The sequence below is a fragment of the Bufo bufo genome, chromosome 1 (genome assembly GCF_905171765.1).
Source record: "Bufo bufo chromosome 1, aBufBuf1.1, whole genome shotgun sequence".
Taxonomy (NCBI): domain Eukaryota; kingdom Metazoa; phylum Chordata; class Amphibia; order Anura; family Bufonidae; genus Bufo; species Bufo bufo.
In genome coordinates this window covers 192,109,416-192,397,773 of record NC_053389.1, presented here as the reverse complement: position 1 = coordinate 192,397,773, position 288,358 = coordinate 192,109,416, and the positions used below count along the sequence as shown (strand labels likewise).

The following is a 288,358-nucleotide window of genomic DNA, read 5'->3' as shown; positions in this document are numbered from 1 at the left end:
TATGTTAACCTCTTCCCGACCAATGAAAATGGAGACAATGGAGAAAATGGAGACACTAAAACATATTTTTTTTTGTTTCAAAAATGCTTTTAATGTGGAAAACTTAAATAAATTTAAAAAAGTATACATATTAGCTATTGCCACATCCGTAACGACCTGCTCTATAAAAGTAACACCTGACCTACCCCCTCAAGTAAACGCTGTAAACGATTGCCCCATAATGTGTAATATTGAATGATCAAAAAATCATATGTACCCAAAAATGGAACCAATAAAAACGTCAAATCTTCCTGCCAAAAACAAGCCCCTGCACAAGATGATCGGCAGAAAAATAAATAAAATGGAGACACAAAAATATATATTTTTTCAAAAATGCTTTATTATGTAGAAATGAAACAAACAAAAAAAGTAGACATTTTTTATATTGTTGCTTCCGTAACAACCAGCTCTATAAAAATAGTAAATGATCTAACCTGTCAGATGAACATTGCAAAAAACAAAAAATTAAAACTGTGCCAAAACAGCCACTTTTCGGTTGCTTGCCTCACAAAAAGCGTAATATAGACTGATCAAAAATCATATGTGCTAGAGCAACTGATTGTCAGGGTGGAGGGTAGGCCACCAATATATGTACTACTGACCAAACCCTTTAATGATTAAATACCATATATTAATATCTGGCTATGATTAGTCTCTCCTGTGATATTTTGTATAATAGTATCAAGCTAAGCTGATGTCAAATTTTTAAACAGATAGGCCCAATAGTTGTGTAGTGTTTGCCCCCCTCCCGCCTGTCCTAGTGCTAATGGTATATTTGTATGGACATTACATTACATTCACCACTATTAAACAGCCAGGAGAATACAGCACCACATACCTCTTACATCCAGTGATGTCTCCTCTAATGTAGATGTTCTCTTTCCTCATCTTCTCCATTGGGAGCAGACCATAATGACAACATATTTTAGCTGTGTTTCGTCACTGCAGAGTTTACACAGAAATCTTAGTTTCCTGAGTTTTTCAACATACTTTCCAACTGGTGCTCCAATATAGTCATCCTGTTGCTACCCCCAATACTGTGTTCACTGTGCTCCTCAATTGTCCCAAATACTATACTGCAGAAATAACAGTGCCATACAGATGGTTCCCTCATACTTATAGCACTCTGAAAAGTCCCACCAGTTATAATTCTCTCCGAGAGTAGCCTCATTACTAATAGTTCCTCCTACAGTGATAATGCTCCCTGAGACTGCCCCTGTTAGTAGTAGTGCCCTCCCATATTGTACCCAATAATCTCGTACCCATTATTTTATTGGTCTTAGCAGCAGCTGCCAGACACTGGTTTCTGCCGCTTAGTTTGCTGTCCACTAAAATTCCTAAGTCTTTTTCTATGTCAGTGTTACCCAGTGTTTTACCATTTAGTATGTACTGGTGACTCCCATGTGCATAACCTTACATTTGTCAGTGTTAAACCTTATCTGCCACTTCTTTGCCCAAGCCTCCAATCTATCCAGATCCATCTGTAGCAGTGTACTGTCCTCTTCCATGTTAATTACTTTACACAGTTTAGTGTCATCTGCAAAAATTTATATTTCACTGTTCAAGCCTTCTACAAGATCATTAATAAATATATTGACGAGAATAGGGCCCAATACTGACCCCTGAGGTACCCCACTAGTGACAGTGACCCAATCTGAGTGTGTAGCGTTAAAAACCACCCTCTGTTTTCTATCACTGAGCCAGTTACCCGCATACAGACATTTTCCCCCAGCCCAAGCACTCTCATTTTACAGGGAGTGCAGAATTATTAGGCAAATGAGTATTTTGACCACATCATCCTCTTTATGCATGTTGTCTTACTCCAAGCTGTATAGGCTCGAAAGCCTACTACCAATTAAGCATATTAGGTGATGTGCATCTCTGTAATGAGAAGGGGTGTGGTCTAATGACATCAACACCCTATATTAGGTGTGCATAATTATTAGGCAACTTCCTTTCCTTTGGCAAAATGGGTCAATAGAAGGACTTGACAGGCTCAGAAAAGTCAAAAATAGTGAGATATCTTGCAGAGGGATGCAGCACTCTTAAAATTGCAAAGCTTCTGAAGCGTGATCATCGAACAATCAAGCGTTTCATTCAAAATAGTCAACAGGGTCGCAAAAAGCGTGTGGAAAAACCAAGGCGCAAAATAACTGCCCATGAACTGAGAAAAGTCAAGCGTGCAGCTGCCAAGATGCCACTTGCCACCAGTTTGGCCATATTTCAGAGCTGCAACATCACTGGAGTGCCCAAAAGCACAAGGTGTGCAATACTCAGAGACATGGCCAAGGTAAGAAAGGCTGAAAGACGACCACCACTGAACAAGACACACAAGCTGAAACGTCAAGACTGGGCCAAGAAATATCTCAAGACTGATTTTTCTAAGGTTTTATGGACTGATGAAATGAGAGTGAGTCTTGATGGGCCAGATGGATGGGCCCGTGGCTGGATTGGTAAAGGGCAGAGAGCTCCAGTCCAACTCAGACGCCAGCAAGGTGGAGGTGGAGTACTGGTTTGGGCTGGTATCATCAAAGATGAGCTTGTGGGGCCTTTTCGGGTTGAGGATGGAGTCAAGCTCAACTCCCAGTCCTACTGCCAGTTTCTGGAAGACACCTTCTTCAAGCAGTGGTACAGGAAGAAGTCTGCATCCTTCAAGAAAAACATGATTTTCATGCAGAACAATGCTCCATCACACGCGTCCAAGTACTCCACACCGTGGCTGGCAAGAAAGGGTATAAAAGAAGAAAATCTAATGGCATGGCCTCCTTGTTCACCTGATCTGAACCCCATTGAGAACCTGTGGTCCATCATCAAATGTGAGATTTACAAGGAGGGAAAACAGTACACCTCTCTGAACAGTGTCTGGGAGGCTGTGGTTGCTGCTGCACGCAATGTTGATGGTGAACAGATCAAAACACTGACAGAATCCATGGATGGCAGGCTTTTGAGTGTCCTTGCAAAGAAAGGTGGCTATATTGGTCAGTGATTTGTTTTTGTTTTGTTTTTGAATGTCAGAAATGTATATTTGTGAATGTTGAGATGTTATATTGGTTTCACTGGTAAAAATAAATAATTGAAATGGGTATATATTTGTTTTTTGTTAAGTTGCCTAATAATTATGCACAGTAATAGTCACCTGCACACACAGATATCCCCTTAAAATAGCTAAAACTAAAAACAAACTAAAAACTACTTCCAAAAATATTCAGCTTTGATATTAATGAGTTTTTTGGGTTCATTGAGAACATGGTTGTTGTTCAATAATAAAATTAATCCTCAAAAATACAACTTGCCTAATAATTCTGCACTCCCTGTATATACTAACCTTTTTTGTGGTACAGTATTAAATGCTTTGGAGAAGTCAAAATATACAACATCCATTGATTCACCCCAGTCAAGTCTAGAACTTACGTCCTCATAGAAACTGATTACATTAGTTTGACATGACCGATCCCTCCTGAAGCCATGCTGATATGGCGTTATTTGCTTATTTTCATTGAGGTACCCCAAGATAGCATTTCATAGAAAACCTTCAAACAGTTTACCCACGACAGATGTTAAACTTACCGGCCTATAGTTTCCAGGCTCTGTTTTTGGACCCTTTTTGAATATTGGTACCACATTCACTATGCGCCAATCCTGTGGAACACTCCTTTTTAGTAAAGAGTCCTTAAATATTAGAAATAAGGGTCTAGCTATGACATTGCTTAATTATCTTAGGATATGGGGGTTTATGCCATCTGGTACCGGCGATTTGTCTATCTTTTTTAGACGCCACTGTACTTATTCCTGGGTCAGAGAGGGCACTTTTAATGGGGAATTTACTTTTACATTCTGAATTTCATCTGACAGTTTATTTTCCTCAGTGAATACAATGGAGAAAAAAAATATTTAACAGCTTTTCTTTCTTCTCATCGCTGTCTGCAACTCCCCCCTCATCACTCTGTAAAGGGCCAACACCTTCAGATTTATACTTTTTACCATTTATATAATTGAAGAACATTTTAGGGTTAGTTTTACTCTTTAGCAATTAATCTCTCGGTCTCTAGTTTGGCTTTTATTCGTCTTTTACATATTCTATTTTTTTCCTTATAGTTTTCCAATGCTTCCACGCTGCCCTTCTGTTTTAGTGATTTAAATGCTTTTTTTTTGGTCATTTATTGCTGTCTTTAAAATTCTATTTATCTACATTGGATTTTTTCTTGTTCCTTACCCTTTTATTCCCATAAGGTATGTACCTCTCACAATTAGATTTTAGGATGCTTTTAAAAATATCAAATTTTTCGGCTGTATTTTTATTTTTGAGGACTTTGTCCCAGTTAGTTAGGCCAATGTCCTCTCTTAGTTGGCTAAATTTAGCTTTTTTTGTTACTCCCTGAAGAAACAATACGAAGGTTATTATTTTATGGTCACTATTTCCCAGGTGTCCCCCAACCTGCAGATCCTGTGGATAACTATTAGATCCAGGGGCGTAACTACCATAGCGGCAGACCATGCAACTGCTATGGGGCCCAGGGCAAGAGGGGGCCCAGTCTTAGTTGGCATTATCTCCTCTTCTACTGGAGGTGAAAACTTGGTCGGGACTCTACCCTCTAAAGGAAGAACTTTTAGTAAATGAGGCAGTGGAAAATGGCCTAAGGGTCATTGAAAAGGGTTTAGGCAAAAACCAAAACCCTTCTGTCCTGTGTGGGGGGCCTGGTTTCATCCTTGCTATGGGGCACTTACTTCTCTATGTACGCCACTGATTAGATCGGTGGGGATCCTACCACTGGGACCCCCACCGATCACGAGAATGGGTGCTCTGTACCCCTTCAGCTCTCCTGAAATGAATGGAGTGGCCAGTCGGGCATAGGTGCAGCCGCTCCATTAACTTCTATGGGAATTATGTATAGTGCCCCCAATTGTAATAAATCCGCTTTATATTGCCCCTCATAGGCCCCTCTATAGTGCCCCAGTAATCATAGACCCCTCAATAGTGTCCCAGTAGTTATCATAGGCCCTTTTATAGTGCCCCCATTAGTTATCATAGGCCTCTTTGTAGTGCCCCCAGTAGTTTTTAAAGGCCCCTCTTTAGTGCTGCAAGTAGTTGATATAGGACCCTATATAGTGCCCCACTAGTTGATATAGGCCACTTTATAGTGCTTCAGTAATACAGTTGTTTCTGTAGTGGCAATTAGTTTTGGGGCCTGGGAGGCCCACCCAGGCACCAAACCATCTGGCATTTGCCAGATTTGACAGATGGGCAGGTCGGCCCTGATGGATGTGGTACATGATTAGTGGAGTTTCTAAATTAATTGCAGATGAAATTAATTTATTGTAATATTGGAGCCTCATTTAAAGACAACATATTATATCCAACTCACCCAGAAATTGGAAAGTGATACCAAGAGTTGGGAGCCTGTTGAGGCCCAAATGCTCCTTAGCCATTAGAAACTAGTACCACATTGTAAATGCCATTCAACAATTGGTGGAGGGACCTGTTGCAGAATTTGAATCAGGAGGTTGGAAAGATTCACCATATGACTCTGGAGCCTCAATATTGATTTAATTTTATTGATTGGCTGATATAAAATAGTGTTGTCTCTTTGACTAGTGACTAGTAGTCTACTATGTTTCTTCCACTAGTGCTATAGAAAATAATAACATGCTACAGAAATGCCAGCACTCACTTGGTATGTCATTGGTTCGGCATGACTATGTGTTCCTCAACTGGAGTCAATATTCAGCCCTGTATTTAAACATCCTGACTAGTACAAAGTGGCTTGTTGGTGCCCCACTGGCACCCATCACCCTTAGCTATGCCACATTGATTAGCTATCTTATGTATGGTAATTATTCTTTCTCAGATCCTCTAACTTGGTACAAATAATGTAGTAGTAAATTTTTTCCTCAGAATGTTTGAATTACTTATAACAATGTTTTGATCTACTAGATTTTAGTTCTATAGTCAACCCAGGGTTCTCGTTTCTATGATCCTCATCCTGAAGCTGACAATATTTTTGCTTTGTTGCAGCTGACCTGATAGTCCTGATCTTGCCCTCCTCCTCCCACCTCCATTTTACTGACCCCAGTCAGTGCCTGCACAGTGAGGTCTAAGCCTCTCTCCAGTTTTGCAATGCCCCTAAGTATTTCAAACTGCTTATTTAGATCCAAGATCTGGACTTCCAATTATGCAACATGCTTGCATCTAGTGCAAATGTATTCACCCTCGAATGGCTCTTCAAGGCACGCATACATTGCACAGGACACACACATGTTTAGATGTTGATGAACAGTAAAGAAGGAAAACCGTAAATATGAGCTAAGATTTAGACCCTGTCTGCTGCAGTTGAACTAGCTAGAATCAAGCCAACAATACACAAGGAAAATTTAGCAAACTTTAGTTTCTTGCTCCTTGTTTTGAACTCCGGTTCTTTAAGCTCCACTTATTCACAAGCCCACTTAGTATAGTCCAGTAAAGCGATGTGTTTGTGATGTTTTCCTTGAGTTCATCCAGGGGATGTGGATTGTTAGCATACACTTTCTGTTTTAAATTTCCAGACAGACAAAAATTGCACGTGGACAAGTCTGGGGAACGTAGTGGCCATAACCCCTTGCTCACAGTTCGCTCTTCCGTAAACAGTTCATGAACCTGTACCAGTGAGTTCTGTGAGGTGTGGCATCTTGCCTCATCTTGTTGGAAAAAGCAGGACATTTTTTCTTCTGGTAGTAGTTGGCTGTAAAACTGTTCAAAGATGTCCAGGTAAATTGCAGTATTCACAATTGATTTGAAGAAAATTGGACCCACTATTCGTGTTCCTGACACTGCGCACCAAATGCCAATTTTCTGGTCATGAAGTGCTGTTTTGTAAGTCAAATGGGGATTTTCAGCGGACCAATGCCTCGTATTCTCGGAATTTATGCGACCTGATAAATGAAACCAAGCTTCGTCTGTCATGAAGTTACAGCAATGGGTCCAAATGTCTGTCAGCAATCAGTTCCTGCACACACGTTATTTAGTACGGTTTCAGGTTCAGAGATTTCAGCAGTCCCTGACACGTCATTTGTAATACACCAACTGTCTGAGACAGTCTTCAAGTTCATTTTTGGGGGCTACTTGCAATCTGCTGCTGAATTTCATGTCAACAGGACTTTGTTTCCTGTTTTGCATATCGGAAACCAAACTCTTAAAGATTTCCGTTTTGGATTTCATCCGTGAATTCCGTTATAAACTCAACCTATAATGGAATCCCATAATGCAAGTGCAAACCCACCCCTAGTTGCCCATAACAACCAATCAACTCTCAGCTTTCAGTTCCTACAGGGCTCTGCAGAAAAGTAAAGCTGAGCTCTGATTACTAAGACAGATTTACTATTAGGCAGTTTATTTTGGAGACATTGGAGGCGAGCTACTTTTTTGTGAGCCACCCAGGTTTTCACAGGTACCTGCAGCCATATCACTGATTAGTTATCCTACTAAAACTTAACTTTTATGTTAGTAATTCATTAAAATAAGTCCCACACATTGATTATAGATGACTGCGTGCGATAAATCTGGCATATGCCAAAACATACAAATATACAAAAGTACAAGGCACTGAGTAACAGGTGAGAATACAGTATAAACCTTATGTTTCAGTCACCACTCACGGTTTGATGTATAGAGTATTCACGGTTATTTTGGTCTCCAGGCAGATGGATGTATATGCTGAGAGGTAGTCCAATTGCTTCCATGGCCAGACTGATTTCTATAACCCGCACAGAACACTGGGAATGAGTGAGATTTAAACCAATGACCCCACCAAGTGCACCTGAAGGGAGGCGGATCTAGCATGACTCCAAAACAAAACAAAAAACTAAACACGTGCTGCTATTCTGGCCGACCTCCGCACATAGTCAGAGCAGGGCATGACAGTAAGAGGAGCGACCGGCCGGCCACAGACAGCGCAGGTAAGTATAATGCTTCTAAAATTGCTAAGTAACCATGGCAGCCAGGACTGCAGTAGCGTCCTGGCTGCCATGGTAACCGATCGGAGCCCCAGCGATTAAACTGGGACTACGATTGAAACTTCCGCTCCACTGCCACCAATGATGGGGGGGAGGGGGGTTGTTAACCTGTGGCCACTGCCACCAATGATTTTAATTAGGGGTGGGGGGAAGAGGGGTGGCCGCACTAACCACCAATGATTTTAATAGGGGGGGTGGGGGGGGCACACTGGCCACCAATGATTTTAATACTGGGGAGGGAGGGAGGGGGGGCCGCACTGGCCACCAATGAATTTAATACTGGGGAGGGAGGGGGGCCGCACTGGCCACCAATGAATTTAATACTGGGGAGAGAGGGGGGGGCTGCACTGGCCACCAATGAATTTAATACTGGGGAGGGAGGGCCGCACTGGCCACCAATGATTTTAATACTGGGGAGGGAGGGAGGTGGGGCCGCACTGGCCACCAATGAATTTAATACTGGGGAGGGAGGGGGGGCCGCACTGGCCACCAATGATTTTAATACTGGGGAGGGAGGGGGGGTCGCACTGGCCACCAATTAATTTAATACTGGGGAGGGAGGGAGGCCGCACTGGCCACCAATGATTTTAATACTGGGGAGGGAGGGAGTGGGGGGCCACACTGGCCACCAATGATTTTAATAGGGGGGCCGCACTAACCACCAATGATTTTAATAGGGGGAGTGGGGGTGGGGGGGGCTGCACTGGCCACCAATGATTTTAATACTGGGGAGGGAGGGGGGTCTGGCCCCCCTGGCACCCGATCTCTTACAGGGGGCTGAGATCCGCACAATTAACCCCTCAGGTGCCGCACCTGAGGGGTTAATTGTGCGGATTACAGCCCCCTGTAAGAGATCGGGTGCTGCCAGGCAGCAGGGGGCAGTTATGTACACAGTTCTTAGTATATTCTAACTTGAAGCGTCCCCATCACCATGTGAACGCCTCTGTGTTAGAATATACTGTCGGATCTGAGTTTTCACGATCCTGAAAACTCAGATCTGAAAAAGCTAATACTATTATTTTCCGTTATAACCGTGTTATAACGGAAAATAATAAAGTGAAGTTCGGGTCCCCATTAACTTCAATGGGGTTCGGGTTCGGGTTCGGGTCCAAGTTCGGATCAAGTTCGGGATCCCGAACCCGAACTTTTTTTAAAGTTTGGCTGAACTCCCCTAACCCAAACATCTAGGTGTTCGCTTAACTCTATTAAAAATAAATAAAAATAAAAAAATAAAAATTGATATAAAAATTTTATAAAAATTGTCTTTTCTCATATCCATTCATTTTACGCCATACATTTTTTTTAATAAATTAAAAAATGACACATTAGGTATTGCCACGTCCGAAAAATAACCGGCTCTATAAATATATCACATGATCCACCATGTCCGATAAACACCACAAAAAATAAACAAAAAACTGTAAAAAAAGGCCATTTTTTTTCACCTTACATCACAAAGTTTTAACAGCAAGCGATCAAAAAGGCGTATGTCCCACAAAATGGTACCAATAAAAACGTCACCTCATCCTGCAAAAAAAAGCCCCTTTATAAGAAAATTGCTTAAAAAATAAAAAAAATATTGCTCTTAGAACATGGAGACTCTAAAACATAATAATAAAAAAAATATCTTGTGATAAAGTTAAATAAATTTCGTAAAAAAGTAGACATATTAGGTATCGCAATGTCCGTAACAACCGACTCTGTAAAAATATCACATGACCTAACCCCTCCGGTGAACACCGTGAAACAAATAAAATAAAAACAGTATCAAGAAAGCCATTTTTTTTTTGGCACCTAACATCACATAAAGTGCAACTCCAAGCGATCAAAAAGGCGGATGACCCCAAAAATAGTATCAATCAAACCGTCATTTCATCCCGCAAAAAATCAGACCCTTACTACTAGACAATCGGTCAAAAAATAAAAAAGCTAGGGCTCTCAGACTATCGAGACACTAAAAAATTTTTGGGTTTCAAAAATGATATTATTGTGTAAAGCTGTCAGCGATGTTTATGGATAGATGTGGGAGCGTGGGCCTTATAGTGTGATGCTGTGATGCTGTCAGCGATGTTTATGGATAGATGTGGGAGCGTGGTCCTTATAGTGTGATGCTGTGATGCTGTCAGCGATGTTTATGGATAGATGTGGGAGCGTGTCTTTTATAGTGTGATGCTGTCAGCGATGTTTATAGATAGGTGTGGGAGTGTGGCCCTTATAGTGTAATGCTGTGATGCTGTCAGTGATGTTTATGTATAGATGTGGGAGTGTGTCTTTTATAGTGTGACGCTGTCAGCGATGTTTATAGATAGGTGTGGGAGTGTGGCCCTTATAGTGTGATGCTGTCAGCATATTATGTCCTATTCTTGTCTGTCTTCCTGAAAAAAAGAGGTGTTCCTATGAGGGCTCATTCACACGTAGGTGTGCCGTTCCGTGCACTAGTGACCTCAATTTCTGGTCACCAATGCATGGGCAACGTCCGTACGGCCGCCGGGACGGATCCAGATCTTTTCAACTTGAATGGGTCCGTGATACCTCAGTTTCACATAACAGTATTGCATGAATTTATTTTTTTCGGTGAGGAGGCATGGCTAGAAACGCCGTAGTGCTTCCACGGTGTTCTGCTGCGTACTTCCGCACCGCATCTGCATGATTGCGGACACTTTCAAGTGAATGGGTCCGTGATCCGTGTTACACACGGCCACTTGACGTGTATTGTGGACCCACTGTATGTGGGAGACAATATGGCCATGGCTGGGCAGCCGCAGTGTACATGAGCCCTAATGGACTGACCGTTTGTTTAGAAAACTTTAACGCCCGCTTAAGGCCTTGTTTGCACGACTTGTGCAACCCGTGCTCGTGCTGTAGACAGCAAATCTAGGTCCACAATGCACCGTGATGCACTTGAATGGGTCCACGATCCATCTGTTCCGCAAAAAGATAGAGCAAGTTCTATCTTTTTGTGGTTCTGAGGCACAGAATGGAACCCCAGGAAGCACTCCATAGTGTTTCCTTAGTGATACATTCCGCGCTTCTGTTCCACTCCATTTCGCATCTCCGGATTTGCAGACCCATTGAAGTGAATGGGTCTGCATCCGTGATGTGGAATGCACACGGAACGGTGCGTGTATATTGCAGATCCGCCAATGTGGACAGTTGTTTTTCCCGGAGTCCGTTCAGTTTTTTTTCCGGATAGGATGGGGACCCATTCAATTCAATGGGTCAGTAAAAAAATGATGATAGGTGTTCTGCATTGTCCGTGGTTTCCATAAGAAAAAATAAATAAATAGTGTATGTCCGACTTTTTTCTCATTTGCGGACAAGAATAGGCATTTATTAAAAGGGATCTGTGAAAAAAATGGATCCTACGAAAAAAAACTAGCGATTTGGTTTCCGTTTGTGAGATCTGTTCTGGGGATCTCACAAGCGGTCCAAAACGGATCAGTTTTGCCCTAATGCATTCTGAATGGAAAAGGATCCGCTCAGAATGCATCAGTTTGCCTACGATCAGACACCATTCTGCTCTGTAGGCTGCTTGCAGTGTTTTGGTGTCCGTCTGACGAAACTGAGCCAAACGTTTTCACTGACACAATAAAAAAAGGATCCGTCCTCTATTTACTTTCAATGGTGTTCGAGAGGGATCCGTATTGGCTAAGGTAAAGATAATACAAACGGATCCATTCTGAGCAGATGCAGACGGTTGCATTATAGATGCGGATCCGTCCATGATGGATCCACACCAAACGCAAGTGTGAAAGTAGCCTTATCTGTGTAGCAGAGCAAAATTGGGGACATTGTAAAACAACTTTATCATTGCTTGGATAGATTACTATAAATTGGTTATTGTAATGATGAATGTAAACATAAAAGGAATGCAGTATAAATGATGTACCATTCTGTATGTGGATTCACTGTCTGCCTCTCTGCTCTGCAAGCACATGACATTTGCAAGGAGGAGTTTAAGGAGGATGAATATGTAAGAGGGGGGCGGATCTATGGAGGAGTGCATAATGTGCAGGAGGCTGAATATGTAAGAGGGGGGCGGATCTATGGAGGAGTGAATAATGTGCAGGAGGCTGAATATGTAAGAGGGGGCGGATCTATGGAGGAGTGAATAATGTGCAGGAGGCTGAATATGTAAGAGGAGTGACAATATCTATGGAGGAGTGACAGTGGCGGATCCAGAGCCTGGTCTCGGGAGGGGCACTTCCAGATTATTTTCTGTCCGCCGCCACAAAACAATGGTGCTTATAGAACAGACTACACAGTGTAGCGGTATACTGTATATTGTGTGGCACAGTGTAGAGGTATACTGTACATTGTGTGGCACAGTTTAGCGGTATACTGTATATTGTGTGGCACAGTGTAGGCTATATGTGTATAACAAACATATTCCACATGAAAACGTACAATTACTTGGCTTGGCCCTCGGGGATCTCGGACACCACTTCAACACTTGGTTGGGGGGCTCGGCGGAGCTGATGTTGTGTTATCCTAATGAGAAAGATTTCATAATAAGGATTTGGAGAAGGGGCAGAGGGATAGCAGAGCAGGGAGAGGATGGTGCTGCTACTAGGGGGTCATACCATGGGGGAGTAATAAAGCCCACCATAATGCCCCCCCCAGTAGAAATAATTCTCCTTATAATGTGCAAAAAATACCCCCTTGTAATGCCCCAGGTGAGCTAATGTCCCCATAGTGCCCCCATAATGTGCCAGTATAAAATACCCCTATATAGTGCCCCCAGTAAATGCCCCCATAGTGCTCCACACCCTCCTTCCTCCTGGTGCCCCCCATAATGTACCAGTATAAAATGCTCCAGTAGATGCCCTCAGTGTCCCCCATAATTTGCAAGTATAAAATACCCCTTCTTAGTGCCCCCGTAGATGACCCCATAGTACTCCTCTCCCCCCTTTCCCATAGTACCCACCATAATGTGTCCCAGTATAAAATTGTACTGTACAGAGCCCCCCATATAAAATACCCCTTCTTTGTGGCCTCAGTAGATGCCCCTATAGTGCCCCCAATGATGTTCCAGTAACAAGAGTAACCCCCCAATCATGTGCCAGTAATAACAGCCACCCATGTGCCAGTAATAACAGCCCCCCATGTGACAGTAATAACAGCCCCCCCATGTGCCAATGATAACAGCCCCCCCATGTGACAGTATTAATAACAGCCCCCATGTGCCAGTATTAAGAACAGCCCCCCATGTGCCAGTATTAATAACACCCCCTCCCATGTGCCAGTATTAATAACAGTCCCCCCATGTGCCAGTATTAATAACAGCCCCCCCCATGTGCCAGCAATAACAGCCCCCCCATGTGCCAGCAATAACAGCCCCCCATGTGCCAGCAATAACAGCCCCCCCATGTGCCAGCAATAACAGCCCCCCATGTGCCAGCAATAACAGCCCCCCCATGTGCCAGCAATAACAGCTCCCCAATGTGGCAGTAAAAGTATTGTATATATAAAAAAACAACAAAAAAAAAACACATACTTACCTCCCTGTCAGCGATGCGATGCAGGCCTATTCCGGCCTGTGTCCCGCGCTGTACGGCTCAGGCGGCGCGATGACGTCATCGCGCCTCCTGCGCCGGCCTCTGATAGGCTGCAGACACTAGTGCCTGCAGCCTATCAGAGGAAGGGAAAGGGACACGCCTCTCCCTCCCCTGCTCTCAGCACAACCATCTGTATCGCTGTCCTGAGGACAGCGATACAGATGACTATGGAGATGAGCGCTTCCACAAAGGAAGCGCTCATCTCCCTGTGCCCCGCCGCTGCCAGCTCGGGGTGGGGGCAATTTCCCCGTTGTTTCCCCCCTGGATCCACCACTGAGGAGTGAATAATGTGCAGGAGGCTAAATATGTATGAGGGGGGCGGATCTATGGAGGAGTGAATAATGTGCAGGAGGCTGAATATGTAAGAGGGGGGCGGATCTATGGAGGAGTGAATAATGTGCAGGAGGCTGAATATGTATGAGGGGGGCGGATGCAGGGAGGTGATCTTACACTGTAGAAACCGCCTGCTGCTGAGCTGCACTGGGACACACAATGCTTTGCAGCAGGAAGTGATGGCATTTGTAACATCCCAGAGTATGTCACTAAACTCTGTCACCCAGCTTCATTATGTTAAGATGTGAATGTGTTAATATCCTATGTAATCTGACATTGCATTTGTGTTTAATATGTATATGCTGTAATTTCAAATGTACACCAGCAGGTGGCAGCAGTATGTAGCAGATAGTCTGTAGGAAAGTTAGTATACCTAGACTGGAATAGACCATTCCAGCCTAACTTCCCCCCTCTGAGGAGGAGTGGAATGTTTCCACTCTTACTTCAGAGGGAGGACAGAAGGTTTTAGGCAGTGTACCAGCCACCCCCTGTTGGGGCAGGCTGCGTGAATAGGAGCTCCCAGAAACAGGGATCCCAACCAAGGATTCAGGCCTAACCTGAGGCCTAAAGCAACATTCCCAGCCTGAGTTCCTTACCTCAGCTGGAGGACAAAGAAAGCAGCAACTGCAGAACTTCTAGATCTCCAGGACGAAACCACCATTCCCTGCGAGCAGTCCTGTAAGTACAGATTCCAGAACGAGGAGAAGATAAGTACCTCCATAGCTAGTCAGGCCCTAACCAAGCAGAACCCAAGACAGAGCAGAAGACAGATACCTGCCAGATCTATAGGCGTATGTTCAGATGCAGAATATATAGATATAATTCCTGCCACATATTGCCAATACCTGCTGGGACCCCAAGACTATTGCTGTATCATTGTATGGATCTAAAGCTGCCACTTATAACATCAAGTAAAGACAAGTTGGACCCTATTATCTGTGTGGAATTCTATCATTCCTATTTACAGCACTCATTTTATTGCATGTGAGCCAGGATACAGGAGTTCAGCCGTACTAAGGTAGGAGACACCGTTGACACTACAATATCTACTACACAGAGATAATATCCCCCTCTGGCATTCCTAACCTAGTACGTATGCTCATACCATCTTAAAGGGCCCTGTTACAGTACCTGCGCAAGCTGCAATTGGCGTCACAAACTCAAAACCATAAATATTGCGCCAGTGTGCATCTGTCCCAATCCGGCTTACTGCATATTTTGGCGTCACTGTGAACAGGATCGGATTGAAATTGTGTGTCCATCCCTAACAGCAGAACCGCATCTAATTGCGCAAAAAAACTGACTTAAAAATCGCATGCTGCACAGTATATCAAAAAGGGCTGAAGATGGTACCAAAACCGTTTATAAAGTGAATTGTTTACTTACATTGCTGTGCCAAGAAAAGCGCTGCACGTGCGCTGCGGCACTCAAAGTGTTAATTCGGCATTGTGAAGATTCGCCATATTCGTCCCAAAATGGCGCGCCGTCTTCATGCTGAAAGACAAAGAAATCAAGAAACGCCCTCCCAGGAGCGCGAAAATGAGAAATACGCCCCCCAGGAGTGGCATGAAGATAGCGAATACGCCCCCTCAGGAGCGGGAAAAATTGAGCCTGCCCACCATGAACTTTCTATTATGCACCAAGGTGATAAAGTCTCCACCCCTTGGGCTGCACCCTCAGAACCTACTATTTGCCAGGAGAAGGAGGAGAACAAGATGGCCTATCCAAGACCAAGGTGGAATGCCATGTCCATCGCTGGGGAAGAAGTGTACCCAGAACAGCCCATGGAGATCCAGGTCTCTCAGCTAGTACAGAGAAGCAGACCCTCAGCTCTTGCTGCCCGCCAGGAGGCCGTGGATACCCCTGCGCTGCAGACCCCTGCTGCATCTAGCTTACCGGAGTTACCAGAGATGCCTGAGGAGAGTGAAGAAGTCCCGGTTCCTGAGAGCGGTGTCCCAGACTTGGTAATCGAATACCAAGAGGCCGTGGATCCCTCCGCTGTATATAGCGCACCGGCAGAAGTTGAAGAACCTGTCCGGATGGATGTCGATGTGATACCCGCTCCCGCAGAGGACGTCACTGACGTCACTCCTCCAACAGAAGAGAAGCCTGTGATCCAGATGGCGCCTGAATCCGGAGAGGACCAGCGGAGGACACTGGAACCGGCCACCCGGCCGCAACGTCAGGTAGGAGCTACCCCGCTCCCTGAGGCCCAGGCCCGGTCCATGTCCGCTCCACCGCCACGTCTAGAGACCCCGTCACCGCCAATCAGCTTAAGGCCTACCAAGCCACAGCCACCTACTGGTGCGGTGGAGGCGGCCAGGGATTCCACTCCACCGTCCAGCTACAGACAGCTCAGCAGCCTCAACCCTGAGGTGCCGCATGAGATCACCGCATTTGCCCAGACGGCTTGGGAGTACAAGTCGGCTGTAGAGGAATGGGTGAAGGAAGTCCTTGACCACCCCCAGTCCGGAGATCCCGTCCTGACCAGACGCACAGGAACCGTGTTGAAAGAGGTGTGGGTTTTCTCCAGGATAACCACTCAGGAACTGAGGTATTTGTGGGCCGCAGATCTGTAAAGCGCCACTATTTGCCCCAGGAGAGGCACAATCTATACATTGGGGACCAGGTGGAATACACCCCCATGCGGTCCGTCCAAGGACTATTTGCAGCCGGAGTAACTCTGCTCCAGAAACCTCTCTCCCCTGCCATCACCCCAGAGACCTGGCAGGAAGATCCAGGCTCTGCGGCAAAGACAAGATGTCTACAGGAGACTCCAAACGGCCGGCTGGTCTTCAAAGAAAAAGCGGAACCAGCTCCTGCACCTTTAATTCCAGATTTATCACCACCACCAACCCTGAGGGTAAGACAAATTAACAATTCCGTGTTAACCTTTAACCCTAAGGTGCAGCCATGTTTCGTACCCCCCTATGTGCTCCCATGGAAGCAGTCCCAGTCAGCTGCTCCAGCACTCCCTGAGTCACTGAAGCCAGAAATTCTTCCCCTTCCTGCACCGGCTAGGGATCCCGGTTTGCAGCAAGCCACATTCTCCAGGTTGGCAGTGCAACCTATTCCTACAGTCACCGGTAGAGGGCGCTGGCGTACCACGGTCAACACTACCCTCATCCACCAGCAGAGGCAGGATGTCCCTCTCATGAGGTTCAGCAGCTCCAGCAGTGACGAGGAGCTGGACACCTATTTGTAAGGTGTCCCCACTACAGGAAAACAACCACCAGTGACTTTGTTCTGGGAGCCACTCCGTGGACTGCTACCTGACGGGTGAGGAACTGTTGGCATTGTTGTGTTATGCTTTTAACCGTTTGTGTTCCAGGTTGCCAGGTTTGTCTTCATCCAGATGGTCATGCTAGTTAGGACTCCCCCCATCAGCACTTAACCCCCTCAACTCCAAGTTGAATGTTTTATCCCCTTTCTCAGGTTACCAGATAGCCTGCTGCTATTTTATGTCATTTTAACCCTTTGGATTACAATTGACTCTTTTGCCCTGTGGATTGCAATGGAACTTTTTATCAGATTCCAGAGGATTCTACTTCAAGCACTTCCAGGAATACGGACTCAAGTTATTGTTGAGCCTATCCTTGCACTTATAAATTTGCACTATTTTATAAAATGTTTTATTGCAACATAAAAGCTTGCACTTTAAAACTTATGTCATTGTAACCAGTTTACATGTTATGTAACGTTAAAGATAACCTGCCCATTGTGTGTATTATCTCTCTAGGTGCCACAATGTGATTTTATGTACTGTCTACCATGATTGCACTTACCATTGCACTTAACAAAAATTGTAGCAACTTACCTAAAGTGTACCTTTTTACAGCTCTTGTTCTCTCCCCCTTTATACGGACTGTCATCATACGGACGTTATACACCAATGGCCTACACCCAGTGAAGTATACCCATAGGTACCCAGGGTAGGACCAAATGGTAAGTCCTGACAGGTCTAGTTTCACAGGTACCCCTGCTGCTTCGGGAATCGTTAGAAGTCCTAGGCTGCTCCTTCCCGCTTGTTAAATGTTTCGGATTGTTCCCATCCGGAGGTGTCTCATTTCCAGGAGCGCACGGGATTAAAGACCCTCCTCCTGTGACATTGCCAGATGACATGGAGACGATACATACCTCCCCTTCTGAGCCTTTTTGCCTAAGGTAAGGCGCCTCAAGCCTTAGAGCCACTACTTAGCTTCCTCTTAGACATCATAGTGATCGTGCTATAAGCCAAATTTCTTCAGGCTATGATGCAGGGAAGGGAAAACAGGATAAAGCCACCCTTCTATTTGCGGGCTTTGCATTACACAATGTTGGGATTACAGAGTAAAGACACCCCCATACTTTCTTTGATGTTTAAAGGATCCAGAACATACAAAGTCAGTCAGTAATGTTTGCTTTGTGCAGTTATAGGTTACCTGGTTATACCAAGATAAGGAAACTGTGTGTTGGACACCTTATGCTAGCGGGCAGGATCCTCGAGGAAACCGTTAAATGTTTGTCTATGTAATGTCTTATATGTAAATTCACGCAGCACGTTGTATTAATTGGGTACCCAGAGCTTATTCCTTTACCGCCTATCTTCCACCGAGGACGGCTTCACTTAAAGTAAGCGGGTATGTAACATCCCAGAGTATGTCACTAAACTCTGTCACCCAGCTTCATTATGTTAAGATGTGAATGTGTTAATATCCTATGTAATCTGACATTGCATTTGTGTTTAATATGTATATGCTGTAATTTCAAATGTACACCAGCAGGTGGCAGCAGTATGTAGCAGATAGTCTGTAGGAAAGTTAGTATACCTAGACTGGAATAGACCATTCCAGCCTAACTTCCCCCCTCTGAGGAGGAGTGGAATGTTCCCACTCTTACTTCAGAGGGAGGACAGAAGGTTCTAGGCAGTGTACCAGCCACCCCCTGTTGGGGCAGGCTGCGTGAATAGGAGCTCCCAGAAACAGGGATCCCAACCGAGGATTCAGGCCTAACCTGAGGCCTAAAGCAACATTCCCAGCCTGAGTTCCTTACCTCAGCTGGAGGACAAAGAAAGCAGCAACTGCAGAACTTCTAGATCTCCAGGACGAAACCACCATTCCCTGCGAGCAGTCCTGTAAGTACAGATTCCAGAACAAGGAGAAGATAAGTACCTCCATAGCTAGTCAGGCCCAAACCAAGCAGAACCCAAGACAGAGCAGAAGACAGATACCTGCCAGATCTATAGGCGTATGTTCAGATGCAGAATATATAGATATAATTCCTGCTACATATTGCCAATACCTGCTGGGACCCCAAGACTATTGCTGTATCATTGTATGGATCTAAATCTGCCACTTATAACATCAAGTAAAGACAAGTTGGACCCTATTATCTGTGTGGAATTCCATCATTCCTATTTACAGCACTCATTTTATTGCATGTGAGCCAGGATACAGGAGTTCAGCCGTACTAAGGTAGGAGACACCGTTGACACTACAATATCTACTACACAGAGATAATATCCCCCTCTGGCATTCCTAACCTAGTACATGTGCTCATACCATCTTAAAGGGCCCTGTTACAGTACCTGCGCAAGCTGCAATTGGCGTCACGAACTCGAAACCATAAATATTGCACCAGTGTGCATCTGTCCCAATCCGGCTTACTGCACATTCATAAACAGATATGTAAACAGTCTGTTGGGGACTGTAGGAGCAATGCAGCAGTGTAAAAGCTAGCTAAATACATCTGGGGAACATAAACTTGGCTACTAATGGTGACTAAGCTACTTAAAAAAAAATGAGTTTGATCCCGGACAACCCCTTTAATGTACCATAATGTGCCTAAACCTCAATCAATTGCCTTAAAACTTTGGACAACCTAATATCTCAGCTTCCCAAACCTATCCTGGAAGTTTCATGGATTTTGGTTACCTACAAGGCAAATGAGTGACATTAACCCCTTACGGACACATGACACAGGGCCGCCTGCTTCATTCATAAAGTAGGCTGCGCACTCACGTGACGTCAGTCAGTGACGCTGCCGCTCGTCTGCCCGGCCGCCTGGATTATGATGTCAGTAGCCGGCTGTGAGTACAAATACATTGAATGTTATACTACTGAGGGGCAGCAGGAATCATTATTCATTTAATTACACATTGTATAACTGTACTGGAGCGGCAATGGGGGGTCTGTGGATGACACTGTTATGGGGTGGGGGGGGTATATGGATGGCACTGTTATGGGGTGGGGGGGGTCTGTGAATGGCACTGTTATGGGGTGGGGGGGGGTTTGTGGATGGCACTGTTATGGGGTGGGGGGGGTCTATGGATGGCACTGTTATGGGGTGGGGGGGTCTATGGATGGCACTGTTATGGGGTGGGGGTGTCTGTGGATGGCACTGTTATGGGGTGGGGGGGTCTATGGATGGCACTGTTATGGGGTGGGGGGGGTCTATGGATGGCACTGTTATGGGGTGGGGGTGTCTGTGGATGGCACTGTTATGGGGTGGGGGGGTTTGTGGATGGCACTGTTATGGGGTGGGGGGGGTCTCTGGATGGCGCTGTTATGGGGTGGGGGGGTCTGTGGATGGCACTGTTATGGGGTGGGGGGGTTTGTGGATGGCACTGTTATGGGGTGGGGGGGTGTATGGATGGCACTGTTATGGGGTGGGGGGGTCTGTGGATGGCACTGTTATGGGGTGGGGGGGTCTGTGGATGGCACTGTTATAGGATGGGGGTGGGGTCTGTGGATGGCACTGTTATAGGATGGGGGATCTGTGGATGCCATCCCCAGATCCTCCACCCCATAACAGTGCCATCCTCAGATCCCCCCATTAACAGTGCCATCCCCAGATCCAGTGCCATCCCCATCTGGGGGGTTTCTTTGCTGGGCTGGACTTTTATAGCCCCCCCCCCCCCCCCCAAATTTTACTTGCGGTCCTAGGGTTGGGTAGAGGGGGCGGTCCTAGGGGTGGGTAGGGGGCGGGTAGGGGGGGGGGGTCCTAGGGTTGGGTAGGGGCGTGGCCAGGGGAGGGGGGGTGAGTTCCACCACCTTTTCTCTGAGAAAAAAAGCCCTGTGTAAAACTTACATAAATAAAAAAAAAGTATACATATTTGGTATCACCACGTTAGTATCGACCGGCTCTATAAAAATATCACATGACCTAACCCCTCAGATTAACACCGTAAAAAATGTAAAATAAAAACTGTGCTAAATAAACCATTTTTTGTCACCTTTCATCACAAAAAGTGTAATAGCAAGCGATCAAAAAGTCACACGCACCCCAAAATAGTGCCAATAAAACCGGCATCTCATCCCGCAAAAAATCATACCCTACCCAAGGTAATCGCCCAAAAACTGAAAAAATTATGGCTCTCAGACTATGGAAACACTAAAACATGATTTTTGATTTTCTTCAAAAAAGAAATTATTGTGTAAAACTCACATAAATAAAAAAAAAGTATACATATTAGGTATCGCCGCATTCGTGACAACCTGGTCTATAAAAATATCAAATGATCTAACCTGATGAATGTTGTAAATAACAAAAAATAAAAACGGTGCCAAAACAGCTATTTCTTGTTATCTTGCCTCACAAAAAGTGTAATATAGAGCAACCAAAAATCATTACCCTAAACTAGTACCAACAATACTGCCACCCTATCCCATAGTTTCTAAAATGGGGCCACTTTTTTGGAGTTTCTACTCTAGGGGTGCATCAGGGGGGCTTGAAATAAGACATGGTGTCAAAAAAAACAGTCCAGCAAAATCTGCCTTCCAAAAACCGTATGGCATTCCTTTTCTTCTGCGCCCTGCCGTGTGCCCGTACAGCTGTTTACGACCACATACGGGGTGTTTCTGTAAACTACAGAATCAGGGCCATAAATATTGAGTTTTGTTTGGCTGTTAACCCTTGCTTTGTTACTGGGAAAAATGGATTAAAATGGAAAATTTGCCCAAAAAATTAAATTCTGAAATTTCATCTCCATTTGCCAATAACTCTTGTGGAACACCTAAAGGGTTAACAATGTTTGTAAAATCTGTTTTGAATACCTTAAGGGTGTAGTTTCTTAGATCGGGTCACTTTTATGGAGTTTCTACTCTAGGGGTGCATCAGGGGGGCTTCAAATGGAACATGGTGTCAAAAAAAAGAGTCCAGCAAAACCTGCCTTCCAAAAACCGTATGGCATTCCTTTCCTTCTGCGCCCTGCCGTGTGCCCGTACAGCGGTTTACGACCACATATGGGGTGTTTCTGTAAACAACAGAATCAGGGCCATAAATATTGAGTTTGGTTTGGCTGTTGACCCTTGCTTTGTAACCGGAAAAAAATTATTAAAATGGAAAATCTGCCAAAAAAGTTAAATTTTTAAATTGTATATCTATTTTCCATTAATTCTTGTGGAACACCTAAAGGGTTAACAAAGTTTGTAAAATCAGTTTTGAATACCTTGAGGGGTGTAGTTTATAGAATGGGGTCATTTTTGGGTGGTTTCTATTATGTAAGCCTCGCAAAGTGACTTCAGACCTGAACTGGTCCCTAAAAATTGTTTTTTTGAAAATTTCTGAAAAATTTCAAGATTTGCTTCTAAACTTCTAAGCCTTGTAACATCCCCAAAAAATAAAATATAATTTCCAAAATGATCCAAACATGAAGTAGACATATGGGGAATGTAAAGTAATAACTATTTTTGAGGTATTACTATGTATTATAAAAGTAGAGAAATTGAAACTTAGAAATTTGCAATCTTTTACAAATGTTTGGTAAATTTGTTATTGTTTTATAAATAAAAATGATTTTTTTTTACTTCATTTTACCAGTGTCATGAAGTAAAATATGTGATGAAAAAACAATCTCAGAATGGCCTGGATAAGTCAAAGCGTTTTAAAGTTATCACACTTAGTGTCACTGGTCAGATTTGCAAAAAATGGCCTGGTCCTTAAGGTGAAATAGAGTCCTTAAGGGGTTAAGCTTGTTTTATGGGGAGCTTAATGTGGCTTAAAGAGGACCTTTCACCGATTCTTACCCTATGAACTAACTATACAGACATGTAGAGCGGCGCCCGGGGATCTCACTGCACTTACTATTATCCCCGGGCGCCGCTCCGTTCTCCCGTTATGCCCTCCGGTATCTCCGCTCACTAAGTTATAGTAGGCGGAGATACCAGTCCCTAAGTTATGGTAGGCGGAGTCTGCCCTAGCGCTGGCCAATTGCAGCGCAGAGCTCACAGCCTGGGAGGTTATTTTCTCCCAGGCTGTGAGCTCTGCAATGCGATTGGCCAGCGCTAGGGCAGACTCCGCCTACCATAACTTAGGGAACGGAGATACCGGAGGGCATAGCAGGAGAACGGAGCCGCGCCCGGGGATAATAGTAAGTGCAAAGGGATCCCCGGGCGCCGCTCCACATGTCTGTATACTTAGTTCATAGGGTAAGAATCGGTGAAAGGTCCTCTTTAACGTACAAAAAACAACTTAGATGTATAGGAGCATAGACTGACACTGGGTATTAGAGCAACAGCTGAATAGTGATAGGCATGATATCTTCAGTAGGAGAAACATCAGACTTTCTCCTGAAGTCCATTTCAGTACCATGTATCTTCGGTAGACATCCAAGTTCTCTGGTCCTCCTCCTCAATCAGCATGTGAGGCCTCCTGTAGGCTTCAGTCCTAGTCAAACTTTTCCTACACTTGAGCATTTCCACCCTCAGACCAAACCTGGAGAGAAACTGAACTAAGACCTAGAAAAAGATGGTAACCGCATAAATTTATAACAAGCCTTGGTAGCATGGTGCACATGGGAAGGCTTACACCAATAGAAAACACAAAAAATCCCCAGCACACCTGCCAGCTGGCCTGCAACAAAAAAAATTACCCTATCTAACTGTTTAAATTAAAAGCTGAGGTTTTAGTTGCACAAACCATTGGCCAAAAATACAGTACAGACCAAAAGTTTGGACACACCTTCTCATTCAAAGAGTTTTCTTTATTTTCATGACTATGAAGGCATCAAAACTATGAATTAACACATGTGGAATTATATACATAACAAACAAGTGTGAAACAACTGAAAATATGTCATATTCTAGGTTCTTCAAAGTAGCCACCTTTTGCTTTGATTACTGCTTTGCACACTCTTAGCATTCTCTTGATGAGCTTCAAGAGGTAGTCACCTGAAATGGTCTTCCAACAGTCTTGAAGGAGTTCCCAGAGATGCTTAGCACTTGTTGTCCCTTTTGTCTTCACTCTGCGGTCCAGCTCACCCCAAACCATCTCGATTGGGTTCAGGTCCGGTGAGTGTGGAGGCCAGGTTATCTGGCGCAGCACCCCATCACTCTCCTTCATGGTCAAGTAGCCCTTACTTTCAAAGTTTTCCCAATTTTTCGGCTGACTGACTGACCTTCATTTCTTAAAGTAATGATGGCCACTTGTTTTTCTTTACAGTTTTTTTTCTTGCCATAATACAAATTCTAACAGTCTATTCAGTAGGAATATCAGCTGTGTATCCACCTGACTTCTCCTCAACGCAACTGATGGTCCCAACCCCCTTTATAAGGCAAGAAATCCCACTTATTAAACCTGACAGGGCACACCTATGAAGTGAAAACCATTTCAGGGGACTACCTCGTGAAGCTCATCAAGAGAATGCCAAGAGTGTGCAAAGCAGTAATCAAAGCAAAATATGGCTACTTTGAAGAACCTAGAATATGACATATTTTCAGTTGTTTCACACTTGTTTGTTATGTATATAATTCCACATGTGTTAATTCATAGTTTTGATGCCTTCAGTGTGAATCTACAATTTTCATAGTCATGAAAATAAAGAAAACTCTTTGAATGAGAAGGTGTGTCCAAACTTTTGGTCTGTACTGTATGTAGAAGACACACTGCCACCTTCAAGGCACTTCTGTAAAGTGTGGTCCTAGCTCTATTTATATGAGTCTCCAAATGGGAGCATATTGATTCAGTTGATAATTTAAATGCAGGTGTACCTGGAGATAGCCTACTCCTCCTCACAATGTGCAGTGACTCATTGGAGGCCCTGCAACCACAGATGCATTCTGGGATCCCCATTGCATCACCACATCCAAGATAGACTAAGACCTGAGCCAGAGCTATGGCTGATCCTGCGGCTAGCTTTGTGAATAATACTTTACATTTCTAATAGCCGCTGCACAAAAGGTAGTAGGGGCTATGCGAGCCTAACGTCACTCAATAAGAGAACTTAGGTTGTGCAAATTTTAAAGGCAATTAATTGAGGTTTATGTACATTATGGTACATTAAGCTCTTTTTACATTAAGCTGTTCACATTAAATGTTTTAGGATGGGAATAAAATAGTTTAAAGGGACACTGAGAGGCCCAAAAAGCATATTTAGGTGTATATATATGACAGTACAGTACACCTTATAAATACAGTAAAATGAAGTTTTATAACCTGTATGAATCGTGTTCAATCTGCCCAAGGGGTGGTGTTTCATCTCAACTTGCGCCCAGCCAGCCTCGCCACAACTGCCGTTTGAAGCGCCGCCCAGCTCATCAATATTCACTTCGCTGGGCAGCTACTCTGAAGCGCTGCTCTGAACTGTGCCCGGCGCATGCGCATAAAGCAGAGGCTGCATCAGCCTCTGAGAATCAGATTGTGCGCAGGCGCGATGCGATCCCGGCCAGTGAGGGTGCCAGGCGCATGCGCTGAAGATGGCCGGGGACACTAGTAGCCGCCCAGCGAAGTGAATATTGATGAGCTGGGCGGCGCTTCAAACGGCAGTTGGGGGCGGCTGGCTGGGCGCAAGTTGAGATGAAACACCGCCCCTTGGGCAGATTGAACACGATTCATACAGGTTATAAAACTTCATTTTACTGTATTTATAAGGTGGACAGGGGGGATACTTAGATGATTCTAATACACTTTATAAGACCTGTACTGTTATATATATACCTAAATATGCTTTTTGGGCCTGTCAGTGTCCCTTTAATGTGAATAACTTTTGGTATGTTTTCTCAAATAACCCAAAATCTTCAGAATATGTTGGCATAGAGAGAGTCTTGTAGTATAGGAAGTTTGGGGAAAATCAGTTAACAGCTAAGTTGTTTTTTGTACGTTAAGCCACATTAAGCTCCCCAAAAAACAAGCTTAATGTCACTCATTTGCCTTGTGGATAGCCAAAATCCATGAATCTTTCAGGATAGGTTTGGGAAGCTGAGATCTTAGGTTGTGCAAAGTTTCAAGGCAATTGATTGATGTTTAGGTACATTATGGTACATTAAGCTCTTTTTACATTAAACTAAATGTTTTCGAAAAGGAATAAAATAGTTTAATGTGAATAACTTTTGGTATGTTTTATCAAATTACCCAAAATCTTCAGAATATGTTGGCATAGAGATAATAGAGATAATAAAGTAGGATGCGAAGCTTGGGGTAAATTGGTTAACATCTGAGTTTTTTGTACGTTAAGCCACATTAAGCTCCCCAAAAAACAAGCTTAATGTCACTCATTTGCCTTGTGGGTAGCCAAAATCCATAAAACTTTATTATGGTACATTAGGCTACATTAAGCCATTTTTACATTAAATGTTTTAGGATGTCCCTTTGTTCTCTGATGTTTCTCTCCTGACACGCCAACATCCATCCATTCAATGAAGGAGAAAAAGTGACTCATTGGAGAAGTCAACCCTTTGCCAAATAGTGGAGGTCCAATTCCAATACTGCCGCGAAAATGTAAACCTTTTCTGCCGATGCAACTTTGTTAGCTGAGGTGCAGTGCTTTCGCAGCCCCATACACAATAGGGTTCACTGAACTGTTGTGTTAGACACACGTCTGGCAGCCCCCTAGTTAATTAAAAAATACTGCCACCATTGGCTCGAAAACAAGTAATAATTCCTTTTTACAAATCTGATAAATTACCCCGTTTTACCCATGACAGCAACAAGGGATATGTGAGCAGACAGCCTATCACACACCTTATATACCCACCAAGCCAGTTCATAAGACGTGACTTCCTTCATAAGCTACACATTGCCGACATCAAAAGTAGGAAATGGTCATAATATGTAGTTTTTAATCAAGACTTTTTGCAATGTTGCTTGATTTCTGAATTGTTGATGCATGTTGGCAATAAAAAATGTTTCTTCATACACCCCCTTAGAAATGAATGACCCAGATGCGGAAGTAGGATAGGTTAAATTTTGCTTCAAACAAACTGAAACCCTCTGTGTGATTTCTCCATAAAGAAAGAAAAACTGAGGAAGAATTTTATAAAGGTGGCAGCTATCTTGGGAAATCAGGGACAACTGAAAATAATTATTGGATAGTATTATTTAACCAAGAGCCATGAGACTCTGATTAAGAACTCTCATCTTTTTATCTGGCACAGCAGATCGATCCCCTCTTAAACACCTTTAAACTACGGAAGCGGCTTTATGCCTGATTCAGCTGTAGTGCATGCTATAATTACTGTCAGACCCAATGAACTTTATTGCAACCCTTTTAGCTTATATATTGGATTTTTTGCCCCTCTGGGACTATAATTACTTGTACGTACTGTAATTTGCTGTGATGCAGAATTTTGTCCCACTTAATTTAACATGCAAGTTATACACCATCGAGTCACACTACATATTATGACCATTTCCTACTTTTGATGTCGGCAATGTGTAGCTCATGAAAGAAGTCACGTCTCATGATCTGGCTTGGGTATATAAGGTGTGTGATAGGCTGTCTGCTCACATACTACACTTTTCGGTTTACAGACCGATGTGTCTCAGTGATTATAGGCCGCAGAGAAATTCTATGTAGTCTTAAACTGCTGTCATGTTTTTCTCTGTTTCATCTTTATCCTGTTCTTGCTAAACTGCAGATTAGGAAGAGATAAAACGTGACTTTGGGATATGACTACATAGGGTTTTATTGTAGTCTGTAACCGTGGAAACCAGAAAGAAAAAAAGGCAAATGCCAGATGGGCCTTTGAGCAGTGTGGGCCGGCTGATGAATGCATGCACAATCAGCATCAACATCAGAGCGGCTGCTGCCCCCTGGTGTTCAAAATTACATCTTACTAAAAGATGCTGCGCACTCTGAAATAAAGCTATGGAGCAGGGCAGAAATCTAGCATAGTGCTGCTTAGTGGAGCCTCAGCCAATCAGCGCTAGGCTTGTTTTCCGTACCGTTACCCAGCTCATGAGTGGGGAGCAGAACCAGACCATAATGGGAATGGGGGGGCAGTTGGAGGGGCTGCCTGGAAAAGAGAGTTAAGAAGGAGGTTTACGTTTATTTAATGGGTGGAGCTTTGTGAAAATGGGAATGGCCTAGTGGGTACACAAGGTTAGTATTGGAGGGTCGCCTCAGGTCTATGCCACCATCCTGCTTGCCATGAGTTATCAGTGTACAAAGCAGGTAACTATACCAGTCAGTTATGTGCGTAACTGAATCTTGTAGCAATGTGGTGATGTGGTGTATTGTTAAAAGTACATGTACAGTACATGTGTCCAGTATGTCAGTGGCATGTGCAGCATGTGCCCAGTGTGTTAATGGGGTGTGTTTTATGTGTCCAGTGTACCATTGGTGTGTGAAGAATGTGCCCAGTGTGTTAATGTGGTGTGTTTTATGTGTCCAGTGTACCATTGGTGTGTGAAGAATGTGCCCAGTGTGTTAATGGGGTGTGTTTTATGTGTCTACTGTACCACTGGTGTGTACAGCATATGCCTAGTGTGCTAATGGGGTGTGTTTTATGTGTCCAGTGTACCATTGGTGTGTGAAGAATGTGCCCAGTGTGTTAATGGGGTGTGTTTTATGTGTCCAGTGTACAATTGGTGTGTGAAGAATGTGCCCAGTGTGTTAATGGGGTGTGTTTTATGTGTCTACTGTACCACTGGTGTGTGCAGCGTGTTCTATGTGTCCAGTGTGCTACTGGTGTGTGCAGCCTGTGCCCAGTGTGTTAATGGGGTATGTTTTATGTGTCCAGTGTACCACTGGTGTGTGCAGCCTGTGCCCAGTGTGTTAATGGGATGTGTTTTATGTGTCCAGTGTACCATTGGTGTGTGTGCAGCATGTGCCCTGAATGTTAATGGGGTGTGTTTTATGTGTCCAGTGTATCACTGGTGTGTACAGCATGTGTCCAGTGTGTTAATGGGGTGTGTTTTATGTGTCCAGTGTACCACTGGTGTGTGCAGCATGTGCCCAGTGTGTTAATGGGGTGTGTTTTATGTGTCCAGTGTATCACTGGTGTGTGCAGCATGTGCCCAGTGTGTTAATGGGATGTGTTTTATGTGTCCAGTGTACCATTGGTGTGTGAAGAATGTGCCCAGTGTGTTAATGGGGTGTGTTTTATGTGTCTACTGTACCACTGGTGTGTGCAGCGTGTTCTATGTGTCCAGTGTGCTACTGGTGTGTGCAGCCTGTGCCCAGTGTGTTAATGGGGTGTGTTTTATGTGTCCAGTGTACCACTGGTGTGTGCAGCATGTGCCCAGTGTGTTAATGGGGTGTGTTTTATGTGTCCAGTGTATCACTGGTGTGTGCAGCATGTGCCCAGTGTGTTAATGGGATGTGTTTTATGTGTCCAGTGTACCATTGGTGTGTGTGCAGCATGTGCCCTGAATGTTAATGGGGTGTGTTTTATGTGTCCAGTGTATCACTGGTGTGTACAGCATGTGTCCAGTGTGTTAATGGGGTGTGTTTTATGTGTCCAGTGTACCACTATTGTGTGCAGCATATGCCCAGTGTGCTAATGGGGTGTGTTTTATGTGTCCAGTGTATCACTGGTGTGTACAGCATGTGTCCAGTGTGTTAATGGGGTGTGTTTTATGTGTCCAGTGTACCATTGGTGTGTGAAGAATGTGCCCAGTGTGTTAATGGGGTGTGTTTTATGTGTCCAGTGTACAATTGGTGTGTGAAGAATGTGCCCAGTGTGTTAATGGGGTGTGTTTTATGTGTCTACTGTACCACTGGTGTGTGCAGCGTGTTCTATGTGTCCAGTGTGCTACTGGTGTGTGCAGCCTGTGCCCAGTGTGTTAATGGGGTATGTTTTATGTGTCCAGTGTACCACTGGTGTGTGCAGCATGTGCCCAGTGTGTTAATGGGGTGTGTTTTATGTGTCCAGTGTATCACTGGTGTGTGCAGCATGTGCCCAGTGTGTTAATGGGATGTGTTTTATGTGTCCAGTGTACCATTGGTGTGTGTGCAGCATGTGCCCTGAATGTTAATGGGGTGTGTTTTATGTGTCCAGTGTATCACTGGTGTGTACAGCATGTGTCCAGTGTGTTAATGGGGTGTGTTTTATGTGTCCAGTGTACCACTGGTGTGTGCAGCATGTGCCCAGTGTGTTAATGGGGTGTGTTTTATGTGTCCAGTGTATCACTGGTGTGTGCAGCATGTGCCCAGTGTGTTAATGGGATGTGTTTTATGTGTCCAGTGTACCATTGGTGTGTGAAGAATGTGCCCAGTGTGTTAATGGGGTGTGTTTTATGTGTCTACTGTACCACTGGTGTGTGCAGCGTGTTCTATGTGTCCAGTGTGCTACTGGTGTGTGCAGCCTGTGCCCAGTGTGTTAATGGGGTGTGTTTTATGTGTCCAGTGTACCACTGGTGTGTGCAGCATGTGCCCAGTGTGTTAATGGGGTGTGTTTTATGTGTCCAGTGTATCACTGGTGTGTGCAGCATGTGCCCAGTGTGTTAATGGCATGTGTTTTATGTGTCCAGTGTACCATTGGTGTGTGTGCAGCATGTGCCCAGTATGTTAATGTGGTGTGTTTTATGTGTCCAGTGTACCACTATTGTGTGCAGCATATGCCCAGTGTGCTAATGGGGTGTGTTTTATGTGTCCAGTGTATCACTGGTGTGTACAGCATGTGTCCAGTGTGTTAATGGGGTGTGTTTTATGTGTCCAGTGTACCATTGGTGTGTGAAGAATGTGCCCAGTGTGTTAATGGGGTGTGTTTTATGTGTCTACTGTACCACTGGTGTGTGCAGCGTGTTCTATGTGTCCAGTGTGCTACTGGTGTGTGCAGCCTGTGCCCAGTGTGTTAATGGGGTGTGTTTTATGTGTCCAGTGTACCACTGGTGTGTGCAGCATGTGCCCAGTGTGTTAATGGGGTGTGTTTTATGTGTCCAGTGTATCACTGGTGTGTGCAGCATGTGCCCAGTGTGTTAATGGGATGTGTTTTATGTGTCCAGTGTACCATTGGTGTGTGTGCAGCATGTGCCCAGTATGTTAATAGGTGTGTTTTATGTGTCCACTGTACCACTGGTGTGCACAGCATGTGCCCAGTGTGTTAATGGGGTGTGTTTTATGTGTCCAGTGTACCACTAGTGTGTACAGCATGTGCCCAGTGTGTTAATGGGGTGTGTTTTATGTGTCCAGTGTACCACTGGTGTGTACAGCATGTGCCCAGTGTGTTAATGGGGTGTATTTTATGTGTCCAGTGTACCACTGGGTGTGCAGCATGTGCCCAGTGTGTTAATGGGGTGTGTTTTATGTGTCCAGTGTACCATTGGTGTGTGAAGCATGTGTCCAGTGTGTTAATGGGGTGTGTTTTATGTGTCTACTGTGCCACTGGTGTGTGCAGCGTGTTCTATGTGTCCAGTGTGCTACTGGTGTGTGCAGCCTGTGCCCAGTGTGTTAATGGCGTGTGTTTTATTTGTTCAGTGTACCACTGGTGTGTGCAGCATATGCCCAGTGTGTTAATGTGGTGTGTTTTATGTGTCCAGTGTACCACTGGGTGGGCAGCATGTGCCCAGTGTGTTAATGGGGTGTGTTTTATGTGTCCAGTATACCACTGGTGTGTGTAGCATGTGCCCAGTGTGTTAATGGGGTGTGTTTTATGTGTCCGGTGTACCACTGGTGTGTGCAGCCTGTGCCCAGTGTGTTAATGGGATGTGTTTTATGTGTCCAGTGTACCATTGGTGTGTGTGCAGCATGTGCCCAGTGTGTTAATGGGATGTGTTTTATTTGTCCAGTGTACCACTGGTGTGTGCAGCGTGTTCTATGTGTCCAGTGTGCTACTGGTGTGTGCAGCCTGTGCCCAGTGTGTTAATGGGGTATGTTTTATGTGTCCAGTGTACCACTGGTGTGTGCAGCATGTGCCCAGTGTGTTAATGGGGTGTGTTTTATGTGTCCAGTGTATCACTGGTGTGTGCAGCATGTGCCCAGTGTGTTAATGGGATGTGTTTTATGTGTCCAGTGTACCATTGGTGTGTGTGCAGCATGTGCCCTGAATGTTAATGGGGTGTGTTTTATGTGTCCAGTGTATCACTGGTGTGTACAGCATGTGTCCAGTGTGTTAATGGGGTGTGTTTTATGTGTCCAGTGTACCACTGGTGTGTGCAGCATGTGCCCAGTGTGTTAATGGGGTGTGTTTTATGTGTCCAGTGTATCACTGGTGTGTGCAGCATGTGCCCAGTGTGTTAATGGGATGTGTTTTATGTGTCCAGTGTACCATTGGTGTGTGTGCAGCATGTGCCCAGTATGTTAATGTGGTGTGTTTTATGTGTCCAGTGTACCACTATTGTGTGCAGCATATGCCCAGTGTGCTAATGGGGTGTGTTTTATGTGTCCAGTGTATCACTGGTGTGTACAGCATGTGTCCAGTGTGTTAATGGGGTGTGTTTTATGTGTCCAGTGTACCATTGGTGTGTGAAGAATGTGCCCAGTGTGTTAATGGGGTGTGTTTTATGTGTCCAGTGTACAATTGGTGTGTGAAGAATGTGCCCAGTGTGTTAATGGGGTGTGTTTTATGTGTCTACTGTACCACTGGTGTGTGCAGCGTGTTCTATGTGTCCAGTGTGCTACTGGTGTGTGCAGCCTGTGCCCAGTGTGTTAATGGGGTATGTTTTATGTGTCCAGTGTACCACTGGTGTGTGCAGCATGTGCCCAGTGTGTTAATGGGGTGTGTTTTATGTGTCCAGTGTATCACTGGTGTGTGCAGCATGTGCCCAGTGTGTTAATGGGATGTGTTTTATGTGTCCAGTGTACCATTGGTGTGTGTGCAGCATGTGCCCTGAATGTTAATGGGGTGTGTTTTATGTGTCCAGTGTATCACTGGTGTGTACAGCATGTGTCCAGTGTGTTAATGGGGTGTGTTTTATGTGTCCAGTGTACCACTGGTGTGTGCAGCATGTGCCCAGTGTGTTAATGGGGTGTGTTTTATGTGTCCAGTGTATCACTGGTGTGTGCAGCATGTGCCCAGTGTGTTAATGGGATGTGTTTTATGTGTCCAGTGTACCATTGGTGTGTGAAGAATGTGCCCAGTGTGTTAATGGGGTGTGTTTTATGTGTCTACTGTACCACTGGTGTGTGCAGCGTGTTCTATGTGTCCAGTGTGCTACTGGTGTGTGCAGCCTGTGCCCAGTGTGTTAATGGGGTGTGTTTTATGTGTCCAGTGTACCACTGGTGTGTGCAGCATGTGCCCAGTGTGTTAATGGGGTGTGTTTTATGTGTCCAGTGTATCACTGGTGTGTGCAGCATGTGCCCAGTGTGTTAATGGGATGTGTTTTATGTGTCCAGTGTACCATTGGTGTGTGTGCAGCATGTGCCCAGTATGTTAATAGGTGTGTTTTATGTGTCCACTGTACCACTGGTGTGCACAGCATGTGCCCAGTGTGTTAATGGGGTGTGTTTTATGTGTCCAGTGTACCACTAGTGTGTACAGCATGTGCCCAGTGTGTTAATGGGGTGTGTTTTATGTGTCCAGTGTACCACTGGTGTGTACAGCATGTGCCCAGTGTGTTAATGGGGTGTATTTTATGTGTCCAGTGTACCACTGGGTGTGCAGCATGTGCCCAGTGTGTTAATGGGGTGTGTTTTATGTGTCCAGTGTACCATTGGTGTGTGAAGCATGTGTCCAGTGTGTTAATGGGGTGTGTTTTATGTGTCTACTGTGCCACTGGTGTGTGCAGCGTGTTCTATGTGTCCAGTGTGCTACTGGTGTGTGCAGCCTGTGCCCAGTGTGTTAATGGCGTGTGTTTTATTTGTTCAGTGTACCACTGGTGTGTGCAGCATATGCCCAGTGTGTTAATGTGGTGTGTTTTATGTGTCCAGTGTACCACTGGGTGTGCAGCATGTGCCCAGTGTGTTAATGGGGTGTGTTTTATGTGTCCAGTATACCACTGGTGTGTGTAGCATGTGCCCAGTGTGTTAATGGGGTGTGTTTTATGTGTCCGGTGTACCACTGGTGTGTGCAGCCTGTGCCCAGTGTGTTAATGGGATGTGTTTTATGTGTCCAGTGTACCATTGGTGTGTGTGCAGCATGTGCCCAGTGTGTTAATGGGATGTGTTTTATTTGTCCAGTGTATCACTGGTGTGTGCAGCATCTGCCCAGTGTGTTAAAGGGGTGTGTTTTATGTGTCGAGTGTACCATTGGTGTGTGCAGCATGTGCCCAGTGTGTTAATGGGGTGTGTTTTATGTGTCCAGTATACCACTGGTGTGTGCAGCATGTGCCCAGTGTGTTAATGGGGTGTGTTTTATGTGTCCAGTATACCACTGGTGTGTGCAGCATGTGCCCAGTGTGTTAATGGGGTGTGTTTTATGTGTCCACTGTACCACTGGTGTGTGCAGCGTGTTCTATGTGTCCATTGTGCCACTGGTGTGTGCAGCATGTGCCCAGTGTGTTAATGGTGTGTGTTTCATTTGTCCAGTGTATGACTGGTGTGTGCAGCATGTGACTGGTGTGTGCAGCGTGTTCTATGTGCCCATTGTGCCACTGGTGTGTGCAGCATGTGCCCAGTGTGTTAATGGTGTGTGTTTTATTTGTCCAGTGTATCACTGGTGTGTGCAGCATCTGCCCAGTGTGTTAAAGGGGTGTGTTTTATGTGTCCAGTGTACCATTGGTGTGTGCAGCATGTGCCCAGTGTGTTAATGGGGTGTGTTTTATGTGTCCAATGTACCACTGGTGTGTACAGCATGTTGCCCACTGTGTTAATGGTGTGTGTTTTATGTGTCCAGTATACCACTGGTGTGTGTAGCATGTGCCCAGTGTGTTAATGGCGTGTGTTTTATGTGTCCAGTGTATCACCGGTGTGTGCAGCATGTGCCCAGTGTGCTAATGGGGTGTGTTTTAATTGTCCAGTGTACCACTAGTGTGTACAGCATGTGCCCAGTGTGTTAATGGGGTCTGTTTTATGTGTCATGTGCCTAGTGTGTTAATGTGCCTAGTGTGTTCTATGTGTCCAGTGTACCATTGGTGTGTGCAGCATGTGCCCAGTGTGTTAATAGGGTGTGTTCTATGCAGGGGCGTAGCTAGAAATGCATGGGCCCCATAGCAAAAAAAATTTATGGCCCCCCCCATAACAGTGTCCCTGACAGTGACTGGGGGTGGAGGCCGACAACTATTGTAAGACGGACCCCGCGTTCCTTATGTAAGTGAGCTTAAAGGGAACCTGTCACCAAAAAATCACTTATTAAGCTGTTAATAGTACCTTATAGTGCTGCATAGTAGTTTCCTAATGCACTTTTTCTTCATTTAGCCTCCTTGAGAAATCGATGTTTTATTCAGCCGCTGCCCCGTGCTTCAAGTCAGGTTTGAAGTCAAGGGGGCAGCGGCCTAGGCGTCTCCAATCCTGCTCTCCCCGCCTCCCGCCGCCTTTATTGACACGCCGGATCTCAGTGCCGGGACCGCGCTCCCAGCCCGCATGCGCATTAAAGGGCTGCTTTAGCCTGTAGCGCGATCCCGGCTCCGGCTCGTACACTCAGCCGGTTTCAGTTTCGCTACTGCGCATGCGCCCGCCAGCCTTACATACTAGCGCAGTTACAGAAGATGCTGGGCGCATGCGCAGTAGCGAAACTGAAGCCGGCTGAGTGTACGAGCCGGAGCGGGATCGCGCTACAGCAGCCCTTTACTGCGCATGCGGGCTGGGAGCGCGGTCCCGGCACTGAGATACGGCGTGTCAATAAAGGCGGCGGGGAGAGCAGCATTGGAGACGCCTAGGCCGCTGCCCCCTTGACTTCAAACCTGACTTGAAGCAGGGGGCAGCGGCTGAATAAAACATTGATTTCTCAAGGAGGCTAGATGCGGCTAAATGAAGAAAAAGTGCATTAGGAAACTACTATGCAGCACTATAAGGTACTACATACTAGTACATACTTTGCACAAGTTTATTATTTACAACTTAAAGGGAACCTGTCACCAAAAAAATCGCTTATTAAGCTGTTAATAGTATTTTTTGGTGACAGGTTCCCTTTAAGTTGTAAATAATAAACTTGTGCAAAGTATGTACTAGTATGTATACTACTATCTAATAATCCTTATCTATCACTTGACACTTCACTAACTTACTGGGGACAGTCAGGACTCCTCTCCACTCCAGACTTTTTCTTTTTACTGTGGCAGACTGCTGGCAGTGCACAAAAGATCAGAATCCAAACCATTCACTTCTGTATTGATGACTGATCCTGAAGATCAATTAGGCACACTGGGCGCAGGGGGGCGGGGAGGCAGGCTCCCGCTCTTCACATTCAAAATAGGCAGCCGGCGGCAGCGTAACGTGACGTCACTCACTCCGTCACGCCGCACGTGCATGGCTGGCAGTGCAGGAGGCGGAGCACAGGGGTGTGAATAGGCTGTGCCCAGGCACACCTCGTGCGCACGCCTATGGGTACGCCCCTGTTCCGGCCCCCTCCACCACCTACCTCATCTTCTGAGTCCTGACTTGACGCGGCTTCCCCCCAGCCAGGCCTGAGCCGCGGACCGCCCACGCCCCACCCACTACACTGGGCGGGCGGTCGGGCCTGGCTGTCAGTGCCTGTGTGTGTGTTAATAAAAAATAAATAAATAAATGAATGCGATCCGGACGGGCCCCCAGTGGCGTAGGGCCCCATAGCCACTGCTATGGTTGCTATGGCGATCCCTACGCCACTGGTTCTATGTTTCCAGTATATCAGTGGTTTGGTGCAACATGTGCCCAGTGTGTTAATGGAGTGTGTTTTATGTGTCCAGTGTACCACAGTGATTCACTGTACCACAGCAAAGCTTGTGGCAGGTGCAGCACTATAAAGTGCCTTTTGCGCTGTGGCATTAGAAGAATTTTGAGATCTCTGACTTTTTAGTCTAACCAGACTGTCTATTACTCTGTAATTCCTCGAGCGCCGTTCTATGGAAACAGTAGGTTTAAAGAGCACACCAAATGCTTGAAATAACTTCTTTATTAACTTCAACTCGTCTTCATATATAACACTGCCGCCTCTGCAGCAGATAGTCCTTGTACAAAACACGTGTTGAATAAAGTATCATAAAATGGCGGTATGCATAGGATGGTGATTCAACTGTTCAATGTTGTAATTCAACATAAAATGGTGGATATCTTTCTCTCTTGAGTATCTGTACTCTCACTTTAAGCTATTTAAGCACTTTATGATCTCTCTGAGAGGTATATCTGAGGTTAACCAATAGTTCACTTGCTCTACTTGGTTTGCAGTTTGCTCTATACAATTGCTTATGATCTGGTATGAGCAGTTCAAATTTGTATGCAATTTGTTTGGATTGTATGATTGTATGGCTCAGTAGTTTGTTTGTATGGTATTTGCAATTGGTGGAACTGTAAGTAAACACATATATAACTAGTTCATTATACAGTTCTAATTACTATATTAACAGTAGGAACATTATATAACTGTTTTAAATACCTATTTTGGCCTCTTGCTTCCATAAAACACAGCTCTTAGTGGAGTGTGTGTCTGTTCAGCTCCTCTCTCTGGTGAATAATGACTCCAGCAGCTCCTGCTAGGGGAATTTCCCACACAGGCTGTGTGTGAGGCTGGCTGTGATTGGTCAAAACTCTTGCTGTGTGTGAGACTGGCTGTAATTGGTCGAGACTCCTGCCCAGCAACAACAGTTTAACTCTATGCTTTCTGTTGTTTCTGCTGTTTTATTGAGCTTACCTTACATTATATAATGAATCTTAAAGACATATTATCTTTTCTGCTTCTGTGAACACAATATATATAACAGTTATATGACATCCAAACATGAAGTCACTGTAAATAACTCTGCTTTTGTCTTTAACACACAAACATAGGAACTGTATTAACATTATTGGCAGGTTTAGCTGTATAAACATATAAGCTATATTAGCAACCTAGGACAGGTCTTAACTGGCCAGCTACTCAGCTGAATGGTGAAGCAGTGAGCACACAACTCCCTTGTTCACAATCTAAATCAGGGGTGCATAACCTTTTTTCGTCTGAGGGCCGCATGCCACATCGCTCTATTTCAAGGGGCCTCAAATAAAAAAAAATGTTGATCGGCGCTTATTTGCATCGGCCTATTACACAGGCTAATGCACAGTGACTGGGGAGGAATAATCGCTATCCTCAATTTAGCTACATTGATTATCAGTAGCATATCCCTGATTACTAAGAGAGATGTGCGGCGCGATTATACAAACAAGGAAAGGAAGTTGAAGAAAGTCCCAATAAAGAGTGTTAATCACTGATCTCTTTGGATGGAGGTCCAAAAAGTCTTGGAGTAACTAACCTCAGGGCGCCAAAAGGGTGGAGAGATTGTTACAAGCAGATAAAGGAAAAAGGTGAACGGCTGCCGGTAGTGACTGAATATGTAGCGAGAATTGCTGCATATAAAGATACGTATAGGAAAGAAAAGAGGACCAGCCACGAAGAGGGCGTCAAACGCCTGTTTGCCTCTGTCAGAATTAGGAAATGTGGAATGGAATAAGTGGCATAAGTCAAGTGTAGTTCTGAAAACTACTGACATTTAGAGTATCAAAGCAGATCAAAATATATATATATTTTTTTATAAGTATACATATAAATATATATATGAGTAACTCACTTTACTGGGGAGGTAAGTCTATGGGATAAGCTCAAGACACCCATAGGCTCCACTCCTCCGTCTGGATCGCTTGTAGAAATTTTGGAAGAACCGCAATCACCACGGATGCTGCTTCTGGAAAATTCCCTTTATTGGTATCAAGGCTCAACGTCTTAAGGGGGTGTTACCACATACCCCGTTCTTCAGGAGCAATCAAATATATACAAAATAAAAAATACTAAAATCATAGATATATTAGGCTACTTTCACACTAACGTTCGGGGTTCCGCTTGTGAGTTCCGTTTGAAGGCTCTCACAAGCGGCCCCGAACGGATCCGTACGGCCCCAATGCATTCTGAGTGGATGCGGATCCGCTCAGAATGCCTCAGACTGGCACCGTTTGACCTTCGTTCCGCTCAGCAGGCGGACACCCGAACGCAGCTTGCAGCGTTCGGGTGTCCGCCTGGCCGTGCGGTGCCAAACGGATCCGTCCAGACTTACAATGTAAGTCAATGGGGACGGATCCGTTTGAAGTTGACACAATATGGTGCAATTTCAAACGGATCCGTCCCCCATTGACTTTCAATGCAAAGTCTGGACGGATCCGTCTGACTAACTTTCAGACTTAGAATTTTTTCTGAAAGATAATGCAGACGGATCCGTTCTGAACGGATCCCATCGTTTGCATTATAGGAGCGGATCCGTCTGTGCAGACACCAGACGGATCCGCTCCGAACGCAAGTGTGAAAGTAGCCTAAGGTGTCTTTTAATCGCGAGTCTTATACACTGCTCAAAAAAATAAAGGGAACACTTAAACAACACAATGTAACTCCAAGTCAATCACACTTCTGTGAAATCAAACTGTCCACTTAGGAAGCAACACTGAGTGACAATCAATTTCACATGCTGTTGTGCAAATGGGATAGACAACAGGTGGAAATTATAGGCAATTAGCAAGACACCCCCAATAAAGGAGTGGTTCTGCAGGTGGTAACCACAGACCACTTCTTAGTTCCTATGCTTCCTGGCTGATGTTTTGGTCACTTTTGAATGCTGGCGGTGCTTTTACTCTAGTGGTAGCATGAGACGGAGTCTACAACCCACACAAGTGGCTCAGGTAGTGCAGCTTATCCAGGATGGCACATCAATGCGAGCTGTGGCAAGAAGGTTTGCTGTGTCTGTCAGCGTAGTGTCCAGAGCATGGAGGCGCTACCAGGAGACAGGCCAGTACATCAGGAGACGTGGAGGAGGCCGTAGGAGGGCAACAACCCAGCAGCAGGACCGCTACCTCCGCCTTTGTGCAAGGAGGAACAGGAGCAGCACTGCCAGAGCCCTGCAAAATGACCTCCAGCAGGCCACAAATGTGCATGTGTCTGCTCAAATGGTCAGAAACAGACTCCATGAGGGTGATATGAGGGCCCGACGTCCACAGGTGGGGGTTGTGCTTACAGCCCAACACCGTGCAGGACGTTTGGCATTTGCCAGAGAACACCAAGATTGGCAAATTCGCCACTGGCGCCCTGTGCTCTTCACAGATGAAAGCAGGTTCACACTGAGCACATGTGACAGATGTGACAGAGTCTGGAGACGCCGTGGAGAACGTTCTGCTGCCTGCAACATCCGCCAGCATGACCGGTTTGGCATTGGGTCAGTAATGGTGTGGGGTGGCATTTCTTTGGAGGGCCGCACAGCCCTCCATGTGCTCGCCAGAGGTAGCCTGACTGCCATTAGGTACCGAGATGAGATCCTCAGACCCCTTGTGAGACCATATGCTGGTGCGGTTGGCCCTGGGTTCCTCCTAATGCAAGACAATGCTAGACCTCATGTGGCTGGAGTGTGTCAGCAGTTCCTGCAAGACGTAGGCATTGATGCCATGGACTGGCCCGCCCGTTCCCCAGATCTGAATCCAATTGAGCACATCTGGGACATCATGTCTCGCTCTATCCACCAACGTCACGTTGCACCACAGACTGTCCAGGAGTTGGCAGATGCTTTAGTCCAGGTCTGGGAGGAGATCCCTCAGAAGACCGTCCGCCATCTCATCAGGAGCATGCAGGGAGGTCCTACAGGCATGTGGAGGCCACACACACTTCTGAGCCTCATTTTGACTTGTTTTAAGGACATTACATCAAAGTTGGATCAGCCTGTAGTGTGTTTTTCCACTTTAATTTTGAGTGGGACTCCAAATCCAGACCTCCATGGGTTGAAAAATTAGATTTACATTTTTTAATTTTTGTGTGATTTTGTTGTCCGCACATTCAACTATGTAAAGAACAAAGTATTTCAGAAAAATATTTAATTAATTCAGATCTAGGATGTGTTATTTTTGTGTTCCCTTTATTTTTTTGAGCAGTGTATATACACATGGGATATTTGTTCCAGCTTGAATTACACACGAGGGGGGATTACGTCACTTCTGATTTTGGGTGATATGCGTTCCAATGTGGAACGCATACCCATTTTTTGGGATAAAAATTTCTTTCTATTATACAGACACTGTGCCTGTCACCTTTTATTTTAGGGGTTTAATCAATATCTACAGGGGGAGTCAAATGGGCCTGGGAGCGGGGGAAAAAACTGGGCTCCAGCAGGTTAGGGAGGAAGCCACTTCCAGTTCCTGCGTTGTGGAACGTATGTGTGGAGCGCATTGGCCTGCGCGCTGCCACTTCCGGGTCGTGGAACGCAGAAGTGGAAGGCACCGGCGTGCGATCGCCTTGTCGTTCAAGAGGGGGAGTTGCCAGTGTCCAGTTGTTTAGGGAAAAGGATTATTAAAGCTAATGGGCATAAAGGGCAGGCATTAAATTAAGAAAATAGAAAATATAGCCAATATATGATGTTGTGGTGGTTAACTTTAAAGCATATAGGTATATGGGACACAAAATACATAATACAAAAACATTCAATAAATATGGCATCAAGGACAATAAGTACAAATATATATATATATATGAAAGAGATAATAGAAAATAGAAAAAAATAAAATAAACAGCAGCACTTTGCCAGGTGCAAATCCCCAATTGTTCCTAGGAGTGTGGAAATACTTTTGTCGTTCATAGAAACACTAAATACAAACGATTGGGGACTAAACTTTAGTCTAGAGCAGGCATCCTCAAACTGTGGCTCTCCAGCTGTTGCAAAACTACAACTCACAGCTTGCCCAATCAGCCTACAGGTATCAGTCTACAGCAGGGCATTGTGGGAGTTGTAGTTTTACAACAGCTGGAGGGCCGCAGTTTGAGGATGCCTGGTCTAGAGTATAGCCATACAGAAGCCATCTTTTTAGACATTGTGTCAGTTGTTATGTTATATGATATGTATAGTTTCAGGTGAATGGGGCGATAATGATGACGGTTTGGGCTGGTGTGGGTGTTTTTTCTTTTATGTATTTTATAATTATTAATATATTTTAACTTAATTTTTAATATATTTCATTTACAAAATATATTCCCCAAGAGGTCATAAAAAGACCTTTGGGGGACACTGACACTTTTTTTTTTTTCCTTTTTCCTTTTTACTTTTATTTGTATTTATTAATATTTTGTTGTATTTTTTTAATAATTTGTTTATTACTTATTTTTTTAATACATTTTTGCCACATATGTCCCCCAAGAGGTCATAAAAAGACTGCTGGGGGACAATAAACACGCTATTATTTTGCACTTTTTATTTTTTTCTTGTATTTGTATTTTATTATTTTTTTATTTTTTTTATAATATTCAATTTTTTTATGTATATTTTTGCCACATAATATGTCCTCCAAGGGATCATAAAAATTCTGTTGGGGGACAGTGAACACTCTTATTTAGCAACTTTTCCTTTTTATGTTTTTATTTAATTTGTATTTTATTTTTTACATTTTTCTAAATAATTTTCTATTTTTTGCCACATCATATTTTATTTCCTTTTTCTTTCATTTATATTTTATAATATTTTTTTTGTTTTCCTTTTTTTTAAAATATTAATATGCAGATATTTTGTCCACATAATTTGTCCCCAAGAGGTCACCACTAAAAAAGTCACGGTGCTCCTACCTGGATACCGTCGCTCCCCAGGGTTAGGCTCCGCAGTAATAAAGGGGAGAGTGATAGATGGTGTAGTCCAGACTTGGTAACAGTTCAACAGCTTTACTTGAATAAACGTGCATCCAGACAATATTTGGTCTTTCTCTTGGCTCCATCAGGTTTTGAGGTAAACTGGCAGGCAAACTTGGATACCTTGCTCTCTCTGTGCTAGACTCTGGCTTTGGTCTGGCAGCTGGACTCTATGACAGTTCTGGTACCTTTTGAGTGGGGTGCCTTTGGCTGTTGACCCCCTTGTGATACTCTGTATCTGTAAGGAGCCATGGTGCTCTCTGAGCTGCTTCCCTTTGGAAACTTCTGTTGCAGGAGGAGAGGGAGCATTCCCCTCATTGAGCCATCTCTTGTGTCTTCTCAACTCCACTATCGACTCTAAACTGATATAGCTTCCTACAACCCCATCCCTTGATAGGAAGCCCACTTCTGCCCAACAGTGGGAAGAATAGAATGGTAAGTTCCATTCTAACTAAAGATCTGTCTCTGCCAGATATACTGCCACCTGCCAGTGGACCTAGCACATTACATGAACATAATAGTTTCATAGCAATATTATTAATGCACAGTGTAAAGATCCTGAAATAAATACTCCGATTACATGATTGTTAGCCATGAGAGACAGTAGTGGGGTGTAGGAATGGAAGTGCTTGCTCTGGCGTACTACACATTGTGCCCGTGGTATGTACAGCATATGTCCAGTTGTCTGACCATTGCTTCCAACAATACTATTGCACTAGAAAACGTTGGCGTCAGAACAACTGTGACCCTGCTTTGCACCTCAAAACCTTCACCATTAAGGGTACCTTAACAATCATTCGGCAGGAGGGCCCCAGAATCGGAACATGCCCCGAAGGGACAAAAAGGTGCGCCCTTCCCATTACTGCACGCCATCCCAGGAAGCTTCAGATCCATGAGTAAAAACAACTACTACTACCACATCCAGTCATCCGCTCACTCACACGCACCTGCTGCCCGGTTGATGCATGAGTGTATATTCTACCAGTGGGTTAAAAATTTATGATATGCATGCGAGCCGCCGTTCCAGCCATTCTTTATAGGACTGCCAGAAATAACCGAGCGCTGTACTCAAGTCCAACAGAGAATAAAAAGAGCGAGAGCAGCAAAACATTACTGTCGCTCCATTCACTCTATGAAGTTTGGGACCCTGTTCACGTAATCGTGGGGGTCCCAGCATTCGAACCCCCACCAATACGATACTTATCCACAGGATAGCTGATAATTTCTTTTGGTAGGACAAACCCTTTAAATGGCAGCAGTCCTTCTAAGATATTAGGATATTTTATTCATGCTGTACACTGCAACACACAGAAATATAAAATTCACAACAGTCTCTCCAACATGTTTCGCCATGATCGGCATCATCAGTGATATAAGGCTAGTGCTTGTTTAAGCGTTCAGTATGAAAATTTTAAACCTCCTTTGTGGCGTAAGTTATACCATCAGTTTTACAGATAACCGACTGTTCCCTCAATAGCAATCTAAGTCCAATCCAAACCCAAACAATAACTGGCTCGAGAAGGCACCAATTTCCACGTTCCAAGAAACACTAATCAGAAGGTGGTGTTTACTGTACATGGCTGTTGCTCCATTCACTCCTGGGACTACGAGACTCAGTTATAGTGATCGTAGGGGCTCCAGAGGTATGACCCCCACCAATCACATACTTCTCACATATCCATAGTTCTTATGGTAGGACAAGTCCTTTTAGCTTGAAATTTAACTAATATGATGATTGGTTGAGATAATGGACTGAGCTGGATTATATTGACATGATAGGGATATTTACCCAGTGGTCCCCTGAAATTTTCACTGTCCGACTTAGTTTGTTTTCTGGAGTATTATATGTAAATAATTTTGGTCTATTAAAGAGTTTCCCATTACAATAAAAATTGGTGGCAGTGAGCTCAGAGGGGCATAGTGGTAGTTCTCCAGCCAAAAACATTATTCTTGTAACTGATCAGAATACTGTTAAAAAAAAAAAATAAGTCATACTCCCCTCCTGGATCCCCCGCCACTCTTGTACCAATATGCCCAGTTCCCAGACATTCTCTGCCTCCTGGTCCTGTGACGATGTCCCAAGACAGGGGCATGTAGGCGCTGCAGCCAATTACTGGCTGTAGCGGATTATTGATGTAGCCATTGACTGGCTGCAGTGCTCATATGCCTCTATGTCAGGAAGTCATCACTAGGCCAGAAAGCAGAGAACAGTGGGTAACCGGGCAGCATTGGTATGGGAAGGGTGGGAAAACCACGAGTATTGCTTTTTTACATACTTTTCAGCATTCCTAACAGTTTTAAACATATTTTTTTTGCCCGAAAACCCTTTAAAAATTTAAAAGAACAGATACCATTACGGATCCTCTCTGCTGCCGTTCTGCTGTGCTGTGGCCCCCGCTGTTCTCCATTTTTCAAGACAGGAAGTGGAAAGTAACAGGGACTGGATAAGAGTCGGAATGACAACTACAGGGAAGATAGTGAGGGTAAATATCCTTTTGTTTATGTTTTGAATTTCCACGATGCCCACTGCCACTAATTTTTATTGTGCTAACAATCCTTTTAATCCTAGCCTGGCTATTGGGCATTTTGTTTTGTTAATTGGTCACCAATGGAGGAGCATCCTCTAGCTGTATGCAGATATTTTTCGTTGTCAATGGAGTTGCCCTATAAAGTGCTGTCCACCTTTTCTTTGATTAAGGTAGCATTTTAATTAGAAGGGCCCCCTGATAATAGGCTGCTCATAGGGAGTTTCACTGTTTGGACCGTCAGCAATCATTTGGGCAGCAAGAGATCAATCTTCCTAGAGCTCCCCTTCAGGGGAAATAAAGTATTCCATGGGCCCGATTAACCTTAAATGGTTATCTGTGTATTGCATAGATGTGCTGGGTTCTCCAGAGTACAGTATGAGATTTTTTTTGTATTCTCTCTCCACGCTGGGTAATAGATAAATATACAGAGCACGTTAACTCAGACAACCCCTTAGGAGTTTAGCAATGTGAATTTTTTTAAAGAGTAAAAAAAAAAGAAAAAAAAAAAAGATTTTTAAAGAATTTTAGGGAATACCTCCCAGCTTGGGATCCAGTATCTCTGCTTTTACAGACTGGTTCTGATAACTGTTGCAAAGCCAAAAGGTTCATGAAAAGGCAATAAAAAAGAAATTCAGTACTAATTATGGAAAGCAATTGAGAGAATTTGCAGAGCACTCTGAAGACAGACGACTACACTTTATAGTTTTACTCTTTTGAAGACTTCCAGACTCATATAGACTTTAATGCATTTAAAGACAGACCTTAATTAGAGACAATGTTTGTTAAAGGCAAATTAATTGATAAATGTAACCAGATCAGTACCAGATCAGAGGGACAGATAGAGAAGCAGATGAAGCATCAGATGAAAAACATAATAATGCGAGAAAGGAAGGAAAAGCGAGTAACAGAAGAGAGTTTAGGACTGTAATACAGGCAGCAAATGCAACTCAAAATTACATACTGCCCTATTCTTTGGAGTTCTATATGTCCAAATTCAGGAATTACATAAAGCTGTTTGGTAGCCCCATGGTGGATATGAGTGTGGTGCTGCCTGCCTGTAGAGGTCTTGGGCAGTAAGGGATTTACAGAGTTACAATGAGGCTATCCAACCTGTCATTAGATGTTCAGAGCTGAACCCGGACATATCCCCGTTTTCACCCAGGCAGCCCCTCTTTTCATTTCATGCTTCGATGCTCTCCCTTGTCCTGCGCTGTATCGCGCGAAGGGCAGGGTCTGTTTGCTTATATTTTTTAGCGATGAGTCGACCAGCACACGCTGAGATGCACGCCGCGCGGGATAGGACTGATTCCACGTGTAGCTAAATGGAAATCCCAGCAGACGTGACTTGATGTTCATAAGATTTTATTGTCATAAATCAATATGTCCCATCAACTAGGACGCGTTTCGGCGGACTGCCTTTTTCAACTTGTTGAAAAAGGCAGTCCGCCGAAACGCGTCCTAGTTGATGGGACATATTGATTTATGACAATAAAATCTTATGAACATCAAGTCACGTCTGCTGGGATTTCCATTTAGCTACATGTTTATATTTTTTAGACTGCTAGGCGGAGACTTCATCAGCGACGGCTGTTCGCGAATGATTTCAGATGACGCCGCATGCGGTCCGGCGTTAGCGCAGCAACATATTTCAATCGACGACGACGAATACATGACTACGTCGCTGCAACAGGCCGGTAAGCATAACCGTTATAATCTTTTATTATATATATACATACATAGTATATAGCGGCGCTTGTTATATTTCATATATGTTTATTATAGACGACCACATTGATAACATTCAAAGAACCTTGAACGGCGTTACCGGTGAAGAAAATACAACGTATTCAAGTGCGGCGGGTAGTACCACCAACAATTCTGACGAGCTAAAGGAGAACGAACTGCCGGCTATTATCGATCTATCTACACCAACGCCGGCTGTCGTAAAACAGCGGAGCAAGCGCCCCAATCAGGGTAAGTAGCGATCCACATTGTTGATGTACTCTATTATTGAACACTGTCTATATTTCTAATACGCTTTTTAAAATCGCAGAGCTCAAAAGAAAAATTTAGACTTTTCATGATCTAACGGATCTCACGGAAGATGATTTACAACAGCGACGTGAGCGTCCCAAACAGAGTAAGGCGTAACCCGTATTGTCGATGTATTTTAATTTTAAGCATTATCTATAATCCTAATACGTTTTTCTAAAATCGCAGTGTTGAAAAGAAAAATGGACGCTACTGGTGTTTCCAGATCGCGGTCAAAGAAATCGAACACGATCGGTAAGGTTCTCTCACTACCTCTTAAATAACAACGTCTAAAGCTTTAAACGTGTATAAACATTAATGTTTATTCGAATCTTGTCATTTAAAGGGGTTGTCCAGGATTGGGAACTTTGGTTTAATTGTTTAACAAGGACATAATATCTCCTACATGACTGTCCTACCTTTCCCATACTTTTCTGATGCCCCGTATTCATTACACAAATTCTCAGCCGGAAGTGAGTCTTTTCTCGCATTTAATGACGTACCGGGTCCCTTCTGCAGAGCGAAGCCGCTTCTTCCGCTTCGCAGGGTGCCCGGTGACATCACTATCAGCCGCAGGCATTATGCAGAGCGCTCGGAAACAGATCGCACTAAGCAACACCCCTCCGGTCCGGTGATGTCACCGGGCAGGGCGTGTGGTTCACAATGAAGGAGGCAAGGGAACTATGCTAATTAGCATAGTAAGCGCCTCCAATGCAGGCAAATGGGGCGGCAGGCTGGACATAGAAGCAATACTCTTGAGGACTGAGCCAGGAGGAGTTTAGGGGGCGTTACTAAGGGGGGGGGGGGAATGTGCGGCATGAGGCTGAATATGATTCAAGGGGGGCGGATGCATGGAGGACATGGCGATGTGCGGCAGGAGGCGGAATAACAATGAGGGGGCGGAGTCACGGCGGAGAGGAGAGTCATCTGAAAGCACATGATGCCTTGCTGCGCTGGGACCCACAGTGCAGTGCGGCAGGAAGTTAGACAAAAATAAACAGAGATGTAAAAAGTGCGTGGGGGACAGTCAGAGCTGTGTAGAAATAGCAAAAATACCTTAAAACATATGGGGGGGACCTAGAATCACCTGTTAACAGTGATTACACTTTAAAAATAAAAAACTTTGATCCTGGACAACCCCTTTAAGTTTTTCAGACGCCCTGTAGTGATGCAAATGAGAAATACTTGGGCCGCAGAAGCGCCAGAACCATGCCCCAGCGCCCGCGACAGTTGGCAGAATGAAGATCCGGCGATACCGATTATCAAATGCCCTAACGCGCGTGAGTTAAGATATCACGGGGCACTAATATAACTTAATTACTATGTTTGAAATTCTTAATAGTTAGAGCTTAATGTTATCTCTTTTAAATTTTAGCCAAAAGAAAAGAAAGCGCTAAATTTTGTTCTGTTAACCCTTTAAGGACCCATGACGTACCGGTATGGTATGGTTCCCGACTCCTTAAGGACCCATGACGTACCGGTACGTCATGTATAGTTCCGATCACCGCCACCGGGCGGGCGGTGATCGGAACCCGGTGCCTGCTCAAATAATTGACCCCCCCGTGTCGGCGATCGCCGCAAACCGCAGGTCAATTCAGACCTGCGGTTTGCAGCTTTTTCCTGGTGCGGCGGCGGTGGCGGTGGTGCCATCGGGTCCCCATGGGGCTGTAGGGGGGACCCGATGGCATGGAAGGCAGCGCGATGCCTTCCTGAGGCATCACGCTGCCTTCCGGTGACAAGCCTGTGAGATCCAGCCCCCTGGATCTAACAGGCCAGAAGCTGTATGAGTAATACACACAGTATTACTCATACAGCCAATGCATTCCAATACAGAAGTATTGGAATGCATTGTAAAGGATTAGACCCCCAAAAGTTCAAGTCCTTTTCCTTAATAAAACAAAAAAATTTACAACCAAAAATTATATTATTATGTAAAACTTACATAAAAAAAAAAGTATACATAGTAGGTATCTCCGCGTCCGTATCGACTGGCTCTATAAAAATATCACATGACCTAACCCCTCAGATGAACACCGTAAATTTTTTTAAATAAAAACTGTGCTAAATAAACCATTTTTTGTCACCTTACATCACAAAAAGTGTAATAGCAAGCGATCAAAAAGTCACACGCACCCCAAAATAGTGCTAATAAAACCGTCATCTCATCCCGCAAAAATAATACCCTACCCAAGGTAATCGCCCAAAAACTGAAAAAATTATGGCTCTCAGACTATGGAAACACTAAAGCATGATTTTTTTTTGCTTTAAAAAAGAAATCATTGTGTAAAACTTACATAAATAAAAAAAAAGTATACATATTAGGTATTGCCACATCTATGACAACCTGGTCTATAAAAATATCACATGATCTAACCTGTCAGATGAATGTTGTAAATAACAAAAAATAAAAACGGTGCCAAAACAGCTATTTCTTGTTATCTTGCCTCACAAAAAGTGTAATATAGAGCAAACAAAAATCATATGTACCCTAAACTAGTACCAGCAATACTGCTACCCTATCCCGTAGTTTCTAAAATGGGGTCACTTTTTTGGAGTTTCTACTCTAGGGGTGCATCAGGGGGGCTTCAAATGGGACATGGTGTCCAAAAAAACAGTCCAGCAAAATCTGCCTTCCAAAAACCGTATGGCATTCCTTTCCTTCTGCGCCCTGCCGTGTGCCCGTACAGCTGTTTACGACCGCATATGGGGTGTTTCTGTAAACTACAGAATCAGGGCCATAAATGTTGAGTTTTGTTTGGCTGTTAACCCTTGCTTTGTTACTGGGAAAAATGGATTAAAATGGAAAATTTGCCCAAAAATTTAAATTCTGAAATTTCATCTCCATTTGCCAATAACTCTTGTGGAACATCTAAAGGTTTAACGACGTTTGTAAAATCAGTTTTGAATACCTTGAGGGGTGTGTAGTTTCTTAGATGGGGTCACTTTTATGGAGTTTTTACTCTAGGTTGCAATCAGGGGGCTTCAAAACTGGGACATGGTGTAAAAAAAAACAAATCCAGCAAAATCTGCCATCCAAAAAACCGTATTTACGACCAGATATGGGGATGTTTCTGTAAACTACAGAATCAGGGCCATAAAATATTGAGTTTTGTTTGGCTGTTAATCCTTGCTGTAGGTAAAAGTAAAGAAAAAATATAAAAATGGAAAATCTGCCAAAAAAGAGAAATTTTGAAATTGTATCTCTATTTTCCATTAATTCTTGTGTAACACCCTAAAGGGTTAACAAAGTTTGTATAAATCAGTTTTGAATACCTTGAGGGGTGTAGTTTTATAGAATGGGTCATTTTTGGGTGGTTTCTTTTATGAAAGCTCGCAAAGTGACTTAAAGACCTGAACTGGTCCCTAAAAAATTGGGTTTTTTGAAAATTTCAGAAAAATTTCAAGATTTGCTTCTAAACTTCTAAGCCTTGTAACATCCCCAAAAAATAAAATATCATTCCCAAAATGATCCAAACATGAAGTAGACATATAGGGAATGTAAAGTAATAACTATTTTTGGAGGTATTACTATGTATTATAGAAGTAGAGAAATTGAAACTTGGAAATTTGCAATTTTTTACAAATTTTTGGTAAATTTGCAATTTTTTTATAAATAAAAATGATTTTTTTTTTACTTTATTTTACCAGTGTCATGAAATACAATATGTGATGAAAAAACAATCTCAGAATGGCCTGGATAAGTCAAAGCGTTTTAAAGTTATCAGCACTTAAAGTGACACTGGTCAGATTTGCAAAAAATGGGATTCTGTCATCAGAAAAAGGGATTCTGTCATCAGAATTTAGGCCTATAACCTAAACATATGGCGATGTCCCTAGTAATACACTGAATCCTAAAGTGACTTTATCAAATGCGCCTGTGGCTCTATAATCATAAAAAACTGGTTTATATCACCTGTCACTCACGTCAGAAATGTGTCCAAGGGGTCGTCTCATGATGCAGGGGGCCCGGCTGCAGCCTTCTCCTTTCAGTGCCCAGCGCCGCCTTCTGAATTGAAATCGCCGCCCTCCCTTTCTAGATCCGCCTACCTTAGTTCATCGCCGCCTCTCTAACGTCCGCTCTCTTCAGCCAGATCCCGCGCGTGCACACTAGGTATAACCTGATGCGCCCGTGCGGACTACTGGCAGTGGCGTCGTTTAGCGAAGTGCGCATGCGCCGGCGCACTTCGCTCGAACCTGCGGGATCTGGCTAAGGAGAGCGGACGTTAGAGAGGCGGCGATGAACTAAGGTAGGCGAATCTAATGAAAAGGAGGGTGGTGATTTCAATTCAGAAGGCGGCGCTGGGCACCGAAAGGAGATGGCTGCAGCCGGGCCCCCTGCATCATGAGACGACCCCTTGGACACATTTCTGACATGAGTGACAGGTGATATAAACCTGGTTTTTTATGATTATAGCGCCACAGGCGCATTCGATAAAGTCACTTTAGGATTCAGTGTATTACTAGGACATCGCTATATGTTTAGGTTAATAGGCCTAAATTCTGGTGACAGAATCCCTTTAAGGTGAAATAGGGCTGAGTCCTTAAGGATTAAAGAGAAACGACGAACAAGCGCAAAGCAGCAGGAACTGTTAACGCCGATTTCCGAAATTCTAAACAAGCCCCACAAACCCGTTCCGCAGAGTGGTGAGCCAACACGCGTAATAAATGATGTTACAGATTTTTGCGACATATCGCCGGCATCGACACACAAGGTGCAAAGTCTTTTAAAAGGCGCATCACTTTAAGACGCCAGATTACGCCCTATGACGTACAACAGACGGATCTAGGGCAGACGCACGACAACCAACAGGCACACGCACTCTATGCTTGTTCTTGCATTTGTTGGGACGAGAATACGTACGCGCGTTGAGTTCTCTCTCCAATATGCAACGACAAAATGTTACGCGTAGCGAGGTATTTAGAATGTTGCGTTAAAGACTCTTCTCGTTAGCGGTTTAACAGACCCAACAAAATTACTGCTCTGAAAATACACTCTACGCGCGCAAATACGGTAGACTGATTACTCACCTTACGCTATTGAAAAAGAGATGTTAGGCAGGTACTGACTAGACATGGTTGGTGGAGGAAGGCATTTTAAAAGCGCAAAAACAATCTGCAAGCGTTAGAGCTAGAAAGTTAAAACGGGCTATAAAAAGTGTACTTTGCAGTTAAACGCTCTAAATAGTTAGGTTAAAAAGACGACGCCTGCGTAACAAGACTGTTGCACGGCTTGTCTGAACGCTGAACAAACACCTCAGCAGCTCAGATATTGCAAGCAGCGCACATTCAGCCAAAAAGCCACACCAAAGAACAAGTGTTTCAAATGACCAAACAAATCATTCTCGAGGCAGCGACTAGCAAACCTGACGAAAATGCCCGGTAACACAGTCGTCACAGACGAACCGCCTGAACCCCACAACGTTAGAACTGTTTATCTAGAACGTGTATTCCATCAACAGCACGACTTAGTGAATTTTAACAGTACCATGTACACAGAACATTTTAGATTCGCTAGCCTCGAAGCCATTCGTTCATTTGTTGACGCTCTTGATGCTATACACGCAGCTATACAATCTTTGCTAGATAGAGTTTTACAGGCCGCCGAGCCGGGTGATTATATCCAACTGCGCTTAGACGGTGGCGAGACGTTTGACTCAGTTTTTTCAAATAGATATTCTAGAGATGAATTTAGCGCTGAAACATTTTTGAACAATATCGCTAACGCTTTACAGAGCAACGCGGAGTGCAAAGCTGGTGATTCAATTAAACTAGTCGTCATCATTGTCAGGGAACGTCGCGGTGGTACCCGAAGTCGTTTGGGCGGCGTAGCGTATAGCCGTATTATTGAACGCAAAAAACAACATTTATACGACTTTAACAATTACGATAATAACTGTTTCTAGCCGCTAGTGTTTACGCTATTTTGGAGGGGTCGCTTGAGCGACGACGTGTTGTTAGCGAAAGCCAACAACTGAACCGCGTTTTACAAATACCCGAAGGGCGTTTGGTATCTTTTAGCGAAATTGTTGAGTTTGAAAAATATTTAAACATAACAATTAAAGTTTTGTATCACAATAGGGGCCAGTGGCGTTTATTATCATACAGGCAACACTGCTAAGAAAGACGGTTTATATACTGCATCATGAAAATCATTATTACGGCATTTAAAAATCTAAAAGCTTTTATCGGGAGCCAAATATTTATGCATCTGTGCTGCTCTGTATACAACAATAAACACCAACACGGCTGTATACAGTTTTGCAAAGCTTGTCAGCGACGGATTGCGTTGATCAGGACGATAATGTACGGTGCCCGATATGCATGGTGCTTTGTCGTTCAGGGGACGTGCTTTGAAACGCATAGAAACCTATCACGCTAGTGATAACACGTTTGTAAGAAAATAACTTTTTGCGGTTTTTGTTTACAGATATATAGACTTGGGGCGCTGAGCACAAGTGTAGCGGTCTAAAATGCAGCATCTGCGGCGGACTGGTTGGCAAATTTGACAACGACGTCTGTTACATGCTGCTTAACAACCCCAAAACAAGCGACTGATAAGTACCTCTTTTCCGACTTTGAGTGCATGCAAGAAACAGGCATAAAACATACCCAATTACATTTTACGCGACTACATTTATACGGCCCTAATTCCTGGCATTTAGAGGTAAATCCTGTACGCGCTATTTTGTACACTTTTTTATTGACGGAAAGTTTTCCGGCTACACGTTCATAGCGCATAATGCCGGTCGTTACGACGCTTATTTTGTTATACAGGAGCTGATCAACGAAAAATGTAAAATTGACATTATAAACCAAGGCGGACGGTTAATGTGCGTTACCCTGACTAATTAAAAAATTTGATTCATAGATTCGTTGAATTTCATACCGATGAAGCTCAGTAAGATGCCCGAAGCTATGGGCTTTTCAGGCGCCAAGGGTCACTTCCCACATTTTTTCAATACGGAAAAAAATCAAAATTACATAGGCGTCGTCTCGGATGCGCGGTATTACGGACATGATTACATGATGCCCGGCGAGAAAAAAAAATTCATGGTGTGGTACGAAGAACATAAAAATTACACCTTTAATTTTCAGGAAGAGCTAAGATCTTACTGTAAGCAGGATGTTGAGGTCTTGAGAAGGGCTTGTGAATGTTACAGGGACACGATTATGGCCATGACTGAAAAAAAAGTGATGCAATACTTTAAACGTGAAAAGAAATACAGAACAGTCACTAAATGTATCGACCCATTTCAACTTATCACATTGGCGTTAGTGTGTATGGCTATGTATCGGTTTAAATTTCTTCCCGAAAATACCATAGCAATAGTCCCTGCAGATATTTACCACAAGACCCAGAAACGATTTTCAACACCCGCTATACAGTGGCTCATGTACGTTGAACACACTGAGGGTATTTCCATACAACACGCCTTAAAGGGCGAGAAAAAAGGTCGGTAAATACTTTTTGGACGGCTATGCAATTGTTAACGGTAAACAAACCGTTTTTGAATTCCAGGGATGTTTTTATCACGGTTGCCCCGGGTGCTATAACGAACCACGATCACAATGATCTTACCAAATCATTCTATGGGCAGTTGTACCAATCTTTCCTAGTCAGGAAAAGCCAACTACAGAGGCAGGGATTTACGGTCCGCGTTCTGTGGGAACACGAGTGGAACGAAATGATCGCGAGTGATGAGAGGGTCAAAAACTTTCTGATTAAAATGAAATTCCCAACACCTTTGGACCCTCGTGACTTGCTTTACGGAGGCCGCACTAACGCCATTAAACTTTATCACAAGGTACAGCCCGGTGAGACCGTGCATTATTACGATTTCACGAGTCTGTATCCTTTTGTTAATAAAACTAGGACGTACCCCGTAGAACACCCAGAAATCATTTATGAACATTTTGGGTATGTCAAAAAATACTTTGGTATTGCCAAAGTTAAAGTAATACCCGCCCAGAGATAAATTTTTCCGGTCCTGGCCCGTAAAACTAAATAAAAAAACGAATGTTTCCGCTATGCTACACATGCGCCCTGAATTGCCAGAAAGACATTTGCGAACATACAGACAAAGAACGTTACCTGACCGGTACATGGTGCACAGTAGAACTAATTTTAGCCATTGAAAAAGTTACAGGATCAGCCGAGATCTACTGAGACTGGCATTTCCCGAACACAACAGACGAGCTGTTTGCGCCGTACATCAAGCTACACCTCAGAGACTAGACAGGAGGCTTCCGGCTATCCCAGTTGGTGTTAAATTGATTCAGAAAAAACAGCGTACATAGAGGCATTTTTAAAAAAAGAAGGAGTTCGCTTGCGTCCTGATAAAATAGCTGTAAATACCGCAAAAAAACAAATTTCAAAACTCCTAAACTCTTTGTGGGGGAAGTTTGGGCAGCGTTCTAACTTGCCGCGTACCAGTATAGTCACGGACCCTGACAAGCTTTTCAAATTAGCTTTTGTATCCTATTACGACCTATCTGAGGTTAATTTCATCGATGAAGAGACGGCCGTGGTCAATTGGCGCTATGTAAAAGAACGTTACACCCTCAACAAACACACAAACATTTTATTGCCTGTTTTACAAACCGCCTATGCAGACTCGATTATGCAATCTTCAAGACAGACTGCATGAACAGTTGTCTTTACCACGGACACAGACTCCGTCATATTCATAAGTAGAGACGGTTATTGGACGCGTCCCCTGGGTTATTTTCTCGGCGATCTAACTAGCGAAATACCCGGACAACAGTACATTACCGAGTTTGTATCCGCAGGTCCGAAGACGTACGGTTACAAACTCAACAACGGTATAACTGTATTAAAGGTGAGGGTATAACGCTCAACGTCGCTAAACACCCGACTTGTTAATTTTGACAGTTGAAAGACCTTGTACTGGACTACTCGCGCAACTCTGATCCGAGACGCATGAAAACAATAGGTCTCGAGCAAAACGGAATTTCAGAAACAGAAAACATTTGACCGTTACGTAAAATGCAATAGTGCATCTACACAAAGAGACGTCTGACTGACGACTTTACAATGCTACCTTTCGGCTATTAAACATGGCAGCTCAATTTCAACACCCTGTTTCATGTATTTTAGCAGGCCGCTCAAATTCCGGAAAGATTTTTCTTGTTAAACGTTTGTTATACAAGCGGATACGTTAATGTCGCAGAAACCTGATAACGTCATTTGGTTTTACGCTTGTTGGCAGAAATTGTACGATGAACTAACTCGTTTGTTTACAAATATCAGGTTTATCGAGGGAATACCGCAAAATTTACAGACGCTGATCAATTCATCGTTGATGATTTAATGGAGGCGGCTTTGTGAAATCTTGAAATGGCAAAACGCATTCACCAAATACGTACACACAGAAACTTGAGCATTATGTATCTCGTTCAAAAAATTTATTTGTCAGGGTAAGAATTGCTGAAACATAAATGTAAACACTAAATACATGGTCCTTTTTAAGAAACCCTTGTGCTAAATTACAGATTATTACGTTGGGGCGGCAATGTATCCCGGTAAAACACGTGTCTTTTTAGAGCTTTTTGAAGATGCTACACTTTTGAATGTATATAAAATGTATTTGTACTGTAAACGCACTATATTGTTACTAACAACCGATAAAACTCAGCTTTCCGGGCGGTGGCCGGAAAAGGAATGCCTTTTTTCGTTAACTCAGACATCAATTTCGGTACAGTCCAATCCGAAATGAGGGAATACTGCCGGATTATGACATCCTGGACCCAAACTCTTCACCAGAAGCGTCCATGATATCCGACACGTGAGACATGATAAGACTGTAGGGATAAACAAAATTTAAACAATATGTAACCTGTACAGTCTGATAGGGCTGCCACCTAACACCAGTGAGCGAGACCCGAAAATGTATCGCTGAAGCCGTCATGCAAGAAGAAAACCCTCCCGGTGAAATAAGAACCGTTGAAAGTTAGTGAAACAGGACTTGGGTGCTCCAGTACTAGAAAACGTACAAACCAGTGGAGAGAAGATCTTACCACAACAACGGAACGTAAGGTCCCTAGTTGTAAGGGTTCTTTACTGAATGAGGTAAAAAACACCTGCCCATACAAATTTATCAGAACATGAGATCCCGACTACCATAAAAAGTTCCTACTGACCTGAGTATTAGCGTGCCGTACAGCGTGGTAAAATGCAACCTCACAATTATTATTATTTTTTATTATATATACTCCTAGTCACTACCCAAGCCGCATGCAGAACTAACTGCTATGACCTGGGAGCTGTGCGGCGCTATGACTAAACATATGCAAGCATGGTAGCCCATACGAATATCGGGTAAGCTGTAATTGGACTAGTATACCACCATCAGGCCTCCGATGCTGCTTAGAGATAGGGACTGGAGCACAGTGCCGTTCCGGTGTGGGCATGCTCCTTCCATAACTTAAAGGAGCCGACCCCGCCAACCGGACTGATAAGACGATGCTGCGCTAAGAGGCAGCTATACTTACCCGCACGGGCTGCCTAAATGTCGACGGAACTGCCGCGGATCAGGTGACCGGAAGTAGGAGAGCTTCTTGCAGCCCGGATGATGCCCGTGACCTGTGCATTAAGCCAGCAGGTAAAATAGGCAGCAGGGCGCCCCTCCCACAAATCCAGGCCAATAAATCGGCCTTTAATACTTATCAAACTGGTGTAAAGTAGAACTGGCTTAGTTGCCCATAGCAGCCAATCAGATCTCACCTTTAATTATTGACAACCCTACTTCCTCGTCTAGAATTGCGTTATTTTTAACGCTTTACTTGGCATACCACTCTCACTCCATCTATGGAAGAGTAGCTGTTTTCTCTCTTTGCAGCGATTGATCAGTCATCAGTAATAGGATCTCTTGTGAACAAGTGGCTTCCTCCCTACTTAATGAGAGACATGTATAGTAAGCACTTTGATGGCATGTAGTTGTTACAGGTCGAAAACTGCCCTGTTCTTGCCGCACCTCCTGATAGTCAGTACATTCCTGCATAGGAGGATAGGATTGCCAGGCAACGGTACAAAGCATGTACCATGTGACCGGAAGCTCTTTAGCGCAGTTACTGGAAGTATCATTAGTGCTGTTGCCGGAAACTGTAACTATCCTGATGCACGTGGAGCGCGAGTGCCGATCAGCACGCCAGATGCAGCCATGAGCCACACACAAGCAGGTCTCTGTATGGTCCCCTACAGTCACATGTAAGTGGAGGGTTATATCACTATGCTAATGAGTATTAATATATTAGTTTATTGTGTTACACCCCCTTATTGTCCTCTTGGTGAGATAGCGAATAAGCAATAGGGGGAGGGGTTGGCACTCTAGGGGTGGACCACCCACCCAATCAGTTTTAGGTGATATGTGTATAAATTTGGGTAATTTGTTGTATTGCACTGTGCTTGATAAAGACTCATTGGAGTCGAAATATTGCATGTTGGGTGAGGAATAAACACCGAAATATATTGAGAAGTTGGAGTGCTGCGGTTTTCTTCTTCTAATTTCTTTCATTTTTGACTGCTCTTTTAGAAATCCAGTTCTACTTTACACCAGTTTGATAAATGACCCCAATTATGTCTATTAGGGTCACTATCTTTTCAGCAGTATAGTACCTGGAGCATTGGGGGGCACAACAAGCACAGTATTGGGAGTGGCAGCAGGATGACACTGTGGGGGACACAGGGATGGGAAGATTGATGGAAAAATCTAGAAATCTAATGTGTCTGTGTTACAAACTCTGTAGAGACGAGATGTGGCTGAAAGAATTTGTCATGACGGTCTGGGTCAAATGGAGGAGAAGAGGAAAGAGAAGGTCTACATGACAGGAGATGTCCCTCGATGTAAGAGGTATGTGGTCACTATGACATGTAGAGAGTGTTTTTAAAAGAGAGTTACATTTAAAAGGGCTGTATTTGTTTGTCTTTCCAACCTGCTTCTTGTTTTATCAGTTAAAATGTTTATCTGGGAATTTGATATGGATGGTCTATCCTCAGGATAGGTCCATCAGTATCAGATAAGTGGGGACCCGACTTCTGACCACACCCTGCTGATCAGCTGTTTGAAGAGGCCACGGCACTCACCAGAGCTCCGGTGAACACTGCGGTGTCTTTATAGTTTACCAGCACAGGGCCGTATATTAACTGCAGCGATGCTTGGTAATTCTGATCCTCTCCTTTCACTTGATTGGGACTGAACTGAAACTAGGCCATGTGACTGATATACAGTGACATCACTGGCCTCACCAACAGTGAATCGGCAGGTTGCTCCGGGTAAAGGCACGTAGCCAATCTGATATTGATGACCTATCCTAAAGATAATCTTATACACCTTGCTGGTACTGTATTACACTGCAGTTTCTCTGCACAAGAATCTGCGTGGAAAAACCATGTGTAATCTGCAATCAGTGCAGGCAGGCTATGTGTGAATGTGTTGTTTATGCAATATTTCATTTGGGGCCCCACTTTTGCCCAGGGCCACACTTTGTCTAAAAACGGCCCTGAATCTCGCGCATGCGTCCTGGATCCACTCAGTACCCGTGCGGTGTCCAGGCAGCAGCCTCAGCGGAAAAAGCACGCATGCGCCAGCTGCCAGCATGCCACCTCTCCTGCACCTCGGTCCTCCGCCTGTCAGGGATCTCGCGCCACTCCACTCTTCCTTTCCGGGTCGAAGTACTCAGACAGCTGGCACATGCGCGCTTTGCTCGCTGAGGCTGCTGCTAGGACACCGCACGGGCACTGACGAGTGGATCCAAGGCGCATGCGCGAGATTATGGTGCACCAGAACAATGACGTCAGCGATGAAAGGAGTGAATAATTTGCAGTGGGGCGGTGCTGGGCTCCAAGAGAATGGGCGCGGCTGGGCTCCAACCGGCAGAGGGAGAGCCCCTTGGGCTGCTTAGAGAGGCAATTTGCATATGAATAAAAGTTTTTAGTTTTTTTACAGAAATGACAAGACATACTGTATGGCAGTAAGACTGGTATATTTTAAACTAAATTGAGGACACTGATGTGTTAATGTGAAAAAATCTGTTGCTAAAATCCTGATGACAGAATCCTTTTAAGGAAGCTGCTCAGAGCACCTTCAGGAAATTGAGCCACCTGAGCTTGGAGAAGACCCTAGAGATCCAGTGGAGCAAGATATCTGCACACTGCACTTTACTCTGGACTGAGTGATATCATTAGGGCCCTCCTATACCGTACCTCGTGTCCTTTTGTTCTGGTTTGGGTGGGTGCTGTTAGGGAGAAGTACAGTTGTATTCTGGTGAGTGCTCCCTGCAATACCAGCAGACGTAATACAAAAAGCAGTGCCGTCAATATGCGCCTAATGTATAATATGGTGTCTGTAACCTATTAAGCTATAAGCTTGTAATATACTTTTATATGCTTTAAATTTTATATGTTATTTTCAGTACAGTATTACATAGAGGAGAAAGCTGTGTAGGTGTGGTACATAGCTAGTGTGAGCGAAGCGGAATTTGATCCGAAGGTTTAGGAAACATCGATTCGCAACAAATCCGATATTCCTCCACTTCGTCGCAACGAATCAGGTTTTCCTAAAGTGGCGGCTACATGTGTTACAAATGTAAGGCCCCAGAGTGGCATTACTACCTTTGCACCCCGCTACTGTCTTTATTGGTTAACCTCATGGAATCGTGTGTATTTATTTCAGGTCCAAACACTGTGCATTTCCTATTTTGCAACTATGTTTAAATGTAATGTGCCTGGTTCACCAGCAGGTGGCAGCAGCTAATATGGCAGAGCTACAGTTAGGTATAATGGAACTTTCCATTCCATTCTAACCCCCCCCTCCTTTGTGGAGGAGTGGGCGAGTCCCACTTCCTGCAGGAAGGGTGGGGACTAGTGTTGGACTTGAATATTCGAATCGCAAATTTTAACCTCTTAAGGACACAGGGTGTACAGGTTCGCCCTGATGTCCTGGTACTTAAGGACACAAGGCGTACAGGTACGCCTTGTGTATTTCTGATCACCGCCGTGCGGCTGGCGGTGATTGGAACAAGGTCCCTGCTGAAATCATTCAGCAGGCACCTTGGTACAATGCTGAGGGGGGGTCCTGTGACACCCCCGTGTCGGCGATCGCAGCAATACGCAGGTTTCAGACCTGCGGTTTGCTGCGTTTCCGGGTTATTTGGGTCTCTGGTGACCCGATAACCCAGAATAGGACGGTGATCGGTGGTGTGATAATACACTACCAATCACCGTCCTTAGATCCTGAGAGGTGGCGGTCACGCCACCTCTCAGGATCCCTTCTGATTGGCTGGCTGGGCAGGTGGGCGGGCGGAGCGGCAGATTTGAATTGCCGGAGCTTCTCTCGCCGCTCACACATGTCCGTGGAGCGGGGAGAGAGAGGAGCCTCCGGCTGTAGAGCCCATAAAGTAAGTTTTTTGTGCACAAAACAGCATTTTAGGGACAGTGAGGGAGAGGTAGGGAGAGGTAGATTAGGCAGGGATAGTGAGGGAGAGTTAGGGGAAAAAAATGTTTTTTTTTATTGTGGTTTAGTACCCGGATCGGGTGTCTGGGGTCCACAGCACTCAGCTTTGTGACCCTAGACCCCCCAGGGGAGCTGCAGCTTGCCCCCCCCCCCCCGCCCCCCCCTCACACATTTTATGGGGCGCAAGTGTTTTCAAATTATTTTTTTGCATGAGCTGACTGTGGCAGGCACCTTTCGCGTCCGGCCACTGTTAGCGCATCGCCCCACGCCCACCGCTGATCAGCGCGTTTGAATCATTTGTTTGTTTTTTACACTTTTTGAGGCTTTCAAATTTATTTATTTTTTCTGTTAGGTGTAGGGCAAAGTACGCGAACAACACCGTCCCCCACACACACGCACACTAAATAAAGCTTTCCACGCACACACACACACACCCTCCACTATGGCCCGTCGGATGTTTTTCGGCAGAGGAGGCTACGCCCTGCTTTGCCTCCGAATCTGAGAACCCCAGTGAGGACGAGGAAACCCCACTTTCCTCTTGTCATCCGCGTCTTACTCATCATCTAGCGATGATGATGAGCCCCAAGGCGGCAGAGCAAGTGGGATCGCCATGCCAGGGATCCTGTGGCTCACCACTAGTACAAGCAGCTCTGGGGCTCGTACTAGTTATTCCGGCCCACCAGATAAGTCCACCTGAGCCCCCTAACCGGTGAAACCTGTCTGATGTACCCCAGAGGATTTTGATCCTGTGATTCCTGATTTTGTTGGCCAACCAGGAATCCAGATTCCCATAGTGGGCTTCACTGAATATGACTATTTTAGTTTTTTTTTAGTGACCACTTTGTGAATCTGATGGTGGAGCAAACGAACTTGTACGCCAAACAGTTCATTGCTCCAATACCCGGGCTCCTTTTTGGCTAGGGACGGTGCTGGACTCCTCAGTCAGTGCAGCCGAGATAAGAACGTTTTGGGGCCTCGTGCTGCACATGGGCCTAGTAAAAAAAAACTGTGTCAGACTGTACTGGAGTGGGGACGTCCTTTACCAGACCCCACTCTACTGTATGGCAATGACATGTACCCGGTTTGAGGCCATTCGGAAATGCCTGCATTATGCAGATAATGCAGCATGTTCCCCCTGAGGTGATCCTGCCTATGACCGCCTGTACAAAATCAGGCCGGTCATCGATCACTTCGGGGCCAAATTTTTTGAGGGAGGTTGCGGTTTATGAGTCTCTCATTGCTTTCAAGGGGAGACTCATTTTCTGCCAGTATGTTCTCTCTAAGCGGGCGAGGTATGGCGTGAAGCTGTACAAACTTTGTGAGAGTATCTCAGAGTACACTTACTAGTTTAGTGTGTACGAGGGGCGAGATTCCCGTATTGAACCCCGAGAATGTCCCCCCACTCTGGATGTTAGCGGGAAACTTGTGTGGGACCTTATCCACCCACTGCTAGATAAGGGTTACCACTTGTATGTGGATAACTTTTATACTAGTATCCCCTTGTTCCAGTCCCTCGCTGCCAGATCCACATCCACTTGTGGGACCGTGCGGAAAAATCAACGCGGCCTCCCTACCCACCCCCTCCAGGTACCTTTCCCCAGGGGTTAGACCCCCGTGCCCCTTAACCAGTGTAAACCTGATACTGGTCAGATACAGTATAAGGACAAAAGGGATAACCTTGTACTGTCCACAATTTACGGTACCTGCATCGCCCCTGCAATTTACGGCAACCGGTCTCAAGCACTGATTGTATCGTTGACTACAATTGGTATTGGAGAGTTGAACTCTCTGATCAAGTCCTCAAGCCATATAACGCCAGACGCAAAACCCGGACAGGGTACAAAAAAGTTGCAGTCTACTTGGTACAGGTTGCCTTGTACAACTCTTTTGTGCTGTCCCAGAGCGCTGGCAAAACAGGGAAATTCCTCCAGTTCTATGAGGAAGTCCACAAGGCCCTGATCTTTTCTGCCCGGGAAAGAGCAGGCCGGAGTACCTCTGGAACTGGAGTGTGTCACAGGAGGGGGATACGGAAGGACACCACCATTCAGTGTGACATGTGCCCCGATTATCATGGGCCTCTGCATTGACAGTTGCTTCAGGGAGTACCACACTTCCATGGAGTACTAAATTTATAATCCCCTTCCCCAATTTCAATTCCATTTAGCCACTGAAATCGAAAAAAATCTATGGTTCTCAGACTTGAGACACCCCATTTTCAAAAATGATATTTTGTTAAACTAAAATAAATAAAAAAGTATACATATTAGGTATGGCCGTGTCCGTACGAATCTGCTCTATAGAAAACACCACATGACCTAACCCCTCAGATGAACATGATCAAAAAAATAAAATAAAAACTGTGCAAAAAAAGGTATTTTTTTGTCACCTTATATCACAAAAAGTGTAATAGCAAGCAATCAAAAAGTCATATGCCCCCCAAAATAGTGCCAATAAAACCATCCTCTCATCCCACAAAAAATGAGCTCCTATCTAAGACAATCGGCTAAAAAAAAAAAAAAAACTGGCTTTTAGACTATGGAGATACTAAAATGTTTTTCTTTTTTTTGTTTAAAAAAGTATAATATAGTGTAAAACCTAAATAAACAAAAAAGTAGACATATTAGGTATCGCCGCGTCCATAAGAATCTGCTCTATAAAAATACCCCATGACCTAACCCCTCAAATGAACACGATCAAAAAAATAAAATTAAAACTGTGCGAAAACAGCTATTTATTGGCAAATTTTCCATTTTAATCCATTTTTTCCAGTAACAAAGCAAGGGTTAACAGCCAAACAAAACTTATATTTATTACACTGATTCTGCAGTTTACAGAAACACCCCATATGTGGTCGTAAACTGCTGTATGACCAAACGGCTGGGCACAGAAGGAAAGGAACGCCGTATGGTTTCTGGAAGGCAGATTTTGATGGCCTTTTTTTTTGGCACCATTTCCCATTTGAAGAACCCCTGATGCACCCCTAGAGTAGAAACTCCATAAAATGAGCCCATCTAAGAAACTACACCCCTCAAGGTATTTAAAACTGATCTTACAAACTTTATTAACCCTTTAAGTGTTCCTCAACAGTTAATGCAAATGGAGATGAAATTTCAGAATTTCTATTTTTGGTAACCTTACCTCACAAAAATGTAATATAGAGCAACCAAAAATCATATGTACCCTAAGAATAGTCCCAACAAAACTGCCACCTTATCCCATAGTTTTCAAAATGGGGTCACTTTTATGGAGTTTCTACTCTAGGGGTGCATCAGGGGGTTTTAAATGGGACATGGTGTAAATAAACCAGTCCAGCAAAATCTGCCTTCCAAAAACCACACGGCGCTTCTTTCCCTCTACGCCCTGCCGTGTGCCTGTACAGTAGTTTACGACCACAAATGGGGTTTTTCTGCAAACTACGAATCAGGGCAATAATATTGAGTTTTGTTTGGCTGTTAACCCTTGCCTTTGTTACAGGAAAAAATTTATTAAAATTGAAAATTTGCCCCAAATTTAAAATTCTTAAATTTCATCTCCATTTGCCAATAACTCTTGTGGAACACCTAAAGGGTTAATAAAGTTTGTAAAATCAGTTTTGAATACCTTAAAGGGTGTAGTTTCTTAGAATGGGCCACTTTTATGGAGTTTCTACTTCTAAAAATGGATTAAAATGGAAAATTTGGTCTCCATTTGCCATTAGCTCTTGTGGAACACCTAATGGTTAATGACGTTTTTAAAATCAGTTTTGAATACCTTGAGGGGTGTAGTTTCATTTTTGGGTGGTTTCTATTATGTAAGCCTCACAAAGTGACTTCATACCTGAACTGGTCCTTAAAAAGTGGGTTTTAAAAAAATTTCAAGATTTGCCTCTAAACTTCTAAGCCTTGTAACATCCCCAAAAAATTAAATAGCATTCCCAAAATGATCCAAACATGAAGTAGACATATGGGGAATGTAAAGTAATAACTATTTTTGGAGGTATTACTATATATTATAGAAGTAGAGAAATTGAAACTTGGAAATTTGCAATTTTTTTTTAAAGAAATTGGTAAATTTGGTATTTTTTTTATAAATAAAAATGAATTTTTTTGACTCCATTTTACCAGTGTCATGAAGTACAATATGTGCCGAAAAGACAATCTCAGAATGGCCTTGATAAGTAAAAGCGTTTTAAAGTTATTCACACATAAAGTGATACTGGTCAGATTTGCAAAAAATGGCCTGGTCCTTAAGGTGAAATATGGCCGTGTCCTTAAGGGGTTAAAAGCATGTGTTTGGACTGTCACAATATGGATTAAAAGAACCTTTTTTTCACCACTACATTATGGGCGTTGCCTCCATTTCTTTATTTTGTTCCATTAAGGAGCCATTTGGACACAGCTCCTGCAGGGGCGCGCACCCTTTTTTTGCTTTACCAAAGGGTGCTGTATGCATTTCCTTTTGTTTAACACAACGGATTAACTATGAATCTTTGTGCACACTGTTACTGCAACTGCTGCAGACTAATTGAATCTTGGTGCACTGCACAGTTATATACGTGGCAGGGTTGCCAACAGTCCAGAAATTTCTGGACAGTCCGTAAAAGTAGATGACTTTTTTCCTGTGTCCGTGAAAAAAATAGATGTGTGTTTTATTTATTTTTTTAGGCTGGGGGTATTTGACTAGATTATTTGGCTGGTAAATATCATTTTACAGCTCACAGTAAATACTAGTAATGAGGTGTTATCATCAGATATATTGAGCTATAGACATACATGTATTACTTATAAATAATCTTTATCATTCATTATGGCTTTCCAATTTGTCCATAAAAAATGTAGGCTGTCCGTGATTTTGGGATAAATTGTCCAGAAAAAAGAAAAATTGGTTGACAACCCTGGCAATAAATTAGCCCTGCCTGTAAGGCCTCTTTCACACGACCGTTGTGTGCACCCGTGGCCGTTGTGCCGTTTTCTGTTTTTTTTCGCGGACCCCATGACTTTCAATGGGTCCGTGGAAAAAACTGAAAATGCACCGTTTTGCAGCCGCATCCGAGATCCGTGTTTCCTGGCCGTGAAAAAAATATGACCTGTCCTATTTTTTTCACGGCCAACGGTTCACAGACCCATTGAAGTCAATGGGTCCGTGAAAGAACACGGATGCACACAAGATTGGCATCCGTGTCCGTGATCCGTGGCCGTAGGTTACTTTTTATACAGACGGATCCGAAGATCCGTCTGCATAAAAGCTTTTTCATAGCTGAGTTTTCACTTCGTGAAAACTCAGAACCGACAGTATATTCTAACATTGAGTGAATGGGTCCGCATCCGTGATGTGGAATGCGCACGGCTGGTGACCAGTGTATTGCGGAACCGCCGTATGCGGCTCACAATACGGCCATGGGAGCACTACGGCCATGTGAAAGAGGCCTTATTACTGGACACAAGAATGCTGCTCTGTGTCGTATTTTGGATGGCGCCTAACAGAATGGATTAGCTATGACTGTTGGTGCACTGATGTACACGGTGATGAAGTCTTCCTGCAGTTTAAAGCCTCATTCACACGTCAGTGTTTTGGTCAGTGATTTCCATCCAGAATATTATTAGGCAGAGTGGCCTGGGTATACCTGATTTAGGCTAGATGCACACGACCGTATGTGTTTTGCTGTCCGAAAAAAATGCATGAAGTCCGTATGGCAGCCGTTTTTTTTGCGGATCCATTGTAACAATGCCTATCCTTGTCCGCAAAAGTGACAAGAATAGGACATGTTCTATTTTTTTTGCAGGGCTACGGAACGGAGCAACGGACAGATTGAAGTGAATGGGTCCACACCCAAGCCGAAAAAAAATGCGGCTCGGATGCGGAACCAAACCACGTTCGTGTGCATGTAGCCTAATCGGCCAAATCAAATTTTTCTAAACTTTGCTCATCTCTGGTTAAAACATTCTGTGTGAGCAATAAATTCATTCTGCGTGAGTTTTATTTATTTATTCCTACATTTATTTATTTATTACATTAGCCGTTAATAGTTTCTTGTTTGTTATATTTTTATATTATGTTTGTGGAACCCCCTCTTGATGTACAATGTCATGGAATTGATAGCGCTTTCAAATACATAATAATAATAATAATATGTAATTATCAATACCAATAAGATGGAAGCCTTTATTATTCTGGTGCCAGCATGCCAACCAATACCATCCAGTCTTCACCCCTAAGTGGGGCCAGGACTTAATGATGACCATCCTCATCTTTTGCTGGCTTTACTTCTTCCAAATCATCCTTCTTGGTTTCAGAGAGAAGAGGAGCTGGAAGTTCCTGATGACATATTCTCATCGAAAATTAGATGATGTGGAAAAGCAGGAAAAGCAGATGCAGAAGAAGAGTTTTCAGGGGAGCACTGGGGTTGGAGAAGTGGGTATGCCAGAGCTGTTTAATATGCACTGTTTACTGTCAAATAACCTGCAGGAGATTGCAGGCAAGAACAGCAATAATATCCATATTATTGCTGTTCTTGCCTCCAATCTCCTGCAATAATATGGATATTATTGCTATTCTTGCCTCCAATCTCCTGCAATAATATCAATAATATCCATATTGTGCCACCACCTAACCAGTCAAACCCCATACCATCAACAGCCCCTGTTTGGCCACTATATAATATGGCAGCTAGTTTTCAGGGTCCTGTCCCTTATGGCAATAATCCAGCAGCCATGTTTGATCGATCCACCATGTTCAGCCCATTTGGTTTTAACCCTAATACATTTTAAAAGCAAAATACCATTAGGTTCATAGTATTGAGGAAACCCGGACCTTAAGGACGGATAGGCATGGGATTATGGTCATCCCTGTTGCAAATCCCTTTTAAAGGATTCATGTCTACAGTGTTAAAAAATAATTTCTGTTATTTCAGTAGTTTTATGATTTGACAGAACAGAGCAGTAGAGGGAAGTGCTAAGAAATTAATGTGTGTAAAATTAACTCCGATAAAACATGGCACAGTGTTATCTTGGTTATCTTGTGACAAAAGCCTTTGAAAACCAATGAAAAGTTAGCTATCTGATTTAAAGGATAACTGTCATAATTTCATTAAAAAAATCTATTTTAGCATATGTTACTGCTGCAGCAGCATTATGCATAACTCAATCTTTAGTTTCTTCACTTACCAGAGTTTTCCCCTTAGTTACGGCTGTTTTGAATCCTACATTATGAGGATCTTCTCAAGATGGCTCCTCTGCCAGTTCTCTGAGGCCAAAACTGCATTCCCTCAGGTCACATACAAACTTGCTGTAGCCAGAAGCTTCCTGCCAGCCAATCAGATTAGATTACTGAGAGACACGCCTCCTCACTCTGAAGCCTAATGCAGGCATGCAGTGTGAAGGACCGCCCCTCTGCCCTCTGCCTTCCGAGCCGGAGACAGATGAGCCATAGCAATAGTCTTTTAAAGGAGCAGTGGAAAGGGACAGAGGACATTAATGAAAGCTGCTATTATAAGGTAATTACAGATCTTTTTGCAATTATTGACAGAATAACTCAGGTATGCCTAGCTCTAATAAACTAGCAAATAAATAAAAAAAATGACAGTTATCCTTTAACTGCTCCAATCAGAAGTCTACTAGATCACAAATTAGCTTTTATACTAAGGGACAGAAAAACCAAAAGAACAAGTGAACAAGTTGTTGTTTTTGGTTGTTCTGCATTCTTAAGGACCTGAGTAGTATCCCACACTACTGTGGCTCCCTCTGCCTTACCTCACAGATGCCTCACCAACACAGTTGGTGTTGATCGCGCCATCTGAGGGGTTAAATGATGGGGTTCGGCGAGATCACTGTTCCCCATCATTGCGGCCGGATGTCTGCTGTATGATTTATAGCGATTTGTTATCACAGCTGGTTGAAATAGTAGCAGCAATAGTGGTGGCAATAATGCGTGGTAGGATAAAACAATAATGCAGATAGCAAAAATAGCAAAAAAAAAAGAAAAATAATAACTGAATATATTAGTCCATCAGTAGATTTCAATGATTCCTTAATAGGGTATTGATCATACAAAACCAAAATAGTGCTGGTGTCTTGCACCAAAAAGTGTACATCAAAAAATGCTCTAGTTATAATCCGATAACTTCCAGTTTTAAAAAATGTATCAACTGATCTCCAATCTAAAGTGCAAGTCAGCGCTGGTAATATTCAGAGCGGCGTCCCGCCCCTAAACTGAAACAACGGCGTCTCACTGTACATTTCGAAAAGCGATCGCTTACTGATGCAGACACATCGATCTTACCCGGAGGGCTTCAATGGAGTCGCCTACCCTCTACACGGTGCGCCTCCTGTATGTATCGGTGCTCCGGTTTCGAGGGCTGTTAGTCTTCAGAAGATCTAACAGCCCTCTAACAGTAGAGGGTAGGCGACTCCATTGAAGCCCTCCGGGTAAGATCGATGTGTCTGCATCAGTAAGCGATCGCTTTTCGAAATATACAGCAGGACGCCGCTGTTTCAGTTTAGGGGCGGGACGCCGCTCTGAATATTACCAGCGCTGACTTGCACTTTAGATTCGAGATCAGTTGATACATTTTTTAAAACTGGAAGTTATCGGATTATAACTAGAGCATTTTTTGATGTACACTTTTTGGTGCAAGACACCAGCACTATTTTGGTTTTGTATGATCAATACCCTATTAGGGAATCATTGAAATCTACTGATGGACTAATATATTCAGTTATTATTTTTCATTTTTTTTTTTTTTGCTATCTGCATTATTGTTTTATCCTACCACGCATTATTGCCACCACTATTGCTGCTACTATTTCAACCAGCTGTGATAATGAATTTATACAGTTTAGGATAGTAATAAATTTTATATATACTAATTCAATCTACTGTTCTCATTGCTATCGAGAGTGCCCCACTGTTATTCACTATTTATTATCTTCTCTTTCAGATTGGGTGTCATCTGTTAGTGGGTGCACCTCGTGTTGTTCCCTAGTCACTCTTGTGCGACATATTCCTGTTATTTATAGCGATTTGTGACTATTTGATTCGGAACTAATCAAATTTCTTGGCTAACTTCGGCGAATTGGACAAATCAAATTTTTCAAAACTTTGCTCATCTCTAGCCATAGCTACATACAGTGCAGAGATACCAGTGACACCTAGATCCTGGTGCTTGGAGGGTCCCAAAGTCCTCTCTATCACATATGAAGACACCTGTACTATTAATGACACATGGCAGGGAGGCAGTAGAAATTATGTATTGGGACCCACAAACTTTTAAGTTAAACCAACCTGTATGAACACTGTACAGGTACTTGTATTGTGGCAATAACATCTCTTCCCACCAAAATTGTTCTCTGTGCATTTCTCCAATATATTAGTCAATTAGTCAGTCAATCAGGTCCGCAAAAAACGGATCTGCAAAAAATATGCATGATGTTCGTGTGCATTCCGTATTTTGCGGAACGGAACAGCTGGCCCCTAATTCAATAGCCCTATCCTTGTCCGTAATGTGGACAATATTAGGACATGTTCTATTTTTTGGGGGAACGGAAATATGGACATACGGAAACGGAATGCACATGGAGCAACTTCAGTTTTTTTGCAGACCCATTGAAATGATTGGTTCCGTATATGGTCCGCAAAAAAACGAAACGAGCACAGAAAGAAAATACGTTCGTGTGCATGAGCCCTTAAGCAGGTTGTCCATGATTTTCTTTATTGATGGTGCAACCTGAGAATAGGCCATTAAAAATAAAGTTGCCCCAGCAGAGACAACCTCTCTATAGCCGTTATGTTATAAGCAGTACGCTCACCTATTGAGTTTGTGCGAAACTCAGACGACGCATTCTTTTAAGGCCTCCTGCACACGACCGTTGTGTGCACCCGTGGCTGTTGTGCCGTTTTCCGTTTTTTTCGCGGACCCATTGACTTTCAATGGGTCCGTGGAAAAATCGGAAAATGCACCGTTTTGCAGCCGCATCCGTGATCCGTGTTTCATGGCCGTGAAAAAAATATGACCTGTCCTATTTTTTTCACGGCCAACGGTTCACGGACCCATTCAAGTCAATGGGTCCGTGAAAGAACACGGATGCACACAAGATTGGCATCCGTGTCCGTGATCCGTGGCCGTAGGTTAGTTTTTATACAGACGGATCCGAAGATCCGTCTGCATAAAGCTTTTTCAAAGCTGAGTTTTCACTTCGTGAAAACTCAGAACCGACAGTATATTCTAACACAGAAGCGTCCCATGGTGATGGGGACGCTTCTAGTTAGAATACACTACAAACTGTGTACAAGACTGCCCCCTGCTGCCTGGCAGCACCCGATCTCTTACAGGGGGCCGTGATCAGCACAATTAACCCCTTCAGGTGCGGCACCTGAAAGGGTTAATTGTACTATCATATCCCCCTGTAAGAGATCAGGGGCTGCCAGGCAGCAGGGGGCAGACCCCCCCCTCCCCAGTTTGAATATCATTGATGGCCAGTGCGGCCCCCCCCCCCTCTATTGTAATTATTCGTTGGTGGCACAGTGTGCGCCCCCCCCTCCCTCCCTCTATTGTAATAATTCGTTGGTGGCACAGTGTGCGCCCCCCATCGGCCCCCCCTCCCTCTATAGCATTAACCCTCCCTCCCTCTATTGTAATAATTCGTTGGTGGCACAGTGTGCGCCCCCCATCGGCCCCCCCTCCCTCTATAGCATTAACAACATTGGTGGCCAGTGTGCGGCCTCCCATCTCCCCCCCCCCATCATCATTGGTGGCAGCGGAGTTCCGATCGGAGTCCCAGTTTAATCGCTGGGGCTCCGATCGGTAGCCATGGCAACCAGGTCGCTACTACAGTCCTGGTTGCCGTGGTTACATAGCAATAGTACAATAGTTGAAGATTCATACTTACCAGCTGCTGCGATGTTCGTGTCCGGCCGGGAGCTCCACCTACTGGTAAGTGACAGCCTCAGGTCTGTGCGGCGCATTGCTAAATGAACTGTCACTTACCAGTAGGAGGAGCTCCCGGCCGGACACGAACATCGCAGCTCCCAGGTAAGTATGAATCTTTTACTATTGTACTATTGCTAGTAACCCGCTGCCACCAATGATCGGGGGGGGAAGGAGATGGGAGGCCGCACACTGGCCACCAATGTTGTCAATGCTATAGAGGGAGGGGGGGGGGCGATGGGGGGCGCACACTGTGCCACCAACGATTTATTACAATAGAGGGAGGAAGGGGGGGGGGCGCACACTGTGCCACCAACGATTTATTACAATAGAGGGAGGAAGGGGGGGGGGGCGCACACTGTGCCACCAACGAATTATTACAATAGAGGGAGGAAGGGGGGGGGGGGGGGGGGCGCACTGGCCACCAATGATATTCAAACTGGGGAGGGGGGGGGGTCTGCCCCCTGCTGCCTGGCAGCCCTGATCTCTTACAGGGGGATATGATAGTACAATTAACTCCTTCAGGTGCGGCACTTGAGGGGTTAATTGTGCTGATCACGGCCCCCTGTAAGAGATCGGATACTGCTAGGCAGCAGGGGGCAATCATGTACACAGTTTGTAGTATATTCTAACTAGAAGCGTCCCCATCACCATGGGAACGCCTCTGTGTTAGAATATACTGTCGGAAATGAGGTTTCACGATCTAACTATTATCCGACAGTATATTCTAACATAGGGGCGTTCCCATGGTGATGGGGACGCTTCAAGTTAAAATATACCATCGGATTGGAGAAAACTCCGATCCGATGGTATAAAAGGGACTCCAGACTTTACATTGAAAGTCAATAGGGACGGATCCGTTTGAAATGGCACCATATTGTGTCAACGTCAAACGGATCCGTCCCCATTGACTTGCATTGTAATTCAGGACGGATCCGTTTGGCTCCGCACGGCCAGGCGGACACCAAAACGACATTTTTTTCATGTCCGTGGATCCTCCAAAAATCAAGGAAGACCCACGGACGAAAAAACGGTCACGGATCACGGAAAAACGGGACCCGTTTTTGCGGACCGCAAAAAAATACGTTCGTGTGCAGGAGGCCTAAAGAGGTTGTCTCACCTCAACCATCCTGCAATCCAATGGTTGTCACTACAACCATCGTGCAATCCAGCAGCAGGGGCCCTTTTTGCACAATATAGAAAAAAGCATGCAGCGTCTCTGGTGGCTGGGACCGTGGGAGTGCAAATAGTCTAGCATTGTTTTTCTACAGTGTGCAAACACAACCACCACTGCTGGATTGCAAGGTGGTCATAACCATGGAAACAAGTAGTGTATAATATGATGGGAAAATTAATCTAGCCAGCAAAGGAGACAATATGGACAATCACAAAACATTAGTAAGGCTTGTATTAACTTTGTCTATATGATAAATGCCATTTGCTGAAGTGAGACAACCTCTTTAAAGGATAACTGTCTAGGGATGAGCGAACCCGAACTGTATAGTTTGGGTTCGTACCGAATTTTGGGGTGTCCGTGACACGGACCCAAACCCGAACATTTTCGTAAAAGTCTGGGTTCGGTGTTCGGCGCTTTCTTGGCGCTTTTTGAAAGGCTGCAAAGCAGCCAATCAACAAGCGTCATACTACTTGCCCCAAGAGGCCATCACAGCCATGCCTACTATTGGCATGACTGTGATTGGCCAGTGCAGCATGTGACCCAGCCTCTATATAAGCTTGGGTCACGTAGCGCCGCACGTCACTCTGCTGATTCAAGCATAGGGAGAGGTTGCAGCTGCGACGTTAGGGCAAGATTAGGCAGATTAACTCCTCCAAAAGACTTCATTCAGTGATCGATCTCCAGCTGTGGATCATTGAACTGCTGCTATTCAATTGCTCAGTGTTTTTAGGGTGCCCAGAGCGTTTTTCAGTCACTTTTTTCTGGGGTGATCGGCGGCCATTTTGTGGCTTGCTTGTGCGCCAGCACAAGCTGCCACCAAGTACATTTAACCATCAATAGTGTGGTTATTTTTTGCTATATCCTACATCAGCTGCAGGCTGAGCCTGTGTCACCGAAGTGCATTTAACCATCAACAGTGTGGTTATTTTTTGCTATATCCTACATCAGGGTTAAGCTTTCATCAAGTGCATTTAACCATCAATAGTGTGGTTATTTTTTGGCCATATACTACATCAGGGGCAAGCTGACCTTGTCACCCAAGTGCATTTAACCATCAATAGTGTGGTTATTTTTTGCTATATCCTACATCAGGGTCAAGCTTTCATCAAGTGCATTTAACCATCAATAGTGTGGTTATCTTTTGGCCATATACTACATCAGGGGCAAGTTGAGCCTGTCACCCAGCGCCTAAAAAATAGGCCTCACATTTATATTAATCCAAATCTGTCATTACTGCTTTAGCTGGTCAAGTTATTTTTAGTGACCGTCAAAGCACAGTTTTTGTTCTGGGTTGAAAAACAATTCCCAAATTTGCAATTCTCAAAATTAGTGGTTTCTGCTGTATCAGGCCTACTTTAAATCTATCCCTAAAAGGGTATATTAGAATCAAGGTGCTGATAGGGTAATTCTCAAAAACATAACACACACGCTACAGTGCAGATCCAAGTCTAATTCTGTGATTAAACATATACCTGTCACCCAGCGCCTAAAAAATAGGCCTCACATTTATATTCATCCAAATCTGTACTGTTTTAGCTGGTCAAGTTATTTTTAGTGACCGTCAAGGCACAGTTTTGTTCTGGGTTGAAAAACAATTCCCAAATTTGCAATTCTCAAAATTAGTGGTTTCTGCTGTATCAGGCCTACTTTAAATCTATCCCTAAAAGGGTATATTAGATTCAAGGTGCTGATAGGGTAATTCTCAAAAACTTAACACACACGCTACAGTGCAGATCCAAGTCTAATTCTGTGATAAAACGTATACCTGTCACCCAGCGCCTAAAAAATAGGCCTCACATTTATATTCATCCAAATCAGTACTGTTTTAGCTGGTCAAGTTATTTTTACTGCCCGTCAAAGCACAGTTTTTGTTCTGGGTTGAAAAACAATCCCCAAATTTGCAATTCTCAAAATTAGTGGTTTCTGCTGTATGAGGCCAACTTTAAATCTATCCCTAAAAGGGTAGACTAGATTCAAGGTGCTGATAGGGTAATTCTCAAGAACTTCACACACACGCTACAGTGCAGATCCAAGTCTAATTCTGTGATTAAACGTATACCTGTCACCCAGCGCCTAAAAAATAGGCCTCACATTTATATTCATCCAAATCTGTACTGCTTTAGCTGGTCAAGTTATTTTTAGTGACCGTCAAAGCACAGTTTTTGTTCTGGGTTGAAAAACAATTCCCAAATTTGCAATTCTGAAAATTAGTGGTTTCTGCTGTATCAGGCCTACTTTAAATCTATCCCTAAAAGGGTATATTAGATTCAAGGTGCTGATAGGGTAATTCTCAAGAACTTCACACACACGCTACAGTGCAGATCAAAGTCTAATTCTGTCCGTAAACGTATACCTGTCACCCAGCGCCTAAATAATAGGCCTCAAATTTATATTCAGCTAAATCTGTCATTACTGGTGTGCGTTTATTAGTGTAATACGGTACCTAAATAGATAGCCAGATAGACTTAGTGTTAGGTGTCTGTAAAAAAAGGCCTGAATTTTAATTCAATACATTGGCCCGAATAATATTTTTCTTATTGTGGTGAACGGTAACAATGAGGAAAACATCTAGTAAGGGACGCGGACGCGGACATGGTCATGGTGGTGTTAGTGGACCCTCTGGTGCTGGGAGAGGACGTGGCCGTTCTGCCACAGCCACACGTCCTAGTGTACCAACTACCTCAGGTCCCAGTAGCCACCAGAATTTACAGGGATATTTGGTGGGGCCCAATGCCGTTCTAAGGATGGTAAGGCCTGAGCAGGTACAGGCATTAGTCAATTGGGTGGCCGACAGTGCATCCAGCACGTTCACATTATCTCCCACCCAGTCTTCTGCAGAAAGCGCACAGATGGCGCATGAAAACCAAGCCCATCAGTCTGTCACATCACCCCCATGCATATCAGGGAAACTGTCTGAGCCTCAAGTTATGCAGCAGTCTCTTATGCTGTTTGAAGACTCTGCTGGCAGGGTTTCCCAAGGGCATCCACCTAGCCCTTCCCCAGGGGTGGAAGAGATAGAATGCACTAACGCACAACCACTTATTTTTCCTGATGATGAGGACATGGGAATACCACCTCAGCACGTCTCTGATGATGACGAAACACAGGTGCCAACTGCTGCGTCTTTCTGCAGTGTGCAGACTGAACAGGAGGTCAGGGATCAAGACTGGGTGGAAGACGATTCAGGGGCGATGAGGTTCTAGACCCCACATGGAATGAAGGTCTTGCCACTGACTTTCACAGTTCGGAGGAAGAGGCAGTGGTGAGACCGAGCCAACAGCGTAGCAAAAGACAAAGAGGGAGCAGTGGGCAAAAGCAGAACACCCGCCGCCAAGAGACTCCGCCTGCTACTGACCGCCGCCATCTGGGACCGAGCACCCCAAAGGCAGCTTCAAGGAGTTCCCTGGCATGGCACTTCTTCAAACAATGTGCTGACGACAAGACCCGAGTGGTTTGCACGCTGTGCCATCAGAGACTGAAGCGAGGCATTAACGTTCTGAACCTTAGCACAACCTGCATGACCAGGCACCTGCATGCAAAGCATGAACTGCAGTGGAGTAAACACCTTAAAAACAAGGAAGTCACTCAGGCTCCCCCTGCTACCTCTTCTGCTGCTGCCGCCTCGGCCTCTTCTGCTGCTGCCGCCGCCTCGGCCTCTTCCTCCGCCTCTGGAGAAACGTTGGCACCTGCCGCCCAGCAAACATGGGATGTACCACCAACACCACCACCTGCGTCACCAAGCATCTCAACCATGTCACACGGCAGCGTTCAGCTTTCCATCTCACAAACATTTGAGAGAAAGCGTAAATTCCCACCTAGCCACCCTCGATCCCTGGCCCTGAATGCCAGCATTTCTAAACTACTGGCCTATGAAATGCTGTCATTTAGGCTGGTGGACACAGACAGCTTCAAACAGCTCATGTCGCTTGCTGTCCCACAGTATGTTGTTCCCAGCCGGCACTACTTCTCCAAGAGAGCCGTGCCTTCCCTGCACAACCAAGTATCCGATAAAATCAAGTGTGCACTGCGCAACGCCATCTGTGGCAAGGTCCACCTAACCACAGATACGTGGACCAGTAAGCACGGCCAGGGACGCTATATCTCCCTAACTGCACACTGGGTAAATGTAGTGGCGGCTGGGCCCCAGGCGGAGAGCTGTTTGGCGCACGTCCTTCCGCCGCCAAGGATTGCAGGGCAACATTCTTTGCCTCCTGTCTCCTCCTCCTCCTACTCAGCTTCTTCCTCCTCTTCTTCCACCTGCTCATCCAGTCAGCCACACACCTTCAGCACCAACTTCAGCACAGCCCGGGGTAAACGTCAGCAGGCCGTTCTGAAACTCATATGTTTGGGGGACAGGCCCCACACCGCGCAGGAGTTATGGCGGGGTATAGAACAACAGACCGACGAGTGGTTGCTGCCGGTGAGCCTCAAGCCTGGCCTGGTGGTGTGCGATAATGGGCGAAATCTCGTTGCAGCTCTGGGACTAGCCGGTTTGACGCACATCCCTTGCCTGGCGCATGTGCTGAATTTGGTGGTGCAGAAGTTCATTCACAGCTACCCCGACATGTCAGAGCTGCTGCATAAAGTGCGGGCCGTCTGTTCGCGTTTCCGCCGTTCACATCCTGCCGCTGCTCGCCAGTCTGCGCTACAGCGTAACTTCGTGCTTCCCGCTCACCGCCTCATATGCGACGTGCCCACCAGGTGGAACTCCACCTTGCACATGCTGGACAGACTGTGCGAGCAGCAGCAGGCCATAGCGGAGTTTCAGCTGCAGCACGCACGGGTCAGTCGCACTGCGGAACAGCACCACTTCACCACCAATGACTGGTCCTCCATGCGAGACCTGTGTGCCCTGTTGCGCTGTTTCGAGTACTCCACCAACATGGCCAGTGACGATGACGCCGTTATCAGCGTTACAATACCACTTCTATGTCTCCTTGAGAAAACACTTAGGGCGATGATGGAAGAGGAGGTGGCCCAGGAGGAGGAGGAGGAAGAGGGGTCATTTTTAGCACTTTCAGGCCAGTCTCTTCGAAGTGACTCAGAGGGAGGTTTTTTGCAACAGCAGAGGCCAGGTACAAATGTGGCCAGACAGGGCCCACTACTGTAGGACGAGGAGGACGAGGATGAGGAGGAGGTGGAGGAGGATGAGGACGAAGCAGGTTCACAGCGGGCTGGCACCCAACGCAGCTCGGGCCCATCACTGGTGCGTGGCTGGGGGGGAAACGCAGGACGATGACGATACGCCTCCCACAGAGGACAGCTTGTCCTTACCTCTGGGCAGCCTGGCACACATGAGCGACTACATGCTGCAGTGTCTGCGCAACGACAGCAGAGTTGCCCACATTTTAACGTGTGCGGACTACTGGGTTGCCACCCTGCTGGATCCACGGTACAAAGACAATGTGCCCACCTTACTTCATGCACTGGAGCGTGATAGTAAGATGCGCGAGTACAAGCGCACGTTGGTAGACGCGCTACTGAGAGCATTCCCAAATGTCACAGGGGAACAAGTGGAAGCCCAAGGCGAAGGCAGAGGAGGAGCAAGAGGTCGCCAACGCAGCTGTGTCACGGCCAGCTCCTCTGAGGGCAGGGTTAGCATGGCAGAGATGTGGAAAAGTTTTGTCACCACGCCACAGCTAACTGCACCACCACCTGATACGGAACGTGTTAGCAGGAGGCAACATTTCAATAAGATGGTGGAACAGTACCTGTGCACACCCCTCCATCCTCCTGATGGTTCGGCCCCATTCAACTTCTGGGTCTCCAAATTGTCCACGTGGCCAGAGCTAGCCTTTTATGCCTTGGAGGTGCTGGCCTGCCCGGCGGCCAGCGTTTTGTCTGAACGTGTATTCAGCACGGCAGGGGGCGTCATTACAGACAAACGCAGCTGCCTGTCTACAGCCAATGTGGACAAGCTGACGTTCATAAAAATGAACCAGGCATGGATCCCACAGGACCTGTCCATCCCTTGTGCAGATTAGACATTAACTACCTCCCCTTAACAATATATTATTGTACTCCAGGGCACTTCCTCATTCAATCCTATTTTTATTTTCATTTTACCATTATATTGCGGGGCAACCCAAAGTTGAATGAACCTCTCCTCTGTCTGGGTGCGGGGCCTAAAAATATCTGACAGTGGCCTGTTCCAGTGGTGGGTGACATGAAGCCTGATTCTGTGCTATGATATGAAGACTGATTCTCTGCTGACATGAAGCCTGAATCTCTGTTATGGAACCTCTCTCCTCTGCCTGGGTGCCTGGGCCTAAATATCTGACAGTGGCCTGTTCCAGTGGTGGGTGACGTGAAGCCTGATTCTCTGCTATGACATGAAGACTGATTCTCTGCTGACATGAAGCCAGATTCTCTGTTACGGGACCTCTCTCCTCTGCCTGGGTGCCTGGGCCTAAATATCTGACAATGGACTGTTCCAGTGTTGGGTGACGTAAAGCCTGATTCTCTGCTATGACATGCAGACTGATTCTCTGCTGACATGAAGCCAGATTCTCTGTTACGGGACCTCTCTCCTCTGCCTGGGTGCCTGGGCCTAAATATCTGACAATGGACTGTTCCAGTGTTGGGTGACGTAAAGCATGATTCTCTGCTATGACATGCAGACTGATTCTCTGCTGACATGAAGCCAGATTCTCTGTTATGGGACCTCTCTCCTCTGCCTGGGTGCCGGTGCCTAAAAATATCTGACAGTGGCCTGTTCCAGTGGTGGGTGACGTAAAGCACGATTCTCTGCTATGACATGAAGACTGATTCTCTGCTGACATGAAGCCAGATTCTCTGTTACGGGACCTCTCTCCTCTGCCTGGGTGCCTGGGCCTAAATATCTGACAATGGACTGTTCCAGTGTTGGGTGACGTAAAGCATGATTCTCTGCTATGACATGAAGACTGATTCTCTGCTGACATGAAGCCAGATTCTCTGTTACGGGACCTCTCTCCTCTGCCTGGGTGCCTGGGCCTAAATATCTGACAATGGACTGTTCCAGTGTTGGGTGACGTAAAGCATGATTCTCTGCAATGACATGCAGACTGATTCTCTGCTGACATGAAGCCAGATTCTCTGTTACGGGACCTCTCTCCTCTGCCTGGGTGCCGGGGCCTAAAAATATCTGACAGTGGCCTGTTCCAGTGGTGGGTGACGTGAAGCCTGATTCTCTGCTATGACATGAAGACTGATTCTCTGCTGACATGAAGCCAGATTCTCTGTTACGGGACCTCTCTCCTCTGCCTGGGTGCCTGGGCCTAAATATCTGACAATGGACTGTTCCAGTGTTGGGTGACGTAAAGCATGATTCTCTGCTATGACATGCAGACTGATTCTCTGCTGACATGAAGCCAGATTCTCTGTTACGGGACCTCTCTCCTCTGCCTGGGTGCCGGGGCCTAAAAATATCTGACAGTGGCCTCTTCCAGTGGTGGGTGACGTGAAGCCTGATTCTCTGCTATGACATGCAGACTGATTCTCTGCTGACATGAAGCCAGATTCTCTGTTACGGGACCTCTCTCCTCTGCGTGGGTGCCTGGGCCTAAATATCTGACAATGGACTGTTCCAGTGTTGGGTGACGTAAAGCCTGATTCTCTACTATGACATGCAGACTGATTCTCTGCTGACATGAAGCCAGATTCTCTGTTACGGGACCTCTCTCCTCTGCCTGGGTGCCTGGGCCTAAATATCTGACAATGGACTGTTCCAGTGTTGGGTGACGTAAAGCATGATTCTCTGCTAGGACATGCAGACTGATTCTCTGCTGACATGAAGCCAGATTCTCTGTTACGGGACCTCTCTCCTCTGCCTGGGTGCCTGGGCCTAAATATCTGACAATGGACTGTTCCAGTGTTGGGTGACGTAAAGCATGATTCTCTGCTATGACATGAAGCCTGATTCTCTGCTGACATGAAGCCAAATTCTCTGTTACGGGACCTCTCTCCTCTGCCTGGGTGCCTGGGCCTAAATATCTGACAATGGACTGTTCCAGTGTTGGGTGACGTAAAGCCTGATTCTCTGCTATGACATGAAGACTGATTCTCTGCTGACATGAAGCCAGATTCTCTGTTACGGGACCTCTCTCCTCTGCCTGGGTGCCTGGGCCTAAATATCTGACAATGGACTGTTCCAGTGTTGGGTGACGTAAAGCCTGATTCTCTGCTATGACATGCAGACTGATTCTCTGCTGACATGAAGCCAGATTCTCTGTTACGGGACCTCTCTCCTCTGCCTGGGTGCCTGGGCCTAAATATCTGACAATGGACTGTTCCAGTGTTGGGTGACGTAAAGCATGATTCTCTGCTAGGACATGCAGACTGATTCTCTGCTGACATGAAGCCAGATTCTCTGTTACGGGACCTCTCTCCTCTGCCTGGGTGCCTGGGCCTAAATATCTGACAATGGACTGTTCCAGTGTTGGATGACGTAAAGCATAATTCTCTGCTATGACATGAAGCCTGATTCTCTGCTGACATGAAGCCAAATTCTCTGTTACGGGACCTCTCTCCTCTGCCTGGGTGCCTGGGCCTAAATATCTGACAATGGACTGTTCCAGTGTTGGGTGACGTAAAGCCTGATTCTCTGCTATGACATGCAGACTGATTCTCTGCTGACATGAAGCCAGATTCTCTGTTACGGGACCTCTCTCCTCTGCCTGGGTGCCTGGGCCTAAATATCTGACAATGGACTGTTCCAGTGTTGGGTGACGTAAAGCATGATTCTCTGCTATAACATGCAGACTGATTCTCTGCTGACATGAAGCGAGATTCTCTGTTACGGGACCTCTCTCCTCTGCCTGGGTGCCGGGGCCTAAATATATGACAATGGACTGTTACAGTGGTGGGTGACGTGAAGCCAGATTCTCTGCTATGGCATGAAGAGACTGATTCTCTGCTGACGTGAAGCCAGATTCTCTGCTATGGGACCTCTGTCCAATTGATATTGGTTAATTTTTATTTATTTTATTTTTATTTTAATTCATTTCCCTATCCATATTTGTTTGCAGGGGATTTACCTACATGTTGCGGCCTTTTGCAGCCCTCTAGCTCTTTCCTGGGCTGTTTTACAGCCTTTTTAGTGCCGAAAAGTTCGGGTCCCCATTGACTTCAATGGGGTTTGTGTTCGGGACGAAGTTCGGATCGGGTTCGGATCCCGAACCCGAACATTTCCGGGAAGTTCGGCCGAACTTCTCGAACCCGAACATCCAGGTGTTCGCTCAACTCTATAACTGTCATATTTTTTTTTTATTTGCTAGTTTATTAGAGCTAGGCATACCTGAGTTATTCTGTCAATGATTGCAAAAAGATCTGTAATTACCTTATAATAGCAGCTTTCATTAATGTCCTCTGTCTCTTTCCACTGCTCCTTTAAAAGACTATTGCTATGGCTCATCTGTCTCCGGCTAGGATGGCAGAGGGGCGGTCCTTTACACTGCATGCCTGCATTAGGCTTCAGAGTGAGGAGGCGTGTCTCTCAGTAATCCAATCTGATTGGCTGGCAGGAAGCTTCTGGCTACAGTAAGTTTGTATGTGACCTGAAGGAATGCAGTTTTGGCCTCAGAGAACTGGCAGAGGAGCCATCTTGAGAAGATCCTCATAATGTAGGATTCAAAACAGCCGTAACTAAGGGGAAAACTCAAGGAAAACAGTGGTAAGTGAAGAAACTAAAGATTGCTTTATGCATAATGCTGCTGCGGCAGTAACATATGCAAAAAAAATTTTTTTTTAGGAAAATATGACAGTTATACTTTAAGCAATGATGATACTAGAGCTGTAGTGCCAATCAGTAATGTGAAATCCTACTTAGGTCTTTAAGAATGCAGAAGAACAACCAAAAACAACTTGTTCCTTTTTTGTTTTTCTGTCCCTCAGTATAAAAGCTGACTTGTGATCTAGTAGACATTTGGAAGAACTGCAATGTTGGTTATGTTGGTAGTGAACCTCCTTAAATGTATAGGGCCTACATATGTGCATCTGCAAACGCTGCCCATATGGTATGCATGCCCTTCCATTAGATTTATGATGTGTTCTAATGTGAGTATGTCTCAAGCATGTTTTCCTGTACTCCTAGTCTGCATTCTATTGTGATAGGATCGAAAATTAGTACAATTTTTGACTGATTAAAGGGGCACTCCAAGTTACACTGATAAAAACTAAGATGGTGATTTATGAACGTTGTCTTACCTGAGTTTTCAGAAAAATTTGCATAATGGCTGTGCTTCATTATACAATCATAACTCTGAAGAAATGTGTCTTTTTTGGGCTCCTTAATGTCTTTTTTAGCCATATTATTCCCTGTTTCAGCTGCACAGCTAGATGCATTTCACTCAGAAGCAGAGGGCGTATCCCTTCTGTGAAATCTGCCAGCACTGCACTGCAGCAACGTCCTTTCTCTTATTTTCCACTAAGCTTGTTTTTAGCTCTGGAACTCACAAAACCGATAATGAAGTCACACTAAGGGTCCATTCACACATCCGTAGTATATTGCGGATCTGCAATACACCCGGCAGGCACCCCCATAGAACTGCCTATTCTTGTCTGCAATTGCAGACAAGAATAGGACATGTTTTATTTTTTTCCGGACCCGCGGACCAGAAGATCGGGGGCGCGCTCCGGAAATTCGGATGCGGAGCTATCCGCATCCATTCCTGCCCCATAGAGAATGACTGGGTCCGCAATTTGCGGAACAGATGTGGACCCATTCTGCGGACGTGTGAATGGACCCTCTTGCACACGACTGTATGATTTTTTCAGTATTTTGCGGTCCGCAAAAAACGGACCCGCAAAAAATACGGATGACGTCCGTGTGCATTCTGTTTTTTGCAGAACGGAACAGCTGTCCCCTGATAGAACAGTACTTTCCTTGTCCGTTATGCGGACAATAATAGGACATGTTCTATCTTTGAACGGAAATACGGAAATGGAAGGCATACGGAGTACCTTCCGTTTTTTTTTTGCGGATCCATTGAGATGAATGGTTCCATATGCGTTCCATATACGGTCCATATACGGTCCGTATACGGAACGCAAAAAAACGGAACGGGAACTGGAAAAAAAACATTCGTGTGCAAGAGGCCTAAGGGTCCATTTGCACGTCCGTAGAATGGGTCCGGATCCGTTCTGCAACATTGCGGAAGTAATCCCGACCCATTCATTCTCTAGAGATACGGTTCCCGAAGAAAATAGAACATGTTCTATTCTTGTCCGCAATTAAAGGGAACCTGTCACCAGGATTTTGTCACCAGGATTTTGTGCATAGAGCTGGGGACATGGGCTGCTAGATGGCCGCTAGCACATCTGAAATACCCAGTCCCCATAGCTCTCTGTGCTTTTATTGTGTTAAAAAAAGTTTTGATCCATATGCAAATGAACCTGATATGAGCCCTGTGTCCGGAGATGAGTCCAGCGGAAAGGAGCCCAGCCCCGTTCGGCGTCCTCCGAATCTCCTCCTTGCTGGCTGACGTCACAGAGCTGGAGCTCCGAAATCTCGCGATGCACGAGCTAGCGCATGCGCAGTGTCGGCAGCACAGGGAACGAACTACGCATGCGCTAGCTCGCGCATTGCGAGATTTCGGCGTTCCAGCTCTGTGACGTCAGCCAGCAAGGAGGAGATTCGGAGGACGCGGAACGGGGCTGGGCTCCTTTCCGCTGGACTCATCTCCGGACACAGGACTCATATCAGGTTCATTTGCATATGGATCAAAACGTTTTTTTAACACAATAAAAGCGCAGAGAGCTATGGGGACTGGGTATTGCAGATGTGCTAGCTGCCATCTAGCAGCCCATGTCCCCAGCTCTATGCACAAAATCCTGGTGACAGGTTCCCTTTAAGGACAAGAATAGGCAGTTCTATGGGGGTGCCGTCCGGGTATATTGTGGATCCGCAATACACTACGGACGAGTGAATGGACCCTTACTGTACAGAAAGGCAGGAGGCTCCTGTGAATTCAGAAGCAGTGCAATTCTTTTATGAGACTTAGGATCTCAGCTAGCTCTGACAAGCCCCCACTTCCTCTCAGCCGTCTGCTGTGTCTCTGTTACTAAGAATGGATCGTGCCTGACAACAGGCAGTGGACTGCAACTTAGGTGGAAGTGAGACCCCATGACTTTACAGCTCTAAGTGGATGCAGGCAAATTTGTTAAATGAAGTGATTTAGAAATTTCCTATACACACTATTCTTTATTAAATGAAATGAAATTGTGTGAAAATACAGTGGCTCTTTAAAGAAATACTGTTGTTTTTGCCCGTTGCAACCAATCATATCAGAGCTTTAATTTCTTATTGTACTCTTCAAAAATAAAAGCTTGGCTGTGATTGGTTGCTAGTCATAAAAAAAACTGCAGATTTTTATTTTTTTTAGGAACTTTTCATAAATCTGCCCTTTACTCCTTTTTAGTAAGCACATCATTTTAGTTTGACTATGTGGCACTAAATTTGCATGACTACCTAGCCGTTTCAAAAGCTTGCTCTTGAGAAGGGAATCCCCAGTGAAGACAACCTCCTTATGGCGGTATTCTGACCATTGACATTCATGGCTTATGTTCTGCACCCAGGGTTTCATGTGTCAGGAAGAAAAGAGTCATATGACCCCTATTGCATTAAGTTAGGGATTACTCACTAACTCATGAACAGAGGAACACAGGGGGCATAGTGATCTATTGATTTTAATGTGTTTATTCCCACATCCTTGATTTTCTGCTGACCATAGGGCATGCCATCACAGACAAGGGCACATTGAGTGATGGACTCATTAAAGTCTGTGGGGGTTCCAAAAACAGCCAATTTGGATTACTGATTAGATGTAATCATTGCCTACTTTTATGATGTAGACAGGGAGGCTGAATTGTGCTAAACGTTCATATTAGAAAGTTGCTGATCCCCTTTTGCTGTCTATGGTGAGCAGCTTTATAAGTATTTAGGGGGATGTGCATTTGTAATAGAAAAAGTGAATATTGCATATTCCATGTGACATTTTTATCTAGTCTTTGGATAGTATCTAGTAAATGTGTTGTATATAGGATTTTGTGTTTGCTTTTAGACAGTACAGAAGTTACATATCACTTACCTTGATTTCAGACATTCCACAGGAAAAAAAAACAGGATCCTGTAAAAAACAAAACAAAAAAAAAAGAATCCTGGGCATCAGTTATGCACATTTGGCATCCGTTTGAGTCATGTCCGTCTGCATGCAGGATTTTTTTTTCCTTCTAACAAAACGGATGTCAGGCGGAAATGGCTTAAACAGATGTCAAATCAAATGTGCATAAGGGTGCTTTTACACTATCGTTCTATTTTCCATTTTAGCAATCCGTTTAAATGGGATTAAAACTGAAAATAACGGAACTGGAAAAAGGAATGCAAAACGGAAGTCTATGGGGAAAAAAATGACGGAACACAGCTTTCCGTTTTTTTTCCGTGTTTTTTTTTCTGCTTTCCGTTTTGTATTCCACTTGACCAGTTCCGTTATTTTCCATTTTAATCACATTAAAACGTATTTCTAAAACGGAAAATAGAACGGTAGTGTGAAACCACCCTAACTGATGCACAGGATCCAATTTTTTTGCAAGATCCTGCTTTGTTTTTTTCCCTGTTCTTCTGAGGCAACAGAAGAACGGAAAATTAAAAATGAAATGGTGATGTTAACTCTCCCTAACAGTTTGATGAAGTGGTTGAAACAGCTGAGGAGATTTAATATCCAGTCAGAAAGTAAGTTGTCCATGTGCTCATCTGGTTCTTAAAGGGGTTTTCTTGGAATATTAACCTTCTAAGCCTCTAGCTTGCATCGCCTCCTGAAAGATCCTCAATGCTGTGGTCCTGTGTGCTGGCACCTGTTTCTCCATTTTATGGTCCGCACTTGTTTTCTTCCATCAGGGTCATGGACATGGCTGTGTGCAAGATGCAGCCAATGATTGGCTTCAGTGGTGAGGTGTCTGTTTGGGAACGGAAGATGGAGGAACGGGAGCCAGCATGGAGGACTCAAGTGGCAGGAAGCAGGTAAATATTAATCAAGCACGTAGGGGACTTCCCTTTATAGCTAATATTCCCAGTAATGCCTTTAAAGCTATGGCTGCATCTAGTCTTTGCTGAATGTGATAAATTGCTACAACACAGTCTTGACACAGGAGGAGGTTGCAGCGTGCATCTATAGTAGAAGTCTAGGACAATCCTGGATTCTATGTCCTCAGGACACTGCTGAACTCGTAAGTTTAAACACAATTCTGTGTCACAGTGCACACAGAAAGTCTAATCACTATCGTGCTACAAAATCTGATGGAAGCCACAGTTGCTCGCTTGTAACAGCGATTTCCATGTTCTCCTATGATTCATGTATAGCATCAACCATATACTGCATTGATTATTTGCAGTTGCCTGCTGGTCTTGGCATAGTCAGCTTACAATGATGTAGACAACAGGTCATCAGTTTCTTGAGAATTGAGAGAAATAAATGACAACACAGACACATCAGGTAAAGGTTTCAATAAAAAAGGAAAGTTTATTTCATGCTGTAACTCCCTGCATGTCAATTTCATGCACACGTTTCCTGCAATTCTAAACTTCAACATTTGTATTCAGATGACATACAAGTAACAGGAAGAACAAGCCTTGCAGAAATAAACATTGTACATTGGGACAAAAAAAAAAAAAAAAAGCACTAAGATCCCAGGAGCAGTCCATCTCCCAGCCCTCAAACCAAAGCAAAACATGGACTTCACTGAGAGAATGCAGAAATCAACAGTTTTCCTGTTGGGCAATTTACACAGTTGTATTAAACTTGTTAAACCCATGAGGTATAAAATCTAACTTCTGTCACCACTTTCTGCAATGTGTAATCAAGAGAGGTAAGAATTGAAGTTCTGAGATCTCATTTAGCACCATCTGTATAAGGCAAAAGAAAAAACTATGTGTGAAGATATCTGATTAGGTGGCATTTGGTCATGGTTAGTACTGGGTTACATGGATGACATCAGTCAATAGTGTTTGAGTGGTATGCAGTAGGGTTGCCCTTGCCCCAACATGGCTCCAACAGTCAATGGGTAGGGTTATGGTGGGCAATCTCATGTCTGGGTCAACCCAAAAACAACAGCACCCCTCCCAGCTATACTGTATAGCTCTAATATTATCAAAAAACATATAGCTGCTGGTGCTACATACATTTATGCCTACCTAATAGACCCAGACTTAGATATTACAATAACTGGCACATTACTTGGGCTTGAAGGTTTAGTGTAGACAGTGAAGATTTTTATGATTATGCTTAATATGTCATTTATTAGAGAGTTCTTCAGACTATAGAATATGCTCTGGGAGTGCAGAGGTTGTTGGACTGTACCTAACTAAATTTGAATGGCAAAGCTATGGAGTGGGTAGTATATAAGGTAAGTAACTTTTTTGAGTCTGTATTAGCTCACTGGTTTGGAAAACATAATAAGGCCCTATTAGCATTCTTCTTCAACCTTCTTAACAAACTTTACTGTGAGGATCTACCATAATTCCTATATCATATATAAAACATTGACATTTATGAAGTTATATATGATATTAGATTATGTATATGATTTTTATCATAGCATATCACAGTATTTTTTATTATGTAACTCAGATTGTGAGTTCCATTGTGGACAGCAAGCGATAATAATGCCTGCGAAGGGCTGTGGAATATGTTTGCGCTATATAAATGAGTAAAATAAAATTAAATTAACGAATGTTATGCAGTAGGTGTAAAGATCACCAACCGACCATACATTGGAAGGTAAAGATGAGCTAATGGATTAGACTGATTTGCCATATTGTTTTGCCGACCCATGGAACACAGCTTATGAATACTGTATATTTGCACATCTCTTCTTGTACTTGTTCACTGGTTGAGTTGGACAACTTTTTGTAATTTCTCATAGTAAAGAGAAGGACTGGGCTGCATTGAGGGGATTCAGAACCAAAAGATGCCCCATCAACCATTGGTATCAGTGAGGCATTCTACCATATATGGCCAGCTTTAGGAAAATCAGCTTGACATTGTCATAACACCTATATTTATCATATAAAATATGTTAAAACTTTTGTTCACAATAACTCACTTGTGCAAGTGAAAGAAGCTTCTTCAAATGCACATGTTCACAACAGGTTTGGACTGAGTTTGGTAAGGTTACCTCTCTACGATCGCACATGTTCCAATATGTCAACAGAAGTTGGGTTTCTAAGGGTTTGTCGAAATACAAAGTTGAAAATACGGGGCAAAGATCTGCAGAAGAGGGATAAAACATGCCCAGCTGGTCTCTTGTCCCCGACAAGAAGAGAGCATTATTGTTGAAACAGCATAGACAACATACCCCACCCCCACACCCACCCAAGCTTGGTTTAGCCCTTGCAGCTCCTGTACCAAAATGTGGAACAGCCAAGTATCATAGTCACATGACATTTGTAAGCGCATCTTCTTTCATCGTCAATAACTCAAATGTAACATGTAAAACATCTTGGGTATAAAATACAAGTATGATCTTCTTGATTGTTGTTGAAGTCTGCATTGTATATACAAGACGCATCAGAAAAACAGTCACTTAGATTCCTCCTAGTCTCTCCTCCTTGCAGTTACTTTGCCACCACTGCATTATCACCTGCATCCCAATGGATAGGTTTACTTAACAGATAAAAAAACATTACAGGTTAAGGCTAATAAGCATGATGCTGCCTACTACATGAACTTAGCACAAGTCTCGAATGGCAGGCAGTTGATAGCAAATGACAAAACAATTCTAGTATAACTAACAAGGATACGGTTCTGAATGTGTTCACCCATACATAGTACATTGTATAGAAAATAGTTTCATTATTTGCACGTACACTTTTGAAAATAGTTGTATTTTTTTTTAATAATCACATTTTCAGTTTTTATAAAAAAAGCATAATTTCTGTTATTAATAGCAGTTTCATAACTGGTAGTGCACCAAGTCCCAAACCACATCATACTCATCCTGGGAAGAGTTGTATTCATTGGCATGGCAAGCTCAGAGCACAAGTTTACGGTAAAATGACAAAAAAAGACATAAAAAGTGGAGCTGACCTCTACTCTTCTCACTCAGCCAACCAGTTGGATGTCTTTCGGAATCAGCTGCAGGCTGCAGCAATTCTCCATGTTGCAAATTCGGCATAATGACTGCTCATTCTCCAAAAACCTATTTTGTAACATGGAATTTCTTGCCATGACCTCTTCAAAATCCCTTTACATATAGATGTGTTGTTAGACTGATCTTTATATTTAGGTCTACGTTAAGCCTCATTCAACCGAACTTTGGTAGGTTTGGCTAAAATTAGGTCTTGTGATAATGACTATACAAGCCACACCACTGCCTCCAATTTAGATATCATGTAATTATATCCTCAAGTTATAAAATGTGGGCCTAATAAATATACTGGAAAAGGAAAAAAAATTGAGATTCCAAACTGGTCACTGGGTAAGAGGTAGCAGATGCTATGGAATGATGATACCTGGGAGATCCTAATAACATTAAAAGGCATCAGCTATGAGTTTTCTAGGCCTGTACATGCAGATATTTGACATACCCCCTGTGCTTGGCCCTTATCCACAATGTCTAAGAAAAGGAAGGAATATTTAGTCATGTGATATGTCATCAAACACACTGTATTGCATATCATTAACCTATTGCTACTGTATCAGTCAACTTTTTTTTTTAATTTATCATAGTCAGCGCATCCCATAAAAAGTAGTAGGAAGGATTCAATAGAAAGTAATAAGCTTGCAAAATGCATAGGAGAAGACATGCAGCATGAGCAGGGTGAATTTTATATAATTATCTCTGAGGAGGTAAAACTAATAACAAAAAATGGGAGTCACATATACAAAATTGAACAGTATAGCAACAGCTCCACTGTTTCCATTAGTTTGCAAGGAGAAGATGGAAAATGGAAGAAAGCATTTAGTTGCATCACCTTTTTTTAAAATATATTTTTTAAGTTTTTCCATTTTTTTTGTTATAGATGACCCCCATATATTACTTTAGAACATGTAAAACTTACAAATGTCTGAACAAGTCCTCCATAGAGGATGACCTGAGAGGTTTAAAAAAATATGACAATTGTATAAATTTACCACCGTCCCCCCATCCCTTTATTTTTTTGTTCATTAGGTTAGTAGTGAATAATGCATTTATCTCTCCTAATATTGTTTCACCCAATTTAAAGATCTCAAGTTGCACATAACTAATTTAAGCATTGAAAATGTTCCATCACAAAGCATTCATAGAAATGGAAATATATTTTAAAAAAAGTATGGATCATTTTGAAATAACATTTTCAATTTACATTTCTTTAATTATATATAATTTATTATAATTAGATGTGTTTCTAATGCTTTCCTATGTGTTCCAAAATATTAAAATAAATCCTGTGCAGAAATGTACCCACCACAGTGGCTTTTTTTTTTAGCTTTATTTTTTTTTTTTCACGTCTTTATTTTTGGTTCTAGTTACATCTGTATACTTCTATCCAGAGTCTGGAATTAATCTAATCAACTAAAGGTAGGAAAACCTTCCCTTTCTTTCGATTTGATCACACCCCTTAAGTATGGCCCTGTAAATGCCACTCTTTGGCTACAAAGGTCACTTTACATGTGGTTCCTGGATAAACCACATGGATCAAAATGAGTGATATAATACAATGAACTAAGATGGCCCTCTATGAGAGTGGCCTCCAACCTTTGGCTCGCCAGCTGTTGAGCAACTACAACTCCCAGAATGCACTAAGAGTCATAGTTTTGCCACAGGGGATCCACACAGGTAGGAGGCTATCGCTTTATGACTTCAGCTAACACATATTGCAGATATCTGCAAGTGACACAAGGTAGAACTATCCATTACATGTATTTCTTAGTCTCAGTCACACATGATAAATCTCAGGCATGACCCAATGTCATCAGTCAGGATGTTAACTATTTGTGAATCCACTGTTGCTTGCAGTGATGTAATGAGTCAATGTTAAATCATGAACCTTACCATATGTCTCGTGTTTGCTTTTTACCAATTTTTGGGCCTTTCCGATGAGATGGAGCCTTCACTAAGAAATTATGGAAGAGGAGCACTAACCATAACAAATGTATATTCAATTGCTTCCTAAACTGCTATATTAGGACTCATGTCACAGACAACCTGGTCTGGTTGTCCATTAATTGCTCATTTTTCATGTTTGCAAATGTTTGCAATGGGCAACCAGTTCATATATATTTTTTCAAACATGAAGTCTATTACATAAATCTTTGCCTGCTTGGCAAAATATTATATTGCTAGTGAGAAAGATGCTACATTATTTGAGGATATTTGCTGTCTCTGTTGACTAAGTAAAAACAATATGATTCCCTGTAATGATTAGGGGTAGTATAAATAGAAAATGAACACTGAGGGATACTTAAGTAGAATATACCAGAGTGTCAACAATATGCCGCTTCTGACTCCCTAACTCCATGTTAACATGTCTTGGCTTACTGGCACAGTCCCAGAACACCATAAATCTTACCTCATCAAAGAGATCAATAGATAGATTACTTCTACCTGATGTAATTCTCCAGTGCTGAAGAAGTGACTACATTTCAGTGGCTGTTAATTTGGCTACTTGAATATCATATCAGGCAGTGCAGGACAATGAAGGACATAAGTGAGCTGCAGGTGTATTGTGCTTAGCACATTTCCACAGTATTGAATTAATCTTTGGGCACATCCACATAATTATTGGATTAAATTATATTTGACTGGCGTATTCATATGGGTCATTTTCAGTGTTGAGTGCAATGGCTTTAGCAATTTCATGAAGATATTCTAGAATTATCTGACCCACTACTTTTTAAGCACTGTAATGTGGAGCATCTGCACGGTGGCACTACTGTGTGGTGCCTCTGTGGAGAAAGTCTTCTGTAGGACCTACAGGCTTCAGTAGGAAGCAATTAGCACTATTAGGTCTGTGTACTCAAGATAGCACAATAGTCGCAGCACGTGCTTCTAGGTTTCTTTGAGGCTCCGGTAGCTAGGCACTGCTTTGGCTCCTAAAAGAAAGCCAAGCCCTCTGATAGTCTTTACTGCACATAACAGGAGTGTGATGACAACCACAGCTGGACCCTTCTTTCTATGAGAGTCATAGAAACCAGTAGGATTGCTTCTCCTGAACGTATACTCATGTATTCAATAGTGACGTCTGAAATGTCCAGTATCTTTAATTTATTTAGTAATTTGCCATCAGTAAATAACAGCAATAATAGCATTACTCTTTTAGAGTGTACCTGTCACCCATTTGAAGTTAGGCTGCATTTTATGAATATTGGTAGAAAATACAAAATGCTGCTAGAACTGTAAATTAGCATAATTTTATTTTGGGGGGTTTGAAATATTTTACCCCTTTCTTGGTTGCACAAACTTTCAGAAGCTATTAGAAAACATCTGGCTGTACTCATAGGTTTGCAGATGACGACTCCAAGCAGTCTACAAGCTCTAAGAAGTATTTATTATACAGGTACTTCCTTGCAGAGATGCAGCTCCTTAATGGAGGAAACCTACAAATGCTCTTACTCAAAGATGTCTTGATTTGATGGGAGAGCTGGACATGCTATCAGTGGGCTTTTCAGCTTCTGGATGAGGATGTGTCTAACATGTCTGACTTTCTTAGTAATACAATTTTAGCAAGTTGATGGCTGGGGATTACAAAAAAGACTGAAAATATTAACAATCAAGTCAAATAGAGAAGCCAATAAACAATGCACTTATATACAGAGCAACTGATGATTGTGGAGCATAGAACAACACATGCCATAAGGCCCATCTGCATTCACATTAATAAAAGAAACCTAAAGGAATATCTTCAAGTTTCTTGAGTTCCTTTAGGTGACTCAGGAATATTTTGTTCACTGTCCAGTGTCACACATTGGCAAGATTTATAGCAGATCATAATTTTGTAGCTATTATTTGCAGTCAGAATACAAAACTAAGAACTGGGTAATGCTTTTCGTAAAAATGTATGCCAAGAAAACATGAAGATCTATGTGATCCAATCCTAAAATTTTACAGATTGACAACTTTCTGTCTGATCATCTACTAAACAATCTTTCCAAATGGGAGTAGAATGTCTTGAGAGACAAAAGTGTGCAGATGGAAATACTTAACTCTAAAAGCAGCAATACACAGCCAGATCTCTCTTAGTTTGTAGACACTTGTCTGTCTTTGATCCATCCCTTAAGGCTTCATGCACAGTAGCCTTGTGTATGGAGCCTGTATGAAGGTACATACATCCTTATGGTTTAGTATTATTTAACATACTACTTCATACTATGAAGGTATCTCCATAGAACAACACCCTATGAAACATAGCACATTTTATATTTTGTCTAATTCCATGTGATTTTAAAAAATGCCGTGGTACAATAAGGCTTCATAGACTTTTATAAGTGTCGTGATAGCTCTGTATAATTTGGAGTTCCAAGTTCTTGGGGCCTTACTGTGATAAACTTATTACATACCTTACTGTATTTGTAAGACTCCTCTTCTATAAAAAAAAGCATCATAACATAATATGAATAGTCTCCTTACAGGTTGGAGACTGCAGATTTAGACTTTCATTTCAGTTACCTTGTTTTAAAGGGGTTTCCAGGTTCAGGATATTCATGGCCTTTCAGGATATTGCAGATTCATTCAGTTCTCTTGAATGAGGGTGAAGCTGCAATATCCGGCACCACTGCTACTAAGTTCATAGTGTGCAGGTAGGCAGCCCCATGTAAACAATGAAGAGGCTGCACTACTCGTATGAGCTTCACAGCTGACCTGGACCCAGAAATCCCTTTAAGTCCCACTCCATTTCTTTGAACACAAAAGAGCAGCTTGGTAGTTAGGGTGGCGTATTAAATGGGTTGTGCAGCGCTAGTGTATTGACCTACACTCAAGATAGATCATCAATATCATATTGGTGGGGTCCAGACTCCCGGGACCCCTGCAGATGAGCTGTTTGAAGAGGGCCTAACTTGTAGCAGCAGTGCAGTGTAACTACAACTGCTTGTCCTTCTTCAAATAGCTGATCGGCAGGGCTCCCAGGTGTTGGACCCACACTCGTATGATCCTGATGAGCTATCTGCAGCATAGGTCATCAATATAGTAGTGCTGCATAACACCTTTAGCATACATTAGCAGCACTACCTATAAACCATCAGCAGTTACAGAAATTTGGTGCATATGCTTGTACCTGATCAATGACTTCCAGGTCACATTACATACAGCATAGCAAGGCTCTGTTACTAACCATTTCCTATTATTGCTGAGTTATAAATACTGAGGGCTTTAACTGTATTTTAAGATATGTATTACAATTGTCTCGCTTGAGTAGTATACAAACCATTGATGAAAGGTATAATGGTTGTTTGCATGAGCAGTACCAATGTTAACAGTGCTGAGGACATGTAAAAAACTAAAAGAATGCAAGTTAGCCATTACAACCATTCTTCTGATTGGCTGCTATGTACTATTTTCTTTTATAAATCTCACCTACAACCTACATTTAACCCAATCCTAATACAGTATGTAGTAAGTTCCTAAGTTGTTGTAGGCTGAATTTTATGTTTTTGGAACTCTGGATCAGAACAATGGTGCTCTGACCACTATAAAGATGTAAAGGGGTTATACGGGAATTGATAGTGATGACCTGTCCTCTGGATAGGTCATCATTATCACATCAGTGGGGATCCAAGTCCCAGCATCCCAGCAGATCAGCTGTTTCAAGGAGCCGCTGCGCTCGCTTGTTTTCAGCAGCTTTCAAAGCACAGTGGCATACATTGTATAGCAGCTTTGCTTGGTATTGTGACCAATGGCCATGTGACTGATGCATAATGACAGCACATGGCCTAGGAAGACATTGCGGCGCTCACAGAGCACTGGCCTCTTCTAACAGATGATCATTAGTAGTCCCGGGAGTTGGACTTAACCAATCTTATACTGATGACCTATCCAGAGTACCAGAGTATAGGTCAGCAAAATAAATTCCCAGATAACTCCTTTAAAGACATTAAGAATTCTAATTAAAATGTATGCTTTACATCATGTTGCTAGAATCATATTCTATAGGGACTGTTTGCTTGCAAAAAATTTAGACTGATTTGGGATAAGCCAGCACAAGCTCACCTGAAACCCCCTGGCTGCTATGGGGCCAAGGGAAAGCTGGGCCCCATATTGGGTGATGAGAACTTGCATTGGAATGTTCCCTCTTCACAGATTTGCAGACAGAAGTCAAAGAGATCTGGTAACCAGACCATGAAGGTTATGTTTGGATCCTTTGGTGGTATGTGGCAGCAAATGAAAGGTGCTGTTATAATTTTTGCTATGTGACTCCCTCTCTTCCATGTATGGTTTCAGTAAGAGAACTCATTTGTTACTGTGTCCCAGCTCTTTCTGACATAAAACCATACAAATCCCACTGTAAAACTTGATTAATTGAAGTGGTACTACTTGAAGCTAATGTACCTTCTTATTGTCCTAACATTTTAATGTGAAAACTAAATTATAGGAACAGCACTCCTACTGGTCACAAAAAACTGCACATGATTCCGCCCATAGCAGTCACAACGTCTAGTTAATGTTTATTTGTAGACACTTTTCTAAGAGTGGTCAAATGAAAGTACCAAACCTGGACCTGGTCATTACCTGATTACTATAAATGGACCTTCTATTTTGTGACTCTTGACAGTTAGAATTTGTCTGCTTTTATTAAACCTCCAGACTTTCATGTTCCATTTACTTAACCTTTGATGTGCTACACCAAAGTTTAGACCTCAACGCAAAAATCCTATGCAAACTTTATACAGTTTACTCATAGGTGTAGAATACATATAGCAGCATAAATGCAGAGCAGAGGTATCCAACTTCAGTTCACAAGTAACCCCAACAGGGTCATTTTCAGCTTCTCGTACTCGAGAAGATGTCAGTGGATTAATACAGCTGTAGTTTTTGAAATATTACCCTTTTGGGAGAACTTGAGTGTTGGAGTTGGGTCACCACAAGAGCAGGATGTGACTTGTAGTTTCTGCTGTTCCATGCATTTAGTTAAAATGATTAATCATTGTGAACTGCTCAGTAATGACCAACAGTGATCACTGTTTGCAAATTGGAGGCTTTTAACAAAGCCTCAATGAAGAGGGCTACAGTTAATTATGAAGCTAGGACTAGTCCATCGCCTTAACTGCAGTTTAGCCCACCAAGAGAGCCACATGTCTACTTCTGTAGATCACATAATCAAGATATTTGGAGGTGGATGTAGCTTTCAACACCTACATCCAAAAGTTGAGTCCAAAGCAACCCAAACCAATAGAGGGTGGTCCTCTTGCTGAACAACCACTGCAATCTGGCGATGATGTGAGAGTATTCCCTGTAGCCAGCCTTACAATAAACACATAAAATAATGAAATGTTAAGTATCTTTCTTTACTTAGGGAAGAAAGGAACCAAGAAAAATAAAATGACTCTTTAATGTAAGTTATCCTTTTTTTTCCACCATCTCGCAATGATCAATCGAGAACAAACAGTAAAAAAATGTGCAGAAACAGCCAGGAATATGTTTGCAAGCATGAAATCAATCTGGCCAGGAAGTCATAAAGTACATGCACATACAACACAAGATGCTCATTTCATGAAAGGGAGTTTGGTTCATTACGGGGAGTTTTATTTTATGTCAGAAGCAGGAGAGATGGCTACCACAATTTGCATAGAAGAAGTTGCATACAGGAAGAACCCATTACCTTTCACTTCAAAATATGTCTTTTTTTTTATGGATTATACATTATATCTAAGTCCTGTAATAGAATCCTGTAGCTCCTGGTCACTATAGACATTGAGTACCAAGGTTCCCTACTCAGTATTTCATTTTATGCCAAGGATGCCAGTTTTGTTCAATTTATATGAATAGTCTTTGTGTATGGGAATATGGGGAGTATGCTGGTGCTGTATAAAGATTATTATTAAGCAGGCAAAGAGTGGATTTAGTCTTGTCCATGGCAACCACTCACATCATGGCTTTAACTTCATAACCTGCACTAGAGAAAAGAAAACTGGAATCTGATTGGCAACTGTCACGGCCATCTGCTTTGCATGTTGTCCTCTTTCTTCCAGTTTTAATCCTACTGCGAGATGAGTCTTAGATCTTAGATGCCCTACCTTGCATAAAGAGTCTGGGCCTAAAGCGGTAGAGTTGGAGGATAACCCGCAAATAATTTTAATGAAAACTGACAGGGAGTATGTAGTATTCTATTAAATATGTATACTAAATATTGGAACAAAATGAAGAAATGGACATGTTTTATTATCTAATATATAAAGCTGAGTGTATGTATGTATGTATGTATGTGTGTATGTATGTCGGCTAAAGGAATCCGCACCGCCGCATTTACAATCATCAAATCTGGCACACAGGTACATCAGGTGTCCGGGAAGGTTTTAGTCTGGGTCTAAGCTCTCTAGCACATACCATTCCTGAGATATTCCCAAAAAATGCATTAGCCAATAGAAGCCTGGTAACATGACCCTTATCAGCCAATAGAAGCTCACAGGCCCTTAGTCTCCACACACACACACACAGTTTTACACTAGGTTTACATAACAACCCAGCCATTTTTCTTCACTGCTGTAGATCAGCTTTAAAGGAAATCTGTCACCAGTATAGTCACTATTGAAGTAAAGCCATAGCTTAATAGCACTTATTACCTTATTTCAAGATGTGCCTTTGTTCCAGCAATAGATGTTTTTTACCCCCTGAAAATCCAGTTTATTTGGTATGCAAATGAGCCAATTAGGTGCCCAGAGGGGCGTCATTCCTGCAGGAAGGAGCCCAGGCACGCCTCCTGCAATGATGTGTCCACCCACCTCTCCTACATCACATTCAAGCCATTTCCCTGCTCCCAACATGAGGGCAGGCTGGGACACTAGCAGGAGGCGTGCCTGGGCTCCTTCCTGCAAGAGTGACGCCCCTCTGGGCACCTTACTGGCTCATTTGCATACCAAATAAACTGGATTTTCAGAAGATAGAAAAAATCTATTGCTGAAACAAAGGCACATCTGGAAATAAGGTACTAAGTGCTATTAGGCTATGGCTTTACTTCAATAGTGATTATCCTGGTGACAGATTTGCTTTAAAGGGGCATGGTGTTGTGGATGACACTGCTAAGGGAGTGCAGTGCTGTGGAGATCGCACCCTCAAAAGATGGACTTAAAAACCCCTCCCCCAGGTCCCGCTAAGCCATGCCCCTAATCAGGTTAGGTCACGCCCCCTCCCGCTCCGCAGCCGATGGGGATTGAAAAAATGAAGGTAAAAATCTACTTAGGTCAGCTGCAGGGGTGGGAGGGAGGGTGACTTTCTACCTCCAGCTCACGCTCAGACAGCACAATGCTTCTGTGGGAGAGTAAGCCGCTCAAAAGGACATCCCTGTGTCCGTCCAGGCCCTGCGCCGGATGGAGGATAGGGAGTATAAAAGCCGGACTGTCCTCCCTAGGGGCAGGCTGCTGTGGAGGTCACAATTAAAGAGATGGTCTACTATGTAGGTCAATGTTAAGGGGCAGATTGCTGTAGAGGCCACTGTTAAGGGGGGGAGGTGTTGTGTAAATCATTGTTAAGGAGATGGGGTACTGTGGAGGTCACTAATAAAGGGGTGGCCGCTGTGGAGGTCACTGTTAAAGGAGCGGGTCACTGTGGAGGTCACTGTTAAGGGGAAAGGATGCTGTGGAGGTCACTGTTAAAGGGGTGGGCACTGTGGAGGTCTCTGTTAAGGGGGCAGGGAACGGTGGAGGTTACAGTTAAGGGGATGATCCACTATGGAGGTCAGTGTTAAGAGGCGGGGTGCTGTAGAGGCCACTATTAAGGGGACGGGGTGTTGTGGAGGTCACATTTTAAAGGAACGGAGCTCTGTGGAGGTCACTGTTAAGGGGGCGGGTTATTGAGTAAATCACTGTTAAAGAGACGGGGTACTGTGGAGGTCACTAATAAAGGGGCAGCTGCTGTGGAGGTTACTGTTAAGGGAGGAGGGGACTGTGGAGGCCACTATTAAAGGGGCAGCAGGGTACTGTGAGGTCACTGTTAAAGCAGTGCGGTACTGTGAGGTCACTGTTAAGGGAGCGAGGTACTATGGCCGTCACTGTTAAAGGGGCAGTTGCTGTGGAGGTCTCTGTTAAGGGGTCCGGGAATGGTAGAGGGCACAGTTAAGGGGACTGTAACCTATGGTCAGTGTTAAGTGGCGGGTGCTGTGGAACTCACTGTTAAAGGGGCAGGCTGCTGTAAAGGTTAAAGTTAAGGGGGTGGGCTGCTGTGGACGTCCCATTTTGAGGAGACGCGGCACTGTGGGGGGGGGTCAGTGTTAAGGGGTGGGGGGCTGTGGAGGTCACTGTTAAGGGGGTGGGGTGCTGTAGATGTCACTGTTATAGTGGATACTGTTGATATCTTTTAAATAGTGATGAGCGGCAGGGGCAATATTCGAATTTGCAATATTTTGCGAAGATTTTGTAGAATATTCATCATATATTTGCGAATTCGAGATTACATTCTTGATTGCGAAAATCGGGAATGTAATATTCACGTAATGCGCGCAAAATACAGGCGTGGGTCACTATGCTACATTTTTCAAGCTGGTATAAGTTTCCTGAGACTGGAGAAAATGGTTGGCAAGGCAGAACATTAGAATACCTTTATATGCAGATAGAGTGCTCCAATATATTTGCGCTTGCAAATTTTTCGGCAATTAATGATGCGCATATTTTTTCGCAATACGTGCAACTTGTGACATCACAGCACTATGTCTGTAGCATGTATGTATGGACAGCAGAACTATATCAGGATATAACCTACACTGACTATCTCCCCCTAACTATCTGAATTATATATATATAAGTTAACTGTCTAATGTAATACAAAAAAGCACAGAGTACAGCAATGACACTGCTGTCTCTTTCATAACTGCAATAAACTTTAGAAAATAGCTGCTGGGGAGGTTCTTATATAGTAAGGGGTAGGCAACTTTCCTATTGGTTGCTAGGGATGTTGCTAAGCTGTGACAAAGCTTTCTCATTGGCCCACAAGCTAGAAGAAGGGAGGGATGATCACCTGATGTGTACTGTGTTAAAAAACAAACAAAAAATATAACGAATATATAGCACTATATTCTAAATATTCTCGAATTCTCAAAGTGCCAATATTCACAATAAAAATTTGTAATATGAATATTCGCGCTCAACACTACTTTTAACGACACACACAAACATTAAATTAAATAGATGAAATATAACCGTGCAAAGCCGGGTCTTTCAGCTAGTGATTATATAATTTCAATTCTGGTCCTCATATATCAAAATGCAACTATTCAGAGCCCAGCACAGTTTAGAAAATGAAATCTGAATGTTGATTGGATGCTAAGGTTCACTATCTGAAGCCTTGAGCTGCATGTTCTAAAGAAATTTAAGCCAAGGCATACTTGCTACTGCTAATGCAGAATAGAGCTGGGGCTTCTAAAATGACTTGCCAAAATTCCCTATGGGGGAATGCAGTTTCTTGCCATAGTTGATAGAACACCATGACTAATACTGGAATTTATATGAATGCATATTGATAGCAATTCACCTTTCTTGCACTAGTTCATACAGAAATGAAATGTAATTAGAAAAGTAAATGCTTGTAGCTTGGATGGATGCATACTGTCCTTCTGTCCTCCATAATCACCTAAGGGTCAGTGGAATAATGGGTCTCTCATAATTTTTTTTAGGCCAAGATGCCCACAGGTTGTGTGCTATTATAATCGTCATTCTTAGATGGCAGGAAGAACAGATTTTATTTTTTCTAACACGATTGTGTGCCATTCATATAATGCGGAACTATGAATAAAGAAAGGAAATTAAAAAAAATTGTGAATTATAAAAAGAAATAAAATAAAAATCAGCCAGAGGTGTGTACTATGTACTAGAATGTTATAAATGATCAGTCAATGCATATATTAGCAATAAAATCTCAAGAATACCGAGAACAGCTAAGCAAGCAATGTAATTTAGTGCTGCTATATAATTACTAGCTGATACTCTATGATTGATGAATGTTTCTGTTATCTAACTCCCACGTGTTACAATTTTCTTACACTATGAATTCATTTACATTTTAAAATCCAAATGTGTGTGATAGGGCTAGTAGCAGCAAATGTCGAATTTTATTGAAAATCTCAGAAAGAATTCTAATGTATTTTATATATTTTTTCTTATTGTGGGTTGTAAATGTGTTTCAGAAAACATCTAAATTTAGCAGGGAAGCATGGAAACGAGACTAAGTGTTGCTCGCAGGCATCACGTGAGGAGTACGGTTCACCTAATTAGTTTATATTTTTAGCCAAAGCCAGAAAGTTATCTAGAGCAAAAGAATGTCCTTTTACTGTGCGTCTTCATGTGCATTACCAGAATGGTCTGCTTTTTATAGATGCTATATGAAACTGTAGGTTTGTGGGGGGAAAAATAAAATAAAAAGATCTGTCTGTCTATCTATCTATCTTGGGAAAACAGAAGGATGTGTATTTGCAGACTAAATGTCATGAGTAAAAATCTTGATTACATGATCTGAAACGCGTAGATGCTGTTTGTCATGCTGAATGGGTTTTATGCTTTTTGCTAAATAAATCTTAATTTTTTTTACAGACGCTGGATGTTTCAGTCTCCATTATCTCAAGAATATTACAAAAATAATGTTTGGGCTACTATTACCATTTTTTTTTTTACAAATTTGTAATGGCATTAATGGTTTAAAGTGGAACAAAAATATAATGTAAATTCTACAATTGATTGATTAAAAAGCCCCTTATTTTCTATCGTAAATTGTGTCCTTTTTTACAGTAGTAAATATGTCAAATGAAAATATTTATTTAAAAAGAAGTAAAATAACAAATGGAAGGTTTAATTTTATCCTTGTGTGTGTGTCTGTGTATTTCAGTACCTCCATCAGTATGTTAGGAACCACAAGGGGTTCTTGGATCCCTTACATGTGGCTCTCCAGTTTTGGCAGCTATAGATACTAATGGCACCAGGGGCAACATAACACTACTAGAACTTGGTACCTGGTAAAACTATACCAATACCACTAGTCATATCTGTAATAGACTTTTTCTCCTTTTAGGCAGTTTTTACATGCCCATTTGTGGTCCATGAAACATGCTCCATGTGATGGCTGCATTTCCTGGACTGAGCAAAGCTCCTCTGAGCTGAACTCCCTGTATCATAGTGATCTGTGATGCTGTGAGCTCCTGCCCAACCATGGGCCTACTGTCCCATGCTCAAATGATGCAGTAGAGTAGACCCGTGATGGGGCTGGAACTCACAGAGTCATAGATTACTATGATGCAGTGAGTTTAGCTCAGGCAAGGCTCCTTCGGTCTGGGATATGAGGCCATCATACAGAACATGCTTCACGAACCAAACATGGCTATGTTAAAGCAGCCTGAATGTGGATTAACACTATCTGTTGTATTTGAAAAAGGGCTCATGACCTACAAAAGGGTGGGACCTCTGGTATAAACATAAAATAATAAGGGACAACAGAGGATGGGCCTCATTTTTGATGAGACTCATTTTGCACATAAAATGGAAATGATGTTTGTAGCAACAATCAGATTCGAGCTTTCATTCATCCAGTGCAGGTGAGAAAATAAGACCAGTGATATGTTCGCTTGCTACTGGTAAACCCTCCAATTTTTGCCTGCATTAGTCTAACTGAAAACCAAAAATTATTCAAAATCCAACCTTTGTTCTCACATGACCCGTCATAGATTGGTCATCATAGTTTTTGTCTCTCCTTCCTCTGTCAACTATGTAAGAATTGTAAAATTAACCCATTAGTGAACCAACCCTCTTTCATCGCCATCCTTTGTGAACAAGAAACAAAGGGCAAGAGTTAAAATACGCATTGAAAGCGGTAAATCGCCATCATTGTCATCTCAACAAACATACATTAAGCACCAGGGCCACTGGCACGCTCAATCAGAAATGCATCATAGAAGTATTACTTTGATTCAAAGAGCAGAGTATTCACACAGAAAAGCACCTTCGGAATACTCCTCTCATGGAAAAGAGCCCCTTACATAGATTCCTTCAATTTATGTAGTGTCTTTAAGGTACTCATCATCATCATTGAAAGGCTGGCTAAATTTGTACATTTTCAGTTTTGAAGTCTGGAAGGAAAATATACCTTTTTTTTGCATATAACATTAAATATCATTGATACAGTATAACATGCAAACACATGCTGGCTAGGAAAATGCAACCTTTAAATAGTATTTTTGAACTTGTTTTGTTTTGTTATATCTTTCCAGTTCCTTTTCCTTGTATTGTTAAATTTCTTGTTGATGCATTAATGCACCCATAGCAGAGAACTGCCTTGCAAATAGTCAAAGTGATGAACACATTCTTCTCATCATTCCAGTGCAATCCACTTGTATAGAACCTCAATTTAAAAAATAGAAGTATCCATTTTATGTTTTATCTTTCAGTTCCTTCTTTCTTCCACATCGTCTTCGTCGTCATAGCAGCTGATTTCTGTGACCATTTTCCCATAGGCATTGGGAATGACCATTGATTTCCATCCCTCATTTTTTTTATCTGATTTTCTTTAAGATTTTGCCATACTTTCAATTTTTTTTTTCATTATCTTGTATATTTCTGTAGTTGCTGTTTTGTGTTATTTCAATTTTTTTTAAATTACTAGTATTCGGAAATCATAGTGTCGGAAGGAGATTTGTGTACATGGGAGGAAATCAATTAATTCACAGTGACAGCTTCCGCCTGCATATATCGAACAAGGACAGGACTCTCCTTATAATTTTCTGTGTGAAGACGAAAGAGAAAAAAAAACAAAAAGAAAGAGAAGGAGGAAGAAAATAGGAGGGAGTGTGACACAGGTAAATATAGTGGAAGGGAGGAAAAAAGAAAAAGAGAGAAAGAAAGGAGAAGTGGACTCAGCTTTCTGACAAAAAACAAAAACAACAGTCAACAGGGCCATGCACCAAAATGATTAGATAGCTATGGGAATGTCACCATGTTAAGCTACAGTATATACATATTTTAATTTATTAGGAATTTTGTAAAATTTAGGAACATGCAGTCAGGCAGACTCATTATTGCTTGCAACAGTAGCTCATGCACAGAAAGTAGAAAGGAAGTGTGAGGGTAGCAAAACAAATACATACACGCATACGTGTGTGTGTATATATATATATATATATATATATATATATGTATGTGTATATATATATATTGATATATGGCTCTTCAAATCCTGAGTATGGTGGTGAGGAGTGATCAGGAAGCACAAAGCAGCTCCATAGGTATAAGATAATGGGTTAATAAAAGAAAGAAAGGGAAATAAATAAGGATGAACCCCCCACACACACACCAAAAAATAAAATGTATTGGAGAATCATAAATATAAGTATATATATATATATATATATATATATATATATATTTAAACAAGTTTTCTGTAAGGTTATTAACAAATGTCTTCTGTATGTATTTATATATATATTATTTATGATTTTTAAACTTTTTTTCATAATTTCACCTTCACATTTCAAGAAGGAAATTCTTAAGAACAATAAATAATCATATCATTAAAAAAGTATACCCTTGTATCCCTCTCCGCCCTAAAGAAACCTCCTTTGGCTTGTGTCTCCTTGCCGGAAGAGCCTTTTCTACTCCACAAAAGCATCTTCCTGGAGCACAGCTATTTGATTTAGTAGGGGGAGTCATACAAGTCTTTTATAGTCTATTATATATTTCTCAGCAAAGTGCAAAATGTTTTTCAGTTTTTTCTTTTTTTTTCTTTTTTGTCTTTCTTTTTTCTTATATTAAAAGCCAAACTTGATTTTTTTTAAATATATCTGCATATAATCTATAATTTTCATCATCCTCTTAAAAAATAGCAAAATTTGTTAACGTCTCTGTCTTATATTTGTTCTTTTGCCAGTGTTGATGTTAGTTTTTGTAGTTATTACTAGTTAAGGTTCCCCTTATGAGTTGATTGAGTCCATGCTATAAGATGGAAGGAATGGGAGACCGTGGGCGTCTCACTGCCGATGGTGACCCAAATGGGGTAGAGATAGGAGACAGTCTGAGCGTATTTCCACTCATGCCAGCTATGCTGTTAAGACTCCGGGATTTTTCATAACCTTGATATTCATGAGATAAATAAAAAAGAAAAAAAAAGATTATGAAGCACAACTCATTTTGCCCCAAAAACATGGACAGGGAAACTTTATATAATAAAAGCTAAAATTGTGTCTACCCAGAAATAAAACAAGCCCTATACATGTCCATTTTCATGTTAAGATCATGTTGATCCATTTTAATTATTTTTTTTAATATTGTGATATTTAGAACAGAAAATTTACAATTTTCCTTTTTTTTATATTGAATTTATGTACATGTTACTTACTGCTTGGCTGTTTGCATTCTTGCTTGCCATGGATTTGAATGCTTATTGATTATTTTGGCCTGGGAAACAACATCTTGAGCCGACCATGGTACCACAAGTACAAAGCTGTTCAAACTAGCACTCTCAAGATTGGCGTGGTTTTTGGTTGACATTTATATAAATAGTCAATTAATAATAATTATATCATTTTAAATATTTTTCTTACAATATTGTAGGGTACAATAAGGACTGAGAGTGTATTATTGTCAGTTTGTCCAGTTAGTATGGTAAACATACCATACATACTAATTTTTATCCGGAAATTTATAGTAAGCAATTCTATGGCCTAAGCATCCAATCTGATAAATGAGACAAGAGTCACAAGCTGCAGGGTACTCAAAATGGCAATTATTAAATCTCCAATCAACCAACATGACTTTTCACTCTTTCACTAAGAAAAGGGAAGGTGTCCAAGTTCAGAGAATTTGAGCCTCTGGACAAACTAAACATGTTGTGGGTAAGACATTTGCTTCTCTGTGGTCATCATTATTCGTGGTACACAAAGCAATACTTCTTAAGAGAAGAACATTTTTAATTGACCTAGACTAAGGTTCACTCCCAGTATCTTGATGATCTTAGGGACCTTAGCACTTGTATTGTGGGTAATTCATGGTACAGAAAGGAATACTTCTCAACAGAAGAACTTTTTAAATTGACCTGTTTCACTCCCAGTATCTTATCTCCAGGCAACCCTAAATTATCCTTTAAAGGCAGTCTCTTTTTTTCACTTCCCTTATTTGCTAGTCTATTACTTAGCAATTAGAGAATGGAATAAGCAGGTGATAACACCATTTTCCTGCAGGTCTAGATTAATTTGATTGTCACTTATCTATGTAATCGGGTAATCTGTAGAAATATTGTTGGATACATATTGGTGACATGTCAGCCTCACTTCTGTGCCCTGGACCACAGTGATGTAACTTCAGCAGATTCCACATGTACTGAGATGTTAGCTTCACTATTGGTGGTAGTGGCAGCAAAGGTTTAGAAGACATGAAAGGTGGATAATCAACTTTTTTTTTTATGTCTCCTTATGGAGTACACAAATAGTAGCTTTGTATTGTGTGGCCTAAAGCTGCTAAAAACACAATTTGATTCTCTCCTTTGGACACGTGAAGTAAGTTATTTTTCAGAAACTATTATTATATTCTAGAGATTTGTTTTTAATCTTGCTTTTACATTGTATTTGATCTAGTGCTAGTTTGGTACCACTGCAAGTGGTTTCTAATGAAAAATATTCTGACATTCATGCACATTCCATTATATTCCATAAAATTTGAGACATCGGTCTTAATATTGCAGTAAATAGAGATTATTATGGTCATTTTTTGGCATATGATGGGACATATATTTGGCTGTGATACTTCTGAGCAGACACTGTGTTGTGACAAACACAGCTCCAAGCACAAACATTTAAGGTAGCGACACAAGCAAGTTACAATATGACCATTTCCCATAAATAATATCATCTGGGTGACACCTTGAAAGCTGGTGCAGACCAATAAGAGCATGTTGCAGCCTATGGAAGCCAGTCAAATAAAGATCTGATTGGTTGCTATAGGCGACAACATATATTTCCGTTGCACAAGCTTTCAGAAATCCACCATAGGAATAAGAATTAATATACATTGTAAATCAGAAAAACTAAATTTTTTCTTTGTGGACCTTTGGTTGCTAAAATTGATATATTTTGGAGTAGTGGTTGCATTTTGTTGAAATTCATATTTTCGCATTGATAGATGTGATCTCTAACCAGTGGTTCTCCAGCTGTTGTGAGACCACAACTCCCAGCAGGTTCTGACAGCTGCAGGCTGTCACAGCATGCTGGGAGTTACAAATTTGCAACAGCTGGAAAGAAACAGTTTGGAGACCACTGCCCAACTATTTAGTTAAGTTGAGGTAATTGTATTTACCTAGATTGTTGAAAGGATAGGACATATAGTGCTGTCCATAATTATTCATACCCCTGGCAAATTTTGACTTAAAGTTACTTTTATTCAACCAGCAAGTAATTTTTTTTTATGAGAAATGACATAGGTGTCTCCCAAAAGATAATAAAACGATGTACAAGAGGCATTATTGTGGAAAAAAAACATTTCTCAGCTTTTATTTACATTTGAGCAAAAAATACAAGATGTTCCGCACTGTGGAAAATCTCAGTGGACGTGGTCGGAAGCCAAAAGTGACACCTGTGCTGGCCAGGAGGATAGTTAGAGAGGTGAAAAAGAATCCAAGGATCACCACCAAGGCCATCCTGGTGAATCTGGGCTCTGCTGGTGGCAATATCTCAAGGCAGACAATTCAACGGACACTGCACAATGCAGACCAAGGAGGACGCCACTTCTCCAGATAAGGCACACAAAAGCTTGCTTGGCCTTTGCAAAAGCTCACCTGGACAAAGAAGAAGACTTCTGGTCTTCTGTGTTATGGTCAGATGAAACAAAAATTTAATTGTTTGGTCACAATGATGTTTCCTTCATTTGGTGTAAAAAAGGAGAAGCCTTTAACCCAAAGAACACCATCCCCACTGTCAAACATGGTGGTGGGAACCTAATGCTTTGGGGGTGTTTTTCAGCCAATGGACCAGGGAACCTAATCACAATAAACGGCACCATAAAAAAAGAGCAATACATGAGGATTCTCAGCAACAACATCAGGCAGTCTGCAGAGAAACTTGGCCTTGGGCACCAGTGGACATTTCAGCATGACAATGGCCCAAAACACACAGTAAAAGTGGTGAAGAAATGGTTAGCAGACAACAACATTAACGTTTTGGAGTGGCCCAGCCAGAGTCCAGACTTTAATCCAATTGAGAATCTGTGGGGGGAGCTAAAGATCAGGGTGATGGCAAGAAGACCCTCCAACCTGAAAGATTTGAAGCTCATTGCTAAAGATGAATGGGCAAAAATACCTGTGGAGACATGCAAAAAGCTGGTCTGCAATTATAGGAAGCGTTTGATTGCTGTAATAGCCAATAAAGGCTTTTCTATTGATTATTGAGAAGGGTAGAAATAATTTTGGACTGGACACTTTTTGCTCAAATGTAAATAAAAGCTGAGGAATGTTTTTTTCCACAATAATGCCTCTTGTACATCGTCTTATTATCTTTTGGGAGACACCTATATCATTTCCCGTCAAAAAATTACTTGCTGGTTGAATAAAAGTAACTTTAAGTCAAAATTTGCCAGGGGTATGAATAATTATGGGTGGCACTGTATATGTAGCATACCACCTCTACTGGCCTTTTCCTACTAGAAAGTACTTTGGTAAAAGCTCATCTCTGAAGCATTATAGTGCACCCATTGAAATCAGTGGCTATCCACTGAGTAAACTGACCCCCGTGAACTGAAAAGTCCACCCCTTGATGTCGGTTTTATGGGACAGTCCCCTAGTAAATGGGTCAATTGTGAGGTATAGTACTGAGACAAAAAAGCTCTGTGCAACTTTCACATGAAAGATCCATTGATCCTCAAATTGTGCCAGGACCTACTGCTAGTCCCACCCTGTGCCTGTACATGACAACCCACATGAAACCTGAGAGCCACCGATGCAAACCAGACCCTTAAAAAGGTTGGATTAGAGGCTTGAATTTAAAATTCTGAACAATAATTCAAAGATTCCCCTCTTCTACACCCAAAAGAAGAGAGCACCCCCCTCTCTGCTTTCAATGGGTGCTGTGTAATGCTTCATGTCTCCTGTGGGAGCGCTGTGGCTTGCTTCCAATACTGTTTTGACAATAAAGGTCATAATTACTGTCTTTGCAAACCAGTCCCCCTGAATACAAACTGCTCACAATTATTCCTCGAAGGACATTCAAATGTTATTTTAGCTTTTAGATGGTATTCTCAATGAGTGTGTTTAAAGGGGTTGTATGTGATTACAACAACATGGCTACTTTCTTCCAGAAACAGCATCTCAGGTGATTGTTTCAGTGGTGCTGTTTCTGGAGAATGTTTTTCTAATTATATTTTTCCACTGAGAACTGTATTTTGATGAATATTGGTTTAGCTCACAAAAATAACTTCCTTCAAGGTAAGCAGAAGATAGCCAGACTGTCAGTGATACGTTTGCTTAGCGCTACCTCAATAGCCATTGTAAAGCATGGAGTATAAGCAGGCATGCAGCAAACTAGCCGAGACTTGCAGTTAACAAATCCATACACACAATCAAACAAGACATTGACCCAGCAGCAGGGGAATAATCGAGGTTGATGGATCTTGATCACTTTACTGTGGACACAAGCAACTTTCTCCTGCTAAGAGTTCCAGTGCTTTTTGCTTGTATCAAACCTCAGTGATCCAATACAATCTATGATTATGAAATTTTGATCCTATGGACTGTATATTCAGGACTGTCTTTTGCATTGTGTGTGTCCATAAGGAGCATATGTCTAAACAGTGCTCATCGTCAGTGGTTGCATCAGATTCTGCTATTTGCTGGTTACGACCCATGATAAGTATTAGTTTTCAGCACAGAAAGAAAGCACAATTCTCACAGTAATGACATCTCCGCCAACCTTACCCACTACACTTATACACTATTAACAGTGGTCACCATGTGGCTTTAAGCATGAATTGATTACAACATTTGTACTGTAGTGATTAGACCTGACTTGCCTCAAATTTCAGCACTGAATAAATCAGCTTCAAGGTTTTACCAGAACTAAGAGGGAACAAAATAAAACACACACATACACACATAAAAAAAAAAAAGAAAAAAGAACTCAATATCAAAATTGAAAATAAAAAATTGGGTCAGGAAACAAAATATATTATGGTTATCTCTGAAATTTGTCACTTTGTTAAATTTAGGTCACTTTTTTCTAAAATGAGGTGTTAAAGGACTTGAACAAGAAAAAGAAAAAAGGCTGCTTCTTCCATAAACAGCTCCACGAATTTCAATGGACTGTGTCTGGGATTGAAGTGAATGGAGCTCAGCTACAGTAACACACTGCAGCCATGTTTTTCTAATCCTGTACCATCCCTTTAAGAGCAAATATTTCTATATAGTGAATGCAGCCATTTTGTGGGCCTTACCAATATTCAAAGGGAAGCAAGTTCCTTCAAATCATTAATGTCATTCAGGAGATCTTGTGAATTCTTGCTGCCTGATTCCTGAAGTTTGTAACACTCATTGGGCCTACACGGACCGGTGTCATGATCTGGAGTATGCATTATCCAGGGGAGGGCGTATTTCTATATACAGGGAATTAGATGAATTATGGCACCACTCTGTGCGAGTGCTAAAGGTGGTATGCTCTGGAGGGAACATACAGAGATACACTGGATCTCAGCATCCATTGTGAATATAGTTTTGGGCATGAGGCTGAACCATCTCTGGGCAAAAACTGGAAATTCAGCATTAGGCTTCATTCACACGTCAGTGATTCACCGACGTGTGCCATCTGTGTTCTCCACAGACAGCACACGTACCTATTCATTTTAATGTGTGTATTCACACATCAGTGTTTTAGCACAGTCCGTGGTTTAAGCATGGAGGCATACCCTGTTTTGCCTGTGTTTCCATCACGTCCATTATGGCGTATGGGTCCAGTAAAACACGGATGCAATACAGATACCATCCGCGTTTCATCCGTGTTTTACGTACCATTAAGAGGAGAATTTAATTTTCTGTGGTGCAGTGTCAGTGGAACAAGGATGACACACGGAAAGAAAAAACAGACACACAGACCAAACATGGATTCTTCACAGAAATCTTCACGGATGAATCACTGACCATCTTATCACGTGTGAATGAGGATGTGGAACATACCGTGTCATAAGAACGTGGTAAGGAGTTTCTCTATTATCCCAAAGTCTAACCCTCAATCAATTAAATAGTTGTAGTAATATTTTAGGGCTTTCCTAAAATGATGTCAATAAACTCAACAGCTTTATGATCTTTGATTACACATATGTCCTGTTACCCTGGAAGCACATTTTAATATCCGAAATAAACATTTTGCAATAAAATGGGTAAGGCTACTTTCACACTAGCGTTTCTATTTTCCGGTATTGAGATTCGTCATAGGGTCTCAATACCGGAAAAAAACACTTCCGTTTTGTCCCCACGAAACACTGAACAGAACGGAATGCTCCAAAATGTATTCCATTCTCATACCGGAGAGCAAACCGCATCATGCTGCGGTTTGCATTCCGTCCTGGGATGCTGAGCAAGACACAATCTGACACAAAACGGATCCGTCCCCCATTGACTTTCAATGGAGTTCATGACTGATCCATCTTGTGTATGTTAACGATAATACAACCGGATCCGTTCATAACGAATGCAGATGGTTGTCAGTAACAGAAGCGTTTTTTCTGAACCCTGCCGGATCCAGCAAAAAAGCTAGTGTGAAAGTAGCCTTATAGTATCACTAAAATGACCTGATCTTCCAAGGAATTTAGGCAAAACACTTGTAGGCCTCAATTATTCATTCAACTAAAACTTGTATGAACTTGGCTTGACTACCAGCTTGGTCTTCAACACTCTTGTGCACATTATCGACATTGGTCTAGATTGATCTAAATGCAAGGATGCAAATATTCAGGGACTGTATGGAGTACATGTAAGTAAATCCTTCAAATGTGGGTGGTGAGAATGAAGTCAAATTTTGACAGTCATTTATTTTGTTGGGTACATTCTTTATATATTTTATTTTCTGTGTTTTTGTACTTCTCTGAGCTTATTATTATTATTAGATTTATTAGAATATTTTATTATAATAATGACCCTTGGGTTTCCTGACACTTTTATATTGATGACCTATCTTTAGAATAGGCTATCAATATCAAATTGGCGGGGGTGCGAATGCCAGCACCCCTTCTGATAAACAGTAGCTCCTGCGCTGGAAATAGGCATCTAAACTTCACAGCTCAGTCCAGAGTATACTGACCAGAGCTGGGTACTGCAGCACTGCTCGTGTTCATAGTGAATAAAGCCTTGTAGTTCAGGAGCTACCACAGCAGCTGATCGTTGGAGGTGCCAGCCTCGCAAACTGAAAAAGATGGTCCTTAGGGTAGACTATTAATATAAAAGTCTTTAAAATTCCCTTTTAGGGACTTGTATGGCAGTAGAAAAAACATGGCTGCTTTTTTTCAGAAACAGGGCCACTGTTGTCTATGGGCTATTTTTGGTTTTTGGTTTTGGCCACATTTTGGCCACATTTACTTGAATAGGGTTAATCTGCCATTCCAGACGCAGTCCATAAACAAGAGTGTCTCCATTTCTGGAAGAAATTAGCTAAGCTTTTCTAGACCCCTACAATGCTCACGATACCTCTCCTTCATTCACTGTAAATATTCTAAAATTTTCTTTTCATATTTTTATATAATAGATTTATGAATTGGGTTTTCATGAACTATAAATGGTATGAATCAGATTTTCCTGTTGTCACAAATCTAAAACCTTGCTTTACAATTTTTATCAAACAACCACAGGCATCATATTTTATATGATATTATACCAGCAGCTGGCTGATTGTACTTGTATAGTCAGGTCTGAAGTACTGCTGTGTAAGTTTCTAAGTAAATCTAATTTATATATTTAGTTCATTTAGTTATATTTAATAATTGGCAAATGAGTAAAAGCTCTAAACATTTGGTATGACTGTACTGGTATTTAAAGAGTTGAAGTTTTCCATGAAATGCTGATGAAGTTAAGCAAATGGAGAAGAATTCAAACTGATGGACAATTAGAACATATTATACTAGTATAATATATCCCCCTCCCCATAAAAAATATTAAGGGGTTGAAATCCAACATTATTGATCAAATCTTGGTCATAGCAAGGATGATTGAATGTGACTGGCCACCTTGTAACACAATGTGGCTTTGAGGTCTAGCATGCTGTACTACTTTATTTCTTAAATAAAAATTCTTTATTTTCAGCTACACCTTCATTTTATTATTAGGGCTCATGCACACGAAGCTTTTCTTTGTCCGTATCTGATCCGCATTTTTTGCCAGTTGGATGCAGACCCATTCACTGTTTGTCTGTTCCATTGCAACCGCAAAAATATAGAACATACTACGGACAATTAATATAGAATAAATATATAGAACGTATTACGGACAAGGATAGGACTGTTCTATTATGGGCGGAACGCACAAGGCCAGTGGATCTGCAAATTGTGGACCGCAAAACTAGCTGCGGTCGTGTACATGAGCCTTACAGAGATGCAAATACCGCATAGACACAGAGTTAAAGGGAATTTTTCACAATACAAACTTATCTCCTATCCTGTGGATTTGATCGACTGTTGGGACCTCTAACAATCTCAAGAATGGGGGTCACATTCCCCCGAATGAACGGATTGGCAGGTTATGCATGCATGCTGCCACTGCATTCACTCTGCATGGAACTGCCAAAGACTACACGCTCAACCTCATATTTAGAGAAACAGGACCCCCTTTCTTGTGACTGGTGGGATTCCCAGCAATCAGACCCTCACCAATCAGATACTTATTCTCAATCCTGCGTTTTTTATTGTGAGAAATGTATGATAAATGTATGGCTGCCTGCAACTTCCATTGTGGGGAGCTTATGAGCTGACTGTATATAGTTTTTTTATCTAGTTCAGTGTATAAATTGTGTGCAGTCATTTCCTAAGCTCCCTCTACTGGTGGTTATAGGTAAAAATGTTATATACCGGTATGTTATAAAACTAAATGTCTATGGGGCAATTTAGGGTTATGCTGAAAACTGATCCCTGAATATTAAAAATGGGTGTTAAGAAATTTAGCTTAGAACTTTATAGCTACTTGTATTTGTAAAAAAAAAAAATGGAGTTCACTTCATGTAAGTCATAGACATTGGTATCAATTTCTCATTAATATGCATGTTTGACTAATCTTGGAAATTTAGGTGTATTGAATCATGATCTTTCTGCCCACCAAGAGAGGATACCTGAAAAACCCCATATAATTCAGAGCAGCATCTAAAACAATGGCATCAATCCAACAGGAATCTATTGTGTATAGGTGGTTGTAAGGATGTGAATTTTTCAGATTTGACCAGAAATTTGACCAAATCTGACCAACACCCTCCATTCTGCTGTCAAAATAAAAGACTGGATCAAACCTTATATTCTTTTTAAGTCTCATAATCTGGCAAAAGAAGGAATTCTTCTTACTGTACCTTGATGACAACATAACTAACATATTAGGTCCACTGATTAAACATATACACTGTGTTAATCACCTGATTTAAAGGGGTTGTTTCCATTGCATTAAACATCGCTCATTTCCAGGGGTTATGGCCACCGCTGCAATGCAGATATGAGGTGGCTGGGGTGGGAGCTCCTGTGCATGCGTGCATATGTGCGTGCCCATGATCCTGGCCACCAGAGATGCCAGCGCTTTTACCTATAGTGTGCACGCACGGCCAACGCTGCTGGATTGCAGGATGGTCATGACCACTGGAAATGAGCGGCGTATAATGTGATAGAAAAATGAATCCAGCCAGCAAAAGAGGCAATATGGACAATCACAATACATTAGTAAGTGCCTTGTATTAACTTTCTCTACATGATAATTGCCATTTGCTGAAGCGAGACAACCCCTTTAAGTGCTGATCTCCAGCAGATGCCAGGTACAGCTTGTAGAAGATATCAAATGAGCTTTGTTCAGATATTATCGAATGGTGACTTGGCCATTGTGTGATGGTAACTTGAATCATGAAGACAGATGGTGCAGCACTGCATCTGCTTCCTTCTACCACTTGCCAATAGTGAGGGTTATTGAGGAATGATCTGAACATGTCAGATTGCTTCCAAAGGCTTGGTTGCTGCTTTGCTTCCAAGACAGCTCAATATGCATTTTGATGCATAGCCTTTGGATATCAGATCATTTTATAACTTGAATTTAGTATATGAAATGTGAGTAAAATGAAGTAGGATCCATACTTGGCTGGTGGCATATTGTACATATGGTATCTTTAGAAAGCTTAGGCAATTCTAGCCAAGACAAAAATCACTATAAATATGGATCTGGAGCTTATGAGTAGGATTACTTGGTGCATTGCAGAAACCAAAATGAGCAAGGATTGTAGTTAATGAGGGTGAGAAAAGGGACTCCCCTTTCATGCTACTCACCCCTAAGGCATCATGCATCCTACTGCTTGATCCATGTGGCTGCATTGGCATTGAGGTCATGCAGGAGATCAACGTCTTGTTTGTACCAGTCGTCGTGCTGAGGTGATGGAGTGCAGGCGTTGACAGCTGAAGAGCGAAGGGCGCAGGCAATGACAATGAAACATGGATGGTAATGAGAATAAACAAACAAAAAAAAGATATGTTTAAATGTAGATGGTTTTATAGAGATGTACTGCCCCCATACTCCCAGCAGGTGTGTCAGACCTTACATTCTGTACACTACAGGAGATCACACCTTTTTATAAAAAAAACATTATGTAAAGACATTACAGAAAGACTAGAGCATCTGTCTTAGATTTAGCTAATTAAAAACTACCTAAAAACAGGATGGTACATGAGTTGCAGAAAGTCCTACAGCTGAATTACCTCAGTCTTAACTTTTGGACTATACAAAACTAGAACTTGTTGGACCTTTAAATGTGCTATGACCAAATAGTGAAGGATGACTAAGACTCTAATGTTCCTCTAACCACATACTTGTTCTTGCATGTTTGGGACATTTGATTGATGGCCGATCCTTAGGATAGACCATCAATATACGATCATTGGTGATCCCATCCCTGGGATCCCCATACCGACGAACAAAACAAAGGGACAGTGGTACTGTAGCTGGAGAATAGTGATGAGCGGCAGGGGTCATATTCGAATTCGTGATATTTCGTGAATATTTTGTAGAATATTCGTTGAATATTCGCGAATTCGAATATTCGTTGTATTCTACATTCTTTTTTTTTACTCGAAAATCGGCTAGGTAATGATCGCGTAATATGCAAATATTACGTGATCAATACAGGATGGGTCAAAACCGAATATATAGCACTATAGAATATAGTGCTATATATTTGTTTTTAGAATATTCGTCATTTTTTCCATCTGAACACATGATTCCTCCCTGCTTCTTGCTTGTGGGCCAATGAGTCATTGGCCCACAAGCAACTTAAGCAGGGAGGAATCATGACTTCAGATGGAAAAAAATGCTGAATATTCTAAAAAACAAATATATAGCACTATATTCAATATAGTGGCTATATATTCGTATTTTAGAATATTCGTAATTTTTTTTCCATCTGAACTGAACACTATTCACTTCAGATGGAAAAAAATGACGAATATTCTAAAATACGAATATACGGTATAGCACTATATTGAATATAGTGCTATATTAGTTTTTTTGAATATTCAGCATTTTTTTCCATCTGAAGTCATGATTCCTCCCTGCTTGTGTTCAGATGAAAAAAAATGACGAATATTCGATATAACGAATATATAGCACTATATTCTAAATATTCGCAAAATCGCAAAGTGGCGATATTCGAGATAAAAATTCGCTTTTCGAATATTCGTGCTCAACACTACTGGAGAACCTTCAGTGCAATACCCAGTCCATTGACATCTATAAGCGTGTGGTGCTACTTGGTGATGCAGATCAGACACATGCTGTTCTGTTTGCTTGAATGGACTTAGCTGTAGTACTAGACAAAGCCACACTCAAATGGAGGTTGCTGTGTCAAGTACTCTAATAAAGTTGCCATACTTCTCCAATCTGGAGCCCCTTAGTTCTGTTAATTGTCGGGGTTCTTGGGGGTTGATTCCTCACTGATCATACAATGGTCTTTTTTTATATACTCGAAAACCCTTTATTACTCCTTTGCTGTGAAGGACAGGCTAAACCTATTAATGTAATGCTTAGAATTTAGAATATTAACGTGTTAACAAATGACCACACATAAACGGAAGTGTTACTGTAAGCTGTGTTAGAATAGTCCTCAGTGATTCCAATAAATATTAGCATTTCCAGTGAGAAGACCCTTATTCTAAGTAGTAGAATTATCCCATGTTTCAGGAGACAATCAATCAAATAATTCTTCAGAACATATTTTCTTAGACAGAATTAAAGTGGTTATTCCACGAAAAACATATTTTAATCTATCCACAGAATAGTTACTTAATGTCTGATTGCTGGGTGCCCTACTAACCTCTAAAACGGGGATACCTAGTTCCCCATTCCTGCTCACTGCACGATGGGGACTTGGAGTGGTGGGCACACATGTACCCTGACGCTCCATTCAATGTCTGTTGGGCTGGTGGAGAGTACTCCTTGTTCAATGACACAATACATAAAGCAAGCAATGCTTTCCACACTTTTTCATAAATGACCTGTCTGATACAGAAAAGTCTAGTTTAACAGTAATACTTTATCTTATACTGCTGAAGTGCCAAACAATAGCTACAGTATGCAAACGGACACAAAGGTAGCTCTTTTAGCTGACAATGCATAGAATACAAGTTTCCAAAAACAGCATCTGTACTGTGCAAATGGTATGTACTTGGAGCTGATATGTATTTGATTTCCTTAAGGTTAGGGGATAACTAGCTGATCACTGGAGGTTCCACCAATGGGACACCCAGTGATCCCGAGAATTGGGGTCTCGTTACCCCTTCCCTAATGGAGCGACATGTCAAGCATGTGCACTACCACTCCATACATTCTCTGTAAGAGCACCATAGATAGCCAAGTACTGTACTTGGCTATCTCCAGTGCTCCCATAGAGAATGAATGGAGCAGTAGTGTACACATCATCAGAACAGGGGATCCCTATTCTCGGGATCAGTGAGTGTCCCAGCAGTTGGACCCCCAGCAATCAGCTACTTACCTCCTATCCTGTGGCTAGGGGATAACTTCTAAACTTTGCACAACCCCTTTAATGTAATAAAGTGCCTCTAACCTTGAGTGTCCCTTTAATTCATCCTTTGCTTCCCGTTCACTGTTAAATCTAAATGAAGGACTGATTTTCCTACATTTAAAGTCTCTGAGCAAAATTGTTAATCTGTTTTATAGTCAGGAAAGCAATTGCTCATTATGCTTGGTAGACATATGTTATAAGCTGTCTGCCATGTGCTGAAGAAGGTCCATTGGGTGTAGGGTTCATTACCTGAATGGTCATTTAATAATGCATGCAGTAGGTCAGTTCTATAATATGTGACTGCTGCTGGGCTAGATTTACCTATGGGAACATTAAGTCTATACCTATAGGCGTTAGGGTAGAAAGGGGGTGCTGCCATATTGCACTTTAACTGTGAAAGCTCTTGCCATTGAATTTTATAGCTCAGTTTTTCCGATGCATGAATAGAAAACTATGCATGATCAGCCTTAACATCTACCTGGGGATCCTTTCCTTCTTTTGAAATATTAAGTCTAATATGAGCCAAACCTTCTTTGTTCCAACTACTCCTTCCCTAGTTCCCCTAAGTCTTAGACCACTCCTTCCCTAGTTCAACTACATGTTACATCCTTCTTTTCTTGCCACCTATACCAGACATATGATATATATATATATATATATAAAAAGTCAGGTCCATAAATATTGGGACATCGACACAATTCTAACATTTTTGGCTCTATACACCACCACAATGGAGTTGAAATGAAACAAACAAGATGTGCTTTAACTGCAGACTGCCAGCTTTAATGTGAGGGTATTTACATCCAAATCAGGTGACCAGAGTAGGAATTACAACAGTTTGCATATGCGCCTCCCACTTGTTAATGGACCAAAAGTAATGGGACAATCGGATTCTCAGCTGTTCCATGGCCAGGTGTGTGTTATTCCCTTATTATCCCAATTACAATGAGCAGATAAAAGGTCCACAGTTCATTTCAAGTGTGCTATTTGCATTTGGAATCTGTTGCTGTCAACTCTCAAGATGAGATCCAAAGAGCTGTCACTATCAGTGAAGCAAGCCATCATTAGGCTGAAAAAACAAAACAAACCCATCAGAGAGATAGCAATAACATTAGGCTTGGCCAAAACAACTGTTTGGAACATTCTTAAAAAGAAGGAACGCACAGGTGAGCTCAGCAACACCAAAAGACGCGGAAGACCAACTGTGGTGGATGACCGAAGAATTCTTTCTCTGGTGAAGAAAACACCCTTCACAACAGTTGGCCAGATCAAGAACACTCTCCAGGAGGTAGGTGTATGTGTATCAAAGTCAACAATCAAGAGAAGACTTCACCAGAGTCAATACAGAGGGTTCACCACAAGATGTAAACTATTGGTGAGCCTCAAAAACAGGAAGGTCAAATTAGAGTTTGCCAAACGACATCTAAAAAAGCCTTCACAGTTCTGGAACAACATCCTATGGACAGATGAGATCAAGATCAACTTGTACCAGAGTGATGAGAAGAGTATGGAGAAGGAAAGGAACTGCTCATGATCCTAAGCATACTACCTCATCAGTGAAACATGGTGGTGGTGGTAGTGTCATGGCATGGGCATGTATGGCTGCCAATGGAACTGGTTCTCTTGTATATATTGATGATGTGACTGCTGACAAAAGCAGCAGGATGAATTCTGAAGTGTTTCGGGCAATATTATCTGCTCATATTCAGCCAAATGCTTCAGAACTCATTGGACGGCACTTCACAGTGCAGATGGACAATAAACCAAAGCATACTGCAAAAGCAACCAAATAGTTTTTTAAGGGAAAGAAGTGGAATGTTATGCAATGGCCAAGTCAATCACCTGACCTGAATCCAAATGAGCATGCATTTCACATGCTGAAGACAAAACTGAAGGGAAAATGCCCCAAAAACAAGCAGGAACTGAAGACAGTTGCAGTAGAGGCCTGGCAGAGCATCACCAGAGATGAAACCCAGCGTCTGGTGATGTCTATGCGTTCCAGACTTCAGGCTGTAACTGACGGCAAAGGATTTGCAACCAAGTATTAAAAAGTGAAAGTTGTGGCTGCTTAACAAGTGGGAGGCACATATGCAAACTGTTGTAATTCCTACACCGTTCACCTGATTTGGATGTAAATACCCTCAAATTAAAGCCACCAGTCTGCAGTTAAAGCAATTTGTTTCATTTCAAATCCATTGTGGTGGTGTATAGAGCCAAAAATGTTAGAATTGTGTCGATGTCCCAATATTTATGGACCTGACTGTATAAATATATATATAAAAAAACTTAGTTATTCATTATCACATCACATCTCTCAGTTATGTGTGTCAGGCCCTCCCTTCAAGTGATTGTTCTATGTGCCAGAGCGCTACTTTCTCAACTTTCCTGTATGCCAAGCCACTCTCTCCCTTATTTTTTACTGCATACCAGGCCACTCCTTTCTCAGATTTCCTGTGTGCCAGGCCACTCCTTCTCATATTTTCCTGTATGCCAGCCCACTCTATCTCTAGTTTCCCTGTGTGCCAGGTCACTCCTTCCCCATTTTTCCTATGGGCCAGGCAACTCCTTCCCCAGTTTTTCAGTGTGCCAGGCCACTCCTTCCCCAGCTTTCCTTTGTGCCAAGCCACTCCTTCCCCAGTTTTTCTGTGTGTCAGGCCACTCTTTCCCCAGTTTTCCTGTTTTCCAGGCAACTTTTTCCCCAGTTTTTAAGTGTGCAAGGCAACTCCTTCCCCAGTTTCCTGTGTGTTAGGTAGCTTCTTCCCCAGTTTTCCTGTGGGCCAGGCACCTCCTTCTCCAGTTTTCATGTGTGCCAGGCAACTCCTTCTCCAGTTTTCCTATGTGCCAGGCAACTCCTTCCCTAGTTTTCCTGTGTGCCAGGCAAAATGTTCCCCATTTTTCCAGTGTGCCAGGCCACTATTCCCCCAGTTTTCCTGTGTGCCACGCAATTCCTTGCCCAGTTTTCCTATGTGCCAGGCTAGTCCTTCTCCTATTTTCCTTTGTGCCAGGAAACTCCTATCCCAGTTTTACTGCATGCCAGGCCACTCCTTCCGCAGTCTTTTTCAAGCCTTTGTGACACTGGTTGCTATACATGAAATTAGATTTTTTTAATCCATTTTGGACTTTTGACTTCACTTACAGAGATTTCTAAGACAATAAATAATGTGGATGGAATAATTTTTAACTGAAGTTAATTTGTGAAAATGAAAAGAAAGTAGAGCTTGGCCCACACAACCAGTCTGGATAATTTCTTGGCTATTTGTATTCTCTTATGATCAGTTTGAAAAAATTAATCAGTCACCATCTATTCAACTGATAGAAAGTGATTAATGGTACAATGAAACTAACCAGTAGAGCAATATTTAAAACTTGTGACAACACAAATGATCTCAGTTTGGTTCAGCACTGGTCCAGGATGAAAATGGTCTTTGTCTATTAGCTTCTACTATGGTAGGAACTCAACATACAGGGCTCTCACCTACATGAGCACACAGTCATATGGACACATATTCACTCCTTGCCACACAGTATCAACAATTGCATACCATACTTTATGTTCATGTATGCACTGGTCTCTTGCACGACAGCTTAACCCACCATGCCTGTAACAGCATGACAAGGATATGGGTATGCTGACTAATGTAGCTGCAGTAGTGCTTTTATAAGATTTTGGTACAAGTAGCAAAATCTATTGGGATATGTATGTAGGTAATGACAATAATAAACTTGTATAGCAATAAAACCTCAGTCAGATATCGGGCCATTATGATCTGTCACATGAGCTGAAAAACAAAAGAGCAACAAAAGACACGAGAGTCGAAGGACATAACATATAACATGAGAACATGGCTGCTCCTAGCCTGGCATTTCTAGACTTTCCAACATATAGACATTGAAACAACATCACATATGAGCATGCTGAGATAACATTGGGGCGTTCCATAATGCCTACATCCTTCCATTGATCATGCTTACTTATTGAGCTTTGTTTATACCCCAACCTTCACCCATCACCTCAGTTTCTTAATTCTGGAGAGTTCTGAGGTACCAGGGTGTATGACCCAGAGGTGATGTGGTAATTTTTTGTACTGCTGGAGGAGAGTAACCCTTGATACAGATGTTTTAGTTTCAATTGTATGTGGAGTGCACCCATCTATTCAATATCTTCTTCTTACCATACAAAAAGTAGGTATTGCATTTTCGCATTTGTAGCTGAGCTCCTTCTTGTTTTTGCAGACTCCTCAGTATTTTTTCTGACCACCATGGCGCATACACAGTTCAATTAAAATAGAGACTAAAATGTACTATTTCTACTAAAGCAGCCTACAAGAAGCAAGATTGCAAGGGAAGACGTGGCAATTTTTTTTTAACTACGTGTAGCTCACATCTACACATCCCATTTAAAGGAGACTGAGAGTGATCAGAACCAGCAAGATCTAAGTTGAAAGCAGATCACAGACATTGGTCTTTGCATGGTAGTTTTTCAGGGATATCTTTTTCAAGCTTTTGCATTGCTGGCTGCAGTTAGCTGCATAAATGAAAGTGAGCAATGAAGGTGGGGAAGTATGCATCAGAGGTGAATACCTTTGCGGATATTGCCATCTGGAGAATGGGCAAAATCCCCCGTTGTCAACAGGAAACAAGCTCGGTCACGATTGTATCTCTCTCTTGCACCAGGAGTGACAGGAGACTTTTCTTCTGGGGAAAGAGCCTGGTCTATTGTTGGGCAATCCTCATTGGCCAGTGCAGCGTTGGCAGCATCCCCGTTCTGCTTGGAGTCTTTAAGAACAAAGTAAAACAAACAGATGGATAAATTATGAAAGACCAACGATATATCTAATGGTCCAGGAAATGTATTTCCCCAGCTATCTATAAACTATAGATGTCCATTTGGCATGCAGTGCTGCATTATTTTATTAGGATATATTATAAGGACGACACTCATAATAGAGTTATCCTGCAAATCCAAAAACATTAACGAACACCAGCCCATATTTACTAATGTATCTGCACCAAAAATAATTTGGTACATCTAATTTTTCTACACTTTTTCCCCCGACATGCTCAAAAAGAGGCAGGTCTTAGCATAAAGAGGGTGGGGCTTTGTGAGAAGTTGGTGGGCTAAGATGCATCATTTTGCACCAAAATTTTGGCACAATTCTGGAGTAATAACCTGCCTCAAATGAAAGGGGTTATGCAATGTCATAAACAGCCCCCCCCCCCATGTGCCGGGCCCCTCACACAGAATATACTTGTCCCGCTCCCGGCACTGCTCCTAGTCCCCTCACCGACGCCGCTGCTTCCCCTGTCCCCCGACAACAGATGTTTTTGTCCGTGTACAGGGAGAAACAGCAGTGGCAGTGTGGGGACCAGGAGCAGTGCCGGGAGCGGGGTAAGTATATTCCATGTGAGGGGTCCAGCACATGGGGGGCTGTTTATGAAATTGGATAACCCCTTTAAGCCAACCAATAGTTAGTATAAAGTCAGTGAAAAGTGTCTATCCCTACATCAGATGTATCAGATTTACCAGATTAGCATTATTTTGCACCAACATTTTGGCACAATTCTGGAGTAAAAATCTGCCTCAAATTAAGCCAACCAATATTTACTATGGAGTCAGTGAAAAGTGTCTGTCCCTACACCAGATTTATCATACAGCCTGATATACTTTCAAAAATATGCTGCAGGTCTATGCAGCTTGGTTGCACCTTTAGTACTAGTAAAACTGGGCCATTGTCTGCAGAAAATTCTGTTCTGACGTTTCTAACTTGCAGAAGCCATTACATCTTACATAGAAACATAGAAACATAGAATGTGTCGGCAGATAAGAACCATTTGGCCCATCTAGTCTGCCCAATATACTGAATACTATGGATAGCCCCCGGCCCTATCTTATATGAAGGATGGCCTTATGCCTATCCCATGCATGCTTAAACCCCTTCACTGTATTTGCAGCTACCACTTCTGCAGGAAGGCTATTCCATGCATCCACTACTCTCTCAGTAAAGTAATACTTCCTTATATTACTTTTAAACCTTTGCCCCTCTAATTTAAAACTGTGTCCTCTTGTGGTAGTTTTTCTTCTTTTAAATATGCTCTCTTCCTTTACTGAGTTGATTCCCTTTATGTATTTAAAAGTTTCTATCATATCCCCTCTGTCTCTTCTTTCTTCCAAGCTATACATATTAAGGTCCTTTAACCTTTCCTGGTAAGTTTTATCCTGCAATCCATGTACTAGTTTAGTAGCTCTTCTCTGAACTCTCTCTAGAGTATCTATATCCTTCTGGAGATATGGCCTCCAGTACTGCGCACAATACTCCAAGTGAGGTCTCACCAGTGTTCTGTACAGCGGCATAAGCACTTCACTCTTTCTACTGCTTGCAGGATAATGTCTGAATACAATTTCCCTATTATGCGAACTAGTCTTTAAATTAGCTGTTCAATTTGAAAAACCCGGTTCACCAGCTGCTACCCTATTTTTGGGACCTTTCAAAGATAACAGCTGATAGAGCATATGGAAAGAGGTTATTAACTCTGGTCACATGGCATGATACTGAATGGGAAACCTCTGCAAAGAGGAGAGTTTTTCTATTGAAATTTATTTTTAGGGAGTCTTCAAGCTCCCTAAAGTTTAGTTGTCAGCTACAGTATACCAGACAGACAAGGATGGTGCAGTTCTCATCACTGGATGTGAATACATAAAGGGGTTGTCCAGGGGGGCAACATTTTTTGTAAAATACTCAGCTTTCCTGCTGGTCTCCACTTCTTGGTTCATGCTCGACATAAAGGACATGGGAGGAGTTGATTGCTCAGCCAGTCAGTGCTTGAGAGTGGTCATACCCTGCCATTTCCTGTGTGTCAAGTCAGGACACATGGCGGCCAGATGGTACCTGGTAACAACTGGAGCAGCAGTAACAGGAGATCGGTGAGGGTAGATATCAATTCTTTCTTGTAATACATTTATATATTCTGAGCATTTTACTAAACATCTATCCCCAATGGACAACCCATTTTTATTGCAGTTTTGATGAAAAAGGTTTAATGCTAAGCTTGTACTGATATTTTATGACTTTCTACTTATGCAAAGTTTTGGAGTGAAAAAACAGACACACTGACTGCCTGGTTTAGCTCTACTGTTTAGGTCTGAAAAAAGCTGCTTAGTTATAGCTATAGACTTGCATTGAAACTCTATACAAGTCTATGACAGACTAAAACTATAACATTGTTTCTGTGTAGGCTGTGCTTCTCCACTCCACCCCTCCCACTAGAAGGTTCTAGTTCAGCTAGAAACTGTATCTAAGGAGAGCAGTCAGAGCCCCTAGTTGACTGCATGAGTGACCAGAAGATGGGAATGCTGAGCCACCCACCCACCAACCCTGTCATCAGGGAGCTAGCCGGATGACTGAGCCACAAACCCTAGGCCACCAGCATCTGGCCAGGATACCAGCCATCTGAGAGAGAGAGAGGAACAACTAGCTCAGGCTTTTCCTAAGCATGGAACCTTCTTCTACCATGGAGGACACGGGAGAAGCCACCTCAGTGCCTCTCCTGTATTGTTTTGCACTTGAGTTTCTACAGTAAAGAAGTACACTGGTTTACTGCAGACTCTGAGTCTTATTGGACTTATTTCTCTGGACTTACCAACATATGGTGACACCTTAAAGGTATCTGGGGGACCCAGTGTTGTGTTGGGCTCAGCTATTTTCCAAATATAAAGGAAGAACATGATGAATCAAAGCTATATTATTAAATGAACTGCCCTTCTAATAAAAAATTTGCTGTGTAGTGGCCTCTGCAGGGGAAACAAGGCAGTTGATGACAATTTCTTGTCTTGACAGCCATTCCTACAGCGATCAGGTGATCGTCACAGCTGCTCTCCTATTAAAGGGGTTATCTGTAATGAGACACCTTTAAGGCATAATCACCTTTGAGCCTTATTTTGTAAGATATATATATATATATATACACTGTGTGCAGAATTTTTAGGCAAATGAGTATTTTGACCACATCATCCTCTTTATGCATGTTGTCTTACTCCAAGCTGTATAGGCTCGAAAGCCTACTACCAATTAAGCATATTAGGTGATGTGCATCTCTGTAATGAGAAGGGGTGTGGTCTAATGACATCAACACCCTATATTAGGTGTGCATAATTATTAGGCAACTTCCTTTCCTTTGGCAAAATGGGTCAAAAGAAGGACTTGACAGGCTCAGAAAAGTCAAAAATAGTGAGATATCTTGCAGAGGGATGCAGCACTCTTAAAATTGCAAAGCTTCTGAAGCGTGATCATCGAACAATCAAGCGTTTCATTCAAAATAGTAAACAGGGTCGCAAGAAGCGTGTGGAAAAACCAAGGCGCAAAATAACTGCCCATGAACTGAGAAAAGTCAAGCGTGCAGCTGCCAAGATGCCACTTGCCACCAGTTTGGCCATATTTCAGAGCTGCAACATCACTGGAGTGCCCAAAAGCACAAGGTGTGCAATACTCAGAGACATGGCCAAGGTAAGAAAGGCTGAAAGACGACCACCACTGAACAAGACACACAAGCTGAAACGTCAAGACTGGGCCAAGAAATATCTCAAGACTGATTTTTCTAAGGTTTTATGGACTGATGAAATGAGAGTGAGTCTTGATGGGCCAGATGGATGGGCCCGTGGCTGGATTGGTAAAGGGCAGAGAGCTCCAGTCCGACTCAGACGCCAGCAAGGTGGAGGTGGAGTACTGGTTTGGGCTGGTATCATCAAAGATGAGCTTGTGGGGCCTTTTCGGGTTGAGGATGGAGTCATGCAAATTTTCAAAGACCCTTTAGACCCAGGAAAAAAATGTTTGTATAATTCAAATAGTCTAGTTACCTAGACTAATAGACTCCGGTTTCTGGTCATTATAAAATATAACATTTATTTATTTCATTATTAAAAATATAACATAGAGCGGGAGAGTGAAGGAAAACTTTAAATTCTAGGTTTAGCAGGATCACTGAGCAGAGTGAAGGGTTAATTTCACCCATATACTCTGCATACCCTAGCATATATCCATCCACCTTTGGTTCGGCGGTATATTTCCCTTTTATGGAATTTGATGTTTAAGGGTCACCTAGTGGTTATCGATCATTATTTTCTTTATGTGTCTCAAATATATCTCTCCACCACTGGTGGTCGCGGTTCGGAGGAGTCTGCAGATACTTCTCTCCGCGACAGGATCCCTGCCTAACCTAATCTAAAAATTAAAGGCTAGAGCTCCCCCAACATGTTTCACCACTATAGCGTGGCTTCATCAGGGGAAAGGAGCTACTGTCAACCTTGACGTTGACGTTGACAGTAGCTCCTTTCCCCTGATGAAGCCACGCTATAGTGGTGAAACATGTTGGGGGAGCTCTAGCCTTTAATTTTTAGATTAGGTTAGGCAGGGATCCTGTCGCGGAGAGAAGTATCTGCAGACTCCTCCGAACCGCGACCACCAGTGGTGGAGAGATATATTTGAGACACATAAAGAAAATAATGATCGATAACCACTAGGTGACCCTTAAACATCAAATTCCATAAAAGGGAAATATACCGCCGAACCAAAGGTGGATGGATATATGCTAGGGTATGCAGAGTATATGGGTGAAATTAACCCTTCACTCTGCTCAGTGATCCTGCTAAACCTAGAATTTTAAAGTTTTCCTTCACTCTCCCGCTCTATGTTATATTTTTAATAATGAAATAAATAAATGTTATATTTTATAATGACCAGAAACGGGAGTCTATTAGTCTAGGTAACTAGACTATTTGAATTATACGAGGATGGAGTCAAGCTCAACTCCCAGTCCTACTGCCAGTTTCTGGAAGACACCTTCTTCAAGCAGTGGTACAGGAAGAAGTCTGCATCCTTCAAGAAAAACATGATTTTCATGCAGGACAATGCTCCATCACACGCGTCCAAGTACTCCACAGCGTGGCTGGCAAGAAAGGGTATAAAAGAAGAAAATCTAATGACATGGCCTCCTTGTTCACCTGATCTGAACCCCATTGAGAACCTGTGGTCCATCATCAAATGTGAGATTTACAAGGAGGGAAAACAGTACACCTCTCTGAACAGTGTCTGGGAGGCTGTGGTTGCTGCTGCACGCAATGTTAATGGTGAACAGATCAAAACACTGACAGAATCCATGGATGGCAGGCTTTTGAGTGTCCTTGCAAAGAAAGGTGGCTATATTGGTCACTGATTTGTTTTTGTTTTGTTTTTGAATGTCAGAAATGTATATTTGTGAATGTTGAGATGTTATATTGGTTTCACTGGTAAAAATAAATAATTGAAATGGGTATATATTTGTTTTTTGTTAAGTTGCCTAATAATTATGCACAGTAATAGTCACTTGCACACACAGATATCCCCCTAAAATAGCTAAAACTAAAAACAAACTAAAAACTACTTCCAAAAATATTCAGCTTTGATATTATTGAGTTTTTTGGGTTTATTGAGAACATGGTTGTTGTTCAATAATAAAATTAATCCTCAAAAATACAACTTGCCTAATAATTCTGCACTCCCTGTATATAATATATTATATCTGCATACAAGTTATATCCTGTATTATAGTGTTGCATTCGCAGTTTTGCTAGTTGCTATTGGTAACAGATAATTTTGCTGTCAGATACATCCATAGCAGCATAGTTGAACTCCTGTAATGCAATGGAACAATTTTTACTGCAATACATAAATTACGACATAGTGCCTGGTGTAAATAGCCTACTTCCCAGAATATAAGTCACCAAGGTAAGCTCTGTGCAGACACCAAACAAGCTGGGATATTTCAGCTCTGCTATAATGCAGACAGTAAATAGTGTTGATCGTGAATATTTTAATGGCAATTTTTTATTGCGCATTTTCCGATTGCCGATTTTCGCAATCAAATATTCGCTAAATATTTGCCCAAATATTCGCGAAATATCGAGAATTCGAATATTGCCACTTCTCAGTGATAAAGTAAAATAAAACATTTCTATATAGGAGTTGCACAATCAGCCTCTATCTAAATTTTGCAGATCCACGGTTTGCAGAACGCAAGATGCATATGGTCATGTGCATGGGGCCTAAGAAATACAACGTGTTTACAAATGTAATTAACATTTTATAGAAATCCTTAGATATATAATCTATAAAGTGAGTATGTCCTTTAACCCTTTATTGACAGGATGCTGGTACTCGTTGCCAAGCTTTGCTGGCAAGAGACTGCAGAAGGAAGACTTTTATTCTTTTGGCTCTCGGAATGCAAAATTGCACATAAAACGTTAACTTTATTCTGACCTTGAAATACATATTACTTTGATAAAAAGCCTGCAGTTAAACTATCAAATGGCAAGAAGATAATTGAAGAGTCTTTCAGCCATACAGCCTATAATTTATTGTAAAGACTAAGGAACACAACAATTTCACCATATGTATAATCGTTGGATCCAAGTATCTTGGACTATACAATACATCATCATTTTCCCCATTATCCTATTCACAATGCAGTCCTGCTGGAAAAATTGAAAAGTAGTCCCAACGCAGAGTGCATAGAAAATGGACTGCTACACGCTGGATTACTCTGTTTCTTTTGGTGTTAATTTCTCAATGTAATGGGAATTTTAAGGCATGTTGGTACAACAAATAGGGCTGTAGAGGTTGGAAATGCAATTGGACCCCTATCCCAGGGGGCTTCCTTACAACAAGTAAATGGTGGGCCCAGATATTTGTTTTGCCTGCTGAACCCAAGAACAATCTCCATTTAGCTTTTTTCTGCCCAGTGGCATGCTTTTTAAAGAGTAACTAAACTTTTGAGTAAAATTTTAATAAGATGTTCCTAATGCCCTAATAGTTTTTGTAATATACCTTATTAAGGCATTTTTCATTTTTACAGTTTCTACCCTCTAAAGCGCACCATTCCCTCTGCGCTTGAAATTAACATTTCTGTACAATACTGACTTCTCAGCGGTGTATGGAGTACGGGATGTACACTTTATGAATGAGGCTGCAGCAGCAGTGAGTACGGGCAGAAGCGCATTTTGCTGCTCCTGCCCGTGCCCCCCGGAGGTTTACTAACTCCTGGCATAGCACATGGGTACCCTGTACCCATGTGCTATGCCAGGTTTAGCTAAGTGGATCCTGCTTCTGCCTGCCGCGCTCAGCTAACAGTTGACATGCAGGACTGTTAGCTTAGAGAAGCAGGCACAGGCAGGAGCCCGCTCCGCTCAGCTATTCCTGGCATAGCACATTGTTACAGGGTACCCATGTGCTATGTCAGGAGTTAGTAAACCTCCGAGAGGAAAAGGGCAGGAGCAGCAATATGCGCTCCTGCATTACTCACTGCTGCTGTGGCCCCATTCATAAAGTGTACATCCTGTTCTCCATACACCGCTGAGAAGTCAGAGGTGTACAGAAATGTTAATTTTAAGAGCACAGGGAATGGTGCGCTTTAGGGGGTGGAAACTGTAGTAAAAATACAAAATGCCTTAATAAAGTATATTAGAAAAACTATTATTAGGGCATTAGGAACATCTTATTCAAATGTATTCAAAAGTGTAGTTACTCTTTAAGTGAATATAGAGTGCCCTGCATAGTGGGTGGTCAGGAGCGGCATTGTGCAAGGAAAAAGCACATTGGTACTAATGCATGACAAGGTTTGTCCATTCATAAAACCTTTCTTTTTATGAAATGTTAGGAAATATCATGGATAAAAGACATTTTCTATTCATTTACTATTAAAAAAGGTTTGCCAAGCAGGGCTGATATATACAATGCACACAAGTCCATTAACATCCTAATATACTTCAAAAATTGTAGATAAGACAGCACTACTCACTGTCTGGTTCCAGCTTTTCCATTTCGTGGCCGTGCCTACAGCGTTGAATTCTGGCCTCCCGAACTCCTTAATTACTTGTAATATTATGGAAAACTGAGGCACTCCAATATCTTTGAAATTATCTCCTTTATTTCACCGAGACAGCGACGTTTCGACCTGTTAGGTCTTTATCAAGCTCAGACATACACATCACTAGTGAACATATATAGTCACCAAATTCCAACAATTGGTCAATCTTAACTCCACCTAAATTGGATAATACCGCCCCCTTCATTTAAAAAAAAAAATAATTATCTTTTGTTATCCACATCATTCAACAGATATCTCTTGTCTCCAAAATAATGTCTCACTCTATTTCTTACCACCTATCCCAGACTGTGGGATCCGTCCATAGAGGATATAATGCGCACATTACTCTTACACCTCGCATGGTATGTTTGGCATCTTCTTCTTCAAACTGCGCATGCGCCGCTACGTCATCATTGACGTCTGCCTTCTCAACTAACTCACGTCATTGTATGCGATCTTTCTCTAGTTCCACCCACTCCGGTCATGTGAATCACATGACTTGATCACATGACGGAAAGAAACATCACTGCATAGCGGATCCTTAGTTACTGTACATTTTATCCTGACAAAGAACATTCTTCAATCTTATTTTCACATGACTTAATCACATGACCGGAAGATGCTTCTCTTTGGTGAGTATAGGGAAAAAAACGTAAGAAAAAATAGACCTGTATCGGGCGCCAATAACCTCAAAAGTAATAGCCTGCTGGCGATAAAAATGGTCAATTGAGTGGTAACTTTGATATAGTGGTTTAAAAACACAACGTTTGTAAAAACGTGCAAAAAACCTTAATTAAAACAGTAATGCTAGTTGATTAAAATCACAATGAGAATAAAAAAGGTATTTTGTAGTAAAAACTCACTTCACCCAGGAGGGGCAGGGTGGGATAAAGCACATAACACCCACTCTGCTTCCTCCTGCGCCTGGATCGCCTGTAAGATCGTCCAGAAATAACGGCAGTCACACTTGGAACCTCTGGTTATTTTCTTTTTATTATTGTGTTAGCACAGGGTAGGGGTAGGAGTAGGCTCAACGCGTTTCGGGGTCACTGGGATCCCCTTCATCATGCTCCTGATGAAGGGGATCCCAGTGACCCCGAAACGCGTTGAGCCTACTCCTACCCCTACCCTGTGCTAACACAATAATAAAAAGAAAATAACCAGAAGTTCCAAGTGTGACTGCCGTTATTTCCGGACGATCTTACAGGCGATCCAGGCGCAGGAGGAAGCAGAGTGGGTGTTATGTGCTTTATCCCACCCTGCCCCTCCTGGGTGAAGTGAGTTTTTACTACAAAATACCTTTTTTATTCTCATTGTGATTTTAATCAACTAGCATTACTGTTTTAATTAAGGTTTTTTGCACGTTTTTACAAACGTTGTGTTTTTAAACCACTATATCAAAGTTACCACTCAATTGACCATTTTTATCGCCAGCAGGCTATTACTTTTGAGGTTATTGGCGCCCGATACAGGTCTATTTTTTCTTACGTTTTTTTCCCTATACTCACAATATGTCCATTTCAGGCTTTCCCCTGTCTGGACACTAGACCTGTGGCTGCCTACCACCTCTCCAGTAATCAAACACACCCGTATTACACCCGAATTTTAAACCATTTACTAACGGTCCTTCCCTTTGGCGCCCTGCCTGGATATCCCAGACTCTTTTTACCTTAAGAAGTCTGTGACTAATCCCCTCTTTTTTTCCCCTCGTATCTCTGTCTCTTTGGTGAGAACAGATATGAGGGGGAGAGAAAAACAAGAAGGAAGGAAGGGTTGTTACCCATGCTTGGGCTTCTGCAATTGCTTCAACTCCTTCAGTTATCCGAGAACAGGAAAGAGAAATGATATCAAAGAACATTATACCTCTAATTCACAATATGTTATCTATGTCTTGCAGTTCCCATGTGGCCTTCTCTATGTTGGGGAGACCACGCAGGCCTGCAAGAATAGAATCAATCAGCATAGATACACAATTCGCAAATTATTGACAAAGAGGCAAGAACAAGAAGAAAGGGAGGAGATCCAATTACCAGTGCCAGAACATTTTGTGAAGTATTAACATAATATCTCACAGCTGAGATTCAGGATTATAGATGGAGTTCCGCTACCAAGAAGAGGAGGAGATAGAGAGAGAATGTTGAAAAGGAAGGAGCTAAGATGGATATTTGAATTAGACACACTGGAACCGAAAGGCTTGAATAGAGATTTTAAAGTGGGTTTGCTTTTCTAATCTTATGAAGGATATTGTATGTTAACGGAATTTGAGTGCCCGGCAACTGCCGCGTTAATTTTTAATATATACTTATATATTTCGTTTTTTATCCACAGAGCAGGAAACCCTGTGAACAGGCTTGTGGGATCAGTTTCCAGAGAGGAAAGACTGTGCATGCCTTACACTGGACATTTTATGGAGATATGGACAGAAAGAAATAGTTAAAGCGAACCTTTCACCTCATTTTCACTTTATAAACTAGCAACAGTACCTTATAGATTATCTTGAGTGTGTTGTTATCCATGTTAGTGCCGCTTTCCTGGGCTCTTTATACTTCAAAAAATCGTCTTATAAACTTCACATTCGGTGCTCCAACAGTCATGCAACCAGTCAAGGGGGTAGCCCTTCCCTCTCCTCTGGCCGTACCGCCCCTGCCCTAACCCCTCCTCTATGCTCCTTAACTGACAGCCGGCTCAGTCGCCGGGACGGCGCGTCCGAAACCTGCGCATGCGCCGTCCTCCTGATTCGCCGCGCGATCCCGTGTTTCTTGCTGACAAAAGTGCGATCATGTAAGAGAATCGCGCATGCGCCTTACGCGATGCCGGCCTGTCTGCTCTCCTGTCTGCTCTCCCTCCCGTGCGCGCGCACGGGAGGGAGAGCAGACAGGCCGGCATCGCGTAAGGCGCATGCGCGATTCTCTTACATGATCGCACTTTTGTCAGCAAGAAAGACGGGATCGCGCGGCGAATCAGGAGGACGGCGCATGCGCAGGTTTCGGAAGCGCCGTCCCGGCGACTGAGCCGGCTGTCAGTTAAGGAGCATAGAGGAGGGGTTAGGGCAGGGGCGGTACGGCCAGAGGAGATGGAAGGGCTACCCCCTTGACTGGTTGCATGACTGTTGGAGCACCGAATGTGAAGTTTATAAGACGATTTTTTGAAGTATAAAGAGCCCAGGAAAGCGGCACTAACATGGATAACAACACACTCAAGATAATCTATAAGGAACTGTTGCTAGTTTGTAAAGTGAAAATGAGGTGAAAGGTTCGCTTTAAGATGAGTAATATGGTAATAGTGCTGATGCTGGGTACCCCAAGATTGGGCTGTTGGGTGAGCACGTCTCATGCCTCGGAAGGGGGGGTTAATTTGAGACCTAAGTGATACCCAGGGACCAGGGCCGTCTTTAATATTGATTGGACCCTGGGCAAAAATTTACTTGGGCCCCCTGATCCTGCCTTCCCACACCTTAGCAGGCAATCACGCCCTCCACCACAACACACACATAAAAAATCCACACACCTGGTAGAGTCCAGTTAATGACTGTAAATACTTCTGGTTATGAAGACTCCAGCGGCTCAGGATCAGTGCTCTGGGCAGCTGGGCTCAGGCTGGAAGTGGGCATCACTCTGCAGGAAGGAGACCAGGGCTCGGCTCACTCTAGTGTTACAGTGCACCCCAGCACCCCACAGTATGCAGTATAGCACCCTATAGTATACAGCACCACACAGTATACAGTATAGCACCCCACACTATACAGTACCCCACAGTATATAGTAGAGCAGTATAGCAGCCCACAGTATACAGCACCCCACAGTATACAACACCTCACAGTATACAATAGAGCAGTATAGCAGCCCACAGTATACAGCACCCCACAGTATACAACACCTCACTGTATACAGCACCCCAAAATATGCACGATACAGCCCCCCACACTATACAGTACAGCAGTATAGCACTCCACACTATACCGCACCCACAGTATACAGACCCCCACAGTATACAGGCCCCCACAGTATACAGCCCCCCACACAGTATACAGGCCCCCACACAGTATACAGCCCCCCACACAGTATACAGGCCCCCACACAGTATACAGGCCCCCACACTATACAGGCCCCCCACACTATTCAGGCCCCCCACACTATACAGCCCCCCACACAGTATACAGCCCCCCACACAGTATACAGCCCCCCCCCACAGTATACAGCCCCCCCACACAGTATACAGCCTCCCCACACAGTATACAGCCCACCACACAGTATAAGCCCCCCACAGTATACAGGCCCCCACACAGTATACAGCCCCCCCACACAGTATACAGCCCCCCCACACAGTATACAGCCCACCACACAGTATACAGCCCACCACACAGTATACAGCCCCACCACACAGTATACAGCCCCCCACACAGTATACAGCCCACCACACAGTATACAACCCCCCACACAGTATACAGGTCCCCACACAGTATACAGGCCCCCACACAGTATAAGGCCCCCACACAGTATACAGCCCACCACACAGTATAAGCCCCCCCCACAGTATACAGGCCCTCACACAGTATACAGCTCAGCACACAGTATACAGGCCCCCACACAGTATACAGCCCCCCACACAGTATATAGGCCTCCCACACAGTATACAGCCCACCACACAGTATACAGCCCACCACACAGTATAAGGCCCCCACACAGTATAAGGCCCCCACACAGTATACAGGCCCCCACACAGTATACAGCCGCCACACAGTATATAGGCCCCCACAGTATACAGGCCCCCCACAGTATACAGCCCACCACAGTATATAGCCCAGCACACGGTCCCACACAGTATATGGCCCACCACACAGTATAAGGCCCCCACACAGTATAAGGCTCCGACACAGTATACAGGCCCCCACACAGTATACAGCCCCCCCACACAGTATACAGCCCCCCACAGTATACAGGCCCCCCACAGGATACAGCCCACCACAGTATACAGCCCAGCACACAGTCCCACACAGTATACAGGCCCCCCACAGTATACAGCCCAGCACACAGTATACAGTCCCACACAGTATACAGCCCCCCACAGTATACAGGCCCCACACAGTATACAGCCCACCACACAGTATACAGTCCCACACAATATACAGCCCCCCACAGTATACAGCCCCCCACTATACAGTAGTTTAAAGTATAATAACATAACAGCCCCTGTCACCTTTTTCTGATGTAATCTTCACATAAAAAAAGTTAATTCCTGATAGGACCTGTGATGACCTCATAGCCATGTGACCAGTAATTGCTAGGTTACTGGTCACATGGTGATGATGTCATTAAGGTCCTTGATCACAACTTTAACACAGTACGATGCCTGTGTAGCTGACAGCTTGACACCCGGGGCAGTAGCTAGCAGGGCTCAAGAGGCAGCTGCCTTGGGCCCCCCAGGAGCAACTGGGCCCGGGGCAGCTGCCCCCTTTGCCCCTTGGTAAAGATGGCCCTGCCAGGGACGCATAATAGAATGATTATCGTGGAGATAAGCTAGGGGCTGGGCATGTTATTTGGAGCCCAATGAGAGAGACATATGTGGATGGAGTGTAGTATAGTATGGGCAGTAGGTTTATATAACTGGAAAGTGACCTAACCCTAATAGGGAAAATGGAACATAATAGTACTCCTTGGGAAAGGAGGAATAGGTCACTTAGGTTATATAGACCGAAAGTACAGTAAGGTGGAGAACTATGACCGGAGGATACTAACTGGCATAGGGTATACAGCCTTAATATGATAAGCCCATAGTAAATGACTTAGATTTTGTCTCAATAAAGAGCCCCGTAAGCTATTAGAATGATGGCGTCCGTATATTCACTTATGCGTACACCAAGAGGGGATTCACCCCTGGGTTTATGCAGTTGTGCATAGGATGCAACAATAAATATAGATGCGGCCTTAGAGTTAGAAAGGTGTTTGGGGAGGTATGTGATCTGCAAACCGACAGCCTACCGAGGGGATTATACAGTATCAGCACTAATTCTTACAATCAGTAAAAGAGAAAATTCGCACAGATATACCCCTCAATGAGGATATCAATAATGCGAAAATATAATTGAAGAATGTCTGATGTCAGGATAGGATGTTTGGTAACTAAGGAGCCGCTATGCAGTGACATTTCTTCCGGTCATGTGATCAAGTCATGTGATTCGCATGACCGGAGTGGGCGGAACTAGAGAAAGATCGCATACGATGACGCAAGTTAGTTGAGAAGGCAGACGTCAATGATGACGTAGCGGTGCATGCATAGTTTGAAGAAGAAGACGCCAAACACACCATGCGAGGTGTAAGAGTAAAGTGCGCATTATATCCTCTATGGACGGATCCCACAGCCTGGGATAGGTGGTAAGAAATAGAGGGAGACATTATTTTGGACACAGGAGATGTCTGTTGAGTGATGTGGATAACAAAAGATGAGGTTTTTTTTTAACATGAAAGGGGCGGTATTATCCAATTTAGGTGGAGTTAAGATTGACCAATTGTTGGAATTTGGTGACTATATATGTTCACTAGTGATGTGTATGTCTGAGCTTGATAAGGACCTAACAGGTCGAAACGTTGTTGTCTCGGTGAAATAAAGGAGATAATTTCAAAGATGTTGGAGTGCCGCAGTTTAACTTCCTAATCGTTACATTAAAATTGAAAGAACCCTCCCAAAAATGTCACTTTTTTATTGTAGATTTTTAATGTTTGTCTTCAGTAAATCTTGTTGGCGCACAACTCAGGGGACACTAATGCATTTTAGAATGAAACATTTTTATTATTTTGAAAAAGCAAAAAAATAAGGCAGAATAATAGCCTGGTATTCATTGAGGCTTACTTATACAACAACAATATATGTGTGTCAATTTATACAGCATAAGTAGGGTGGGACAGCAGCCTTAGGGGATAAACAACAACAATAAAAGAAAAAAGGAAAGAGAAAAAAGGGACAGGGAGGGAAAGGAAGGAGGGGGAAGGAAGTGGTGGTGGTTGCAAAATAGGGCTGGTGTGTGAGTATCATCTGGACCCCACCACTCCCACATCTATCGCTGACTGTTTGAGCACTTGAGACATTCAGGGGGAGTAGTTAGAATCAAGGAGTCATGGGTAGATTTAAGAGAAATAACCGTGAAAGGCAGTGAGTGTTCGTATCTACATGATATGTTGACTTCTTGTATAACTTCTGAAAGGGTTGGTGGAGTGATTTGCTTCCAGTGGTGAGTGATTATTAGCTTAGCACTAAGGAGAATGGGCCCTACTATGTTTCGGTGTGGAGGGACTATATTATGTATGCCCAGGAAAAGTAAAGCCAGTTCCGGGAGAGGCTCTATGGTCTGAGCTGTTAAGCCTGATATTAAATCAAAGACACGCTGCCAGTAGGAAGCAATAATGGGGCATGTCCATAGGATGTGGAGCAAGGAGCCTATGTTACCGCAACCCCTCCAGCAGTAAGGGGAGGTTGAAGGGTAAATTGTGTGTAGTCTTTTGGGAGTGAAATACCATTGTAGAAGAGTTTTTAGCCCCGCTTCATAGTGAGTGACGCATTTAAAGTTTGAAACAAGAAATCTAATAAATAAGGCCCAGATTTCATCAGGAAAAGACTTCCCCAATTCAAGTTCCCATAAAGTGGCTTTATCTCCTAGTAGGTCATAGACATATCTCGTGGCGTGTCTTTTGAAAAGGGAGGGGAACTGGAACAGTCTCATAATGTCTGAGTTGATTGGAGGTGGGGATTGCTTAATTTTCGTAAGAAAATGGCGAATTTTCAGGTAGTTGAAGAATTCCTTTTGCGGCAGTGTAAATGAATGTTGGAGTGAATCAAAGGGAAGGAGTGAGTGATCCACAATAATTTGAGATATGGTGGTAATCCCTTTTTCTCGCCAACCCGATAAATTACTGTCGGGCGATATTTAGTTCTACTGCGCAGATAGTGGCGTGTTGAAGGAGGTGTGATTTCGAGTCACTCTGTGTTTTATGGATTTTAGTCCAGAGGCTACCAGCATGTACTATCGTTAATAAGTAATTTTTTGGCAGGGTCGGACTCTACAATAGATGATCAAGTAGTCCTTTAGAGTAGCGTGCTTTATTACGTGTGATTCAATCTGGAGCCAGGCTTTCATGTCATCTGAGGACCACCATTCCCAAGCAAAAGAGAGGCCGATCGCTGTGAAATAGTCCCTGATATCTGGGAGGCCCATTCCACCAGTGTGTTTTTTCTTGGACATTAATGCCCGAGCAACTCTGGGCTTGGATGGTCCCCAGATATACCCACCCAGAATAGCCTGTGCTTTCTTAAAAAATTTGGCAGGGATTGGGAATGGGAGGGCACTAAATATGTAAATGAGTTTGGGAAGGGTCATCATTTGAAATGATGCCACTCTACCCACCCATGATACTGCTGTCATTGAGAAGCTTTTAAAATCATTTGACAGAGTGGTAAGGAGGGGGTCATAGTTCCTAGTATATAGTAGAGAGCAAGGCGAAGTAATTCTGACTCCCCAGTATGAAAGTTCAGATGATTGCCAGTCTAGATTATGGAGGGATTTTAGTGTGGTCAATTCTGCTAGTGGGATATTAATGGGGAGAGCTTGAGATATAGTAGGAAAGGGATCCATAATGGGAAATCACATTAAGGGCACTATCAAGCAAGTTGAGAGGGTCAGTTAATGTGAGAATGATATAATCTGCGTAGAGTGTGATTTTATGGGACCTGTCCCCTACTTCTACCCCAGAGATAGTGGTTAAGTTCCTGACATTTTGTGCTAGAGGTTCTAATGCGAGAATGAATAATAAGGGTGAAAGGGGGAATCCTTGTCTTGATCCATTGGTTATGTAAAAGGGATCTGAAACTACTCCGTTAACCCAAACTTTCGCGGAAGGGGAGGAATAGAGGCTGCGGATAGCCTGTAGTATTTGTCCTGAGAAGCCCAATTGGTGAAGGGTAGAGAATGCATAATCCCAGTGTAAGCGATCAAATGCTTTTTCTGCGTCTAATGTCACTGCAAGCACTGGGAGGTTCTGCAATTCAGCATAATTGAATAGATTCACAATTCGTCTGGTATTATCGGATGCTTGTCGCCCAGCCACAAAACCAGTTTGGTCTGGGTGGATCAGAGAAGGGAGCAATGGGATAGCCTGTTAGCAAAAATTTTTATATCAGAGTTAAGCAACGAAATAGGCCTAAAATTCTGGGTCGTGTCTGGTGTTTTACCAGGTTTTGGAATAGTGACTAGCATGTCTGAGGGGAAGGGATGTCCCTCTAGCACCCCATTGAACATGTCCTGTAGGTAGGGTGTAAGAATGTATTGGAATTGGCGGAAGTACTCATTAGAGAGCCCGTCAGGCCCCGGCGATTTGCCCAAAGAGAGCGATGAGATTGTCTTGTTGATTTCTGGGATTGAGAATGGGGCATTAAGAGATTGTATTTGTGAATGGGTAAGAGCAGGAAGAGATGCTTGTGAGAGGAACTCTTCAACCAGGGTAGAGTAATTTTCTGGTAATGGGGTACTTTCTTTGAGGTTATAAAGTGTCTGATAGTATAATCTAAATTGGTTAGCGATGTCTCTTGGATCCATCAACTTTGCCTTAGTTGTGGGATGTAATAAATATAGTATTTTGGATTTAGATTGTTGTGTTTTGAGTTGTTGCGCCAATAGTCGACCTTCTTTGTTCCCTTGGGAGTAATATTTAGATTTAAGTCTGAGGAGACATTTGCGGTAGTTTTGGAGCAGTAAGCTACTGTTTGTTTCATGTTAATCTGAGTTCATTGGAGCATTGGGATGTGGGGGCGGTCTTGTTTATGCTTTCTAGACTAGCTATTTTCTCTAAAGTTTGCGTAATGTCTTTCTCTCTAAGTTTCCTTATTGTAACACCCAGTTTAATCATTGATCCTCTCATATATGCTTTATGAGCTTGCCACAAAATAAATTTGTTTGAGACTGATCCATCATTAAAGTGAAAGTACTCTTTTAGGTGCGCTGAAAGCTCCGCTATGTGTTTCGGATTACTGAAAATAAATTTATTATTCATCTAAATCTGAGCTCTATGTGATTGGAATTGCTCATCGAGGGTGATGGTAATTGGGGTGTGACCATTTAATGAGGCCAATGTCAGTGGAAAGGGTATGAAGTAGGGAGTAGGGAGGTATGATCTATTATAAACATGTCTATGCGTGAGTATGAGTTGGGTGCATATAGGTTAACCAGCGTGTATGTAATGTTATTGATGGAGCATACTAGAATAATGTAACGACCATCACAGCTGCAGAAAAGGTAAACTAAGGTACCATTTGTGAACTGTGTATATGAACTACAATGCAATTCAATCTGTTTAAGATGCTGCTCTTGTCCTCACTTCTGGTCTGTATTTACCAGCAGCAATAATAACTTAACCATATATCGCACATGACTGCTGCAGCCAATCACTGTCCTCAGCGGCCTTGTACTATACACCACTGAGGCGAGTGACGGACTGCAGCTGTCATGTGCTGTACACTGAGTGCACAATTATTAGGCAAGTGAGTTTTTTGACCATATGATCATTTTTATGGATATTTTTCAACTCCAAGCTGTACAAACTTGAATGCTCATTGGATTGATTAATATCAAGTTATGTGTATTTGTGTAATGAGGGAGGGTGTGGCCTAAGGAGATCAAGACCCTATATCAAGCTGTTCAAAAGTATTGGGCTGCTTCAGTTTTCTTCTAGCAAAACGGGCCAAAAAGGGAATTAACTGCGTGATCACAGAACCATCAAATGTTTTGTTGCAAATAGTGAACAGGATCGCAAGAAACGTGTAGATATAAAAAGGTCACAAATGAACTGTCAAAGATTTGAGAAAAATAAAATGTGAAGCGGTCAGGAAAACATTATCCTCCAGTTCTGTCATATTCCAGAATGGCAACCTTCCTGGAGTGCCAAGAAGTACAAGGTGTTCAGTGCTCACACAAGGTAAGGTAGCCTGAAACCAGACCACCACTGACACATAAACCAGACCACCACTGACAACAAGACACATAAGTTAAAACATCAAGACTGGGCCAAGAATTATCTGATGACAGATTTTTCAAAGGTTTTATGGACTGATGAGATGAGAGTAATGCTTGACGGACCAGATGGATTGGCCTGTGGCTGGATCAGTAATGGGCACAGAGCTCCATTTTGACTCAGACGTCAGCAAGATTAAGGTGGGCTAAGGCTGGTATTATTGATGATGAGCTAGTTGGACCTTTTCGTGTTAAAAATACATTCAAAATCAACTCCCAAACCTACAGTTTTTAGAAGACACTTTCTTCAAGCTGTGGTACAGGAAAAAGTCTGGATCTTTCAAGAAAACCATGATTTGTGTGCAGAACAATGCTCCATGGCATGCATCGAAGTTCTCCACTGCATGGCTAGCCAGTAATGACCTTAAAGATGAAAGAATAATGACATGGACCCCTTCCTCACCTGACCTAACACCTATTGTGAACTTGTGACCCCTTCTTAAACAGGATATTAGAGGCTCATGCACAGAAACATCTGACGGCACGGCACATGCTGCGGATCGCAAATTGTGGCTTGCAATGCACGGGCACCAACCGTAGGGCCGCCGTATACGGGTGCAGGACCCATTCACTTGATATGCAAAAAAAAATAGTGCAAGGGGTTCCGTGCCTCCGTTACGCACCACACCTTACGGATTGCGGACCACAATATGGGCACCAGCCAACAACGGTTGTGTGCATGAGCCATTACGTTGAAGGAAAACAGTATAACTCTCTGAACAGGGTCTGAGAGGCTGTGGTTGCTGCTGCACAAAAATCAATAAAATAAGATTGACTCTAATGCGTTGCCTGTATTATTAGCGCCGCAGGTCCACGTGTGAAGTGGGTAGTATTCACAAAATCAGTTTGTGCGTTTTCAAAATAGGACCGCGCTGCTATTTCACCAATAGGGAAGTCTTCAATCTAGAACAAAACCATCTGCATATCTGGACATAGGAAGCAGAATCAACCTCCACAGGGGCATTCCTCTCCTCCAACACACTCCTGCGGGATATCGAGAGATCGCACCAATAGTGAAGCACTGATTTCTCCAATCAGATAAAAAGGTTTATTATACTCACAAAATCAATCCTTGTTAAAAGCATATCACAAATCGATGAAACACAATTCGTACTCTTGACCGACCCGGGTTTCACTTTCGCGCTTCTTCAGGGGTGAATGATCCACCCCTCATGGGGCTGTCTTTTATGTTTTTATTTGTATATTACAATTTTTATTTGGTTATATGCATAGGTGTCGCTACAGGGGGGCAATTGCCCCCCCCCCCCCCCCTAGTTTATTCCTTGTCCCCCCCGCTGATTCCACTTAAAAAAAAAATGCTGGCTGGCGGCCACCTAGGTGCCCACAAACTACGGCAGGGCACGGGAGCGCATAGTTCCCTGCCCCGCCAATCACCACTATAGGCTTCAGGCCTACTAGGCCCGAAGCCTATGTGGTAGTAAAATCCCGCCGTCATCGTGCGCCTGTGCCGGGACATGCGCGCCTGCCTAGAACCGAGTCGAGTGAGCACCAGGAGTCTGGGACATAAGGTAAGTATTAGCTTTATTTTTTTGTGTGCCACTGCCAATTGCCAACTTTGGGGGAGATTACTGGGGGACACATGAGGATCATATTACTGAAGGGACAGTGGGGGGAAAATTACTACATGGGGAGCAAATGGTGGCAGTGTGGCCAGGGAGCAATTAATACTGTGGGCCAAGTATTAGCTTTATTTCTTTTTGTGTGCCACTGCCAAATGCCAACTTAAATTGGGCGACATTACTGGGGGGCACAGGAGGATCAAATTACTGAAGGGACAGTGGAGGGCAAATTACTACATGGGGAGAAAACTAGTCATGGGGCAGTGTGGGGGACAATTAATACATTACTGTGGGGGTAGCAGTGTGGGGGACAATTGATACTGTGGGGGCAGCAATGTGGTGGACAATTACTACTGTGTGGGCACTGGCAGTGTGGGGGACAATTTCTACTGTGGGGGACAATTACTACTGTGGGGGCAGTGTGGGGGAAAATCACTACTGGGGCAGAGTGGGGGACAATTTCTACTGTGAGGGAAGTGTGGGGGACAATTACTACTGTGGGTGCAGTGTGGGGGACAATTACTACTGTGGGGGCAGTGTGAGGGACAATTACTACTGTGGGGGAAGTGTGGGGGACATCTACTACTGTGGGGGCATTGTGGGGGACAATTGCTACAGTGTCATCCACAGATCCCCCATAATTGTGTCATCCACAGATCCCCCATAACAGTGTGTAATCCACAGATCCCCCATAACAGTGTGTCATCCCCAGATCCCCCATAACAGTGTGTCATCCACAGATCTCCCATAACAGTGTGTCATCCTCAGATCCCCCATAACAGTGTGTAATTCACAGATGCCCATAACAGTGTCATCCACAGATGCCCATAACAGTGTGTCATCCACAGATCCTCCATAACAGTGTGTCATCCCCAGATGCCCCCATAACAGTGTCATCCACAGATGCCCCGATAACAGTGCGTCATCTACAGATCCCCCATAACAGTGTGTCATCCACAGATCCCCCATAACAGTGTGTCATCCACAGATCCCCCATAACAGTGTGTCATCCACAGATCCCCCATAACAGTGTGTCATCCACAGATCCCCCATAACAGTGTGTCATCCACAGATCCCCCATAACAGTGTGTCATCCACAGATTCCCCATAACAGTGTTTCATCCACAGATCCACCATAACAGTGTGTCATCCACAGATCCCCATAACAGTGCGCCTGCAAAAGGAGGAGAGACGGAAAAGAGGGGAAAGAATCTGCGGAAGCAAGCAGAGGACAGCACAGCAGACCACTGAATAGCTTCTTTGGTAAGTAAATTGTTTTATTATAAATGTAGTTTAGTTTAATGTCTAATTTTAACTTTTAAGTAGGTAGGAAGTGGCCGGCTGTGTAAAATTAGTAAGTGGTAAGTAGTATTAGTTGCACACACCAACAACACCCACAGGGTTATTTCACAAAAGGGTGAAGAGTTTGGAGAAGTCAGGAGAAGTGAACAATATAGGACAACATGGCTGATTTGAAAACAATTCTCCAATTCAGCTCACTTTTCTATTCAGCTATGTTGTCCTAGATTGTTCCCTTTTTCAAACTCTTCACCCTTTTGTGAATAAGCCTGTGAGCGTCTGTTCATTGGTCTTCTTTAGTGACATGAATAACATATGGGATTATTTACACAGCCCTGGTGTTTGCTGAAACTGCTTTAAACTATAAAGAAAAGTTTTCGAGAGTGTTTCTCTCTTTCTCAGGTCTGAAGCAATACCGAGGAAGAAAGAAAAACTCTTGAAAGCTTGTCTTTTAAGTATTAGGTTAGTACAATAAAAAGGTATCCCTGCATACCACAATACTCTCGTATTTTGTAATCTTATTTATTTATACTTATTTAATTTTTTTCAGTAGTATGATTAAGTGGTGAAAATTATTAGTGCCCCCCCATTTTTAACTGTGGTATCTTATGTGCCCCCTCCCCCCCCCCCCCCCTACAAATTGTTCCTAGAGTCGCCACTGGTTATATGTGTATTCTGGTATTGACTGATCACAAAGTATGGGTGGGATGCTTTCAGAGATTTAAGACAGCCCCATAAGTGGTGGATCATTGGCCCCTGAAGAAGAGCGAAAGTGAAACTCGGGTCGGGCAAGAGTACGAATTGTGTTTCATCGATTTGTGATATGCTTTTAACAAGGATTGATTTTGTTAGTATAATAAACCTTTTTATCTGATCAGTGCTTCACTATTGGTGCGATCTCTCGATAATCCGCAGGAGTGTGTTGGAGGAGAGGAGTGCCTCTGTGGAGATCAATTCTGCTTCCTATGTCCAGGTACGCGGATGGTTTTGTGCTAGATTGAAGACTTCCCTATTGGTGAAACTGCTGCACAAAAAGTTGATCGTCAGATTGAGAAACTGACTCTATAGATGGAAGGCTTATGACTGTTGAAAAGACCCCCGTTATTGAAAATTCTATACTGGTCACTGATTTTATTTTATTTTTTTTATATGTCAGAAATGTTCATTTGTAAATGTTGATTATTCTCAATATAACAAATGAAAATAAACAAGTGAGATGGAAATTTCCCTTTTTCATTTATTTGCATAATAATTCTGCACACTAATAGTTGGCAAATAATGATGCACATATAGATATTCTCCTAAGAAAGCAAAAACCTCACTTTTACTTATTCAGATTGGAAGTTTATTAACATTTTGGGTTGACTGACAGCACTGTAGTTGTTCAATAATAAAATTAATCCTCAAAAATACTATTTATATATATATAATAATTGTGCACACAGTGCATATGTCACTGCTGCAGCCTGTAAACACAGGTGAGGGCCAGAGCAGCAGTGCTAGAAAGTAAGGAGAATAAATGGTGAGTATTCAATATTTTACACATATTTAGTAGTTTTGGTGAGGTTTTAATATAAGTCGAACATTGTAATGTCATATTTACTGTTGGTTCATTTGCAGATAGTGGGCCTATAACTGGTAATGTTATGTGTACATTGTTTATTTTGTAGCAGTGGATACATGGATATGATAGGTATAATAAGCATGAGCTCTGTAGCGTAGCACCCCACAGGCTCCATAATAAGGGCGGAGCCGGAATATATAATAAGGAGGATTAGTGTACCTCGTGGGTTGGTGTAGTGAGCCCTGAAAGAGAGTCCAAGATGAGGTGTGGAATGTTTCCAATGTGGTTCCCTGATTCTAACTGGATTGCTGTGTTGTTTGGGTCTGCCAGGGCAAGGGTGTCCTCTGCATTGGTCCTGTGGCTTATGAGAGTAGATTTAGGTCACTTACCATGTATGTGCCTGTGCCACGGGCTGCAAAGAGCTCTGTTGCTCTTACTGAGAAAAGAAACCTGAGACTAAATTGTGCCAGGCTATACAGAAGCTGTGTGTTTCCTTCCTATTGTGAGTTGCCCACTAAGCCTATTCAAGACCGTAACTAATAAGCTGTGTGCTCGCTACAGAAATGTAACCACTAAGATACACTGCGTGCAGAATTATTAGGCAAATGAGTATTTTGACCACATCATCCTCTTTATGCATGTTGTCTTACTCCAAGCTGTATAGGCTCGAAAGCCTACTACCAATTAAGCATATTAGGTGATGTGCATCTCTGTAATGAGAAGGGGTGTGGTCTAATGACATCAACACCCTATATTAGGTGTGCATAATTATTAGGCAACTTCCTTTCCTTTGGCAAAATGGGTCAAAAGAAGGACTTGACAGGCTCAGAAAAGTCAAAAATAGTGAGATATCTTGCAGAGGGATGCAGCACTCTTAAAATTGCAAAGCTTCTGAAGCGTGATCATCGAACAATCAAGCGTTTCATTCAAAATAGTCAACAGGGTCGCAAGAAGCGTGTGGAAAAACCAAGGCGCAAAATAACTGCCCATGAACTGAGAAAAGTCAAGCGTGCAGCTGCCAAGATGCCACTTGCCACCAGTTTGGCCATATTTCAGAGCTGCAACATCACTGGAGTGCCCAAAAGCACAAGGTGTGCAATACTCAGAGACATGGCCAAGGTAAGAAAGGCTGAAAGACGACCACCACTGAACAAGACACACAAGCTGAAACGTCAAGACTGGGCCAAGAAATATCTCAAGACTGATTTTTCTAAGGTTTTATGGACTGATGAAATGAGAGTGAGTCTTGATGAGCCAGATGGATGGGCCCGTGGCTGGATTGGTAAAGGGCAGAGAGCTCCAGTCCGACTCAGACGCCAGCAAGGTGGAGGTGGAGTACTGGTATGGGCTGGTATCATCAAAGATGAGCTTGTGGGGCCTTTTCTGGTTGAGGATGGAGTCAAGCTCAACTCCCAGTCCTACTGCCAGCTTCTGGAAGACACCTTCTTCAAGCAGTGGTACAGGAAGAAGTCTGCATCCTTCAAGAAAAACATCATTTTCATGCAGGACAATGCTCCATCACACGCGTCCAAGTACTCCACAGCGTGGCTGGCAAGAAAGGGTATAAAAGAAGAAAATCTAATGACATGGCCTCCTTGTTCACCTGATCTGAACCCCATTGAGAACCTGTGGTCCATCATCAAATGTGAGATTTACAAGGAGGGAAAACAGTACACCTCTCTGAACAGTGTCTGGGAGGCTGTGGTTGCTGCTGCACGCAATGTTGATGGTGAACAGATCAAAACACTGACAGAATCCATGGATGGCAGGCTTTTGAGTGTCCTTGCAAAGAAAGGTGGCTATATTGGTCACTGATTTGTTTTTGTTTTGTTTTTGAATGTCAGAAATGTATATTTGTGAATGTTGAGATGTTATATTGGTTTCACTGGTAAAAATAAATAATTGAAATGGGTATATATTTGTTTTTTGTTAAGTTGCCTAATAATTATGCACAGTAATAGTCACCTGCACACACAGATATCCCCCTAAAATAGCTAAAACTAAAAACAAACTAAAAACTACTTCCAAAAATATTCAGCTTTGATATTAATGAGTTTTTTGGGTTCATTGAGAACATGGTTGTTGTTCAATAATAAAATTAATCCTCAAAAATACAACTTGCCTAATAATTCTGCACTCCCTGTATGTGCCTCACAGAGAATTATAACCACTAAAAAACTGTAAACACAAAGCTGTGTGACTACCACACAATTGTCACCACTATGCTGGGTGCTAATGTGTGTGTTAATGGAAATGTGGAACAACCAGTATGCAACTGTCTCAATTCAACAGTCTAATGTAAGCCTAAGTAAGCCTACGGTCAACAAACAACATGCAGTTCTGCTGGAGAGACCAGTTCTGCACAAGTTCTCATGCCAGACAGAAACAGGGATGGGACCAACCATGGCTGCACCCCCTTACTCGAGGGGCCCCATGGCAGTGGCATGGTCGGCCTTTAGGGTATGGATGCCCCAGATAACACTTAAATTATTTCTGTGCATTACTGAACTACAATGCATACTGTATATCTTAGTTTGTATCACCATCTGACACATTTTTTGTATTCTATATTGTAGATGTTATACTGGGAAAAAATAACAGACTAATTGAACAATGTGTTTTATTTTGGCAGGGATACTGACCTTTGGATGAGATCCAGGCTTCTCAATGTTTTGGCTAGGGAGGCCCTATAAGAAAAAGCATGAGCAGCTCTGATCTAGATGATACCAAAGTGGATAGTATAGACTCATCTAAAGTACCTAGACCACAAAGTAATGTATCGTGTTCAATGATTGGCTGAAAGATGATTATGATAATCTTCTAACCTTGTAATGATGCCCACAATATCAAAACAGTTAGTTTTTCCTTGCGTCTTTAAATAATGTATGCTGCAACATCAGCAACTCATTGTTCCGCTCAAGACTTGTCTATCCACTTAGGTATAGCTAGAGATTCCCCTGTCTAGCTTATGTACTCATTTTTAATTTTTCATCACTGTTGAATTAAAAGCCACCTTAGGTTATGGCCTGTGCTAGTCCTTTGGTTACCTACTTTGGGTGTACAATGTCTCATTATGATCTGTGGGGGCGCGATTTGTAATTATACTAAATTAAGGGGGTTTTCTTGATAATAGAGTCACTTTAATGAGTCCAATACAATGTAGACCTCAATCTGCAGCAAAATGCTTATGCAAATTAAGTTGGAATTGGATGCGGATGACTATATACATTATAGTGTTTGCTTTTTTCCTATTGGCTAAACTACATGTAATAAGAATATCTTAGGTATTTGCATGTCATCTAGTCATGGAGTTGTTCTTTAGTCTGAAGGATAGAACAATACTGAACACATGAATGTAACAAAAAACCTTTTTATTATATTGCAATATATGTTATGCATTAGTTTATATATAATTACAAGAATGAACTATATATGGCTGCAAAAACCTTTCTGAACATTAGTATAGTTAATGGAAGGCAAGGAGAATTCTTTCTCTCACTTTACCTTTTGACGGTGTATTTTGTATTTTTATGCATTAAGAGAGAACCTAAGTTGGGGGTCTCCCTTTATAAAAAAAACAACTACTCTGTAATCTAACTGTGAGGCCCCATTCACAAGATTGTATTATGCCATGTGCAGGAACCTTACAAACTGGCACCCTGGCACATAGGTAAGTTTCAGAATTTCTTCAGCACTGCTCTATAATTCAGCAAACCCAACTTAGTTGGAGGTATTTGAATTGTTAAAATGTTTGAGAATTTATACCAAGCCAAATTTATCCCAGCGCTTTGGTGAAGTCTTCGTAATAATCCCAGAAGAAGCATCCTACTGATTAGATACCTCCAATGATCATGTAGTAAGAAACCTATATATTGTCCATGGTTTTACCCAGCTGCTCTATATTTGTGTTAGATTTTTGAGTCACTGTCACATCTCAGATGGTCTCCAAATAAATCAATGGCACTGGCATCCTCTACAATAATCATTGTGTTTCACTCATGGGGTGGCACAAACTAGTCTTGGCCCTAGACGTAAATTAGACTCACAATGTAATTAGAACCCTACGAAGCGCCTAGTCTGTTCTGTCCCGAGCTGAAAGTTGCCCCATTTCTGCAACTTGGAGGTGAGAACATGCATGGATAGGTTGTGCATCTGTCGAAATGATGCCCCATGCAGTCTGGGAATGGTGCTGATTCATGGAGGGGGCTTCCTTGTAAGAACCTACGGAGAAGACCCCAAAATATATGGTGATTTTTATTTCAGACAAGGTCTGTGTACGATCTCAGACCTCTTGCACTCAGCAGGTCTTGCATGCTACAAGATCTTTTTTGCTGTTAATATTTCTGGCTCTGGAACGTTTGTCAAATCCTTGATATTCACAGCTAGTACACAGATGATTTATTGTTGTCTTCTAACATTGTTTTGGGAAAGTTCTCATCATCAGCCAACGTGTCTCTCTCGGCTCCAGCTTCTCTCATGATCTGTGGGTTTTCACTGTCACTCAAAGCCCCAGGTCGAGCCCTCCATAGATACTGTTGCTACGTCGGACAGGTCCGTTCACAGCAGCAGTTATGTAGTACAGCATAAGATCTTCCCTGCAGGTTATTACTGCAGCATCTTCACACTCCTGTCTAATTAACTCCCCGATTCCTTTGAAAGCCACACAGCAGATCCGGAGATACTTTGGCAAAAGATATAATGTGGATGCTAAGCTGTTTCATCAGAAAAAAAATCTTAGGAAAACTCATGCAGCACAAAAGACAATAGCCAAGACTGTCCACTCCATCCTGTGATAGATCTGCGGTAGAGAATCGGTCAGCTGCCTTGTCGAACTGAGCAAATGTTTCCAGTTAAATATATTTATTCCTGTCCTGGAAATGGAATGTCTTTGTCTTGATGTAATGGCGTCCAGCCCTTAGAATATTGATTGTGTAACATTATTGAATGCAGGATTGTGTAGCTGGGAAGACACTGAGATGGTGCACAGAATATAACCGCAGGTGGGGGATGGGATTTTATTGTTAGGTGGAATTCAGTGTGTGTTGCACTTTATGGTCGCTTGGTGCTCTTCGATCCTACAGCCAAGTACTTATGACATATTGTGCCCCTGGTAGTAAAATATGCACAGCATATGATATCCATCACATGATAGGGGCTCTGTACCCAATCTAAGAATGAAGTAGTGGGGTACAAGCGAGAAATGCCTCCATAGGGACTAGATCTTTTTAAAATCCTATTCATAGCGATGTGGAGAAACCCCTTCCCCCAAAATAATTACTTAGGCAAAGTTGCTAACAGGGATTGCACTCTAAGCCCCACACTCCATTACATACCAGTCATAACAACAGAGCGCACATCCTATTTATAGTGTTCCCTGTATAGAGTGTCATAAAGGTTGCCCCCATAAAAATGTGGATAGCCACATATCCCTGCCCTGATCAGAAGAGGACAGGCTGGCAAGTGAAGAACAGAGTCACAGTATTCCAGAAGACAATCCTGTCTTCTCATGATAAGCAGTGGTGGTATACCAGTTAGCTATGGAATCAATGTCTGACTGATAAAGGTCTAAATGTTGGGACACACACAATGCCTATAACTAAGGTGATACTTCTGAGCATGCACTGATTCCATTCAATGGGGCTACGTTGTAGTCATGGCACAACGTTAGGCCAGGCATGGTGCTCATCATCAAGTACCACCACCCCTTCATACTAGTCATAATGATGCAGAGCATCCCATACGGTCTTTGATGGCTGGTGGCATACATCAAAGAGAGGAGGCACAACAGCCTATAGCATAATGGGCCCTGATTTTGGTGCTGGCTTTTGCCATCCAGGAGACTTTTTTGGAGCGTTTGTTTCCTCTTTTTATGACCTTTGGGCTAATCTCCCACCGCTTCTTCAAAAAATGCAGTTTTTCTGAACGGGGGAGTTCTGCACGGAAATTAAAGGGGTTGTCTCACGAAAAATATTCTACAGTTTTAAAACCACCACTTGGATCTGAATACTTTTGTGATTGCATGTAATTAAAAATTTTGCATAGCCACAGAGTTATTCAATAAAATGTATCTGCATAGCGCCACCTGCTGTTTATTCTTTTTCTTATTTCTTTGTCCTGCTCACTGATATTCATCATTCAACTGCCTCCTGAGCTGCGATAGGGAGAACATGGACACGCCCCCTTAGCTGCAGCAGAAAAAACCAGCCCCTTGAGCTTTCACCTTGATATAAATCTAGCAGAGCAATGAATGAGGAGATCTCTGGATCCATGTGAGGTACAGGGCTGGTTCTAGCTTTGTTGGAAAGAGATTTGCATGTACTATATGAAATCTGATTTTAATTTTTTACATTAGTCATGGGACAACCCCTTTAAGGGGATAGAACTAACCAGGGCTGGGGACCCTACCCCTGGTCTTCTTCTAGGGTATGTGGTTCCTAGTTGTTGGCATATTTGATCTCATGACATCATCTATAACATGGATAGACATCATTGGCCTTATCTATGGCCTTGGTACATAAGTGAGACTTGAAAGCTAAGAAGCGATTCTATAAACAGCAGGAACTACAGGTAGATAAGCGATTTAGTCCTTGCTTTGAGTTTTACACATGATTGCACAAAAAGAGTCTACATCCAAGGGCTGGTCGAAAATAACCACTTAAAAGGCAAAGAAACATCAACCATTAAAGCACCTGTTCTAAAACCTGAAGTGTGAGTCCCTGATTTCTACATACTGAGGTAGTAAGTAGTTACTTCACTTTGAATGAATCAGGTTTGACATCTCTGTTTCACCTTACTGGAAGCTACAATCAGACGCTCGCGGCCTGAGTGCTACTGTGCCATATATATAGAGGGCACAGAACAGTGTGTAATAATGGAAGCAGTTGGCTCTGTAACACGGGGATAACTAGTGTGGGCAGGGAGTGGAAATGAAAAGTCAGCTGCAGCTTATACCAAACTGCTGTTTAAAGGGGTTGTCCGGGTTCAGAGCTGAACCAGGACATACCCATAATTTCATCCAGGCAGCCCCCCTGAGGTTAGCATCGGAGCAGTTCATGCTCCGATGCTCTCCCTTGCCCTGAGCAGGATCGCAGGGCAAGGGCTCTTTTGTTTACCATAACACACTGCCGGACGGAGGCTTCCGCCCAGCAGTGTGTTCGGTGACGTCACCGGCTATGATGGGCGGGCTTTAGCTCTGCCATAGCCATTACAGGCTAGGGCAGCGCTAAAGCTCACTGCCCGCCCATCAGTGCCGGTGACTTCACCGGGCTCACTGCAGAAAGGTACCCAGTACGTCACTGACTGTAAGAAAAACGGCACTTCCGGATTGGATTTTCTCAATGTCAAAAGTGGCATAAGAATTGTCTAGTAAAGGTAGGAGAGGCATCAGTGTAAAATTTAGGGCACTGTTGTCCACACACACCAATCTTCCCAATCCCAGACAACTGATTAATTAAAGGAGTTGGCCACCATATGCATAAAAAAAAAAATGGCCCTAGATATTAACTAAAGCCAAGAGGTATTAGTATAATGAGAGATATACTGTGTATGTATAATTTTTCTAATGTGGTCAGCATAGCATGCTCCCATTGATGAGAGGCTGAGTGGGCGGAGCAGCTGGAAAGTGAAAGAAAAAAATCCCAGCATGCATCACAGCCAGCATCTTCAGAGGAGCGGTCACATGACATCCCTGGACAACTGTGATACCATAGTAACAACAGCACCTCAGGTGTCATTTCATCGCAGACAAGTCAGCATAATAGTTTTTAGACACCATGTCCCATTTGAAGCGTCCCTGATGCACCCTACAATAGAAGCTTCCAAAAAGTGACCCCATTTTGGAAACTAGGGGATAAGGTGACAGTTTTATTGATACTATTCTGGGCTACATATGATTTTTAATCGCTCTATATTGCGTTTTTTGTTAGGCAAGGTTACCAAAAATGGCCGTTCTGGCACAGTTTTTATTTTTTGTTTTTTACAGCGTTCATCTGACAGGTTAGATCATGTGCTATTTTTATAGAGCAGGTTGTTATGGATGCGATGATATCAAATTTGTCTACTTTATTTGTTTGTTTGTTTCACTTTTACATAATAAAGCATTTTTGAAAAAAAATATCATGTTTTTGTGTCTCCATTTTCTGAAAGCCATATATTTTTTAATCTTTGGGCGATTGTCTTAGGTAGGGTGTTATTTTTTGAGGGATGAGGAGACGGTTTGATTGGCACTATTGTGGGGTGACTTTTTATGTGACCTAGAGGTCTAAAGAGGCTGTCACCTGGGGAAGATACCCCAAGGGAGAGTCTGCGCTTATTCGGGGGAAAAAGTGTCAGCTAAACAGGAGCTGGCCCCCCACAGCACCAGTGGATGCAAGTGAAAACTTATAAGCACCAGCAAAATTGGAGCATAAATACAGATAAAGAAAATGAGCAAACAGCTAAAAACCAATAAGAAACAATCAGTATATTAGATCATTAGTAGTCCCAGGTAGCTAAAGCAGGGATCCCCTCAGGTGGTAAGGGGAGGTGAGGATCTACGACTTGAGTAATCTGGTCCTCTCTGGCGTCGTCCCCTTGAGGCCTGAGCAGAAGAGCTGAGCGCTTTTTCAACAGGTAATGGACGTTGTCGCCCCCTCGACTCGGAGGCAGGCGGGAGGAGGGAAGGCCAGGGTCCCAATTCAACCGGTGGCAAGTCCAGCTGCTGTAGAAAATGGGAAAGATCCGTAGGGTCCCGCAGGGTGACGACTTGGTCTTTAGGGCCAGCAAATAGAGCGAAAGGAAAGCCCCAGCGGTAAGGGATACTGCGCTCTTTGAGAAGGTGTAACAGTGGGCGCAAGGCAGCACGTTGGGCCAGGGTGTAACGGGATAAGTCCTGCAGCAAGATAAAGGGGACACCGTCATAGGACAAAGACGACATCTGTCGGGCCCTGAGCAGAATCTGATCTTTGATGGCATAAAAATGAACTCTGCATATGACGTCCCTTGGTTTTGAGGGGTCAGGGTTGGGAGGCCTCAATGCCCTATGGGCTCGGTCAATTTCAATGCTGGAGCTTGGCGGACGTCCCAGGAGGTCATTGAAAATTTTTACAATGGTGGGTAAAAGAACCGCCTGCGTTATAGACTCCGGGAGACCTCTGATCCGAATATTATTGCGACGGCTCCTATTTTCGACATCATCCAGATGGTATTGCAAGGCGTGTATCTGTGCATCGTGGGCTTGCAGCTTGTCTTTCAATACCTGCACGTCTGCAGATAGGTGATCATGTTCCTGTTGAACAGTGTCCACTTTTGTATCAATCAAGGCCATCTCAGAGCGTACTTGCGTGAATTCTTTTTTACATTCCTGTAAAATGTTAGCTGCAAAACTGGATAGGTCCGCCTTGGTGGGGAGTGAGCACATCAGGTTGCGTAAGTCCGCCATAGTAGGTGGCCGGGAGTCCTCATCCGGTAGAGGGACAGGAGACCCAGATCTCTGGGGCATGGGTGGAGAGCCCCATGAGGCCGGCACTGCAGGGGCAGCCAGTGTCTGTGTGCCCGATGATGCGATGCCCTCCTGGCGTGGGTGGGATCCGCCCCACGACGAGCCCGTGGACCAGTGTGGGGAATTTGCTAGGGACGGCTCAGGAGAGTGAGTTAAAGGGGGCTCCCGCAACATGTACAGGGAGGAGGCCGCAGCCTGTGGCGAATCTGAGGCCTTTTCATCATCCTTTTCAGGTTGCCCCCTGTGAGAAGTGTCTCTCTGTGACTGGGGGTGCCCCATAAGGCTGGCTGAGGTACCTGACCAAGGGGACCCAGTGGGGGATCTCACTGGTGGGCTCAGTGGGGCTGCAGGAGAGGTGGGGGTTCTAGGGCCCCAGGCGACAGGGTGAGGGGTCACCTGAGAAGTCCCCTGAAGCGGGGGGAACTCCTCCTCACTAACCTGAATCGCCGGGTCGCAGGGAGACATCGCTGCGACTGCTAGGCCTCTGTCCTGGGCTGAAGAGGAGGGATCAGCGCGTGCTTCAGGGTCCCCTTCCACCTGGGCATGTAACATCTGGGTCCGGTCCGAGCCGCTGCCCAAGGACGGCACCGATGCAGACCTGACTCTCCTTCTATCCGGCAGGTACAACCGTTGGTTCCGGTGTTCAGCCTCAGGCTCAGCTACTGCTGGGAGCTGAGGTTCTCCAGGGCCGGCGGCGCCATCTTGGAAGCGCTTGGCGCGCTCAGTCAGGTCGGGGACTGGAGTTGCAGGTTGCCGGGCAAAAAGCCTGGAAATGTCCCCCTGTGGAGACGCCCGGGGGGGCTACAGAACGAGCCTTGGCTTTCTTGGGTAGTTTGCCCATCTTTAAAGGGTCAATGGCGGTGGATTAGCTCCGGTGCTGTGGAGGAGCTCACAGCCGCACGTCCTCACTCCTGCATAGCTGGCCACGCCCCCCCGTGGGGTGACTTTTTGATGGCTTGGTATTCCACTTTTTGTCATGTAAGGTGATAAAAAATGGCTTTTTTGGCACAGTTTTTTAATTTTTTTTTATGGTGTTCACCTGAGGGGTTAGGTCATGTGATATTTTTATAGAGCTGGTTGTTATGGACGCGACAATACCTAATATGTATACTTTTTTTAAATGTATTTTACTTTAACACAATAAAAGCATTTTTTTAAAAAAACATGTTTTTGTGTCTCCACTTTCTGAAAGCCATATTTTTTTTCAGTTTTTGGGCGATTGTCTCACGTAGGGGCTCGTTTTTTGCAGGATGAGGTGAAAGTTTGACTGGTACCATTTTGGGGTACATATGACTTTTTTTGATCACTTTTAATACCTTTTTTTGGGAAGTGAGGTGGGCAAAATTTCAATTCCATCATAGTTTTAATTTTTTTATTTTTATGGCGTTCACCGTGTGGTGAAAGTAACATGATCCTTTTATATATTAGGTCGTTACGGACGCGATGATACTATGATACTGTGCGCATCGGGCCGCCTGTGGGACTATTGTCCTGCACTCATATGATCATATGAGTGCGAGACAATAGCCCCGCGGTTGGCCCGATGCGTACAGTATCATAGTAGCCTCCGGTGCGCACGATGTATGCCGCTCCGGGACATATGGCCCGCTCAAGGACCGTATGTCTCGGAGGGCATAGGGTCGTGTGCATGAGCCCTTAGGCGAACCTACAGTGATATACTAGGAAACTGCATATGTAGCAATTTCCTAAAATACTTGGAATTACTGTCCTTATAATCCACCCCAGTAGAGATTTTCTGAACCTGATTATTATACAGAGAGGATAAGTGCTACATAGCCACTGCTTAAAAGGGTTGTCTCAATTCAGAAAATGATATTCATCAAGTGGTGCAAAGTACTTCCTAATGTATTGTGATTGTCCATATTGTCTCCTTTGCTGGCTTGATTCATTTTTCCATCACATTATACACTGCTCTTATCCAGGAATTGCAGCCACCGCTGCAGCACAGCACAGATACAAGGTGGCTGGGATGGGAACTGCTGTGCATGTTCCCACAATCCTGGCCAACAGAAAGGACGGCACTTTTTCCCGTAGTGTGCAAGCACAGCCACCACTGCTGGATTTCAGGGTGGTCATAACCATGGAAATGAGCAGTGGATAATGTGATGGAAAAATGATTCAAGCCAGTAAAGGAGGCAATATAGACAATAACAATACATTAGTAAGTGCTTTGTATTATCTTTATATACATGATAAATGCCATATGCTGAAAAGAGACAACCCCTTTAACTCTTGCTGCAACAGAAGACTGCTGCACATCACTTTTGCAGTGCGAACCACAAATAGACATGTAATGCTTATGTTTTTTTAAGAGGTTCTTCAGCAGCTGCAGTGTGTATTTTGCATGGTACATTTTAAATTAAATCCTAATTTACATTGTAGCTAGTTTTTTTTCCACCTGACATGAAGGTTCAATTTCCTGCTCTAACCCTACCTACCAACCCATCCAGATTCTGCCTCTGAGCAGAAATGATGGGACTCACAGGGGTTGTGTAAGAAGGGCTGTTAGATGTCCACCTATGAATGGAGCAAGAATGCTGCTCCTGAAAATCTCTTTTTGAGGTAAGCACATCCACATTCACTAATGCAGATTTTTTGGTTAAAATATTATGCAGCATGGATTTATGATTGTTTTGTCTGTGGTCTCAGAACCCCCTTTTTGAGTAATGTTTCTGGCATATCATTGTCCCCTGTGTATGGATACAAATAAAATCACATTAGTTCAACCCAAAACACAGATCCTCTCCAACACTTAGAATTATATTACTCAGTCCCCTTGTTAATGGAGGACTCAGTGTACTAGATATCTTCTATAGAAATCAATAAAGAGTGCTTGTGCATGGGCAGCCTACTCTGCACCGGGAATAGAGCCTGTGCATTCCTATTCATGGAACTGGTTGAGTTCCAGTAGACAGAGATAGATAATCCCCAAAGCCTAGTTATAGAGAGTATATTTTATAATAATCTCATATAGCGAGTTACTTTTATTCAAGGAATCTTTGTTTCTTTCCATTTTTTCATTAGATTATTGATACTTGTTGTTGTATTTATGCGGTTTCCATGACTGCTTCCCCTGAACATAGTGAGATAAGATCTTCCCGTAACCAGTCTTATGCCCCGTGTATTTATATGACTATAATGTGGACATCACAGAAACGCTGTGGTGCTGAGATAACATTTACAAACACCAATAAACCATGTGTGATTCTATGTTTCTATGTTTGGTAGGATTAGGTGACTACGTCGACCTACAATGTCATGTTCTATAATGATCTGTTCGTAACATTATATGTGTTCCATTTGACATTCCATTTGTATCATCCAAATCAGAAATTAGGATAAGGCTTTCAACATTTTCATCGGACAGCTGTTCCAGGATAACCTGAGACACTGGTGCCAGTGGCATACATAGAGAAGTAAGAGCCCCATAGCAAGGATCTAACCAGGTCCTCCACACAGGACAGAAGGGTTTCTGCTTAAACCCTTTTCAATGACCCTTGGGCCATTTTTCCACTGGTTCATTTGATAAAAGTTGTTTCTTTAGAGGGTAGAGTTCTGACCAAGTTTTCACCTCCAGTAGAAGAGATAATCCCCTTCTTGCCCTGGGCCCCATAGCAGTCACATGGTCTGCCGCTATGGTAGTTACACCCTTGACTGGTGCATGGTTGTAACTACAACCAGAGCAGATGCTATGAAATTCAAAGGTTGAGAAGGTCTACTAAGGATGAAACCTTGTTCTTTTGGTGGGGAAAAATAATACTCAGGTGGGTTTCTGCTGTCCAGCTCAACTATGTGGGTTCTCCATTGTGCAGAAAATCAGATCCCTCTTTTGGTTCAGGTAAGAGTAGTTATGGCTCTCATTGTCTTATTACAGTTTTCTTCCTATGAAGGAGGCCCATTCTTGACATTCTTGGATGTTGGAGCAAAGAAAATCCTAAGATAATGGTTGACCGTGGCCATTCCTGAACAACCTGAAACAACTGTGGATCATATTATGCGGCCACTACTGAGTCATTCTAGTCATTTGTTTTTTCTTAAGTCATTGGCTCTAGTCATTGGCTCTGACACCACTTTAATACAAGTGTAAGTGAAATTACCTCCTTGATATTTAGGTCACCATGCTTACTATAAGTTTACCTCTATTCAAATGCAACTATTGCTGTTAAATCTGATCTTGAACACTTCTGATCTATAGAAGCATTTTATATCTGTCCAATTATCAGGCCAGTCATTGCCATAGGTCGAAACATTGCACCGTTTATGAACAGGTATGAAATTATGAAGAAGTCTCAGGCAGTAAATCAGCTGGGTCAGTGTTTGTTTAAGGACTTATGTATGTAGGAGCCTTTATAAATGTCTCTTCTATTTAAATGAGGATTTTGCAGATGAACAGAGTAAAGAGCTTTTTCCATAAGGAGGAGAATGATTCAACATGGAGAGAGAAAAATAGAACGTGCTCTACTTTCCTGGTCTGTCCCTGTTCTGTCATCTACCATAGCTGGCTTATTCATTTGGAGATCAATTAACTAAAGAAGATGCAGTCTGCATGTCACAGCGATGTGCAACCACGAGGTCCCTCCTAAAAGCAATGCATCTAGGGATACCTCTGTAATACCACATAGATAATTTTACCTCTATTTGGTAGCTTCGCCAAAATTCGCCAAGAATTTCAATTAGATCCAAATTAATTTGTCAAGAATCGCTATAAATCACGTATACCCAGCCCAATCTGCCTAATCATATTCTTCCCACTTGGTGGCCCAATCTCAGTGTGAAGGCTTGGAACTTAAACTGCAGGGAGAGTGCGGGGAGACTGCAGGGAGAGTGTATCGCCGTGTACATCAGTGTGCAGTGCACCAAGAGAGAATAGTGGCCCCATCACAGAGTGGGGAGGGGGAGCAGTAGTAGTGGCATACAGCACAAGATGGTGCCAGATCACAGTAGTAGCAGAACCCAACAACAGCAGTGTGATAACAAGGGCCAGTGGTATGCATATCCTTGTAAAAATGCAACATGTACATATCAGTAGGCCAAGAAGCCCCTTTGTAGGAATGGGCAGAGGTGGGTGGCTGCATCAGAATGGTGGCAGCAGCACATGGCCAGAAGTAACGGGCAGAAAACTGGCCAGGCAGGAAAGCGATGGCAAACTTGGCCAGTTGCGACCACACTTCAAGTATCCATGCCCAGTAGTCCAGGGTATCTTGGATCATGGGTGAAAGGGTGCACTCCAAGTATGCCACCACCTGCTGGTTGAGTTTCTGCTGCATGTCCAACTGCTGCTGCTGCTGGGTGGTTTCTTCAGAAGGTGGCTGAAGAAAACTGCTCATCAGAGACTTCATACTTATGGAGCTGGTGTTGCTCCTGCACCCCCCCCCCCCCCACTCATGGCAGTGGTGCGTGAGCTCAGAGGGTCCCCCGGTCAGACCTTCCTGAGGATGGATGATGACGCTTGTAGGCAGGGACTAACCAACTACACAGTATGTGTCTATAGTAGTCCATTTTTGCATCCCTCTCAGAAGGTCTAGAAAATGCCCGCATTTTTGAACGGTAGAGAGGGTCTTCTAACCATGTTGATAGCCAGTAGTCATCCCTCTGCCAAAACCTGACAATGCAGCTGTCACTTCACAAACAAGAAAGCAAGCATCTGGTCATTTGCGCAAGGAACTTGGAGGGCCTCCCTGCTTCGATCTCCACTGCATACTGCCACGGTCTGCCAGGTTCATCTGCATCATCTTCGTCGTCGCCCTCCAGCTCCTCATGATCCTCCTGGTTCTCTTCCGTTGCTTGGTCAGATAAACCACCTAGTTGTGTATAAAATTCCTGGACGTTTATGACCTCCTCCTCTGCGAGTTCATCCCCCTCAAGGCTCAGGTGGGTGTGAGATGTAGACACCATGTCTTCTGTCCCATCACCAATCTTATTTCTCAGCATCCTCTCCAAGATGTGAAGGAGTGCAATGACATCATTCATCCTGTAGTTCTGTCGACTGACAAATAAAGTGGCCTCCTCAAAGGGCCTAATCAAATAGCACATGTCACATACGAGCTGCCAGTGGCTAACGTGGAAGTTACACTGGGGAATAGACCTGTCCATCTGCAGCATTAAGAAATCGTTGACCACCTTCCTCTGCTCGTACAGGTGGTCTAACATAGGAAGCATGGAGTTCCAATAGGTGGAAACCTTGCATATCAGGTGATGTTGGGGAAGAGCATTTTGCCTTTGCAGCTCAAGAAGGGCGTGTTTTTCACGGTAAGAGTGTCTGAAGTGTATGCACAGTTTTCTGAACATTTTTAACAGCTCTTGCAGTAAAGTGGAAGGCTTGAAGAACGGGTGAGAATGAGATTGAAGACGTGTCCCATGCAGGGTGCATGGGTCAGCCCTCCCTGACGCAGCACAGACAAAATGTTCTTGCCATTATCAGTAACCATGGTTCCCACCTCCAGGTGGTGAGGAGACAGCCAGTGTTCAATTTCTTTATTAATGACATAGAGCAGTTCCACCCCATTGTGGCTCAGTTTGCCAAGGCGGGTTGGTAAGAAATGCAGCAGTTTCTGCACCAGGCTCTAACACTAAATGAGTGGCACGGTTTTCCCATTCCACTTTATGGTGACGCTCCATGTGTTGATGAAGGGCTGTCGTGCCAACATTAGAACCGTATCCATACCTTCTGCCCACACATTCTGCATACCCCCATGCTAAATTCCCATACTGCCGAATATGGCATTTTCCCTCCACCGCTGCATGATGCCTGCCTGCTGCTGCTTTTATGAACCCATTGACTGCTAGTGTGTTCCTCACAAGTAGTCTCCTGAGTAGCTGACGCATTTGGCTATATAGCTATCACTGTATCCACCCTGCTGTCTTATAGCCTTCTGGTTAACAGGCACGCTTCCACCCTGCTGTCTCACGGGCATGCTGCCACCCTCGCCCCCTGATGATTATGTCCCCTCTTCACCAGGCTCCCACCTGCGATCAGCTACATCATCTACAAATGTTGTCACCCTCAACTGTCTCTTGCGCACGTCCCTGACCTCACGCAGCATGTGCTCCCACCTGACTGTCATCATCGGTAGTTGGACGCCTAAAGGACTCCAAGGCGGACCTCTCCTCCAAGTCTTGGCTGGCCTATACAGTAACTGCTGACTGTCCTCACAAAGCCAAAGCAGAACAGAGCAGTCGACTACCATTACTTGGCTAACAGATGGAGCAGCAAAAGCAAGAGACAGGTGTCAGAGGAACCCACCGATTCCTGGCTGTGTATATCTGTTGTCACTTGAGATGATGTTGAAGAGCAAGTCAACCATTCTTGTACAGCTGGATTATTGGTCAAAACACGACCTCTGGATGAAAGTTGCAGCTCTGGCCTGTTGTTGCAGCTGCTACCACCCACCCCCTTCTTCTGCTGCTACACTGCCAGTTCTTTTGGAGGGCCCAGGCAACTGCCTGTTGGCCGTAGTGTATAACAACTGTATCGAAGGAGAATAGATTAGCTATCATAAATTTCACTTCACTGCACATGCACAGGGCGATAAGTTACACCTGCCCATTATACGGACTTAAAGTAACACTACAGCTAACAGAATGGATTAGCTTTGATAAATTTTGCTCCACTGCAATTTTGTGCAGGGCGATAAATTACACCTGCCCGTAATACGGACTTAACATATTCCTACAGCTAACAGAATGGATTAGCTATGATAAACTTCACTCCACTGCACAGTTATGTACAGGGTGATAATTTACACCTGCCCATTATATGGACTTAACGTAACGCTACAGCTAACAGAAAGGATTAGCTATGATAAATTTCGCTCCACTGCAGTTATGTACAGGGCGATAAATTACACCTGCCCGTAATACAGACTTAACATATTGCTACGACTAACATAACGAATTAGCTATGATAAATTTCACTCCACTGCACAGTTATATACAGGATGATAAATTAAACCTGCCCATTGTATGGACATAACGCAACGCTACAGCTAACAGAAGGGATTAGCTATGATAAATTTTGCTCCACTGCAGTTATGTACAGGGCGATAAATTACACCTGCTCGTAATATGGACGCAAGCTAATGCTAAAGCTAACATAATGGATTAGCTATGAATGTCGGTGCATTGCACAGTGATGAACACGGTGATACACTACTCACAAAAAGTTAGGGATATTTGGCTTTCAGGTGAAATTTATAGAAAATGTAAAAAGTTCACGCTCCAGTGATATTATATCATTAAAGTAGGGCATTTAAGTAGAAGCAGCAATGGTGATTTCCTCATCTCAAACAATTTATTGAAGCAAAAGCCAACAATAGTGGTGGGTATACCCCCACCAAAAAGTCAATGTCTCAATAACTTGTCATGTGGCCTTGAGCAGGGGCGTAGCTAGAACTGACTGGCCCCCACAGTAAAATTTTGTATGCCCCCCCATGACTATCCTGGCATCGTATGTGTGTATATGTAAGGGAGGGTTCACATCACATTTTTGCCTTTCGTTTGATGTATACGTTGGAAAAAAGGGATACAAAAGTGCAGCACATTTTGCTTTTGTATCCTGCAAAGTCTGTTAAAAAAAAGTATACGTTAACGTATAATTATTTTTAGTTTTTTACAATGGGACTCTATGGTGACGGACGCCAATGTATGGTGTCAGTCTGAGGCATTTGTTAACATATACATTTTATGTATAGATTAGACGAATGGCAAAACGTGATGTGAAACCGGCCTTAGTGTGCCATGATAGTGCCAAGTGCCAAGCACTAGAGGCAGAGAAGGGAGGCTGCAATGTACTGCATGCTAGAGTACAGAAGGCTGGCGGAGCGCACAGCCTGGTCTTGGTGATCAGTGGTGTGGACTGTATTCTACAAGGCTCACTCCACCGTATCATGTACTGGAATCTACAGTAAATACTGTAAAGATATTAGCCCTACCCCCGAATAATAATAGATTTAGTGACTATATAATCACCAACATATAGAGACTAAATAATACCACCATATTGGATAATAGCTCATACCATGACTGGATAACAAAACACTGTAATGTTATAGCTCCATATCATGACTGGATAACACCACCATACAGCGACTGAATAACCGCCATAAAGTGACTGAATAACACTGCCGTACAGTGACTGGATAACAATGCCATACAGTGACTGGATAACACCGTCATTCAGTGACTGGATAACACCACCACACAATGACTGTATAACACCACCATACAGTGACTGAATGACCGCCATAAAGTGACTGTATAACACTGCCGTACAGTGACTGGATAACACCGCCGTACAGTGACTGGATAACACCGCCGTACAGTGACTGGATAACGCCGCCATACAATGACTGGATAATGCCGCCATACAATGACTGGATAATGTCGCCATACAGTGACTGGATAGCACCGCCATACAGTGACCGGATAACGCCGCCATACAGTGACTGGATAACAGGGTATAAGGGGACACAGTACATGGTATGATTAGGGGCACTGTACAGGCTATGGTAAGGGGGCACAATGCAGGGTATGAGGGCATAGTACAGGTTATTAGGCACAGTATAGGGTATAAGAGGGCATAGTAGAGGTTAGGAAGCATAGTACAGGGGTATCCCCTTATGCTCCTGTAATGTGCCTCCTACAGGGTATTAAATTGGGGCACAGAGCAGGGGGCACGGTACAGTATAAGGGGCACAGCATAGGGGGCACAGTACAGGGCAGGCGGCACAGTACAGCATAGGGGGCACAGTACAGCATAGGCGGTACAGTAAAGGTCCGGGGTCACAATACAGCATAGGGGATACAATATAGGACAGGGGGGCACAATATAGCATAGGGGATGCAGTACAGGGTAGGGGGGGACACAGAGCAGCATAGGGGGGCACAGTACAGCATAGCAGGCACACACAGTGCAGCATAGGAGGCACAGTACAGCATAGGGGGTACAGTGCAGGGCATGGGGGCACACACATTGCAGCATAGGGGGCAGAATACAGCATATGGGACATTGTACAGGGCAGGAGGCAGAATACAGCATAGGGGGCATAGTACAGGGCAGGGGGCACAGACTCACCATTGTTAGTCAGGCTGGCAGTGAGTCTGAAGGTTGGCAGCATTAGCTGGCTGGCAGGCAGACTGCAGCGATGCTCAGACGACTGAGCAATAGGTCAGCTGTCACTACAAGTGAGGCGGGTGGGCAGGTAAGAGAGACAGCCTGCCAGGCGGGCGGACATTCACATCCAGGGTCGACATGGAGCTTCTAGGAGTCTGGGAGCGGGCCCTGTTTGTGACTGAAGTATTACTTGAAATGATTGGTGGAGCAGCAGCTTCCGCTCACTGCTGCTCCACCGATCGGATAACACAGTGCAGCAGCACAGAGGTAGGAGAATCCCTCTCGAACCTCTTCTCTCCTCTCTTCACGACGCCCCTTCCCCAGGCAGGGAGAGATGGGAAATGTAAAATAAAATAAATGAAAAAAAAATCATTATTAGAAACAGGGGCGTTGCTAGGGTCTCAAAAGATCCAGGGCCCAAGCCCCAATGCATATGGCCCAGTCAATGCCCCCCTGCCCGCACTAGCACTAAAGACATTTTACTTGCTGCATAGACACTATCAAACATACAGGAGTATACAGCAGCACATACCTGTCACATCCAGAGCCTCCCAAGTGGTGTCTCTATTGATCTTCTCGGTCATCATCTTCTACATTAGGTCAGGACAACTTCTCTCAGCCAGCCCTCATCTCTGCAGAGTATGACACACAGACATCTTAGATTCCTCACATTTATATCATCAGCCCCAACAACCTGGAGTTCCCACAGTGTTATCCTGCTGCTCGCTGTGTGCCCCAATGCCCCCAAATACTACTCTGAAGGAAAATTACTGCCATACAAATAGTCCTCCCATAGTAATAGTGCTCCTCCAAGTCCCACCAATAGTAATTTCCTTCTAGAATGCCCTCAATAGTAATACTGCCCCCTACAGTGCCACCAGTCATGATAATGCTCCTCAAGAGTGCCTCCATTAGTAGAAGAGCCCTCCAGTATTAATAATGCCCTCACAGAGCCCCAGTAGAAATAAGTTCCCCTTATTGTTCCCCCAGTGGTAATAAAGCTCTCTACAGCCTGATGTATAAACACTCCTATAGAGCCCCCTGTAGCAATCAGGACCCCAATAATGTCCTCTGTATTTATAATGCCCCGATGCAGTGCCCCCTATAGTTAGAATCCTCCCTGTAGTGCCCTCAGAAATTATAATGCCCCAGCCATTTCAACATACAGACCCAATAACATAATTTCGCTCCCTCCACCATATAGTCCCATGTAAATAACATCAAGCCATCTCTCCTGCCTCCTCCAACATACAGTCCCATGTAAATATCATCAATCCACTGTCTTCAGCCCCTCCAACATACAGTCCCATGTACAAAACATAATTCCCTCCCTTTAGCCTCATCCAACACACAGTTCCATGTAAGGCTACTTTCACACGAGCGTTCGGGTGTCCGCTCGTGCGCTCCGTTTGAAGGGGCTCACGAGCGGCCCCGAACGCATCCGTCTGGCCCTAATGCATTCTCAGTGGAGGCGGATCCACTGAGAATGCATCCGCCTGCCAGCGCTCAGCCTCCGCTCAGTGAGCGGACACCTGAACGCTGCTTGCAGCGTTCGGGTGTCCGCCTGGCCGTGCGGAGGCGAGCGGATCCGTCCAGACTTATAATGGAAGTCAATGGGGACGGATCCGCTTGAAGATAACACCATATGGCTCAATCTTCAAGCGGATCCGTTCCCCATTGACTTTCAATGTAAAGTCTGAACGGATCCGCTCAGGCTACTTTCTGACTTAGAATATTTTCTAAGTAATAATGCAGACGGATCTGTTCTGAACGGATGCAAAGGTCTGCATTATCGGAGCGGATCCGTCTGATGAAACATCAGACGGATCCGCTCCGAACGCTCGTGTGAAAGTAGCCTAAGAAACATCACTCCCTCCCAAACCGCCTCCATCATACAGTTCCATGTAAGGCTGCATGCACACGATTGTAAAAAAATTAAATAAAATAGGCGTTCAGAAGCAGACGCACTGTCATAACCATTTTCTAACCCTTTGTGTGTCCATTTTCTCGCCATCTGACTGTTTAAAAATGGATGAATTTCATTGGCTTATCCCAGCCCCCTATAATGGCCCCAATTGTAAATAATGCCCAAATATTGGTCCCCAGCATTAATAATGTCCCTCATAGTGGCCGCCAGCATTAATAATATGGCCCACAGCATTTTTTCTTACTGCAAAAAAAAAAAAACATACCGCACCCACTTTCACGCGCGGGGACACTCGCTCCTCACTGGATGCAGCAGGACCTGATGTGATCGTGTGATGTCATCACGCTGGGAGCGCAGGTCCGTCTGCATCCAATGAGGAATCTGTGTCCCTGTGCTTTGGATGAGGTGAGTATTTTTCAAATTATTTTAACTCCTGAAATATCATTTATCCCCTCAGTACCTGTTTTTATCAGCTGTTAAAGCGAACCTTTCACCTCATTTTCACCTTATAAACTAGCAACAGTATCTTATAGATTATCTTGAGTGTGTTGTTATCCATGTTAGTGCCGCTTTCCTGGGCTCTTTATACTTCAAAAAATCGTCTTATAAACTTCACATTCTGTGCTCCAACAGTCATGCAACCAGTCAAGGGGGTAGCCCTTCCATCTCCTCTGGCCGTACCGCCCCTGCCCTAACCCCTCCTCTATGCTCCTTAACTGACAGCCGGCTCAGTCGCCGGGACGGCGCTTCTGAAACCTGCGCATGCGCCGTCCTCCTGATTCGCCGCGCGATCCCGTGTTTCTTGCTGACAAAAGCGCGATCATGTAAGAGAATCGCGCATGCGCATTACGCAATGCCGGCCTGTCTGCTCTCCTGTCTGCTCTCCCTCCCTAATGTGCGGCAAGTCTACAGTGATCACGTGGGGCACTTTGAGCATGAAGATAGTGGAGCGCGCGCACATTAGGGAGGGAGAGCAGACAGGCCGGCATTGCGTAATGCGCATGCGCGATTCTCTTACATGATCGCGCTTTTGTCAGCAAGAAACACGGGATCGCGCGGCGAATCAGGAGGACGGCGCATGCGCAGGTTTCAGAAGTGCCGTCCCGGCGACTGAGCCGGCTGTCAGTTAAGGAGCATAGAGGAGGGGTTAGGGCAGGGGCGGTACGGCCAGAGGAGATGGAAGGGCTACCCCCTTGACTGGTTGCATGACTGTTGGAGCACAGAATGTGAAGTTTATAAGACGATTTTTTGAAGTATAAAGAGCCCAGGAAAGCGGCACTAACATGGATAACAACACACTCAAGATAATCTATAAGGTACTGTTGCTAGTTTATAAGGTGAAAATGAGGTGAAAGGTTCGCTTTAAACGGGCACGCTCCTGTCTAGACGGCTGTTAAAAATGGCCCTATTGATTTCACAGCCAAAAATAGGACATTTCCTATTTTTTGTTGGCCGCTATTTACTAGACCTTTTAAAAAAATAAAAACAGCCGTGTGGACAGCCACAGACTGCAATTAGTTATAATTGGTTATATATGGATGCTACTTAAACTGCTGTCACATGACCTAAATAACATCACTCTCCTCCAAGATACAATCCCATGTAAACAACATCACTCCCCGTCCTTCAGCCCCTCCAACATACAGTCACATGTAAATAACATCACCCCCCCCTTCAGCCCCTTCAATATACAGTCCCATTTAAATAACATCACTCCCCTCCCTTCAATATACAGTCCCATGTAAATAACATCACTCCCTTCCCTTCAGCCCCTTCAATATACAGTCCACATGTAAATAGCACCCCTCCCTTATGCCCTTACATAAAGTCCCTTGTAAATAACATCACTCTCTCAACCAAGCAGGGAGGTGGTGTGAGAGAGCAGAACTACAACTCCCAGCATTCCTCTGGCTCTCACATTGTATCCATCCCTTCACTTACCTCTCGTCAGTCACAGAAGCCATCACAGTCAGAGTCTTCTCCACTAGTTCTCCTCTTCACATCTTAGCTCCGCCCCCTCTCGCACTTATCACATGACAGTGACATCATCGAATGTCCTTCTCCACCACTGAGCTCTGCCTCTAGCACAGCTCACCTGACTGTGATGTCATCACAGGTCATTCAGCTCCTGCAGTGCGTCCCTGGTTAGTAGTCACTCTTTTTTTTCATTAGCAGGCAGTACATTCGGAGCCTGGGACAAAACATCTGGGGCCCAGGCCCCGAATGTTTTAACCTAGCGACTAGGGTTGCCACCCGTACGGGAATGACCCGGACAGTCCGGGTTTGTAATCCTGTGCCTGGGTACAAGCCTTTCTCAGACCCGGGCACAGGATTCCATTTCAAACTGCAGACCAGTTGCCAGCTAGCCTCAACTGACAGCTGGCGGTGAGCGGCGGTGGGCCCACGGTATACTGAGACGCCGCAGTGCATAGTGTATACTTTACCACAAAATTGCTGCGAGGTGCTAAAGTGTTCGGGTTTGGCTTGAAGAAAAGGTGGCAACCCTACTAGTGACGCCCATGATTAGAAATATGGCCTTGCTAGCCACACCCGGGCCCCTACTGAGCTTGGGCCCAAAGCAGTCTCTTCCCCTGCTTCCCCGATAGCTACACCACTGGCCTTGTGCATCAATTATAGCTTGACAACAAAAATCTCATGCTGTTCACAAGTTGACTTAGGCTAGGTCTACACGACGACTTATTGTCGCGCGACAGATAGGGCACAACTACACTGCAACATTTGTAGCGCAACATTTTGTTGCACTAATAGCGCGACAATTTTTATAATGGCAGTCTATGGTGTCGCACTGCAACATGCAACATGCTGCGACTGCGACGCAACAGTCGCAGAAAAATCCATCTCGATTTAGTGCAACAAAATGTCGCGCGACAAATGTCATCGTGTAGACCTAGCCTTATTGTCTGCTGAGGCATGGCATCTCACGCTTCTTGAAGTGCGGCCCTCAGGTCATTGAGGTTCTGGGGTACAGAGTTACCAGCCTCTACATCGCTCCTCAGCTGATCCTATAGGTTTTCAATGTGATTCAGGTCTGGGGACAGTGCAGGCCACTCCATTTGAGGTATCCCAGTCTCCAGTAGCCATTCCCTAATGATGCGGCCTCGATGAGCTGGTGCATTGTTGTCTATGAAGATAAAATTAGGCCTGTGTTGTTCATGCACAGGCATAATGACTGAATTAATGATGTTATTCAAGTAGTATGAGCTTGTCACTGTACTATTTACAAAGTGTAGGGCAGTTCTGTATTGACTAGACACAACTGCCCACACTGTAACACCACCAGCACCACCAAGGCTCGTCTGGTGACAACAGTGGCTCATTCATAGCGTTCTCCTTGACGTCTCCAACATCAATGGTGGCCATCATTTCTGCTCAGTGTGAAAAGATTTTCATCTGTGAACAACACTGAGGCCCACTGGTCCTTCTCCAGAGTTGATGCTCCCTGGCCCATGCAAGACGATGATGCCTGTGGTCAGGTATCCTTGCAGGTCGTGTAGCATACAGACCACGCTGATATAAACAGTTTTAAATGGTCTGATGTGACACTTGGGTGCCTCTCGCCTCCCTTAAATGTGCCTAGAGTTCTGTGGCATTCATCATCTGGTTCCACAGGGCATTGTTCACAATAAAGCGGTCATCAATGTGGGATGTGGCAAAAGGACATCCACTTCTATACCTTCCTGTGACTCTTCAAGTCTCTCTGAATCTCTGTTGCAACCTGCTGATGACACTCTGTGACACTCTAAGCTCAGTGGCCATTTCCGTTTGAGAACTTCATGCTTGAAGCCTCACAATGGCGAGGTCCTGTTGATCAATTGTTAGGAGTCGTCTTGGTCTCATGATGTCAAAATGTTAACAGCATGATGAGGTTCTAATTGAACCAGGAAATGTATTGGGCAATTCATGGATCAAACATCTGTTGTGAATTTTGCCGTTAAGCTTCTTGTTAGAGAACAGCAAGTTGTGCAAAAATTACTGAAACATTGAACAGTTGGACATGTGCATTCACATTAAGTTTCCTTGTATAAAGTTTAGAGTGCATTTTAGGTTCATCCTGAACTTTCACCCACAAGCCAAATACTGAGGCACACTAACTGTATCACTAAAATAACATATTAACGCTGAATGTTGGTGCACTAGAATGTGATGGACATGGTGATATATCACACCTTTAATACAGAGACATACTAACTAGATCACTAAAATAACAGATTAACTTTGAATGTCCCTGAACTAGAACTTGATGCACACGGCGATACACTCTCCCTGCACTCGTCCTCTCCAATATTGTTCTTTCAAACTGTTTTCGGCAACACTGTCCCTAGCGCATGAGTGCTTGTCACCTCTCTCTCTATGCTCAGCTCACCGGACATTATGGAGACTGCGTAGGTGAGGCTTAGGCTTTTATAGGGCTGTGACATTCCAGGACATGGTTATCTGCAGATTAGCTGGCTGCACAGCATTAAGGGTGATCTTGCGTTCCCAAGCTTCTTTTACTTTCTAAAATGTGCAGCTGCCATTTTAGGAAAACCTGATTAGTTAACATGAAGTGCATGGAAATTCTCCTTAATTTCGAACCGAATTCCACTTTGAATGCTTTGCTTCGCTCAACACTATTGATAATAAAGGTAAAGTAATTCACCAAGGCCTTAGTAGTCATATTACTGCATATGCATTAAATGGAGTAATACTAGGGACGACAGAGGAAGAGGACTTGGGTATTCTAGTTACAAGTAAGCTAAGAAGCCATACTCTATGCCAATCATCAGCTGCAAAAGCATATAAGATTTTAATATGTGCAGTACTGTGCAAAAGTTTTAGGAAGGTGTGTAAAAAATACTGGAAAGTAAGAATGCTTTCAAAAATAAAAGCATTAGTTAGTAGTATTATCAATTAACAAATTGTAAAGTGAATGAACAAAAAATAAATCTAAATCAATTCATTATTTGGTGTGACACCCTTTGCCTTCAAAACAGAATCAGTTCTTCAAGGTACACTTGCACACAGTTTTTAAAGAAACTTGGCAGGGAAGTTGTTCCAAACACCCTGGAGAATATGGATGTACTGTAGACTTGCTCAAATCCTTCTGTCTTTTCATGTTATCCCAGTCTCACTACCAGCGCCAGAAGACACAATTCTCTGTATACCTGCTGGCGTCCAGTTGCCAGGGAGACAGTCTGATCACCCACGTCGGGTGTTCTGACATCATAGGTCACGTGAGGCCAGGTGTGGCACGTGACCAGGCAGTGCATCACGTGACCAGGAAGTGCAGAGTATTTAAAAAGGCAATCTGCTGGTCACAGATTGCCTGTGAATGGTTCTATATACCTTACCAGCGCTTTGGATTGTGGATTGTTCTGACCTCCTGACTTCTGACTTTGGTTACTCCTTTTGACTTTGATTCTTGGATTCTGATTTTGCATTTCTGCATCTCCTAGTTTGACCCTGCTTGGATCTCAGACTCGCTTCTGCCTGACGTATTTGGACCAGGACTTGGCCGCTCGTGTATGACCTCGGCTTGGTATTGTTTAGTAATCTGCTTTCTGATTTGGCTTCATTGTTCTCTCTTGGTTTTGATCCAGTAAGTTTGACTCTTACTTAGATTCTGAGTTTTTCTCAGTATTTGTGTGCCTGCTTGTCGCTTTGTTTATAGTTTTTTCCCTCTGCTTTTTCCTGGTAAGAGCCAGCATGTAAATAAGCAGGAACCGTCAACCAGTTGTGGTCTGCCACTTAGGGTGGTCATGCAAATAGGCAGGGACAGAGGTGCGGGTAGAATTTAAGATTAACTTGTTTCCCCCATGACTCCCAGACAGACTCAATGATGTTGATAAAAGTAAAAACAGAACAAAACGAGCGGCACTCCCCGTTGATAGGCAGGTAACTTTATTCCATGGCAGGAGGTGGCCATGGAATAAAGTTACCTGCCTATCAACGGTGAGTGCCGCTCGTTTTGTTCTCTTTTTACTTTTATCATATATGCTCACTGCAGCTACAAGCTGAGCACCTCCGTGAGGCACCACTCCTCGGCAGTTGCATCCTGACAATTTTAGGTTTGGTGTAGTGCCACTGCTTATCTGGTCTACATTTTACATGAACTTAAAGATGTTGAGATTAGGGCTCTGTGGGGGCTATATCATTACATCCAGGACTCCTTGTTCTTCTTTACACTTAAGATAGGTCTTAATGACATTGGCTGTATGTTTGTGGTCATTGTCCTTCTGCAGAATTAATTCTGAGCCAATCAAACACTGATAGTACTGCATGATGGATAAGTATCTGCCTGTATTCCTCAGTATTGAGGACCTCATTAATCCTCCCCAAATTCTCAACTCCATTTGCTGAAATGCAGCCCCAAATTAGCAAGAAAGCTCCATGCTGATTCACTGTTGCCTGCAGACAATCATTATTGTACCACTCTCCAGGCCTTTGCTGAACAAACTGCATTCGTTTACAGCCAAATACTTCCAGAGCAGCTGCTGCCATTCTTCTGCAACCCAGTTCCATGTCAAAGGTATGCCTCTTTCAGCCGCAATTCTTTCATGAAGACCACTTCTGGACAGACTTCTCTGAACAGTAGATGGGTGTCCTGGGTATCAGTGGTTTCTGGCAGTTCTGAGCTGATGGCACTGCTGGACATCTTCCGATTTCAAAGGAAAGCAAGCATAGCGTATCTTTCATCTGTTGCACTAAGTTTCCTTGGCCAACCATTGCGTCTACGGTCCTCAATATTACCCATTTCTTTTCCCTTTTTTAAAAGATCTTGATACGGGCAGATATTTATCCATCATAAAATATCATCAGGATGGCATTTGATTGGCTATGAATGTATTCTACAGCAGAAGAACAACCCCAAACATACAGCCAATATCATTAAGAAATGTGTTCAGAATAAAGAAGAACAAGGAGTCCTGGATGGGATTATATGGCCCCCACAGAGCCCTAACCTCAACATCATCGAGTCTGTCTGGGGTTACATGAAGAGACAGAAAGCTTTGAGCCGATTTGTGGTTAGTTCTCCTTGCTGAGTTCCTTCAAAAACTACCAGCAAATGTACCTAGAACAATTGATGCTGTTTTGAAGGCAAAGAGTGGTCACACACCAAATAGTGACTTGATCTCTCTTTTGCGTAATTATTTAGCATTTTGTTAATTCATAAAAATACACTATTAACATTTCTATTTTTGAAAGCATTCTTACTTTGCAGCATCCCCCCCCCCCAAACCTGCCTAAAACTTTTGCACAGTTGTGTATAAAAATAGCTATAAAAACCTGTGATCCTGATCTAATAGTACCCCACTTCCTGCATCTCAAATATAGGATTCAGTTTTGGGATTCACATTCTAAAAAGGACATACAAGAGCTGGAGGTGGTAGGCAGGTGAATAGATTAGTGAATGGGATTGGAGGTTTTAGGCTAGAAATATTGGGGTTGTTCAGCTTAACCAAAGACACTTTAGAGGTAATCTCATTTACATGTACAAATACATGCGTGGTCAATACAAAGAACTGGCACATGATTAATAAGGACATTACAGAGGACAAGGGGACATTCATTAGGTGTGGACGAAAGGAGGCATAGACATCAATACAGTAAAATATTCTTTACTGGTAGAATAGTCAAACTATGAAATGCCCTACCACAAGAGGTAATAGTGTCTACCTATATCAGAATTTAAAGGGAATCTGTCACCACATAGTTCCCTATAAAACCATCTTGCCAAATGTGCGTTGGTCAATGAATTGTGATGGTGTTTGTCTTATCTCCATCGGTGGCTGAATTGTGGCGATATTAGGATTTATATTTTATGCTAAATAGCCCCTGGGTGCAAGAAGGCGTTACCGTTGCACCTCTTTGCATCCGAGGCTCCACTCCTTTTGATTTCTGGCCAAGCCCCCACCACTTTGACAGACAGGGCCAGGCAGTGAAGACATACTCACACTTGGCCCTGAAGTCTCATGATTGCTCTTTGTCTTCACTGTTCTGCGCAGGCGCAGTAGGGAATCCATCGGCCGGTGAGCTTCTGTTCTGTACTGTGTCTGTGCCTAACAATCAAGCAAATGAACAATTGCAAGACTTTGGGAAACTTAGGGCCAGGCATGAGTATGTATTTAATAAAAGTGGTGGGGGCATGGCTGGGAAAGAAAAAAGAGTAGAGCCTCAGAGGCAGCAAGGTGCAACCGGACCGCCTTGTTGAACACAGGGGCTATTTAGCATAAAATAAAAAACCTAATATCTCCACAATGGGGCCATCGATGAAAATAGGACCAGCACCATTAGAATGTATAGTGAGCGATTTGATGACAAATTCCCTTTAAAAAAAGGGCTGGATGCTTTTAAAAAATGTCATTGAGGGTTATAATTAATATAGCAATGAATGATGTATAATTGCTAGAGAAAGATTGTTCTTGATGAGCCTGTGGCTTTTTTTTCAACCTACTGTAAATATGTACCTGTGTGATTGAACATGCCAAATTATTTTTTCTTTCAGATTCCATTTGAACCCTTGAGAAAAAAACCTCTGTGTGCCCCTGTATAAAACTGGTCCATTATTACTGCTGATGCGATATCTTAAAACTTAAAGGGGTTGTCTCACCTCAGCAAATGACATTTATCATGTACAGAAGGTTAATACAAGGCACTTAGTAATGTAATGTTATTATCCATATTGCCTCCTTTGCTGGCTGGATTCATTTTTCCATCACATTATACACTGCTCGTTTTCATGGTTACCACCACCCTGCAATCAGTCAGTGGTGGTCTGCTTGCACACTATAGGGAAAAGTGCAGGCCTATTTGATGGCCGGGACCACGGGAGAGCACATAGGCTGGTGCTTTTTCCTATAGTATGTAAGCACAGCCACCACTGATGGTTGCAGAGTGGTCATAACCATGGAAATGAGCAGTGTATAATGTGATGGAAAAATGAATAAAGCCAGCAAAGGAAGCAATATGGACAATCACAATACATTAGTAAGTGCCTTGTGTAACACCCCAGAGTGGTGTTACCACTACTGCACCCTGCTACTATCTCTAATGGGCTAATATAATGTCATCGTATGTATGTCGTTCCAGGTCCTCCACAACGTGCATTCCTATTTTGTTATGCAACTGTTATGTTCACATGTAATGTGCCTGGTTCACCAGCAGGTGGCAGAAAACTCGGCAGAGCTGTATGTAGATAGAATGGAACTTACCATTCCATTGTAACCCCCCTCTGAAGAGAAGTGGGTGAGTCCTACTTCCTGCAGGAAGGGTGGGGCAGAAGTTCTAGTCAGTCTAGCTTATCCCCTGCTAGGGAAAGGGTGTGCAGGGGCATGTCTCTGCTGGACATGCCCACGCCAGCCAGAGCACCCTAAGCTCTGCTGGCCATGGAGGCCAAAGCTTGAAGCCTCAAGAGACAGGAGGAAAATTCCCTGGTATAACCTAGAACCAGACTACATAGAGAGTGCAGCATACAGAAGAAGCTGAGTTATACAGCAAGACTGTCAGTACAACAGAGTCAGAGAGAAAGATATAGCAGAGTGGAGTTTGCCTGCCAGTTTTAATGCTAAAGCCTGCTGGAACCAAGACAAAGCTTGAAGACTGTTTCTGATTAACGTTTATTCAAGTAAAGCTGCTGTTCAACTACCTACAAGGTCTGGACTCAATCTTTCTTTCAAATCCCTCAATTATTCCCACTATTTATTGCTTTGGAGCCAAAGCCAGCGGTATTCAGGTAGGAGCACCGTGACACACATAAAGAGACATTTTAGGCTGCACTATACCACTCGACATTCCTACACCTGGGTCGCACTTTATAGTAGGGCCCTATGATAAATGCTATTTGCTGAAGTGAGACAACCCCTTTAAGGAATCGGCACTGAAACCACCAACCTTTGCTATCAAAGGGAGTCTGAAATGCCATCTATTTAGCCACGAATGATTACTATGCAGTTTTCCAAACTACATCAAGAAAGTTTATGTCTCTTCTTGCAAAGGTTTTCTCACAGGAACCACAATTAACTGCTGCAGGTGATGGATTATCAGAACGGAATGGGGCTAAAGCCGCAGGCAGCCCTACAATGTGAAAACTCAAAAACCGTAGCACAAACCCAGGGGCCATCTGTGGATTTCTGCTTTAGTTTGCGCTGTGGATTTGGCCGGTGGAAAAATCTGCTGTGTGAAATATACCCTTAGACTAAACACACTTCTGATAAACATTTGGTTCAAAAGATGGTTAACCAGAAATTGTGATACATATCTTTCATAATATCCATAATTACTTGTAGTTGCCTTTTAGAATAACATGCTAAAAGAAACAGTTACAGTGGGGATATATACTCTGGACATGATCATGGCAACCTTAATGAAAACATCCAATGTTAAAGGGATATTCCCATCGCATACAATGGGGGATATCACTAAAATATTCCCGCATTGTCTTATAGGTGCAGGTCCCACCTCTGGGAGAACGGAGGGGGGAGAGCTGTGGCTGGAGGACCCCGGGTTTCCCGGGGCCCGTCCACCACCAAACGCTGCTCTCCGCTGCTCCCATAAAAGTGAATGGGAGCGCACAGCGCACGCGCGGCCCCCACTCCCATTCGTTTTTATGGGGCAGACGGAGATATTTTCGGCGGCCCCATTAAAATGAATGGAGGGCGGCGGCGCCCTCCATTAATTTCCCCGCTCTGTTCTCGTTGTAGGTCCTAGCGATATGCCCCCATTGTATGTGATGGCAAAACCCTTTTAAAGAAGAACTCCAGAATTGTATTTTTGCCTGTCCATTATGACTGACTCCTTGTAAACTACAGAATTACATCATTATCTATAAAATTACTCCTGGGAGCTCTCAGACCTCCACCCACTAAGCTCTGCCATCCTGGCTTCTCTGTATGTCCCCTCCATGTATATAGTACTATTCTAAACATATTGTTTCTGTGTCTCTACAATGATTAGCTGCAATTATAAAACTCTCCTGAATCACACTAAATGTCTGTACTTATACGTGTGTGCTGTGTCCAGAATCTCCAGTGTATTTCCATGAGATTGAGCTTCACACTTCTTTCCACTGCCTCCTGCTTGTAAAAGCTGACAGGGAGAAATCTATCACAAAAAGGAGACAGGGGAGACAGGCTGAAGCTACATCACATAGGAATACACTGAGACTCTGCAGTGTGAGTTAGGGCAGAAGTTCTATGTCCCTGATATCACCTACTGCCATAAGATAGGACTTGGAGCAGAGCAAGTGCATGTAGGCATAATGGGAATAATGATAAAAAGATGAGATTGATGGGAAATATAGGGTTCATTAGGAAGACTATATCACAGGAGAAAAAGAAACCAAAATGAGAGGCATACCATAAATGTCACATCAACTATAACAGGTGTATACAAGAGCATCGACATTATTCTTTAATAAAGGTTTATGCTGTTCTATATAGGGAAGAAAATGCTGGAGTTCTTTTTTAACAATGCCAATGTTCAAGAAACGAGAAAGGGTGTACAAAAAGTGTATGATATAAAGTGGCTTCTTTTCTTATTTCACGACTGGAAAAGTTATTGTGAAAAGTCCACTAAAATAGGAGATGATGTTTCCAGCAGCTTTCCTAGCTTATTAAAAGTGTCCCTTCCCTGTCTACGATATTCAAATGCCTTATCATGGCTTATGGAAAGGGGTTCTAATAAAACCATCGCTTTAAGACACATTTGTGCTATTTAACTTAAAATAAAATAAATCATCTGCACATAAACACCAATTAGTCATAGACTTGTCCTCTTCTGTTAAAAATTCTAACCTGCCATTACTTATTTCTTATATACAATATATATTTTTCTGGGATAGATGGATGACAACCATGATAGCTGTCTCTATGATAGTGAACAATACAGTAGTTGAAAATACGCCTTTCTGGTGTTTCAAAGGAACTAAAATGGTGACAATGAATGTAATTTGAAGCTCCCAGGTCATTAATTATCATATGCAACTATAGGCACTGGTGTCCTCTCTTCCACTTGGTCATTGGGGGCCCCTCAGATACCAGAGCCCAGGTACATCTACAATATTTGAACAACCTGTGATTATACATACAAGTAATAACAGCTTGACAGGAATTTTAAAAACATAAGAGTTTACCAGTACCTGAGGACCATCAACAATGATCTCTAACTGGAATAGCTAGTCACATTCACATGTCAAAAAGTAAAAGGTACAAATATATGCTGATCATTTGTCCTTTGACTGATTCTTTATGGTAGGCAACCTTAAAATATACCTCTGTATTCAATTTCAGATCATTCATGCATTCGCTCTTTCCTCTTACCTGCTCTGTTGATCTCTATGATTTCCTCCTGAGCTAAGGGGCAGGAATCTCCTGTTGCACTTCTATGAGGAGACTGCATGTCTGGTTTACAGTAATTAGGAGATCCAGGTTGAGGAGCCCGTGGAATATGTTTGTTCTTTTTCTTTGGTAGCTTCTGCTTAGCCATTGCTAGGGAGTAGTACATTCCAAAATTGTTGACAATGACAGGGACTGGCATAGCAATTGTTAGCACACCTGCTAACGCACAAAGGGCACCCACCAGCATACCCGACCAAGTCACTGGGTACATGTCACCATACCCCAAAGTTGTCATTGTAACCACAGCCCACCAGAACCCTATGGGGATATTTTTGAAGTTGGTGTGTTTACTACCAGTAATGTCCCCGGGCTCAGCCCCGATTCTTTCCGCATAGTATATCATAGTGGCAAAGATTAAAACCCCGAGTGCCAAAAATATGATAAGAAGAAGAAATTCATTTGTACTGGCTCGTAAAGTGTGGCCAAGAACTCTGAGACCAACAAAATGACGAGTGAGCTTAAAGATTCTCAGGATCCTAACAAATCGGACAACACGAAGGAAACCTAGGACATCCTTGGCTGCTTTGGAAGACAGGCCACTCAAGCCAACCTCCAGGTAGAAGGGTAAAATAGCCACAAAGTCAATAATGTTCAAGCTGCTCTTAATGAATTCCATTTTATCAGGGCAGAACAAAACACGCATGAAAAACTCAAAGGTGAACCATATCACGCACATGCCTTCTACATAAGTGAGGAAAGGTTCAGTCTCCACTTCTAATATAATCTCCGTCTTGGTGACGTTGTTTTGTGTGGTGGTCTCAGTCTTGTTGATGATCTCATTGAATGCCTCATGGGTCTCAAGGCAAAACGTTGTGATGGAGATGAGAATGAAGAACAGGGAAGCAAAGGCGATATACTGCCAAACAAACAAGAGAATACAGTTATACAAAAGACATAGACACAACACATAATATATAACACAAATGTCTGAACAACTACATAATATGTAAGAGGTCAACCACAACTTCATGAGATTCTACCAGCAACAGTTGTATCAATTATATTACATGGCCATTTATAAGCCTGTCACTCTTTGGGGATTTGGTCTGGATTAATGGTGTCCTCAATGCAGAGAAAAACAGGAAGATACTTATCCATCATGCATCCATCATGCAAACTTCAGGGAGGCGTCTGCTTGGTTCCAAATTTATTTAGCAGCAGGAGAACAACCCCAAACATACAGCGAAAGTGATTAAGAACTATCTTCAGCATTAAGGACAACGAGTCCTCGAAGTGATGATAGGGCCCCCACTGAATCATGATAGCAACAGCATTGTCTGGGATTACATGAAGAGACCTAAGGATTTGAGCAAGCCTACATCTACAGAAGATCTGTAGTTAGTTCTCCAAGAGATTTGAAACAACCTCCCTGCAGAGTATCTTCAAAATCTTTGAAAAAGTGTACCTAGTAAAACTGATGCTGTTTTGAAGGTAAAGGGTGCTCACAGCAAATATTGATTTGATTTACATTTCTCTCTTGTTCTTTCACTTTGCATTTTGTTAATGATAAAAATAAACTATTAACATGTCTATTTTTTAAAGCATTCTTACTTTGCAGCATTATTCCACTTTACAACATGAGGTAAACAAAACATGGTGATGGATCTCAGCACTAGAGGCATGGAAGCTGCACAGAATTTAAGGAGGTTGTCCGACATTATTAAACTTATCAGATAAACTCCCAGGAGGTAATTTTTGATATTTTTTTTTTACTTGCCTCTTTCTCCGGCGCCATTATCTCTGGTCCTCCTGTAGCTGCTTGTTCACAAACTGCAATGGTGACGTGTCGGTATATGCCACATGACTGCTACAGACAATCGATGTCCTCAGCAGCAAAGAGAACCAGACCAGCAGGGCAGAGAACAGTGCTAGAGAAGGTGGTAAGTATGACATAACTTTCAGATGTAGATCATCAGGGGGCTTGTCTTAGATTTTTAATTATCTTAGACAACCCCTTTAAATGTTAAGTTTATTTAATTTTTTTTGTAACTTTTTGGCCAAAATACTGATCTTCAACTACTGAAATTAAACTAGGAGTATAAAATTAATAAAGAAGGCTGACTTCTCACAGCTGAAGTATTGTTACATTTTAACCAGTGTAGATAATCCCATGTGAGCTAAATGGGCCGTACTCTCTGCTGATACATTTAACCTATGCTGATACATTTTAGCAAAATATTAGACCAGGGTACATATTTCAGCTACTGCTCATGGAGTACTGTCTAAGGGTACTTTCACACTAGCGTTTTTGTTTTCCGGTATTGAGTTCCGTCACAGGAGCTGAATACCGGAAAAAAACTGATCAGTTTTATCCTAATGTATTCTGAATGGAGAGCAGTCCATTCAGGATGCATCAATTCAGTACCTTTTAAGTTTTTTGGACGGAGAAAATACCGCAGCATGCTGCAGTTTTATGTCCGGCCCAAAATACTGAACACTTGCCGGAATGCCGAAGTTGAAGTGTATTAGTGTCGGATCTGGCATTCAGTGTTCCGGCAAAACGGATCCGACTTTTCGGTCTGCGCATGCGCAGACCTTTAAAAATGCAAAAAAATAATAATGCCGAATCTGTTTTTCCGGATGACACCGGAGAGACAGATCCGGTATTGCAATGCATTTGTCAGACGGATCTGCATCCCGATCTCTGACAAATGCCATCAGTTTGCGTCCGGATTGCCGGATCCGGTAGGCAGTTACAGCGACAGAACTGCCTGCCGGAATCCTCTGCCGCAAGTGTGAAAGTAACCTAAGGCTTTATGCACATGACTGTATTTTCGGTCCCATTCTTTTCAATAGGGCCACAAAAGATGCAGTCCACATTAGTTTGTCTGCTCCGTCGGCCCGCAAAAAAATAGAACATGTTCTATTGTTGTCCGTTTTGCGGACAAGGGCAGGACATTTCTACAAGAATTTAAAAAATGGCATGCACACTGCCGTGATTCGTGTTTTGCGGATCTGCAGTTTGTGGACCGCAAAACACAATCATGTAGATGAAGCCTAAACCAGATAAAATTGTATCTGCCACTCAGCAGATAAACCGGAATGTTTCCATTCAATGACAGCAAATGAGAGATCTTGAACTATTCAAACTCCTTTAAGAATATCCTGATAGTTCGCTCACACCCTCAGAATATCTGCTTGGTACATCACAAACAGGCATGAGCGAAGCGAGCTTTGGCTCATAGATCCGAAGTCGCTTTGTTCAAAACTTTGTTTTAATGCTGTGCGGAGATCCGTCTCCGTACATAATTAAAATGTATGTGTAGTGCCCTGGTGCAGGAGGTACTTTGACATTTGGACATTTGTCTATTTCCCCTATGCAAAGTTATAAACTTCTTACTTTATTTCACTTGAAAAGGTTAATTTGCACTGTTTAATACTGTGTTACTGCATTTTATATGTATGTTGTGATATATACCTTGTATATTATCACTGCATTTGCAAAGCTCTGTGGAAAGGGTTAATGAATACTGAGAGACTGTTAGGACTTTGAATGAGAAGCTGGTAATTTTCCACTGCTGTTATAGAGTTTAAAGAAGAGCATGTTTTGGAGGGGAAAAGCCAGATGTTTTTTATCACCAAAACCAGACAGTCTGACCATTTGAATGTCTAGTTTTAGCTACGTTGTTATGACTGGAAACTTGTTTTTGTCTGGAAAAACTGCTGTGTCATTGCCATTGAGTATCATTGAACCTCTAATGTAAGTCTATGACAGATGGAAAGTGTTACAATGCATCTGTTTGTGCTGAGCTTCTCCATTCCATTCCTCCCACTAGAAGGTTCTAGTCTAGCTAAAACTGTATATAAGGAGAGCAGTCAGAGCCCCTAGTCTTCTGCAGTTAGGGACCAGTGCTTTGAGGGGAAGACTCATGCCAGCCTGCATGAGTGACCAGAAGACGACTCTGAAATGGGGACACTGAGCCACGGACCATGGGTCACTAGCCCTGTGACCAAGGAGCCACCCGGACTACTGAGCTACAGACCGTGGCCCCTTAACCAGGATGCCAGCCTTCTGAGAGAGAGAGGGACGGCTAGCTCAGGCCTTTCCTCAGCAACAAACTCTTCTTCTGCCAGGGAGGAGACTGGAGAAGCCAACCCAATGCCTCGCCTGTATTGTTTTGCACCTGAGTTCCTCTAGTAAGGAAGCACCCTGGTTAATTGCAGACCCTGACTCTCTGGACTTATTTCCAATTGGGGTGCACCACGCCTTACCATCCCTTCCGGAGAGGAGCAACACGTGGTGGCACCTCAACGGTGTCCGGGGGACCCAGCATAGCGTTGGGACCACCCCAAACCCGGCCACTGCATATGGGCTTCGGCGTGGTGAAATGAGTTATCACCAAAGTCTTGCGAGACTTCGATGAATAACTTTGGCATTTGATTATTATAACGGGAAAAACATTTTAAAACAGGTAGCCAAAGTCAACTTCGGTACCGACTGGTACCTCTGTACCGAAGCCAACTTCAGAACCAAGTTTTAAGTTGAAAAATCAAATCCCTTAATTATTCACAAGTTCCGCAAGACTTTGGTGATAACAAATTTGCCTCACCGGAGCCACTACATTTTAATTCTGTACGGAGACGAAGTTTTGAGCGAAGCGACTTCGGATCTATGATTCGAAGCTCACTTCGCTCATCCCTCATCACAGATATTAACCTGTATGATGCTGAGCTAGTACAACTTACTGCACCAGCAGTAAAATACTATTTCAGCCACACACACCCAAACAGATTTGCTGCTGCACGTGAATAAGAGCCTGAATACATTTTCAATGAATGTAATGAATGTGAGCACTTGCACCCTGACAAAAACAGTCAAAACACAGATAAATAAAGAGGTTCTTATCGCTGATTATAGGCTTTGTACGTTCAGTAATTTTTCCTTTTTGACTACATGAATAAAGTATGTAATCTGTTCTGTCTCATACCCAGTTTGATTAGGGTAAAAATGCTGAACCTATCAGTTCGGCTCCAAAATGGAATGGATTTTTTTTTTTGCCTAGATTTATATATTGCTGCACTGTATCCCTCTCACAGTTATGCGGCAAACATTATGAAGACTTCAATTACATGTAAATGTTCATATTCCATTTTATAACTGTAAAGGTTTATGCAGGAAATCTATAATACTTGTCCAAAGGGAAAAAAGGAATTGTCCATAGCAATTAATTGGGTCATTTATCAAACTGGTGTAAAGTAGAACTGGCTTAGTTGCTCATAGCAACCAATCAGATTTTTCCTTTCATTCTCCAAAGGAGCTGTCAAAAATGAAAGGTGGAATCTGATTGGTTTCTATGGGAAACTACGCCAGTTCTACTTTACACCAGTTTGAAAAATGACCCCAGTAAGACTGTAGTCTAATTGGTTATGACAAGGGAGTAGTAAGTAGTCAGTACAGTATATTGCTTAGTGCTTTCGAAGAGGAGGTGGGCAGGGGACTGTCAATGCTAATTTTGCATTCCTAGGTGTAATAAGACTAGTGGTGTTAGAGCCTCCTCAAAGCGAGCCAGTAGCAAACATAAAGGCAATGGCATACATTGAAAACGTTGGGCATGGCCCCTTATTCTTGCTCCTTGTATGACATGATCCTCTGGTCATTTTCCCACCTACTTATTTACAAGCGTTATTGGAATTGTGGATCCCTTGGAAGATTATACCTAGCCCATAGAAATGAGGGGTGGTGCTAGCACCTTGAACCCTAGTGACATACTTACCAACTTTTCAGTTTTTTAAATTCGAGATCAGTAGGCCCCACTCCAGTAAAGGGCCAAACGTTGTGAGACTGCCCATTTATGACCCTTGGCTTTGGACAGCCTAAATTTGCAGGGACTGTCTCTGAAAATTAAGGACAATTTCGGGATTCGGGAGTGTTGACAACTATAAGAACTACTTCTACGGTACATACGCCCAGGGGTGCACCACCAATGAGGCCAGGTGAGGCAATTGCCTCAGGCAGCACCAGGTAGGGGCAAGAGGGGGGCAGCAGAAGGGCCATGGTCAATGAGCGTTTTCATTGTGGCAAAGGGGTTAGGTTAAGAAATTAGCATTGGGGGGGGCGCCGTTTCAGTTTTTGCTTCAGGCAGCAGAAAGGCTAGGTGCACCCCCGCATACGCCCCTGTGTAACACCATTTGGTATACGGCTTCTCTGCAATTTTTATCCAGAAGCTGGTGCTATCTGCTCATGCCTCCTGCTGATTGTATAGGAGGTACCTGAAACACCCCTGCTTAGCAAAGGAATAACTATAGGAAGGGCAGAAATGACAGTTGCCACCAGGCTGGACAACCTAACATTCAGTCATGGACACTAGGGGTGAGTAGTGACTGCAGTGATTCATTATTGGATAGTTTTATTATATGGATATGAAAAATCAAAATTCTTGATTGTCTTCTAAAACAATCTCATATTTTTTTTTAGATATTTGTAGACTCCTCGGCTTATTGTCAATCCCTCCCCATAATTTGCTTCATGTATGCCATCTGAATCATCGAATGTTTAACAGTTCATTTATTTGGCCATTAGTATGAATGTCTGGATGGGATTGCTTTCAGTTAGTTAACACTGCTGTTCAAAGGAAAGCACAAGAGGCTTTTTTGGACCTTCCCAGGAGGCTCGTCTTGTATTCTGCCAGGAAAAAACTGTAAGAATCAAAACAGATCAATGACTACCAATGTCCCGGGCCTTCAAGGAAACCCAAACGTAGAGATCAAATTCTCACATTATGTACTGCAGCGATTGGCTGCACAAACCACCTCATTTGTGGGGCCACAGAACTTTGACTCTACTCGAACCTTGCAGTTTTTTGTTCTGCTGTACAGAACTAAATAGTTTCTAAAAATTAATACACAATTAATATTTGATGTTACATGTGTACTATTAGGGTGCATTCACAAGATCGTATTTTGAGTCCGCGTCCGATCTATATTTTTGGCGGATTGCATGTGGACCTATTCAATCCTATGGGGCCACAAAAAAATACGGACAGCACACGGATGTTAAATTCAAAAGAAATGGACGGCACTGTGCTTACGTGAAGGTCCGGGTACATGGTTAACAGGTCGGATCCCCAGCAAAATGTGACTGAAGGCATATGACTGGGCATGTGACTAGGAGGCGGGTTGCCTTCAGTCACAATTTTGTGACCGGTCATGTGATCAGGGGCGGGTTATTTAAAAAGGTTTGTTTGACTTGTGGGAATGAGCTACTATCACCTGTTGTCTGACAAAGGCACATGTTAGTGCCGAAACGCGTGTCACACATGGGTGACGAATAAAGAAACCTTTTGCAAAGATATTACGGAGTGCCGGTTTATTCACTACAGCACACGGATGTTATCTCTGTGCTGTCTGGATCCATGGGGCTCAGCCACAAATGATAGAACGTGTCCTATTCTTGTCTATTTACGGACAAGAATAGGCTCAATGGGGCCTGCAAAAAGAGTGGGATGCACACCGACTGCATCCATATTTTGCAGATCTGTGATTTGCAAATCACAAAACAGATATGGTCGTGTGAATGCATCCTTATACAAGGTAGAAAAAGTATATAAAAATATTGAGCACTTTATAGGTCTTGTGGTTCAGGTTATATTGCCCATGGAAGTCAATAATAATAGCCTCTCTGCTATGTACGCCTTAGAGCCATATATGTAGCATTACATGTAATATATAGACAAACCTGGACCTCTTTGTAAGTCGCTCACTGCTCTGGCTGAGGATTTCCTGAGTGGGGACATTTATACGTCCTAACGGAGCACATGGCAGGCATAGCTCAGCATCACCTTCCCACACAGCTACTGTGCTGTATAACTTTACTATTAGTAATACACGATTACTGATACAATTTGCCAGATCTATTAGTAGAGGGCTAGTATCTTTGCAAATTTGCATTATTGAAGGATTGGCCACCATAAATATATTTAAAAAGGAATAAAGTGCCCCAGACAATACCTAAAGCCAAGATGTATTTGCATGAGAGATATACTGGGTATATATAATTTTTCTAATGTGTTCAGCATAGCATGCTCCCATTGATGAGAGGCTGTGTGGGCGGAGCAGCTGCAAAGTGAAAGTAAAAATCCCAGCATGCATCACAGCCAGCATCTTCAGAGGAGCGGTCACATGACATCCATGGACAACTGTGATACCATAGTTAACAGCAGCACCTCAGGTGTCATTTAGGGTTGCTACCCGGCCGGTATCTCATGGGCGAGTCTGGTATTTTAGTGGCCCTGCCGGTAATTTTTTTCTACCAGCAATATTGTGGAGCGCTCATTAGTACAGTCTTTACCTCCTCCCTATGTGTGTTAACCCCTTAAGGACTCAGCCCTATTTCACCTTAAGGACTTGGCCATTTTTTGCAAATCTGACCAGTGTCACTTTAAGTGCTGATAACTTTAAAACGCTTTGACTTACTCAGGCCGTTCTGAGATTGTTTTTTCGTCACATATTGTACTTCATGACATTGCTAAAATTGGGGCGAAAAAGTTTTTTTATTTACATAAAAAAATACCATATTTACCACAAATTTGGAAAAATTTGCAAATTTCAAAGTTTCAGTTTCTCTACTTCTGTAATACATAGTAATACCTCCAAAAATTGTGATGACTTTACATTCCCCATATGTCTACTTCATGTTTGCAGCATTTTGGGAATGATATTTTATTTTTTGGGGATGTTACAAGGCTTAGAAGTTTAGAAGCAAATTTTGAAATTTTTCAGAAATCTTCAAAATCCCACTTTTTATGGACCAGTTCAGGTTTGAAGTCATTTTGTGAGGCTTACATAATAGAAACCACCCAAAATGACCCCATTTTATAAACTACACCCCTCAAGGTATTCAAAACAGTTTTTACAAGCTTTGTTAAACCTTTAGGTCTTCCACAAGACTTCATGGCAAATGGACATAAATTTTAAGAATTTAGATTTTTGGGAAAATTTTCCAATATAAATTTTTTTTTCCTGGAAAAAAACAAGGGTTAACTGCCAAACAAAACTCAAAATGGGTTGCCATGATTCTGTAGTTTGCAGAAACACCCCATATGTGGTCATAAACTACTGTTTGGCCAAACGGGAGGACATAGAAGGAGGGGAACACCATATGAGTTTTGCAAGGCAAATTTTGCAGGACTGGTTTTGTTTATACCATGTCCCATTTCAAGCCCCCCCTTGCACCCCTAGAATAGAAATTCCAAAAAAGTGACTCCATCTAAGAAAGTACACCCCTCAAGGTATTCAAAACTGGGTTTACAAACTTTGTTAACCCTTTAGGTGTTCCACAAGAGTTAATGGCAGATGGAGAACCAATTTAGAAATTTCTATTTTTTGGAAAATTTTCCATTTTAACCCATTTTTTTCAGCAATAAAGTAAGGGTTAACAGCCAAACAAAACTCAATATGGGTTGCCCTGATTCTGTAGTTTGCAAAAACACCCCATATGTGGTCGTAAACTACTGTTTGGCCAAACGGGAGCACATAGAAAGAGGGGAACGCCATATGGGTTTTGGAAGGCAGATTTTGCAGGACTGGTTTTGTTTATACCATGTCCCATTTGAAGCCCCCGTTGCACCCCTAGAATAGAAATTCCAAAAAAGTGACTCCATCTAAGAAAGTACACCCATCAAGGTATTCAAAACTGGGTTTACAAACTTTGTTAACCCTTTAGGTGTTCTACAAGAGTTAATGGCAGATGGAGAACCAATTTAGAAATTTCTATTTTTTGGAAAATTTTCCATTTTAACCCATTTTTTCCAGCAATAAAGTAAGGGTTAACAGCCAAACAAAACTCAAAATGGGTTGCCCTGATTTTATAGTTTGCAGAAACACCCAATATGTGGTCGTAAACTACTATTTGGCTAAACGGCAGGATATAGAAGAAGGGGAACGCCATATGGTTTTTGGAAGGCAGATTTTGCAGGACTGGTTTTGTTTATACCATGTACCCTTTCAAGCCCCCTGATGCACCCCTAGAATAGAAACTCCATAAAAGTGACCCGATCTAGGAAACTACGGGATAAGGTGGTTGTTGTTTTGGGACTATTTTAGGGGTAAATATGATTTTTGGTTGCTCTATATTACACTTTTTTGAGGCAAGGTAACAAAAAATTAAAATTCAAAAATTATTTCTACATTCGCTATTTAGTTTTGTGGAACACCTAAAGGGTTAACAAAGTTTGTAAAGTAACTTTTGAATACCTTGAGGGGTGTAGTTTCTTAGATGGGGTCACTTTTTTTGGAGTTTCTAGTCTAGGCTACATCAGGGGGGGTTTCTAATGGGACATGGTGTAAAAAAAAGCAGTCCATCAAAATCTGCCTTCCAGAAACCATATGGAGTTCCCTTCGTTCTATGCCCTGCCGTGTGGCTATATAGCCATTTACGACCACATATGGGGTGTTTCTGCAAACTACAGAATCAGGGCAAAAAATATTTAGTTTTGTTTGGCTGTTAACCCTTGCTTTATTACCGGAAAAAAGGATTCAAATGGAAATTTTGCCCAAAAATGGGTGTTTTGTCATCGTTTTTTTTTTAACGCTGTTCATCCGAGGGGTTTGGTCAAATGTTATTTTTATAGGGCAGATTCTTATGGATGCAGCGATACCTAATATGTCTACATTTTAAAATTTATTTGGATTTTACACTATATTATCATTTTAGGAACCCAAAAAAAAAAATTTGTATCTCCATAGCCTGGGAGCTACAGTTATTTTTTTTTTTTTTGGGCGACTATCTAATGTAGGGGCTCATTTTTTGCGGGATGAGATGGCGGTTTTATAGGCACTAATTGGGGGTGCATATGACATTTTGATCGCTCGCTATTACACTTTTTCTGATGTTAGGTGACAAAAAAATAGCTTTTTTTACACTTTTTTTTTTTTTAACGCTGTTCATCCGGGGGGGTTGGGTTAAATGTTATTTTTATAGAGACGATTTTTACGGACGCGACGATGCCCAATATGTATGGCTCTCAGACTTTGGAGACACTAAGCAGGCATCCTAAAACTGCGGCCCTCCAGATGTTGTAAAACTACAATTCCCACCATGCCCTGCTGATGGCTGTAGGTTGTCTGGGCATCCTGGGAGTTATAGTTTTACAACATCTGGAGGCCCGCAGTTTGAGGATGCCTGCACTAAAACTAATATTTTTTGGGGAAAAAAAATTTGTTTCCGTGTCTCCAAAGTCTGAGAGCCATAGTTTTTTATGTTCTCTAGGGGACTGTTGGGGATTATAAAAATGTAGTACTCCATGGAAGTGTGATACTCCCTGAAGCAATCGATAACGCAGAGGCCCGGATGATCGGGGCAAGTGTCACATTGAGTGGTGGTGTCCTTCCGTATCCCCCTCCTGCGACACACTCTGCACTTTTTTTGGGATCGTCCCTTCTTTCCAGTATGGGGGACCACACCTGGAAAGTTTTGGCTAGGGACGATCCGGGCGCCTCCAGGCTGGTGGTGGGGGGCAAGTGGCAGGGGGGGTCTGGGGTCTGAAAGCTGAAACAAAGAAAGTTTAGAATAAAAGTGCTTTCTTTTTTTTCCTAACTTACTTTTCCCTTCTGTCCCTGCCTAACGGTGCCTCTCCCTCACTGACCCTAACCTACCTGGAGGGCGATGGGTGCATGAGGGTTATGGATGCCGATTAGGGGGACTCAGGAGCTGGTGCTGGACGGTGCTGCAGGGTGTTCGTGCAGAACAGTAAGAGGAGGGGAGAGAGGAGCGCAGGAAGTTTGAATCTCGCGCCTCTCTCCCCTGCACCAATCAGCACCCTGGACAGCAGCATTCAGCACCAGGGCCAGCACTGCCTCTTCAAATCTTCGGACTGTGATTGGTGGTGTATAACCACGCTACCGATCGCAGTCTTTTTCCGGTTCATCGGGTCACCGGAGACCCGAATGGACCGGAAACGCAGCAAACCGCAGGTCTGAATTGACCTGCGGTTTTCTGCGATCGCCGATACGGGGGGGGGGGGTGAAATGACCCCCCCTGGCGTTGTTACAGGATGCCGGCTGAATAATTTCAGCCGGCATCCTGTTCCGATTAACCCCCGCGTCGCCACAATCGCGATTTAAAGTTGGGACGTACCGGTACGCCCTGAGTCCTTAAGGATTCTGGAAATAGGGCGTACCGGTATGCCCTAAGTCCTTAAGGGGTTAATAATAAAATAAAAAAACACTCACCTCCTCCATTTGCTCGCGCTGTGGGGAACATTCGCTGCTGCAGACTGGAGGACAGGACCTGCGAGGCGTCATCACGCTGGAAAGCAGGTCCTGTCCTGAGCTTCCAGTCAGCAGGAAAATGTTCCACACAGCGTGAGCAAATGGAGGAGGTGAGTGCTTTTTTAATTTTATTTGCAGAAGCAGAGAAGGGAGCACTAATGGGGGCATTATTCTTACTGGGGGCACTAATGGGGCATTATTATTACTGGGGCACTAATGGGGGCATTACTATAACAGGGGGCAGTAATGAGGGCATTATTCTTACTGGGGGAACTAATGGGGGCATTATTCTTACTAGGGGGCCCAAATGGGGCATTATTCTTACTGGGGACACTAATAGGGGCAATATTCTTACTGGGGGCACTAATTGGGGCATTCCTATAATGGTGGGCACTAATGGGGGCATTATTCCTACTAGGGGCACTATTGGGGGCACTACTATTACTGAGGGTACTTTTGGGGGCATTATTCTTACTGGGGACAATAATGGGGGCATATTCTTACTGGTAGGCACTAATGGGGGCATTATTCTTGCTGGGGGGCATTAATGGGGCATTATTTTTACTGGGGGCACTAATGGGGTATTATTCTTACTGGGGGCACTAATGGGGGCATTATTCTTACAGGGGGGCACTAATGGGGGCATTATTAATTCTGGTGCACACTAATGGGGCCATTACTCTTACTGGGGGGAACTAATGGAGGGCATTAATTCTGGTGCGCACTAATGGGGGCATTACTATTACTGGGGGCATTACTATTATGGGGGGGGGCTTTAATGGAGGCATTAATATTATTGGGAGCCACAGCATGACAGTGACTTAACACCCCATGTTAAGCCACACCCTTTGGGGGTGTGGCTTAACTTGGACGGTATTTTTCTGTTGAGAAAGGTGGCAACCCTAGTGTCCTTTCATCAGAGCTTTATGACCATAGCCTGTCTGTGCCTGTATTGTTGTCCGCAAACGGGATCCTCAATATACAGGCACCAGCCGTGTGCGCACCTTATCACGGATGCTGACCCATTAACTTGAATGGATCCGCAATCCGAAATATACGATTCGGTGCGAAATGAAAGCACAGATTGGTTTTCTGTATGTGGGTTTTCTGTATGTGCCTCCACACCGAAAAAAACTAGTGCAATCGGAGACAGATTGCAGACCCTATTCAAGTGAATGGGTTGGCGTTCGCAGAGAGAGGACACAAGGTCAGTGCCCATGCATTGCGGACCACAATGTATATACTGTATATCTATATATTTCTCTATATATATATATACTGTACATACATACATATGTGTATATATGTATATATATATATATATTTACATGACTGGACACGCGCTGCTCTTACAGAGTAGGAAGAACAGCGCAGGTGCAGCTACACCGCTGGCATGGACGAGCTCGCTCTCAAGTTCCTCCATGTCATGAGCAGCCATGGACAAACTCAGCTGCGAGATAGAACAGGGTTCAGGGGGCGCGGCTTAAAAGTGAAGAAAAGCACGTAGAGGTGTTTAATGAAGTATATTAGGATCGTCATTTTTTCCCTGCCTGCCACACAATAATGGAAAGTACGTACTTAGAGAGTTCCTTTAATATTTTCTAGTTATTTTTTTGGTTTTACTTTCTTACAGAAATGATCCAATTCTGAGATATTATCTGTAGTTATTATAACGGCACCTCCTGCTGTTTAATCTGCATATTAATATACACCAACTGAGGTGGTGGCACAAGCTCAGTTCCATCCTTCAACTGCCACCAGCCATGTATAAGATGTGACCTTTACAGGGAGAGAGCACCAGCAAAAAGGACACATCCCCTGAGCTTTGATAGGGAGAATGCTGCAGCAGAAAGGACACATCCCCTGAGCTTTGATAGGAAGAATTCTGCAGCAGAAAGGAAACACTCCATGAGCTTTGATAGGGAGAATGCTGCAGCAGAAAGGAAACATCCCCTGAGCTTTGATAGGAAGAATTCTGCAGCAGAAAGGAAACACTCCATGAGCTTTGATAGGGAGAATGCTGCAGCAGAAAGGACACATCCCCTGAGCTTTGATAGGGAGAATGCTGCAGCAGAAAGTAAACACCCCCTGAGCTGCCAGCCTGAAGAAAATGTGGCAGAGTAATTGCAGCAATGAATGTGGAGATCCCTGTTTACATGTGCGGTACATGGCTGGTTCTAGCTTTGTTAGAAAGAGATGGTTATATACTATATGAGGTCTGATTTTCGTTTTTTACATCAGTCATCCGCTAACCCCTTTAATTAATTCCATGAAAAACGAAAAAACTTAATTGAAAATCACAAATGCACAGGGAAACTGCTTCATTACCCAGCCCTGTATTCTGATGTGAGCAGATTGCAATGTAAAGATGGAGTCTGCTACATTTTGGTAACCGAGCATCCATCACTTTATGCCAAGTGGCAGTTCTGCCTCCGTATGCACAATCTGCAGCTTCATATCATTATTCCATGATCTTATATAACATATTTCCCAGCATCACGGCTCTGCACCCAGATACACATAATCAGAAGTTCAGACGTCTTACTTTCTGATTTTAATATACTGTGTACTGTGGACAGACGTAGCAGAGGGAACGTAGAGCTGCATTAGTTCATTACAACTCTCACTAGCCTCAGCAATAAATAGCACTTGACTGCTGTGGCCAGCGACAGGCTGCAGTGGCGACATCATGTGTACTAGGTCTCACCACTGCACTAGGGAACATTAAAAACAGCAACAGTGTGGACAGGAAAATGGTACAAGAAGCAGCAAGGGAGCACATGGTATGACTTTTGTTATTTTATTACATTTTCTGTTGCTTTTGGGGTTTCAATTAACTTGAACAACCCCTTTAAGGCTGGCTACACACAAAGCTGTCAGCCAAACGCGGTTCCTTCAAATGTTAAGATGGGGATACTCCTTTACTTATTGGTGATTTTCTTTACGTTGCCTTTCTTTTTCCACCATTTTATAAATATACTCATTGACAGAAAAGAATAATGCACCCAGATAGAAACATATAGAAACATAGAATGTGTCGGCAGATAAGAACCATTTGGCCCATCTAGTCTGCCCAATATACTGAATACTATGGATAGCCCCCGGCCCTATCTTATATGAAGGATGGCCTTATGCCTTTCCCATGCATGCTTAAACTCCTTCACTGTATTTGCAGCTACCACTTCTGCAGGAAGGCTATTCCATGCATCCACTACTCTCTCAGTAAAGTAATACTTCCTGATATTACTTTTAAACCTTTGCCCTTCTAATTTAAAACTATTTCCTCTTGTAGCAGTTTTTCTTCTTTTAAATATTCTCTCCTCTTTTACCTTGTTGATTCCCTTTATGTATTTAAAAGTTTCTATCATATCCCCTCTGTCTCGTCTTTCTTCCAAGCTATACATGTTAAGGTCCTTTAATCTTTCCTGGTAAGTTTTATCCTGCAATCCATGTACTAGTTTAGTAGCTCTTCTCTGAACTCTCTCCAAAGTATCAATATCCTTCTGGAGATATGGTCTCCAGTACTGAGCACAATACTCCAAATGAGGTCTCACTAGTGCTCTGTAGAGCGGCATGAGCACCTCCCTCTTTCTACTAGTAATGCCTCTCCCTATACACCCAAGCATTCTGCTAGCATTTCCTGCTGCTCTATGACATTGTCTGCCTACCTTTAAGTCTTCTGAAATAATGACCCCTAAATCCCTTTCCTCAGATACTGAGGTTAGGACTGTATCACTGATTTTATATTCTGCTCTTGGGTTTTTACACCCCAGGTGCATTATTTTGCACTTATCCACATAAAAATTTAGTTGCCAGATTTTTGACCATTCCTCTAGTTTTCCTAAATCCTTTTTCATTTGGTGTATCCCTCCAGGAACAACCCTGTTACAAATCTTTGTGTCTTTAGCAAAAAGACACACCTTACCATCGAGGCCTTCTGCAATTTCGCTGATAAAGATATTAAACAATATGGGTCCCAGAACAGATCCCTGAGGTACCCCACTGGTAACATGACCATGGTCTGAATATACTCCATTGACTACAACCCTCTGTTGTCTGTCCCTCAGCCACTGCCTAATCCATTCAACAATATGGGAGTCCAAGCCCAAAGACTGCAATTTATTGATAAGCCTTCTATGTGGGACAGTATCGTAAGCCTTACTGAAGTCTAGATAAGCGATGTCTACTGTACCTCCGCCATCTATTGTTTTAGTCACCCAATCAAAAAAATCAATAAGATTAGTTTGACATGATCTCCCTGAAGTAAACCCATGCTGTTTTTCATCTTTCAATCCATGGGATTTTAGATGTTCCACAATCCTCTCCTTAAGTATGGTTTCCATTAATTTCCCCACTATTGATGTCAGGCTTACTGGCCTATAGTTGCCCGATTCCTCCCTACTACCTTTCTTGCGAATCGGCACAACATTTGCTAATTTCCAATCTTCTGGGACGACTCCTGTTGCCAGTGATTGGTTAAATAAATCTGTTAATGGTTTTGCTAGTTCACCGCTGAGCTCTTTTAATAGCTTTGGGTGTATCCCATCAGGCCCCTGTGACTTATTTGTATTGATTTTAGACAGCTGACTTAGGATCTCTTCCTCTGTAAAGACACATGCATCAAAAGATTAATTAGTCTTCTTTCCTAACTGAGGTCCTTTTCCTTCATTTTCCTTCGTAAAGACTGAACAGAAGTATTCATTGAGGCAGTCAGCTAGTTTTTTATCTTCTTCCATATACCTTCCTTCTTTTGTTTTTAATTTTGTAATTCCTTGTTTTAGTTTCCTTTTTTCATTTATGTATCTGAAGAATGCCTTATCGCCTTTTTTCCCTGACTGAGCTAATTTCTCTTCTGCCTGTGCTTTAGAAGCTCTTATAACTTGTTTGGCCTCTCTCTGCCTAATCTTGTAAATTAGCCTGTCATCCTCGTTTTTTTTTTTTTTTTTTTTTATAATTCTTAAAAGCTATCTTTTTGTTTTTAATGATTTTGGCCACTTCTGCTGAGTACCAGATAAAAATGTTAGATTGCTGCAGAGCTCAGAATGCAGTTATGTCTCAGATATGTAAATGATTACAGGTGTGGTCTCATTTGACACCAGATTTTGTCACAAGAGGGCGTAAAAGTGCTTCAACTACTGATTCTCAGAGGCTACTTTTGGGTAGATAAGTGTGTTTTGGGTAGATAAGTACTTTTGGGTAGATAAGGCCTCTTTCACACGGGCGTCATGTTTTTGGTCCAGATAAGGTGCGGGTGCATCACGGGAAAATGAGCGATTTTTACGGCGAGTGCAAAACATTTTAATGCGTTTTGCACGTGCGTGAGAAAAATCGGCATGTTTGGTACCCAAACACGAACTTCTTCACAGAAGTTCGGGTTTGGGTTAGGTGTTGTGTGGATTGTATTATTTTCCCTTATAACATGGTTATAAGGAAAAATAATAGCATTCTTAATACAGAATGCATAGTAAAATAGGGCTGGAGGGGTTAAAAAATAAAATAAAAATTTAACTAACCTTAATCCACTTGTTCACACAGCCCGGCTTCTCTTCTGTCTTAATCTTTGCTGTGTAGTAGGAAAAGGACCTGTGGTGACGTCACTGCGCTCATCACATGGTCCGTCACATGATCCATCCCCAGCCGGGCTGTGCGAACAAGTGGATTAAGGTGAGTTAAATAATTATTTTTTTAACCCCTCCATCACTATTTTACTTAGAATTCTGTTTTAAGAATGCTATTATTTTCCCTTATGTTATAAGGGAAAATAATAATGATCGGGTCTCCATCCCACTTGCTTGCGGATGCTTGCGATTTTCACGCAGCCCCATTCACTTCTATGGGGCCTGCGTTGCATGAAAAACGCACAAAATAGAGCATGCTGTGATTTTCACGCAACGCACAAGTGATGCGTGAAAATCACCGCTCATGTGCACAGCCCCATAGAAATGAATGGGTCCGGATTCAGTGCGGGTGCAATAAGTTCACCTCACGCATTGCACCCGCGCGGAAATCCTGCCCGTGTGAAAGGGGCCTAAGTCATTGACGGCAAGATACTTTATGCCTCTATCACACACCTAAAGACATTTTGCCCAGGTGACAGACATTAAGAGGAGGTACATCATTGGACTGAGAGAAGTAGATAGGTGTTTCAACAAATTTCCCTCCATCTAGGCTGATCTGGCCTTGCTTTTGGGATTTGTTGGGAGCAGTGGTTATGTGAGGACACAGACAGCAAACTGGCTCCAGACGTCCTGGACAGAACACCAGTAGAGAGGATCATTTGATCCACAGACAAGCACGAGCAGCTCCCAAAGTTCTGTTGTTCACCATCCAGACACAGGTAGAACCTTCATTACACACCCCTGTCCCTGCCTGGACCATTTCCAGCCGTTTAGCAGAAGAAAGTATCATGTTACATGTCCTGCCATTTACAGACAGCCACCATCACCCTCATTTGCAGTCGTGTCGTGAACAAGAAACCCGGACTGCTGCAGACTGGAACTGTATTGTCCTTAGCTAGGAATCCAGGTTCTATTCGGGTCAGGTTCGAGTATGAAGGCCTCGTAGTGAGCAGTTTCATCCTGCCTTTGCTGTGGGAGACACACAGCTCTAACTGCTGGTGCGATGATCTGGGGAGTCATAATTTCATCATTTGCGTGCACTACACCAACACCTGCAAGTATTGCATTGTGTGCCACTATTCGGGACCCCAGCCTTGCACCTCAAAGCTCATCTATACCAAGGGCACCCCATTTAACACCAGACAGAAGCCTTAGGCTACGTCTACACGGCGACATTTGGCGCGTGACAATTTTTATAATGGCAGTCTATGGTGTCGCACTGCAACATGCGAATTCGAGATGGATTTTCCTGCGACTGTTGCGTCGCAGTCGCAGCATGTTGCATGTTGCAGTGCGACACCATAGACTGCCATTATAAAAATTGTCGCGCAACATTGGTGCAACAAAATGTCGCGTGACAAATGTTGCAGTGTAGTTGTGCCCTATCTGTCGCGCGACAAATGTCGTCGTGTAGGCGTAGCCTTAAAGCTAGGGAGTGCCCTGAGGGGAAGAAAAGGACTGCTCTTCCCATCACTGCACAGCACTGGTAGATCCAAAGTGAGGACAACCACTGTGAGGACAACTACTACCATCATTGCCATTACCATCACTCCTCTCCTCTACCCTTCTCCCTTTCCGGGCCCGTTGCACATATGACAGTTGGTCACCCCTAATAGTGACACTAACAGCTCAGTGGAGAGATGAGTCTCTGCAGAATACTGGAATTCCTTAAAGGGGTTTTCCTGGATTTTAACATTGATGGGAACCTGTCACCGGGATTTTGATGTATAGAGCTGAGGACATGGGTTGCTAGATGGCCGCTAGCACATCTGCAATACACAGTCCCCATAGCTCTGTGTGCTTTTATTGTGTAAAAAAAAAACGATTTGATACATATGCAAATTAACATGAGATGATGAGTCCTGTCCCTGACTCATCTCATGTACAGGACTCATCTCAGGTTAATTTGCATAAGTAGCAAATATTTTTTTTACATAATAAAAGCACACAGAGCTATGGGGACTGGGTATTGTGGATGTGCTAGCGGCCATTTAGCAACCCATGTCCTCAGCTCTATACACAAAATCCCGGTGACAGGTTCCCTTTAAATCTGCTTGGCGCGGGTCAGACACCTTGCACCCCTGGCCATTAGCTGTTCTGCTGTAGCTCCGGCACCGAAGCAGGCAAACATTTTAGCCTTATAAACATAAGGCAATGTGACACTTAAGGGGTGTTCTGTCACCCCATTACAAGTCTGGGGGACTGTATTTGGGGGGGGGTCTGTATTTATTTAGAGGGTTTGGGACTGTATTTAGGAGCTCAGGTCTGGGGTCTGTATTTCTTTAGAGGGTCGGATCTATGGGTCTGTGTTTTTTTTATTGTTTTTTCGATCCCATGTTTATGGTGTTGACTGTGCAGTAAAAATTGCATGTTAACATTATTGTGCAAGGCGGAACAATTACAGTGACACAAAGTTTATATTGTTTTTTGTTTTACTACTTTTACAAAATAATACCTTGTTTTAAAAAAATGATTTGTGTTGTCATATTCTGAGACCCATAACTAGGGATGAGTGAATCGACTTCGGATGAAACATCCAAAGTCGATTGGCATAAAAGTTTGTTCTAATACTGTATGGAGCAGGAGCTCCGCACAGTATTAGAATGTATTGGCTCAGATGAGCCGAAGTTATTGCTTCGCGAAATAACTTCATTAATTAATTTGTACTGTAAAAAAACATTTCCCGAACTTGGGTTTGGTTCCAAGGTCTCGCGAGACTTCGCGCAATAACTTCATAAATTAATTTGTACTGTAAAAAAACATTTCCCAAACTCGGGTTTGGTTCTAAGGTACCACTTGGAACTGAACCCGAGTTCGGGAAATGTTCTTTTACAGTACAAATTAATTTATGAAGTTATTGCGCAAAGTCTCGCGAAACTTCGCAAAGCAATAGCTTCGGCTCATCGGAGCCAATACATTCTAATACTGTGCGGAGCTCCTGCTCCGTACAGTATTAGAATGAAGTTTTATGCAAATGGACTTCGGATGTTTCATCCGAAGTCGATTCACTCATCTCTACCCATAACCTTTTTCACTTTTTCATCAGCAGAGCTTTGTGAGTTTTTTTTTTAAAGTGGGGCAAGCTGTTATTATAATGGTCCACTTGCTGGGATCCCCCATAAGGGCTCATGCACATGAACGCATGTCCCCGTGCTGTGGACTGCAAATTGTGGTCCACAATGCATGGGCACCATAGGACATTTTCTATTTTTTGCAATACGGAGGCACGGACCAAAATCCCATGGAAGCGCTTCATAGTGCTTCCATGGGCATTCAATCTGTGCTTACACTCTGTACGTTGCGGATTGTGGACCCATTCAAGTCAATGACCCGCTGTTTGCTACCCACAATACAGTCATGGGGCACACATGTTCGTGTGCATGAGCCCTAATACTGAGAGTGGAGGCTCCATGAGTCTCTTGAGTGTGCATGTTAGTCGACCCCTCCACTTCTATGAGGTTGATATAGACAGCAGTCTGTCAGCCGCATAGAAAGGAACGGAAAGGGGACTGACTTGAGCACTACCTTTCCATTTAGAGAGTGACTCAGGGCCCTTCATTCTTGGGAAAAAGGTAAAAGGTTTTTAACAGTAGAAATTAATTTCTGAAGTTTTTACCCGAAGTCTCACAAGACTTTGTGAAGTAATAACTTCTGCTGAATATTCATGTTGTCTTATCAGCACCTTGATATGCCACACCTGTGAGGTGGGATGGATTATCTCGGCAAAGGAGAAGTGCTCACTAACACAGATTTAGACAGATTTGTGAACAATATTTGAGAGTAATGGGTCTTTTGTGTATGTAGAGAATGTTTCAGATCTTTGAGTTCACCTCATGCAAAATGGAAGCAAAACTGAAAGTGTATATATATATATATATATATATATATATATATATATATATACTGTATATGTCCTGTAAATGTGTCACTATATCAATATTTCATCTGTAAATTCGGGGCATCTAAGCCCTGCTCTAGACACACCCCAAAACGGCCAGGAATATCCACTTCTGGGTGCAGTTTACATAACTCCCAGCCATTTTGGACCTGGTCAAGCAAATTTAGCTGGGATAGCTTCTGGTAATTTGGGACAATCCCTGCACATTTGGGTCTATTGGCAACTACTGTGTGTATGCATATACTGTATGTGTGTATGTATGTCCTTTATACAGTCCTGATCAAAAGTTTAAGACCACTTGAAAAATGGCAAAAAATCTTATTTTACATTGTTGGATCTTAACAAGGTTCCAAGCAGAGCTTCAACATGCAACAAGAAGAAATGGGAGTGAGACAAAACATTTTTGAGCATTCAATTAATTGAAAATAACGATTAAACTGAAACAGGCTGTTTTTCAGCTGATCCAAATTTTAGGACCACATGCCTTTAAAAGGCCAAATCTGTGCAAAGATGTGGATTTATTGTCTTTTTCTGTCAGGTAGTCACACGTTGTGATGGCAAAGGCAAAATTTTTTGAACGTGGTCAGGTTGTTGAACTGCATAAGCAGGGTCTCTCACAGTGGCATCACTGCTGAGGTGGGACGCAGTAAGACAGTCGTTGGAATTTCTTAAATGATCCTGAGGGTTATGGAACAAAAAAGTCAAGTGGAAGACCCAAAAAACCTTCATCAGCACTGAGCCGGAGGATCCAATTGGCTGTCCGTCAAGACACTGGATGATCCTCGACCCAAATTAAGGCCCTTATTGGTGCTGACTGCAGCCCCATAACCATCAGACGGCATCTGAGACTGAAGGGCTTCAAAAACATCAAATGTATTCAAAGACCTCGTCTCCTTGAACGCCACAGAACAGCTCGTTTGGACTTTGCAAGAGAGCACCAAACATGGGACATTCAAAGGTGGAAGAAAGTTTTATTCTCTGATGATTTTTTTTTTAACCTTGATGGTCCTGATGGTTTCCAACGTTACTGGCATGACAAGCAGATCCCACCTGAGATGTTCTACGCGCCACAGTGGAGGGGGCGCCATAATGGTCTGGGGTGCTTTTTCCTTCAGTGGAACAATGGAGCTTCAGGAAGTGCAGGGACGTCAAATGGCCGGCTATGTCCAGATGTTGAAGAGAGCATTCCTCATGACTGAGGGCCCTCGTCTGTGTGGTAACGACTGGGTTTTTCAACAGGACAACGCTACAGTACACAATGCCCGCAGGACAAGGCACTTCTTCCAGGAGAATAACATCACTCTTTTGGCCCATCCTGCGTGTTCCCCTGATCTAAATCCAATTGAGAACCTTTGGGGATGGATGGCAAGGGAAGTTTACAAAAATAGACAACAGTTCCAGACAGTAGATGGCCTTCGTGCGGCCGTCTTCACCACTTGGATAAATGTTCCCACTCACCTCATGGAAACGCTTGCATCAAGCAACGAATTTTTGAAGTGATAAACAATAACGGTGGAGCTACTCATCACTGAGTTCATGTTTGGAAGTTGGATTTCTGTTTTGGGGGGGTTTAATATTTTTTTGGAGGTGTGGTCCTAAACTTTTGATCAGCTGAAAAACAGCCTGTTTCAGTTTATTCGTTGTTTTCATTAAATTGAATGCTCAAAAAATGTTTTGTCTCACTCCCATTTCTTCTTGTTGCATGTTGAAGCTCTACTTGGAACCTTGTTAAAGAGGACCTTTCATTACAATAAAAAATCTAAACTAATCATACAGACATGGAGAGCAGCGCCCAGGGATCTCCCTGCACCTGCTATTATCCCTGGGCGCCGCTCCGTTCTCCCTGAATACGCTCCGGTATCTTCAGATTTTCGGCTCAACTGGGAGGAGCCTGCCGGCGTCTCCTTTTCCCAAGCTGCAGCGCTGGCCAATCGCAGCGCTCAGCTCATAGCCTGAGAGTTTTTTTTTCTCCCAGGCTATGAGCTGAGCGCTGCGATTGGCCAGCACTCCAGGAGAGTGAGAAGGAGACGCCAAAGATACCGGAGCCTATACCGGGAGAATGGAGCGGCGCCCAGGGATAATAGTAAGTGCAGGGAGATCCCTGGGCGCCGCTCTCCATGTCTGTATGCTTAGTTTAGATTTTTTATTGTAATGAAAGGTCCTCTTTAAGATCCAGCCATGCTAAATATGATTTTTTGCCATTTTTCAAGTGGTCTTAAACTTTTGATCAGGACTGTACATGCACATATATCTTTGTGTTGGGCTATGAATTCCTTGCTGTCACATCTGAAGGGGGCTCATATTCCCGTATTGTATTGTGGGTCCCTGTGACTATTTGTTAGTCCCTGACAGAAGGCCAATAGTGTTTTCATGCTAAGAAAAGATATTTAAAGGTATAGTGGCTTAACCAGCGGATGTTCTCATTTTAATTGTATTTGTTTCCACTATATATACATTGTCAAGTGTTTTTATCTATTTTTATATTTTGTTTTTAATTAATAAATGATTAAGTAGCAATATAGATTCTGCAGTGTTTGTTTCCATCTTCCAAGTGGTGAGTGCTCAGCCCTTGCTATTATTTTCGATAGTGTTTTCAGTCTAGCTTTCCTGATAATGCAATTAGTTTAGTGATTGCTGATAATTTATGGACGTCATATTATTCTAAAAACCCAAATCATGTTTTTAATTAATTGTCTGTCCGCATTATCATGAATATTACATTAACCCCCAAAATGCCTTACTCTAACTGGGTAAATTCTCAACACTATTCTAACAGGCTTTTTTTTTTTATGCCATACCTCGATCCTTCCATTTCACAGTCCTTAGTTATCATCATTTATTATTACCTTTGTGGTCACTGTCACTTAACAATGACACCATATTTCTGTGATTAAGGAGGATCCTGCCACTTTGAGTGGACATGGTATATTTTACTAGTGAGTAGGAAGGCAGCACAGAGCAGACATTACACTGGATGATTAATCCCTTTAATAAAGAGCTGTTCCAGGAGGCCCAGTAGATCGCAGGCACTGATGCCGATGAGAAATCGGAATTAGCTCTACAGCATTTTCCTACAATTCCATATACCACAACAGTCCATTATCAGGATCAAGAGTGCTGTTCATCCTGATCCCTCTGGTTCATAATTAGACCCCCTAGAATGACGGACGGGACAGTAATTCTGTTCGGTAATGCAGGTTTATATACAATTCAGGGTCTGTAGAAAGCTGTATAACAAGCTGTGTGCAGGGGCATCGCTACCATGGAAGCAGCAGCTATGGGGCCCATATGTATGTATGATGCTGCTAGTCCTATCCAGTATTACTTCTCCAGGCGCCTGCGTTGCCTGACAGCTTCAGGATGGGACGTAGTGTGCGTGGGATCGCACAATGACCTGACGCTGTGTGACATCAAGTCACAGAGTAGGGAGTGCCTAGACGCAGTACTGCATGAAGAGTGGAAGACCCCACAGGAGTTTTTTTTTTTCAGTTCTGACATCTGCGCTAAGGAGACCTAGTGGGGACCCAGTTCAAAAATTTGCAGTGGGGTCCAGTCAGTTCTAGTTATGCCACTGGCACGGTAATAGCTGCAATTAGCAACCGCCACTCATCATCTGTAAGGGTAAGACCACACAGAGCGGCAGAGCGTACACGACCAAACCATGACCACATGTGGTGGCAAATGGGCAAACTATTTGGCTGGTAAATCTTTCAGCCATTCACCCCACAAATGTGGGCTCTGTTTCACCATGTGCATTCAGCCACACTGTGTGGTCTCATCCTTAGGCCTCATGCACACGACAGTATTTTTTCACGGTCCTCAAAACGGGGTTCCGTTGGTCCGTGATCCGTGACCATTTTTTCATCCGTGGGTCTTCCTTGATTTTTGGAGGATCCACGGACATGTTTTGGTGTCCGCCTGGCCGTGCTGAGCCAAACGGATCCGTCCTGACTTACAATGCAAGTCAATGTGGACGGATCCGTTTGACGTTGACACAATATGGTGCAATTGCAAACGGATCCGTCCCCCATTGACTTTCAATGTAAAGTCAGGAGTTAATATACCATAGGATCGGAGTTTTCTCCAATCCGATGATATATTTTAACTTGAAGCGTCCCCATCACCATGGGAACGCCTCTATGTTAGAATATACCATCGGATTTGAGTTAGATCGTGAAACTCATATCCGACAGTATATTCTAACACAGAGGCGTTCCCATAGTGATGGGGACGCTTCAAGTTAGAATATCCTACAAACTGTGTACATGACTGCCCCCTGCTGCCTGGCAGCACCCGATCTCTTACAGGGGGCTGTGATCCGCACAATTAACCCCTCAGGTGCCGCACCTAAAGGGTTAATTGTGCGTATCATAGCCCCCTGTAAGAGATCAGGTGCTGCCAGGCAGGAGGGGGCAGTCATGTACACAGTTCGCAGGATATTCTAACTTGAAGCGTCCCCATCACTATGGGAACGCCTCTGTGTTAGAATATACTGTCGGATATGAGTTTCACGATCTAACTCAAATCCGATGTGAGGCCGCACTGGCCACCAATCATGGGGGATTCGAAACGTGATTTTAACCACCTCCGGACCGCCTAACGCAGGATCGCGTTCCGGAGGTGGCAGCCCTGCGCAGAGTCACGTATATATGCGTCATCTCGCGATGGCCGAGATTTCCTGTGAACGCGCGCACACAGGCGCGCGCGCTCACAGGAACGGAAGGTAAGAGAGTTGATCTCCAGCCTGCCAGCGGCGATCGTTCGCTGGCAGGCTGGAGATGTGTTTTTTTTAACCCCTAACAGGTATATTAGACGCTGTTTTGATAACAGCGTCTAATATACCTGCTACCTGGTCCTCTGGTGGTCCCCTTTGTTTGGATCGACCACCAGAGGACACAGGTAGCTCAGTAAAGTAGCACCAAGCACCACTACACTACACTACACCCCCCCCCGTCACTTATTAACCCCTTATTAGCCCCTGATCACCCCTGATCACCCCATATAGACTGCCTGATCACCCCCCTGTCATTGATTACCCCCCTGTCATTGATCAACCCCCTGTAAAGCTCCATTCAGACGTCCGCATGATTTTTACGGATCCACTGATAGATGGATCGGATCCGCAAAACGCATCCGGACGTCTGAATGAAGCCTTACAGGGGCATGATCAATGACTGTGGTGATCACCCCATATAGACTCCCTGATCACCCCCCTGTCATTGATCACCCCCCCTGTCATTGATCACCCCCCCTGTCATTGATCACCCCCCCTGTCATTGATCACCACCCCTGTCATTGATCACCCCCCTGTCATTGATCACCCCTCTGTAAGGCTCCATTCAGACATTTTTTTGGCCCAAGTTAGCGGAATTTTTTTTCTTACAAAGTCTCATATTCCACTAACTTGTGTCAAAAAATAAAATCTCACATGAACTCACCATACCCCTCACGGAATCCAAATGCGTAAAATTTTTTAGACATTTATATTCCAGACTTCTTCTCACGCTTTAGGGCCCCTAGAATGCCAGGGCAGTATAAATACCCCACATGTGACCCCATTTCGGAAAGAAGACACCCCCAGGTATTCCGTGAGGGGCATATTGAGTCCATGAAAGATTGAAATTTTTGTCCCAAGTTAGCGGAACGGGAGACTTTGTGAGAAAAAAATTAAAAATATCAATTTCCGCTAACTTGTGCCAAAAAAAAAAAATTTCTATGAACGCCATGCCCCTCATTGAATACCTTGAGGTGTCTTATTTCCAAAATGGGGTCACATGTGGGGTATTTATACTGCCCTGGCATTCTAGGGGCCCCAAAGCGTGAGAAGAAGTCTGGTATCCAAATGTCTAAAAATGCCCTCCTAAAAGGAATTTGGGCACCTTTGCGCATCTAGGCTGCAAAAAAGTGTCACACATCTGGTATCGCCGTACTCAGGAGAAGTTGGGGAATGTGTTTTGGGGTGTCATTTTACATATACCCATGCTGGGTGAGAGAAATATCTTGGCAAAAGACAACTTTTCCCATTTTTTTATACAAAGTTGGCATTTGACCAAGATATTTATCTCACCCAGCATGGGTATATGTAAAAAGACACCCCAAAACACATTCCCCATCTTCTCCTGAGTACGGAGATACCAGATGTGTGACACTTTTTTGCAGCCTAGGTGGGCAAAGGGGCCCATATTCCAAAGAGCACCTTTCGGATTTCACAGGTCATTTTTTACAGAATTTGATTTCAAACTCCTTACCACACATTTGGGCCCCTAGAATGCCAGGGCAGTATAATTACGCCACAAGTGACCCCATTTTGGAAAGAAGAGACCCCAAGGTATTTCGTGATGGGCATAGTGAGTTCATAGAAGTTTTTATTTTTTGTCACAAGTTAGTGGAATATGAGACTTTGTAAGAAAAAAAAAAATAAAAATCATCATTTTCCGCTAACTTGTGACAAAAAATAAAAAGTTCTATGAACTCACTATGCCCATCAGCGAATACCTTAGGGTGTGTACTTTCCGAAATGGGGTCATTTGTGGGGTGTTTGTACTGTCTGGCCATTGTAGAACCTCAGGAAACATGACAGGCGCTCAGAAAGTCAGAGCTGCTTCAAAAAGCGGAAATTCACATTTTTGTACCATAGTTTGTAAACGCTATAACTTTTACCCAAACCATTTTTTTTTACCCAAACATTTTTTTTTTATCAAAGACATGTAGAACTATAAATTTAGAGCAAAATTTCTATATGGATTTCGTTTTTTTTGCAAAATTTACAACTGAAAGTGAAAAATGTCATTTTTTTGCAAAAAAATCGTTAAATTTCGATTAATAACAAAAAAAGTAAAAATGTCAGCAGCAATGAAATACCACCAAATGAAAGCTCTATTAGTGAGAAGAAAAGGAGGTAAAATTCATTTGGGTGGTAAGTTGCATGACCGAGCAATAAACGGTGAAAGTAGTGTAGGTCAGAAGTGTAAAAAGTGGCCTGGTCTTTCAGGGTGTTTAAGCACTGGGGGCTGAAGTGGTTAACTAGGGGGGGGGGGGGGAGAGGTGAGGCCGCACTGGCCACCATTGATGGGGGATTCGGAACGTGATTTTAACTAGGGGGGGGGAGATGTGAGGCCGCACTGGCCACCAATCATGGGGGATTCGGAATGTGATTTTAACTAGGGGGGAGAGGTGAGGCCGCACTGGCCACCAATCATGGGGGATTCGGAACGTGATTTTAACTAGGGGGGAGAGGTGAGGCCGCACTGGCCACCAATGATGGGGGATTCGTAACGTGATTTTAACTAGGGGGGGGAGATGTGAGGCCGCACTGGCCGCCAATGATGGGGGATTCGGAACGTGATTTTAACTAGGGGGGGGGAGAGGTGAGGCCGCACTGGCCACCAATGAATATAATATTGGGGAGGGAGGGGGTCTGCCCCCTCCTGCCTGGCAGCACCTGATCTCTTGCAGGGGGCTATGATATGCACAATTAACCCTTTAGGTGCGGCACCTGAGGGGTTAATTGTGCGGATCACAGCCCCCTGTAAAAGAGCGGGTGCTGCCAGGCAGCAGGGGGCAGTCATGTACACAGTTCTCAGTAAATTCTAACTTGAAGCATCCCCATCCCTATGGGAACGCCTCTGTGTTAGTATATACTGTCGGATATGAGTTTTCACGAAGTGAAAACTCATATCTGAAAAAGCTTTTATGCAGACGGATCTGTGAACGGCCACGGATCACGGACGCGGATGCCAATCTTGTGTGCATCCGTGTTTTTTCACGGACTCGTTGACTTGAATGGGTCCGTGAACCGTTGTCCGTCAAAAAAATAGGACAGGTCATATTTTTTTGACGGACAGGAAACACGGATCACGGCCGCGGATGAACAACGGTGTATTTTCAGAGTTTTCAACGGACCCATTGAAAGTCAATGGGTCCGCAGAAAATTACGGAAAACGGAATAACGGCCACGGATGCACACAACGGTCGTGTGCATGAGGCCTTACCCATATAAGAAGGAGACTAAATTGGCAGAACATTCAAAAGACTTAAAGGGGTTGTCCAGAAATTTTTTAGACCAATCCAATTATAATTTTGTGTAGACAAACTGTGTAACTTAGGCCAGCTATGCACATTTGTTCATCCGACAGTTTTCACTCTGGATCCGCTCACACACAAGCTGAGCAAGCATGTAGGAAGAGGGAGAGGAAGCAAGAACAAAAGGAGTGTGTCGTTGAAATTCAGGACATCTGCTGCCATACACATTAGATGGTTGGCTGGTCCCGCTGAAATCACTGGGTTCGGCCGACATACATCTGATCTGTTTGGCCAGTTTTTACTCACTTTCATGTAACCAAAAGGACCTGACCCAGTATCTTTGCTTTCCTTTTCATCAAAGACCATGTTCCATATAAAATGCCCTCAAAAGACAAGGGGGCACTGCCTCCGACAGGAGAAGAAAAAGATCAGTCTCCAGAAGCATCAAAGCTTCTTTACTGTAAGAACTATGAATCTGTGGAATAGACTACCTCTGGATGTGGTCACAACAGGGACAATCAATAGTTTATTAAGGGTTTAGATGGATTCTTAAAAGTAAATCACATTAAGGCCTCATGCACACAGACATTGGTTGGCCGTTCCGTGCATTAGGGACCGCAATTTGTGGTGAATGGGTCTGCATCCGTGATGCGGGGTGCACATGGACGGTGCCTGCACATTGCAGACCCGCTGTTTTTGGACTTCAATACGGTCACGGCCGGGCAATGGCCATGTGCATGAGGCCTTATTCTTATGAAAACGTATAGAAATTTGCGTCCCACTTTCTTCTGGAATTCGGGTTCCCACTCATCTTATGGTTGAACTTGATGGACTTATGTCTTTTTTCCACCATATTAACTACAGATGTAGCAGGGGTAACACACACACTCTTACATCAAATTTCTTAACTCATCACGTTATCTTGAAACAAAAGCCATTGAAAAGCAATTGCTTAACGCATTTAGTTGCATTTAGTTTAGATAACATGTCTCATAAAGCATGTGTGTTAACCCTGCTACATCTGTATGTAACTAAGAAACCATTTATCATTTATCCAGCACGTGATCTTGGCTGCCCATGTATGTGTTGTGAGCACTGATGCCACCTGAAGCCATGGTTATCCTAGCACATGCACTGTATTTACATTATGCACATGCGCTATGACAAAGGGCAATGGAGCGTCACCATGACACACAAAACACAAAGGACTTGTTGGCCTATGTACGTGACAAATATGTCACTTACATGATATCCAACTGTGCCTGCGCTATGCAAGGGCATTAGAGGTTTAATGACTACACCAGTGTGAAGGAACTGTAGTTCGGAGCACTGCCCACAAACTGGAAGTAGCAGAAGAAATATACCGGTGCGTGGCAGTTGTGACAGTGGATTAAAGGAAACAAAACACCAGATTTACACATGATGCATACAGCTTCAGTAATCTGCAACAATATGCTAGGTTTAAAAAATGTCCAGATCCCCAATAAAGCCTTTTTTTTTAAAAGCACTGGATCTTAGAGACTGCACGGATCCAGTATGGCAGCGCAGAATGTCCTTCCATGTTTATATTACAGACTCATACGCACTCAATAGCCACCATATGATGCTTCCGTGATGTGTAAATATTTCACAAGGTTTCCATGCAAATTCTTGAGAAAAAAAATCTCAATTGGAGCCCCATGGAAATAAAATATGGACCTCAAACAAGGACTGTGTTGGACTTGAATTCTTTGGACCCATCAGAGGTGATGATTTTAAGGGTCTACCCTCTGACTATACATGATCTTTGTGATCATTGTAACACATAGGACATATAATAAGATCTAAAAATTTTTGAATCATCCCATAAGGAACAGAACTAGTGATTGGCTCCAAAGTCACCTCCAAATGGGGTTGTCTTCTGCTGGAGCTTTAAGGATCCTCGGGCATTCAGCTTGAACAATTTGTCTCTTTTTGGAAACATTTGTGCCGTTTTCGTTGATGTAGTACGAGTCAGTAATACCCCTCACAGATCAATAGGACCTTGGCATTGTTCAAGTCAATCGAGCTGTAAAATGCTGCAGTCTATTTTTTGTACTTCTGGTAAAATGCCTGATTATAGAGATGTTGCAGTGCTGGATGCTGAGCCTCAGTCTTGTCGAGGTCAGAGGAAGCTGGCACTTTATTTATACTACAGATGCAGCAGATCAGTGGCTGTCAGATGTAGTGGGGCTGAGGATGTCATCAGCCAATCTTCTGATGAGATCACAATGTTTTACATAGGACTGCTGGTAAATCTATAGCATAACTGATCTCATATTACCACAATAATGTGCTCTGACCGTCTAATATCTAGCCTATAGTATAAATCATTAGAGCTCATAAGGGCTTTTTTAATAAAATAAAAAAATTCAGTACTTAGATATTTTCCTGTTTTTCTGTCTCCTCTCATACTACCGTAGCTCGATGTACTGCAGGTCTACAGCAGAAAGTGACGTAAGCGCCTTAGCCCAGCATGTCCTGATAGAAACTGACTGCGATCCCGGAGCCACTGCTGTGCAGTCTACTGCACCAAATACATCTTAACGCTTTCTCTATAGAACCGAGGAATGCATTCTATGGCTTGCACTACAAGCCTAAGCATGCCTAGGTCTCCCCAGTAATGCAGGGGTTCTGATTTCCTAAGCAGCTACAGGTTGCCTTTGCCAGGGATGAAAAGACAGCACTGCTGCATTAAAGCACATAATGACCTAGGCAATGTCACATACTATGCTGGCAAGACTCAGGCGGCTCTGTAAATCAGATCCAGTCCCCATGGTCTATGACTAAAGTTTTCGATAGTAATTACTCATATATTGCCCCAGAATTCTTGTGCAGCATTAGTGGGAACGCTCCGCTTGATGCACTGCAGTATATGCATTGCAGGTAATATTTCTCAGACTGCAGTAAGACCTAGAATGGAAAAAGCTCCTACAAGGAGATGAGACTGGGGTGAAATGCGGCAGTTTGCATAGAAATGACCAGTAGTTGTGATGAAGCCTCTAATCAGCATAGACCTAAATCCATTAAAACGCAGCATAAACCGTATCTACACTCCTCATACACACATTTCCCATCTTATATTCCTGCAGCAGAAGGAAGGGGAAGATTAGCTCGGTGGCATTAGCTGCAATAACAGCAAAAACTGATTTGATGCCCAGTGGGAAGCCTGTGTTAGTTGTGCATTAAATATTACGGAATAAATTGTAAGCTCCTTGTGGATAGACTTTTGTTCTCTTAAAGAGACAGTGGTACAGTAGCATTCTGCTGTTGGTTTGGCAATGTCAGTTCAATTTCAATCTCTTTAAACTTCCTGGACTTAAAATTTTTTGAAGTAAGCAATTCAAATTCCAGTCTGATTTACTCACCATACAATTTCTATAATGATCCGCTAATTCCCCCATCTCCTAGGTCATGTTCTTTACCTTTGACACATGATCCTTCCTGGATGGCTGCTTCCGCCGATGTACGTGCTGTCATGTGCCGTCAGACAAGTGACATGTGGCACTCCATGTATGTGATGGTAATATGGGAGGTGTAATTGAGGGCTCAGTGTTGAAACTCTTGACTTGCCCCCCCACACTGGAAGCTGAAAATTAAATCAGGATTAAATTTCACAGCTTGTTTGGATTTTGGATCTCCCGAACGAGCCCTTTACCTTTCTTCCTTAAAGGGGTTGTCTAACTTCAGCAAATAGAATTTATCATGTAGAGAAAGTTAATATAAGCCAATTACTTATGTATTGCTTCCTTTGCTGTCTGGGTTTATTTTCCCATCACACTGCTTTCCATGGTTACGACCACCCTACAATCCAGCAGTGGTGGCCGTGCTTGGACACTATAGGAAAAAGCACCAGCCTATGTGCCCTCCCACAGTCCGGGCCACAAGAGAGTCCGATGCTTTTTCCTATAGAGTGCAAGCACGACCACCACTGATGGATTGCAGGGTGGTCATAAACATGGAAACAAGCAGTGTATAATGTGATGGGAAAATGAATCAAGTCAGCAAAGGAGGCAATATGGACAATCACAATATATTAGTAAGTGGCTTGTATTAACTTTCTCTACATGATAAATGTTATTTGCTGAAGTGAGACAACTTATTTAACATTTTTAAGTAAAAATCTAGTAAGTAAATCTCTAGTCTGGAGTCACTTTAAAATAGTATAGTAAATTATAGTAAATGATCATTTTACTATCATTTTCATATTGGTTTCTCACTGTTTTCAAAATCTCTGCTTGCTGTTGTACAGCAAATAAAGCTTATTTATGTTGTACTGAAGTTATGATATTTTCTAATGTCGTTATTGTATTAATTCCTAACGTTCTTTTCAAGTACTCTGTTTGCTGTTATTAAATACAAACCTTCACAGCAGATAAAAAAATCTTTCCTGATCATGTGATGATTATATAGGTGTTCTGATAACTGTACTATAAGGAGACATATACCTGCATCTTAGACAATGACAGGAAACAGAAATTTTGACAGCTGTAATGAATTGATACAGGGTAATGGGGAAATTATATAACGTTCCATTATACAATATATAACCTTTATTTTCTGAAAACCGAAAGCTTTTATAATAGACTTAAAAGGGGTTCTCAGGGAATTAAGAAAATGAAAATACTTAAATATTACTTTATTATAAATATATTCCCAAATACCTTACATTAGTTATAATGGCTCGTTTTGTCTGGGGAGCAATCATTGGAAGAAACAAAATGGCCGCTGTCCGATTAGCACACACAAAACCTGTCCTAATCACACAGCAGGACAAGTTACTTCACAACACTAAGATAAAGAGCTGCCTCATCCTCCTCTCTGCTCTACCTGTCAGGGATTATGATACTGAATACAGATGATAGGATCTTTAGCTGAATCTCTGTTGGAATTGAGTTCATGAGCAGATGTGGCTAATGAGCAGCAGCACTTGTATGCAGTCTCCATTACCACAGCCCCTCATCACCATAGTCTGTCCTGTCCATCCTTATGTACTTCATGTCTCCTCATGAACTCCATTCCCACAAAGATTCATCTAAATATCATATTAAACTGTATTCACGATCATAATCCCTGACAAGCAGAGCAGAGAGGAGGATGAGGCAGCTTTTTACCTCATCGTTGTGAAGTAACTTGTCCTGCTGTTTGATTAGGACAGGTTTTGTGTGTGCTAATCGGACAGCGGCCATTTTGTTTCTCCTAATCATTGCTCCCTAGACAAAATGAGCCATTATAACTAATGAAAGGTATTTGGGAATATATTTATAATAAAGTAATATTCACATATTTTCATTTTCTAATTCCTGGAGAACCCCTTTAAAGAGCACCTGTCACCACAAAATGCATTGCAATTTGCAGGCACCATATTGTAGAACAGGAGGATCTGAGCAGATTGATGTACTGTATTTTTTGCCCCATAAGATGCACTTTTTTCTCCCCAAAGTGGGGAAAATGTCACTGCGACTTATGGTGCGAATACTAATGAGCGCTTCCATTATGGAAGCGCTCAATAGTAACGGAGGAGTGGGAACCAGTGAATGCAGCGCTTCCCAGACTCTGGTCCTGTGTTGTCGGCTGTGCTATAGCTGCGCACAGTGTAAGGGCGTTCTGTGATCTCACACTGTGTGTGTCGCTGGAGGTGAGAAGCGGCGGCGCCCGGAGCAGGAGAGGTAAGCAGACTTTTTTATTTTATGTGAACTGAGGCTGGGGGCTGATGATAGTAGGCTGGGGGCTGATGATAGTAGGCTGGGGCTGATGATAGGAGGCTGGGGGGCTGATATGAGGCTGGGGGGCTGATATGAGGCTGGGGAATGATATGAGGCATGGAGATTCTATTTATATTCGGGCTCTTATCTGAAGTCTGATTGGGGGTCATTCACATTGGAGTCTGAGCTGAAGTGTGATTGGGGGTTTTATCTGAGGTCTGATTGAGAGACTTATAATAGGGGTTGTCCCACGAAAAATTTTCTACAGTTTTCAAACCCGCACCTGGTTCTGAATACTTTTGAAAATGTATGTAATCAAAAATGTATCATAGCCACTGAGTTATTTAATAAAATGTATCTGTATAGCCCCACCTGCTGTTTGTTTTTTTCTTATTTCTTTGACCTGCTCACTGAGAAGGCCACACATCCTTAGTTTCATCCTTCACCTGCCTCCTGAGCTGTGATAGGGAGAGCATGTACACGGCCCCTGAGCTGCAGCAGAAAAGACACTCCCCTTGAGCTGTCAGCTTGATATAAATCTAGCAGAGCAATGATTGGGGAGATCTCTGCATCCATGTGAGGTACATGGCTGGTTCTAGCTTTGTTAGAAAGAGATTGTCATTTACTATATGATGTCTGATTTTCATTTTTTTACATTAGTCATGGGATAACCCCTTTAACATTGGGGGTCTGATTGGGGCTGTGAGCTGAGGTCTGGTTAACATTGGGGGTATGATCTGAGGTCTGATTGAAGGACTTAACATTGAGGGTCTGATTGGGACTGTGAGCTGAGTTTTGATTGGGGGTCTAGTTGGGGGTCTGATCTGAGGTTTAAGGAAGAATTTTTTTTTCTTATTGTCCTCCCCTAAAACCTATGTGCGTCTTGTGGGCCGGTGCATCTTATAGGGTGAAAAATACAGTATATTTTTGTAAGAAAAGATTCAGTAAAACTTGTAATTTATACATTTATATCTTTGCTTTTTACACCTCCTGTGAAGATCGGTACAGGGAGGAGGTGTTAGCAGTGATTGACAGCTGTATAAGTGTGTATAAGTGAGACTGTCAGTCACTGATAACATCTCCACACTGTACCGATAGCTGTTCACAGGGGGTGTAAAAAGCTAAGATATAAATGTATAAATTACAGGTTTTACTGAAGTTTTTCCCACAAAAATATACTATAAATCTACTCAGCTTTCCCTGCTCTATAACAAGGTGCTATCATATTGCAAAGCATTTTGCTTTGACAGGTTCTCTTTAACTGACAATTCCCTCATACAGAACCATCCACTTCAGCTGGAATCAATTCCCTAATAGCACTGGAGGCTTGCAGTCAGTTCCCCACCATTGTCCCATAGGTACAATCAGCAGAGCACAAACAACATTTTCAGCAGCCTGTATTCTCACATTCCAGAACTGCTTTGGCAGAATACAGGCTGCTATAAATGACTACTTTATTCTGCTGCTGCTGCTGCTGCTTCAGAGCAACAACAGGAAATGTGAGGTGTGACTGGAACACTCCATTTTTGGAAAATAAATAATTATTCTAAGGAAGTGCTTATTATGTTTGCAGAACCTCTTGCTGCCATGAACTCAGACTACAATATGCATAAATGTTTTTGGTGTCTGTTGGAAGAGAAGGTATATCAATTAAATGATTTGTAGTCCCATATTTTATTCACAATAGAACATAGGACACATATCAGACATTGAAAGTGAGATATTTTATTAGTTCATGAAAAAACAACAACTCATTAACGTATACCTATGGGGGTATTTTTTTAACTTATTGCATTAAAAATATGGAGCCCTTTTCTATGCACAGGGCTGAGATGCTCCATTAGCAGGATCTGTATTTTCCCTCTTTATCGTCAGGCAGGAAACTGACCGGCTACTTATCTCTGCTCTCTTAAGCTCAATCCTTATCTTACTGATAAGAATGTGGTTTAAATAACTGTTTATGACCTCTTAGTAATTTAAAGATAAGGGTTATTAGATGACCGGCACAAAGTGAAAGTGAAAGTAGGATTTACACAGCTAGAAAAAGTTAACCCATTGTGACAGAATGGCTCAATATTTTTCATAAAGACCATTTGAAAAAATTATTTTTAGCCCAAAGTGAGTAAAATGCAATCATAATAAAATAGCCTTTAACTTAATGGAAGCAACACATCTCAAAAAACTTTGTGACAGGGCCATGTTTACCATTGTGTACCATCCCCTCTTCTTTCACCAACAATCTGTAAACTTCTAGATGTCTGTATAGGGGCATATGTTTAGTATTGATTGTGTTTTTCCAGATGTGTAAGCTGCCCACATCATTGGCACTAATGCAACCCCATGCCATCAGAGATATAAGCTTTTGAACCGTGCACTGATAACAAAATGGATGGTCCCTCTCCTCTTGTGTCCGCAGAACACGGTGCCTGTGGTTTCCAAAAACAATTTAGAATTTTGATTCAAAGAACACACCACTGGACAGTTTTCTATTTTGCCTTATTCCATTTTAAATTAGTTTTTCGCCAGAGAAGACATTGACGTTTCTGGATCATGTTGACCTATAGCTTCTTCTTTGCATGATACAGCTTTAACTTGCATTTGTGGGTTGCACAGAGAACTGTGTTCATAGACAATGATTCCTGGAAGTGTTCATGAGCCTATGCAGTGATTTCCAGTACAGAATCACGCCTGTCTTTAATGCAGTACCACTTTAGGGCCCGTAGATCACGAGTTTCTAATACTGACCGTTGGCCTTGTCCCTTGCGCACATTGACTTCTCCGATTTCTCAGAATCTCTTGATGATATTATGTACTACAGATGGTGGGATATTCAAAGTTTTCGCAATTTTATATTGAGGAACATTTTTCTGAAATTGTTTTACAATTTTTAGACGCAGTTTGGTTAAACTTTAGCCCATATTTGCCTTTCTAACAGGCTCTTTTTATACCCAGTTATGTGACTTAGTTGAAAATTGCTCTTCCAGCTTCTTTGTGTATTAGTACAACTTCCAGCTGTTTGTTGACCCTGTCCTAACCTTTTTGAAATGTGTTGCTGCCATAAAGTTCTAAATGAGTTAATGTTTTTCATGAAATCGTAAAATATCTCACTTTCAGCATCTGATATGTGTTCTATAATGTACTATGAATAAAATATGGCTTTTGACATTTGTAAATCATTCCATTCTGTTTTTATTTGCATTGATTTACATTTTACACAGTGTCCCAATCTTTTTGGAATTGGGGTTGTCTATCTATTAATATACAAGTACAGGCTCAGACTGGCCCACCGGGGAGGCGCGGGATTCCTCGGTGGGCCCCCAGTCTCCTGCGCCCAGAAATAAGACGGAGGAGTAAATATTTCTCTTGTTTCTCAGGAGAGATAATTATTGTAGCCACTGGGTGGCAGTATCGCACAGCGATGCAGCCTCCTACTGGTATAAATTGTACAGGAGGCCCCGCAATATCTTTTAAACTTCCCGGGCTGCTGGCAGTGAAGGAGGAGAGAACATGTCTGGCCATCCTCCTGCCCTCCCTGCTGTCAGAAAACTGGCTGCTGGAGAGAAGGACTCCTCTGCGGTGCTGGGCTGATTTCTCAGGTGTGTGACAGTAGTGAGCTGTTGGAGACTGTAAGGGGGAAATAGGGGATTTGTTTATAGTAGACTCAGATCTGTGTATGTGTGCTGCTCTCTGGAGAGTTCAGAGTGGCATCGGGGGAACTCTGCCCTAGGTCCCCCCAATGCCTCTGCTTTAGGTGCATCCCCATTAGTGCCACAGCTCCAGATGTCCCCCAATGCCCTCACTCTAAATGCTCCCCTAATATTGCCTCTTCTCCAGTTGCCCCCCTAATACCTCTGCTCCAGGATCACCACTATTCTGTATGGCATATACTGTATACAGTAATTACATAGGAAAAATTGGGCTGGGCATAACATTTTCAATAGATGATTCCGCAAAAACGGAACTGATACGGAAGACATACAGAGTACATTCTGTATGCGTTCCATTTTTTTTGCGGACCATTTGACTCTAATGGAGCCACGGAACGTGATTTGCGGGCAATAATAGGACATGATCTATCTTTGAACGGAATGGAAAAACAGAAACGGAATGCATACGGAGTACATTCCGTGTTTTTTTTTTGAGGAACCATTGAAATTAATGGTTGCGTATACGGAACGCAAAAAACGGCCCGTATACGGAGCGCAAGAAAAAGTTCGTGTGAACGAACCCTTAGTTTGACACATATTTTGGGCCAGATTTTTAATTTTAATTTTATTTTTTTACACCCAAAGAAAACCTTTAACCCCTTAAGGACACAGCCTTATTTCACCTTAAGGACCAGGCCATTTTTTGCAAATCTGACCAGTGTCACTTTAAGTGGTGATAACTTTAAAACGCTTTGACTTATCCAGGCCATTCTGAGATTGTTTTTTCGTCACATATTGTACTTCATGACACTGGTAAAATGAAGTCCAAAAATTATTTTTTTTTTGCATAAAAAAATACCTAATTTACCAAAAATTTGGAAAAATTTGCAAATATCAAAGTTTCAGTTTCTCTACTTCTGTAATACATAGTAATACCCCCAAAAATTGTGATGACTTACCATTCCCCATATGTCTACTTCATGTTTGAATTATTTTCGGAATGATATTTTATTTTTTGGGGATGTTACAAGGCTTAGAAGTTTAGAAGCAAATCTTGAAATTTTTCAGAAATTTACAAAAACCCAATTTTTAGGGACCACTACAGCTCTGAAGTCACTTTGCGAGGCTTACATAATAGAAACCGCCAAAAAATGACCCCATTCTATAAACTACACCCCTCAAGGTATTCAAAACTGATTTGACAAACTTCGTTAACCCTTTAGGAGTTGCACAAGAGTTATTGGCAAATGGGGATAAAATTTGAGAATTTCATTTTTTTGCCTAATTTTCCATTTTAACCCATTTTTTCAACTAACAAGGCAAGGGTTAACAGCCAAACAAGACTGTATCTTTATTGCCCTGACTCTGCAGTTTACAGAAACACCCAATATGTGGCCGTAAACTACTGTACGGCCACACAGCGGGGCGCAGAGTGAAAGATGCGCCGTTTGGTTTTTGGAAGGCAGATTTTGCTGGACTGTTTTTTTGACACCATGTCCCATTTGAAGCCCCCTGATGCACCCCTAGAGTAGAAACTCCATAAAAGTGACCCCATCTAAGAAACTACACTCCTCAAGGTATTCAAAACTGATTTTACAAACGTTGTTAACCCTTTAGGTGTTGCACAAGATTTAATGGAAAATAGAGATACAGTTTCAAAATTTCACTTTTTTGGCAGATTTTCCATTTTAATATTTTTTTTCCAGTTACAAAGCAAGGGTTAACAGCCAAACAAAACTCATTATTTATGGCCCTGATTCTGTAGTTTACAGAAACACCCCATATGTGGTTGTAAACTGCTGTACGGGCACACGGCAGGGCGCAGAAGGAAAGGAATGCCATACGGTTTTTGGAAGGCAGATTTTGCTGGACTGGTTTTTTGACACCATGTCCCATTTGAAGCCCCCCTGATGCACCCCTAGAGTAGAAACTCCATAAAAGTGACCCCATCTAAGAAACTACACCCCTCAAGGTATTCAAAACTGATTTTACAAACGTTGTTAACCCTTTAGGTGTTGCACAAGATTTAATGGAAAATAGAGATACAATTTCAAAATTTCACTTTTTTGGCCGATTTTTCATTTTAATATTTTTTTTCCAGTTACAAAGCAAGGGTTAACAGCCAAACAAAACTCATTATTTATGGCCCTGATTCTGTAGTTTACAGAAACACCCCATATGTGGTTGTAAACTGCTGTACGAGCACACAGCAGGGCGCAGAAGGAAAGGAATGCCATACGGTTTTTGGAAGGCAGATTTTGCTGGACTTTTTTTGACACCATGTCCCATTTGAAGCCCCCCTGATGCACCCCTAGAGTAGAAACTCCAGAAAAGTGACCCCATTTTAGAAACTACGGGATAGGGTGGCAGTTGGTACTAGTTTAGGGTACATATGATTTTTGGTTGCTCTATATTACACTTTTTGTGCGGCAAGATAACAAGAAATAGCTTTTTTGGCACCGTTTTTTTTTTGTTATTTACAACATTCATCTGACAGGTTAGATTATGTGGTAATTTCATAGAGCAGGTTGTCACGGACGCGGCGATACCTAATATGTATTCAATTTTTTTTAATTTATGTAAGTTTTACCCAATGATTTCATTTTTAAAACAAAAAAAAGTTTTAGTGTCTCCATAGTCTAAGAGCCATAGTTTTTTCAGTTTTTGGGCGATTATCTTAAGTAGGGTCTCATTTTTTGCGGAATAAGATGACGGTTTGATTTGCACTATTTTGGGGTGCATATGACTTTTTGATCGCTTGCTATTACACTTTTTGTGACGTAAGATGACAAAAAATTGCTTTTTTTATACCTTTTTTATTTTTATTTTTTTACGGTGGTCATCTGAGGGGTTAGGTCATGTGATATTTTTATAGAGCCGGTCGATACGGCCGCGGCGATACCTAATATGTATACTTTTTTTTTATTTATGTAAGTTTTACACAATGATTTCATTTTTGAAACAAAAAAAATGATGTTTTAGTGTTTCCATAGTCTAAGAGCCATAGTTTTTTCAGTTTTTGGGCCTCATTTTTTGCGGGATGAGATGATGGTTTGATTGTTACAATTTTGGCGTACATGCGACTTTTTTGAACACTTTTATTACCTTTTTTTGGGAAGTAAGGTGGGCAAAATTTCAATTTCATCATAGTTTTTAATTTTTTATTTTTATGGCGTTCACCGTTCGGCTAAAGTAACATGACCGTTTTATAGATCAGGTCGTTACGGACGCGGCGATACCAAACATGTGTAGGGAATTTAATTTTTTTAATTTTTAATCAGTGATAAATGTGTTTTTTGATTTTTACTTTTTTTTCACTTTTTTTTTTACCCAGACCCACTTGGTTCTTGAAGATCCAGTGGGTCTGATGTCTGTATAATACAGTACTGTACTCTATATAGGGTACTGCACTGTATTTTACTTACACTGAACAGATCTATGCTTTCAGCACAGATCTGTTCAGCACCATGGATAGCAGGACGCCTGAGAGGCGTCCTGTTGCCATGGGAGCCTTCCCCGTCAGCCACAACTTCGCAGACGGGGAAGGGTGAGGACGGGGCTGGCGGGGGGCTGTCTGGGAGCTCTCTCCCTCTCCCATCGGGGGGCTGCAAAGGCACAGCAGCCCCCCGATCGGAGAGGGAGGGAGCTCCCTCTTACTGTTAACTTTTTCCATACAGCGGTCCGTACGGGTTAAAAAGGGTTAAACGGCTGACATCGCATCACCGATGTCAGCCGTTTATACCAGGGTGCCAGCAATGTGCTGGCACCCTGGTATACCCACTGTACACCAACGATTATTCAATGGGAGGCGGGCGGGGGATCGCGATCCCGCCTGCCGCACCGCCCGCCTCCCGCACCGCCCCCACCGCCCGCAACACCCCCCCTGCACCTCCCACCGGGCTAAAATCATTCAGAGGTGCAGGGGGGGGGGGTGATAAATATATATTTTCGCCACACTAAAGTTTCTGATCGCCGCGGTCAGGGACCGCAGCGATCAGAAACTGCAGAAAGCGCAACAAACCGCAGGTCTGAATTGACCTGCGGCTTGTTGCGATCGCGGACATCGGGGGGTCACGGGACCCCCCCGCGCATTTAGCTGAGGTGCCTGCTCAATGATTTGAGCAGGCACCTTGTTCCGATCACAGCCGGCCGGGCGGCAGTGATCGGAACAACACATGACGTACCGGTACGTCATGTGTCCTTAAGGACTCGGGAAACATGCCGTACCGATACGTCATGTGTCCTTAAGGGGTTAAGGATAGGAAATGTGAAAAGGTCCAACAGCTATGACACGACAGGTGATAAGTGTCTGATTGATGGGGGTCTGACTGCTGGGACCCCCATGATCAAGGGAACGTGGTCTTAACCCCTTAAGGACCGGGCTCATTTTCACCTTAAGGACCAGGCTCATTTTCACCTTAAGGACCAGGCCATTTTTTGCAAATCTGACCAGTGTCACTTTAAGTGCTCATAACTTTAAAACGCTTTGACTTACCCAGGCCGTTCTGAGATTGTTTTTTCGTCACATATTGTACTTCATGACACTGCTAAAATTGGGTCAAAAAAGTTAATTTTTTTGCATAAAAAAATACAATTTTTACCGTAAATTTTGAAAAATTAGCAAATTTCAAATTTTCAGTTTCTCTACCTCTGTAATACATAGTAATACCCCCAAAAATTGTGATGACTTTACATTCCCCATATGTCTACTTCATGCTTGAATTGTTTTGGGAATGATATTTTATTTTTTGGGGATGTTATAAGGCTTAGAAGTTTAGAAGCAAATCTTGAAATTTTTCAGAAATTTACAAAAACTCAATTTTTAGCGACCAGTTCAGGTCTGAAGTCACTTTGCGAGGCTTACATAATAGAAACCACCCAAAAATGACCCCATCTAAGAAACTACACCCCTCAAGGTATTCAAAACTGATTTTGCATACATTGTTAACCCTTTAGGTGTTGCACAAGAGTTATTGGCAAATGGGGAGGAAATTTGAGAATTTCATATTTTTGTCAAATTTTTCATTTTAACCCATTTTTTCCACTAACAAACCAAGGGTTAACAGCCAAACAAGACTGTATCTTTATTGCCCTGACTCTGCCGTTTACAGAAACACCCAATATGTGGCCGTAAACTACTGTACGGCCACACAGCGGGGCGTAGAGTGAAAGGTGCACCATATGGTTTTTGGAAGGCTGATTTTTATGGACTGGTTTTTTGACACCATGTCCCATTTGAAGCCCCCTGATGCACCCCAAGAGGAGAAACTCCCTAAAAGTGACCCCATCTAAGAAACTACACCCCTCAAGGTATTCAAAACTGATTTTACATACGTCGTTAACCCTTTAGGTGTTGCACAAGAGTTATTGGCAAATGGGGATGAAATTTGAGAATTTCATTTTTTTGCCTAATTTTCAATTTTAACCCATTTTTTCCACTAACAAAGCAAGGGTTAACAGCCAAACAAGATTGTATCTTTATTGCCCTGACTCTGCCGTTTACAGAAACACCCCATATGTGGCCGTAAACTACTGTACGGCCACACAGCGGGGCGTAGAGTGAAAGGTGCACCATATGGTTTTTGGAAGGCTGATTTTTATGGACTGGTTTTTTGACACCATGTCCCATTTGAAGCCCCCTGATGCACCCCAAGAGGAGAAACTCCCTAAAAGTGACCCCATCTAAGAAACTACACCCCTCAAGGTATTCAAAACTGATTTTACATACGTCGTTAACCCTTTAGGTGTTGCACAAGAGTTATTGGCAAATGGGGATGAAATTTGAGAATTTCATTTTTTTGCCTAATTTTCAATTTTAACCCATTTTTTCCACTAACAAAGCAAGGGTTAACAGCCAAACAAGATTGTATCTTTATTGCCCTGACTCTGCCGTTTACAGAAACACCCCATATGTGGCCGTAAACTACTGTACGGGCACACAGTAGGGCGTAGAGTGAAAGGTGCGCGGTTTGGTTTTTGGAAGCCAGATTTTGCTGGACTGGTTTTTTGACACCATGTCCCATTTGAAGCCCCCCTGATGCACCCCTAGAGTAGAAACTCCATAAAAGTGACCCCATCTAAGAAACTACACCCCTCAAGCTATTCAAAACTGATTTTACAAACTTTGTTAACCCTTTAGGTGTTGCACAAGATTTAATGGAAAATAGAGACACAATTTCAAAATTTCACATTTTTGGCAGATTTTCCATTTTAATATTTTTTTTCCAGTTACAAAGCAAGGGTTAACAGCCAAACAAAACTCAATATTTATGGCCCTAATTCTGTAGTTTACAGAAACACCCCATATGTGGTCGTAAACCGCTGTACGGGCACACGGCAGGGCGCAGAAGGAAAGGAATTCCATACGGTTTTTGGAAGGCAGGTTTTGCTGGACTGTTTTTTTTGACACCATGTCCCATTTGAAGCCCCCCTGATGCACCCCTAGAGTAGAAACTCCAAAAAAGTGACCCCATTTTAGAAACTACGGGATAGGGTGGCAGTTTTGTTGGTACTAGTTTAGGGTACATATGATTTTTGGTTGCTCTATATTACACTTTTTGTGCAGCAAGGTAACAAGAAATAGCTTTTTTGGCACGTTTTTTTTTTTTTGTTATTTACAACATTCATCTGACAGGTTAGATCATGTGGTATTTTTATAGAGCAGGTTGTCGCGGACGCGGCCATACCTAATATGTATACATTTTTTTTTATTTATGTAAGTTTTATACAATAACTTCATTTTTAAAACCAAAAAAATGTTTTAGTGTCTCCATATTCTAAGAGCCATAGTTTTTTCAGTTTTTGGGCGATTATCTTGAGTAGGGTCTCATTTTTTGCGGGATGAGATGACGGTTTGATTGGCACTATTTTGGGGTGCATATGATTTTTTGATCGCTTGCTATTACACTTTTTGTGACGTAAGATGGCAAAAAATGGCTTTTTTTACACTGTTTTTATTTTTATTTTTTTACGGTGGTCATCTGAGGGGTTAGGTCATGTGATATTTTTATAGAGCCGGTCGATACGGACGCGGCGATACCTAATATGTATACTTTTTTTTTATTTATGTAAGTTTTACAGAATGAGTTCATTTTTGAAAAAAAAAAAATCATGTTTTAGTGTCTCCATAGTCTAAGAGCCATAGTTTTTTCAGCTTTTGGGCGATTATCTTGAGTAGGGTCTCATTTTTTGCGGGATGAGATGACGGTTTGATTGGTACTATTTTGGCGTACATGCGACTTTTTTGATCACTTTTATTACTTTTTTTGGGAAGTAAGGTGGGCAAAATTTCAATTTTCTCATAGTTTTTATTTTTTTATTTTTATGGCGTTCACCGTGCGGGGAAAGTAACATGACCATTTTATAGATCAGGTCGTTACGGACGCGGCGATACCTAATATGTGTAGTTTATTTTATTTTTTTAATTTTTATTCAGTGATAAATGTTTTTTTTTTTATCTTAACTTTTTTCACTTTTTTTTACATTTTTGTGACCCAGACCCACTTGGTTCTTGAAGATCCAGTGGGTCTGGTGTCTGTATAATACAGTACAGAACAATATATATTGTTCTGTACTGTATTTTACTTACACTGAACAGATCTGTGCTTTTAGCATAGATCTGTTCAGCACCATGGACAGCAGGACGCCTGAGCAGGCGTCCTGTTGCCATGGGAACCCTCCCCGTCTGCTCAGAACTTCGCAGACGGGGAAGGGTAAGCACGGGGCTGAGGGGGGCTCTCTGGGGGCTCTCTCCCTCTCCATCGGGGGGCTGCAAAGCCACAGCAGCCCCCCGATGGAGAGGGAGGGAGCTCCCTGACCGATGACAGTTAACTTTTTCCATACAGCGGTCCGTACGGACTGCGGTATGGAAAGGGTTAAACGGCTGACATCTGCACAGATGTCAGCCGTTTATACCAGGGTGCCAGCAATGTGCTGGCACCCTGGTATACCCACTAGAAGCCAACGATCGTTCATGGGGAGGCGGGCGGGGGATCGCGATCCCGCCTGCCGCACCGCCCGCCTCCCGCAACGCCCCCACCGCCTGCGACACCCCCCCCGCACCACCCTCCGGCATAAAATCGTGCAGGGGTGCAGGGGGGGGGTGAAAAATAATGATTTTAGCCACTCTAAAGTTTCTGATCCCCGCGGTCAGGGACCGCGGCGATCAGAAACTGCAAAAAGCGCAGCAAACCGCAGGTCTGAATTGACCTGCGGTTTGCTGCGATCGCCGATACGGGGGGGGTCAAATGACCCCCCCCTGCATTGTTACGGGATGCCGGCTGAATGATTTCAGCCGAAATCCCGTTCCAATTAACCCCTGGGGCGCCGGAATACAGATTTTAAGTCAGGACGTACCGGTACGTCCTCGGTCCTTAAGGACTCGGGAAATAGGGCGTACCGGTACGTCCTAGGTCCTTAAGGACTCGGGAAATAGGGCGTACCGGTACGTCCTAGGTCCTTAAGGGGTTAAGACCCTTGTGTACATAGATTGGCGTTAAGGTAATTGGATGTCTCATGACAATGGTATTGGTAAGACTGCTCGGGCCTCACTGGTTCCTACCTTTCACCCCTTACCATTAAAATAACAGCCGGACAACGTTTCGGATTAAATTGGCCACAGCAGCCTTTTTATTAAATAACAAATAAATAACAAATAAACATTCCACATAACATGACTTAAACCTGAGTAAAATGACATGGGAGGTCCTAGAAGCCCCAATAAACCACTGCACCCAAACAAACTGGCAACTCCATCTTGCCCCCAGCCGATGAACACCAGCTCGGAGGCACCAACTGATGGATGCCTAATTCCTCCACTCCAATTCAACCACAAGAGTCTAGCCCCACACATGGGGCCCTCCCATTCTTAACTACCACCAAATTCACCAACTTCGAGGACCTCCCATCGCCACGACAAATTACCCTAAAATTACCCTCGCCGCCCTTTTTTTTTTTTTTATATAAGCCTCTACGCCTACCTGTCCCATACCAAAGGGCAGGAGGGCGGGCATTACCTCAGCTAATAACTAAAATAATGCCCCTTCACCCCATGTGCCTCCTATATAAAGTCCCCTTTTGACCACTCCCCCGTTACCACAGCAACTCCCTCCCCCTATTTGACTCTCGGACCTGTTAACCCCTTCCTGCCCCCTCACTCACCAAACCATCGTCATGATGGCCTCCCCTAAGGTCTACGCCCCCCAGTCTGGCCTCACTTGACAATGGTATTAGTAAGACCGCTCGGGCCCCCCTGGTTCCTATCTTCCACCCCCACCATTAAAATAACAGCCGGACAACATTTCGGATTAAATTGGCCACAGCAGCCGTTTTATTAAATAATAAATAAACAACAAATAAACATTCCACATAACATGACTTAAACCTGAGTAAAATGACGAGGGAGGTCCTAGAAGCCCCAATAAACCACGGCAACCAAACAAACTGGCAACTCCATCTTGCCCCCAGCCGATGAACACCAGCTCGGAGGCACCAACTGATGGACGACTAATTCCTCCACTCCAATTCAACCACGAGAGTCCAGCCCCATCCGGCCCTCCCATTCAGCCCTATCCGGCCCTCCCATTCTCAACTACCACCAAATTCATTAACTTCGAGGACCTCCCACCGCCAACAACGCGCAACTTGACCCCCATCCTCAAAACTGTCTCAATTACTCCCTGAATCCCCAGGGACCACAAATCTATCCCTACGGCATTGAAGTGCACACCATCTGCCCTCCAGAATTCACCCTCACCCGCCTCCAACTCTGAATGCCGCGCCGCCACTGTTCCTGTTCCTTACCACGAATCTACCCACCGCCCGATTCACCTTGATCCAGGCTTTATTAAGTTGCTCGATCGATCTTTTCCCCTTCAAAGCCCGCTGTGTCACAATGTCCGACCTTACAGCGATCAACTTTGGGAATAACACCCGCAACCTCAGCAAATCAAATTTAATATCCCGGATTAACTCCCGGAATGGCCGAGATCCTAAATCGTTACCCCTGGCATGTAACACTAAAATATCTGAGGAATGGTCTAACTTCACAAAACGATGAAACTCCCACAACACCACCTCCATAACATACCTCTGATACCTAGCCACCGCAACACTGCCGCGTCCCGCCCGAAACCAAGTTGTCGATCATTTTGCCTAACGTCCGCCCTTATCGCCCCCCAGAACACGAACGAATGCCCCAAGATCCACACCATTGCAGGTAGGAAACCTAGGATCAATAAAAGAAAACATGCCAACATTAACCATTACCATGAACATCACTCACAACCTCCCCACTCTAACATAAGAACGAAATCTAATAGATTCCCACCGACCAATCCGTTTTATCATCTCATCACTCAAACCTAAACGCACCGCCTCAGTCGCCGCCCCAATTCAGAAATAATGCCCGTATAACCCTCATCGAAAATCCCTAACACCTTCGAGCATCTCCTAAAAATAGCCAAAAATTAAAAACGCGACAAGAACGAACCATATTCGTGCCTAAGAAGAGGAACGGAGCCCTCCCACACACACCCTTATATTCCTGTAAACATTTTACCGGACAAAGGACAGCCTGGGACCTCAAACAAAGCTAACTGCCTACCCTTATCTTCCTGGTTTGTTTTAGACTTCCGAATCCGAACCTCTACCCTATCTGCATACACATCTACATCCTCCAGCTTCAACCCCCCAGCTCTATTAACACTATTACTCACTAATTCCTCCAGCCTAAACGCCCCAAAAAAGGCCTGTGAAAAAGCAGTCCTAAACAAGCCAACTTCCTAAGATGATCTACACACCTCCCCTAACTTAAAGCCAATATCCAACAACAACTTAAATGAGACTGGCCTTCTCAGATCCTCCGCCCCCTGTCCCCATCCCCAACCTTTTAGAAACTGCCTGACCAAAAAAGTATTTGTATAATCCGGGACTCTCCTTAAACGAAAACCAAACGCCAAACCCGCAACGCACCTATTTAAACGAGACACAGACCACCCTACCTCCCTGCAATGACCTAACAGCAGTAATAACACCATTTCTCAATCCTCCTCTCCCACTACCAACTGCACGCACCACCGATCCCACATATCCCAAGCCTTATCATAAGCAGACCAAGTGCTCGGGTTCAAAGACACCTGCAAAAGCCACGTTACCGTTCCTCCAAGATTTTCCACATCCAATCCGGACACCCCAGTCCCATGTTCTCTGCCTCTGGCGCCAGTTGACGAAAACAGTCCCACTGTGAACGAGAAAGGTCATCCGCCACACCATTAGAAGCACCCGGAACATGGACTGCCACTACCAAAGAATTAATAGACAAACATCTCAGCACCAAAAATTGCAACAACCAAACCACCTGGGGAGAAGATGCTGTCAAACCATTAATTGCTTTCACTACCCCTATATTATCACAGTGGAAGCGGACTTTCCTATTCTCAAAATGCCACTCCCACAACACTACCGCCAAAACTATTGGAAACAACTCCAGAAGCTCTAAATTTTTGACCCAACCCTTTACCATCCAAGACTTCGGCCACCGACCTGCACACCATTGACCCTGGCAGTAAGCCCCAAAACCAACCCTCCCTGCAGCGTCCGAATACAATTAGAAATCGAAGCTGTCGCAAACGTCGCCCATAAACAATGTCCTCCCATTATGTACCCCCAAGAAATTCACCCAAACCTCCAAATCCCCCCTTAATTCTTTTCCCAACCTAATGAAATGATACGGTGCGGCTAGGCCCGCGGTAGCGGAAGCCAAGCGTCTACAAAATATACGCCCCATCGACATAATCCTGTAAGCGAAATTGAGTTTACCCAACAAGGACTGCAAATCCTGCAACCTAATCTTCGCCAATCTCTTCGCCCTACCAAGTACTTGCCGCAAATCTGCCAACTCGTCTTCCGGCAACCTACACTCCATTTTGAACGTGTCAATCACGATCCCCAGAAAACACAGCTCTGTCGCAGGCCCCACCGTCTTCTCCACTGCCAAAGGTACCCCAAACTGATTAAAAACCAACTGTACAGTGTGCAACAAAAGTGACCGGACCCGAGACCCTGCTGGCCCGAGGCAAAGAAAATAGTCAGCCCCTTTTCCAGCATTTTCCCACCCTTTCTGTCTACCCCCTTTAAAGCACCGAGTGGCTCCATGGGCGCCACCACACATGGTGCACTCATGTTTAAATTTACACTTCGTCCCGAATTTACAGTTTCCTTCGTTAAATAGGACACACAAACCTCTCGCCGATGCCGCCGCAAAAACCCCCTTGCCCAGGCCCCCCAGCCTCCCCCCGAAAGGGCTGCCTCGATCGGGTTGGCGCCGTTACCCTAAGCCAGAGCGCAATATCTTTGTGATCCCAACGCATACTGGGCCATACTACCTTCTGTTGCCGAAATTGCTCATAATACTGGAGCCAAACTATACCGCCATACACCCTATACGCTTCGCCTATTGCGTCCAGATAACAAAATAACGCCGAACAACATTCTGGCGTCTTTTCCCCAATTACGCTTGCTAAAATCGTGAATGCCTGCAGCCAATTGGAAAAGGTGCATGGGATCAGACGATAGCGGCGCTTTTCCTCCTCTTCCTTTTTCACCTCATCTTTTTTCCCTCTAGCCAAATTAAACCTCTCTAAAGGAAGTAATGAAAAAATATCCATGCACTCCCCTTTCCAAATCCACTCCCTAACCTCCTGTTTCAAATGTGCCCCCAACGGGCCCTCAAAACACACATACACCTCACCTTTTGCCCCATCATCTACCTCTGCCAGACCGCCAAAAAATTGCCCAAGACCCCGTCCCAACTCTCCCGGGTGTGCCCCTCCCCCAACACCCCCTGGAGAACTAAGCAGTGCTAAAAGGGGACCCCATGATATCTCACCAGGCTGCACAGGTGCTGTGAAACCCGCCGCTGATGGTCCTGCATCCCGCCGTTCCTGGTAGCCAGCTCCCACAATCCTGGATGTTGTCGCCACGCCGATACCGCTGACCGGATTCCTGACCTCTTCCATGCTGGCTATGCTTGTTCTTCCTTCCATCGTGGCTCCTGCCACATGGGGGGCGTGTCCTTATCCTACTGTCCTGCCACGACAAAGTGCCTGTGCAGCTCCCTGCCTGACTCCTGTACAGCCTGAGAACCCATGCCTTGACTGCGCCAAGTGGACCTCCCAGCAGGGGGAGCCATGGGGGAGTCCACAGAACCTGGTCCTGATCCCTGCAAACTTGCAGCAGAGAGCAGAGGGGGGATGGTGGGGAGATCCCCTGCTCTACTCTGGGTCCCGCCGCTGCGAAGAATTCCTCCCATGATGGGGGTGCCGGCCAACTGACTGCTGCGACACTCCCTGCCGTGGAGGGTCCCCGGAGGGGCTCCTAATCTGGCGCTGGACCCAGGGGGTTGCCTCAGGGCTTAAGCGTGCCGGTGGGTGCACCCGCCACAGCCAACGAGCCCTTCCTGCAGGCGCAGCCTCCACACTTGATGCGCCCTGCGCTAAGTTCTCCACCTGTGCCTTGAGCCAGCACGGACCCCGCGCCTCCGCTTCCCTCCTGAACTCAGAGAGGAGCTCCTCAAGGGACATGGTGAGCTAGTTAGTTACTTCAGCTAATGACTAAAATGGTGCTCCATCACCCCCCGTGCCTCCTATATAAAGCCCCCCTTTTGACCACTCCCCCATTACCCCAGCAACTCCTCCCTCCCCCTATATGACTCTCGGACCTCTTAACCCCTTCCTGCCCCCTTACTCACCAAACCATCATCATGATGGCCTCCCCTAAGGTCTACGCCCCCCAGTCCGGCCTCACTCGACCCCTTTTTTCATGATCAGTGGGTGCTCCAGCAGTCAGACCCCAGCAATCTAATATTTATCACCTATCCTGTAGATAGGCAATAGGTCATTATGGTAGGACAACCCTTTTAATTATAATGTAGATTATGTGCAATCTGAGGAGGTTAAGATTTGGTAAATTTCATGCTAGACATTTTAAAGGGTTTGTCACACTTCAGTAAATGTCATTTATCATGCAGTTAATACAAGGCACTTACTAATGTATTGTGATTGTCGATATTGCCTCCTTTCCATCACAATTTACACAGCACGTATCCGTGGTTATTACCACCCTGCAATCCAGTAGTGATGAGCGGGAGGTACCATATTAGATTTCGCGATATTTCGCGAATATTCGAATGAATATTCGCATTATTTTCGGCGAAATCGAATATTCGTTATTATTTTATTTTTCACGAATAATATGCGAATAAATTTTTCGTACGATTTTTTTTTTCTGTATAAGCCAACGTTCCTATGACTATGACTAGGCTAATATGTTTATTTTACGAAATTTCTTAATACTGCTCTAACTTCGTCTTTTAGAATATTCCTAATATTCTAAAAGACGGAGTTAGAGCAATATTCCGAATATTCTAAAAGACGAAGTTAGAGCAATATTAAGAAATTTCGTATAATACACATAGATTGTAATTTAGCTAATATAGTGCTATAACCCTTTTTTTTTTTCTTATCTAATTTTTTTGGCCTCTTCTGAACTTCAGTTTTTGGAAAATATGTACACTATTAAAAAAATTACTTTAGCAGTATATTAGCTAAATTACAATCTATATGTGTATTTTACGAAATTTCTTAATACTGCTCTAACTTCGTCTTTTAGAATATTCGGAATATTGCTCTAACTCCGTCTTTTAGAATATTACGAATATGCCGTATTTTTCGAATATAGTGCTATATTCTTGATTTTCGTATATAGCACTGTTTTCGAAAAATTTCGAGTCATTTCATCAGTCAAGTATTACTATGCTTATTGCTAATGCTTAAAGGTTGTGTGCGGATCGCATGTTGTAAAGACGTTTTTTTTTTCGCAAAGGCAAAGGCTAGGTTATGTTCCATGACAAGCAGCCGTGCCGAGAATTCACTTGACATGTAAAAAGTGTTCAGTTACTCATATAATTTTGACTCTTTCTTATATTGTATGCGAAAATTCGCTACCATTAAATTCCTAAAAAAATTCTGTTCGTGTAATGGTTAGCTGGCTCTTCCCAATACTCATATAATTTTGACTCTTTCTTATATGGTATGCGAAAATTCGCTACCATTAAATTCGTAAAAAAATTCTGTTCGTGTAATGGTTAGCTGGCTCATCCAAACTACTGTTAGCTGCTTTTGCTTACAGCTTGTGTGTGATTTATAATATGTGAGTTGTTCTAAATGCATTGGGCCTAATAAATTATATTTCTATTATTTTATTAGCTTAAAAGGAAACGAAATTTCGTTTTAACGAATATAGAGGCAAATATTCTTATTCTTCGCGAATTCTCGAAGTTGCGATATTCGCAATAAAAATTCGCAATTCGAATATTCGCGCTCAACACTACAATCCAGTAGCGGTGGCCGTGCTTACACACTATAGGGAAAGACTGGATGTGCGCATAGGCCAACACCTTTACCTATAGTTTGCAAGCACGGCCACCACTGCTGGATTGTAGAGTGGTCAAAACCATGGATACGAGCAGTGTGTAATGTGATGGAGAGGAGGCAATATGGACAATCACAATACATTAGTAAATGCCTTGTATTAACTTTCTCTACATGATAAATGCCAATTGCTGAAGTGAGTCAACCCCTTTGACGCCTTTAAGTGTGCTACACTCAATAGGGTTAGGCATAAATGTCCTGGTGTGTGCATTACGTGTTTCCTATGTGTGACTGGTGTGTGCTATATATGATCTATGTATCAGTGGTGTATGTGCAGTATGTCACATATGCATCAGTGTCTTGTGTCCCACAGCTGTCCAATGAGTGATTGGTGTGCGCTGCATTGATTCTGACTGACTTAGGCCTCTTTCACACGGGCGTGTGCGCCCCGTTGCCGTATTGCGGACCGCATTTGCGGATCCGCAATACACGGGTGCCGTTCCGTGGGCATTCCGCATCACGGATGCGGACCCATTCACTTCAATGGGTCCGCAAATCTGGAGATGCGGTATGGTGCGGAACGGAAGTGCTTCCGTGGGGTTTCGTCCCGTACTTCCGTTCCGCAAAAAGATAGAACATGTCCTATCTTTTTGCGGAACGGCAGGATCGCGGACCCATTCAAGTGAATGGGTCCGCGATCCGCTGCGGCTGCCCCACGGACTGTGCTCCTGCATTGAGGCCCGCATTTTGCGGGCTGCAGCACGACCACGGGGCGCACATGCCCTTGTGAAAGAGGCCTTAAAAAGGACCTTTCACTAGTTTAAAAACTAACTATATCAGTGGGCAGAGCGGCGCCCAGGGGTCCCCCTGCACTTACTAGTATGTCTGGGCGCCGCTCCGTTCGCCCGGTATAGGCTTCGGTGTCTGCAGCTCCCTCTGTTGTATTGGGCGGAGTTTTTGTATTAGGGTTGTCCCTTGCTGCAGCGCTGGCCAATCGTAGCGCACAGCTCATAGCCTGGGAGTCCCAGACACCGGAGCCTATACCGGGCGAACGGAGCGGCGCCCAGACATACTAGTAAGTGCAGGGGGACCCCTGGGCGCCGCTCTGCCCACTGATATAGATGGTTTTTCATTTTTAAACTAGTGAAAGGTCCTCTTTAAGTGCAGGATATACATATATGTGTAAATTCTGCCACATGAATATTTGCCATCATACTTCATTTTTTATATTTCTGTTATCACTGTAAGGGCTCATGAACACGATTGTTGGATGTTTTACAGTCTGCAAATTGCGCATCCGCCAAACATGGATACCGGGTGTGTGCATTCCACATTATGCGTAACAGAACAGTCGGCCTCTAATAGAACAGTCCTATCCTTGTCTGTAATGTGGACAATAATAGGACATGTTCGATCATTTTGCAGAACGGCCATACGGAAATACAGACACGGAATGCACACGGAGTCATTATTTTTTTTTTTTTTGCGGCCACGTTGAAGTGAAGTGAACAGTACAGACATGGAAAAAAAATAAGTTAGTGTGCAGAAGCCCTAAGGTGGGCCCCCAGAATCAGTTACACCGGTGGGCCCTAAGTACCCCAGTCAGACACTATACAAGTAGATACAGTTGCAAGAAAAAGTATGTGAACCTTTTGGAATTATATGGATTTCTGCACAAACTGGTCATAAAATGTGATCTGATCTTCATCTAAGTCACAACAATAGACAATCACAGTTTGCTTAAACTAATAACGCACAAAGAATTAAATGTTATCATGTTTTTATTGAACACACCATGTAAACATTCACAGTGTAGGTGGAAAAAGTATGTGAACCCTTGGATTTAATAACTGGTTGAACCTCCTTTGGCAGCAATAACTTCAACCAAACATTTCCTGTAGTTGCAGATCAGACGTGCACAACGGTCAGGAGCAATTCTTGACCATTACTCTTTACAGAACTGTTTCAGTTCAGCAATATTCTTGGGATGTCTGGTGTGAATCGCTTTCTTGAGGTCATGCCACAGCATCTCAATCGGGTTGAGGTCAGGACTCTGACTGGGCCACTCCAGAAGGCGTATTTTCTTCTTTTTAAGCCATTCTGTTGTTGATTTACTTCTATGCTTTGGGTCATTGTCCTGTTGCAACACCCATCTTCTGTTGAGCTTCTGCTGGTGGACAGATGGCCTTAAGTTCTCCTGCAAAATGTCTTGATAAACTTGGGAATTCATTTTTACTTTGATGATAGCAATCCGTCCAGGCCCTGACGCAGCAAAGAAGCCCCAAACCATGATGCCCCACCACCATACTTCACAGTTGGGATGAGGTTTTGATGTTGGTGTGCTGTGCCTCTTTTTCTCCACACATAGTGTTGTGTGTTTCTTCCTAACAACTCAACTTTGGTTTCATCTGTCCACAGAATATTTTGCCAGTACTGCTGTGGAACATCCAGGTGCTCTTGTGCAAACTGTAAACGTGCAGCAATGTTTTTTTTGGACAGCAGTGGCTTCCTCTGTGATATCCTCCCATGAAATCCATTCTTCTTTAGTGTTTTACATATCTTAGATTCTCTAACAGGGATGTTAGCATATGCCAGAGACTTTTGTAAGTCTTTAGCTGACACTCTAGGATTCTTCTTCACCTCATTGAGCAGTCTGTGCTGTGCTCTTGCAGTCATCTTTACAGGACGGCCAGTCCTAGGGAGAGTAGCAGCAGTGCTTAACTTTCTCCATTTATAGACAATTTGTCTTACCGTGGACTGATGAACACCAAGGCTTTTGGAGATACTTTTCTAACCCTTTCCAGCTTCATGCAAGTCAACAATTCTTAATTATAGGTCTTCTGAGAGCTCTTTTGTGCGAGGCATCATTCACATCAGGCAATGCTTCTTGTGAAAAGCAAACCCAGAACTGGTGTGTGTTTTTTATAGGGCAGGGCAGCTGTAATGAACACCCCCAATCTCATCTCATTGATTGGACTCCAGTTGGCTGACACCTCACTCCAATTAGCTCTTGGAGATGTCATTAGTCTAGGGGTTCACATACTTTTTCCACCTGCACTGTGAATGTTTCCATGGTGTGTTCAATAAAAACATGGTAACATTTAATTATTTGTGTGTTATTAGTTTAAGCAGACTGTGATTGTCTATTGTTGTGACTTAGATGAAGATTAGATCACATTTCATGACCAATTTGTGCAGAAATCCATATCATTCCAAAGGGTTCACATACTTTTTCTTGCAACTGTAGATAGATAGAAATCATGTAGGTCAATTATTAAATAATAGAACTATACTGTATCTACTAAAATGCTGCCCTCTGCAGTAAAGAAAGGTGCCATAAGAAGAGGGACACAGAGGGGTTTGCCAAATGTAAATAATCTATGGGTGTATATTGCACTTATCTATAAATAACCTAAAACATTTTCAAAGTTTCTCTCCAAACAAATCAATGGATAGAATTTACACATCCTGCAAATATGACATCAAAATTCTCTATGTACTATAAGGCACAAGATGAGTTACAACAACCCATGCCTGTTCACAGGAAAATGTGAATATTTTACTACCTTGTGCCTTCCCTTCTTTATTATTCTATCATTATACTATGCAATTCTCCAATTAGTGCTGATGGTAAGTGGGCCAGATGTGTGCTATAAATGAGTGGGGTTTATTATGTGTAAATGGATATTAGATGAATGATAGATATGAGACATGAATAGATAGATAGATAACGAGATTACCAGAGAGACAGAGTGAGAAAGGTAAATAGATATGGCAGATAATATATGACTAAGGGCTCATTCAGACGGCCGTATGCTGTCCGCAAAAATGCGGATCCATTTTTTTCCGGATTAGATGCTGCCCTATTTACTTCTATGAGGCCTTTTCTTCCATTGCATGGCTCCGTACATGTCCTATACTTGTCAGTGAAAATCAGGACATGGCCCCATTGAAGTCTATTGGTCAGCAAAAAATGGTATGCAATTCATTTTTTTGCGGACATGCTGAACTGTCCGCAAAAAAACGGATCCGCATTTTTGTGGACAGCATACGGCCGTCTGAATGATCCCTTAGTTAGATAAATAGATAGATAGATAGATAGATAGATACACAAGAATAACAGATAGTTAGAAAAGTAGATAGATAATATATTATAGAAATAGGTTGATAGGTATGAAATAGATAGACACATACAGTGCTGCCCATAATTATTCATACCCCAAATTTTGACTTAAAGTTACTTTTATTCAACCAGCAAGTAATTTTTTGACGGGAAATGACATAGGTGTCTCCTAAAAGATAATAAGACGATGTACAAGAGGCATTATTGTGGGAAAAAACATTTCTCAGCTTTTATTTACATTTGAGCAAAAAGTGTCCAGTCCAAAATTATTCATACCCTTCTCAATAATCAATAGAAAAGCCTTTATTGGATATTACAGCAATCAAACGCTTCATATAATTGCAGACCAGCTTTTTGCAGGTCTCCACAGGTATTTTTGCCCATTCATCTTTAGCAATGAGCTCCAAATCTTTCAGGTTGGAGGGTCTTCTTGCCATCACCGTGATCTTTAGCTCCCTCCACAGATTCTCAATTGGATTCAAGTCTGGACTCTGGCTGGGCCACTTCAAAACGTTAATGTTGTTGTCTGCTAACCATTTCTTTACCACTTTTGCTGTGTGTTTTGGGCCATTGTCATGCTGAAATGTCCACTGGTGCCCAAGGCCAAGTTTCTCTGCAGGCTGCCTGATGTTGTCGTTGAGAATCCTCATGTATTGCTCTTTTTTCATGGTGCCGTTTACTGTGATTAGGTTCCCTGGTCCATTGGCTGAAAGACACCCCCAAAGCATTAGGTTCCCACCACCATGTTTGACAGTGGGGATTGTGTACTTTGGGTTGAAGGCTTCTCCTTTTTTATGCCAAATGAAGGAAACATCATTGTGACCAAACAATTCAATTTTTGTTTCATCTGACCGTAACACAGAAGACCAGAAGTCTTCTTCTTTGTCCAGATGAGCTTTTGCAAAGGCCAAGCGAGCTTTTGTGTGCCTAAGGCCTCATGCACACGACCGTTGTGTGCATCCGTGGACGTTGTTCCGTTTTCCGTGATTTTCTGTTGAAAACTCGGAAAATGCACCGTTTGTCATCCGCCTCCGTGATCCGTGTATCCTGTCCGTCAAAAAAATAAGACCTGTCCTATTTTTTTGACGGACAACGGTTCACGGACCCATTCAAGTCAATGGGTCCGTGAAAAAACATGGATGCACACAAGATTGGCATCCGTGTTCGTGATCCGTGTCCGTAGGCTACTTTCATACAGACGGATCCGAAGATCCGTCTGCATAAAAGCTTTTTCAGAGCTGAGTTTTCACTTTGTGAAAACTCAAATCCGACAGTATATTCTAACACAGAGGCGTTCCCATAGTGATGGGGACGCTTCTAGTTAGAATATACTACGAACTGTGTACATGACTGCCCCCTGCTGCCTGGCAGCACCCGATCTCTTACAGGGGGCCGTGATCCGCACAATTAACCCCTCAGGTGCCGCACCTGAAAGGGGTTAATTGTGCGTATCATGCTACCAGGCAGCAGGGAGCAGACCCCCCTCCCTCCCCAGTTTTAATTTCATTGGTGGCCAGTGTGCGCCCCGGCCCCCCCTCCCTCTTTTGTATTAATATCATTGGTGGCCAGTGCGGCCCCCCCCCCGGACCCCCTCCCTCCCTTTATTGCATTATCATTGGTAGCCAGTGTGCGGACCCCCCGGCACCCCTCCCTCCCTCTATTGTATTATCATTGGTGGCCAGTGTGCGCCCCCCCCGGCCCCCCCTCTATTGTATTAATATCATTGGTGGCCAGTGTGCGGCCTCCCCTCTCCCCCCCCGATCATTGGTGGCAGTGGAGAGTTCCAATCGGAGTCCCAGTTTAATCGCTGGGGCTCCGATCGGTAACCATGGCAACCAGGACGTTACTGCAGTCCTGGTTGCCATGGTTACTTAGCAATATTAGAAGCATCATACTTACCTGCTGCGCTGTCTGTGACCGGCCGGGAGCTCCTCCTACTGGTAAGTGAAAGATCATTAAGCAATGCGCCGCACAGACCTGTCACTTACCAGTAGGAGGAGCTCCCGGCCAGTCACAGACAGCGCAGCAGGTAAATATGATGCTTCTAATATTGCTAAGTAACCATGGCAACCAGGACTGCAGTAGCGTCCTGGTTGCCATGGTTACCGATCGGAGCCCCAGCGATTAAACTGGGACTCTGATCGGTACTCTCCGCTGCCACCAATGATCGGGTGGGGGGGGGGGGGTTAGGGTTTAGGCCGCACACTGGCCACCAATGATATTAATACAATAGAGGGGGGGCCGGGGGGGGGGGGGGTGCACACTGGCCACCAATGATAATACAATAGAGGGAGGGGGGGCCGGGGGGGCCGCACACTGGCCACCAATGATAATACAATAGAGGGAGGGAGGGGGGGCCGGGGGGGGGCCGCACACAGGCCACCAATGATAATACAATAGAGGGAGGAGGCCGGGGGGGGCCGCACACTGGCCACCAATGATATTCAAACTGGGGAGGGAGGGGGGTCTGCCCCCTGCTGCCTGGCAGCCCCTGATCTCTTACAGGCGGCTATGATACGCACAATTAACCCCTTCAGGTGCGGCACCTGAGGGGTTAATTGTGCTGATCACAGCCCCCTGTAAGAGATCGGGTGCTGCCAGGCAGCAGGGGGCAGTCATGTACACAGTTCGTAGTATATTCTAACTAGAAGCGTCCCCATCACTATGGGAACGCCTCTGTGTTAGAATATACTGTCGGATATGAGTTTTCACGATGTAACTCAAATCCGATGGTATATTCTAACATAGAGGCGTTCCCATGGTGATGGGGACGCTTCAAGTTAAAATATACCATCGGATTGGAGAAAACTCCGATCCTATGGTATATTAACTCCTGACTTTACATTGAAAGTCAATGGGGGACGGATCCGTTTGCAATTGCACCATATTGTGTCAACGTCAAACGGATCCGTCCACATTGACTTGCATTGTAAGTCAGGACGGATCCGTTTGGCTCCGCACGGCCAGGCGGACACCAAAACAACTTTTTTTTCATGCCCGTGGATCCTCCAAAAATCAAGGAAGACCCACGGACGAAAAAACGGTCACGGATCACGGAAAAACGGAATCCGCAAAAAAAAAACGGTCGTGTGCATGAGGCCTTATCTGGAGAAGTAGAACCCAGCAGTGTGCAGTGTTCGTTGGATTGTCTGCCTTGAGCCATTGCCACCAGCAGAGCCCAGATTCACCAGGCTGGCCTTGGTGGTGATCCTTGGATTCTTTTTCACCTCTCTAACTATCCTCTTGGTCAGCACAGGTGTCACTTTTGGCTTCCGATCACGTCCTATGAGATTTTCCACAGTGCGAAACATCTTTTTGCTCAAATGTAAATAAAAGCTGAGAAATGTTTTTTTCCCACAATAATGCCTCTTGTACATCGTCTTATTATCTTTTGGGAGACACCTATATCATTTCCCGTCAAAAAATTACTTGCTGGTTGAATAAAAGTAACTTTAAGTAAAAATTTGCCAGGGGTATGAATAATTTTGGCCAGCACTGTATATGTCAGACAATAGACAGATAGTCAAACAGATAGACGGATAGATAGATAGATAGATAGATAGATAGATAGATAGATAGATATTAGATAGATAGATAGATAGATAGATAGCTATAGATAGATATAATTTGGCAGGTGTTAGTATTACACTGTATATTTTTTAATGTACAAACATCCTCTTGTAAACTTCCTTCTGAGTCTGTGTAACCTTTTTTGTTTATGCAAATCTAAAAAGTGACGTACAGTAAAAATGATATCTACTCAGTAGTCAAGTGTGAAATGTAATATTTGGATATTAGACTAAAGAAGGACAGAGAACCTGGGGGTTTCTGCATGTCATAAGAACAGTAAGTATAGAATACAATATCCTGTACACACCCGGGGTCTGTGCCTACGCATTAACAGCCTTCGGCTACCAGGGCATTCTGAGAGCTGTAGTTCTGCAACAGCTGAAGGGCCGCGGAGTAAAAAAACACTGCTGTATACAGTGGCTTTTAGGGTATATCTACACAGGACGTATATTTATAAATGTATTTGTCACTGTGGATTTGCGTGGTTTACGGCTTACTCTACTTTCACATTTGCGCTTTTCCTTTCCGTTATTGAAATCCGTCATAGGATCTCAATAGAGAGGGAAAACGCTTCCGTTTTTTCCCCATTCATTGTCAATGGGGACAAAACTGAACGAAGTGGAATGCGCCAGAATGCATTCCATTTCATTTGGTTGCCTCCCCATCGCGGACAGAATAATGCTGCAAGCAACGTGTTTTCTGTCCGCGATGTGGTACAGAGCGAGACAGATTGGTCCTGGCACACAATGTAAGTCAATGGGGACGGATCCGTTTTCACTGGCTGAACATTATATGGCATGAGACCAATTAGGCCAGTGATTGGCTGCAGCGGTCACATGCAGTGAACAACTATATTACCGCTGCAGCAAATGAACAGCAACTGTAGGTGAGGACCAGAACTGCACGGAGGGAAATAGCGGGTCATTAAATGGCAAGTATGTTTCCTTTTTATTATTTTATCATATTTGGAGTCACAGGGGGAGATTTGTTGCAAAGCCTCATTCACACGTCAGTGTTTCACGGACGTGTGCTGTACGTGTTCTCCACGGACAGCACACGTCCCCATTAATTTTAATGTGTGTATTCAGACATCAGTGTTTTAGCACGGTCCGTGGGTCCGTGTTTTCAGCACGGATGCATGCTATATTTTGTCCGTGTTCACGGATCCATCACGTCCATTATAGTCTATAGGTCTGTGAAAACCACGGATGCAACACGGATGCCATTCGTGTTTCATGGATCATTAAGAAGAGATGCTTTGAAAATTAGGGTACTTTCACACTAGCGGCAGGACGGCTCCGACAGGCTGGTCACCCTGTCATATCCGTCCTGCCGCTATTTCGCCGTGCCGCCGGACCGCCCTTCGTCCTCATTGACTATAATGGGGACGGGGCGGAGCCCAGGCGCAGCACGGCAGTGCACGGCGAAAGGCCGCCGGATTAAAAGTACTGCATGTCCGAATTTTAGTCGACCGCGAACTGCCATGCTGCGCCGGAGCTCCGCCCCTGTCCCCATTATAGTCAATGGGGACGGAGCGTCTGCACGGCGAAATAGCGGCAGGACGGATCCGACAGGGTGAACAGCTTGTCGGATCCGTCCTGCTGCTAGTGTGAAAGTACCCTTATTTTTCAGCTGTTCAGTGTCAGTGAAACACGAATGCAACACGGACAGCAAAAAAACGGACACACGGATCCCTCACGGACAGCTTTACGGATGCATCACTGACCACCTTGTTACGGATTGGAGCACGGACGTGTGAATGAGGCTTAACTCAGGCAAACTCTCTAAGGACCAAGAGTATTTTTTAATTTTTTTCCTGCGCGCATTCCATCAGATATTATCTAGAAGCTTTATATAGTTAGTTTTTATGCATAGAGACATAAGCATGAAAAGCATTCCACCATTGTTTTTTTGTTTTCATTGTTATTAATGAAATAAAAAGCATACCTTTATAGATTTATATAGTAATATGTTTTATATATTTTTTACTTTAAGTAATGCGTTTTATGTATTTTTGTGCTGAATCATGATTTTATTCCATTGTTTATTCTATTTATATTTTTGCTTTCCTCTTTTGTGTCCTTTTGTGTCCTTTGGGGAATGTAACTTAACTATTTAGGGGGTCATTTACTATCAGAAATATGTCTATATTGGACTTTTCCTCGCTCACGCCAGGTCTAAAAAAGTAGGCGTGGGCGAGGAAGGGAACGGGAGGCCCGTCTCATTCATCATTTTCTATGCCTGTTTTAGGGGTAGAAAATGGTCTAAGTTTATGCCAGCAAGCAGTTTTTGCGGCTCGGATGCGGACCCATTCACTTCAATGGGGCCGCAAAAGATGCGGACAGCACTCCATTGCGCATGTTTGGTACCCAAACCCAAACTTCTTCACAGAAGTTCAGGCTTGGGATCGGTGTTCTGTAGATTGTATTATTTTCCCTTATAACATGGTTATAAGGGAAAATAATAGCATTCTGAATACAGAATGCTTAGTAGGTGATCAATTGAGGGTTAAAGAATAAAAAATAATTAACTCACCTTCCCCTGGACCATGTGATTGGACAATGTGATCTGACGTCACCACAGGTCCTTTAGCCGGCAGCTCATGATTAAAGTAGTAGGAAGAGACCAGCAGCTACGCGATCAAGAGGAGAAGGTTAGTTAATTATTTTTATTTTTTAACCCTCAATTGACCACCTACTATGCATTCTGTATTCAGAATGCTATTATTTTCCCTTATAACCATGTTATAAGGGAAAATAATACAGTGAATAGACTGTCATCTTAGCAACCATGCGTGAAAATCGCACCGCATCCGCACTTGATTGCGGATGCTTGCAATTTTCACTCAGCCCCATTTACTTCTATGGGGCCTGCGTTGCGTGATAAACGCACAATATAGAGCATGCTGCGATTTTCACGCAACGCATAAGTGATGCGTGAAAATCACCGCTCATGTGCACAGCTCCATAGAAATGAATGGGTCCGGATTCAGTGTGGGTGCAATGCGTTCACCTCCCGCATTGCACCTGCGCGGAAATATCGCTCGTGTGAACTCAGCCTAAAAGGGACCCCATGTTGTAGGCGGGTCCAAACTGACAGAACACAAGTAGGCAGGGACAACCGAGTTCGTCAATATCATAGTGCAGCACAAAATGCTGCCCCAGCAGAACCAAATACCACAGTGCAGCACAAAATACTTATCCCCATGCCACAGTATTAGGCTCTATTCACACGTCCGCAATTCCGCTCCGCATTTTGCGGAACGGAATTGCGGACCCATTCATTTCTATGGGGCCGCATGATGTGCTGCCCGGATCTGGAAATGCGGACCCGCACTTCCGGGTCTGCAATTCCGATCCCAAAAAAAATAGAACATGTCCTATTCTTGTCCGCAATTGCAGACAAGAATTGGCATTTTCTATTAAGTGCCGGCGATGTGCAGTCCGCAAAATGCGGAACGCACATTGCCGGTGTCCGTGTTTTGCGGATCCGCGGATCTGTGGATCCGTAAAACATACACGGATGTGTGAATAGACCCTTAAACTTTATCATCGTCCTGAGGACAGCAATACAGTTGAATTCAGGAGGACACCTGCGGCCACTGGCCAGGTGCATAACTGCCTGATGCGCCTACATTAATTAATGCTGAGAGCACCATAAAGTTATGTACCTGGCTGACAGCCATAGGGAGGACTTAAGTGGCCCCCTGGGCATCAGCCCTGTAGGGTCTATGGCCAGTTCACCTCTGCTGGGAGCCTTTAGTTCATCATGATCATGTTGTCGGGGCTCACAGGGACAGGACAGTACATGATGCTATATGAAGCGGTTAAAGGAGTTTCCCACAATTGACATATATATATCCTATCATAAATGTCTGATTGCTGGGAGTTCCACCACTGGGACCACCACCAGTCAGTTGAATGGGCATATCTGTCAGCCCCATGAACGTTGAATGGTACAGCAGTGTGCATGCTCCATTTAAATTCCCCTTCATCCCTTCAATGGACGGGGAATGTACAAAACTCCATCCCTATGAATAGTAAAGTAAAGCTTCATCTTCGGATTAGTTTTACATAATATATTAGATAATTGCATCAATAGTAGAGTAAGGCCGAATGCACACGGCCGTGGAACACATTGGTTGCTATGACGCTGTGCGCTTCATGCGCCGCTGCACTATAGTAATACACTCGTATGATTTATACCAGTGTGTTACTGTAGTGCAGCGGCGGCATGAAGCCCACGGCGTCATAGCAACCAATGACGCCGTGCTCTCCTGCTGTCAGCAGGATGCCAGGCCGGGATACCACGGACCGCTCACGTCTGTGTTCCACGGCCGTGTGCATTCAGCCAAAAGCCTAATTCACATGCCAGTCAGCGAGCCAAGACTAGGATTGGGGCCTCCACAGACATCAGGTATAAGGGAAAGATCTGCACCTGTTCTGGGTTTAGAGCCAATCCTGGTTTTGTCTCGCAGAAATCACTGATAGAAATCACTGACCGAACACTGAGGCTACATGCACTCGAACGTTGTTTGTTTCCGTGTCCGTTCCGGGTTTATTTTGCGGATAGGATGCGGACCCATTCATTTCAATGGATCCGCAAAAAATGCGGACAGCACACCGTGTGCTGTCCGCATCAGTATGTCCGTTCCGTAGCCCCGCAAAAAAATAGAACATGTCCTATTCTTGCCCTGTTTAGGCATTGTTACAATGGATCCGCCAAAAAAAAAACGGATGGCATACGGATGGCATCCGTTTTTTGGGGCGGATCCGCAATTTGCGGACCGCAAAACACATATGGTCGTGTGCATATAGCCTGACTGGGTGAATAAGGTATAAGAGAGCAAAGTTTTAGAGGGGCAACTTCTGATGGGCAGGTATTATACTAGCAGCCAGGTATATATATATATACACTCACCTAAAGAATTATTAGGAACACCATACTAATACGGTGTTGGACCCCCTTTTGCCTTCAGAACTGCCTTAATTCTACGTGGCATTGATTCAACAAGGTGCTGATAGCATTCTTTAGAAATGTTGGCCCATATTGATAGGATAGCATCTTGCAGTTGATGGAGATTTGAGGGCACATCCAGGGCACGAAGCTCCCATTCCACCACATCCCAAAGATGCTCTATTGGGTTGAGATCTGGTGACTGTGGGGGCCATTTTAGTACAGTGAACTCATTGTCATGTTCAAGAAACCAATTTGAAATGATTCGAGCTTTGTGACATGGTGCATTATCCTGCTGGAAGTAGCCATCAGAGGATGGATACATGTTCTCATTCTGTTTACGCCAAATTCGGACTCTACCATTTGAATGTCTCAACAGAAATCGAGACTCATCAGACCAGGCAACATTTTCCAGTCTTCAACAGTCCAATTTTGGTGAGCTCGTGCAAATTGTAGCCTCTTTTTCCTATTTGTAGTGGAGATGAGTGGTACCCGGTGGGGTCTTCTGCTGTTGTAGCCCATCCACCTCAAGGTTGTGCGTGTTGTGGCTTCACAAATGCTTTGCTGCATACCTCGGTTGTAACGAGTGGTTATTTCAGTCAACGTTGCTCTTCTATCAGCTTGAATCAGTCGGCCCATTCTCCTCTGACCTCTAGCATCCACAAGGCATTTTTGCCCACAGGACTGCCGCATACTGGATGTTTTTCCCCTTTCACATCATTCTTTGTAAACCCTAGAAATGGTTGTGCGTTAAAATCCCAGTAACTGAGCAGATTGTGAAATACTCAGACCGGCCCGTCTGGCACCAACAACCATGCCACGCTCAAAATTGCTTAAATCACCTTTCTTTCCCATTCTGACATTCAGTTTGGAGTTCAGGAGATTGTCTTGACCAGGACCACCCCCCTAAATGCATTGAAGCAACTGCCATGTGATTGGTTGACTAGATAATTGCATTAATGAGAAATAGAACAGGTGTTCCTAATAATTCTTTAGGTGAGTGTATATATATATATAGATGGTCATATATGGTATGGAGTCTTTTTTATAGAAGGTAAGCGTTTTAGTCTAAGATAGATAGAAAGGCAGATAAATACATAGTTAAATAGATAGAAAGACAGATGATAGATAGATAGATAGATAGATAGATAGACATATATATGATAGATAGATAGATAGATAGATAATAGATAGATTATCTCTAGATAGATAGCTATTAATCTCATATTGATCTATTATATTATCTATATGATTGATTGATTGATATATATATATTCTGTCTCATATTGCTTAGCTATTTATCTCATATTGATCTATTATATTTACTGTATCTTTCTATCAATCTGATATCTATCTATCTCTGTCTGTCTATCTATCTATCTATCTATCTATCTATCTCTGTCTGCCCATCTGTCCGTCCATTTATCTAATCTGTTCTGTGGCTCCTTGATGCCTGTAAGATCCCTCCTCTATCTATAGGAAGGACTCGGACTGCAATCCAGAGAATTTCTGCTCCGTTATGAGGAGACACAATCGTTCCCATGATGACATAACATACCTCTAGGCTGATGCTAAAAATAAAAGCAGAGACAAAAAAGGAATCTTTAATTAGGGCGAATAGGAGGCTTTAATTTTTATGAGTTATGGAAATCTGTGCCATACCGAAGTCATTATGTTTGCAGGTAATAGTTTGATCATATTAACTTGCAAAAAAAAAAAGAAAATATATTTTTTATAATTAAAAATCATTAAAACTGAATTGAGTATGCAAGGGCTATCTAATTAATGAGGACTACAGAAGATTGCCTTCCACCCAGCATCAGTATACAGGCAAGTTTTACTTAAGGCCAAATTCATAATTAATGCTTTCCATCCACAGTCACCCATCTTTCTGATAACAGTCTCAAGCTACGATTTGGCAAATTAAAACTCCTAAGCACAAATGAGCATGAAAACGATGGATGGTGATAAAGTAATTAACAAAAAGACAGATATTGAAGGGATCCCATATCTAATGGAATTATACATGTAAATTCATATGACACATGGAAAATCTTATGGAAACCCCGGTCTGAAATATCATGTAAACCATAAACAAGATCTCAGCATCAGAATGAAGCAGATTTATGAAACGAAAAAAAAAAATATATAAAAAAATAAAATAAAATCTGCTCTTGTTGCCCTTAGCAACCAATCACAGCACAGCTTTTATTTTTGAAGAGCAGCGTACAAAATGAACGCGTGGTTGCTATGGGAAACAAAGACAGTTTCTCTTTTAGACAGTTTCAAAAATTTCCCATTGTCTCTAAATTGCAGCAAAGTCATGTGACCTCAGCCTCCAATCTCTGCAAACTACAATGTTTCCTACATACTGATGTAATGTCATGTGACCTCAGTATCCTAAAGCTGTAGGCTGCAGGGACATCATGTGAGCTTGGCAACCAATGTCTGTAGGCTGCAGGGAAGTCACATGATCTCAGCATCCAATGATTCTAAGCTGCAGACATATTTGTTATATAGTGATGTACTGTCATGTGGCCTCAGCGTAGGCTGAAGGAACATTTTCATTTTATAGTAGAAAGTTGTCCTTATTCTGTTTTACATTCTAGACACCCCCTTTTATTTGCCTCTTGTGAAATTTTCTCTCAATAAAGGGACCAAGCTGAGAAGTCAGAGCCCCAGAATGGGGGCCCTTTTCCTGCTGTGCACCTTTAAAGGACTGACAGACCGCCTTCCTCATTGTGCACATCTATGACCCCCATAGAGCTTCTCTATTAGAACACAGCCCCCACACTGCTGAAAATTGTGGCGCAGAAGTGCATGAGAAGAAAGATGCCCCCAAAATGCTCTTTACTCAAGCATTGATTCGAGAGATTGCAATGGCAGCATTTGGTGGCCTTCCTTCCTCTATGGCAAGTAGAAAATATCACCCTAAAACATACTTCCCAACATTTTGTTGGTAAAATCAGGACATCCCAAACCCTGCTCCTTTGAACACCCAACTCCGCCCAGAAACTCCCACTTCGGATGAGTGTATCCTTAGCCCTGACAATTTTGGGCCCGGGACAGCCTTTATTTGCCAGGACTGTGTATGAAAATTCAGAACATTTGGCAACTACGCTAGAACCATGGTCTCCAACCTATGGCTCTTCAGCCTTTGCAAAACTTTTCTACGTGTCGGAACTGTCAAAGCACGCCAGGAGTTGTAGTTTTGTAACATCTGGGGAGCCACAGGTTGGAGACCATAGAATGTGAGTGAGGAAGGTACACTCATTGACAAAAAAAACACACCTAGATAAAAATGTCAATGTCATGGCAGGGCGTCCAACTGGCATTTTCCAGCAGGATAATGCTCGCCCACACACCAAGGGTTTCTCAGGAATTTCTCCACCAGATTGTAAAACTTTCTTGGCCTGCCTGGTTACCAGATTTATCACCAATCGAGCATTTATGGGGCCAATTGGGATGCCAGCTCCAGAAACCTACAAGTGTGCAGGATCTACAGGCCCAGCTGGAACATCCGTGGGCCAATGTGCCACAGGAAACCATAGGGAACCTGTATGTCTCCATGCCCGACCGCTATCTTGTATCCAGGCTAGAGGCCGCCTAACAAGGTACTAGAGCCTCCTGTATACATTGTGGGTAAATCTGGCATTAATGATTAAATCCTTTCTATTGCACTGAACCCCTGGTGACAGTCGATGATGTCGGGATCTGGGAACCTGCATAAATACCAAGTATCGTGACGGAGACTGCAGTGCTGTACAATGCAGTAGACTAGTACAGTATAGCAGTCATACACACCGTCTAAATGAAGGGATATATTCCATGAGTTGATGCAAATATTCACTGGCTCTTTACTGACTTACCAAAAGGTGGTGATATAGAATGTGCTATAGAGCCTGTGCCATCAAGTTATTGGGAAACTGGATTCCCAAATGGTGACAACCACTAATAAAAGTCATAACAGTTATTGCCAATAGCAACCAATCACAAAGCAGGAGGAAAGATGTGATCTCATCGGTCGCTAAGAGCAACAAGGTCTGTTTTGTCTATTAGTTTTTGAGAAATGAGGCCCATTGTTTTAGAATGAGACATCTGATTGGTTCATAGGAAACACTATTGGCCTTATTTGCTCTTGCTTTTAGTGGGTTGTCCAGTTTATTTGGACTTTTTTAACAGTCTACCCCAGCTTTGGCGCATGTGATCCTGTCAACTTCTGGACAGACAGTATCATATGCACCACTGCAGCCAACCACTAGCTTCAGCGGTGACAAGTACCCAAGTGGCAGGTCACTGTTCTGTCACGTGGCGGTTGTTGGCTGCAGCAGTGCATGTGATCATCACTTGGAGGAGACAAAAAGTTGTAATTACACTGCACTACCGCTCCAAGGAAGACAGCATGCAGGCCAATATTGAAGAGGATGCAGCACTTGCACGATCGCCATGGCCCCCTCAAACAGCTGATCGTGGGAGTGCCGGGAGTCGCCCCCCCTCCCCCCCAATCTGATATTGAAGACCTATCCTGAGGATAGATCAGCAATAGTAAACTGCTGCACAACCCCTTTAATGATACACTCTATAAGGTGCATTTAAATAAGGTGCAAGAAAAATGCCTATAGTCCTTTGTACATGCCATGGTTTAGAGATACATAATACAATGCCTTTAGACTGCTGTGGAGCCATACTTACATACGTCTTCAAGTGCTTCTGATTTTATGAGGTGACACAAATCATCGTATGTCCCATCATATGCTGTATTATGGCAGTATTCCCCCTGGGACCAATGTATCATCCAGATCTCATGCAGGTCTATAGTGCAGACCCATACAGACTGTGTGCTGCTGTATGTCTTGTTTCTGTCTTGTGACGGAATGTGTCATCACAAAATGAACTATTGTTTAAATCAGATTTTTTAAAGAATTCTGGTGATGTTATTTCCATGTCAATATCTACATAGAAAAACATAAAATCCTGCAAAGTTTTTGCCCTGGTCTCTGCACCTAATAATAGGCACCACTTCTTGGTCCGCACAGATCACTTTACTGCAGTTATCTGCTTATCATTGCATGCATGATCAGAATGACAGATATCACCTCTATATATACATAAAATAGGATCCACCATCCACGACAGGTGATATCACATTTTATCTCCCTCCTGACCTCTGCTGAGGTCCCACAGCATGCCTGGAAAACCTCCCCATAGAAGTCAGTGAGGTCCCCTCCTGACCGTTGTGTTTATAGCCCATGGTAGCTGCTGTAAAGAAATTCTCTAAATGCTGTTAACTGCTCGGGCAAGATGGCAGCCCCCATTATCATGTTCAAAAAATTGAATAAATACATTTGCAATCAGAAAATGAAAACAGAATAGGTAATGATAAGTGCCACTATATGGTTTTAACTGGCAGTGACACATCCCCTTTAAGGTCGGTATGCAGGGGCTTTGCTAGGGTCTGAAAAGATCCGGGGCACAAGCTCGCTGTGTTGAAATTTGCATAATAAGAATTAACATACAAGCCAACTTACTTAAATAACAGATTTTATTCTTCCATATAATACAACATTCGGCAACTTTCCAATATCTGTTATGTTTCATTTGCTCACCACTGCAGAAATCTTTGCTTGGGCCCTTTAATATTGATGAGAGTGGACCCTGGGCAACCCCACAGATTATCCCCCCAGCCCCCTTGTACTTGTTCCGCTGATCCGCTACTTGCGGGCATGAGTTCAGTCACTTCGGTGCGCAATCCCGTCCTGCGGCGCGTGGATCACAGGATCACGCGCCGCAGGACGGGATTGCGCACCGAAGTGACTGAACTCATGCCCGCTCAGCCCACAAGTAGCGGATCAGCGGAACGCGTACAAGGAGGTTGGGGGGATGATCTGTGGGGTTACCCAAGTCCAATCAATATTAAAGGGCCCAGGAATAGCCAAATAAAAAAAAATGCTACCAGCATAACATTCGGGGCACTGGACAAAACATCCGGGGCTCAAGCCCCTGTCGATATTAGACTAAATGTAGTGAATCTATTGTTCCCTTCCATGTAAAAATGGTCACCCTTCCATGTCAGTAGCCAAAGCAAATGTGATCGAACCTGAATTTTGAGCTTCTGCATGCAGTAAAGCTTTAAGTATATAGTCATATGATGCTTTAAGTGCAATGCAGTGACATGGTAATAATGCAGATCTCATGTACAGGGAAAGAATGGAGTCTTTTCAGGCTTAATAAATAAAGGGCGTTTTACTGGGATGAAAGGCTTGTTTGGGATCCCTTCTCCTTATGTATTTGCTTGCAGCTTCCATTTCACAATGTAAAACCCGATGTACATATAAGAGTTATTTATCTACTTTTACATCCTGCTTACGACACAGCAAACAGTCTGATCTCAATAGACTCATCTGGTTATGGAAGTGAATGGGAATCCCTATAGAAACTCACAGGGGTTGTCAGCACCGGAAAACCTCTTTTTTTGTTAAATGGATCCCAGGAGGATCTCAGAATGTCTTGCTGCTGGGATCCCCAGTGATCAGTAGTTGTAGGTCCTCAGCAGCGCTACCACAGCAGAGATAAAGTATTTCATGGTGCCCATTAAAATCAATAGTCATTTTGGTGTCAGGCATGGGTCCATGCCAGGTCCTCCTCAGTAAGAGATGGTCTTTATAGCCACTTTACATAAAGGGGTTGTCCAGGATATTTTTTTAAACGTCTGTGAAGACAGCTTCACGTAAATAAATTTGCAATCAGAAAATGAAAACAGATTAGGAGAAAAATGATAAGTGCCAGTATCTGGTTTAAACTGGGAGCCTTCTCTCTGCTGATTTGCTCCAGTTCTATGGGTCCCGTTACTGGACTTCTGGTCTTCGCATGTAAACTTCCTGCATGGACAGGGTCAAGTGCGCCGCTGCAGCCAGTTACTGGCTTCAGCGGTGACATGTCCTAAAGTGGCACGTCACTGCTGGATCACATGCCGCTTGAGGAAAAGTGACTGTTCAGGTCAGTCATTAGTTCCAGTAGCACACGTAACCCCATCTGTGCCAGGTAGTTTACATACGGGAACCAGAAGTCTGGTGAAAACAGCCACAGACTCATTCACACAGTCAGTTTTCAGTCAGTGATTTCCATCAGTGATTGTTGTGAGCCAAAACCAGGTGCGGTTCTAAACACAGAACAGGCGCAGATCTTCCCCTTACACCTTATGTCTGTGGAGGCTCCAATCCTGGTTTTGGCTCACAATCACTGATGGAAATCACTGACCAAAATCACTCTCACACCACAGTGCAGACATTTTAAAAAATATACATCTTGGACAATCCCTTTAATGGGGAACACTCTATCAAGATTTGTGAAGGTATGTTTTTTTTTTAGAATGAACTCTAACTGACCATAGCTCTGGTCTGAGGCCTATATGCACCAGCACGTGGAACTATATGCATGTACCCTTATTATTATAATCTAACTGGAGAATTCAATGAGAGGACCGCCGAAACCAAGTAAACAATGGTGTTCTGGAGGCTGGTCTTCTTAAAAAAAGGAGTACGGTACTTGGTCTAGATCAGGGAAAATCTGAATACAGGAAATATTGCACCGCAGCAAATTGTACAGGTAGGTTGGCAATTTATTAAAGGAAACCATTGGACCTTGACCAGAAGTTCTGAAGTCAATGGAGCATAAAAAGTATTTTGACGGGGAATATATATATATAATGTTATTTTTTTTCCTAGTGCCAGACCCCTAGGAATTCTGAAAATCTGTATGTGTATATTATAAAGCATTTTCAGCCACAAATTAGAAATCCATGCTGCAGAAAAAAATAAGAAAATAAAAGAGTAGACATAATCCATGATGAGTAGCCACACACAGATTAGCCCCATTGAAATGGCCGGTCAAACTTCAAATTTGAGGCAGAACTCAGATTTCTGCCACAGATTTTATGGCAAATTTCTCCAAAGGAAAAATCTGATGTGAACATTGCCCAATGATTATTTTATGACAGAATACCGCTGTAGATTTATCAGACAGTATACGGATATAGTAGGCTGAGTTTGTCATTTGGTTCTAGCTGCTGGTAATATCACAATATCATCTGTGGTTTTAGGCTGTGTTCACACTATCCTGTATTTTTTTTCCTTTCCATCCTAGGTTCTGGTATTGGCGACAGTACTACAACACCGTTTTTGCAGTTTAAGATACCTGAAACCCAATAGAAAACTGATGGACCCCATTAAAATGTAAAGAAAACCTGTCACCACCATAACGGCTTCCCAACTGTACCTCACAGCTGTGGTCATAATGTCCCCAATGATGTTTTTGGGCAGTTCGTCCAATGGATAATTTTGCTGCAAAACCACTTTGAGATTTACCATTGCAACCAATCAGATAGAGCCTTTCATGTTTCTAATCAACTCTGAATAATGAAAGGTGGCATCTGATTGGCTGCTATGGGCAACTATTCCAGTTTTCCTTTGCACCAGTTTTAATTAATCTCACTCTTTATTCTCCCTGAAATTAAGGGGGAAGCGGTCTTGACAATCCAAGTCAAGCTTTTTGTTCTCCCTTCCCACATCTTCACTCTTGATGGACATCTCTGAGCTTGCCTACATCAGATGGGATCTCCGGCACATCTTGTCTGGCGTACAGAAGCTCAGAGACGGTTGGGAGGCCATTGTTGTGGTGGTGGAAAGTTGCCTTTAATGGGATCTATCACATTTCATTCCCAAATGGACCCATCGCAGTTGTTGGGGCAACCTTATAAATGGAAGCCATGACACTGGTGTGAACACAGCCTTACATAGGGCTGCAGTTACATTTAATGAATGAACTTGTCTCCATGGCACACATAGGACACAGTTCAATGACAATTTCAGCTCAGCTTTGTGCCCCCTCTGATGTGGGTCCTAACAGCATGTGATGGGTGTAAGACACTACGCCGCCCTGTCTCTATAGGACCTGTGCCCATGAATGCGGTACCCCTGTGGCTGACATAATAGATGCTCTCTTCATATTCTGAAATCACAATGTTCCTTGCTGAGCTCCCACTATGACGTGTGGGAATGTGATATGTACAATAACAGCTATGTATAATTTATTACAGCGGTGCAAGTGAATAAAATATATCCAGGGCCGCATAAAAATCCATCTCTATCCACAATCAATACTGCTGCCTTGGATAAATTCCTAGAGGCAATTTTCTCCCAGAGGTTTCTAACAAATGAACCATGGACAATTGAATGCCTTATATTTAGGGATACTGCAAATGGGAACCACGTTGTTTCTAGGGAAGGGACCTTGAAATAGCCCTGGTTATACTTTCTAACATGATGTATAGCCTTGCACTGAATCCTGACCCCCCCACCCCCAATACTCAAGGTAATTAAAATCTGCCGCATGTCCCTGCAATATGCTATAGTAATGCAAATAGCATGGTAATGACCCCCAAAGCACAAGATTAGTGCTCCACGGAGACGGTCTCTCTCCCTCTGCCTATCGATTCCTGTCATTTTCTATCTGGCAGAAATAGGATCTGTTTCAGTTTAATACACAGATGCAGCAGAGCTGAATGTGTCATCTAACTCTCAAAGACTAAATTCTACATCATGGTAACTCATTAAGATAATGTAGTATGGATTCTGTGTAAATTACAGCAGACACAATATGATAGGATGATATGTTGGGCCAGATCTCGACTGCATGGAAGAAAATCAGCACTGCTACATCAGTAATATGTAGATAGATAGGTTGATTGATCGATCAATCAATCGATATGAGATATACATAGATAGATATTAGATAGATAGATAATAAGTAGATACATAGATAATAGGTAGATATAAGATAGATAGAAAGATAGATAGATATTAGATAGATAATAGATAGATAGATAGATAGATATTAGAGAGATAGTTAATAGGTAGATAGATAGATAGATAGATAGATAGATAGATAGATAGATAGATAGATAGATATTAGATAGATAGATAGATAGATAGATAGATAGATAGATAGATAGATAGATAGATACTGTAGATAGATAGATATTAGAAAGATAGATATTAGATAGATATATAGATAGATAGATAGATAGATAGATAGATACTGTAGATAGATAGATATTAGAAAGATAGATAGATATTAGATAGATATATAGATAGATAGATAGATAGATAGATAGATATTAGATAGATAGATATAAAGATAGATAGATAGATAGAAAGATAGATAGATATTAGAAAGATAGATAGATATTAGATAGATAGATAGATAGATAGATAGATAGATAGATAGATAGATATATAGATATTAGATAGATAGATAAAATAGAAAGATAGATAGATATTAGATAGATAGATATTAGATAGATAGATAGATAGATAGATAGATGAGATAGATAGATAGATAGATATTAGATAGATAGATAGATAGATAGATAGATAGATAGATATATAGATGAGATAGATAGATACAAGATATAAATATAAATAGATGCCATTCATGGCATTTCTATTCAATTCCAATGTATTTTACTGACATAGCAGAGCCGAGTTCTATGTACAACTACTGTACATAACAGTAAATTGACAAACTCTTTTTTTTCACATCTAGAATCTGAAATGTTATTCCCCCCCAGCGGAATGCTATGTACAATGACTTTATGATGGGATCTCTGGTGGGGAAGCGCAGCTTTGGCTCCTTCCATGGAACAATGCATGCATCCTGCTCTCTCTTGGGCTAACATGGATAACCTTAAAAGGAGTTGGATTGGCAGTGCCTGTGAATGGTGGCACTGCAGTTGTGCTCCAGCACCGCGGATAGCTCACAGACGCATTGCTGGGAGATCACTACTAACACATCCCATAGACAGCAGAGCAGGCCTTAAAGGGGCACTGCCCCTAAACTGCCCTTGACATCTATGTAGGCACATCATCCAGGAGGGTCTCAGCACTGGACATATGTGAGATGAAGTAGTGACCATGGGGTTCTTCAAGAAGACTTCCTGCCATGAAACCCCTTCAAGACGACCCCTACAGTCAGCTTCTCCCCAGCCTGAGAGGCAGACAACAGGGAAGAGAGGATTACATTCATGTAAAGGACATTGATTTTAGGATTAATGTCCCCTTAGTCGTCAGGTGGCGACTATATATATATATATATATATATATATATATATATAGGCTGTGTGCTGTTTAGGTCACACAACCATATACCAAGATGTGAAGATCAAAAGACCTTATTTGAATACACCGAGCCTGATTTTCAGAGGTTTCTAGGCATGTATGTAATACAGGGAATAGGTAGCCAGTGCGTCTGTGCATTGATTACATACTGACATGTTTTATTAAAGCCCATTCTATTATCCTTCTTTTTTTTTTTTCTTAAATTGTGATTTAATCTCATGCCCTTAAATGCGTTTTTAATTCCTCTGCCGGATGATTATTTATGCCTACTGCTATGGACTTTAATCATTTCACGGTTTACAGTACAAGACAATAGATAATTAATCTGAAGGGAAAGCTGGAGGAGGGGGCTGGGGAGGAATCTGCAGAGTTAGCTGAAAATTCTTGCTGCAGTTTCTCACTTCTTTGAAAGAAGCGCGCCCCCTGGTGTTGGCAGGGTAGAACTGCAGGCCTTCTCTCCATTTCTACTCCAGCTTTACTTCTAGCACAAGGCAGTTCTAATGAACTAGGCAGATGCAGCACTGAACTTTTCTATTATTCCCGCAGGCAAATAAGATTTGGTATATGACATTATAAATTGCTGGGTACAGTCCAGCAGGGGTGGGTGAGAACAGGTCAAAATGTTCCTTTCAATAAGGAAGATACATTGTAATAAAGTCCCTTCATCTTGTGGTTACTTGATGACATTACAGGAGTTTTTTTTTAAATGTCTGGCTCTGCTTCAAGAGAACACAAATCTAATTGGCAAGGGAGATACAGCCATGGCCCAGTAATGTATTAATAAACTCAACAAAAACTGAGATTGATAGAGACAAGCTCATCCCAATACTGTTCAGGCTAGCCTGGATTTTACATCGTCACTACACATCTGATGGCAATTCCATACCCTCAAGTCAGATATCTGGCAGAAGGCAATTTCCTTGGGACTTGATTGCTTAGGGATCCTTTTCTAACCTCTCTTAGTCTCCACTGCAGTGCAGATCCCCATTATAACCCCCTCCCCCCCCAGCTCCCTTGCAATATCCACATTGCACTTTGCTGCTGCAGTGCATGAACATATTCCTACAGATCTCTTCCATTCTGATGGAGCCTGCATACACTGGACAATCGAGCATCACTGATGGATTTGCTCATGCATCAAAGCTGCAAGAGTTAAGAGCCAGGTATAGGATTAATGAGGAAACTTTGATATTCTGCATATTACAACTGAACAGCGCCATCTACCGTACATAGTTGGAACTGTTTTTTTTTTTTTTTTTTTCTTTTAGCTGATGTGTGCAGTGCATCCCTCAATTCATAAAACACTTTCTCATAACTCAGTAATTATATGCAAGTGGGGAGGGGGTACATTACCCTGGCAGCTTTGGAAGAGTAAGGGTCCTCAAAGAGAGCCCAAACTTTTGGTTGCAGTCTCTTCCACCAGCCCAGCTTTCTCCCATCTTCCTGAAGGCAGAGTCTTTTCAGATCCCCATCTTCCTCCTCCTCTGTGGGCTCAGGCGCCTCAAAGCTATCCAGCGCCTCCTCGGCATCCCTGTGCTGCCTGTAGTTCATCCAGCAGCAAGCCTCCACATCCGTCTCATCAATCCCCCAAAAAGCCAGCTCTTCCTCATAGAGGGGTCCGCAGACATCTGCGGGGCAATGCAGCTTGCCAGTCCTATAGTAGTTCAAGACATAGGCGAAGACTTGAGGGTGCCTGTCGAAGAAGAACTCGTCAGTCTTGGGGTCATAGTCAAAGTTGCTGAAGGCATCAGGCTCTGTGAGCCAGGAGAGTCTGGTGCCTGGCAAGGTTTTGAGGGTACTCCTGTAGGTCTCATGCCTGATGCCACCAACATTAATGACAATCTTGTCGCTGTCCTCGTTTTTGCCCATATCTCCTTTCAAACATGACTTGGAAGGAGGCTTGTTACCAGACTTGCGCCCGCGGAAGGAGGAAACACAAACTGAGCTGATCATAAGTGCCCTGGATGCTTTTTTTTCTTTTCCTCTTTTTTTTTTTTTTTCCTGGTGAAATCCGCAAGTAGAGATCAGGTTTCAGTAGGACATCGAATCGTGTGGCTTCAATGTGGAAGCGTCATCCCCCTCAGCTTCAGCACCAACACAATCCAACCTCCCCCTCCTTCTCTCTCACTCTCTGCACCCCCCTCCCCAAAAAAAGAAGAGACTTAGTACTGAAAGCTGCAAGAAAGGTCCAGCTAGAGTCAGTTCTTCATATAGACTCTCTAGAAAAATAGATGTATCTCTAGATAGCTTCTAGGGGTCTACAGAGAGGTTCTACTGCTAGCACTGAGGCTGGAAGACTAAGGAAGGACATTGGATGGATACTTTGTCCACAGATGGATTTGCTTCTGCTGGAAATCTGTAAGAGGAAACAGACAGGTTTATTGTATTACTATTATTTTCCAACTATACATCGTCATCCCTGATCATCTCCTTTCCCTATGTACACATACACATGCCTGCAAGTCTCATCTACACCCTCTTCTCTTTGCATTGACCATTCACTCACTATATGAGCTCCTTTTAGCTGCTTGGGTGGACTTTTATGGTGTTTCTTCTTTATGTCATTTTTTTGTCCCTCAATGTTTCTTACTTGATGAAATGGAAATGTTCAGTGTTGTGGTTGGTCAGCTGGGTGTCAGTGTTAAGGGTTAATGGCAGCTCTTGGATTAATGCTGGGAATTATTGTGATTTTACATTAATATCTGCACCCCCAATTATGATATGACTGACATGTAGTCATTCTTGGAGAAGCTGAGGTCCTTCAGCTTATGTTATGGGAGCCCTGCAGTAGTAGGACATGTAATGGTGCTGTGCAGTCAGGTAGTAAAAGGCTGAGTGGGCTTTTTCTTGCATGATCAATATGCTGAACACTAATAAGGTAAGTGATCCTGTAGCTCTTCACTATAATGACATGGTTTCCAAGACAAGCTCCTGAATATCATGAGCGGCTGTGGCTGCTGAGCGCTGCTCCTGGGTATGTGTATTCTGCTGATGTAAGGGAAACCAATGATAGTGTATGGAGCTCCTGCCTGTGTGGTGGAGGTACTACTGTACACTACATACATAGTGTCTTCACATGATGTCACAGGCTCACGGGCCATCATATCTCTATCTATCTATCTAATATCTATCTATCTATCTATCTATCTATCTATCTATCTATCTATCTAATATCTATCTATCTATCTATCTATCTATCTATCTAATAACTATCTAATATCTATCTATCTAATAACTATCTAATATCTATCTATCTAATAACTATCTAATATCTATCTATCTATCTATCTATCTATCTATCTATCTATCTAATAACTATCTATCTATCTATCTATCTATCTAATAACTATCTAATATCTATCTATCTAATAACTATCTAATATCTATCTATCTAATAACTATCTATCTATCTATCTATCTATCTATCTAATAACTAATATCTATCTATCTATCTATCTATCTATCTATCTAATAACTATCTAATATCTATCTATCTAATAACTATCTATCTATCTATCTATCTATCTATCTTTCTAATAACTATCTAATAACTATCTATCTATCTAATATCTATCTGTCTATCTATCTAGCTAATAACTATCTAATATCTATCTATCTCATATCTATTTGATATCTCTAATGCATCTATCTATATTTCTATGTAATATCTATTTACATCTCATGTATCTATCTAATTTTGATGTACAGTAACACATATAGTCTAGATATACATATATATAGTCTTCATCTATACATAGCCTATATAGTTACATAGATACATAGTCTAGATAGTATTGATCTAGCTACAGTAATATCTATCTATCTATCTATCTATCTATCTATCTAATATCTATCTATCTATCTATCTATCTATCTATCTATCTATCTATCTATCTATCTATCAGAAATGGTATGTATATAGCATTTATGTAGATAAAGGACAACTTATTAGTGTTATATAACTATGTATTGTCTTCTTTTAGCTGTGACTATATATATATATATATCTTAGAATAAATTGACAGATAGATGATAGATAGATATTAGAAAGGCAGATAGATGATAGATAGATAGATGATAGATAGATAGATAGATAGACAGACAGATAGATAGATGATATCACCTCCTCTGTACTGTAATTCTGATCATCTTGATGCTTTTTCAACAGCATCAGGACCTCAAGGGGAGCTGTAGGTTACAGAGAGGAACCTGCAGAGGAATATCTCCACACTTGTCCTTGCTCAGCTGCTCAGTGAATGATTCGCCCTTTACCGTCTCTGCAGAATATGCCTAATAATGTGCAGTATTCCTGCCTGCACTGGCACCAGATACCCTGCCATGGTGAGCACTGCTGTGTGGTATCCTGCATTCTACTGGGCACATAAATCCTATTCTATGCATCTCTAGTACCCTTTCCACAAGACTAGCTCCTGCAGGAGAATGGTGGATTATGCCTAGGGTGTCCTGCACTGCAAGGGAAGACGCTGCCGTAAGGAAACTGATTGCCAAAGAGAAATGGCCACTGTGAGGGAGAGGATGGTGGTTGAGGGAAGGCAGAGAGGAGCAGGGAAGCCTGGTGAATAGCTGCATGATCAGACATGGAGGCTGCACAGCTGCCCTGCAGCATTCTCCCTGCTGCACACTGCCCACCATTAGCTGTGTGTGCAGCTCTGGATCCAAAGGAGACACATCACAACAGTACAAGAAGCAAAAATCAATTAGTCATTAGTCTTTCAGTCTTGAATGCCTGCACACCGCAATAACTATCTGCCTGGGAGTCAGTCCGTATGTGTATGCAAATATCCATCTCATATCTGTCTGTCTATCTATCTATCTATCTATCTATCTATCTATCTATCTATCCCTCCATCTACCTATCTATCCATCTATCTGTCTACTATCTATCTCTCCATCTGTCTACTATCTATATATCTTTATCTCTCCATCTATCATCTATCTATCGAGTGATCTATCTCTACCTGTTTACTATCTATCCCTCCATCTACCTATCTATCTGTCTACTATCTATCTCTCCATCTGTCTACTATCTATATATCTTTATCTCTCCATCTATTTATCTATTTATCTATCTATCTATCTATCTATCTATCTATCTATCTATCTATCTATCTATCTATCTATCTCCCTCCTATCTATTGAGTGATCTATCTCTACCCGTCTATACATATAGAGAGTGGCATGGTTACTAAGTTATCCATATGCTGGCAGGTTGTACATGTTATTCTCTCTACTCCGCAGTAGTATTATCAGACACCCACGGCTCTTTCCAGCAAATCACCAATGGTCTTGCTTTTTTAATATATAAAGCATATAATTGGCTGCAGCCCAATAGGATCCAATGGTGTCTACGTTTTTCCTACTTGCCCATGGACCAACTCCGCACATAATCTTCATGTACCCTGCAGGGCTGCCTTGGTGGTTTTAGAGCACTGCATCGGTTATGTTCTCATTATGCACCCCCCACCACATAAGCCACCAGAGCTGTCACCATGCCCGTCACCTGCCTCTCCTGCTCCATAGCCCGTCATGCTCCGGTATTTGCAGCTTTGCATTTCACCCTAGAGCTAAATAATGATGATGTAGCCATGCAAAACTTTCTGCAAGTTTAACACATTCCGCCATCTACTACATTGGATGCAGAAAGAGGATAATAAAGTTCCTGCCTCTCTGTGGGCCTACTGAAAGTCAGCCAGCCATCTCGGGTAATTTAAGACTGTCTAAAGCTTTCACAATGGCACATAACATAACAAGAATGTATAATCAATACTGCTGCCTCTTCCAATACGTTACTGGAATACAGAAGTAGCCCTGGACCAGACTTCTCTTCCAATCTCTGCTTATATTATAGGCAAACGTTCTGTGCGGAGTCCCTTACTGGGCTCAAAATTGGCTTCCTGCAAGGGCAATGGGTCATAGCGTATGTGCTTTAACTGGCTTGATCATTTATGGTGAGAAAAAGGTTAACACTGAGTGCCCCCCCCCCTCCACTTGTGCTGCATTGACTGGTTTAATAGCTAAAAGGATAGAATGCCCTCCAGCCAGCAAGTAAAGCTATAGCAGCAGCAGGTGCATCCTCGCAGCAGCATACTTCGCCCTATCCACAAGTAGCCTGAGCCTTAACAACTAGCAAGTCAATGGATAATTCTGTATGGTCAAGGATACCTGTATGTATAATGACAGCTGCAGTCTGTCTATAAAATATAATTGTAAACCGTGATCCAAACCGAGAGCTCCCCAGCCCCATTCACATGGTTTACTGCACCATTCCCCCCAATATCCCCCCCCCTTTATGGTAGAAATAGCCGACATGCAGTACTTACTTGGACACTTAAATCTTTTTAAGCTTTCAAACAGGTCCTTTGCTTAAGCTGCAACCTTATAGAAAAAAAAGAAGACATTCTTCCATGCATCCTGTAAAATCTAGGTCTTTTTTACAGTTTTTCCCCCCCCAAACACAGGAAGATCTAGCAAAGATTAGCAGCCAACGTTGCCTCCAGCACAGGCTTTGTGAATGAATGAAAATTAGAAGAAAAAAAAAAAAAAAGAGCAAAAAAAAGAAAAGGAATTCTATAGAGGAAAAGGAATCCTCATCATCTTCATTGCAGAAGGGATTAATATTGTTGCCTTGCCTGGCCTGCTGGTACCGCCGTGTCAAAAAGAATGGGAGGTTTCAAAAAAAAAAAAAAAGAAAAAAAAAAAAAAAAAAAGGAGAATGGTTCGAGCCTGTGTGTGTATCTCTCCCCAGCTTGCAAGATGCAGAATGGGGTTGTGCCCAGTCTACTGCAGACTGTGTTATGACATCATTACCTCATTAAGGTGGATTATCCATCTTCAGCCTTTTCTTTTATTCTACATTCTCAACCAGATGAAGGTTGAGGTAAGAATAGTTTGGCTTTTTCTAGGATAATGCCCAGACGAGGGGATTGCAAGGAAGCAGCACGTAGCAGCAGCAGCAGGGAATAGACTCCGGCAAGCTGCACCTGTAGCAGTTTTTTTTTTTTCCAAGGAATCTTGGAGCGTGGTTTCTTGGGTAATGCAGAAAAGCAAGATGAGGGAACTGACGGCAACCCCCCCCCCCCCTTTACCCTCCACTTGGGCTGTATTATGACTCATAGTGTTAGGGTTGTAGTGATAACCTAGAATACAATGTACAGAAGTGAATCCGGTGGAGGAGCCACCTTAAGGGATTTACAAAGAAATGCTGTAGAGTTGTGGTAGGATCCTATTGAGAATCACGTAGGCGCAATGTATGGGGAGCCTCACATGTATCAGGGACCCCGTATTTGGAGGTCGCAGCCTCCTTCAAGGAGCTGCTCGTCTACGTGCACTAATTCTCTGATCATAGTAGGAAATCTCGTATAGGCTGTATCACAGAGTTGCTGCTGCCTACTTCATTTAACCATAGGTTGGTCTACCTTCACTAGAAGAAGACATAAGGATGACTTACCTGACACCGGTTAGTTTATACGAAGACCTCCTATACTATGGAGATAACAATTTAGATTGCAAGCTCCTGGGGTCAGGGGATGTTCTCCAGATTAAAATCACTGCTGAATGTCTTATTATTACTTATCTATGGAATGAGAAAAGCAGGTGCTTACCCGGGACAAGGGCTCAGCCTTCTGCAATCAGAGTTCTCCATTTGTATCCGGTTTTATTAACATGAACTGTGTAAGATGATATTCTTTATCCTCAGACCTGCCAGCGACGTGTCATTAGAAACCGTCTGGAATGGAGCAAGCCTGGGGACGTTACTGCAGGGAGGTTCCCTACAGCACGCCAGAAGGTAAAGGGTTAACAAGGAATAGTGTGCAGGCTGGGTCCCTGCGAGGGGGTAACAGGCTGTGGATTCATAGGATGATAATCATAATGTGAGTAAATGGATATCCTGGTGCTTGGCATAGGACTTGGGGGTGCAAAATTAATAAAAATACAAGGAAAGTTATCAGAGTACTTAAAGCAGCTACACACTATACAGTAAGGCCTCTTTCACACTTGCGTTGTCCGGATCCGGCGTGTACTCCACTTGCCGGAATTACACGCCGGATCCGGAAAAACGCAAGTGTACTGAAAGCATTTGAAGACGGAACCGTCTTCCAAATGCTTTCAGTGTTACTATGGCACCCAGGACGCTATTAAAGTCCTGGTTGCCATAGTAGTAGTGGGGAGCGGGGGAGCAGTGTACTTACAGTCCGTGCGGCTCCCGGGGCGCTCCAGAGTGACGTCAGAGCGCCCCATGCACATGGATGACGTGATCACATGGATCACGTCATCCATGCGCTTGGGGCGCCCTGACGTCACTCTGGAGCGCCCGGGGAGCCGCACGGACGGTAAGTACACTGCTCCCCCGCTCCCCACTACACTTTACCATGGCTGCCAGGACTTTAGCGTCCCGGCAGCCATGGTAACCACTCTGAAAAAGCTAAATGTCGGCTCCGGCAATGCGCCGAAACGACGTTTAGCTTAAGGCCGGATCCGGATCAATGCCTTTCAATGGGCATTAATTCCGGATCCGGCCTTGCGGCAAGTGTTCCGGATTTTTGGCCGGAGCAAAAAGCGCAGCATGCTGCGGTATTTTCTCCGGCCAAAAAACGTTCCGTTCCGGAACTGAAGACATCCTGATGCATCCTGAACGGATTTCTCTCCATTCAGAATGCATTAGGATAATCCTGATCAGGATTCTTCCGGCATAGAGCCCCGACGACGGAACTCTATGCCGGAAGACAAGAACGCAAGTGTGAAAGAGCCCTAAGTAAGAGCAGGAGCGCTGGCCATCAGAGCTCACAATCTAATTGTAGGTGGAAATGACAATTTTTGATGGAATTAAAAAAGCAGTGATGGCCAGTTCGCCGTGTTCGCCCACGAACACATGCGAGCTGCCATCTTAACTGACAAGTCCGGCGATGCACAGGTAAGTCCTTACCTGTGCCTGTGCGCGAGCCGGTCTGAAATGAAATGCGGTCACCGGGAGCAGGCAGTTCCGAGAACAGCCTCCGGGGGCCTTTGCCGGACTTGTCAGTTAAGATGGCAGCTCGCATGTGTTTGCGGGCGAACACGGCGAACTGGCCATCACTGTTAGGCCTCCTGCACACGACCGTTTCTTCCCCCGCTTACTGCCCGTTTTTTGCGTTCCGTATACGGTCCGTATACGGAACCATTCATTTTAATGGTTCCGCAAAAAAAACGGAATGTACTCCGTATGCATTCCGTTTCCGTATTTCCTTTTTCCGTTCCGGCTACATGCACACGACCGTATGTGTTTTGCGGTCCGCAAATTGTGGATCCGCAAAAAAAAACGGATGACGTTCAGTATGGCATCCGTTTTTTTTGTGGATCCGTTTTTTTTGCGGATCCATTGTAATAATGCCTATCCTTGTCCGCAAACTAGAAAAAAATAGGCCATGCACAATTTTTTTAGCCGAGCAACGGAACGGACATACGGATGCGGAGAGCACACGGTGTGCTGTCCGCGTTTTTTGCGGACCCATTGAAATGAATGGGTCCGCATCCTATCCGCAAAAAAAACGGATCGGACACGGAAACAAAATACGGTCGTGTGCATGAGGCCTTAAAGAAAGAACATGTCCTATTATTGCCCGCAAATCATGTTCCAGAGCTCCATTCAAGTCAATGGGTCCGCAAAAAAACGGAACACATACGGAAATGCATCCGTATGTCTTCAGTTTCCGTTCCGTTTTTTGCGCAACCATCTATTGAAAATGTTATGCCCAGCCCAATTTTATCTATGTAATTACTGTATACTGTATATGCCATACGGAAAAACGGAACAGAAACGGAACAAAAACGGAAACAAAAAACGGAACAACGGATACGTGAAAAACGGACCGCAAAACACTCAAAAAGCCATACGGTCGTGTGCAGGAGGCCTTAAAAAAGGCATACCAGGTTTCTTACAGAAACAGCACCACATGTGTGGTATTGCTGCTCAGGCTCATTCACTTGGAGTTGAGCTGCAATACAACAAATTGCCTGTGTACGGGTGTGGTGCTGTTTTTCTAAGGGCTCATGCACACAACTGTATGTATTTTGCGCTCCGCAAAAAACGGACGCGCAAAAAATACGGATGACATCCGTGTGCATTCCGTATTTTGCCGAACAGAACAGCCTGCCCTTCATAGGACAGTCCTATCCTTGTCTGTAATGCGGACAATAATAGGACATGTTCTATTTTTTTGCGGAACGGAAATACGAACATACGGAACCGGAATGCACACGGAGTAACTTTCGTTTTTTTTTTCCGGACCCATTGAAGTGAATGGTTCCGCATATGGTCCGCAAAAAAACTGAAACGGACATAGAAAGAAAATACGTTTGTGTGCATGAGGCCTAATCCAGTACAATCTCTATAGTGTCTGTAATAGTTTCTTAACTTCACCTTGCTTGTTCCCTGGTTTGGGAGGGGAAGGGGAGTAAAAAAGTGACAGCCAAGCTGACTGACATATTGTGTTGCAATAAATCTTTGTCGCACTCCGTAGAGTTTGCTGTAAGTAGGGTTCCAACCCCGTTTGCAATAATAAATACAACTACAGCATCAGGATTTGAATCTTGATAGTAGAGATTTTTATTTGACATACCTTCCTCAGACACTGCCCATTACAAAAAACATAAGGTAAGTAAAGGGCTGACCAGAGTACACATAAATATATGCAGTCAAAGAAATTCCCCAAAAATTTAAATAAGAAATATAAATAGAGAAAACAGGATTTCCTTTTTTAATTCCTTTTTTACTTCCATCGCTCCTTTTTTTCTACTTTACTCCATCACTCTGTAGATCTCATCTTACTGATATTATCTTATTCTCCTAATATTCTAATTCATCCTATTATTTTTATTTATTTTTTTACTTCATTTTTATTTACCTTTTTCATTTTTTTCATTTTCTGTCATCTATTATATTATTTCGCATTATTTATTTTTCATTCTATCTTGATTCATTTACTCTCATGTCTTCATTATGGTTTCCTTAATGCATCATCTTTCTTCTATCACTATATTCATTACATCCCTACATCATTCTCTCTTATCCCTCAGTAACTTTCCTTCATCCCTAGCTTGCTCTGTGCGTTCCACAGCACTGGCCGGTGGAACGCACACCTACTGCGCATACGCATCGGGGGATTACCTCCGTACAGGCTGTGCACTTCTCCAAGCCGCCCGCACAGCGAGGATATTATACTGATTATACACAGCACTCTACCTGCATACTTTTCTCTACACTTTCTACATTTTCTCCTTTCTTCTTTATGCGTTCCACAAGCCCCCAACTTCCGGGCTTAGTGGAACGCATACAGAGGCGCACGGCAAACGGGAGGAGGTCCTTCCCCTTCTTGCCCTACTTTAACAGGCAACTTATCTACCACAGTTAGACGCTTTTCCTGTATTTCCTGTATACATGTGACTTCACATACTACTTTTGCACTGCGTCTTTCCTTTCTACTTCATCACTGCGGCATACCGTAGGTAAGTACTCCAAATCTAATTTGGCAAAAATTACTACAAATTGCTCTGGGCATATTTCTCTATACCGGGTATTTCTTCCTTGTCATGACCAGACTACTGTGAGAGAAATGGGACGACAAGTGTGTTTCATCATAGTGTATTCAGGATAACATCAGTATTTTCCTTGGATTTTTGTAATATAATCCTGGAGAAAAGTTTATTTTCCAAGAGTAAAAGCTCTAGCATTGCAAACTGCCATTACAAATGCTAATGTTACATTACAATTGGCAAACAGCACTATATTATATGGAAATCCTGTTTTCTCTATTTATTATGTCTTATTTAAATTTTTGGGGAATTTCTTTGACTGCATATATTTATGTGTACTCTGGTCAGCCCTTTACTTACCTTATGTTTTTTGTTATGGGCAGTGTCTGAGGAAGGCCTGCGTGCCGAAACGTCACACTTCAATATTGCCGTATGTCAAATAAAAATCTCTACTATCAAGATTCAAATCCTGATGCTGTAGTTGTATTTATTATGACATATTGTGTTGTCACCTCCCTTCTCTTGGGGATCAGGGCAATTATCAGGAACAAAGTTCCTATGAAAGCTTGTTTCTGATTTGTCCTGTGTAAGGGGACAATCACACGATGGCTTTTACAGCAGAATTTTGGCGTGGACAGCTAAGACAAAGTTCCACTAGAAAACCCGCAGGCGGTCGCGTCCTTTCTACCTCTCATTCATGTCAATGGGAGGTAGCACTGAGGATCGCAGAAATGCCCCTTCTCAGTGTGGCCACGGCTATAAGCTGATGCTCCGCCATCCTCAGCATTACCTTCCATTGAGATGTATGCGTGGCAGCGGAATTTATGCACCAAAATTCCGCTGTAAAAGCCGTCATGTGAACGTCCCCTTTAGCTACAGCCAATCACTTGATGTGGCACCGAAAAGCAGTAAATCACCCTGTGTAAATGGAAATATAACAAACAAATATACTGTATGGAAATGAACAATCGTAGTGATGATCATTCATCCCCTTACATCCCCGATCATTATGCAGGTAAAGGAGCGGACAGTGATCAGGATCGCTCATTCGTACATGTCCTAATATTAATAAATGTCCCTTATTGTGTACAACATTGTAAGATGTGATAATAGCATGTGCTTTATCACTGTGGTACTTTACCCTAATACAGCAAGACGATAATGAGAAATGTTATGTACTAAGAAGAGAATTTATTATAAGGCCAATCATGTATATGTATTCTATGGGAGGCCATCATCTGTCCGGGGAGAGACAGGAGCTTCTCATACATATTAGTGTACGGTAATGTGTATGGGGCCTTTACTCTTCATGCTCATAAACCTGTTTTAGTAGACATATTTGACATTAGAATACATGGCCCATTGGCAGTTTCACTGGGTTCTTCAGAACCTCATCAGAAGTTCATACCTGCAGATCAGTGTAAAACCACCAATAATACAATGTGCCAAAAGAATAGGGGCACTTTATTGGGAGGAATGTTTATACGAATGCTTCTTCCTGATAATTAAACCCATGTACATCTCTCATGTGTCACCCAAAATGTGTAAACAGGCCCTGTGCAAAGTAAATGGGGGATGAATGGTCATAGAAACGATTGTTTATCCCCCTTTCACTTTGCATCTGGCTGTTTAAAGGCATTTTAAACAAGCACCGAACGGTATGTATATTGTCAGTCAGCACTCGTTATCTACTCAGCATCGGTCCATGTAAGAGGACCTTCTTTTGGTTATGTCCACTTCTGAGCATAGTTAATTTGGGGTGGGGGAGAAACTTAATCTATGGGAATTAATTCATTAGCAACGGGGTCTATGGATATGTACATTCACAAATCAGATATGGCAACTACTGATCATAAAAATAAATGCATTTGTCGCTGTGCATTGGTCAGAATGGGGTTCTCCATTTTGACCAATTTCTTTACATTAAAGGAGTACCCTAGTAAATGGCTGGCCACAAGGCACCCATGGTCTTCTACACTGAATATAGAAAGTCTACACACCCCTGTTAAAATGGCAGGTTTCTGTGATGTAAAAAAATGAGACAAAGATAAATCATTTCAGAACTTTTTCCACCTTTAATGTAACCTATAAACTGTACAACTCAACTGAAAAACAAACTGAAATCTTTTAGGTGGAGGGAAGAAAACAAAAAAACTAAAATAATGCGGCTGCATAAGTGTGTGCACCCTCTTATAACTAGGGATGTAGCTGTGTTCAGAATTAAGAAGTCACATTCAAAATCATGTTAAATAGGAGTCAGCATACACCTGCCATCATATAAAGTGCCTCTGATTAACCCCAAATAAAGTTCAGCTGCTCTAGTTGGTCTTTCCTGAAATTTTCTTAGTCGCATTCCACAGCAAAAGCCATGGTCCACAGAGAGCTTCTAAAGCATCAGAGGGATCTCATTGTTAAAAGGTATCAGTCAGGAGAAGGGTACAAAAGAATTTCCAAGGCATTAGATATACCATGGAACACAGTGAAGACAGTCATCATCAAGTGGAGAAAATATGGCACAACAGTGACGTTACCAAGAACTGGACGTCCCTCCAAAACTGATGAAAAGACGAGAAGAAAACTGGTCTGGGAGGCTACCAAGAGGCCTACAGCAACATTAAAGGAGCTGCAGGAATATCTGGCAAGTACTGGCTGTGTGGTACATGTGACAACAATCTCCCATATTCTTCATATGTCTGGGCTATGGGGTAGAGTGGCAAGACGAAAGCCTTTTCTTACGAAGAAAAACATCCAAGCCAGACTACATTTTGCAAAAACACATCTGAAGTCTCCCAAAAGCATGTGGGAAAAGGTGTTATGGTCTGATGAAACCAAGGTTGAACCTTTTGGCCATAATTCCAAAAGATATGTTTGGCGCAAAAACAACACTGCACATGACCAAAAGAACACCATAACCACAGTGAAGCATGGTGGTGGCAGAATCATGCCAAAGGGCTGTTTTTCTTCAGCTGGAACTGGGGCCTTAGTTAAGCTAGAGGGAATTATGAACAGTTCCAAATAGCAGTCAATATTGGCACAAAACCTTCAGGCTTCTGCTAGAAAGCTGAACATTATCTTTCAGCATGACAACTACCCAAAGCATACATCCAAATCAGCAAAGGAATGGCTTCACCAGAAGAAGATTAAAGTTTTGGAATGGCCCAGCCAGACCTGAATCCGATTGAAAATCTGTGGGGTGATCTGAAGAGAGCTGTGCCCAGGAGATGCCCTCGCAATCTGACTGATTTGGAGTGTTTTTGCAAAGAAGAGTGGGCAAATCTTCCCTCTACCTAAAAGATTTCAGTTTGTTTTTCAATTGAGATGTACAGTTTATTGGTCACATTAAAGGTGGAAAAGTTCTGAAATGATTTATCTTTGTCTCATTTTTTACAGCACAGAAGCCGGACATTTTAACAGGGGTGTGTAGACTTTTTATATCCACTGTAAAGCCAGAACTGCTCTTTTTAATGGCAAAACAGCATTATTGTGGTTTTGTTCATTTTAGATATTGCTCTATGGCAATTTTTACAAAATAATTTGGCTATAATGTGTGGGATGTTTTATATTACAAGTCAAAGCAGATTCTTGAGAAACTGTTTTGCATTGGTTGTCCACAATACACTGCAATGTAGATACAACTCACACTCTAAGGCCTCATGCACACGTTGTTTTTATCGGTCCGCAAAATGGGGTTCCGTTGTTCCGTGATCCGTGTCCGTTTTTGTTTCCGTGTGTCTTTCTTTATTTTTGGAGGACGACCAGACATAAAGGCATGTAAAAAAAAAGTCTAAGACAGGTTTGCCATGCAAATGATAGGAAAAAAACGGACGCGCGGACGCGGATGACAATCTTTTGTGCCTCCGCGTTTTTTAGCGTTCCCATTGACTTGAATGGGTCCGCGAACCGTTTTCCACGAAAATAATAGGACAGGTTATATTTTTTGGGCGGACTGGAACCACGGATCACGGAAGCGGATGGCAAACGGTGCATTAGCCGAGTTTTCACTGACAGTTAAAAAACACTGTCGTGTGCATGAGACCTAAGAGAGATAGTAAGTTAGAACAACTCTTGCTCTTAATGAACCCAGTGTATTCCACTATGAACGTAGGCAGAGATCACCCACATCAGTCACCTAAGAAGTTGTTTCTTGGTCATCAGATCGGTCCACACAGGGAGCTGGGGGATAAATGAAATCATGGTGGGAATCCAGAGCCTTCTGTGGTAGACAGAGTATATTACAAAGTCATTGCATCTATTAACTCTGGATTCACTAATTGGGTATTTGAAAAGTTGATTTCTAAACCAGCCCTCCTCTTTAAATTTGCCAGTGACACCTTAGTCTGTGTTCACATCATGTTACTAGACTTATTTTATATGTTTGATTCTCGGAGATGTTCCCAACATTTTGTCCTTCATTGGTTAATGGAATTCTATCCGTATAAGGCCCCTTTCAAACGGGCGAGTATTCCGCGCGGATGCATGAGTTGAACGCATTGCACCCGCACTGAATTCCGACCCATTCATTTCTATGGGGCTGTTCACATGAGCGGTGATTTTCACGCATCACTTGTGTGTTGCGTGAAAATTGCAGCATGCTCTATATTCTGCGTTTTTCATGCAACGCAGGCCCCATAGAAGTGAATGGGGTTGTGTGAAAATCGCAAGCATCCGCGAGCAAGTGCGGATGCGGTGCGATTTTCACGCACGGTTGCTAGGAGACGATCGGGATGGAGACCCGATCATTATTATTTTCCCTTATAACATGGTTATAAGGGAAAATAATAGCATTCTGAATACAGAATGCATAGTAAAACAGCGCTGGAGGGGTTAAAATAAAATAATAAAAATTTAACTCACCTTAGTCCACTTGATCGCGCAGACCGGCTTCTCCTTCTGTCTCCTTTGCTGAACAGGACCTGTGGTGAGCATTAAATACAGGAACAGGACCTTTGATGACGTCACTCCAGTCATCACATGGTACGTCACATGATCTTTTACCATGGTGATGGATCATGTGATGACCGGAGTGACGTCACCAAAGGTCCTGTTCATGTAATGAATGCTCACCACAGGTCCTGTTCAGCAAAGGAGACAGAAGGAGATGCCGGTCTGCGCGATCAAGTGGACTAAGGTGAGTTAAATTTATTTATTTATTTTTAACCCCTCCAGCGCTGTTTTACTATGCTCTCTGTATTCAGAATGCTATTATTTTCCCTTATAACCATGTTATAAGGGAAAATAATAATGATCGGGTCTCCATCCCGATCGTCTCTTATCAACCGTGCGTGAAAATCGTACCGCATCCGCACTTGCTTGCGGATGCTTGTGATTTTCACGCAACCCCATTCACTTCTATGGGGCCTGCGTTGCGTGGAAAACGCAGAATATAGAGCATGCTGCGATTTTCACGCAACGCACAAGTGATGCGTGAAAATCACCGCTCATTTGAACAGCCCCATAGAAATGAATGGGTCGGTATTCAGTGCGGGTGCAATGCGTTCAACTCACGCATCACATCCGCGCGGAATACTCGCCCGTGTGAAAGGGGCCTTACTCCCATCATGTTCAGTCCACTGTTTCAATACTGGAGATACAGGAAATGCAGAAGAATCTCTCCATTGTGAGGAACCTACCAAGGAGCACTGCAGATCTCTGTTCTTGAACCCTTATAAGTATGACATCTTGGAGGTTGAGAGATTAAGGATATCTGCAGTCATGCCGGAATTTTTTAGGCTTGACTGTATTAGGCTAATTTCACACTAGCAGCAAGGAAGTCCGGCAGGCTGTTCCGGCGGGTGAACAGCCTGTCGGATCCGTCCTGCCGCTGGTGCACGTGTGCGACATGTTGTACTTATAGTCCGGCCGCCTCTCGGCATGCGCTGCCGTGCTGCCGCCGGGACTCCGCCCCTCCCCCATTATAGTCCGAGGACACGCGTGCTCTAGCGGCAGGACGGATCCGACAGGCTGTTCACCCGCCGGAACAGCCTGCCGGAGTTCTTTGCCACTAGTGTGAAAGTACCCTTAGATGTTTAAGTTGATAGAAAACTATATACAGTATTATGCAACTATATTTCAGCTCATGACTCATTTCCCATTATCTTGATATTCTGCATAGTACGCGAGCCCTAATATTATTTACTTCGACCAGTCATATAATGGAGCTATAGAGGTCTAGAAGGAGACAAGTGAGGTTGGGTGAAATTATTTAAAACAAGAATATCCTTACCAGCCCCAACCCTTTCATATCCAAAGTGTATATAGCTACACACAATCATCCAGTGAGCAAACTAGATGGACCTTTTCTACAATCAAGTTCTATGGGGTCCGACTTCTGATTGAATTTCGTGATATAATCTTTAAAGTGGTTGGAGCTCTCTTTTTCTAATACAGAATCATGAATCCCCCTCATAGAGATACGTATATATGATAACATGCTGCGGTTGCCACCAGATGGAGCTTTGAAGCCCCCTGCATACTGTTTATACAAGGACCTTGAGGGCTACAACTCTATGTATATGAAGGGGGGTTTTCAGCTGGTTATATGAAAATGAAAGCCCCACTGTAAACATAAAAAATGAATCAGTACAGGATTTTGTACCTAATGAGAAAACGGTGACGATTCTTAAAGGTCTATAACAGGGATGCTCAACATGCGGCCCTCCAGCTGTTGTAAAACTACAACTCCCACGATGCCCTTTTGTAGGATGATAGATGTAGGCTGTCAGGGAATGATGGGAGTTGTAGTTTTGAAACAGCTAGAGGGCCGCAGGTTGAGCATGCCTGGTCTATAAGATACAGTACAGGATCTTGAAAGCTGTGCAAACTGCCATTTGTAATTGAGATCCATGAGGTTTTGTAACGTATGATTTCTAAGCCCTTATTCACACAGTCAGTATTCGGTCAGTGATTTCTATAAGTGCTTTGGAGCCAAAACCAGATGCAAGCCTATCCCTTCTACCTTATGTCTTTGAAGGCTACAATCTTGGTTTTGGCTCTCAATCACTGACCAAACACTGAAGTGTGAATAACATAACACACCACTACTAGAAGCTAACATCCACCCTAAAATGTACAGCCGGTAGCATATAATTGTTTATTGGTATGTAGACGGGACCGTCAACTAATATTGTAGGCTAATGGGTTACAGATCACCCAGTAAATGTCCCCCCATTTATAGAGTGGTTTAAGTAGTCAGACAGTCCATTGAGCCCCAACCTCTAGGTGACCATCATAGGGCGGGTTATGACCGTGCACTGTTGTGCATATGAATTGCTACTATTTGTAAGCTGCTTTAGTCTTGAGAACTTCAGAATGACAAGGGTGCATTATACTGAAGTGAAGGGTTACTGTAGTCGTAGACATACTGCCAGGAACACACACAGAACACAAGGGCATTTTGACCTGGATGAAGGACCATTTATTAAATGGAGCTCTTCAGAGCATTAGAGATTAGAGTTGCAAGAATAGCAAATGATTTAATACATTTACTGTGTGGTTTTGTGCATTCTGCCTTTTCCTTGGTTTGTTTGGGAAATGATGGGTGCATTTCTATACTGCACAATGTACGGTAACCAAATTTACACAATATTTTATTGCTCTTGACTGGTCAGCTTTGAGTGTAATAGAAACTTGCCTGCTTATATTTCAAGCTCCGGCCATTTATTTATTTATTTATTTAGGGGTTGCAAGAAATTAGAAAAGATTAGAGCTTGCTTCCTTTCCAGTAAAACCACCACTGAGTCTGGTATTACACTTCAGTCTTATTCTCTTGATCCGGGCTGAGCTGCCGTACCATACACTGCCACTGGATACATGTGGCGCTGTGTATGCAACAGAAACAGACTTTGTTTTATAACCTTATACAACCCTTTTAACTGAGCATACAACCATAGCTCAGGTCCTTCACCGTCATCTGTATGGGAGAGCAACAAAGAGAAATAACATCTCTTTATGTTATCCCTATTCGTGGGGCAAGTTCCAGGGGGTAAAGAAACGGTGTAGGGAGCATTGTGCATGCCCATTTTGTATAAGAAGAGCTACTAGGATAGCAGTCATAGAAACTGATATGGGATCACAACAACTGAGGGGCCCATCTCAAAGGTAGAGTTCAGTTAGTGGTGACTAAGTTTTTTTTTTTTGTGTTATTTTTGTCATTTGTCATTTTTGTGTCTGTTATGTATGTGCTATATAATCTTTGTGTGCATTATCCCCTTCTATGGCATCACTGTTTCTAAAATACCTATGCTGAGTGCACTGTGACATCATTGCGTGAATTATCTCTATACTGTGATGTCACTGTGTGCATTACTCTGGTGCTGTGGAATCACTGTTTTTATAATTCCTATACCATAACTTGACAGGGTATTAGATTATTCTTGTATTGTGACATTACTGTATTTATTTTTTCTGTACTATGATATCACTGTGTGCATTATCCCCCACTGTGATATTACTGTTTGAATTATCTCTATGCTATGGCATCCCTGTATTTATTATCCCTGTACTGTGACATCACCATGTGCATTACCCCTGCACTGTGAGATCACTTTGTGAATTATCTCTTTGCTAATACATTACTGTGTGCATTATCCCTTTGCTGAGGTTTCATTGTGTTTATAATTCAAGTGTTTTTGAGAAAGACACATATAGCACAGAGCAGGGGAACAAATAAGTTAAAGCTGTTCATGTTTTTGAACTTGCTAATGGTCAATATACATCTGCTTTTGGGATATAAAAAGATGCAGAATTTTCTGTAAGTCAACCTGCACACCATCCTTAAAGGGGTTAAACTGAGTTTACACTTCAGTTATTTGTTCAGTGATTTCCATTAGTTAGGGCTTGTTCACACGACCGTGCCGTGTTTTGCGGTCCACAAATTGCGGATCCGCAAAACACGGATGCCACCCGTGTGCCTTCTTCAATTTGCGGAACGGAACAGGAGGCCCATTATAGAAATGCCTATTCTTGTCCGCAAAACGGACAAGAATAGGACATGACTCATATTTTTTGCGGGGCCACAGAATGGATCCACAAAAAATGCGGCTCGGATGCGGACCAAAACCACAGTCGTGTGAATGAGCCCTTATTGTGAGCCAAAACCAGGTGCGGGTTAAAAACACAGAACAGGTGCAGATCTTTCTATTACACTTGATCTCTGAGTAGACATCACTACGGGTTTTGGAAATAACTGAAGTGAAGTGAAGTGCTATCGCTAGCTGATCAGCGGGGTCCTGCCATTTGGGTGTAGCTCTGTCACCGGAAGTTGGGCTGGACAACTCTTCAATGTATAATATTTTATGAGCAAGGTAATGCTTTTGAGATGCTTCTTTGATAGCCTTCGGTGACTGGTATCAAAGGTAAAACGCATTCATCAGTATAAGGGCTCATGTCGGCCTGCAATGCACGGGCACCGACCGTATAGGCCACCAGACGTGGACCCATTCACTCGAATGGGGTCCGAGACCCGCATCTGATGGTCCGCACCGTAAAAAAGTAGTGCAAGTACCTTCCAGATTGCCGGAGCCCGTATTTTGCGGACCCGCTATTTGCGAGCTGCAATATGGGCCCAGGTGGCACACGGCCGTGTACATGAGCCCTAAATGGAATTCTAAAGGCTTCTTTGACACGAGCATGATGGATTGGCTCCGGATGCGTTCAGTGAAACTCGCACCATTTTGCAAACAAGTTCAGTAAGTTTTGTCTGCAATTGCGTTCAGTTGTTCAGTTTTTTCTGCGCGGGTGCAATGCGTTTGATAAAAAACGGAAGGTTTACAAACAATATTTTCTAGCAACCATCAGTGAAAAACGCATCGCATCCGCACATGCTTCCGGATGCAATGCGTTTTTCACTGAGGTCCCATTCACTTCTATGGGGCCAGGGCTGTGTGAAAAACGCAGAATATAGAACATGCTACGTTTTTCACACAACGCAGAACTCATGTACACAGACCCATTGAAATGAATGGGTCCGGATTCAGCGCGGGTGCTATGCGTTCACTTCATGCATCGCACCCGCGTGGAAAACTCGCTCGTGTGAAAGGGGCCTAAGGGACGTCGTGCTGCAGTCTGCAAGAGAACTGAGACTTGGAGAAGAATTAGGCCCCTTTCACATGAGCGAGTTTTCCACGCTGGTGCGATGTGTGAAGTGAACGCATAGCACCCGCATTAAATCCGGACCCATTCGTTTCAATGTGTCTGTGTGCATGAGCGTTTTTTTTCACGCATAAGTTCTGCGTTGCGTGAAAAATGCAGCATGTTCTATTATTCTGCATTTTTCACGCAGCCCTAGCCCCCTAGAAGTGAATGGGGCTTCAGTGAAAAACGCATTGCATCCGGAAGAAAGTGCGGATGCAATTAGTTTTTCACTGATGGTTGCTAAGAGATGTTGTTTGTAAACCTTCACTTATTTATCACAAGCGTGAAAAATGCATCAAAACGCATTGCAGACAAAACTGACTGAACTGGCTTGCAAAATGGTGCGAGTTTCACTGAACGCACCCTGAACGCATCCGGACCTTATCCCTCAAGCTCGTGTGAAAGGGGCCTTACAGTACTTTACAATTTATGGAATGGCTAAGCAAACCTTAGTCGAAATGAGAATTTGTGACTGGACTTGAAAAAAGCTTGCAAGGGTTGCTCCTGCTGTCCTTGTGCAGTATGAAACTACAACGCCCCCGGATTGCAGCCATCTAATGCAGTCTAGCAAGCTGTGTTAACACTGTTTCTGTATAGCCCATAAAAGTGTGTCTGTACCTGATGATTGATAAATATATCCCGGTATGCTCTTGGAGGTTTGAAGCTTAGATATTTTACGTTCCATAATTTACAAACAACATTGTGTGATTTTGTTACAAATACTCTCATAGAACACAGTGGGCTATAACCACACGCGCAGACTGGTCACATGATCTCCATCTAATAAACCCTTGATCTGTGTGGGTGTTTGGGGCCATTGTTCAAATGATATCATGCGTTGCTTATTCTGAATGTTGAGATTTCGTCTGAAACATATCCCCGGTATGTGGCTTTATGAATTCACAGGGAATCAAGTCCCTACAGCTGCTCAAAATCAGCCACGGTTTTCCATTTATCGGCACATCAGCACTTCATGTGGGAGGTGATATAATCTAAATGCGGCTACAGCAGGTTTATTATAACACTCCACCACTAAATGATGAAACTCCTACACGTGACACATCAACAGCCCAGTAGCTGCCAGGGGTTGGTGGCATGATAAGATCACCTATGAATGAAAATTGCTGGATAGAAATTCATATCAGACTGAGAATACACAGACCGGTCTGAAGAATCCAAACGGAAAGCAACAGAGAATTGAATGACTGTGATATCTAAAGCAGAATACCTAAGGGACCTCCAAAACAGGCTTCCTGCGCAAGTTGGTTCTTTCAATCTGTTCCCTCACTTATAGACCTGGCAGTCACTATTTATATGGGTAGTATATTCACTGATTATCTCTGGGACCTTCACCTCTCTGAAAAACAGAAGTATTTTGAGAGCTATTCAGTAATCCTACTCAACTAAGGAGGTGTAAAGGGGGGCATGTATGCATGTGGCTCTTTCTATTGAAGTTGTTGGCTCGGTTGTCTCCCATAGAATAGGTGAAGAGTGCCTCTGGACAGCTGGGTTTCTCAACTCCGGTCCTCAGGGCCCACCTATCAGTAATGTTTTCAGGATTTCCTAAGTATTGAGCAGGTGATATAATTAGTGTCCATGCATCAGGACTTACCACAGGTATTCATTCTGTGGGATATTCTCAAATCCTGACCGGCAGGTGGGTCCCAAGGACAAGAGTTGAGAAACCCTGAATTAGAGGTTCAAGGGGGGTCTGAGTTCCAGAGGAGCAATGAGGACTAACACCACATTTCTCCGCCACCCTTGTGGCCTCAATAACACAACAGATTTTGTGCGTAGACTTTCTGCATGCATTTCATGCCAAAAGCCACGCCGAAATTGCCTCCCATTGTGGTCACTGGGGGGCCATGTTATTTCCAGAAGACACCAGCAAAGAATATGACCTTTCGTGGTGCATCTCTGCTAGAAACAGTGTTAGGTGTCCATTCATGGATATGCCCCATTGAATGGGACTGAAGTCATTGGCAGACCTGCCGCATTTAAAATTAAAACCTGTAGAAATGCAGAAACCATTCTCAGGTTCTGCCGCAGATTCCACAGATGATTTTTTTTTCCATTTGAACAGTCTTCCACGTCAAATATCCTAATTAAATGCATAGGTTAGGCACAACTAGGGTTAATTATCCTGGCCCAGCCCTCTTAAGGAGTTTAAAATGTGGGCTGTCTCCACCCCTAGTTCCAGAGAGTTCTAGTTTAGTCTGAGGGGGATCTTGAAGGGGGTAAGGGAAGACACTATGTGTATCTCTCTTTGGGCCTCCAGCTTCAAGAATCCATACACTAACAGATCTTGTGGGATCCTCTTCTTCTGCTACAGCAAGAGAGGAGGAGAAACAAGATTCGAGAATCTGCATGGCCAAGTGAGGAGTCAGCAAGGTAATCTGCATAAGCTTTCCAGACCCTGATACTGTGTAGAGGTAACACCTTAAGACACCCTACACACCTCAGGAACGACTTGGCCAGTCACATTTTTTGACCTGCATGCCAAAGTTCGAATTGCAGGTATTATGGATAGAATACAGTTGCCAGCCAGAGATTTGAATGAGAGAAACTTTAACAAGAGATAGTCTTACCAGAGGGCCATTGCTTCCAACATTTATTAATTCATACCAGACATCTGGAGAGAATTAGCACTGTGTACAGACAGTTAGTTGTTGGGTGTATTACAACTTCAATTTTGCATTCAAGTAAAGAAGTACATTTGTTGTGTTAAACTCGTTCTGGTTACTGACTCCTAATACACCACATGCTGGCCATTGCATTGCATTACATTACACCTCCTGCCAGGCACCCGTACAACCACCACTATCAAGGGCACCCCAAACTACCATCGGAGAGAAGCCCCAAGTACAGGAAGTGTCTTGAGGGAAAAAAAGGTGCGCCCTCTATTTCACTGCACAGGCTCTAAGGAGAGTGATGGCCTGGGTAAACCACTGTGACACATCCTTTAGTCGGGCCAATACCATTCCCATCCTCCGCTCCGGCTCCTCAGGGGCTCGCTGCACAAGCATCTGTACAGTCACTAGCTAATGATCTTTACAGCGCAGTGCCAGGATGTTCTAGGACAAGCTCATTGAAATACTGTATGTGCAAATGTCTTTTTGTTATCTTGGTTACCGATCCTTTGTCATATACAGAACCTAGGTGTAATGTCATAACTATGACGGTGTATAACAATGAAATGACACAGTTTTCTTTCTCTTATTCATCTAGGATTGTGACATAGCACAGTCTACGGTATCATTCATACATAATGCACCACCTGCACTCTGCTGAATGCTCAGGACTGCAAATGCAAGCTTCACAAAGGCATCATCATGTTTAGATGTAAAATGTGAGCACCTCACAATGGTAATTTCTATTGACATGACTGTAAATTTATATATATAAAGAAGGACGTATGTATGTATGTTCCACGATCACTCAAAAACGCAACCATCGATTTCAACAAAACTTGGTATACACATCCCTTGCTACATTGAAAGAAAGCTTGTGGGGTGTCTCAGCTCTCTAGGACGTACCGTTCCTGAAATATTCCCCCAAAATGACCTGCATTAGCCAATACAAGCCTGCAAGTCTTTCTCTTCATATCCCAACTGCCATACACACGGTCACATGTCCCTTATTAGCTAAAAGAAGCTCACAGGCCCTTAGTCTCCACATACACACAGTTTTACTCCAGGTTTCCACAACAACCCAGCCATTTTTCTTCTTCACTGCTGTAGGTTAGCTTTAGGCTAGGGTTACACAACGACATGTGTCGTGCGACAATAAGTCGCACGACACATAGGGCACAACTACACTGCTACAAGTCTCGCGCGACATTGATGTTGCACCAATGTCACGTGACAATTTTTGTAATGATAGTCTATATGGTGTTGCACTGTGACATGTGACATTTTGCAACTGCGACAGTCACAGAAAATCCATCTTGGATGGATTTTTTGCGAGTGTCAAGTCACAGTCGCAGCATGTCACATGTCGCATAGCCTATCATTATAAAAATTGTTGAGACAAAATGTCACGAGACAAATGTCGTCGTGTAGCCCTATCATTAAAGGGCTTCTGTCAGCCCACTAAACCGTTTTTTTTTTTTGCTTAATAATAACCCCTACACTGTGATTTATCCATACATAAGTAAAATAATAATTTTGGTTTAGTAGAATTTGCTAAAACCCTATTTTTAGAATATGTAAATTACCTTGCTACCAGCAAGTAGGGCGGCTACTTGCTGGTAGCAGCCGCATCCTCCGATGGTAATGACGCCCCCTCTGCTTGTTGATTGACAGGGCCAGCAGACGGGATCTTTCTCTGCTGGCCCTGCCTGTTTTCATTCAATATCTGGCGCCTGCACCGCGGCCGTACCTATCTTCAATCGGCGCAGGCGCACTGAGAGGCGGCCACTCACTCGGCCGCTTCATCCTCAATGCGCCTGCGCCGGGTGTAGATGTGACGTCATCGGCGCAGGCGCATTGAGGATGAAGCGGTCAAGTGAGTGGCCGCCGAGTGAGTGGCGCCGATTGAAGATAGGTACGGCCGCGGCGCAGGCGCCAGATATTGAATGAAAACAGGCAGGGCCAGCAGAGAAAGATCCCGTCCGCTGGCCCTGTCAATCAACAAGCAGAGGGGGCGTCATTACCATCGGAGGATGCGGCTGCTACCAGCAAGTAGCCGCCCTACTTGCTGGTAGCAAGGTAATTTACATATTATAAAAATAGGGTTTTAGCAAATTCTACTGAACCAAAATTATTATTTTACTTATGTATGGATAAATCGCAGTGTAGGGGTTATTATTATTAAGCAAAAAAAAACAAAAACGGTTTAGTGGGCTGACAGAAGCCCTTTAAAGGGGTAAGGCGCTGTGGAGGTCACTGTTAAAGGGGCGGGCACTGTGGAGGTCACTGTTAAGGGGTCAGGGGCCACTATTAAAGGGGCAACTGTTGTGGAGGTCACTGTTAAGGCAGCAGGGTACTGTGAGGTCACTGTTAAGGCAGTGGGGTACTGTGGAGGTCACTGTTAAGGGGCGGGCACCTGAGGAGGTCACTGTCAAGGGAGTGGGGTGCTGTAAAACTCACTGTTAAAGGGGCGGGCTGCTGTGAAGGTCAAAGTTAAGGGGATGGGCTTCTGTGGAGGTCCCATTTTAAAGTGGCGGGCCACTGTGGAGTTCACTGTTAAAGGTGCGGGGTGCTGTAGAGGTCACTGTTATGGGGGATACTGTCGATATCTTTTAACGACACACACAAACATTAAATGAAATAGATGAAATATACCCGTGCGAAGCCGGGTCCTTCTGCTAGTATCTGTATAAACATTATAGAAGTTACCGTTAGATTATACAGAGGTAAGTGACACCACATACACATAAATTACGGCAGAAGTCACAGATCTCATTTACAGGAATTTGGCTGATGGACTTGTAGAGCTTACTATTGCTTTAAAAGAGCTTGTTCAGCAGCTGCAGTATGTATTACTCAGTTCTTTACCCCAGCTGCTGCAGAACATCATAGGACTCACTTCAGCTGTTGCAGATAATTTTTTTTAAATAATGCAAGATAAAATGGCGTCCATTTAAAAGATCATAGTGAGTACATTTATACAGATCTTGAAATCTTGAAGGTGTCTTATAGTATTCCTAAAGGGGTATTCCAGATTCTTGATATTGATGACCTACTTTCAGCTTAGGTCATCCGTTTGGTAGAGGTCTGACTCTCTGCACCACCGCTGGTCAGTGAAGGGGGTGCGACGGAAGTGTGAGAGCTGCATCCTCTTCAATGTTTACTTGCACGCAGTCTACATAGTAGTGA

At 43.1% G+C, this 288,358-nt stretch overlaps 1 protein-coding gene across 3 annotated transcripts; it reads right to left on the bottom strand.

The window, feature by feature from the left end:
* Window positions 1-106,706: 106,706 nt before the first annotated feature.
* On the bottom strand, window positions 106,707-262,832 carry LOC121002371 (potassium voltage-gated channel subfamily C member 1-like). Of its 3 annotated transcripts, XM_040433839.1 has the most exons (5): window positions 262,233-262,832; window positions 182,436-183,369; window positions 124,773-124,967; window positions 114,819-114,824; window positions 106,912-107,048 (listed from the first exon to the last, which is right to left on the bottom strand). In XM_040433839.1, the coding sequence occupies exons 1-5, from the start codon at window positions 262,830-262,832 to the stop codon at window positions 106,912-106,914; spliced, it is 1,872 nt and encodes a 623-aa protein (XP_040289773.1). The 3 variants fall into 3 exon arrangements, with proteins under 3 accessions (XP_040289768.1, XP_040289773.1, XP_040289777.1); XM_040433834.1 differs by lacking the exon at window positions 114,819-114,824 and having other exon boundaries at window positions 106,707-107,048; XM_040433843.1 differs by lacking the exons at window positions 114,819-114,824; window positions 124,773-124,967 and having other exon boundaries at window positions 262,233-262,748.
* Window positions 262,833-288,358: the final 25,526 nt, after the last annotated feature.

Coding starts and splice junctions, on each gene's coding strand:
- LOC121002371 (XM_040433839.1), bottom strand. CDS start 262,832: ATGATCAGCTCAGTTTGTGTTTCCTCCTTCCGCGGGCGCAAGTCTGGT. Junction 183,370..262,232: donor ACTCTTCCAAAGCTGCCAGG/GTAATGTACCCC, acceptor TTTGTTTGGCAG/TATATCGCCTTTGCTTCCCT. Junction 124,968..182,435: donor CATAGAGATCAACAGAGCAG/GTAAGAGGAAAG, acceptor TTGTTCTTAAAG/ACTCCAAGCAGAACGGGGAT.